Genomic DNA, 247,265 nt, shown 5'->3' on the forward strand with positions numbered 1-247,265 from the left:
GACGAACGTTTCGGTCTGTTTTTTCCTGATTTTTTGGATAACCTTGCATAATCTGGTAGCACCCAGGTCATTCAGTCTGTTGGTGTGCTGAAAATCTATGGATTGTGTGTGTGTGTGTATATATATATATATATATAAAATAATAATCATCCGTGGCCAGCACACCCTTCAATGCTTTATCAAAAATTTATTGAAAATATATTGTTTAAAACCATATATGTAGGGACCCATAGGGTTAAATGGCCCCTATGACTTCAAATCCCTATAGGTTTAGTTCCCATAGTTGCTGGACAGAAGTGAATGAATCTAAGGAAGTTAATTTACACATGTATGCTATTGGCTAGCAGGTATGGTGACCACCTTCTGCCTTTTAATATAGTGTTGGGAAAGGAGTGGCACCTTCTCTTTGCTTCCACCTTAGGAACAGGGATCTGCTGGGAACCTGGGCCTTGGGCCTAGTAAAGGAGGGAGGCCCTTGGTGAAGTCAGGGCGCAGGGCAATGTGAATGAGGCATTAGATAATTGCAGGTGTAGTTCCCATAGTAGTATATTCTAGAAGTGTAAGGCAGTTGGGGTCGAGCTAGAAAGAGCAGTTCTGAACTCCAACATAGGAATGGCAGTTTTGGAGGTATCTCTCCTAGGCCATATTGCATGTGATGTTGCCTGTACCACATGCCTCTGAGAAACTGTGTTGTGAGAGTGAACCTCTGGGGCCCTCTGTCTTTATTTTACTGTATAGCAGCAAGAGAGATGTAATTTCCCAACACCCTCGCCTGGGTGAGAGAGTCCAGCATGACCCATGTTCTTCTGGTACTAGTACAGGAGGAAAGTTATTGAGCCAAAATAAAGGTTACATATATAAACATGTGTATATATATTTAGTTTTGTAATTTTTGGATAGTGTTTATGCACATTTATTTACATAACTGCAACTAGGTTTTTTTACATAAGTGTATGGAAAAAAGGGGATATATCTTCCCTTTAAAACCTGGAAGATGGATAGTCTTGTACTTGTACATGTACAGCTGTTATTAATTATTTAGCTCCCGGCAAAACAAAATTATTTTACAATCGGTGAACAGAAAACCTTTAAAAAGCCTGGAAATTCTGCAAAAATAAAAGAGAGGAATTCATATTAATTTCTAGATGGCACTGAGGGAATCTGGGCTTTAATCCAGAATGAGAAAAAGGTAATGTGAACAAAGAGCAGTTCACTATATGATACTTGTATCTTAAAATGGATATCTCAAATTTGTACAAACTGTTCCCACAAAATTACATCTTATCTCTATAAATTATCCTTCAAGAGATTGTGTGACCGGTCTGGCTGTTTTATAACTGTATTGTTGATATGGCATGTGCCAGAATAAGGTAAAGTTCAAAAAATAAACTAGTCATGTGTCTGTGAGGTTCTGACCAGTAATATTTGCAATTTAAAATGGACTGTAGATTATACTTTTTTGCTTTTAAAGAGAGGCACAGAGACTGGACTGCCATTTCTGGAATCAGTTGCTTTGGTCATAAGGTGCACACATTATGACTTATAGTCCAGTCCTGTTGCATGTCCATTGGTAAGATCTGCTTCCCTTCATAACCGTTACTGCAAAACTAGTTCTAAGTGGTGAAGTTTGAATTGCTCTCTGAATCAGTTTTACCTTTAGTGGTTCACATACAGTAGGTACTCTGTTGCCTGTGGGGTGTGAGATTTCTCAAAGGCAACAAAGAGCCCTGCTTGCCATTGGCCTAAAAAAGTGAAGGGGAGGTGGTATGGGCAGTTTATCCATTTACCCTCTTGCTAAAATACAGAATAGTTTATCTACCAACTATTATCCCACAGCAGAGAACCTTTTATAAAAGGTGTCGTGGAGCTGTTATATTTTTAGCTTCCCATTTTTCTGCTGATCGGCTGCTGGGGGGAAGGGAGGGGTGATATCCAACTTGTAGCTCAGCAGTAAAGAGTGACTGAAGTTTATCAGAGCATAAGTCACATGGTTGAGATCACCTGGAAAACTAAGAATATGTCTAATTTCAAAATTAAGGTATAAAAAATCTGTGTGCATTTAATGAATTTTTGTATAGGATCCAGAGCACTATTAGCATGATGTGTTTGGAAGAGTTGCCAGGGTTGAAATGAGTCAATTGCAACTTTACAGAGTGGGTGCTGTAATTCTGGCTTCTGTATTTATTAAGGGAAACTTATTACGCATATCTTTTCTTTTACAATCCATTTAACAAATGTATCTCCATTCCTCTCACAGGACCACACTCAACACTATACCTATCAGTACACTCATGTAAAGAAATTATAGATACCAATACCTATACTATTTAACTGTAGATCTTAAGATCGCAATAGCTTTGGATATTATACTTGTCCAAGAAGTCGTTTAAGCCATTAATGTTCACATTTAAGTTAAAATTTAGTATGATACAAGGAGAAATATTCTAAGACAATTTGAAATTAGTCTTCCTTTTTTTTATTATTTGTGGGTTTTTTTTTAATCATTTCACGTTTTGTTCAGCAGCTCTGCAGTTTACATCAGCAGTTATCTGGTTGTTTCTGGTGAAATTAAACGACCTATAGACTTCAAGACTAGAATGGGATCCATTTTTGAATAATGGCATTATGCTCAGTGGCATAACTTGGCAGCAGGACCCCATGCAAAAACGGCTCACACTGACCCTTTTGGCAGCAACCTCTAACCAGCCTACCGTCTGTTTGAGTCTTTCAGATGCTACTAGTTATTAGCAGGCAGCAAACTTTGAGGCAGGAGAGGGGTTGGGGGAGAAAGGCATCTATACAGCAGATTCCACTGTACCACTGATCATGTCAGGCATCAAAGGATCCAGGAAAACTAAGTAAAGAGGTTTGGCAATCACAGCTGAGTTCTTTTTATATCCTGGGGTAAACACCTTGAGGTCCTAAACCTGTGTTTACTCCTACATATTCTAGCCTTCACTACCAGTCATCAAGTTATTTAAAAATTAAAATGTGAACCATAATTATCTGGCTTCTTAGTTGAAACGGATGAAAAATGTTGATGAAAAAAGTTTGGAATCTCTGTTACTTTCCTGCTCTCATCAACCAGTTTACCTCCCTTTGATAGTAGGGACCACCCCTTCTTGCTTGATTTTCTTACATAATTAAAAACAATTTACCCCTCGTTGCAATGTTCTTTTCTATTTTAGCTAGTCTAATTGCTATTAAATCTGTCCCGTTTCGCTTTGAATTAGAAATTTGTGAATTTGACCAAAGTTTGTGAAATGCATTAAAGTCAGTGGGTATTTTTGGGTGAATTTCCTTTCTCTCGCAAAATGCATTGAATTAATAGGTGTTTTTTTTTTCGAGGCATTTTTTTCTGCATAAAATACAATGAAGTCAATGGGTGTTTTTTCCCACACAAAATACTGTCTAGGTCTCGGTGCAGGAGTGAGGCATTATGGGAACTTTCTTTACAGAGCTCAGCGTTTTTTTTTCCTATGAGGCTTCTGATCATCTGAACGGGAGAAATATGGGGAGACTTAAGGGCACTATTGAGGCAACTGAAGGTATGCCTGCAGCTTATGATTAACTCTTTATTAGCCTTTCCTTCTCCTTTAAATGCATCCTTAGAGTCCATTATATTTTGACTTTTTGAGAAATGTGCATTTAGAACTGCAATTATTGCAGTCAAGTTGCAATTTGTTTTTTTTAGATGCAACATGCTGCATTCTTTTTGTGCTTGATGCAAGTTCATAAGACAATAGAATAGATGTTGCCTGGTGTGCCGTAGGCAGGGCACCAATGTACTAGGGGGGCACTGCTCTTGGCACCAATGTACTAGGGGGGCACTGCTGCTGGGCACCAATGTACTAGGGGGGCACTGCTCTTGGCACCAATGTACTAGGGGGGCACTGCTGCTGGGCACCAATGTACTAGGGGGGCACTGCTCTTGGCACCAATGTACTAGGGGGGCACTGCTGCTGGGCACCAATGTACTAGGGGGGCACTGCTCTTGGCACCAATGTACTAGGGGGGCACTGCTGCTGGGCACAGAGTTAAATTTTTTAACATTTTCTAATGGTGGTGTGCCTCGTGATTTTTTTCATGAAACAAGTGTGCCTTTGCCCAAAAAAGGTTGAAAAACACTGGAATAGAAGGTTGAATTTGAAACTGAAAAGCACAGTTGTATTTATAAAAATGCATATAAATGAAAAGACAGAAAATACACTAATTGTTAAAGCCCTTACACTGCCAAAGTTTTCATGTCTAAACATGTCTTATTTATTCCCTCCTAAAGTTGTCTCTGCAACATGATTTCAAAGGAGACCATGTTATGATCACTATTGCCTAAATGTTCACCATGCAAACACTAGAGATGAGCTTGGTATTTTAGTAATTACAAAAGCCCTAAAAGCATCTTCCTAATTAGTTCCTAAACTACCCAAAATAAAAAGTAATTTTGCATATTATCACCTGTTATATTTTTCAGAACTATAACACTGAAGTGAATGTCCCTCCTAAAAGTGTTTAACCAGCTACAAAAAATTCACAGCCCAGTCTCATGGTTCACAAACATGTTCCGTCAGTGTCAGACTGGGGTTTCTGAGGCCTTGTCTGGGGTCTGCTGGGACTGTCACCTAAGGACCCCCCAACCCCAGTCAAGAAACTCGCTGCCAGCCTACACCTCCCCTCTCACTGCACACCCTGTATTGGGCCCCCGACAGCCCTCCCCAATCGATATCTGGCTGAAAATTGTCCAGGTATCGATCAAGCAGGTTTGATTTTCCCGTCGGATCAGGGACTGCTTTGGATCATCAATGCGGTCCTTAGTCCAACGGCACACATGCCTGCTGTTGTAATGCGATTGCTTAGCCCTAGGGCCAAAAGATTGAATAAGCCCGATATCGCCCATGTTAGGTAGGCATATTTGGAGAGGATCCTCTGATTTCGCGAGGTCTCAACATGTATGCCCAATTTTTACTTACAGCTGTGAGCATAGGTTGGGGAAGATAAGTGTCCTGGCTTGGAGCAGGTCTAGGTTCAGTGGGGCCCACCAGGATTATTTTCTGGTGTCCTGCTGGCCCAGTCAGACCTGTGCCTGTGCATTTGCAAGCAGACAGTGGAGGCTACTATTGTTTGGTATTTACATTGTGTATTGGAGAGTTAGGGCTGTGGCACACGCTGAGATTAGTCGCCCGCAACAAATCTCCCTTGTCAAAGGCAACTCATCTCCCCGATATGACATCCCACCGGCGAGAATGTAAATCGTTGGTGGGATGTCATACGCGGCGCCGGTGATTTGCCAAAAACGCAGAAGTTGCCTCTCGCGGCGCCACGTATGCCATCCCACTGGAAATTTACATTCTCACCAGTGGGATGTCATATCGGGGAGATTTGTTGCGGGCAGCTAATCTCAGCGTGTGCCACAGCCCTTAGACAGTAGTTACTGTTAGACAGATCAAAAATATTATCAAGAAGCATGCTGTATATTATAATGTGATATTCTTCTATTCTTCTGTTACCTTTAATCAGGCCCTTTTCATTTTATAGCAAAAAGTTGCCCACACTGGGACACATTATGTTCCCCATTCTGTATAAGATTCAGAGACTTGGCTTTCAGCATAGGGGTTTCTTAAATGCGGCACATCTAGAAGTTTGACATGTGAGGTAGTTTAGGATCCCCACACCTTTTGCAGCATATTTACAGAAAAAATCCTATGACATGGTATTTTATCAACTGCACATAGGCAGAGGGTGAATTATGTCTTTGGGAAGGCTAGAAGCCTAAAAACATATCTAAAATAAAATAAAAATTAGGATTCAAGAGCCAATATGGGATACATACTTAATATTTTGTCGGATGAAGGAGCCTTGGTGCATCAAAAGCTTAAATGTATTTTATCCAATACAGATATCACTTCTGCAGTTTTACAAGTAGTTTTGTATTTGTTTATTTTTTATTTGTTATTTGTGGCTAACACAGTACCACAGTTTTTACTACATGACCAAACAATTTAAAAAGAACACTTGCTGTGCAGGATAATTATAATAGAACAGACCCTTCCCCCCCCCTCTAATGTTATGTCTTTCAGGGGACCAGAAAAATATTATATTGTAATGGAAAATCCGGTACAATGTAAAATCAGAAATGTATATTGTATTATATAGTTGTGGGAATACAAAACAATGGTGTAAAATGAGGGGAAATTTTAAATCAGGGTATGTTAAATTGAGGTTTCGCTGTACAGTGTACTACAATATCCATGGAGCTAAAGGTGCAATCTTGTGTAAGAAAGATATATATTAAGATGCATATATTTAAATTGACAATAATGTATGGTGCTTACATGTACAAACTATAATCATGCACTACTTTTCATTTTTGCTTCATATGTTGGAGTCTAATCCCGTGTTACTTGTGCTCATGTTATTTGTGCTCCATAGTACCAATGCAATTCTGGAAATGAGTAAAGCTGGAATATTTCCTTCAGCTTTAGTGCCCTGTGCAGGAATATCCCTATTAATTCCAATTAATTTCAGACTATCTCTTCTACTGAGAGGTCACGCTGACAGCTATGTAAAAAAATGGTTCCCCTAACAGACTGCAATCTCCTCACATAATGTAAAGGGAACCTTGAATTGAAACAGTTATTGAAAGCACACAGATTCCTGCACAGGGGCACTGACCTTTGTGGTAAATACCATTATAAAAGAACATACCAGGGTGCTAACTGCTAGTCTTCTAGTATCTGCTGACTTCCACTAACACCTGCTTGCGGGAACTTCCGCCTCTCTGTGCTCCCACCTCAAAATGCTGGTAATTGCACAGTTACTTCTCCCAAGTTTGGGCCTTCCTGACCATAAAGCAGCATTGGATGCTATGCCTGGTCATTGCAGGCATGGCAATGTAAACAAATAAAACTAGTTGGAAAGAGACAATTAACATGAGAATTAACTGCCTCTTTAATATATATTTATGTGTCCCATTAAGGAGAGGAGGCATATTTTAGTTTCCACAATTTACTCTATAAAACTACAGAGCAAATGTGTAAATTAGAAGGTTACAGAAGGTTTTAGAAATGTCCCCTTGTTACGAAATCTGTAAAACAATATGCTAACTAATGCATTTAGTGAAAACAAGTAGGAATTCCGAAACTTCATAAAGCCAACAAATATTAAACAGAGGAACACAGACCAATTCTCTGCTATCACAACCATCAGTTAATGACATATTTATTTCAGTCTGCTCAAACTAGGATTGATTTTATTATAGGGTTATCTCAGGTTATGTTGTGCCATTAACCTCAGGATAGGGATTAATGACACAAAATAACCCTTACTATAAAACAATGCTTGCAAGAACATAAACCCCACTCTTGCAGTAGGTTAAAACAAATTATATGGAAATAAACTTGTTACAGGATATATTTATTTTGGTAGCTATATGCTGGCTGTAGTTATGCCACCACACAAGATGCATCCAGGTAGCAAAGTCTCCTTTCACAAGAAAAATAAATGATTTGACACATGCTTAGATGTTAGTCTTTATATATACAGCTTCTGCATAAAGCATGCATCCCAAATATGTTCATGCCCAAAAGAAGTACAATAAACAGCATCACAAAATAGATAAAACATGCATTGATTCTTCCTTTTGTTGTTTTTTTTATTCCCATATCCATGGGAGAGGGACTTTTTTTGTGCTTTTTGTGGACACCCTGGGCTAACAGCCCCAGTGGGCCTCACACACCCCAGTTCATGCTAAACTAATTTTTGCTTTTCTTGCAACAGTCCTTTCATGGATGTTAGCCACTTTAATTTTGCTATGTAAGTCTGCTTGTGTTGGTAGTGTATTCTTTTCTATTTGCTGCTGTAAGCAATTTTGTAGCTGGCTTGTTGGCAGCTGGAGTTCAAATGCTATTAAAATACACTTATAAGGGAAACTATATGCCTAAACATTGCAGGTCTTTATAAAAATAAATCACATAAAACAGTCCATAAGTAAAGCACTGTTCTATATAAATAACAGTTTAATAAAAAGTATAACTTTCTATTAGCATTAGGGGTGCTGCTGCCATGAGGCGAGTTGAGAAACTCGCCTCAGGAGTTAGCGGGCAGTAAGTTACCAGGGACAGCAAAAAGCTGCTCCTGGTAACTTAAAAAGCCGAAATTACGATATTTAGAATTTTTTTCAGAATTTTGGCTCTTCTACTGCAGATAGCGCTATTGCACTGTCTGCACAAACAATGCATCCGCTGAGCACGGGGGGAGCTTGGGGGGCAGCATCAACTTGGCCCCCCCTGAGGCGGCGCTGAGTAGCATGTGCCATTGGATAACAACAGATAAAAAAAATCTGCCATTTTAAGTACTAAGCTCTACCCATTATATGCCCCACATTTTGTAATGTTCCAAAAAATATTCCAACTATAGATGCCATTGGCCTACTGAACAGTTTAATGCCTAATATGCATAGATTTGTCAAACTATGTGGCGTACAGAGACACCCAAATTAAAATATTGCATATGAATTTTCATGTCGGACACTCTTGCTGCTGCAATATAAGCACCCAGTATGTGTATTATGTACCATAAGACTCCTTAACAGTACGAAAACCCTATAAAACTATGTTTTCCAAAATTGCACATTCTGATGAAACCAAAATGGGCAATTCATCTTTTTACTGCAAACTACCAAACTACACAGCTATGCTAAACGCAGAGGATTTTTTTAAGACCATATATTTCCCAAAAGTACACATTCTGACAAAACCAAACAGTGCCATACTGAGAACACGCCAGGCCCCCCTGAAAAAAATCTTTGGAGGAGCCTGGCATGCACAGGTATCTGCTGCCCCATTCCCATCTGCTCTTACATGCATGATGAAGTTATGCACACACTCTGCAAATATTAAGCAGTGGGCACACAAGGGCCATTCTTTCTCATTGCCTAGGGGGCTGTAGAGTCTACGTTCTGTGGCATTTAAAATGTAAAAGGGAAATATTAACAGATATCTACTTGGTAATTTGAATTCAAAGTCTTTAAAATGGAACTTACTATTATAGGAATTATCTGTTGGTTAAATATTTATTCTGAAGGTATACTTGAGATTTAACCACGGGTAACTAAGCTCCCTGTGGTCCATTAGCTTCAGGAGTACTTGTAGTAATTTAGGCAAAAAATGACAGCAATTTGTGTTCTTTGTTTCTAAGCTAAGGGCAACTTTGCGCAATATTGTGCCGATAAAAGCAACAGGATTTGGCAAGACTTTGCAAGTGGGGTGTAAAAAAAATCAGATTCAAAAATGGTTCCTAAGTGAGCCTTTGTTGATGAATGAAAGGCAACATTGTTAACTTTGTGTAAAATATAAAAAAAAATGCATTCAGTTTTAGAGAGGTATAGTTTTTTTTTATAGCACTTAGCAGGGAGGCAATGATTTTCAGAACAGGAGCATAGTCTGAAGTAAAAAGATAGATCTGGATGTCATCAACATAAACTCCCACATATTTATCTTGTAGGTTTGGAATAAACCCCAACATATGGACTTTACTGTGTAATCATTCCTAAATATTATGAAATTTTTATTTTGGCATTTAGATTCATTAGGGTTTTTAATCTAATAAAAGTTATGTTTTATTGGTATGCATTTCATTCAGCCCTAGACAGGGATACAAATGACATACTAAGAACAGTGTTCCAACTAGCCTGACAACTATTAATGGGGTGGTGCATTAATACAAAGCTTATCTTTGAGGAAAAATATGTTTATAAATGTGCCATATGACTGCAGAGCAGTAGTTTTCAAATGAAAGTATGCTATAGACCGGTCAGGATCTTTCTGGTTTCAATTTTGTGTGATAAGGGCCTTTTAAAAGGGACTAACGTGATTAATAAACAATCTCTGTAAAGTTCTGCATAGATGCATGGTTGCGACAGAAAGGATGATGACAATAATAAAACAAAAAATGTTGATGGTTTTCCTGATAAATAAGGTCACAAGGAGTCAATGTTTTACTGATATAACCAAATAGCTTAAATATGTGCTATGATATCTCCAACTGCACATATTGAGTTATGCGTGTGGATATATAACATCTGACTTTTCATTTTCAGGAATCAGAAACAGACTAAATAGAAAATGTTTTCAGCATTGCAGAGGAAAAAAAACGTATATATTTGATTTCAGTAGAATTTTTATAAGCTTCTGGAATTGCAAACCAACCTGAGACAGTTCAGGAACCTACTAGGAAAGATGTTCTTTTGGATATTGCCAATTTGCCATAATTTATAATCCTGAATTTATCACCAGCACAAGTTTGACTGAGAATTTAGCAAACAGTGATCAGTCGCCGTTAAAACTTTTGGTAGCATAAGGGCATATCAGCAACATATTGACTGAGAAAGACTTTTCATTGAGTTAAACACAGCAGGCAAATAGAATATGCTACTTAATAATAAACTTATGTAGCAGAGGAAGACCATTATGGCTCAATTGAAAGGTTAGCAGTGAGTCTGGTAAGAAAAAACACATCTAAGGCATTAGATAGCTAGAATAATAGAAACTTTTATTAGTTACAAAGGGGCCAATACAGTGTGCAAGCTAAAATAATGAAGGGCACTGCTGCAAAAAGCAAACTGCTATAAAACCAAACTATTCTTTAAGTAGTACAGGTATGGGATCCATTATCCAGAAACCTGTTATCCAAAAAATTATAGAAAGTCCATCTCCCATAGATTCCATTTTAATCAAATAATTTAGATTTTTAAAACAGTACCTTGTACTTGATCCCAAATAAGATATAATTAATCCTTATTGGGGGCAAAACAATCCTACAGGGTTTAATTAATATTTTAATGATTTTTTCTTAGACTTAAGGTTTGGAGACCTAAATTATGGAAAACCCCCCTTATCCGGAATACCTTTTGTCCTGAGCATTCTGTATAATGGGTCCTATACTTGTATAAGAAAAGTAAGCATGAAGAAGTGGTTCCCTTGGTATTTAAAGGAGAAAAATGCAGTTTTTTTCTATTTACACAAGAGAGAAACCATTTAATAAAGACTTCTTTCCATTCTGATAATTTAAGTATTCATTTAGAGGGGATGAACTTGATGGCCCATTGGGTTTCTTTTCAATATAACCTAAACTAACTATGTAAATATGTGACAGATTTAAAGGAGAAGGAAAGGCAAAGTCACTTGGGGGTGCCAAAATGTTAGGCACCCCCAAGTGACTTAAATCACTTACCTTGTACCCCGGGCTGGTGCCCCTGTTAGGAGAAAACAGCACCAGCCCGGGGTAGCTGTCGAGAGCGCTTCCTCCTTCCTACTCGCGCTGCTGCCAAATGTCCCGGACAAACGCATGCGCATTAGAGTGAAAAGCCGACTTCTCTGTTAAAGTTCAGCTTTTCACTCTACTGCGCATGCACGCGCTACAGGAAGGAGGAAGCGCTACAGCTACCCCAGGCTGGTGCTGTTCTCTCCTAACAGGGGCACCAGCCCGGGGTAAAAGGTAAGCGATTGAAGTCACTTGGGGGTGCCTAACATTTTGGCACCCCCAAGTGACTTTGCCTTTCCTTCTCCTTTAATAGGTTTACTCAATTACAAAAATTGTTCAGGGTCTTAGGATAAATGGCTTGCCATACAAAATTTTAGTGACCACTCTTCTCTTTCAGTAAAGCCATAAGGCTAACATTTAATATGATTTATTTATTGCAACTTTCAGATGCATAACAGAAAAATCTTTTAAATTTAAAGTCAGCTACATTCAAAAGATGTATCCACTGCAAAGAAACACTTATCTAGGGCCAACTGCCATCAGATTTATTTCTAGCCTTCGTGAAAATTGTCAAAACAAAAGCATTATAAGGCAGATGTTAAAGCAATACGGTCGTGGGAATACATGTTTTTTTCAAAATGCATCAGTTAAAAGAACTTAAGTTTTCTGCACATCCCATCCCCAACGTTCTGTATGTAAGCAAATTCCTGGTGCCGCTGGGCATTATGCCTCACCACAAATCCAGGCCTGCTCATGACTCTTGACTGCAAGCACTGCTTGCAGATTAGATATGCTGAAAAGATGATCAGACAGCATTTAGGACCATGTTGTTGCACCATACTTTCCACATAAAATGAAATGGTACAGGTCTCAGAGCACAGGGACTTGTGGCTGGCCATGCATTTGGCAGTACAGGTATGGGATCCCTTATACCCATTATCCAGAAATCTCCGAATTACAGAAAGCCCATCACCCATAGACTCCTTTTTAATCAAATAATATAGAATTTTAAAACTTATAATTTTTTCTCTGTAGTAATAAAACATTACCTTGTAATTGATCCCAACTAAGATACAATTAATCTTTATTGGATGCAACACAATCCTATTGGGTTTAATTAATGTTTTGTTGATTTTTTAGCAGACAAGGTATGGAGATCCAAATTACGGGAAGATCCCTTATCTGGTATATCCTTGGTCCCAAGCATTCTGGATAACGGGTCCTATACCTGTACTGTATTAATAAGGGGTGGGTGGGTGAGAGCACAACACCTGCAACTTGCACATACCCTGTAATTCAAGCGCACAAGTAAGGGACGGCCTGTGTGTGCAGGCCACTTTAGGGCACCTTAAGTTACAAGAGTGCTTTAAAATTGTTGTTGCCCTGTAGAATGGATGTTAATAAAGTATCAACATGTATCTCTCTCTAACTCTAAAGTCCTGTGCTGCATAGCTGATTTCATACAGTATTTTAAATGATAAATTAACAGATTATAATATAAATGTTCTGACGTGCCAGTTAAAAAAGTGTAATTGCAAGCCCCAAAAACTCGTGCCGGTTAAGCATATGAATGAATAAAGAAGAGGAGACCGATCACTGGGAGTAAAGTAGCCAATCCCTGTCAGAGCTTAATCTATGAAATAAAATCATCAGTCAAAGTCAAATGTAAAAAGACTTGGAGAGCAACACAAGCATCATAAAAGTTAATGGAGGAGCCAAATAAGGGCTAAGATTGGCTATTAGGTAGTCTCTATGCACACTATCAGCTTACAGGAGGCTTTTTTGGTAGTAAATCTTGTTTTTATTCAACCAAAACTTGCCCCCAAGTCAGGAATTCAAAAATAACTACCTGGTTTGGGGGCATTGAGAGCAACATCCAAAGGGTTGGTGAGCAACATGTTGTATCTTTAGACTCTGAAGAATTTGCTCCCCCCAGTGGCAAAACAAGTCACATAAAATAACATTTAAAATAAATAAATTAAATTATTTGAAAAGTCATATAAAATGTGTTGTTTTCTAACAGAACGTTTTGAGGGAGTGGAAGATGAAAACAAAACCGCAAAAGCCCCAAAATATTTGTCTTCTGGAAAACAAATTCAAACAGCTATGATCTGAGGGCAGTGTGGATAAAGTATTCTCCTGTTTTGCCCATTATTGCACTAGCACAGTTCCTACACTACCCTTTGGAAAGTCTCCCGTGAAGCTTTTGGTATGCAGAACACATTCATGCATTTCATCCAATTTCTAATTAAAATGTTTTTGGAACACATGAATGATTTCTTGCAGATGTTAAAGTGGCGTTTAACCAAATAATCAAAATGAGTTTCATTTCAAACCATAAAATATTTTTAATTGGCTTAACCCAAGATAAAGCTAGAAATGTTCCAGTGAAACTCTGGCCAGTTTGTTATCTTAAATTGCTAACACTTTCACATTTAGTAGTTCTGGCTACTTTGCAACACATACATACACACTGTCACAATATATAATGCCCACTTGAAAGGGGATTTTCTTCTTTGCATTGCACTATTTTTTCATCTGGTGCATGGGATAGTTGGCCCTCAGCACTGTCCCTTTATTCAAACCATTAAAACAGTACAGAAAACTGTTTACGTACATAACTTTATTTTCGAACCAATACCATACTGAACAAATGCAGTGCCTTTAATTTAAAACTCAAAATAAATCTGTTGTTAACTCACGGACCACCATCATTAAAAAGGAGGCAGGATCTTTATTTTTCATACAATACAATTATCCCATACATACTGCTTTGTAAGGTGGAAAGGAACACTGCCATGCAATAGCCACAATCAAAGGCTTGGTAATGCATGGATTATACATCGGTATCAGCATGGCAAACCAGTGGATAATGATACAGCCTGTAAAAAATGGTAATCCAGAGCTAACAACTGGATTTGAGTCCGAGGGATAGAATACATCAAGCACCATTCAATAAACCGAAAGGTGCTGAGCAAAACCAGAGTGCAGTTTGTTAAAATATTGTTAAGAGCACACCACAGAACAATGCATCAGAATGCAATAACTAACTGGTGACAGTAAGCCTTTAAAAGGGATCCTTTCCTACATATACTTTAGAAATAATGTAGATGTGCTTAACACCAAGCTTGTGACTAGAAACAGGTTATAGGGGGAAGTAGGGATCAATAGCTGTCCCTTTAATAAAATCATAGTGTTCAGTAAAACTGAGACAGAGTCTTAGTTTCCATATTCTTTAAAAAGTATACATGTGCTCCCTGCACAACATAGTAACTAGCACATAGTAACTGTGCTGGCACATTACATTCACTAACTTTTATTTTTTAACTAGGAAGTGTTCTCTGAAAGTGCAACTGGATTTGTTCTCTAGGCACAGTTACAAGCAAGCTGGATCTGATTTTATTCTTTACTGCATTCATATAGAAGGCACATGGGGCATCAAACTTCAACTTCTCAGTAGCGCAGTGATATGCCTGAACAGAACCTCTACACCTCCAGGATTGGTTTCTGACTGCTAGGGGCCACCATATTGTTTGTCCTGGTTTCACAAAAGACTTAGTTTTAATGGTGACATTTCTTGAAGCACTGGCATGATTAAACAATTTTAAAGCAGAGATACCAGTCTTGGCCCTGAAGCTGATGTCACAAGACACAAGGAGCTACTAGTAGCAGCTACTTTTCACGGGTACTAAATGCCAGAAAACACCTTGCCATAGACAATACTGAGAATTGCGTCTGCTAAATGATCAGCATTGTCTGTTTTAGCAGCCACTACAAGAAGTTGCTACTAGCAGCTCTGTGTGTTATATATATATATATATATATATATATATATATATATATATATATATATATATATATATATATATATATATATATATATATATATATATATATATATATATATATATATATACAAACAAGAATGCTTTTCCACTTCCACAATGTTAAAGGCAAACTTCAGCAGAATACTGATTTCCTTAAAGGAACAGTTCAATGTAAAAATAAAACTAGGTACATTTTTTTTATTTAGTTTGTTAACCAAAAATGTAATGTATAAAGGCTGGGGTGAGTGGATGTCTAACATAATAGCCAGAACACTACTTCCTGCTTTCAGCTCTGCAGCCTCTTAGTCAGCAAAATGTGTGGGGGGAGGGCATAAATGTTCACTTAGTTTGCTTTTGATCCTTAGCACACAGGTCAGATTCAAAAGAAACAGTTATGTCCTATATGGTTCCCCGCTCACGTCAGTGATTAGTTACTGACTGACTTTTAACAGGTTAGAAAGCAGCAAAGGATAAAGTTGAGTTCTGGCTATTAGGTTAGGCATCCACTCACTCCAGCCTTTATAGATTACATTTTTGGCTAACTATATTGAAAACATTTTTTTATTTTGCATAGCCTACAGCCTATTTGCCTGTTTTCACTGAACAATTCCTCTATGATAACTGCATTTTGCATTACTATCAGTTGTGTGTGTGTGTGCATTCACATCAATTTTATTTAATGGCTATGGTGCTACAATAAAAACAAACCATGCAAATTAAAAAGTGTCTTCAGTCAATGGATCTTTTAGTCCTTCTTCATTGACTGAATAACACCTTTGTGATATTTATTATTTGTGATTAATTTATATGCATGTATTCAGTTTGGGAAAATGCCCCCCACACACACACACATATGACAACAATGTGCATGGCCTAATATGAGTGCGAACCACCAGAGTGGAAACCTTTTACCACATATTGTGTGATAACAGTAATATTTCTCTATGCATTCCATATGATATCATAACCCTCTTATGCACCAAGCAGTACTTCTGCAGCCCTCTTTAGCAAATGGATACAAGCCATGAGCCCCTAATAAAACTGGAGGAATAACAGTAATGCAAAGAAATGCTCAATGCAAGAGGCAAGTCCAGCACTGTATAACTGTACAGAACAAGGCGGATTCCCCTTGCTTTTAAGTTCTGCACTTTGGTTCACAATTTGTACTCATTCCCTCTAAACAAACCCCTGCGCAACTAGCCAAAATGAATTGTTAGACGTCAAGCAGTAAGAGCAGTTGAAATGCATTTTGAATAAAACACATTTTTTAAAAGACAAAAGGAACAAAAACAGTTATTTACATTGATCATGAAGACCAATAACGAGAAAAAACAGAGTAAAATATTTACATGTACGCACAGATATTTACTTCACATATACTTATCCCCAGTGCCAACAGTGTTTCTGTAGGGTAACGTACTATCAAGTTTTATAAAACTATCCCATCAGACTGGGATGAGGCAAAATGGAAGCTTAAGGTTAATTGTAACATCTCAGGCAATCATGGTTAGTGTCCTTTATTTCATAGTCCGTGTGTTTTGATTAACTGTTGTTCCAAGTGCTGACAGATCCAAGCTTCTGCCACTGTTAAACTGATCATACAAACTCTGAAAAAGAAACAGTAAATCATTATTGCAAAATACCAAAGAGTTTTTCCTGCATACATTCAACTGCTATAAACTTCAATAACATCTATTGTGTCATCAAACTTTTATTGGATGAAACTGGTAAAAATTCAACCTGAGAAGCGATAAATTCCATCAGCAAGTGGTTCATTCTCCAACTAAAAAGTATGTGGGACCCCTATTCCTTTTATTCAGATGGGCATTAATAGGGACAAAACATGAATGATGCAGTCTAGGAATTTTTGATGCAGTGAGATTTACGACTGAACCATATCAATTTAAGGGGAGTACTATGTATTTCTGTATGTGATCAAAACAGAGCAGAGCAGAGGCTGATCACCAGATCAGTCATTCACATTTAGCCAAATGACATTAAATCTACAATACTGCCCCATGTTCAGCTGGAAGGTGTTGCTCCAAACCAAAGAAGAGGCACAGAAATCATCTTTTCTGTGTTTTATCTTGTCTAATATTACATTAACAGCAGTAAACAGCACACTTACTCTTGCAGCTCGAGATATGGAATTTGGAGAATTCAGACCAATAAGCTGTCCTAGTATACGCTTCATTTCCTCAGTCGTCTCTTTTTGCACTTGTTGATCTGTAAGGATCCAAAAAATGCCAGATGTTTGACCACCTTAAAATATTTGCAAACCTGTTTTGACCAAACTCTTTTTTTATAACAATTCCTGGGCTAATCATTGTTATAATACAGAACAAAAGGTTAATAACAAATACATGGTGTAAGATTTTATACATGCATTAGCTCTGTGTTTCAGTTAATAGACAGGTTCACGGGCATCATTCCTGCAGCTGAATATAGCATTAATTAAGGAAACTTTATATTTTCCCCTGCTCCCCAAACTTCCTGCTAGATTAAAAGCTCATACCAGTAACAATCATTTTTGCAATCAGTGGTGCAGTAGTCTTAAAAAAGCTTTCATACCTGGCTGTGTATGAGGCTGTATCTGAACATATGGGTGCACAAGGAGCTCAGCAATGGATATCCTTTCCTTAGGATTTCGTACTAAACATTTCTATAGAAAAAAAAACAAACATAAAACAATAAACACACCATATAACTACTTATGTTACTAAAGTTTTATTGCATTAACACACACTATGAAAAGATCAAAAGGGGTAGACTGGTAATGATAAAATGCTATATGGTGCTGACCCTATTCTGCACAGTGAATAGTTTCTAGGTAAGTACACTTGTGGCAAATTTAATCTTGAGGCTTACCCTTAGTACATCTTGGAGGTCTTTCTCTGGTATATTAGGAAACTCTATTTCATAACCAGGGTCCAGAATTGCATGAAGTTTAGTGATCTGATTAGTTATATGTTGAAAAGGAGTCTTCCCGTATGTCATGCAGTACAATATGCAACCCAGAGACCAGACATCACCTTTTGGACTAATCTAAAATAAAAAAAATGAAAAACAATATGGGAGTTGTGTATCCAGCAAAATCACAATAATCAACAATAAACTGACATAGGAAACTCAGTAGGAGGGTCATTTGTCAGCAATCAGCAAATTTTCACAAGCTATTCACTATTGGGTGCTGTGGATTAGTGCCTAGGTGCAAATTAGCCAATTGTTAATATATGAGCAACTGACTGTTTTAATTCATAAATGCCATAACAATAAGGAGGATGCTTCTTCTAAAGGAGAAGGAAAGGTAAAAATCACTGGGGGGGGGGGGGGGGGGGGGGGGGGGGGGTGTCTAACATTTTGGCACCCCCAGTGTTTTTTACCCTTCCTTCTGCTTTAATAGGTTTAGAATATCATAGGATTTAGAGCATCTCCACAAAGGAAAAATTCTTGTGCCATTGAGGCAGAAACCAAGTCACTGCCCTTATCAGACCAGCATGCGTGAATAGCATGGAAAAGTTTGATTATTGCTAGCATTGACTAGTGCAACATATTGCTGCAGGTCCCACTGCAAATGGATGCGCTGAGTACCCCTCAATCCATGACAACCAAAATAAAGCTGGTACAGATAAAAGCTGCTTTATGGGATGATTGCTATGTTACAAAGTATGACATTGTGACAACATACTTCAAAACAAAAACAAAATCTGCTAGAGATAAAAAATCATCAATCTATGTTTACACCCCCACAAATCTGAAGAATACATTTGATTTACTAAGCTTATTAGAGAAAAACAGCAAAGGCCATTAGCAGCACTTATTTACAACTGCCTTTGTTTCACAAAAAAATACTTTTTATCTCTCTATAAAACAAGTTGCATTAGTAACAATAAGCCATTACCTTTGATCTGGGTTTGCCATTTTCCGCATAAGTGGTGGTATCTTTAATAGCCTCCGGTGGCATGTAATTAATAGTGCCCACCTGATAATTAAAAATAATTATTTGATTAATCATTTTTTGAAGTAAAGATTTGACAGCATATGGGTTTTATTTGTGAAAACAAAGTACAGAGCATAATCATAAATATGAATAAAAAGTTCAGTCTCAGCTTGTGATAAAAGAAAGATAATGGGAAATAACCTAACAATATATATTAATATCAACCTCATATAAATTAGCAAATATATTGCTTTCCAAGCTAAAGTACTCTATGGAGACAGAACAGCATCTGAGCTGTGGTTCAGCAGAGAGAAGACTAGCTGCAAATCATGTTCTGTCCAAATGGGTCAATAAAAATACTTTGCCACTATATGAAAACACATGGACACTCGTGAGTTAGTAACGTGAGTTATTCCCTGTTACAATATTAAAGCAATGCCTCCAAATGCTCATGTTGGTTGGTTAGTATCATTTTCTATAAGGAATCCCTCTGCATAAAATAGCAGTCTCCTCATCAAAGCATTCTTGGCAATATGGTAATAGCAATTTTTCCTTTCAAGTTTCTTTGTTACCGTGTGCCCAGTAGGAGGTTTCTTTACCTACAGGAAAAACTATTTTCCTTTCAAATATAAAAGTATGCAAACATGCATCAAACATGGCAAATAGTAAAATTAGACTAGTATCGTGGAATGTCAGAGGCCTTAATGACAGAATCAAGCGTTCATTAGTCCTGGACCACTGTAAAAAATTAGGAGCAGACATTATGTTGCTGCAAGAAACACACCTCATAGGGCAGAGGGTCAGGGCCCTCAGGCGGCACTGGATTCACCCCATCCTACACGCAGAGTACTCCTCCTATTCGAGGGGTGTGGCAATCCTCTTTAGAAAGACCAGCCTCCCCCTAATAGAAAACACGATCTCGGATAGACATGGCCGGTTCATAATTATAAAAATTAACATAGCCTCAACCCCACTCATCCTAGTAAATGTCTACTCCCCACCACCAGGCGACACAGCCCTCCTCCAGCTAATTCTGGGGAAAATTGCATCAATAGGAGACCACCCTACAATATGGATGGGGGATTTTAATGCAGTGCCTGCACCAAGTCTAGACCGCCTACGCCCAAATAAAAACGACACAGCCGCTCTAGGGGACTGGCTCCGGGCATCCAACTTAACGGATGCTTGGAGGTTGTCCCACCCTAACACACGGCAATTCTCCTGCCACTCAGCCTCCACTGGCTCCCTCTCAAGGATAGATCTCGCACTGGTCTCCCCTCCAATTCTGCAATTGGTGAACTCAATCTCCTATGCTACCAGAGTTTGCTCTGATCATGCACAAATACAAATGGACCTCAGAGTCCCGGGCAGGATGGAGGCGAGCCAGTGGAGACTGTCACCCAGATGGATCCAGCAGGAATTTGTACAGAGGGAATTTGAAAGTCAATTTAAGGCATACTGGGAGATTAACTCAGGAACAGCATCAGAGCCAGTGGTGTGGGATGCGGGTAAAGCCTTCGCCAGGGGAACATACATCTCCCTAATTAAAGAGGCGAGATGTAGACTAGACGCAACACTCACAGAAGCCAAAGAGGCCTTAGAGGAAGCAGAGCGGGAATATACTAGAGACCCCACAGAAATGGTAGGAGAGGCCCACATGACAGCACAGAGAAACATCAACCTAGTGTACATCGAAAAGTACTCCCACAGGGAAATTAAGAGAATGGCCACGGGTGAACTCGGGAGTTCAGTCTGGCAAGGGGAACCAGGCAAGGTTGCCCTCTGTCACCCTTGCTTTTTGCCCTCGCCATAGAGCCCTTGGCTATACAAATCAGGGCCAACCCCAACATAAAGGGACTCAAATTGCAAAAACTAGAAGAAAAACGGTCACTATACGCAGATGACATGTTGATATACCTGGCAGACCCGAGGGAATCCCTATCCGCACTCCTAAATGAGACAGGCCGGTTTGGGGGATTTTCGGGACTAAGGGTGAACTGGGAAAAATCCCTGATCTTCCCAATAGACCCAGGCGGGAACAGAGACCCCGCACATGGTCCACAACTTCAATGGGTAGACAGGTTCAGGTACTTAGGAATCGAAATCCACAAAAATCTGTCAAAATTCATAAATCTCAACCTAACCCCAATCATACGCTCTCTAAAGCTCAAAACTGGGCTACGCTGCCACTTTCCCTTCCTGGGCGCATAAACATAATAAAAATGATCTTCCTACCCAAACTGCTATATGCGTTCCATAACTCCCCGATAATGCTTCCCAAAAAATGGTTTAGGAACCTAGATGCAATAGTAAGGGGGTTCATATGGGCAGGAGAACGCCCACGAATAAAATGGCAGATTTTTACAAGCCCCACTTGGTAAGGGAGGCTTAGCCCTACCTAATTTCCAGTTGTACTACTATGCAAGCCAATTGGTGTTCGCCTGGTGGTGGCTAAACCCCAACCCAAACAATCAAGCACTAGTACTTGAGGCAGGGGTGATCTCCTCCTTTGAGGCACTAGCAAACCAACTGCATAGAGGTACCTCATCCATATACCCTCTCACACTGGCCATGAAAACAGTAATAACAATATTCCAAAAAACTGTGGCCAGTGGGTACAACAAACTTTCTAAATGGTCCAAATGGACAATACTATGGGGCAACGAGACCCTCCCCCACCTACGTGCAATACCAGATGTTAGTACATGGGCAGCAGGGGGAGTGAAACACCTAGGGGACGTAGTCTCAGCCGGGGGCTTTAAGCAATTTGCTCAACTGCAGACCGAATTTGGGCTGCACAACCATATGTTGTTTAGGTTTCTCCAACTACGGCACGCGCTCAACACCCAATTCCAGGGAAATGCCCCTGATACAACGACAACAACACTAGAACGCTATTTGAGGCGCCCTGACCTCACCAAACAGGTTAGCTGGCTCTACACTATCCTTCTGCAGAATGACTTTGACCCAATCAAACATTTCGCACACAAGTGGCAACAGGACTTCCCTCAGTTGGAAGAGGCCAACTGGAAGTCAAATACCAGACACCAATATCTCCTCCAGGGACAGGTACATACATACTATGTTCCTAAACAGAGTATATCTAACACCTCACAGGCTGGCCCAAATCTACCCGGGGTATCCGGATATAAGCCCCAAATGTAACATTGAGCAAGGCAACTACATGCATATTTTTTGGGACTGCACAGAGATCCAAAAGTTCTGGACAGAGCTACTGGACTATAGCACTACAGTACTAGACCTTCCAAACGTCCGCTCTCCATTACTATGTCTACTTGGACACACAGAAGGACTATCACTCAATAAGTCTGATGAACTTTGTCTTCTCCAAATCCTACACTTCGCCAAAAAAGCAATCTTAATGACCTGGAAGGCAACGGCTCCCCCATCTCTGGGCTTCTGGAAAAAACTGATAAACGACACCCTGCCTAGTCAAAAAGTAACATACCAAGCTAGAGGATGCCCAGATAAATTCAACAAAATATGGGGCAACTGGACGAAAGACACACAATAACCACCAAAGCACACACTGGATACAACAAAAGGGCCCAGATATGTGGACCATGGACTGAGACATGTAACAGAGACCAATAGACCAGCAAGCATAACTAAAGACTCTTTATTATGGATACAAAATAGGATCACAGAACAAACATGAGAAAATTCAGAAATGCATTAGGAAAACAAGGAAGCCCAAGCACCCTTTCCCCTTCCCCCCTCCCCCATCTATACCACCCCCTCTTTCCCACACCTCTTCTCTCTTTTCTCTTTTCCACCTTGTTTTTGTTGTTAAAAATTGAAAAATGCAATAAAGAAAATCTTTAAAAAAAAATAAATAAATAAAAGTATGCATTTGCAGATGTAAAATTAAATTTCATTATTATTTTCACATAACCAAAGGAAGCAGCACAGGGTAATTTTAACTTAATATATTTACCTAATTTTTAGGTGAACTCATAGAAAGTCAAATGTGTAAATAAATGTAAATTGCTTGCACTGAAAAACATGTATAATTAAAACAAAATAACTAAAAATGTACAGACATATCTTAATTATTTAATACTCAGTGTTTAGGTATCAGCAGAATTACCTGTGAATCTTTAACAATGCTGGTGACATCCGGCTGTATTTGGTTTGCTATGCCAAAGTCTATTAGCTTAAGCATCCCGTCAACAATTAAAAAGTTTGCTGGCTTCAAGTCACTGTGTACAATCCCTAGGAACAAAAATAGGTTTGGGTCACGAGAATAACTGTCTACTGAGGATTACCATCTTTTTTTTCCCTGTACAGAACCAATAATCATGCACAGTAGTTTATATGAAATTATTTCAACGAAGAAAGACATAATTCAACATTTTCAAGGAAAGAAGTATAGCTGTACAGATAAGGAATGTAAGTAACTCTTACCAGAAAACATTTTTTCTTGGAGAGTTTATTTGTTCTCTAACTCAGGGCCAAACTACCCAACTCTCGGGAAAAAAGCGAGAAAACATTTTTCCCTGGTACAGGTATGGAACCTGTTATCCCGAATACTTGGGACCTGGTGTTTTCCAGATATGGGGTCTTTCTGTAATTTGGATCATCACGCCTTATATCTACTAAAAATTCATTTATTCATTCATTTTAATAAAAATGAATTGTATTTTAGTTATGATTTATTACAAGGGACTTATTACAGAGAAAAAGGAAATCCTTTTTAAATGAGTTGGTCACCTTTAAATTAACTTTTAAAGTGACGTAATGAGTGCTTTTCTAAGACAAGTTGCAACTGGTCTTCATTTTTTATTATTTGCAGTTAATGATTATTTAGCTCTTTATCCAGCAGCTGTCTGTTTTGGTTGAAATTTAACCTAGCTACCTGGCAGTGGATTAAAAAAGACAGGAATATGAATAGAGGTGGACCTAAATAGAAAGATATAAAATAAAAAGCAACAATAACAATAAAACGGTTGCCTCACATAGCAATAGTTTTTTGTCTGCTGGCCCCATTTTAAAGCTGGAAAGAGTCAGAATGCAGCAAATAATGAGAAAACAGGCAATTTTTACGTACATAATCTGAAGGTGAACCACCCCTTTACAAATGTAAATTTTTTTATTAAAACTGAGCCTATGGGAGATGGCCTTCCTGTAATTTGGAGCTTTCTGGATAACTTTTCAGAATCAGATTCTACACCTGTACAAATCAAAACCTGTAAAGCATAGAACAAGTCTTTACCCATATTGTTTATTGTGTACTTCTTACAATGTGGTATGGGGTGCAACAATGGGAGGTCTCTTACCATGCTGATGTATTGTGTGAACTGCCTCAAGCATATTTTTCCAGTAGCTCTTTCGTTCCCAAGGATTAATAGCCTTTTTCTTCCTTAGCCAAGTATTAAGATCTATATTTCCACACTCCATTACCATGTAAATATGTTGGTCTGTAATCTCACTGGAAATAGGATATAAAGCAGATGTAAAAATTAAAGAAAAAAAAACACACACATTTCCAAAACTAAAACTAAAAAATCATCCACTTACTAGTCATAGAGCCTAATGATCTTGTCACTGTGTTGCTGAAGTTTGTTTAAGTGAGAAATTTCATTCTGATAGCTTTCTATGGTCTGCTGGTCAGCTTCTTGCAGATTCACATACTTGATTGCATATAAATGCTTTTTATCATCCATTACTTGAAACACCTGAAACACATTTAAGGAATTTCTCTATTTATCCACACTAAAGGTGGCCCACACACGTGGCGATTTTAGATCATTCCAATCGGCCACTAACGTTCAGGGCTGAAACGGCAGATTTTGAGGTAGAAACAATATGATTTCTACCTCCTTCTGCCGATTCAGCTCTAAAGGCAGATTTTGCTCAGGCGCCTTCTATGGCACCCGACCAAAATCTTTTAACCCACCCAATCGGCGAGTCGACTGATATCAGCAGCCTCCTGCGATACACGCACCGAGGTTTTGTACAATATTATCAGTGCGTGTATGGCCAGCTTTAAGCACAAGTAGACGGTACAATTTAAAGGGTATCTGTCACCCTAAGAAATAATTCCTGAATGGAAAGTGAAAGTGATTGACTAGTAGAGCAGGCAATATATGACTGAAGCTCAGACAGATTAATAAACATATAACATACAGTATAACAGGTATGGATGTTTAAGTTAGAAATAAAATGATCTTTTAACTGGTATAAAGCACTGAAAGTAAGATTTTACCATAAGGAGAAGTCAATAACAAGCTGATCAGAAGATTTCACCCAGGGTTAAATCCCTGCATAGGGCAGTTTGTTGAGATTACAGTTCTATGCAAAGAAGAATTAAAGTATGCCAACTGAACATTTGCTGATCCTTTAAAAAAGATTTATTAGTATTTTATATCCAGTCGGGATACCCTTAAGCTGGCCATACACGCACCGATAATATCGTACGAAACCTTATATTGTGACATTTATATTCTGTATATACAATATATTGTGAGTCGGCCCCTAAGCTCAGCTAACTGACAGTAGCACAGGGTGAATGCAGCGAATCGGCAGAAAAGAAGATGGGGAGCTACTGGGGGCACAGATCTTCCCTCCTAAAGGGCTGTGGTTCCCTTGGGCTTCTACAGAAGCCCAAGAGGTCACCCTGCACGAAAACAGGTAATGATGTCCTGACTAAATATGTTTACTGGATATGTAATAATCATTTAAGTCTTTATTTAAAGCATTCATAGGAAGAAATGTTCCATACCTTACTAGATCCACCAGTTCCAATTTGTTTTAAAACTGCATACACTCTTCCTTTAACTACAATACAATCACTTGAAGCAAGAGGTGCAGAAATCTGAAAGAATCAAAGCAGAAGGCTCTTATGTTAACAATTAATAGCAGCTTTTATAGAAAATAATACACCTATGCACAAACACACTGGACTTCAATTCTTTGATAGCATTATTATTTTAATTTGGGTGTCCTAGTGCGGAGTGCAATTGCACTAACAAAGCACCACTCCCAACCCTTCCTGAGGCAGTAGCCCCAAACAGCTCTGATAACCCAGCTCCTAAACATAACCCAACTCAAATGATTGGGTGTGGAAAACCTATTGAATATTACAAAAGAATAAACTCTCCTTTTAGTTATTATACAGTTATATATCAATTGATTCTTGTAGTTGCCCTTAAAGCTCAAGTTTCTGTACATACAGTACTTTTCTGGATTATTCAATTCATACCTTTTTTCCAAGGTGTAGCCCACATGGCTTCACGGGTATAAGCAGCCTATTCCTGGTTGGGACCCCAGTAATATAATCAAAGCCCTCTGGGACCCATAAATCTTGGGTTTTTGGTGGAATTTTAGTGGTTTACCAAGCTATGGCCTTTTCTAGTATTTCACAGGGGCAAGTCTGTAAAACACATGACCCCTTTGTTCTGGAAATCAGAAACACCTTTCAGAAGAATGTAGTTCTGTTTTATTTCTGGATCCTAGCAGGAAAGCTCAACTACATTACATATAGATGTAAATAAAGATTGGCTTCTGTATTCAATGTATACCCCAAATGTACTCAGTTTCTAAAATTAAAATTTTTGTTCATTCTACCTTTTCGGGGCCTGGAATAGGATAGTAGGGTTTAATGCCACTAGAGAGAAAACTGGATTTCTGCACTTAGCACTACATTTCTCCCTTTGTGGTCATGAAAGTGGATTTTCCCTAATGTCCCCCAACACTCCTTAACTGACTGTGCTTGCTCCTGAAAGGAAACTATTTTGCTCTACTCCTGAATCAGACAGCATACAAAGCAACTGGTGGGAGCTAAAACTATGGGGCACATTTACTAATCCACGAAGGCTCCGAGCATTCAGTGTATTTTCGCAACTTATTCTATGTTTTGCGACTTTTTCGTACTTTGCGACAAAATTTGTAAATCGCATTGTCGCACAGAGTACGAAAGTTTCGGATTCATTCAAGCTTCGGTATCGTGACTTTTCTTGGGCCTGGTTGGAGCTGCACAGTGCTATTGATTCCTATGGGAGGCTTCCAAAATCATGCACAGAAGGATCAAAGTCAGAAAGGTTTTTCTGCTTTTTACGATCGTTCGGATATGAAAATGTGGCGACTTTCAGATCGCCAATATTATATTATCGTGACTAATACGATTTTTTCGTAAGCACATTCGTGATATTTGCGATCTTAAGAAATTATCGTATCCAATCCGAATTTATCCCATTCAGGATTCGAACTCACATTTTCATGAATGTGCCCCTATGGGTGCATTTAAAACCAGCAGACAGGGAAGAGGTGTTTTGTGGAGCACTTTCACACGCTGCAATCATATTAAAAGTTATTCCTCAAATGGCACCTCAACAGCATAAATTTCCCTATAATTACCCAGGAACTTCCCCTCTCTCCTGACGGCAATGCGGAACAGTTAGTACAGGCAACTGGGAAGAGATCTGCATTGTTTGACGCACTTACCAGAAGTGCAAATCTATCAGTGTGTGTGGCCAACTTTACAGACAGGTTATTCCAGGTAAATTGTTTGGTTTATGGAATATTTGACAGTTCTGTCCTAAACGACGTAACTATCAGTCAGAGATTTGGAGTGTCCAACAGCCAAACAAACTTAATGAGTAGTTTACATCAAAAAACAATACAGGTGCTCGGGACCTGGGGCTCTCCGCATAAGGGATATTTCCGTAATTTGGATCTCCATTCCTTAAGTCTACTAAAAAATCATTTAAACATCATTTAAGGCCAATAGGATTGTTTTGCCTCCAATAAGGATTAATTATATCTTAGTTGGAATCAAGTACGAGGTACCGTTTTATTATTACAGAGAAAAAGGAAATCATTTTTAAAAATTAGAATTATTTGCTTATAATGGAGTCTATGGGAGATGCCTTTCTGTAATTTGGAGCTTTCTGGATAACGGGTTTCCAGATAAGGGATCCTATACCTGTACTAGGTTAAAACAGAAATACTTTTGTAGTTATTAAAGATATAAGAAAAAATGTTTGTAAAACAGATTACCGTATATACTCGAGTATAAGCCGACCCGAATATAAGCCGAGGTACCTAATTTTACCTAAGAAAACTGGAAAAACGTACTGATTTGAGTATAAGCCTAGGGTGGGAAATGCAGCAGCTACTGCTAAGTTTTAACAATCAAAATAAATACCAATAAAATTACATTAATTGAGGCATCAGTGGGGTATATGTTTTTCAATATTTATTTCAAAGAAAAACCGTAAACTAGCTCTGTAAGCGGAGAAGAGGGTCAACAAAAACAATATGAGTACTACCCCATGCTCATTGCACATTGGCAAACTGGCAGCAGACCCAGTCCCGGAGGGATGTAAGGGGAAATAAGTATTGCTAGTGGGAGCCTAGGCCAGGGCACTGGAGGGTCTGGTTGCGGGTGGCCTAATTTGCACACAAAGGACAGAGGGTGCTAGTCTGGAGGGACCCATGGCACCCGACTCGAGTATAAGCCGAGGGGGACTTTTTCAGCACATTTTGGGTGCTGAAAAACTAGGCTTATACTCGAGTATATACAGTACTCAAAGTTTCACATTACTATGAAAGAGTGAGTTTAAGAGGACTATCACTTAAGTACAAAATTCATACTTCAAATTTGATTCAAAGTATACGGTAAGTAAAGAATAACTGAAAAACACTTACTGGAAAGCAGCCAGGTTGTACAATAGGAGTCTGTGGGTGCTGATAATCTAAACGGTTGGTACAAGGTGTGGACATCTGTGCCAATGGTCCTAGGTTAGTTTTTACAACTGGAGTTCTAAAGCTGAGGGAAAAATAGTAATATGTCAACAGAGATTTCTTGCACAGAAATGCAAGACTGGGTTTCTTACTATTAGTGTATAGGGAATAGTAACATTTAATGTAGTTACCAATTCATGTAATCCTCTTGCATTTTATTCACTGGTGTTCCACAAACAAAGACAGGGTCACATTTCCTAATAGAGGGTGCTGGTGGAGAAGCTCGTCGGGAACCAGGATTAGCACATGGTTCAATACTCTTCCGTTTGCACTGAGACGACAGTTACAAAAAGTCACAAATACATGGCTTTGAAGGAAGCTTGCCTTAATGTCAGACAAACGACACTAAAAATAACAGTGGTAATACTTTGAACCACCTTTGAATCTATTCTAGTTTACTAGTTATATGTTGCTACCAAATTCTATACTGCTATCCCAAAGGATTCCCCTAGCCACATCTACTTTGTTTCTAAACACCTCTCTCTTAACAAATCATTTAAGATTATATTTGACTGACATAGGTCACTTTGTGAATTCAAAACTGCACAACTTCTCTCCTAAGATCCTTAAAAGGATTGTTATAGAGCACGCTGGAAGCATTTTGACAAGAGGCTGGCTTTCCCAAACTTGTTTCAAGAGAGGATCAGGTTGAACAGCTTAACCTTTCATTGGGTGGCCAGCCTTATTTAGACTGTCATTAGTTCTCTCAGACTGCATTTTCTCCTATGCTTAGCATGTTTCATCAAAATTTATAATATATAATATTAATATATATATATATATATATATATATATATATATATATATATATATATATATATATATATAGATAGATAGATATAGATAGATATATATATATATATATATATATATATATAGAAATGTAAATGCAAAAATAGAAATGTAAATGCAAAAATAGAAAGGTTTATTACTCTAGTAATTCACAATTCTTTAAATTCTCAAACAACAACCTCTTTACTGTTATGTCATTCCTTAAGGGTCAAAGATGCACAAATGTGACAGTGAAGAAATTGGTTGTTTGGTATAAGGCTTAGGTCAGTGGAACACATTACTAACTGAGCACTTGTTCTTGACTATATTATTGAGCAGGGCCCTGCCAGGTGTTTATTGAAGAACTGTACCACTTGAAATATCTCACCTCTGGCTGGAAAATATGCCTGGGTGTCTCCGGAACCTTCCACTTCCATTCTGCCTCAATATTGTTTGGTTTAGTAGTGTCAGAGAGCCTTGCGTTAATGTTGGGTATAGGTGGTGGAGCTGGTTTGGATGGTTTTCTATTTTCTTGATGGTTGAGAACAGCTGTAGAAGAGTCTTTGTCTTCCATAATTATATCTATAACATCAACAACACCAGCTAAGCATGAACCAAGTTGAACTAAAACAGAATGAACAGAACACAGCCTTCACACAGCTTGGTATATGCATAAGTGATAGAAAAGACAAGGGGCACATTTGCTAAGCATTTTTGAGAAAAAGTCAAATTTTTTTTTTACTTTAGATATTTTCCAGGTTTACAAATTAGTTTGCGCCAGTATTTTTCCCAATATGGGATCTTAAACAAACGGAGGGAGCTTCTAGGGCTCTTTATTCAGGTATGGTAAAGCTTTCTGCAGAATAAATATAACATTCTAGGTGGCACTAATGTGGCGAATCTATTGGCAGTAAAATGCCAAAATGACTTTCCTTCTCCTTTAACATTGTGCCACTGAAGCTTAAGGCAAATATGTGTCTTTGTCTTACAATCATATCTTTAAAAACACTTTAGCTAATTGGCCTGAAGATAAACACAGGTCACACATTTACCTTAAGCTTTAGTAACACAATGTTAATATTTAAAAACATTTTTTTTTTTTAGTAACACAACATTAATGTCCCACGGAGCCAGTTAGTCGCCACAATAGATCTCTACTACCTTGGGAGGCTAACTACTACGAAATGCCTTTCCACTGGCAATTACTGTAATTGCAAATTAGGCTTGCAGTTAAGCTCATTGATATCCTTCTTAAAGGAAAAGTAACACTAAAAATTTTTAAGTAAAAAAATCTATTCTACCCTGCACCAATAATTGCCCTATCCTGCAAACCATTTAGAATGCTTTATTAGATAATACCTGCTAAACCTTGGCTTCCGGTCATTTGAAATAAGGCGGCGCGGCGAAGGAAGGAGCAGCATCCACTATGCAATGATCGATTGTTCGAGCCTAGCTTGACTCCTTCCTATTACAGAAGGAAGGCTAAGCTCGATCAATCGATCGTCGCATAGTGGATGTTGCTCTTTCCTTCATCGTATCGCCTTATTTCAAATGACCGGAAGCCAAGTTTTAGCAAGTATTTTCTAATAAAGCATTCAAAATACTAAATGGTTTGCAGGATAGGGCAATTATTGGAGCAGGGTAGAATAGATTTTACGTAAAAAATTTTAATGTTACTTTTCTTTTAAGAACTGAAGCCTAGAACTGCAAACTCAAGATGAAGCCTTACCAGAAACCTATAAAGAGGCAAAATTATGTTTTCATCCCTTGACTTAATGCCCTTTTTATGCAAGACAGCACTTTATTTGCTTTAGTAGCCATGGAATGACACTGCCTGGAATATCACAACTCAATCAAGGCTACCCCAACACTACCATTTAGTGTATAACTCACGTCTATTGTTTCTAATAAAGTGCATAACTTTACACTTATTAACACTGAACCTCATTTTCTCAGTTTACTGGCCAGTTTTGCAATTTTGTCAAATCTCTCTGCAAAGTGGTAGCACTCTGCGTGAAACTTATAGTTTTGCACAATTTAGTTTCATCAGCAATTAGAATATGTATCTAAAGTTTTATTTAAGACTTACTTACAGCTGCTGGTTCACTATGGATAAATAGAACATGGGGTTGGTTAGCATGGTTGCCTTGAGAAAGGTCCCGATAGGGACCGAAACGTAACGTTGGCTGTTCATGCATTTTTAATACACAATTGATTGTTTTTGGAATATAACTCGGTGTTGCTGGTCTTTTTTGGAGATATATATATATATATATATTAATAAACATAGCAGTAATTTACCTTCGTTTCTTTTGACTGTCAGGGTTGATTCAGTGCCACTAAGCAGAACAGATGAAGGTGTTTTTATATCTAAACTGTCTTCATTAGCCTGTTCTTCATGCGATGGGCTGGTCCTGCTTGGTAACTAGTTAATGCAATGAAATCATTAGCACAGCACTGTGTCATTTTTAAGTAGAAATGTAGTTCACAGAACAAAATAAGACTGTTTTTTCACATATTTTGTTTTGAAACCAATCAGGTGTCACATGCATGCATTTTTCAAGTGCACATAAATGCCATGTTTACATAAGAAAAACATTTACAAATATTGTAGCAGATATTATTTTAAAAGCTGAACAGCAGCAAAAGTAGAACTCTTAAATACTGTAGGGTGTATGATATACTTAAAGGGCCGGTAACACCAAAATGTAGCAGCTTGCTAAAATTTCTAATTCCTCTTCTTGCTGGCTACTGCCCTAAACCAAAGTCAGAGCTTCTGTGACCAGACTTAAAGAGTAAAAATGTATGCTTCAGCTTCTCCACTTTAAAGCTGTCAAGACCGCCTACTTCTAATATGGAGCTGCAGCAACACACAGGAGACTGCGTGCCTGCTCACGCTTTTTAGAGATGGAAGTATAGCTGGAAAACACCATTTGCAAGTGTATATCTGAGTGAAGCAATTAAAATGTAAAAGTGAGAGTAAAGGTGGCCATACACGAGGCGATTTCGCTCATTGTGCGATGAACGATTATATCGACAAACGATCGTATGGCGATCGAGTTCCCATACGATATGCCATCCACGGGCAACGATAATTCGGGAAAGATTTCGTCGCATCATTATCGTAAAATACGTACGATCGTACATCTACGTACGATCGAATGTCGTTGACTTCCGCTGCTGGCAATCGTGACATGCGCAGAGAACAATTGTTGAAAGACAAATGTCTGACACTCACACCAACTGGCAGATTTTATCGTTAAACGACCAAAATTTTTAAACCTGGCCGATCGATTTTGGGGACGATAATGTCGGCTCGTTTAGTGGGCCGACGATCGTTCGTACACCACCAACTATACGATAACTTAACGATAGCATCGGATCGTTCGGGAATCGGTCGTTTGTAAGTAAAAAATCGGTCCGTGTATGGCCACCTTAAGATGTACTTATCAATACAGCAGTTTAGGTAGATTGCATACCTAAAGATATTATGGCTATTGTGCCTTTAATCCCATTATGTTTATGTTATTAAGTTTAAACCTGAATCAATTAACTTAATTTTATATAAACATTGGACTTCTAACCTTTATGTCTTCAGAGCAATGAAGATCATCTCCCAAATATTTCGGTTTTGGCAAAGCAGCAAGGACAGGCACACGCATGGAACTTGGTGGTCTTGAATAAAGCAAATGTGAGAGCATTTGATAAAATAATTGATAAAGCAACTTTAGCAATACATGTATCCATAATCAAGCATATTATTCATCCAACAATTACATTTTGTCTTGTTTCTAAGGGCTTTCAGTATAGCTCCCTTTTATTAGAATAGGTGAGACACTTAGGGGCACATTTATCAAAGTACGAATTTTCGCCAATTAAAAGCACGAGTGGAAATAATTTGGACTAACCACGATAATTTCTGATGTATGTTAATTGTGCAAAAATTTGTAAAATGGTCGTATGAAAATATTGTGGTGCGATCCAGAAGTTACAAAATGTTTTTATCCAAATGATCGTAAATGGAGCGAAAACCTTTCTGACTTTGAACCTTCAATGATTTTGGAAGCCTCCCATAGGACTCATTGGCACTCTGCAGCTCCAACCTGGCCCAAGGGAAGTCACGATACAGAAGTTTGAATGAATTCCGTAATTTTCGTAGTCGTTACGACAAATACGATTTTGTCACACAAACTGACGCAACGAACAAGAAAGTAGCGTGATTTAACAAAAATATCGGAGAAAATACGCAAACTTAGAAAAGTAAGAAAAAATACGAATTTTTCTCATTCGTAATTTAATGAATGGGCCCCTGAAACTATGATGCTAAACTAAACAATACATAATTTGTAGTAAGAATGCTTTTGTAAAATTCCAAAGGCTAATCATACTCACTTCTTCACTACACTAGAACTGCCAGAACCATCACTCTTGCGTGTTCTCATATCTGGAGATGTTGTTGGCTGTACAGGCACTCTGCCCAAAGGACAGCTCTAACAAAAAGCAAACAGAATGATGCAGGTGAGATTTAGCCAAGACTGCCTTGGATACAGCAGCGCCGAACAGAGTACAGATGTTACCTTGGCAGGCATGTTTAGCAAAGGTTTCCTCCCTATATCTTCAAAGTCTTCTGGGGAGCTTAACTTTTCTCTGCAGAGATAACAGTACAGTTATATTTCCAAGCCCTTAACACATAAGCACAAAGTAATGCAAAGGTATATAAAATATAAGTAATACCCATATGAAAATCTTGTTTTTACAGAATATTCCTCTGGGCTTTCATTCTTCATTCTTTGTGGATTTCCCAATGCCAAATTCTGATAACCAGCCATGCCTTGATTGATCTGACTTGATGACACTATAACATAAAAAATGTATTTTTTTTTTCCAATAACATTTTTATTGATCTTGAGGTTCCAACAGTACATTATGTCATGTCATAAAATCAGGTACAGAAACATAAAGCATATACATTGTATCCAAGCAAATATCTGTTCTTGTTTACATAGTAGAAAACAAAAATGGGGGATGGACCGATAGTCATGTTAAGAGAAAAGGGAAGATAACAATTCTGTCTAAATCCTGTTGGTTCCTCAAGGGTTGTTTTGTTTTTTTTAGAAAAAATGTATTTATTTTATTAATTTATTGTTTTGATAATATTAGCACCAGACCCATAATACAACTGTTCTCATTTATACGAGCTCTGCTATACCTGAGGCAATTCTAGTAATGCAGTTTAGCTCTCCTCCATGTTTCATTTGCATATATTTAGACTACTAAGGTTCACCATATTGAACAGTATATCAGAGGAATACAAGTAGCTCTTTCAACATTTAACTCCTATGAACACACTAAATCCAGAATTCAGTTTGAATAAGAGAGCACTTTTTGCAGAATTGGGATGAATACAGATGAGTACTGAAACTGCACTTGTACCATGCATTTTCAGATTCTATTTTACAGTTTATGCAGATAAGGCAATATTGCACAACCCTGTATATTTATAGCGGGTGCAGATTCAGTTTGGTATGCATCCAAATCTTTGAGAAGGATTCAGTATTTGGTCAACCCAAAAATTTAGCACATGCTTTGAAATTGCACAGAAACACCAGTGCCTGCTAGATCTAGAAAAAACTCAATTTTAAAGATCTTTACTGCTATGACACTAGGAGGCTTAATTAACCTGCTAAATTTTCTTTATCTTCTTCGGATATCAGCTGAGTCTTCTTTAACTGTAAATTTTTCAACGCCAAGTTCAACATTTCACAAGGAAGAGCTCCACATTCCAGACCTCTACGAAGAATTTGCTTACACTTTTTAAAATTGCCTGCAAGAAGAAAATGTATATATGAAAAATACATTTTTATGCCTTATGGTCCCAAAACAGCTTTTTGGGTGGCTTGCCTATATCAGATAAAGGATGAAGGAAGATGATGTGTGAAAAACACACTAAATTTCACAATGCAAAATAAGCTATACTTAGAAGAAATGGGTAACAGTCAATTACAGACTTTGCTAAAACACTTGATACAGTACCACATATGTCAGTGCATGCGCTTTAGCTTCTGGCAGCCACCTTAATAAAGTCAGCAGAAAGAAAATAATGGCACAATAAAGGATGTGGAGCACACTTCAGTACTGCAGACTTCAGTATTGGAAAAAAAAAACAAAAAAAAAAACATTTAATTAGAAAGAAATACTAGCAGTTCAGGAGGGGCACAGGGGGACTCCAAGTAAGAGAATTGCAGTTATCAGGGGTTGCCTTGCCTTGGAGTGGCTTGGTTCGTTTGGAGGGATTGAACTTTATGGCCTTTGGTCTTTTTTCAACTCGGAGAGCTTCTCTGTTGGTACTAACCTTCTGACAGCTCAAACTGGGCAAAAGCTGTATGCACAAATGCAAATTTTTTGCAGTTAAGTCTTGCAAGCTGGAACTGATCCCGTGCTTCATCTGGGTCATGGATTCTGTAAAAAAAAAAAAAAAACTTAAACTAATTTAAGAGGTTATCAATGTAATCAGATAGTGTACAAAAATACCGTATTTTTCGCCCTATAAGACGCTCCGGAATATAAGACGCACCCAATTTTAAAGGAGAAAAATCTAGAAAAAAAAGATACTGAACCAAATACTGTAGTAAAATATTTTATATCAACTGTATAAAGTTAATTGTCTCTGGGCTCGCACATAATGAGGCTTCCCCCAGGGCCCCCCCCCCCAAGCATCCTTCAGCTTCCCCCAGGGCCCCCCCAAGTATCCTTCAGCTTCCCCCAGGCCCCCCCCCAAGTATCCTTCAGCTTCCCCCAGGCCCCCCCCCAAGTATCCTTCAGCTTCCCCCAGGGCCCCCCCAAGTATCCTTCAGCGTCCCCCAGGGCCTCCAAGCATCCTCCAGCTCCTCCACGGCACCCCCAGCATTCTTCAGCTTCCCCCAGGGCCCCCAAGCACCTTCCATTTCCCCCCTAACCTATCCCCACCGGCCTCCGGCTCCAGTGATGTCTTCCTCTCTGTGCCGCGGCTCCCAGCAGCTTCTGTGCTTTTATAAGGTTGCGCCCTGTGCGTGTGACGTCACGGGCGCAACCTTATAAAAGCGAGGATGCAGCAGAGAGCTGTGGCACAGAGAGGAAGATAGTTCGCCGTATAAGATGCACCAACTTTCCCCCCCCCGTTTTGGGGAAGAAAAAGTGCGTCTTATACGGCGAAAAATACGGTACATTTCCCAAACAGGAAACAATATGGTTAGCCAATTAGGAACATGTTCGCAAACTGATTAGGACAACCTTTTAAAAGATTTAGTACTAGCAAATGTAGTGCCCCCTGGGTAGATGTAGAGAAGCTTCTGATTGTTTTGCTCTCAAAGTGTAAAGGTCCCCATACACGAGGCGATTTCACTCGTTGTGTGACGAACGATTATATCGACAAACGATCGTATGGCGATCTTGTTTCCATACGATATGCCATCCACGGGCAACGATAATTTGCAAAAGATTTCATTGTATCATTATCGTAAAATACGTACGATCGTACATCTACATACGATCCAATGTCGTGGCTGAAGCAGTATTTACAGGAAACAGGAAGTGATGTAACATGAAGTGATGTAACATTCTTCCTCGCTGAGTATTCCTATTCAGTATTATATTAAGTATCAGTGAAGAGATTAAGAGATTAATGGTGCCTGTATTGTTCACACAACAGGTTTTGGCTGAAGCCCCCTGCAATATTCACACAACAGGTTTTGGCTGAAGCCCCCTGCAATATTCACACCTGAAGGCCCTGTGATCCCCCTACATTAGTATTCACCATCCACATAAAGCAGACTGTAGCCACACCATTGTCTGCTGTAGGCTCCATGTGTGTCACACCATACTCCACCAGTGTTGCCAGCATTTTTTGGGAATACAAAAAAAATGTTTTATTACAGATCCCAAAGTTTTCGTATACGAGCCATTAGTTCTGCAAAGAACAAACGTTTAAACACATTCGTTTTGTTCCGTTTATGTTCGTTGACCTCCGCTGCTGGCAATCTTGACATGCGCAGAGAACAATCGTTCGAAGACAAATGTCTGACACTCACACCAACTGGCAGATTTTTTCGTTAAACGACTAAAATTTTTAAACCTGGCCAATCGATTTTGGGGACGATAATGTCGGGTCAATTAGTGGGCCGACGATCGTTCGCACACCATCAACTATACGATAACTTAACGATAGTATCGGATCGTTCGGGAATCGATCGTTTGACTGTAAAAAATCGGCCCGTGTATGGGGGCCTTAAGTCCCAATAAAGTCACAAGCTGATTGGATAGGCTGGAGGGAAGAGTACTCTCCAGCATATCGAATCCAAGCACAGCTATACTGGGACTTATACATACACGCTAAGATCCACACGCTTGGTGAGGTCGCCAAGCGAGCGGATCTTCTCCCGATATCCCCACCTACGGGTGGGCAATATCGGGCTAATTCAGCCAGGGCCAAACGATCGAATTAGAATGACTGGTATAGGCGTCCGTCGGTTCGTGGATGCGGTCCCCTATCCAACTAATTTTTAAACCTGCCAGATCGAGATCTGGCCGATTTCAGGCCAGATGTCGGTTGGGCAGGCCCGTAGTTAGTGCCCATACATGGGCCAATAAGCAGCCAAATCGGTCTAAGGGACCTATATCGGCAGCTAGAATTGGGCCGTGTATGGCCACCTTTAGAGAGCACAATGATCTGTAAAAGCTGGAAGATTCTGCATGCGGCACGTGCAATCGCAAAGGTAAGGCTTCCCTTCTGTTCCTACTCCCCTGATAGGACGTGCGCATCACTTTGCGACACTTCCACCCAAGCATGCACACACATGATTTTACAGGCTGCAAAAGAACCCTCCATAGAAGGTTACTGTGCACGCATGGGCATGCGCGCCCACTCATTTTTAAAGGAGAAGAAAAGGTAAAACTAAGTAAGCTTTATCCGAAAGGTCTATGTAAATACAGCCAAAAGCACTCACAGAAACGCTGCACTGAGTCTTCTATCAAAAGAAACATGAGATTTCTTGTCTCCTTCCTTGTCTCCTTAATGCCTGCACCAGAGTTTGCAGCAGCTCTCTCCTCTCTCCCGCTCCCCCCTCCCACAAGAATGCTAAGAACTCCCTCCGCCTCCCTTAGGAATGTATAATCTGAGCTATACAGCAGGAAGCTTCCTCATTGTCTTACAAACTGCACATGTACAGGGGTCTTGGTGCAAGAGTGAGGCATTATGGGAAGTTTGTTTACAAAGCTCAGCATTTTTTTTTCCTTTAAGGCTTCTGATCATCTAAACATGCAAAATATACGGAGACTTAAGGGCACTATTGAGAAAACCGAAGGTATGCCTGTAGCAGATAGATACATATAGATGATCCGAAGTCTACAGGCTATAACTTTTTTAAAAACAAAAAATGTACTTACGCTTTCAGTTCGGCAAAGCGGACCAGGATTTTAGCATAGCTCTCGTTGTGACTGTGTTTTTCTGCAGAGAGGGCTCCAACAGCTTGACTGTAATCATCAATTAACTTATTGAGCAGTAGTGGGTCAATCTGAGGCAGGCCTGTATTCTCTAATTTTAGAAGATAATTTAGCCATTCTTCGGGAGTCTTTGTGGTAACCAAGTGTGTAAAAATGCCAGAGTGCTCTAAGAAATAAAATCATTTATTTATTTACATATGCTTGGTGTATATATATATATATATATATATATATCACTGGGGGGGGGGGGGGTGACAAAATATTAGGCACCCCTGATTGTATTCACTTAGCAGCCTGGTGCTGCTGTTAGCAAAAAAAAGCACTGGCCCAGAGTACATGCAGGCCAGCGATCCTCTTCAGTCTTCCTTATTGGAGCCAGCCGAGCATGCACAGTAGAGTAAAAAGCCACACTTTAACATAAGTCAGCTTTTTGACTCTACTGTGCATGCGTGGGCCCCAGGATTGCAGCAAAACAAGAAGAAGAGGAGGATCGCTTGCCTACATGTACCCCGGGCTGATGCAGTTTTCTGCTAATATGAGCACCAGCCCCGAGTATAAGGTAAGTGATCCTAATAACTGGGGGGTGCATAACATTTTGCCACTCCCAGTGATTCCACCTTTCCTTCTCCTTTAAATTCTATGACTCAGTAACAGAAGGCACTTTAACCTTTATTTAGACTTCTTAAGAACAGTTTTTTACGAGGCTTAGGAGAAAATTACACATTTGATTTATTTACCTCTTACATCTACATATTAAAATACAGAGGTGGTATCAGAGCCATTAGAACAGAAAGGAGTAATTGGTACTAGTGTGTACAACAGCAAAGCTTTTTTTTCAGGTACATTCCAAACTATATCTCACTGCTTTCCCAAAAAAAAACTCCCGGGTAAAAGGTAAGTGATTACAATCACTGGGGGGGCGGGGTTGTGCCTAACATCTGGCACCCCCCCAGTGATTTATACCTTTCCTTCTCTTTTAAGCTGTGCATTTGCAAGGTTTTCATGCACAAGCCAGCTGTTTCCAGTATTCTTTTGTAAAAACCAATAAAATAAAACTGACAAGTTGGCAATTTAAATATATACTATATGCCTGAATGTAAACAATCTGGAGAATGGAGCGCTAAACAGACATGGAAAAGTATAACTATCAGAGTTACATAGATTAACCCCTACCTGTAGTGTCAGCAGAAGACTTTGAAAATGTTAATTCATCAGTCCAGTTATCATCTGTTCCATACTTGGTCTTAAAACTTTTAACTCTATCCAAGATAGAGGCAATTTTCAGTTTCCGTTCACTTATATCTTCATCATCCATTATGATCACAAATCTAAAAGAATTAATATTAAACAACTGGTGATTAGATACAAACACCAAATAATAGAGCGCAACCAGGTCAAAAACCCTTAAAGTGTAGCCAAAGGCATTTTGAAAAGCAATTTTTAAGGCTACAAGTTTGTTATTTTTTATAACTTGTTTTTCATTCAAGACCATCTTTCTGTCTCTCATTCAAAGAATTGTCTGGTTGCTAGGGTAAACTGACTGGACCCTAGAAAAGCAGATAACAGCTGAAATTCCAAACTATAACTTCTGGATTAAAAAAAAAAGAAACAAGTAATTTTAAAAAACACAAAAAATAAAACACGAACAACAGAAAAATATCTAAGAATATTCCTTCCTGCATCAAACTAAAAAATAAATGTGAAGGGAAACCATCCCTTTGAGCACAGTCCTTCATGTTAAGTCAGCTGCAGCATCTGCTGGCTTGAAAGAGTATAAAAATGACAGCCTTCTCTCAGCCCATGTCAAAAAAAAAAAAAGCGAAGCTTTCAAAATCCATTCATACTGTGTAGGGCAGCTTATTCAAAAAAATTTCAACATGATCTCTTAAAGTATATAAGTGTATATAGGCTACTTGTTAATGAGACATTGTAAGCTCTACGGGGCAGGGACATCCTTCCCACGGTGTCTCATACCACATGGCACTTATATATATATATATATATATATAGAAAAAGGCAGAGGCACACACTTATAGGGATAACAACCTGGGTGCAAATCAGATAAACAATGTAAATGTGTAAAAAATGCTGATGCACACCAGGAAAATTTTATAAAAAAAAAGATACTTAGTTTATTTAGATCGTCGTTTCGGTCCTCACCCGGGACCTTTATCAAGATATGATATCATATCATAAGATATCATATCTTGATAAAGGTCCCGGTTGAGGACCGAAACGTCGATCTAAATAAACTAAGTATCTTTTTTTTGATAAAATTTTCCTGGGGTGCATCAGCATTTTTTACACATATATATATATATATATATATATATATATATATATATATATATATATATATATATATATAATTTTTTTTTTTTTTTTACTGTATTTATTTATTATATCACTTGTCCTCCCTGTGTGTAATTTTGTATTCTGTAAGATTGTACAGCACTGCGTACCCTTGTGGCGCTTTATAAATAAAGTTATACATACATACAATCTGCGCTGTACATCTCTATTCTGGGGACCTTCATTCGGTAAAAATAAATGTAATAAACTGTTTGACAGATAATGGAACAAGATGACATGAGCTAGGGGTGCACAGGTAAATTAAAATAACATATTCGAGTCTGAAAAAGAATAAATTCAGGGGCCATTTGCTGGTTTTGACACTTCAAGGTGACGAACTGCTCATAGCAAACACTGAAGCAGCCCAGACACCAGAATGCTTATTTATTTATTACTTAACCTGGATCTAGGTAACTTGCACAGATATTTTAGCTATGTAGCCAGACTGAATACACTGCTATGTCAATGTACTACATAAAATGATTCACGAGGTAATAGAAAACTGTATTTCAGGGATGTTAGAGCTGCGCCCCTGCATTCTGTCAACTCCCGGCACCGCTGCCTGACAGACTGTCGGCCCTACTGAAATTTATAGTTCAACAATAGTATAAGTGCCGCAGTTTAGACAGCTGTCTAGAAAAGCTAGCCGAAGAGGAATGACGTATAAGCTGTATATCGCATGAACTATGATCGTATTAAATACATTACGCACCTTCGCCTTGTAGCCTCTGTCCCGTAACTGTTGCTTCTCAATCACTCTGCTCAGCCGGGAGCTATTCGGGCATGCGATATTACTGTACGGGTTTACCTGCTCGATCTCTGTTCCAAAAGCCGCCCATCAACCCTCATACCACAATAGTTTCACGTTTGAAATTCGCCACATCCGCAATGCGCCTCAGTGATTGGACGTTCAAACGGAACAGGAAGTGATAAACTTCCCCGTCGAATTTAATAAATGTCTCAGCGCCATTTTTGTTCTGGGAACATATTTACGTATGATATTTGGGAGTATGATATAATGCTACGCGTATACCGGACATAGTTCTTGTTTAATTTTCTTTTCAATGAAGGGAAATAGCAGACGTCCGACTTTATACTTTGGAACGTTACAAAAATCGGGATTAGTGTTTGCTTTACTGCCCTAAATATACTTGAAAATACCTCATGACTTTATTATCCTTTGTTGCGGGGTGTGTGGTTATTTACTTGCTCAGCAAGCCTGTTTATAAAGTTAAGTAAATGTAACAAACACAGACTCGGTAGCGTATACGTGAGAATGACGCCTCTTTCACCACACGCCCTCTCGCATAGGGTAGGCGGGACGTGTTAGCCAATAGGCAACGAGCAAGCTCTCCCGAAGTAGTTACGCGGGAAAGGGATTCTGGTAAGGCGCAGTAGCAGCTACGAAGCATGTCGGACTGGGAGGAGGAGAGCGATAGTAGCTCTAACCAGGCTGCAGCTCGGTACAACACCCCTTGGGTGCCTCCATCTAAGCAGTATTCGAGGGAGGAGCCGCGCACAAAAACGCAGTCAGAATTCTGTGGGTGGCGTGAAGACAACGACGATGGTGGTGGGAGAAGCCGGTCTGAGCAGGGATCCTGGAGGGGTTTCTCACGGCCCCGAGGATTAGGACCCCCTGGAGCAAGTACACGAGAGTTCAGGAGGAGGGAGGGCGCTCGGGATCAGAGTTCCCCCCTGTGCTTCCATCTAGACAGCTCGGCCATTGGGCAAGTGATAGGTGAGGGCCAGATGAGATGCCTTATTTGTGCCAGTTTAGAAGATGTAACCTTTTCACTGTCACTATAAATGCGTAGGAGAGTGTAGGTCAGTATTTAGAAATTCTCCTGACCAACTGCACAGTTGTCTTTCAATGAGCATATGTCATGAGATCAATTAAAGCAACAGTTCAGTGTAAAAATGAAACTAAGTGAAAACATGGGCTGTGTAAAATAAAAAAATGTTTTCAAATGTAGTTAGCAAAAAATGTCATCTATAAAGAGTGGAGTGAACAGATGTCTAATGTAATAGCCAGAACACTACTTCTTAGTTCGTATTTCTCTAACCTGTACATCTCCTGCAGGCAACTTCGGAAAGCAAATCGATCCAAAGGGCTTTCCACTGACCAATCTATTGCCAGTGGAAAGCCTTTTCGTAGCGGTTAGTCGACCGCGATTTTCAAGTCATCTGGTGGGTCACTGACCCCTCTAGCCAAAAAACGTTTGCTCTTTGAGGCTACAATTTTATTTTTGTTACTTTTTATTCCTTATCTTTCTATTTATTTTTCAGTCTCATTCACACCACTGCCTGCTTACTAAGGTAAACAAGACCCTAGCAACCAGATAACTGCTGAAATTTCAAACTGCAATGCTCCTAAACAAATAGCTAAATAACCTGAAAAACTATAAAAATTAAAACCAATTGCAAATTGTCTCAGAATAGCAATGTCTACATTATATAAAAAGTTAATTTTAAGGTGAACAACCCCTTTTAAGGGAGACTCCACTAAAATGATGAAAAAAAAAAATGAAATTTTACATGATGGAAGCAAATTCACAATATACATTAAAATTATTTTTAATTTGTGTTTGTTTTTGCTGATTAAAACAGGTTCTCCAGCTATTTCCTCTGTAGGACCTGTTTAAATGTTGCTTGAAATTGCATAGTGTTTCATTTTGCAAAGTTTCTTTGTTTTTCTTTGCCTGGATGCAGTTCTGCTTCTAAGGAGTAGTAGTCATTTGGCAAGTAGAGGCTCCTTCCCAAACACACAAATCATAGTCTTGAGAGTGGCTTTGTTCTCCGATATCTGACTGTAAAGGTCCCCATACACGGGCCGACTATAGCTGCCGATATCGGTCCCTTGGACCAATTCGGCAGCTAATCGGCCCGTGTATGGGGAGAGCAGAGCGGCCTGGCCGACCGATATCTGGCCTGAAATTGGCCAGATCTCGATCGGCCAGGTTAGAAAATCCGGTCGGATCGGGGACCGCATCGGCTCGTTGATGCGGTCCCCGATCCGACTGCCCCATTGCCGCCCACATAATCCGATCGTTTGGCCCCAGGGCCAAACGATCGGATTATTTTTTTTTTTTACCTAAATGCTCCCCGATATCGCCCACCCGTAGGTGAGGATATCGGGGGAAGATCCGCTCGCTTGGCGACATCGCCAAGCGAGCGGATCTGCTCGTGTATGGCCACCTTTAAAGGCAGAGCTTGGAGCTGGTTAATGGTTGTAAATTCTTTGGTGTTGAATGCCTAATGAACATATGTGCTGGAAACTAATCTAGCCCAGGCTCATCACTGACACTGATCTGGCAGACATCATCGCTGAGCATCGCCAGTGTGCTGGAAGTCAATCTGGCTCCTTGAATGTTTGCTCCCGACGCTGCCTGGGAGACAGGTATGTGCATTTATGCTGTTACAGAGCAGCTGAAGATTGGTCCTGGACATTTGCATTTTCTAGTTATGTGGTTGGAAAAGGGGCCTTGAGCAAGCCTTCTCTTGTTCCAAAAAAAAAAGGATTGACTATTTAGTTCTCCTTATATTTATTCCATACATTACTTATTGTATAACTTATTTAAAGAGGTTTAGGGGCCTACTTATAAAGTTGAAAGAAGTTAAAACCTTTCTGAGTTTTTTTTCATGGGATGCAGATTTTGTCTAGCAATCAGTTTTGTTACCCAGGACTTCAGAATGAATTACAGACCTTATTTTTTTTTTTTTTTTTAATATTGTACGATATTTCACTATAATGGTAGTCTTGGAGACCCACTGTTAACCTCTGGGTCAGGATGCAACATTGGATACCTATGCTGTTAAGAATCCTAGCACTTTTATATACGGTAAGTATTACGCTGCTTTTAACACGTGCTGTGCTATCAGATGGCAAATTGTGCTCAATAAGTATTTAATAGGCCATTGCTGCCTCCTGGTGGATGTATACTGCAATATAAGAAAATTGATCATGTTTTACCCGTCACATTGTTTGTACTGAGACATATGACATACGGTACACTAGATGAAGCACATTCCAGATACTAGGTTATTTCATCAATAATTCATAAGTTGCATACGCTAGTTTTAAATTGTTTTGTTAAGGTTTTTTGGTTTCATATATTAATAGCAAAAAAGAACAATCACTTGGGGTATTTTAAAAGTACCTGGATATGAGGGCTTATTTATGAGCGTGAGTGCAGTGTGCAAAAAGCAATTTTGGGTGCAACATGCTATGTTTTTGTCCACAGTATATAATTTTTCCCCCGTAATTGTGGCCTTGAGGTGAGACTGTGCCTGCCACAACTGTATTCAATGTGGCAAATGAGTGGCAATGTTGAATGTACATCAAACGCATTTGCACTTAAAATCTGTAATTTTTAGAGGTCATAATTTCCAACACTTGGAACTAAAATTGCAACTGCACTCAGTTCTTTAGGAGCAAGTTATTTGCATTAATTGATACAGGCCACTACGGGGATCCTGGCTGTAGCTTTAGGGTTCCCCATCGTCAATAAACATACTGTGCGCAGATCACAAGAGGAGGTGGCACAGAGCCAGCAACACTAAGCACAAATATGGTGAGGTACTGTAATGTTGTAAATAAGTGACATTAATTCACACACCAACTGCAGCAAGCCTTACACAACTGCCCTCTGCTTTGTAAATAAGCCCTACTTTGCTATTTAATTATCTGGATTAAAAATAAGAAAAACAATATCTTCTTGTTGGTTAATTTGTATTTAGTTGTTTATATGTGGTAGTAGTCTTGTGTCATAGTTTACTTATTGTTTAGGGTGACTTGTCTCTTAACGTTAATGATATCTTGGAGGGCTACGTAGTTTGGCACCTATCTCTACCTTCTTGTTTTATACAGTTGAAAATGAGTGTCTGGCAAAAATGTCAGGAACCATACACAAAAGTTTTCGTTGCCCCAGTCTGCTGTGTGTCCGTGACCTTTTGTACAGAAGACATATTCACATATGTTTTTTGGTATTTGGGAAAACGCTTGAAACTCCTTGACACCCTGAGGACACTAAAAAAAAATACCATTTGGATAGTTAAAAAATAGTAAATTCAAAGACGTACTTGTATATATGTATAATTTTTATTGGTAAAGCACTACCTGTGCACACAGCACTGAACTTCTCCAAACTAAGCAGCCTGATGGCAACATGTGGCTGCATGGCACTTACCTTGGAACACAGGGAGTCTCCAAAAAAGCTGGTCATTATGAAATAGATGAGTCCCAGTCCAGATATACATCAACAAAGGCTTGACCTAGTAAATTCTACATTGCCTGGTAAATTTAAATGGGTGGTATTCTTAAAATATTCTTACTTTATATTACTTTTTTTTCAGGTTCTCTACTATTCATATATCGGTCTTTCATTCAAACCACAACCTGGTTTTTAAGGTCATTTGGATCCTAGCAACCAAATAGCTTCTGAAACTCAAAGCTGGAAAGCTGTCAAACAAAAACTTAAATAATTTGAAAAACTTCAAATAACACCAAATGAAGACCAATTGTAACTTTTCTCAGAATATTACTTTCTACTTAAAGTTAGCTCTATGGTGGACAACCCCTTAAAGATAATATGGTTCCCTTGGTTGGATGCTAACCCCCAGCTGTCTCTACCAGATTGATGCTCTTAATTATGCGGTCCCCTATGCATATGTAGCAGCTCTGTCACTAAATCATTTTCCTCTTTAACTGTCATCTGTCACAACCATTTAAACATGCCTTTTTAGCTAGTAAGTGATGGTTTGTTTGGAGTAAGGCTTTTTCCCCTTAGGGAAAACAACACCCTCTCCACACATTCTACTGAACCTATACTGGGGTATATAGTTCAACTGAAAAAAAAAAAAAACCTTGTGTCATTCTTAATAAACTAGTCGAATCAAAAATATATTTCTGTTGCCAAACAAGAAGTAAAGACCTTAAAAGAAAGTACCAATGAGACAGAGAGATAGCACACAACCCCTCCAAATGATAAGGAAGTTCAACCTTGCAATATAACAACTATCCAGGCCTAGGCAGACATTAGAAAAACTTTGAAATAGCATCCAATTTGTAGGCCTCTCACAACGAGCCAAGGACAGAAAGACTGAATCCTTAGTAGAGGAGTGGATTTGGTAGAAATACATTGATTCAAAGCTTCATAGTACAGCAAGCCCCTACCACCTGCATGCCACCAAGACCTATAATAACTTGTCTGCTAATTTTAAGGGCAGTATCATACTTAGTAAAATAAGGAACCCAATTTAACTACATCGAGGAAAGACTAAGAAACCTTCAAATACCTTATTCTATGGCCTTTCCAGCCTGTCTGAAGGTACTGAAGGATGATAGTCACCCTTCTTTTCCTCGCCAGAGCCCACTGTTATGGAGTTGATTCATATAGAAGTGATGTGATGTTTTGTGTGAGTTCCACTTTCTTGCCTGGATTGGGATATGAAGATCCTGCAGCTGGAGAATGGACTCTAAACAGTTAAGTGACTCCTCCTCCTGCTTGTGCTTCATACCCTGCCTACTTCCTGCTCTCCTCCGTTTTCTTATACTGTCCTCAGAAGAACTGCCACTGGTGGCTTGGGAGAAGTGGTTAGAATGCAATCCAAAAACCATGCCACCTAGGGGCCCAGGTTTTTTCTTTCTAGTACCCCTCCAGTCTACTCGGATCTACTACCTAACACCCCAGTTTTTTGTCCACTGCCTTCCCGCTCTACAGAGGTCTGCATGCAAAGAAAGCTCCTACCAGTCCCGGGGGGTTCTGGTTCATGATTACAGGGATCCAGAACTGGGCATGGAAAACTGAGGAGAGCACCAAGTAGGCAGGTGATGAAGCCCAGAGCAGGCAGTCCAGTTACTTAACTGGTTAGTGTCTGTTCTCCAGCTGCAGGATCTTCATCCCCCATGGAGCTTGTGTCCCAATGTAGGCACAGAGAAAAGCATTTAATGTTAAGGGCAAAAAGCCTTCTAGTTTCAGTTTATGGTGAAACGGATGATTTCTGCAAAGGTTTGGCATGAACCATTTCCCCTGCTAGTGGGCCTATTTCTTTCTGAAAATGAAAGCAAAATAACTGTGGGGGTGCAAAGTTGTAAGTTGCTTTGTTTAGCACTACTTTTCTTTAAAAACGCACTTGCCCCAGTTACGTTTTGCTAGTTGCTGCACAACCATATATTTTAGATCCCAAAAATATTCCGTAGATTCCCTGGGCAAGAGCACATACAGTATAGACAATATTTTCAGATTTCTGTAATGCACGTGCAGATATGTAGAAAAAGTGCAGGGGATACCTGCTAGTTGTTGTGTTTGTGGCTTGGGCATGTCTAAAAATGTAATGCTTAGAATATTGGATGCAAAATCTTAAAGGATATTTTTTTTCATTTCTCTAAAGACTTCTTTCCCAAAGAAGCCTTCTTGGTAACATGTTTTTATGGATTAGCAAGAAAGCTCTAAAAAAAAAAAAAGGTGCTTACTTTTATTTGGTTGGGAGCCATAATTCAGCTACCTATTGAATTAATTTGCTTATGTTTATTTGGTAGGGCGTGGAGGATCTAAAATAAGGGAGCTTGAAGAACTGTCTGGCTGCAGGATAAAGGTATGTGTTAATACAACATGCATGTTTAGCCAGTAAGGGGTATATTTATCATGCTGTGTAAAAAGTGGAGTGAAGCATTACTGGTGATGTTGCCCAGGACAACCAATCAGCAATATGGTTTCAAGTTAGAAAACCAAAGCTAAGCATCTGACTGGCTGCTATCACCGGTAATGTTTTACTCCACTTTTTGCACAGCATGATAAATATACCAATAGGAGTCGCCAGTGGAAAGAACTTTGCATCGATTCATTTTACAAAGTTGCGTGGAGTTGTATACAGGAGGAAACTACACGACTTCGGCATACCGAAGCAAAGGGCTTTCCACCAGCAACTCCTATTGTTGCGGCCAAATCAGACATTTACAGTGTTCAGCATGTAAGTGATGTCTGTGTCTGTCTGATTCTCTAGGCTGGACGTGAAGGGAACCCTTGAGCTTCCACCTGGTCAGAAGGTGGAATAACTTCTTTGTATTTGATATATTATTAAGGTACAGGGAAGACTGTATTTACACTCATCAGAAAAGTTGTAGATAGTGGTGACAGCTATTTTAAGTTTTTGGCGTAGATTTATTAACAAATAGATAATTTAAAGATATGGCTAAAAAGAAATAAGAAGGTTGATGGGTTAAACAGCTTAGTTACCATCAAGTAAAAGGTACTGTTTTATTATTATGGAGAAATAAGAACTGGAAATACTTGCTTACAGAATTAGTAAACCTTTTTTTTTTTTTCCCCGATCTCTAAAATGATGTTATACATGTCACAATAACATACATTTCTCCCTGCACTCATTCTCATACGGATTCTGTACCACAAGCAGCTCAACTTCAACTCTCTCTACTATTTCCTAGTCTAGTGTGAAGCTGCCCCCTGTTCTTTGCTGAGCTTTCCTTATCTGCAGACTGTAAAGATAGTTGAAGAGGTGCCTACTGCTCATACTCACTGCCTCTGATCAATGGAGGCTGAGCTTCAAGCTAGACTATGAAGTAGCAGAGAGCTGCAGTTGAGCTGCTTGTTATACAAAATCTGTATGAGTGAGATTTTGCAGGGAGAATTAAAATGGACTTTATGGTAAATTGGCTTCCCGTAAATCAGAGCTTCCTGGAAAACAGGTTTCTGAATAAGTGATCACATACTAGTACTTGTAATTCCAAGGATGTTTTGGTTTTTGATTTGGTTTTTAATTATTTTTATTTAGATTGAGAAATTGGATTATGATTCAGAGGTTAAAATCTACGGAAACAGTGAGCAGCAACAGAAAGCCAAAGAGTTAATTGATGATATTGTTGAACAATCTGAGAGAGGTATGGTGATGTTCTGGGTGTTTGTGTGTGCCTGATAAATATTACTTTATTTACAGTTTTAGCATATATTTGCATTTATTTTGTTGGTTAAAGGAGAATTTAATTTGGACAAAGATTATATTAGACTAGGGCTATATCAAAAAGTGGCCTTTAAAGGAGAAGGAAAGGCTAAGTCACTTGGGGGTGCCAAAATGTTAGGCACCCCCAAGTGACTTACATGACCTACCTTGTACCCCGGGCTGGTGCCCCCGTTAGGAGAAAACAGCACCAGCCCGGGGCACCTGTAGACACCGCTTCCTCCTTCCTTTGCGCGCTGCTGCCGAAATCCGTGGGCCGGCGCATGCGAGGAGGAAGCAGGTAGCGCCGGCAGCTGCCCCGGGCTGGGGGCAGCTGGGGGATGATGACGATCCTGTGGTGATCGAAACGCGTAGATGGTATGCTGAAATAAATCACTATATATATATATATATATATATATATATATATATATATATATATCGATGAAAAGGAAGCCGCTCTCACAGGACTTATGTACAAAAAACTTCTTATTTATTCAACTAGTGAACTGACGTTTCGGCTGAACCTCAGCCTTTCTCAAAGTTGCCAAACAAAGGGATTAAAGACCATAAATACCCCCAGTGGCGGGAAAATACAAGGACAAAACATGTAGATGTGACGTCACACTAACACATATCCCAAACTTTAAACATGTAAAAGAACAATCATGAAATAGCCTAGGCAGAACAGCCCTAGATACTATTAGTAAAAACACATAAGTACTGTATATTACAATAAAGACAAAAATAAAAATAAATCAAAAAGAGGAGAGCAGTAAAAAGGAGTGCCCCGGTAAAAGCCGGGTGTTACAGTTAGCGTCATGCTTTGGATACGAAGTGCACACTAGAGTATAACATTTAAAGTAGGAATATCAGGAAATGGAAAATGTACATACAAGTGCACAAACGAAATGACACAATGATGATAGCATATTTACTGTTGGTATAGGCTGCTCCGGGGAAGCATATGTAGAGCTTTTGGCTGACACAGCAGCCTTTCTCAAAGTGAAAGGCTTTGAGAAAGGCTGCTGTGTCAGCCGAAACGTTAGTCACTTGTAAATAAAAGTTTTTTATTTTCATAAGCCCTGTGAGTGCGGGATATTTTCTCAGATCCTTTATGCTTTTGACATTCTGCACCCAGGCATCTGTGACCCATCAGAGAGACGTGAGTGCCTGATTGTTGAAGGGTGTGCTGGCCACAGATGATTATTTTCTATACACACATAATTTTGGCTAGCACCCCGCGGAATATTGAGCCTTGGAGTGCGGACACCATTTGGATTGATTATATATATATATATATATATATATATATATATGCAGTCATACTTTACCAGTTTTTTATATTTTAGAAATTTAAACAGCCATAGTATAAAAAAATTGTCACTGCTCTTATGAAACATTTTATACTTCTAGGTCCTGGTTTCAAGGGTTTTCGGTCTTCTGGTTCTGCAGATAAGAGTGCTGATGCGAGTTTTCAGGTGAAACCATCCATTAACTGGGCATCTCTTCGTGAAAATAAATCAAAATATGAAGCCATGAAGTGGGCAGGTTGGTATTTTTGAGATAACTTGTCGATTTTGTAGATATACTTGTTCATTCCCACTTAGTTTTGCTAAGGAAGATGGAAGGATCTCAGTGGAGTAAAAATGTTAGCTATGTTTGGGCGTTAACCTACAGTGGATATAAAAAGTCTACACACCCCTGGTAAAATGTCGGGTTCCTGTGCTGTACAATAATGAGACAAAGATAAATCATTTCAGAAGTTTTTCCACCTTTAATGTGACCTATAAACTGTACCACTCAATTGAAAAACAAACTGAAATCTTTTAGGTGGAGGGAAGAAAAACAAAAAAACTTAAATAATGTGGTTGCATAAGTGTGCACACCCTTAAACCCTTAACTAGTTGCATCCCACAGCAAAAGCCATGGTCCACAGAAAGCTTCCAAAGCATCAGAGGGATCTCATCGTTAAAAGATATCAGTCAGGAGAAGAAAAACATCCAAGCCAGGCTACATTTTGCAAAAACACATCTGAAGTCTCCCAAAAGCATGTGGGAAAAGTTATGAAAAGTCTGATGAAACCAAGGTTGAAGTTTTTGGCCATAATTCCCAAAAAAATATGTTTGGCGCAAAAACACAATACTGCACATTACCAAAAGAACACCATACCCACAGTGAAGCATGGTGGTGGCAGCATCATGCTTTGGGGCTGTTTTTCTTCAGCTGGAACTGGGGCCTTAGTTAAGATAGAGTTAATAGAATTATGAACAGTTCCAAATACCAGTCAATATTGGCACAAAACCTTCAGGCTTCTGCTAGAAAGCTGAATATGAGGAGGAACTTCATCTTTCAGCATGACAACGACCCAAAGCATACATCCAAATCAACAAAGGCATGGCTTCACCGGAAGAAGATTAAAGTTTTGGAATGGCCCAGCCAGAGCCCAGACCGGAATCCGATTGAAAATCGGTGGGGTGATCTGAAGAGGGCTGTGCCCAGGAGATGCCCTCGCAATCTGACAGATTTGGATTGTTTTCTGCAAAGAAGAGTGGGCATATCTTGCAGTCAAAATGTGCCATGCTGATAGACTCATACCCAAAAAGACTGAGTGCTGTAATAAAATCAAAAGGTGCTTCAACAAATTATTAGTTTAAGGGTGTGCACAGTTATGCAACCGCATTATTGTAGTTTTTCTCTGTTTTGTCTGTGGGACACAGGGACCATGGGGTATAGCTTCCACCACTAGGAGGCAGGACACTGTAAGGAAAACTCCTCCCTCCTATGCTATACCCCTCTGCCTAGCTGCCTGAGGCTCAGTTTTTTCAGTGTCCTCAAGGAGACAGGATCATCTCTCACATGATGTGACATAATCTTCAGCTAGTATATACTGGCACCAGGGGTTGACCCAAGGCACTTACAGCAAGTGACTTTCTTGTGGCTTCCCCCTACGTGGGATTTGCGTTGCAGGGGCTAGTAAGTCTCTTGGAGCAAGCCACACAGTTCTGTACCTTACCTTAGGGAATAGGTGACTGTCCTGCACACGCGCGCTGCCTGCTGGGATATAGCAGACCTGTCAGCGCTTCCAAGGGTGAGTTACACCTAATGCCCCTCACTCCCTATCAGCCCTGCCTCCCATCCAGCTTACCGGTAGCACAGAGCTTACTCTGGGCTCATCCGCGCTAAGGCGCGCACTCACAGGGGGCGGGTCCTCCATTCCGCACTTCCGCCTTCTCCCACACTTCCGTTTCCGCCTACTGCTTCGCGCCAAGTGGCGCACACAGTTAGAAACTGCGCACACCACGGAACTGCGCACAGACCCAGGATCGCCATTACTACAGGCGCCCAGGGCCAGAACGCACACGGGGAGAAGCGGTTCTCACAGGGACCTTGCCACAGCCAAGCGGAACCCACTGGGAGGCAGGAGCTGGTAATTGCAGCAGTTGCTGCATGGGATAGAGAAGTGTTTGGGGAGTTATTACTACATTTTGTGCATACTGTAAACTACATATTGTCTACATATATATATATATATACAATGTCTGAGGGTAACTCAGAAGGTCCATTTTCCAGGGCTACCCAGTCCAAGGTCAAATATTTAGCCTGCGCTAAATGCCGTAAACGCCTACCATCAGGCCGCAAAGAGCCTTTATGCTGCTCTTGCACTAATCAGTCTGCTGAGACACCTACCCAGGCACAGGAAACTGCTGCCACTACGGTAAACGCACAACAGGGTGATGTACCCCCTATGGCTACTGATGCCCTCATTCAGCCACCCACGCCCAATCAGGACCCTCCTGCATGGGCCCTGCAATTATCTACCGGCATACCTAAACTAGCGGCATGCCTAGACAAATTGCTAGACAAACTAGACCAGGGTCCAGGGGACCCCCGTACAAAAAACACTAAAAGACCCGCTCCCCTCCTAGTAGAGGAGGATAGCGACGGAGAGTCACCATCAGTTCCTAATACATGGGAAGAGCATTCCCTGAGCGAAGGGGGAATCTCCTCCGACCAGGCAGAGGGAGGGGATGATCTTAACAAACCATCCTCTGAGGCCCTTGATAATCTAATTTCTGCCGTATTTCGTTGTCTTGATGTTAAGGAACAGGAATCCTCCTCCGATTCCTCAAGTTCCCTTTTCAAAAGGCAAAAGAAATCTACTCTTGTCTTTCCATCTCATCAACAATTAGATTCCCTTATTCAGTCCGAATGGGAACATCCCGAAAGGAAGTTTCAGGCCAACCGCCGTTTCCAACGGCTGTACCCCTTTTCACAGGACATGCTCGACAAGTGGTCTTCACCACCATCTGTCGATGCCCCAGTATCTCGCCTATCAAAACACACAGCCCTACCAGTCCCTGATGCCTCGTCCTTTAAGGACTCAATGGATAAGAAAATGGAGGGTTTTCTCAGAGCCATTTTTACTGCATCAGGCGAAGCCTTACGGCCAGTTTTAGCATCGGCCTGGGTTAGTAGGGCCTCCCAATCATGGTCCTCTTCCCTCATAGAAGGAATTAACTCTGGCATGCATAGGCAAGATCTCCTCAACATTGCCTTGCAACTCAAGGAGGCCAACGACTATATTTGCGAAGCTTCCCTGGATGCGACACAGGTAATCAGCCGGGCGTCGGCACTCTCGGTGGCAGCACGCCGTACTCTCTGGCTCAAACTTTGGTCGGCGGACCTATCCTCAAAAAAGTCGCTTACTACCATTCCCTTTAAGGGAAAACTTCTCTTTGGCCCTGAACTAGATAAAATTATCAGTCAGGCCACGGGCGGCAAAAGCACACTCCTTCCCCAACCTCGGGCACGTACATCTTTTCGCCGGGGCCGCTTTTTTCGTCCCTCCAAAACATCAAAGGCCCCCACTTCCAGCAGAGATTTCTCTCCGCAGAACTCAGGTCCCAAGTACCGCTATCAGAATCGCCCCAAACCCAACTGGCAAAACCGGCGCACCCAATCCAAGCCATCCGACAAAACCACATCCACATGACTACATCCTGCAGCCAAGATCCACCCATCCAGTGGGCGGACGACTGCGTTTCTTCAGAGAGGCCTGGTCCCAACTCACACAGGACCCTTGGATACACGAAATTGTGTCCTCAGGCTATCACCTAGAGTTCGAGACCTTTCCCCCGCCGCGATTCTTCATGTCTCGAATTCCACAAGAGAAGTACAAACAAAACGCTTTTCTCGCTCTCGTGGAACACATGCTCTCCGACCAGGTCATCGCGCCGGTCCCTCCTGGAGAAAAATTCAGAGGATTTTACTCCAATCTCTTTATTGTCCCCAAAAAGGACGGGTCCTTCCGTCCAGTGTTAGACCTGAAGCAACTCAATACCTTCATTCGCTTCACTCGGTTCAAGATGGAGTCACTACGGTCAGTCATTGCGGCCATGAACCCCCAGGAATTCATGACAGCAATAGATATCAAAGATGCCTACTTACACATTCCCATCTTCCGAAGGAGGGTTCACCGCATCAGAAGTTCTTGAGGTTTGCCTTCAAAGGGCACCATTACCAATTCCAGGCCCTTCCCTTTGGCCTGACAACTGCCCCACGGATCTTCACCAAAGTGATGGCAGTGGTCACAGCGGCCCTACGAAAACAGGCCCTATCCATAACACCTTATCTGGACGACATCCTTATCAAGGCTCCCTCATACGCGGCGGCACAACTCAGCCGAGACACGGTGCTCCGGTCGCTCTCCGACCTCGGCTGGACCATAAACTATTCCAAGTCCACCCTTACTCCCACTCAGAGAATCACATTCTTGGGACTAATCTTCGATACAAGAAGCCAACGAGTGTTCCTCCCCCGAGACAAGATCGCCAAGATCCAGTCACTGGTGAGACATATCCTGACCACACCTCTACCGTCAGTCAGGTTGGCCATGAGGACCCTAGGGTCAATGGTCGCCTCCATAGAGGCAGTTCCGTTCTCGCAGTTCCACCTCAGAGAGCTCCAGTGGAATATCTTGGATCAGTGGACACGCAAGTCACTGACACAACCAATCCTCTTGCGCCCCAGAACCAAGTCATCACTTCGCTGGTGGCTCCACCAGGAGCACCTTTCAGTAGGCAAGTCCCTGAGGGACCCCCAATGGCTAGTACTGACCACAGATGCCAGCCTCCAAGGATGGGGGGCGGTCTTCCAAGCCCAAACGGCTCAGGGACTCTGGTCTCCCCCGGAGACACAACTACCAATAAACATTCTAGAGCTTCGGGCAGCTCGCCGGGCACTCCTTCACTGGCAGAATCAGCTCGCAGGACTGGCAATCCGGATACAGTCCGACAACGCCACCACGGTAGCTTACCTGAACCATCAGGGAGGCACCAGAAGCCGAGCAGCACTCAAGGAAGTGAGCCTCATTCTGTCCTGGGCCGAAGCCCACGACGTCACGCTATCTGCAGTATACATCCCAGGACTGGAAAACTGGCAGGCCGATTACCTCAGTCGCCAGACACTCGACCCAGGAGAATGGTCCCTAAAACAATCGGTCTTTCAGACCATCACACGAATGTGGGGACATCCACACGTGGACCTCATGGCGTCCAGGCACAACCGCCAGGTCGAAGCCTTTATGGCGCGCTGCAGGGATCCACTGGCCATGGCAGCAGATGCCATGACAACACCTTGGGACTTCCCTCTCTCCTACGTGTTTCCCCCTCTTCCACTACTGCCCAGGGTCATCAAAAAGATCAAGAGGGAACACTGCAAAGTGATCCTCATAGCTCCACACTGGCCCAGAAGGGCTTGGTTCTCGGAACTCGTCAACCTCAGCAGGGCAGATCCCTGGTCCCTGCCACTGTCGCAGGATCTTCTCTCCCAGGGACCCATATTCCATCCCAATCCGGGAGTACTACATTTGACGGCATGGCTACTGAGTCCATAGTCCTTCGCCGTAAGGGATTCTCCACAGGAGTTATACGCACCATGATTGCAGCACGGAAACCGGCTTCCGCACAGAACTACCATAGGGTCTGGAAGCGCTACAAGGAGTGGTGCGATCAGGCGCACCTCCCTTGGGATCAGTTCTCCCCGATATACTTACTTGAATTTCTCCAAGCCGGTCTCACTAAGGGCCTTTCGCTTGCCTCACTTAAGTCCCAAATCTCAGCACTCTCTGTGCTCTTTCAGACAAAGATAGCAGAACTTGGTGACGTGCGTACCTTTCTCCAAGGGGTGGCACACCTCGTGCCTCCATACAGGGCACCGATCCCAACCTGGGATCTCAACCTAGTCCTACGCGCATTACAAGAGGCACCATTCGAGCCAATGAACACCATTCCTCTGTTATGGCTGACATGGAAGACTACCTTTCTTGTGGCCATCGCTTCGGCAAGACGGGTATCTGAAATCAGTGCCCTGTCTTGCCAACATCCTTACCTGATCTTCCACAATGACAGGGCGGTTCTCCGTACCGTTCCGTCCTTTCTTCCCAAGGTGGTGACCGATTTCCACCTGAATCAGGAGATTACGCTCCCGACGTTCTGCCCACACCCTAAGAACCCTAAGGAGATGGCCCTCCACTCCTTAGATCCAGTCAGAGCACTAAAAAACTACCTGGCACGCACAAAAGAGCTACGCACAACGCACTCACTCTTCGTTCTTCCAACTGGACCTCACAAAGGCTCCCCTGCACCCAAGGTCACAATATCCAGATGGATAAAAGAGACCATTCGCAGGGCATACATAGCCAGAGGAAGAACATCTCCAGTACAAGTGCGTGCGCATTCTACCAGAGCGGTCAGCACTTCCTGGGCCTTCAGGAACCGTGCCTCCGCAGAACAGCTATGCAAGGCCGCTACTTGGTCATCCATCCACTCGTTCACCAAATTTTACAAATTTGAGGTCTTTGCGACAGAGAGCGCACAGTTTGGAAGGAGGGTTCTGCAGGCTGTAATTGATCATATCTAAGCCTCGCTTCCTCCCTCCCTAATTCTAAAGGGGACAGCTTTGGTATGTCCCCATGGTCCCTGTGTCCCACAGACAAAACAGAGAAAAAGGGATTTTGTAAAACTTACCGTAAAATCCTTTTCTCTCTGAAGTCTGTGGGACACAGGGCCTCCCTCCCTGGAAGCGAACTTCGGAGTTCCTGATTACATTGTTGTACATAATTATTTCAGTTAAGTTTTCACTGTTACCTTTCGTTGCTATACAAAACTGAGCCTCAGGCAGCTAGGCAGAGGGGTATAGCATAGGAGGGAGGAGTTTTCCTTACAGTGTCCTGCCTCCTAGTGGTGGAAGCTATACCCCATGGTCCCTGTGTCCCACAGACTTCAGAGAGAAAAGGATTTTACGGTAAGTTTTACAAAATCCCTTTTTTGTTTTTCTTCCCTCCACCTAAAAGATTTCAGTTTGTTTTTCAATTGAGTGGTACAGTTTAAAGGTCACATTAAAGGTGGAAAAAGTTCTGAAATAATTTTATTTTTGTACAGCACAGGAACCTGACATTTTATTAGGGGTGTGTAGACTTTTTATATCCACTAACACATTAGGTGCACCCTCTACAAGCTAAATGCCTGTTTTCATTTGTGATAAATAACCGAGGACATATGACAGCAGTTGGCTCATCTCTTCATCATTTATTTTGTGTGTGTAAATAAGTATAAACAGCTTTTTGTTGCGCCTCCCACTTTTATTAACTTTAGTCAGGTGATCTCTGAGCAACAAACTCAGTGGTTGGTAGTTCAAGTAACAGTTGCAGTGAGGCACATGGGGCTGTGAATTGGCATTTCTCGTGCCTGCACACAGGCCAAAGTTTCAGTGCAGAGACAGATAGTAGCGGGTTGGCTTTTCTTCCAGTCCTATGTGCTATTTGCCTAAAACTTTGAATCACTCACTGGGGGCATGAGTAAGTTACCTTGATAGTGTGCATGTTTTGGTTGGTGCAACATTGTCCAGTAAGAATTTTCTGAACATACTGCATTGCTGGATGGCAGCACCGGTCAGCACAAGTCAAAAACTTGCTACCCAACATCACAGAGCATTTGGTACAGTACCTACTATTCAGAATGCTCAGGACCTGGGGCTTTCCGGGTAATAGTGCTTTCTGTAATTTGGGTCTCCATACCTTAAGTCTACAAAAAATAATTTAAACATTAAATTAACACAGGATTGTTTTGCCTGTGATAATAATTGTCTTATTATTGGCTGATTTATCAACATTTGAATTTAGATTTTTTGCAGCGAATAAATTTTTTTTTTAACTAAACTCATGAATTTTAATTATGACTTTCTAAACTCAAATGTTTGATAATTATAAAGCAAAAAATAATTGAAAAACTTGAATGTAAAATTTTAGCATCTAAAAGCTTTTCAATATATGGTCAGTGGGAATTGTTACATTTTTGGCAGATTATTAATTATTTTCAATTTGATTTTTATTTTTTTAGAGATTGTAGACCCCCTGAAAATGATGAGTAGTATACAAAAGATGCATTATGTTTGTTTTTTTCAGTTCTATTCAATGAAGTTTTTTAGATTCAAATATTTTAAACAATAAGCAAACATTCGAGTCTATTCAAATTAAAAGAATTTTGATAATTAAGCCCCAAAATGTCAAGTACAAGTATAGGTATGGGATCCATTACAAGGAAACCCGTTATACAGAAAGCTCCAAATGACGGGAGTCCCCCATAGACTCATTTTAATCAGATCAAATGATTTCCTTTTTGTCTATGATATGAAAACAGTACTTTTAGGACACATCTACCATCAATTTGTAACATAGCACTGACCAGAGAGAATCATTGGTGATCTTCAACAAAAAGGGACAATATTGAGCTTATTTATGCTTGTGAATTGGAATTTTTTTTTTTTTTTACTATTTTGAATAAACTTGCATTTTAAAAACAATTGGAATATTTGCCTATTTATTACATAGTTACATATATAAGTTGAGTTGAAAAAAGTCCATCATGTTCAACCCCTCCAAGTGAACCCCAGCACACACATAAACCTATCTTGACCTATGTATACACTCGCATACTGTATATATACATATACATATATACCAACATATATACCAGTAACACATGTTTTGCTATACACATGTTTATTCCCTTTGTGTGTATTGAAACAGAACAAAAAAGGGAGGGAAAAAAGCAAATTGGACATAATGTCACACAAAACTCCAAAAATGGGCTGGACAAAATTATTGGCACCCTTAACTTAATATTTGGTTGCACACCCTTTGGAAAAAATAACTGAAATCAGTCGCTTCTTATAACCATCAATAAGCTTCTTACACCTCTCACCGGGAATTTTGGACCACTATTCCTTTGCAAACTGCTTCAGGTCTCTCTTATTGGAAGGGCGCCTTTTCCAAACAGCAATTTTAAGGTCTCTCCACAGATGTTCAATGGGATTTAGATCTGGACTCATTGCTGGCCACTTCAGAACTCTCCAGCACTTTGTTGCCATCCATTTCTGGGTGCTTTTTGACATATGTTTGGGGTCATTGCCCTGCTGGAAGACCCAAGATCTCGGACGCAAAACCAGCTTTCTGACACTGGGCCCTACAGTGCAACCCAAAATCCTTTGGTAATCCTCAGATTTCATGATGCCTTGCACAAATTCAGGGCACCCAGTGCCAGAGGCAGCAAAACAACCCCAAAACATCATTGAACCTCACCCATATTTCACTGTAGGTACTGTGTTCTTTTCTTTGTAGGCCCTGGTTAACAGTAGAATGATGTGCTTTACCTAAAAGCTCTATCTTGGTCTCATCTGTCCACAAGACGTTTTCCCAGAAGGATTGTGGCTTACTCAAGTACATTTTGGCAAACTGTAGTCTTGCTTTTTTATGTCTCTGTGTCAGCAGTGGGGTCCTCCTGGGTCTCCTGCCATAGCGTTTCATTTAAATGTCGACGGATAGTTCGCACTGACACTGATGCTCCCTGAGCCTGCAGGACAGCTTGAATTTCTTTGGAACATGTTCGGGGCTGCTTATCCACCATTTGGACTATCCTGCGTTGCAACCTTTCATCAATTTTTCTCTTCCGTCCACGCCCAGGAAGATTAGCTACAGCGCCATGGGTTGCAAACTTCTTGATAATGTTGCGCACTGTGGACAAAGGCAAATCTAGATTTCTGGAGATGGACTTGTAACCTTGATATTGTTGATATTTTTCCACAATTTTGATTCTCAAGTCCTCAGACAGTTCTCTTCTCCTCTTTCTGTTGTCCATGCTTAGTGTGGCACACACAGACACACAATGCAAAGACTAAGTGAACTTCTCTCATTTTTATCTGCTTTCAGGTATGATTTTTATATTGCCCACACCTGTTATTTGCCCCAGGTGAGTTTAAAGGAGCATCACGTGTTTGAAACAATCTTATTTATTCACAATTTTGAAAAGGTGCCAATAATTTTGTCCAGCCCATTTTTGGAGTTTTGTGTGACATTATGTCCAATTAGCTTTTTTCCTCCCTTTTTTGATCTGTTCCAATACACACAAAGAGAATAAACATGTGTATAGAAAAACATGTGTTACTGCAGTACTTTTCTGTGAGAAATACTTGATTTTCTGGAAAAATTTCTGGGGTGCCATATTTTGGCCATGCCTGTATATGGTTGGTTGTTAATAAAGTATTTATTAAATATTGCTTATATACAGATCTGCCTGATTTGGACTTTTATTTCTATACTTTAAGATATGCCTCCAATTGCAAAAGCCTTCTACAAAGAATCACCAGAGGTTGCATCAATGTCTCGTGATGAAGTTGAAAAGTGGAGGTAATAGAACTGAGTACTGAAAATTCATGCAAGAACTTATTTTAATTAGTGGTTCTGTAGAAGTTTCAGATTGTGTTGATGCTCCACTGGCTAACATTTCAGCAGAATACATTTTACAACCTATATGAGTATGTTTATTTGTGGCATATTATCAATCGTGTTCTTGGCCTGCAATAGGTGAGGAAATATTTAAGATTTTACAAGTTGTAAAAAGATCTGAGAAAAAAATAGCAGGCCTCTTGTGGATTGATGTGCTGACACAATCCATCTCTCACATACTGATAAGCACAATAATTTTACTTTTATAACCAAAGAGGTTGAGAGAATGGCTACTTGGTTGGGCATATAGTGAGATGTTTTTGAGGGAGCTGCACTTCCAAAATTAAGGGAGTAATAAGTATTTTAGCCTTGATTACGTGCATTCTCTAATGTGAGTGGCCAAGAGCACTACAAAAAATATCTGACTAGGCTTGATAAGAAAGGGCATATGAACACTGTTCTGGATCTTCAGTTGTGAAAGAACAAAAGTTCTTATTAGAGCTTACTTAATATACACTATAATTCTGCATGTGTGTTGGTGTTACTGTGGGTATTATATATGGTATAATACAAGTACGAGTGTCTCTAAATACATTTTATTTATAAACCCTTGATTTTAAAAAACCTAGAGATGTAGAAGTCCACGTGAAAGAAAAACTTTGTAAGTACAGGTATTGGATCACTTATCCGGAAACGCATTATCCGGAAAGCCCGTCTCCCATAGACTCCATTTTAATCAAATAATACAGACTTTTAAAACTGATTTCCTTTTTCACTGTAATAATACCCAACTAAGGTATAATTAATCCTTATTGTATGCAAAACAATCCTATTTGCTTTAATGTTTTATTGATTTTTTAGTAGACTTAAGGTATTGAGATCCAAATTACGTAAAGACCCCTTATCCAGAATACCCTTGGTCCCGAGCATTCTGGATAATGGGTCCTATACCTGTATTGCATGTTTGCATGTATTTTGGGCATGTGGAATATCTATTTTTGATTATTCATGTAGAAAAGAAAACAACAATATTATTTGTGATGACTTAAAAGAAGAGAAAAGATCTATTCCAAATCCCGTTCCTCGTTTTGAAGATGCATTTCACCCATTCCCAGAAGTCATGTCTGCATTAGAAAAATCTGGATTTGAAAGACCCACACCAATACAGGTATAAACACCTCTACATGTGGAAATTATTTGCATTGGCCATTATTTTTGTTCGCTTACTGGTTTTTAATTTTAGTCACAGGCATGGCCAGTTATACTTCAGGGAATTGATCTCATTGGAATTGCCCAGACTGGCACTGGAAAAACATTGGCATATTTACTTCCAGGATTCATTCATTTGGATTTACAACCAATGTAAGAAGCCATCAGTGAATATTTCTGCTTCTTGCTAGTTACAACAATAAAAAGAGGCATTGCTATATTTATAGGTCTACAGTATATTACTCCTTTTGTAATGTAATTCTTTCAATAGAAACAGGGGAATTGCTTGGTAGCGTTGTACACAAGGTAAGACTAGTATGTGCTGTTATATACATTACTTGATTTTAGTTCCTACTATAAAAAAAGGGGGCATGGCTGGCCAAACCATTTTTTGGATGGAAAAGATGATTCACTTGTTTTGGGGTCCCTATGAAAAAGGTTTAAACTTAGACGGTCTAAAGTAGCAAGCTGATACTAAAGAGAAAATTCAGTCAATCTGTTTAATTGTTTTTACGTTTTTGGCCTCAAACCATCTTAAAGGCCTGCTGCAAATAGCTTTGATTACTTTGTAATTTGCATGTTTCACATGCACTTCCATAATTAAAAGAAAAGTGTGCTTAACCCCATGATAGTGTCTAAAGTGCACTAAAGCTACTAGACATGTGTAATTGGAAATAGTAAAAGAATAAACACATTCAATCTAATGAATAAACCATGTAAAACCATGTGTACAATATACAAAAGGTGAGATCCCTTTGTAAGTAACCCCCGTATAAAATGGAAAAGGGATGTGGCAAAAAATGGGCCTACTATGAGAAGCGGACATTGAATGCCAGTTCTGTAACTGAAAGTGCAGATTGGCAAAGCATGTGCCAATACTACACCACCAAAATATATATATAGTATATAACAAATTTGCAAATATGTTGTATATACTGATTTTTCCCCTTAAGGACAAGGAAAGGCTTTTAAACTGGGGTCTGCCATTTTGTTTGTCACCCCCAGTGTTTAAAATCCCTTGGCCTGTGCTGCTCTTTGGGAAAATAATTCACTGGCCCAGCACTTTTTTTGTAAGTGCTGTACCACTATCTTACCTTGTTTTTTTAGCACCTTTGTGGACTTGAACATTTTTGTAGACAAACAGATGTACTGTACTGTTCTGTGCACATGCAAGTTCTAAAATCTGTTCAGGTGCAAGGGACTTCTAAGAGTGCATAGTGGCACTGTGCTCCAGCTCTGGGTTGATGCCATGTTTTCTGAAAAGGAACACTGGGAACACTGGTAAAAGTGATGACAAATTGTCATCTCCCCCAGTGTATTAAGTAGCTTTATAATTTTCACCATATAAAACACTTCTAGTATTCCAACCTTTTCCATAAAGAATGATGATGAAGCCACACAAAGAGGTCTATGGAAACTGTGTTTAGTCTGGAATCTGTATACTGATTCTTAAAAATCCATTGTCTACATCAGTGGTGTCTAAATGTGCATGGAAAGATTTGGCCCTCTAAATGATTAATGTGGCCAAAGGACTACCCAAGAGCTCTGTAGATTAATTTGTATGACACCCCTTTATTTTGACCCTGTAATTTTAACTAAGTTCTTTGCCTCTTAGTCCCAGAGAGCAACAAGATGGACCTGGAATGTTGGTTCTTGCTCCAACTCGTGAATTGGCTCTTCAAGTTAAGGCTGAATGCTCAAAATACAAATATAAAGGATTTGAAAGGTAATACTTAGAAAACTAGACTTTTTTCTGTAAAATATATACATTTAGTAAAATTATTTACATTGTTTAGGGAAATACAAATATTTTTGCAGCACACCAAATTTGCTTCAGACATATAAAAAGGAAGGGGATTGATCAATGCACATGTCCTGGCCCCTCGTTTTATTAGTAACTCAGCATACATTTTCATAAACAGAAGTTTTTATTTACAACTTGTAGTGGTCAAGCGAAAACCAAGGTACTTCCCATATGATGGTCCTAATTATTTACCCCATGTCATATTCAAAGTGTGCATTTCTCGGGAAAAATGTCTCTGGCTGTACATGCTGGCAAGAAAAGGCTTAGGATGCCAACAGTATAACTTCTTAACACAAAGCCCAACAGGCTGTAGTTAGGGGAAGGCAGGATTTTGTTCATACACAGGGCTTGATTTGTTTTGACATCACTGTTAAGAACAGTAGAATGTGACTTAACTTTCAGTTTGAGATGTTGCCTTGTTTTAGTGCAAGACATAACAAAACACCATCAATATTTCATAATTAAAACAATAAGCAAAAAACATGTTGAGCACAAGCCCTATTCATTGTACAAATGTTGATAAAGGGGGTATACTGTCCCCATAAAAACTAGCATATAAATGGAATATATCAGTATTGCAACACAGCAGCTTTCAGGTTGTAATTTAGAGTCTATATGTTGTAGTATTTTAGGAGATTGTTAGTAGTGGTCTAGCAGTTTTAATCTCAACAGACCAATAGAACAATCAATTTACTTTTCCAAACTTGTAAATTATAAAGGGCAAGTATATCTCATTCTAAACACAAATCAAATGTTGGTTGCCTGGGCCTTAAAATACAGACTGCAGAAAAATGTAAAATCAGGGCATTTAATTTTGATTCATATAGAATGTGGTTGTAGCAATCTGGCATGCCTACACAGGTACTTGTAACGGACCTTATATCTGCAATGCTAATAGATGTACTATGTAATCATTTTGGAATGTCCATTATTCATAGTTTTCTCTTTGCCTCCTTTTCTAGCATTTGCATATACGGTGGAGGAGATCGTAATAACCAAATAAATAAGGTTACAAAAGGTGTGGATATTGTCATTGCTACTCCTGGTAGACTAAATGATTTGCAGATGAATAATTTTGTAAATCTAAAAAGCATAACATATTTGGTAAGTGTATCTGAAAACTGCATTAATAGTTTGTAAACATTTGTTTTGGTGCTGTTGGTTTGAGTTATTAATAAATCTAGTTAAAGAGCTAATTTTTCTGTTTCTTGTAACAACATATTTGTTGCATATGGCATGAGTTTTACTTACAGTGGTGTGAAAAACTATTTGCCCCCTTCCTGATTTCTTATTCTTTTGCATGTTTGTCACACAAAATGTTTCTGATCATCAAACACATTTAACTATTAGTCAAAGATAACACAAGTAAACACAAAATGCAGTTTTTAAATGAGGGTTTTTATTATTTAGGGAGAAAAAAAATCCAAACCTACATGGCCCTGTGTGAAAAAGTAATTGCCCCCTGAACCTAATAACTGGTTGGGCCACCCTTAGCAGCAATAACTGCAATCAAGCGTTTGCTATAACTTGCAACGAGTCTTTTACAGCGCTCTGGAGGAATTTTGGCCCACTCATCTTTGCAGAATTGTTGTAATTCAGCTTTATTTGAGGGTTTTCTAGCATGAACCGCCTTTTTAAGGTCATGCCACAACATCTCAATAGGATTCAGGTCAGGACTTTGACTAGGCCACTCCAAAGTCTTCATTTTGTTTTTCTTCAGCCATTCAGAGGTGGATTTGCTGGTGTGTTTTGGGTCATTGTCCTGCTGCAGCACCCAAGATCGCTTCAGCTTGAGTTGACGAACAGATGGCCGGACATTCTCCTTCAGGATTTTTTGGTAGACCGTAGAATTCATGGTTCCATCTATCACAGCAAGCCTTCCAGGTCCTGAAGCAGCAAAACAACCCCAGACCATCACACTACCACCACCATATTTTACTGTTGGTATGATGTTCTTTTTCTGAAATGCTGTGTTACTTTTACGCCAGATGTAACGGGACACGCACCTTCCAAAAAGTTCAACTTTTGTCTCGTCGGTCCACAAGGTATTTTCCCAAAAGTCTTGGCAATCATTGAGATGTTTTTTAGCAAAATTGAGACGAGCCATAATGTTCTTTTTGCTTAAAAGTGGCTTGCAGCTTGGAAATCTGCCATGCAGGCCGTTTTTGCCCAGTCTCTTTCTTATGGTGGAGTCGTGAACACTGACCTTAATTGAGGCAAGTGAGGCCTGCAGTTCTTTAGATGTTGTCCTGGGGTCTTTTGTGGCCTCTCGGATGAGTTGTCTCTGCGCTCTTGGGGTAATTTTGGTCGGCCGGCCACTCCTGGGAAGGTTCACCACTGTTCCATGTTTTTGCCATTTGTGGATAATCGCTCTCACTGTGGTTCGCTGGAGTCCCAAAGCTTTAGAAATGGCTTTATAACCTTTACCAGACTAATAGATCACAATTACTTTTGTTCTCATTTGTTCCTGAATTTCTTTGGATCTTGGCATGATGTCTAGCTTTTGAGGTGCTTTTGGTCTACTTTTCTGTGTCAGGTAGCTCCTATTTAAGTGATTTCTTGATTGAAACAGGTGTGGCGGTAATCAGGCCTGGGGGTGACTACAGAAATTGATATTGAATTTGAAAATTGAAATTGATAAACCGCAGTTAAGTTATTTTTTAACAAGGGGGGCAATCACTTTTTCACACAGGGCCATGTAGATTTGGAGTTTTTTTTCTCCCTTAATAACGTGAACCTTCATTTAAAAACTGCATTTTGTGTTCAATTATATTATCTTTGACTAATAGTTGACGGTTTTTGATGAGCAGAAACATTTAAGTGTGACAAACATGCAAAAGAATAAGAAATCAGGAAGGGGGCAAATAGTTTTTCACACCACTGTATTCAGACCTAAATTATTGAAAGGTATTGCAGTTTTTCAAGAGTAGTGATGTCCAACAATGATATCCACAATACTACATATTTAGAGGCTAAAATAACAATGGAATGCAAAAATGTTAATGGGACCAATTAAAGCATTTGGATTGCAACATTTGTATAGTAACCTACAGGAATTAAGTACTCCTTAAATTTGACTATTGCAGACAGAAATTAAAGTTATATGTTGGCAGGCCCTGTTCCATACACATTGTTACTGTAGGGGATTCTCTGTCAAAGGTGATATTGCTTTATTTAATCAGTAACCTGACTGGGTACTGATTAGATGGTTTAGAAATCTATATTATTCACATCCACTGTAACTCTAAGGTTTAGGTTTTTTTCTCTACTCATTAAAGAGAATTCAAATATGGCAAGATCTGTTGCATATAAAACTATGCTGGTACAAACACACAGTATTGTGATGTGAAATGTAATACAGTATCCTATCCCTTAGCTTATTAATAAAAGTTAATGGCATGTAGGTACAGGTGTGTAAGTAAAGAGCACATGTCATGCTGTTCTAGAGAATTATGTACCCCTGTAGTAAAATGTGGAAATAATCATTGCAGGAAGATCCTATCTTTCTCTTGCAGACATCTGTGGGACACAGGAACCATGGGTATAGTATCTACCAGCAGGAGGCAGGACTCTAGATAGTAAGAAGAGTAGTAACCCCTCCTTCCTGCAGCTATACCCCCTCATGCTTCCTGTACCTGCCAGTTTTTTTCTAGTGTCCTTTCAGGAGACAGGATCTCTCTTCAGCTCTTTCTGCGGCCTGACTAGGGGGTCTCACCCAAGAGACCCCCCCTATTAGACTCCCCCCTACGCCGGACCATGGAGAACTGGGGTCACTAAGCCTCTTGTTTAGAGCTGCCCACACAAATTTCCTGCCCTCCTTTACCAGGGCAGAAGCTGTCCAGTTCCTCCTATGCCTACTTCAGGTCAGTGCCACTGCCTTTTACCCAGCTCAGCCTATGCCTACGCTAGCTGGCCTTGCCCTCAGCCCTTACCTGCCTAGCCTTGAACTTTTTTCTCCCTCCTGTCTGCTCCATTCAGTTGAAAAATCAGATGCATTCCATTCATTCGCACGCAATGACGTCATTGGGCACCATTTTACTTCACTCGCGTCTGTTCTTTGCGCCACTTTTCACCGCTTTCCATCCTGATTAGTCGCATACACGCGGGCTCCTCCAGTTTAGCTCCCAGCACAGCACTGCTCTCCATCCTGATTGCGCCTCCTGCCTGAGCACTGCATGGACCTTGTGGACGGTATCTGCAGCAAGAGGGGGGTGCTAGCAGGGAAAAGGCATTAGGCAGTGGGCAAGTAAGGCAGGCAATGGGCAATAACCTTTATTAAACTATGGGCTTAGTTCTATGACAGAGTTATTGGGCATGTGTATTATTAATACTCTGTCTGCAATTGTACTAACAAGGTACTTTGAGCACAGGTTTTTCTGACATGCTCTCTGGAGGCTACCTGGCCTACATCAGCACCTCACTCATAGGGTACTGGCACTGTGCAGGTTACATTTTCTCCTCATTATATGGTTATAGCATTGCCACATACAGGGTTACTGTGCTAATTAACCCCATACTGAGGCTTCCCTGGATGTGGCTCAAGCCATTGGCCGAACATCATCATTGTCAGTAGCAGCCCGTTGCTCCCTGTGGCTCAAGCTATGGTCTGCGGATCTTTCTTCAAAGAAGTCCTTCACCTCCATTCCCTTCAAGAGTTCGGGCTCGAACTCGACAAAATAATCAGCCAGGCTACAGGGGGCAAAAGCACACTCCTCCCTCAGCCCAAGACTCGCCCTTCCTCCAGAAGAGGATGCTTTTTTTGTCCCAAAGGGGCCAAACCGACCTTCACCAGGGACTACTCAGGTCAAAGCTCCTCGGTTAAGCCCAGGTTCCAGAGCCGATCCAAATTTTCCTGGTAGGGAAAGTGTACCCAGACCAAATCCAACAACAAGACTTCTTCAGCATGACGGTGTTTGCTTAGAGGGACACATCCCAGTAGGCGGCAGACTTCGCCTTTTTCAAGAAGCTTGGGTCCAGTTCACCACAAACCCCCGGGACCATCAAATAATTTCATCCGGATACTGTCTCGACCAGCTCCCAGGAAAGGCGGTCAAAGTCCAGTCCGACAATGCCACCACGGTGGCCTATCTCAATCATCAGGGAGGAACTTGAAGCAGACAAGCCCTCAAGGAAGTCTCCAAGATTCTAACTTGGGCAGAGGCAAGGGAAGTAAGAATATCAGCAGTCTACATTCCCGGCCTAGAGAACTGGCAGGAAGACTACCTAAGCAGGCAGCAGCTCGATCTAGGGGAATAGGCACTATGTCCCAACATATTTCAAAATATGGTGAAGCCGGTATCTTACAAGACCTATCACCGAGTATGGAAGATTTACAAGCACTGGTGTGACAAGACGGACCTACCCTTTCAAGAATTCTCGGTTCCCAGACTTCTCTCCTTTCTACAAGAGGGAATGGACAAGAGTCTTTCCCTGGGCTCCCTCAGATCTCAGTCTGGCCACCCTACCTGATGTACTCATCTTTCTGCAAGGAGTATCACACCTTCACCCACCCCTCCGGGATCCCCCTCTGTGGGATCTTAACCTAGTCCTAGCGCACCGAACAAATCTGTAGGGCTGCCACTTGGTCCTCCATTCACTCCTTTACTAAGTTCTGCAAGTTTGAGGTTTTTACAGCATCTGACGCACACTTTGGCATAAAAGTGCTGCAAGCTGCAGTGGCCTAAAAGCGTACACTCGCTTCTCCCACCCCTTCTCTAATGGGACAGCTTTGGTATGTCCCCATGGTCCCTGTGACCGACAGATGTCTGCAAGAGAAAAGGAAATTTTGTGATACTCACCGTTAAATTCTTTTCTCTCAGGACGTCTAAGGGGCACAGGGCTTCCCACCCAGAAGCGGGTTTTCGGAATTCCTTTCTACCGTATGTAAATAGTTCATTTATCTTGTTGACTAAACTGGCAGGTACAGGAAGTGTGAGGGGGTATAGCTGCAGGGAGGAGGGGTTACTATTCTTCTTCCTATCTAGTGTCCTGCCTCCTGCTGGTAGATACTATACCCCATGGTCCCTGTGTCCCACAGACATCCTGAGAGAAAAGGATTTAACGGTGAGTATCACAAAATTTCCTTTTTTGACGATTATGCCAGAGCACCACATATAGAGTGTGTTGAGTATAGTGATCCCCATTCTTATAGGTTTAAATGGTACTTTTGAACACTTTGGTGCCCTTGGCAGACAACTATGTGGTACATGTGTCATTGTCATTACCCTTGAAAAAGAGGAAATATAACCTTAATTCATTGAGAGTTAGATCTGGTAATACTAATATAGTTAGTGTATCCTTAGCAGTCAAAAGGTTGAATAAGTATACAGACACGCTTTCATTCTGTATAAGGTATTTATCTGGTCATTTTTTACGGTTTATGGCACTATGTCAGAATGTCCTTTACCTGTAGGCGCTTCCATTTTAAATGAGTAGGGCCTTTTCTGCCTGTGGTGAATATTGTCAGTCTCCGGCAGGGATCATTCTAGAATGCAGTAGGGGGAGGGTTCCTGAGCAATCCCCACATGGCAGTGCTAACTTCTGACATAGGCAGAGCGTTTCTTATTTATTTAATTGTGAGGCACCCCGTTTATCTGTAATATTTGAATATTAAAGTTGACTCTTGTATTGTTTGATAGGATAACTATGCCACATGACACTGGTTGGTGCTGAGATTGTTATGAATTTGATTTTGATAATAGGTTTTGGATGAAGCAGACCGAATGTTGGATATGGGATTTGAACCGCAAATTATGAAGATATTAATTGATATTCGACCTGATAGACATACTATAATGACAAGGTGAGTTTATACTTTTTTGCATTGTAGATTCTATTTAAAAGTTATTTGTGAAAAGCGGTAGCTCATAAAACTGATCATTGCTCCAATATCCACACGATTATGTTGGGATCTGTATCTGATAAACTGAAACAATGAATGTGCTTTTTTTTATATTCTAAGTAGTCCTTTTTTTGCTCAATAAATGGCTCTTGTAGAAATCTTTTGTTTTGCTAAATATATATCTTGTTCCTGGTTTACTCTGCTTTTAGTGCCACATGGCCAGATGGAGTACGCCGCCTTGCTAAATCATATTTAAAAGATCCTATGATGGTTTATGTTGGAACACTCGACTTGGCTGTGAGTTTCAAAAAATCTAATATAGGGAAAAAATCATTTTTCTTTCTATAATTTTGTATTTTAATGGAAACCTATTTGATTACATCTAATTACTTAATCTTCATGAGCTGACTGGCTCAAAGTTAAGATGTAGAAGATGTAGCTATTTTCTTAAAATCACACTCACCCAGTTACAAACCCAAGGGGGGAGGGGAATTCACAAAAGTGGTGATATTGAGTCACAATAAAAGTGGAGATAGAGGTTTGTTAATATGGCGGGAAATCTGACAAATCTATCTCCATTTCTGTGAATGTGACTTTTAAACAGACTGTTTCTATATTTTGCCTTTTACATAACATTTTTAACAACATTTTACACAAAATTTTTTGGTAAATTTGTCTTTATCTTTTCATAAATCTGTCAGTCTGCCATCTGGTGATTCTCCACTGTACATGCGCCTTGTACTAATGATTGTGCCTTTCAGAGAAGAAATTCCCTGCCTACTTTAAAGGCCAGTAAGACGTATTCACAAAAGTGTTTGTAAACGTTCTTTACCAATAAATTAAAGGGGTGGTTCAGTTAGCATTTTGTCAGACTTCTGTTTGTAAATATGGAGATTGTATTTACACCAGTTTTACCACCACTTTTACTCCAAAAAATGCTTCCTCTACTTTTGTGAATTCCCCCCCCATTTCCAAAAGGCTCTGAGCCTGGAAAACATCCTAAGAGAGGATCAAAAGAAACAAACCAGGCTAATATCAAGGAACATTGGACTTGCTGGGCTGGGTAGGGCTTTGGACCTTCATATATTCCATTCATGTTTCCAGCAGTGGACTGGAAAACATTCCAGGTCTGTATATATTCACTTAAAGGTTTTATCAAGCTACCCATATAGGTAGGAAACAAATGAAAATTAGCCTGGCTGAATAGCTAGAAACAGAAAGAAAGGGAGAATATATGCTATGGGGTAAAGGGAGAGATGGGTGAAATATCATGGAAATTTCAAAATTTCAGGTTAGTCAGGGGTTGTAGCTTTGTTCAGGGCTTTAAACATCTGAAATTGCAATAGTTCTATTTAATTATATATGGTACGTTGACAGTTTAAACTTTTCATAATTAAAATTTGTTTGCAATAGAATTGAACAATGTAATGCCTGTACTGTTTTTTTTTTTGTTTTTTTTTAATACCTTTAGTTAATCCATATCTATTTAAATGTTTTTGCAGGCTGTAAACACAGTAACACAGCACGTATTGGTTATACCAGAAGAGGAAAAAAGAGCATTTGTATTGCACTTCATTGACTCTTTAAAACCTCAAGATAAAGTCATTGTATTTGTTGGGAAGAAGTTGGTGTATGTATAACCGTCATTTTTATGAATAACTTATTTCTTTAATAAGAAAGCTATTATCTGAAAATGCTTCAAAACCATCATTGTTAATCCTCATAGTTTATTGGGTAAATTATTAATTATTTCTGCCCTTTTTCTTCATTAATAATAAAACACAGTGCAGGGTAAATTTAGGTGGATAAAGAATGCATGTATTGAGACTTGAAGTGTATAACAAGAAGAAAGGAGAACCACCAAACTCCACTGATGCTTAGTCTTAGCCCTGTAAAATGTAAACCTAAATAAGGTGGGAATTTCCTAGGGAGAATGTATCAAAAGAGAGACCTTAAAGAAAAGAATCCCCTGTATAACTGGAGCTAAACCCACACAAGACTAGGAAACTAATTCAACAAGTCATATAAAAATATATATATACCAAATAAAAATACATTTAAAATAGACCAAACAAGGTGAAAAATGGCCTGCTGTTTATTGGTCAAAGCTAACCATGTGTCAACCAGCTAACCAGATTCAAAATGCCTTGAGGGTTACCATAGTTCTAAGCCTGGGTAAATAATACATATGCCACAGAAAGTGCAAAAAATTATATGTGCACCATTCAGGGTACATCAATATTTAGAAAGTAAACATATAGTAAAGTAACAATAAAGGTCACCAAGTGTTAAAAAGATATGTATACAACCCCCAATCGTATAAATCACCATAACCATAAATATGTGTTGGTCAGGCTGGGACATGGACCCTCATGCAAATCTCACCATCACCATTAATACTGTGAGCTGGAGTCCATAAGTCGCAAGGTGATAAGCCCAATGCAAATTTTGCCCTTACAGGCTTCTTCAGTGGCACTGTGAATCCAAATGGGTACAAGCTTTTTGGATAATAAAACCTATTGTAAGCTCTTTTTGGAAGAGCTTTCTTCACCTCTTGTATCTGTTATTGATTGCTTTATGTTAGTTTGTATGTCCATTGTATAAAACCCACTTATTGTACAGAGCTGTGGAATATGTTGGTGCTTTATAAATAAATGTTAATAATATCCATATGTCAGGTTACATTTTAGAGGTTATGTTGTGTTTATTGAAACCTGTATATCTTATCAACACATTACTATTATTACAGTAGACATGTAGTTATAGCATTGGACAACTGCACACATTTTACTGATTATTCTGCTAATACCTCTTCATGCAAACACATTTAACCTCTTAGAATGTATTGCTTAGCAGTTCCGAAACAAGTTAAACCAATAGAAAAACTAAATTTTCATTGGGATTAAGTGCTGAAATTTTTGAGATTTGTTTAATCACACTATCCTTAAAAAATGTAAAAGGTAGCAGTTTTAGAGGATCAGAAAAGATTGGTCAATTACAAAGATATAATAAGTCACAAGGAGTTCCATAGCCATAGAAAGGAATTTTTTATACAGGACATGGAACTTTAAGGTATACAGCATCCCTTCCACATAGTAAGTCTTACTGCGATTTTGTGATGTATCAAATACAGTATGTTTTGTTTGTAATGTACATGCAACAGTTTAGGTAGTCATTTGTCTTGTGGCATTTTTAAAAAAAACAAACAAAAAAAAAAAAACAATTTTGAATTACATGCAAGCTCTTTTGTAAAATTTACAGTTAAGGGTTAAGCACCCCTTTGTCAGGGATCCTAAAGCGATACCATTTTTCCATCGCTTTATCCCAAATGGTAACCCCCGCTTCTCTGAAATAAAATTACTTTCCCTGTCAGCAACAGTGTGTCTTTCCTTTACATCGAACCCTATAACCCCCAGTCAGTGATTCACAAGCAACATGTACAGTAGCTCACCACCATTTTTGTTGTTGTTCAAAGTTGCCTCAAAGCAGGGGCACATTTTTATATTTTTATTATTTCTGTCTTTGAAAAAGTTTAGGAGACATAAAGACATACATTTTCAGGTCCATCATCTGCATTCACTTGCTGTGCATTTCTCTCCTGAAAACACTACAGGGTAAGGTTACAATATATGCCAGTGCCCTAAAATAAATGTTTTGCTTTAGTGCAGATGACTTATCAAGTGACTTCAGCTTGCAAGGAATTCCGGTTCAGTCTCTGCATGGCAACAGAGAGCAATGTGATCGAGAGCAAGCACTAGATGACTTCAAAAAGGGTAACTGTTTCAAGAACCATACAAACAAGCTCACCCAGAAGGATATACACATGACTAATTGCAAACGAAATGTTTTGAAAACCAATTGTCTCATTGTAAACCTTACAGTGTAATATAGGAATGTATTTAGGTAAAGGTCCAATTCCATATATGAATCAGGGTATTTCATTAAAAAGTCTAGTTGCAGCATGCTGAATGGATTGGAGCGGCAGTAGTTTGACTTTTTTCCTTTTAAAAAAGAAGTAAACCTTAGAACCCCCCAATATTTGCATAAAATCTTCAACAAAGTATCACAAACATGTTGGAGATGTAATAACGCTGAAGGATCCTATAGCCATATATGGTACACATGTGAAAAAATTAAACCATTATGGAGAGAAGTATACAATACAATAAACAACTTAAGACCGGGGAAATACACAAATTGCATAGAAACAATGTTACTTAGTTTGGATAGAACCGGAAAAAAAATAATTAATGATAAATTGATAGTACACCTATTACAAGCAGCTAGAATAATAATACCCAAGAACTGGAGAAAGTCAGAAACCCCACACAAAATGCAATGGATAGAGGAAATAGAAAACACAAAAACAATGGAAGAATTAACAGCTATAAAATATGGGAGAATGAAAAACTATGAGAAAGTATGGCAGGATTGGCCATATAAGTTAGCACGATAGGGAATAACAAGATTAAGAAACATGTACATTGCATAAGAATATATCCCATAACAGGCACCAACAGTAAAGGTTAACAAGTGAAAAAAGAGTAAAACCTAATCGAGTTCACCTGCTTCCCCCCCCTACTACCCGAGCAGTCTCCCATAACAAGAGTTATGTTCATACCCAAGTCTATTAACCTGAAAGAATGGAAATGAATGTATTTTAATGCGAGATGTATAACACAATGATGGGAAAACTGCAATGTTTTGTACCAAGTTACACCTCCTATTTCTATGCTCCCCCCCCTCCCCCTCCCTTTTTTCCTTTCTGTATCCCCACCCGAAAAACTGAAAATGAAAATAAAGACTTACAAAAAAAAAAAAAATAAAAAAGAAGTAAACCTGAATTCACCTGATATTGCCCACCTGTAGGTGGGGATGTGGGGAGAAGATCTGCTCGCTTAGCGACCTCCCCAAGCTAGCGGATCTTAACGTGTATGGCCAGCTTTATTCCTTGCATTCAGTTGGATCTGGTTTCTGATTCTTAAGTTAAGGCTGATGCCACACCAGGCGTAGGGCTGATTTTTTCGGCAAGCGGAAAAACGCTTGCCGAAAATTCAGCCCTACGCCTGCTACTTGTGCCTGCACCCGAATGAATGGGATACGCTCGGGTGCAGGCACATGTAGCCGATATACGCACGAAAACGCGAGACTTTTTCCGCTTGCCGAAAAAATCAGCCCTACGCCTGGTGTGGCATCAGCCTAAAATCTCCAGCTTCTTCCTGGTACAACGTGAAGCCCCGCCCCTGAGGAGAGCCTTTTGTGCATGCCTAACAGAGAAGAAGCTTTCTGGGAATGCCAAGAGAAGCAGGAGCCAGTGTGCAGCAGCCTTTTTCTGTGCTCATACATACAGTGGTGTGAAAAACTATTTGCCCCCTTCCTGATTTCTTATTCTTTTGCATGTTTGTCACACAAAATGTTTCTGATCATCAAACACATTTAACTATTAGTCAAAGATAACACAAGTAAACACAAAATGCAGTTTTTAAATGAGGGTTTTTATTATTTAGGGAGAAAAAAAATCCAAACCTACATGGCCCTGTGTGAAAAAGTAATTGCCCCCTGAACCTAATAACTGGTTGGGCCACCCTAAGCAGCAATAACTGCAATCAAGCGTTTGAGATAACTTGCAACGAGTCTTTTACAGCGCTCTGGAGGAATTTTGGCCCACTCATCTTTGCAGAATTGTTGTAATACAGCTTTATTTGAGGGTTTTCTAGCATGAACCGCCTTTTTAAGGTCATGCCACAACATCTCAATAGGATTCAGGTCAGGACTTTGACTAGGCCACTCCAAAGTCTTCATTTTGTTTTTCTTCAGCCATTCAGAGGTGGATTTGCTGGTGTGTTTTGGGTCATTGTCCTGCTGCAGCACCCAAGATCACTTCAGCTTGAGTTGACGAACAGATGGCCGGACATTCTCCTTTAGGATTTTTTGGTAGACCGTAGAATTCATGGTTCCATCTATGACAGCAAGCCTTCCAGGTCCTGAAGCAGCAAAACAACCCCAGACCATCACACTACCGCCACCATATTTTACTGTTGGTATGATGTTCTTTTTCTGAAATGCTGTGTTACTTTTACGCCAGATGTAACGGGACACGCACCTTCCAAAAAGTTCAACTTTTGTCTCGTCGGTCCACAAGATATTTTCCCAAAAGTCTTGGCAATCATTGAGATGTTTTTTAGCTAAATTGAGACGAGCCATAATGTTCTTTTTGCTTAAAAGTGGTTTGCGCCTTGGAAATCTGCCATGCAGGCCATTTTTGCCCAGTCTCTTTCTTATGGTGGAGTCGTGAACACTGACCTTAATTGAGGCAAGTGAGGCCTGCAGTTCTTTAGATGTTGTCCTGGGGTCTTTTGTGGCCTCTCGGATGAGTTGTCTCTACGCTCTTGGGGTAATTTTGGTCGGCCGGCCACTCCTGGGAAGGTTCACCACTGTTCCATGTTTTTGCCATTTGTGGATAATGGCTCTCACTGTGGTTCGCTGGAATCCCAAAGCTTTAGAAATGGCTTTATAACCTTTACCAGACTGATAGATCTCAATTACTTTTGTTCTCATTTGTTCCTCAATTTCTTTGGATCTTGGCATGATGTCTAGCTTTTGAGGTGCTTTTGGTCTACTTTTCTGTGTCAGGTAGCTCCTATTTAAGTGATTTCTTGATTGAAACAGGTGTGGCAGTAATCAGGCCTGGGGGTGACTACAGAAATTGAAATTGATAAACCACAGTTAAGTTATTTTTTAACAAGGGGGGCAATCACTTTTTCACACAGGGCCATGTAGATTTGGAGTTTTTTTTCTCCCTTAATAACGTAAACCTTCATTTAAAAACTGCATTTTGTGTTCAATTATGTTATCTTTGACTGACAGTTAACGGTTTTTGATGAGCAGAAACATTTAAGTGTGACAAACATGCAAAAGAATAAGAAATCAGGAAGGGGGCAAATAGTTTTTCACACCACTGTAACTGCCTGACTCGCTGTGCATTTCCAGAAAGCTTCTTCTCGGTCAGGCATGCACTGTGGTTGTGTGGGCAAATCTGATAAACTACGGATGTTGTGGCTTGGGAATTTGAACATGTGGATTACAACTTCAGCTTTCCTAGTGTGAAATATCTGAGAAATGCACTTCCTAGAGCAACAGATCTTGGGTACATGTGGCGTGAATATTATATTGTAATAGATCTACTTCTTTTTTGTTTCTTTCCTTTGTTTTGCAATAAAATAAACATTTTGTGTGTGTGTATATATATATATATATATATATATATATATATAATAATATGCAATACTGTTCAGAATAGAAAACTAATTAAATTCTTATATAATTTAGAATTAATTGCATTCTTATACTGATACTTATATTACTGCCTAGTAAAAGAAAACATTTGTTTTCCTCTATTCAGGGAAAGTCCGAATACTAGTAGCTACAGATCTAGCATCTCGAGGACTTGATGTTCATGATGTTACGCATGTTTTAAATTTTGATTTCCCTCGAAACATAGAGGAGTATGTTCACAGAGTTGGACGCACAGGAAGAGCAGGGTAAGAAAAATAAAGAAATTACAGCTTTTTCATTCTTGCATTTTTCTTCTTTATGCTCAACAGTCACTTCTGAATACAAAAATTCAAATTTATTTTAATGTCTTTGTATTGACATTTTTACCATATAAGCAAATTGCCTTTCAGTCGCACAGGGGAATCAATAACTCTGGTAACCAGGAAAGACTGGAAGGTTGCAGGTGAATTAATCAGTATCTTGGAGCGAGCTAATCAAGTAAGATTTTTCGTAAAATATATTGGCAAAGAATTGTCTTAAAAATGTTGGCGTATAGGTTTGCATGTTTATAATTATTGAGGGGCACTGGGCATGTAGAGATCAACATAAAGAAAAAGATACTAGGGTTCATGTACTATTACATCTTTGCAGTCCCTTTGATGTTCAAGTAAAAGTACTGCTAAGTATTGTCAAGATCAAGCTGCGTTATCCAAACTGAATTTAATTGCCATAGTATCCACATTTTTTTTGTAGTGAAAAAATATTGAACTCTGACTACATAGCTTTAGAGAGTATCGTCTCATTAATGTTGACGCCTGACTTTCAAAATCATTGTATTAATAAATAATTGGGCTATTTCCAACACTTATCTCTGTTTGTATCCTGCTTATAACTGGCCCAGTTTCAATAACCCCTCCTAATGGTCTTGATTTGGGCAGTACCCTTATGAATTGTTAAAGGGTGGGCTTTACTGGAAATGTTGGTGGAGTTACAGGCATATTGCAAGGTAATGGAAGGGGAACATCAAGGCAAAATCTAAGTTGTCCCATATTTTTCTATATCTGCAGTATCAAAAAGTGAAGTTTAATTTTACCTATAGAACATACCCTGGGCAGTAATTTTTTTTTATTTGCACTTACGAGTGTAAGGGGTGCACTCAGTTGCTTGATTGTCACTCTTCTGAATGATGCATCCTTGTGAGATTTTCTGTAGTGTTATTACAGTCCAATCTAGGAATTTTTTCCTATTTCTTGTCTCATTTTTGATAAGTTTAGTTGTCATGAACATGACTTTATAACATGACTATGTTAACACACTGACAAATATATATACAGGTATGGGATCCCTTATCCGGAAACCCGTTATCCAGAAAGCTCCGAATTACGGAAAGCCCGTCCCCCATAGACTCCATTTTAATCAAATAATATAGAATTTAAAAACTGATTTCCTTTTTCTCTGTAATAATAAAACAGTACCTTGTAATTGATCCCAACTAAGATATAAATAATCCTTATAGGATGCAAAACAATCCTATGGGGTTTAAATAATGTTTTATTGATTTTTTTAGTAGATTTAAGGTATGGAGATCCAAATTACGGAAAGACCCCTTATCCGGAATACCCTTGGTCCCGAGCATTCTGGATAATGGGTCCTATACCTGTGTGTGTATGTGTGTATATATATATATATATATATAACACTCAAAACTATATGCATTTCTATCATAGGAAGTTCCAGGGGATCTTTTTGATATGGCTGAAAGATACCAGCAATTTAAGATAAAGAAGGATAGTGAAAGAGACCTTATACCCCGCAAAGGACGCTGGAGAGAAAGCTTCTGATTTCAGTGTATGATTATTTTTATTTCTAAAGAAAATGTTAATCTTTAGTGATTCATTTGTTTATTATTCTAAACTACTGTTTTCTGTTAAAGTATTATTAATCAGGTTAAAAATCTAAATATTTAGCTTAATGCAATATTAATGTCGTAGAAGGGCTGCACCCCAAAAAAAAAGTAATTTTAATAGAAATGTTTTTCTAACAACTTATTAAACATTTATAAAGGTTTTAAGGTTACTTGTTAATGCTGCTGCAGTTAAGTAGTGTTTGTTTACCCCTTTCTGTTTGTAGATTTTAACTTAAAAAAGTGTAGCATTGTTTCGGGAGTACAGATACTGTAAACTGTCACATACTATATTCATTAGCAGTTAAATCTGCAAATATCTTTTGATGCACTGAAAAATGTAAGGGTACTGCCACACCAGCTTCTCAGCCTTCACATAATACAGGTCAAGAATCAGCCCCTGCAATCCGACCAGCCTACCCCTGTGACGGCACGGTAAGCCTCTGCGTCGCCTAGGGTGGTGGCCCATTAAGAGGATTATGGTGCTGAAATGTGCAAATATGCTTTTTGTCTCTGATATCAGCTCTGTGTGCCTGTACCCAGGCCGACAGCCGCTACAGGTGCGGGTATGGGGTAAGCTGATCAGAGTGCACAGGCTGATTATCAGCTTGCATTTATCTCCAGCCCAAAATAAAAATTAAACAGTTTTCACAATATGATGATTTATTAACAAATATTTTAATTGAGGGTCACACAAAGGACAGCTGGCTTTCAAGCAGAAGGAAAGTTAAAATCACTGGAGAGTGCCTAATGTTAGGAACCTACAGTGATGGTTTACCTTTAAAGAAGAAGGAAAGTCATTTTTGCATTTTACTGCCAATAGATTTGCCACATTAGTGCCACCTAGAACACTATATCCTGCAGAAATCATTACCATACCTGAGTAAACAGCTCTAGAAGCTTTCTCCGTTTAAGACAGCATCTGCCATTTTAAGTAGCCGTTATAGCTCAGATCACATATTCCTAGGGGAGGGAGTTCTTAGCATTCTTGGCGGGGGGGGGGGAGAGAGCTGCACAGACTCTGGCCACAGGAATTAAGGATTGTTCTGAGACAGGAAGTCAAACACCTGAACAATATGTTTTACAAAAAAAGGAGACAAGAAATCCTGTGTTTCTTTTTATAAAGTGCAGCTTTTATGTGGGTGCTTATGGCTAAGCTTACTTAGTTTTTATCTTTCCTTCTCCTTTAAGTTAATTTTCAATTGGTCTTCAATTTTTATTTCTTATTGTTTCTGAATTATTTGCCTTTTTCTTCTGACTTCAACAGCCAATCCATTTCCGCCCATTACATTTCACTGGTTTATATTTAAACTGATGCCATTATTTAAGAATTAATTCCAGGGTTGTTAAACTTTCCAAAGTTAGTCACTGGGTATTTGCTGTTCAAAGTTAGAAAAAGTGGGCAGAGCCACTAACTGTCAATCGCATTTCACCTATTTATTTGTAATGGTGAAGTGTAAAATTCTGTCAGCCCCACAATTTTTATGATGTCTCCAAACATTGCAAAGTTTGTCACTGGGGGACTCCTGTTCAAAAACAGCCAGATTTCATCCATTGAATTTTATTGGTTTAAATTTAAACTGCTGCCATTCTTTAACTATTAAACCTAGGGTCCCTAAACTTTGCAGAGTTAGTTACTGGGTAACGGTAGTTCCATGTTAGAAAAAGTGGGCGGAACCGCCAACCGCCAATCAGATTTCAATTGTTGACTTTCGGTGGGGAAATTTAAATTGCTGCCATTCAGACACTGTTAAAACCAGGGTCCCCAAACTTTGCACAGTGGTTTTTACTAAATAACTGTGGTCCAAGGTTAGAAAAAGTGGGTGGAACCAACAGATCCGATTTTATTCAGTGACTTCACTTTTTTCAAACCAACATGATGTTTGTTCTCAAACTTCCCAAGTTTCAGTAATGCTAAAAGATGACTGTCCAAATACAATAGTTCAATTTAGCTTATTTAGGTAGTATGTCTATGAAGAGATTCTCATTCATCCAGGTCATTATATACAGTATCTAGTAGAATTAAGTCTAAAAACAACTGGACTTTTTTGAGTTTTTCTTGAAAACATTTCACCACTCATCCGAGGGGCTTCTTCAGTTCAAATGACTGGTAGGGAATTCCCCGGTATTTAGGCCCTTGATGGTAGTTCAGACACAGACCATCCACAATGGTACTATTGAATGTATTCAGTTAGTTGTTAGCTGAAACTGACAGGTGTTAGAAGGTATGATCCAGTCACAATGGTACCATGATTCTCATTGATGTAGGTGTTAATCCTTCAAAGTACATGACTGGAAGTGTGAACTATTGTGAAACTGCTGTTGATAACATTTCCGAACTATTGATAACATTTCCGAAAATTCTCTCAAAGCTTCCACTTTGCAGCATCTTATCTCCCAGGTATCATTAGGTAGCAAGATAAAACACCCTGAATTTGAACGCCAGGGGTCCACTGAACAGTATGATGCCCAATATGTTTAGATTGACCTAAGTATATGGCATGTAGGGGCCCCAATGTGAACATACCCCATATGATCTATAATTTCTGTCATTTCAAATTCTGCAAAATCAACACATTTACATAATTTTATGTGGGATAAAATTAGTAAAAAGTACACTCACCCCAGAAAGTCATATATTTTTGGAAAGTACACATTCCCCGAAATCTAAAATGGGTACCCATGTCTTTCTACTCCAAAGTACCAAGCTGCAAAGGTTTCCTAAGTTGCCGATTTTATGACATTTCCAAAAATCACCTCAAAACTTCCAATATGCAGCATCTTATTTTCTATAGGTCATTGGGTACCAAGATAAAACACCCTAAATATGAACCCCAGAGGTCTACTGAACAGTTTGCTGCCCACTGTACATAGGTTTATCAAAGCACATGGCACTTAGAGACCCCAAAATATACCTTGTGCACACTAATTTCATGGCTTACCTTTACCTAATTCATAACCACATGGCAGTTTTATGTGGGATAGAAACTGCAGAAATGGAGGGTAACCCCTGAAAACCATGGAAAGAATGGTTTTTATAACATTTCTGAAAATTGTCACAAAGCTTGCATTTTGCCCCATTATGTACCCCACATTTCATAACGTACCAACGTAAAACACCCTAATTATGAACTCCAGGGGTCTACTGGACAGTTTGATGCCCAATATGCATAGATTTACCAAACTATGTGGGGTACAGAGGAAGCCAAATTGAAATAAAGCAGACAAAATGTCCATGTGCAAGACAAGTAACAAAGAACAATATTAAATGCAATAAAATCGCTAAATTCCAAAAAAAAATAAATAAAATCAATGGGTTTTTTTTCCTAGTGATATCTGCAGTCAGAATCACAGTTTGAATATTCTGGTTTGGGCAAATTAGTTTTACAGACAAAGTCAAGCGAACAACAACTATGCATAACTGAAAATGCAATAAAATGACTAAAAATGCATCAAAATCACAGAAAATGTAATAAAAACACCACAATAATACACAAAATGTATTGCACAGTGCGGTTAGCGAGTACGATATCCACAATGGCAATAAAACATTTTTTTCAGGCAAGATTAAAAACGATGCTATAAAAAAAAAAAATTTAAATTACATAAGTGCGTGTGTACACTAGGCAAAATGTGTGCATGTGTGTGAGTGCTGTAAGTGCTGTGAATGTGTGAAACCCCCCAACCCCCAAAAGGGGAGTATAAGGAATATATTTATCATGCTGTGTAAAAAGTGGAGTAAAGCATTACTGGTGATCTTACCCAGAGCAACCAATCAGCAATTAGATTTAAACAGTTAGAAAATCAAATCAAAGCATCTGATTGGCTGTTATATACAACATCACCGGTGATGTTTTACTCCACTTTTTACACAACATGATAAATATACCCCTAAGTGTGTAATATGTGTGTGTGTGTGTATGTGGCATTTACCTGGGGTCAAGAAGCTGCAGATCGCAGGAGGGAGACAGGAGACGCAGGCACAGCAGCTGCAGTGAAGGACGATTGAGTAGGTGGCACAGGAAGAGGGGGAGCGGAGGAAGGGAGGGAGAGAGCAGAAAAAGTCTGGCACGTAGATGGCAGATAATTCCTCATTTCTCAGTTGAAAGTAAGATTGGTGAAACATATTCATCATTCAGTCTAGTTGTATCAGGCTTACTGTTGCACGCGTTTGTATTATATTACATGATTTATATCATGACCTGGTTGAATAAAAAACTTCCACTGTATAGTGCTTTGTAGCTTGTTGTACTACAATAGTAACTCTACTAAACACTCTGAAACAGTAAGCTACAATAAAAAAATGTGTACAATATATTAATTGAGAGAGTCATTAACTTACCCATTTATTTTAGAAAGTCCAGGTATAGTGTATCACTTTCTAACACTGTTTTTTTTTTTTTTCTCCAGTGTTGCATCATGACATGACTGTTTGAATGTTAAACCAATACTTGCTATCACCAGCCATTCCTATATCATTGGAGTATTCTTGGGAAGAAGTTTTACGTTTTATGTTAGCAAATTTACTACATGTATATTTGTTTCTTATGTTCCAAAACAATGCTATTGCCATTCAGCATGAATCCATTTGAACAATTCATTTAGTTATTTCTTTTTGGATTTCAAACTGCAGTACAGAACAGATATCAACAGATTTCACAATTGCTCAGTGTAAACCATAATAACTTAGGTAGGGTCAAATCTTTTTTGTCACACTTGTAAATATGTTTTGAAGCCTTTGGGGCTGTGGCACGCACCCTGTTTTATTGCTGCTACTTGTGGCAATGATAACATCTGCTACTGTTCCCAGACTGCTTTCCATTTGACTTTGGGTTGGCTGGCGCTCTATGCTAACTTTTGGAAACCATCTGTTCTTATTTATGTGAATAACAGTGGTGTTCTGATTGCTGCCATAAGTAGTAAGTATAAGTGATCAGATTGCAGAGTTTGTCATCAGTTTCGGTGCTTTCAAAATAATCCTATATATTAATGAGGTGTAGGATGTGTCATTGCCATTTAACTGATAAAACTTGCTGCAGTTGATGGTGGTAAAAATGCCAGATGCATTGTTTTTGAGTATCAAAAACTTAGACATGAAGATTTATTCTTAGTAAAGCCTTACATAAAAAGTTGTTAGCCCCACTTGGTTTCACTTCAACGCACCGTTACAATAGTGCTGAAGTTTCCAAGTGAAATTGACTGCAGTTTAATGTGGTATCACTCAGCTCTTATTTGCAATATTGTTTCTTTCTGTAATTGACATCCTGCTGTGAAGAGTAATGTTACAGTGATTTTATCTGTAAGAGAGTCAGAATTGTTCTTGAACGTTGCTTATTAAAAGCTGTGTATCAGAAGTTGCTTACAAAGTGTCTTTTTGGGGGAAATGTTAGATATTGTATAGTAACATAGTAAGTTGGGTTGAAAAAAGACATACGTCCATCACGTTCAACCATAATGCCTATATATAACCTGCCTAACTACTAGTTGAACCAGAGGAAGACAAAAAACCCCATCTGAAGCCTCTCTAATTTGCTGACTCCAAGATGGCAATCGGACCAGTCCCTGGATCAACTTGTACTAAGAGCTATCTCCCATAACCCTGTATTCCCTTCACTTGTACTGAGAGCTATCTCCCATAACCCTGTATTCCCTCACTTGTACTGAGAGCTATCTCCCATACCCCAGTATTCCCTCACTTGTACTGAGAGCTATCCCCCCTACCCCTGTATTCCCTCACTTGTACTGAGAGCTATCTCCCATAACCCTGTATTCCCTCACTTGTACTGAGAGCTATCTCCCACAACCCTGTATTCCCTCACTTGTACTGAGAGCTATCCCCCCTACCCCTGTATTCCCTCACTTGTACTGAGAGCTATCTCCCATAACCCTGTATTCCCTCACTTGCTAAGAATCCATCCAGCCCCTTCTTAAAGCTATATAATGTATCAGCCAGTACGACTGATTCGGGGAGGGAATTCCACAACTTCACAGCTCTCACAGTAAAAAATCCTTTCCAAATATTTAAACGGAACCTCCCTTCTTCTAAACGGAGTGGGTGCCCTCGTGTTCGTTGGAAGGACCTACTGATAAATAAAACATTAGAGAGGTTATTATATGATCCCCTTATATATTTATACATAGTTATCATGTCACCCCTTAAGCGCCTCTTCTCCAGCGTAAACAGACCCAACTTGGCCAGTCTTTCTTCATAACTGAGACTTTCCATACCCTTAACCAGCTTAGTTGCCCTTCTCTGGACCCTCTCTAACTCAATCATGTCCCGTTTGAGCACTGGAGACCACAACTGAAAAGCATATTCTAGATGGGGCCTTACCAGTGCTCTGTAAAGGGGAAGAATAACCCCCTCCTCCCGTGAATCTTTACCCCTTTTAATACAGCTCAAAACCTTGTTTGCCCTTGCAGCTGCTGCCTGGCATTGCTTGCTACAGCCAAGTTTATTATCTACAAGGACTCCAAGGTCCTTCTCCATTATGGATTTGCCTAGTGCAGTCCCATTAAGGGTGTAAGTGGCTTGCATATTTTTACATCCCAGGTGCATGACCTTACATTTATCCACATTAAATCTCATCTGCCACTTAGCCGCCCAGATTGCCAGTTGGCCAAGATCCTGCTGCAAGGATGCCACATCCTGGATAGAATTGACTGGTCTTGTATCATCTGCAAACACTGATACATTACTTATAATACCCTCCCCTAAGTCATTTATGAACAAATTAAACAAAAGTGGACCCAGTACAGAACCCTGAGGGACCCCACTGAGAACCTTACTCCAAGTAGAGAATGTACCATTAACAACAACCCTCTGTACCCGATCCTGTAGCCAGTTTTCCATCCATGTGCAAACGACTTCACTAAGACCAATAGACCTTAGTTTAGAAAGCAGTCATTTTTGGGGAACGGTATCAAATGCTTTGGCAAAATCCAAATAGATTATATCTACTGCATCCCCACTGTCCAGCTTCTTACTTACCTCATCATAAAAAGCAATTAAATTGGTCTGACATGACCTGTCCTTCATAAAGCCATGCTGATTACTGCTCATAATGTCATTCTCCACTACATAATTTTGTATGTGATCCCTTAACAAGCTTTCAAATAACTTGCCCACCACGGATGTCAAATTTACAGGCCTATAATTGGCAGGCTGAGATCTTACTCCCTTTTTAAATATAGGAATGACATTCGCCTTCTTCCAATCCGTAGGTACCATACCTGATGAAAGCGAGTCTGAGAATATCAGAAACAAGGGCCACTGTAATTCTGACCCTACCCGAGGGTGTATTCCATCTGGCCCAGGTGCCTTGATTACATTTATCTTGTGTAACCCTTTAAGCACCATATCCTGTGCCAACCACTGTGTAGTTGGAGGCAACAGTGCAGCTATTGGGTGGGACTTGGCACTCTGGCTCCTCTACTGTATACACAGAAGAAAAGAACTGGTTAAGCACATCTGCCTTTTTTGTATCCGCTGTAACCGTATTGTTATTATAACTCAATGGGGCAACACCCTCAACCTGCATCTTTTTACTATTAATATACTTAAAAAACTATTTGGGGTTAGTCTTGGCCTCTGCCGCAATGCGCTCCTCATTTTCCATCTTTGCCTTCCGGATTGCTGTTTTACAACACTTGTTATAGTGTTTATATTCATTAAACACAGCTACTGTCCCCTCCGACTTATATTTCTTAAAAGCTTTCCTTTTTTTCCCTATTAACTTCTTTACCTCAGAGTTAAGCCACATAGGGTGATTCTTAACACTTTTACTTTTTCTATTATTTCTATTATTTATATTTTTCTGAAATGTTTCAAAATGTAAATTGGCCACTTTTATCAAAATCTTCTGTATTTGTGCCTGAAACAACTGGAAAGTAGATTTTATTCTTGGGTAAATGGTAATTCTCGTCATTTTTGTCCATGTTATACAAATAGTTATGTCTCCTTCCATTCTCTGAAAAAGCAGCAGTCGTGTCTTAATTTATGGCAGAGAAGCTGCAACAAAGCCATCTGTCAGGATTCTTTAGTTCATCTCACTATAGCTTTTTAAGTCACCATGTAAGACCCTTTTTAATGCAGCCTGCTATGGGCAGGAGAAAGTTACACATTGCTTAAAGGAGAAGGAAAGGCAAAGTCACTTGGGGTGCCAAAATGTTAGGCGCCCCCAAGTGACTTAAATCAATTATCTTCTACCCCGGGCTGGTGCCCCTGTTAGGAGAGAACAGCACTAGCCTGGGGTAGCAGCGAGCGCTTCCTCCTTCCGTCTTTGGTCGCCTAACATTTTGGCACCCCCAAGTGACTTAGCCTTTCCTTCTCCTTTAACAATCACTACATCCAAGCAACAGGGACTCCAGTAACCCTGTGCCTGTTAGTGCAGCTAGACGCGGGAGGGTATAGAAGGGGATCTATTTGTCTCCGCTTGCCTACAAAACCCAGGCGGAGAGAAGTGGACCCTATGCAGTATGTGGCTTTGCCCTTATATTTCAACCAGGCCTACAGGTTGCACTGTACCTTGTTGATATCGTCAGTCTCAGTATGGCCAGTGTTCAGTGCTGGACTGTGTCTTGCTAGTGAAATATGTTGCTGGTAAATATAAGCACTTTATGGATATGCTGTAAATTATCACACGGTATGAAAAAGTGGGTGGAGCCACCAACAGCCAATCAGACTTATTTAATCTTTTTGGTTTAAATTTAAAATGCTGCCTGAGCCCCCAAACTTTGCTAAGTTGGTCACTGGGGGACTGCAGGAAAAGTGGGTTGGACCACTAACTATTGGTTTAAATGTAAACTGCTGCTGTTCTTTAACTATTAATCCTACTGTACCTAAACTTTGCAGAGTTTGTCACTGGGTAAATGCAGTTCCAGGTTAGAAAAAGTGGGCAGAGCCACCAACCACCAATCCGATGTCACTCGTTGACTTTCAGTGGGGAAATGTAAATTGCTACCATTCAGACACTATTAAAACCAGGGTCCCCAAACTTTGCACACTGGTTTTTACTATATAACTGTGGTCCAAGGTTAGAAACAGTGGGCGGAGCCATCAACATATCCGATTTCATTCAGTGACCTCACGTTTTTCAAACCAATATGAAGTTTGTGCTCAAACTTCCCTTTCTATTATTTTTATTAGAACAATGATCCTTTACAATTGTTATAAGTTGCTACCAAATACCAAGTTTAGCGTGTGGAATACCAATCTCAATCTTGTTTTTAGTTGTCATTTAATGTTTCCTTATAGACCAAAGTCTAAAATTCAAGTGTGCAAGAAGCCACTTGCTTTGATGGCTTACCTTTGTGTAAGATTTGAATGGTATCAGTATTGAGATCAACTGGCCTCCTGCATGGTTCACACCTCAGATTCAGGCTGTAATTTCCCTGCATTGTTTAAACATATAATCCCCTGTACTGTTCACACCTTTTAATCTATCATTGTTCGCACCTCAGGCTCAGACTGTAATCATTCACATTGTTCACCTCTTCACACCTCAGACTGTAAGAACAGTGCCAGCAATTGTGTCACTGTATGTACTGTGTATGGCACACACAGACAACATAGGGCAGACAGAGCATGGCACATGTAGGTGGGGTAGGGCAGGCAGAGTATGGCACACACAGGCAGCATAGGGCAGGCAGAGTAGTGCCTGTTTGTGTGTGCCATACTCTGTCTGCCCTATGCTGCCTGTGGGAGGTGAACCTGGCAGGGGTTTGTTAGCCATGGGAGTTTGGAAATAGCCATTAAATGGTCCCTAAGGTGTGTAATTATGTGCTGGGGGGTGCTGTGCTATCCACAGGGGAGGAGGAGGCATAAGGATTTAAGGATGTGTCTTAATATGACAATATGATTCTTTCACATGTGAATGATGGTTGATATCCCCACAGTGAGCGCTAAGCATTTGGGGTTTTGCTGCGCTACCACTATTATTGTGGACATGGTCTTGTGATAACATTGGTGTGGTTTAACAAAGGGGAGTGGTCAAAACTGGCTTCCATTAGCAGCCCTCCACAGCCCCCTCGACACCACAGAAGTTGGGCCGCACTACCCTACGCAACTAGAGCTAATTGCAAGTAGATGAAGAACAAGGTAAGATGTCTGCTTATTTTTTTTAGTTGTCATTTAATGTTACCTAATAGTCTGAAATGCAAGAGTTGATTTCTGTTTTGGAATTTTCACCATGAATTGTGCAAGAAGCCATTTTCAAAAGCCATGTGGGCTAGCTGGGACGTGAACCCGGGTCTCAAGAAAGATACTCCAACACTATTAGTGCTGACTGCATGTTCCAATTTGCAGGGGTTTCCAGAAAACTGCACATTTGGATGCTACATGAGCACATACTCTAATATGTAATATTGGAACTGCTTAATCCTAGCTTTGATGAAGAACAAGGTGAGGTTTCTGCTTTAAATTTGAACAATGATCCTTTACAATTGTTATAACGTTTTACCAAACACCAAGTTTAGCGTGTGGAATACCAACCTCAAAGTTTTCTTTTAGTTGTCATTTAATGTTACCTAATAGAAATCAACTCTTGATATTCAAGAGTTGATTTCTGTTTCGTACTTTTAACCATGAATTGCGTAAGAAGCCAATTTTTTTAAAATCCTTCTGTGCTAGCCGGGACTCGAACCGGGTTGCAAGATTGGGAATCTTGCATTATAGCCCTACACTACCAACGCTAGTTGCATGTATGGATTGCAGTTGTTTCTAAAAAAAAAAGTGCACGTTTTGAACCTAAATGAGGACATACTCTAATTTAGGATATTTGAACTGCTTCAACGTAGCTTTGATGAAGAACAAGGTGAGGTTTCTGCTTTAAATTAGAACAATGACCCTTTACAATTGTTATGACTTTCTACCAAATACCAAGCGTGTGAAATAACATGCTCAAAGTTATTTTTTTTAGTTGTCATTTAATGTTACCTAACAGACCAAAGTCTACTGTTCAAGAATTGATTTCTATTTCGGAATTTTCACCAAAATGCTAAAAAGCTGTCTTTTTTCATAATACATCCCAAAGTTAGCAAGAGCAGTCCTTTGCTCAACTGAGAAGTAGTGGGTAAATAAACCCTAGGCAATATCAGCCAGAGCAAGGACTCCAATGTGATATGCTTCAGAAGGTGTGTATCCCTTTGGAAATGGGGCTGATGCCTGTATAAGAAGTTCCTATTGTACCTGCTGGTGTATTGCTTCATACATTATTGTATCAAGGAAATACATTATTTGTGATCAAAAACACAAAACCACTTGCATCCTTTTTATTTATAATACAGCACTTAGGTTGTAATTTAACCACATTTGTGGTTCTACTGGTCATCATCCAGCATCTTCGACTCATTCCACTAGTCTGTGCCACTGCATTATAAAACTCTTAAAATAAGCAGAATATGTTGTTAAAACATTTGTGCTAATTGTATTGGCAGCATTCCCTCACCCCCCCCCCCCCACAAAAAAAAATGAAGTTCCACTCATAAATTCTACTTCATTTTGGTTGCTTTATTAGGCTGTATAGAAGAGCCTGCTTGAAAGGCTGACATCCAATCAGCAGCTAGGAGACCCTGACAGGGAACTGTAGTTTATATTTCCTTGTGAGAAGGCAGAACTGTGATCAAACAATAAAACCTTAGGGCCCAGGCTGTCAATTGGTGGGTTTCCGTGTCACAGGTAGCCATGTTGCACCTTATTTAATACACAGCAATACATACTGGCACAGGCACACACACATACAAGCAGCATCAATCAGTCTCTTTCCCATACAGGAGCTGATTCAGCCTTTCACACTGAACCAAGACCAGCCTTAAACACTCTCACTGAGTAAGACCAGCAGTCTGCTTAAAAATATAGACATTTTAGGAGAGCAGTGAGACACAGGTAGGGGACTTGGTTATGGCTTGGGCTGCTGCTACATAATTCTGCCTGTCCCGTTACTCCCATACCGATTCCTGTGGAAGAATAAAAACTTGAACTTGATGGACTCTGGTCTTTTTTCAATCCTATGTAACAATGTATCACATGCCAAGCCCTCAGGACACTGACAGGAGATAATTTGGCTGCAGCCCTGATCTGTTTATAGTAGGTAAACCGATATGTTTATAGTAAGTAAAATATTTTTTAAAACATTTTTTGCTGGAGTACTGTACAATTTAAATAATATTATACTAAACAATATGTATAACACAATATCGGACACATTCATCAAATTTTGATTGAGTCCAAATATTACAATTATATACAATTTGTGCTTCAAAATCGTATTAGTCACAACGAGTACGAAAGTTTCAGATTCATTACAGCTTTGTTATCGTGCCATTGAGTCCTATGGGAGGCTTCCAAAAACATGCACAGAAGGATCAAAGTCAAAGGTTTTCCCGCCGTTTACGATCATTCAGATGCGAAAATTTTGTGACTTCCGGAATGCTGTTACGATATTATCATGACTACTATGATCTTTTCGTAAGCATTTTCATGAGATTTTCGATCATGAGAAGTTATCGCATTTAATCCGAATTTTTCCTATTTCATGATTCAAATTCGTAGTTTGATAAATCTGCCCCTATGTCTTGTTTAAAGGAGAAGAAAAGTAATTTCGGCATTTTACTGCCAATATATTTGCCACATTAGTGCCACCTACAACACTATATTTATTCTGCAGAGAACTTCATCATACCTGACTAAAGAGCCCTAGAAGCTTTCTCTGATTGCAGCTGCAATTTTAGCTTGGTGTTCATAGCTTCCTATTTGCTATGTAGCTGTTACAGCTTAGATCACACATTCCTAGTGAGTGAGTTTTATGAATTCTTAAGGGAGGGGGGAGCAGGAGAGGAGAGAGCTGTACGGACTCTGGCCCTGGGAATGAAGGTTTTTTTCTGAGAGAGGAAGTCAGATACCTTAAGAACATGTTTACAAAAAAAAGGAGACAAGAAATCCTGTGTTTCTTTTAATAGACAACTCAGTGCAGCATTACTTTAAGTGCTTATGACTGTATTTACATAGACCATTCTGATAAAGCTTACTTGGTTTTTACCTTTCCTTCTCCTTTAAGCTTTAAACTTCAGTTTTAGAAAATGGTCAAAAACAAATATAGAATGCAGCAAAAAAAGATCTGGTGTACTATATGAAAACACCTTAACTTGAAAAAAAAAGTATTTGGAAGGTTTACAAACCTCTTAAACTAAAAGATATCAAGACTGCCACCACATCAAGGTAGGCCCTCTAAGCAGGTTCCTAACCTACTCTAACCATCTTATTATTTCCTATTCTAATATCTGCTGAGCTAACCTAACATAATAACATATGGTCCAGGGTGAGGCAAAAAACCCAACAGAAACAACTCTGTTTTGTTTATGATAGGAAAAAAAAATCCTTCCTATCATTCCTGGAACAAGGTCTAAAATGTATTATATTCTATGAATCCAAACAATTAGTCCCACAATAAATTCTAAATTATCACTTTTTTTATTTGCTCTATTTATCATATCATCTAACATCTTATTACCCGTCCTGTCTTCTTATGGCATCTTCTAACATCTCCATTCTGTTCTTATTTTAACTTATGTCATTTTATTATAAAGCCTGGTTTTAAGAATCATATCTTATTTTTATACCCTACTACGTATTCTGTGTGACAGTGTATTTATTCTACTGTGTCATTATTTTCTATAATTAAACTACATGCTTTTTATTTTATGGTGCTATCCTTTCTTATTATATATTCTTCCTCTCCTTTCCTCTCTCCCTATTTTAGCATTTACTCCAGTCTGTCATGTATTACCACATTATCTTATCTATATGTTACTGTGTTTGTAATCCTCCAAAGTCTAATTTTATATGGTGAATTTACCTATTTAATCTTTTTTATATAAATATTTAAGTAATCTATTTCCTGTTAGCTTATTATTTTTTATATATTTTTGCTACTCTGTTAAGCTTTTTATATTTCCTTATCCTAGTTTATTTTATCTCCTTATCCTTTCTTAGCTACCCTCTGTGCTTACATGTCTTGGCCATTTTATTTTGTTTGATCATATAATGCAAACTTATTTTTATATTTGCTACTGTTATATGGATATTATACCATATATATTTCCTTTATACATTATCCTTGTTACGTTGTACTGTATTATCCTCTTAGCTATCCCCTGCACTTACATTTCTACTATTACCCTAACTCTAATTTTGTGTTCCATCGTGTGTGGGTTTCTCTGCTACAATAAAATATCAAACTGTCCTTATCCTACATTATACAAAGGTTTATGTGGCATCTGGGTTAATTTTTTGCTGCTCAATCAACTAGAATGTCTGTATTATAATACTAATACATACAGGGTTATTTTTGAGGGGTTAGTTATAAAAAAACATTATGTAGGTTTTATTTTAATCAAAACATTGTCAACTTTCCCTTTAAAATCTCAGCATGTGGGAGCCCTACTTTTGTTCTTCTTAGTCTTAGGGTTATGCATATTTGTTTTTGCTTTTCTGCATATAACCTCAACTTCTGAAAGTATAACCCATACACAGCCCCCCCACCAAAACCATTGCCATCATGCTTTTAAGAACAACCATTCTAGCCCGTACCCGTCCTACACAGGAGGATAGGTAGCTGATCTGTTCCTGGCTTTCAGCGCACATGCCCCTGGTTGGTGATCAATGCCAGGGAGCAGAACTGAAGCAGAACAACATTACAGCCACCAACCCTGGTGCTCCGCTCTGCCCTAGGAGTATAGGAGAGCAGGACCACTGGCTGCAGCTATTTAGAAGAGGGGCCTGTGGAAGGTGTGTATAGTAAGTAATTGAGTTTAGTCCTACTGTATGATGTTGTGCAACCAGTACCATACATTATATATACAGTATATATATATATATGTATATATATATATATATATATATATATATATATATATGTAAATGCTTTCATTTTGTCATTATATCCAGATTCATGCCTTTATTGTGATGGAATATGCAAGTGGATGCATTGCAGGTAGTGCCAATGATAGTACACATAGTACTGCAGCCTTGTATTTGTATATAGCTTGGACACTTTGATATGTGTGTGTGTATATACTGTGTATATATATACAGTATATATATATATATATATATATATATATATATATATATATATATATATATATATATATATATATATACAGCAGAAGCCGGCACTCACGTGTAAAGCTGATAAATGTGCCTGGGTGCAGTCCCAACGAAATGTTTACAGGTGCTTGGAGAAAGGTACCGCTCACACAGGTCTTGTAGATTGTAAGCTCTTTTGGGCAGGGCCCTCTTCACCTCTTGTATCGGTTATTGATTGCTTTATATGTTACTCTGTATGTCCAATGTATGTAACCCACTTATTGTACAGCGCTGCGGAATATGTTGGCGCTTTATAAATAAATGTTAATGTAATGTAAAATGTCTTAGGTTCAGTTTTGAAGTTTTATTGTAGAGGCAAGAGAACTGACGTTTCGGCTGCAACACCAGCCTTTGTCAAAGTTACAAATACAAGTGAGCAGAAACCTTATATACAGTGTTTGGCGGGAACACCAACGGACAATAACGTGAACGTGTGGGACACCCCCCCAAAGATTCAAACGTGATGACATCAAACAATAAATGTAAACAATCAAAAACAAAAAATACGGATGTATATTACCAAAATGAGGGAATACATGTAATGTGTCATATTGTATTCCCTCATTTTGGTAATATACATCCGTATTTTTTGTTTTTGATTGTTTACATTTATTGTTTGATGTCATCACGTTTGAATCTTTGGGGGGGTGTCCCACACGTTCACGTTATTGTCCGTTGGTGTTCCCGCCAAACACTGTATATAAGGTTTCTGCTCACTTGTATTTGTAACTTTGACAAAGGCTGGTGTTGCAGCCGAAACGTCAGTTCTCTTGCCTCTACAATGAAACTTCAAAACTGAACCTAAGACCTGTGTGAGCGGTACCTTTCTCCAAGCACCTGTATGTATATACAGTGGTGTGAAAAACTATTTGCCCCCTTCCTAATTTCTTATTCTTTTGCATGTTTGTCACACTTAAATGTTTCTGCTCATCAAAAACCGTTAACTATTAGTCAAAGATAACATAATTGAACACAAAATGCAGTTTTTAAATGAAGGTTTACGTTATTAAGGGAGAAAAAAAACTCCAAATCTACATGGCCCTGTGTGAAAAAGTGATTGCCCCCCTTGTTAAAAAATAACTTAACTGTGGTTTATCAATTTCAATGTTCAATTTCTGTAGTCACCCCCAGGCCTGATTACTGCCACACCTGTTTCAATCAAGAAATCACTTAAATAGGAGCTACCTGACACAGAGAAGTAGACCAAAAGCACCTCAAAAGCTAGACATCATGCCAAGATCCAAAGAAATTGAGGAACAAATGAGAACAAAAGTAATTGAGATCTATCAGTCTGGTAAAGGTTATAAAGCCATTTCTAAAGCTTTGGGACTCCAGCGAACCACAGTGAGAGCCATTATCCACAAATGGCAAAAACATGAACAGTGGTGAACCTTCCCAGGAGTGGCCGGCCGACCAAAATTACTCCAAGAGCGCAGAGACAACTCATCCGAGAGGCCACAAAAGACCCCAGGACAACATCTAAAGAACTGCAGGCCTCACTTGCCTCAATTAAGGTCAGTGTTCACGACTCCACCATAAGAAAGAGACTGGGCAAAAACGGACTGCATGGCAGATTTCCAAGGCGCAAACCACTTTTAAGCAAAAAGAACATTAGGCTCGTCTCAATTTTGCTAAAAAACATCTCAATGATTGCCAAGACTTTTGAGAAAATACCTTGTGGACCGACGAGACAAAAGTTGAACTTTTTGGAAGGCGCGTGTCCCGTTACATCTGGCGTAAAAGTAACACAGCATTTCAGAAAAAGAACATCATACCAACAGTAAAATATGGTGGTGGTAGTGTGTTGGTCTGGGGTTGTTTTGCTGCTTCAGGACCTGGAAGGCTTGCTGTGATAGATGGAACCATGAATTCTACTGTCTACCAAAAAATCCTGAAGGAGAATGTCCGGCCATCTGTTCGTCAACTCAAGCTGAAGCGATCTTGGGTGCTGCAGCAGGACAATGACCCAAAACACACCAGCAAATCCACCTCTGAATGGCTGAAGAAAAACAAAATGAAGACTTTGGAGTGGCCTAGTCAAAGTCCTGACCTGAATCCTATTGAGATGTTGTGGCATGATCTTAAAAAGGCGGTTCATGCTAGAAAACCCTCAAATAAAGCTGAATTACAACAATTCTGCAAAGATGAGTGGGCCAAAATTCCTCCAGAGCGCTGTAAAAGACTTGTTGCAAGTTATCGCAAACGCTTGATTGCAGTTATTGCTGCTAAGGGTGGCCCAACCAGTTATTAGGTTCAGGGGGCAATTACTTTTTCACACAGGGCCATGTAGGTTTGGATTTTTTTTCTCCCTAAATAATAAAAACCCTCATTTAAAAACTGCATTTTGTGTTTACTTGTGTTATCTTTGACTAATAGTTAAATGTGTTTGATGATCAGAAACATTTTGTGTGACAAACATGCAAAAGAATAAGAAATCAGGAAGGGGGCAAATAGTTTTTCACACCACTGTATATATATATATATATATTATTATGTAGCTTTGCACAAGGTAGTTTTATAGATTAAACTAATAAATAATACTTTGTACTTACAGGTATTTTTATTTTTTGTTATAATATTGTATAATACATAATTTATATAAGAAATAATGTATATAATAATAAATTATACATATATAGTATCATAAATATTGTATTTAATAAACATATATTGTACTTAGGTGCGTGTGAGAGCAGTATTGGGCCCATTTGTGTAAACTTATAAAAATCGGCCCACTTGACTTTCTAAAACACATATATGCCCCCCTCTGCAATTGTATATGAACCCTGTGGGGATAGGTGCTATATTCAAGTCTGTGTTCAGCTGGGGGGAATGGAAATGCTAGCAATTTCAGAAGGGTGGAGGGAAAGATGACAGGTCTGTTGATTTGCACTGCATTGTCATCAGGCACTGGAGCCTCCCCCCACCCACACACGCATGGTTACAGACTTTTTAGTGCTCTGTTGTGGGACAGACAGAGGGTGAGAATTGTGATCTTTGTTTGGTGTGAGCAGGGACACCACTTATCCCAAGGAAAAGGATGCTGAGACCCGTCTCTGCTGTTATCCAGCGAACGCTGCAATTGCAGAAGAGGGGGAGGGAAAGATGTGACAGGCCTGTTGATTTGCACTGCATAGTCATCAGCCACTGGACCCTCCCCCCTCACCCACACACACACGCACGGTTGCCGGCAGTCACTGACTTATCTGTGCTCTGTCGCAGGAGTGACGGAGGGTGAGAATTGTGATCTTTGTTTGGTGTGAGCTGGGACACCGCTTGTCCTAAGGAAAAGGATGCTGAGCCCCGTCTCGGATGTTATCCAGCGAACGCTGCAATTGTATGACTGGTGCTTCAGCATCGCAGGTAATGCCAGTGATAGTACACATACTGCGGCCTTGTATAGCTCTATAGCTTGGACACTTTGATGTGTGTGTGTGTATATATATATATATATATATATATATATATACATATATATATATATTATGTAGCTTTGCACAAGGTCATTTTATAGATGAAACTAATAAATAATACTTTGTACTTATGGGTATTTTTATTTTTTTTGTAAATAATAATGTAAATATAATAATGTCTAATAAATAATAATGAATATAATAAATTATATATATTGTATAATAAATAATGTATATGATAAATATACAGTATATTGTAAATATATTGAAAATAGGCCCACTGGACGGTAAAACACATATATGCCAATTGCATATGCAATTGTATATGAACCCTGTGGGAATAGGTGCTATATACAGTCTGTGTTCAGCTGGGGGGCATTGAAATGTTAGCAATTTCAGAAAGGGGGAGGGAAATATGTGACAGGTCTGTTGATTTGCACTGCATTGTCATCAGACACTGGAGCCTTCCCCCACCCTGCTGTAAGCAATCTTCCCTGTGTCTGTCCATCTGCTACTAAGGGGCTCAAGTTAAATGTTTATTACAATGCATGCTAAGATGTACAAGTTAGCCTAGTAAACTGCTGCTCTGTAACTCTGTAATGTGTCCTTTATGGACCAGACAAGCAGATCTTAACGTGACGTGTATGGCCACCTTTAGAAAATTCATAGAATAAGAAAGGCAAACAGCATTTGATGCCAAGGAGTATAGGAGTGCTCTACTAAAACCAAAGTGCAATTGCATGGGCACTGGTAAAATATGTTTCTATAGTAAAGAGATCAGGACTAATACAGGAAATATGTATATATTTTTTAAGATCGGGATTCCAGTTTGTAATGAGACTGTGCATTACCTTTATGTTTCTGTTTTCATACCTATTTATTTGTGCCTGTCATTCCCATGAATGAAAACGGTCTGTGACATGTGATTCCCATTCATGAGCACAGGAAGTATGGAGGGCCTCTGTGCCTTGAGAAATATTACATGTGCCATTTGCCTGGGATGATAACCTCTTACATGTAATGCCAAATGTGCAATAGTCCTACCCACATAAATACACCTCAACTTATTAACGTACACTTTAATAGTGTTTCTAAAGCAAATACACTGTTTTTCTATAGAACCTTATCATTTTTTGGTGCTGCTGGTTTTTTGTTTTAATATATGTAACACCATTACTGGGCAGAATTCTAAAAATTAATTACTATGTGTACCTGCCATCTAAAAATAAAACACTTTGCAAAAGTCTTAAAATCATCAAAGCACAAAATACTTAAGCAGGATAGTGGGTGATAATGGAGTAGCTAACTAGAAATTTTAGAGTCATTGCAGGTGATAAAAAAGGAAAAAGGACCAATTCTGTTTTAGGTAAATTTATTATAAGCTTGCGAATGTCTAAACAGAAATGGCTAACAAGCAAGAAGTTTGTAGATTGTAAGCTCTTTTGGGCAGGGCTCTCTTCACCTCTTGTATCGGTTATTGATTGCTTTATATGTTACACTGTATGTCCAATGTATGAAACCCACTTATTGTACAGCGCTGCGGAATATGTTGGTGCTTTATAAATAATTGTTAATAATAATAATAAAGTAACCTGAATTAAGATTAGGACCGGAACAATACATCTAAATATTATATGGACCGATATAAGATGCTGACTTAATCCCTCAACTCATCTGCTAATTGGCCTGTGCATGGGGCCCCTAGAAGGACCTGCCTGAGCTATCTCTTTATGTCCTTGTCTAGAAGGTCTTCTTAGACCTTCAGTGTTATTCAATCGTTGACCCCTGATTAGCTTAATTCAGTATTCCTGTTTGATCTGTTTACAGTAGCACTAATTGCTTAATTAAAAAGCGCCCTCTTGCCCTCCAGCTAGTAGGTGTGCAGAACCTACTGGGTTATTTTTCAACCTCCAAAGGGTGTTGTCACTCACAACTTAGCTTTGAATGAAGCTGGATAGTAAGGGGAGGCAGGGGGCACCTTTAAAAGAAGTGATTAGTGGTAAGCAGCTTTATATAGACATGGTGACATTTCCCTCTTAAAACTGGAAGGCGTCTTAAAGAATTTTCTCTGAGGCAATAGCTTAAAAGGTTCCTAATGGTTAATTAAATATGGGTTTTCTACATTTGTCGAGAGATATATATTGATTTGATTTTTCTTATGCAGCTCTGAAGACTTTAGATCTGTAGATAGGAGAGGCCATAAAAGAGTCTGTCTTTTGTCTTTTTATTTACCTTATCTTCAGAATTGCTTGCAACTCCACTAAAGCTAGCATTTGGCTTTGGATCAGTATGGGCACTCTGTGACTAAATGGCACGTCGGCTGTGCTCAAAGTTTTTTCAGCATGTCACTGATTCCCTTATACACGCATAAAGACTATGGCTGACCCATTGGTAACAGGGAAACCAAATACAATAAGTCAACACTCAAAATGATGAAGTAGGTTGTCTCCCATAGTGGCCACATTCCACTGGTATAAAATATATGCTTTATGACAGTGCTGTCCAACTGGTGGCCCGCAGGTCTGTCTTGTGTGGCCCCCACATTATTCTGGCTACTGTGACTGCTCACCTTGTGTGAGCTTTAAAAGTTATCAGTTCTGAGATTAACTTCCACCCCTGCATTTTTTACACATCAGATTCAGACTTTAGGACCCTGCATTGCTCACTTTTCTACAACGTAGGCTAGAAAAATTCTGGCCCATGGCACCACAGAAGTTGGAGAGCCCTGTTCTGTCAAGTAGGAAGTGCCTTTAAAAATCTTTTATTATTGAAAACTTTGAAACATGGAGACCTACAGAAATTCAGGGCAAGATGAAAACTTGTGAAAAACATGGTGGTTGGCTCTGCTCATTTTTCTGTCCTATCCACCAATTTCCCTGCCCAACCTGTTCATTTCCCCACCTTGCTATGTCATTATCCCACCCCCCAAGTGTTGTCACTGCCTGCCCCTGACCAAAAGCTGGTAGTATTGGTGAAAAAAAGGTGTTCCTTTCATATAAAAGCTGGTCAATTCTTATGACAAGATGCTGTTCCTGTATCTGTGAGATGTTGCATATCTGGCCTGGTTTTTTGATTTTCCCAGCTTAACCTTCTTCAATTCTTCTGAGCCTTGGGATGCTCAACTTCATCTTCATTTATGCAATTTTTCATATTCTTTCCCACAATGCAGCATTATACAATTTTATCTTTTCCCCACAATGCAACGTTTAAAGCTCACCATACATGCACCGACATTATTGTACGATATTGGGTGTATCCATGGTGGATCGACGAGACGACTGATATGGGTAAAAGTCTTGGATATCAGTTGTCTCGTCAATCGGACAGGAGAAAGATTTTGATCAGGCACCGTTGAAGGCGCCCAAGCAAAAGCTGCGTTTAGCGCTGAATCATCAGATAGGGGTAGAATTCCTATTGTTTCTACCTCCATATCAGATGGGGCAACATTTTTTATACATGCCACTAAGCAGAAGCAGCAACACTGGGTCAAAATTTGTGCCTGTTAGTATATGGCTGCACTTGGGACATTTTGGGTGTCACAAGTACATGTATTTGCTATGGGTGCATATATACTTCATTCCTTCTCGGTGGCAGGTTTTTACGGCTTTGCACCCAGCACCTCATGAACATTATTTGGTGTAACCAGCACATGGGTGCTAAGAGCAGGAAACCATAGGCATATTTATTTATTGCAGTTTAACATACAAACTAAAATACATGTCTGTAAATGAAATTCCTTGTGGAACTTTGGCACATTCATGTCCAATTAACTAAGCATGGGAGGAAATATTAGCAGGAGGAAGTTCCATGCAATGTGATATACACAGGAGCAGCTGTTTCAGTGTCAGTTACAGGAACCTGGAAGCAGCAGCTTTCTTTTCTTAGTTGCCAGCTACATCAAAGCTAATCATAGGGAGCGTCAGACTAGTATTCAGCAAAACATTACAACTATTTGAGTGTAAATCATTGTATATCCCATTATATGCCATTTCATATATTCAATTTTAAGCAATATTAACATGATGCATTTCCTATTGATAACAATTTTTTGTTTAAAGAGGAGGGTTATTTACCAATTACCCTTAATAAAGTAGTAACAAGTAACTGGCCACCCCGGTCCAGCTCTCCTCTTCTTTCATTTAATACACTGTTCTGGGATACATTCTTCTAAACTGGGTGTCACCAGGTTTTTCCCACTTTCCCATTCCTTTTCTAGACAAGTGCATGTGCAGTAACAAATGCCAGATTCTGTTCTGTGCATCCACCCAATTTACTGTAATTAGTTGCAAGGGGTGCCTGGGAACAACAAAGAAGGTGGTGGTGCAGTTCATCAAATTGTGCTGCCTTAAGGGTAGAATGCCGGACAAGTTATACAGCCATTTGTTTTTGGTTTTTTTTTATTTCAAGAGTAATGATTTAAAATGCTGGTAAAATTTCACGTGTTCATTCTCGGTATGTATAAACATAAGAACACAGTGCTTCTGTGCAAAAATAGACCAGCTGTTCCTTTTTTTTTTTTTTGCTGACTCCACTGGTGTCTGGGCTATTCCCATGACAGCAGGTGCTGAAAAAAACCAAACCCTGGTGCTTAGGTTTTAGTATTTTATTGGTTATCACATCAATATACAGTATACTAGTATAGGATCTATTGGCTCTATTATGCTTGGGACCAGAGTTTTTTCCCATATTAGGGGTCTTTTAGTGATTTGGATGCCTAAAAATCATTGAATAAACCAAATAGGTTGTTCTGCCACCAATATAGATTCATGCAGCTTAGTTACCATCAAGTACAAGGTACAAGAAAAAGGAAATCATTTTTGAAAATTGAAATTATTTGCTTAAAGGACAATGCAACACTATATTCTCTCTCATGGGCTTTAGTCTTGATGTTTCTTCTTGAAAACATTTTGTCGCTATAGCAACAGAAGGCCCTGCTTTGGAAAGAGGGCAGTATGGGAATCATTCATGCCTGCACTTGGTCTGGCTGGTCTGCGTATGCTCCAGACTTGGTCTAAGTCTCAGACCGCAGCTTTATGTGAAAAAGCCATGGGGCAAGTCTGTGCTTTTTTGAATGGATGGTGGTGCTGCTGCTTGAATATGAATGTAATGTGAGCTGATTCAAGAGTGCTGCAGGTATAGTAAGGCTTTTCATATAAGACTGCATAGGCTCTCCTTGTCCTTTAAAATGAACTCTATGGGAGATGGCCTTGCCGTAATTTGCAGCTTTCTGGATAACAGTTTTTCAGATAAGGGATCCTATACCCTTATATCTATACCTGCATTACTTGCTCTGGACAAGAAATACTAAGCTCAAGGTAGCTGATAAGGTAGATAAATTACTTAGGAATAAATACTATGGGGCCCATTTACTAATGTTCGTATTTTGTTTTTACAAATCATTAATTTTAGCTTTAAAAATTGTGGATTATACTAATTACTCGTAAACTCAAAAAATGTGTCATGTGGGTGTAATGTAAAACAGCGAAAAATGCAAAAGCTAAAAGCTGTCGAAGTTACGTAGAAGTCAATGGGAGCTTTGCTGAACTATTTGTCCTATTTTAGTGATGTAAAGTTCACAATTCAAGGTATATGCATTTTTTTATGCATTTCAGTGTCACTTTTTTGTTGTTGCTGTTTTTAATAACATTTGTGCTTTTTTTAATTTGTGAGTTTAATTGTGGTAGAAAATCCTCTAAAACTACACAAATCAGAATTTTGTTAAATCTGCCCCTTGGTGTATGCACATTAAATTGTCAAATTGTTGATGCTATTTTATATGTATTTTACCTAAGGGCAGCTTCAAACTGGGAGATTAGTCACTCCGCAACAAATCTTTTTTACCACGGGGCAACTAATCTCCCCACAATGCCATCCCCCCGGCAATAATGTACAAACCGGATTCCAAAAAAGTTGGGACACTAAACAAATTGTGAATAAAAACTGAACGCAATGATGTGGAGGTGCCAACTTCTAATATTTTATTCAGATTAGAACATAAATCACGGAACAAAAGTTTAAACTGAGAAAATGTACCATTTTAAGGGAAAAATATGTTGATTCAGAATTTCATGGTGTCAACAAATCCCAAAAAAGTTGGGACAAGGCCATTTTCACCACTGTGTGACATCTCCCCTTCTTCTTACAACACTCGACAGACATCTGGGGACCGAGGAGACCAGTTTCTCAAGTTTAGGAATAGGAATGCTCTCCCATTCTTGTCTAATACAGGCCTCTAACTGTTCAATCGTCTTGGGCCTTCTTTATGATGCGCCAATGGTTCTCTATAGGTGAAAGATCTGGACTGCAGACTGGCCATTTCAGTACCCGGATCCTTCTCCTACGCAGCCATGATGTTGTGATGCTGCCTTTCCAGACATGCAAGCTGCCCATGCCACACGCACTCATGCAACCCCATACCATCAGAGATGCAGGCTTCTGAACTGAGCGTTGATAACAACTTGGGTTGTCCTTGTCCTCTTTGGTCCGGATGACATGGCGTCCCAGATTTCCAAAAAGAACTTCGAATCGTGACTCGTCTGACCACAGAACAGTCTTCCATTTTGCCACACTCCATTTTAAATGATCCCTGGCCCAGTGAAAACGCCTGAGCTTGTGGATCTTGCTTAGAAATGGCTTCTTCTTTGCACTGTAGAGTTTCAGCTGGCAACGGCAGATGGCACGGTGGATTGTGTTCACTTACAATGGTTTCTGGAAGTATTCCTGAGCCCATTCTGTGATTTCCTTTACAGTAGCATTCCTGTTTGTGGTGCAGTGTCGTTTAAGGGCCCGGAGATCACGGGCATCCAGTATGGTTTTACGGCCTTGACCCTTACGCACAGAGATTGTTCCAGATTCTCTGAATCTTCGGATGAGGTTATACACAGTTGATGATGATAGATGCAAAATCTTTGCAATTTTTCGCTGGGTAACACCTTTCTGATATTGCTCCACTATCTTTCTGCGCAACATTGTGGGAATTGGTGATCCTCTACCCATCTTGGCTTCTGAGAGACACTGCCACTCTGAGAAGCTCTTTTTATACCCAATCATGTTGCCAATTGACCTAATTAGTGTTATTTGGTCTTCCAGCTCTTCGTTATGCTCAAATTTAATTTTTTCAGCCTCTTATTGCTACTTGTCCCAACTTTTTTGGGATTTGTTGACACCATGAAATTCTGAATCAACATATTTTTCCCTTAAAATGGTACATTTTCTCAGTTTAAACTTTTGTTCCGTGATTTATGTTCTATTCTGAATAAAATATTAGAAGTTGGCACCTCCACATCATTGCGTTCAGTTTTTATTCACAATTTGTTTAGTGTCCCAACTTTTTTGGAATCCGGTTTGTAAATCGCCGGTGGAATGGCGCACATGTTGCTTCGTTTTCCCAAAGTCTCCCGATGTTGCCTCTCAAGGAAACTTTCGGCAACTTCAGAAAAACAAAGCGACGCTTATATCATCCCACCAGCGATTTACATTTTTGCTGGTTGGATGGCATTGCAGGAAGATTAGTCGTCCGTGGTAACGAAGATTTGTCGCAGGGCAACTAATCTCCTTGTGTGCCACTGTCCTAATTAAAACTTCCCTCCTTTGCAATTATGATGTATTGCAATTACCTAAAACATAAAGAAGAAAATGCGGATCCCTATTTTCCAATTACATTTAGAATTTGTGGACATTATTGTACATACATATTTGTTTAAATATTTTCTATTTGCTTCTCTTTTTTTGTAAGTCCACTCACAACAGCAAAACACACAGAGTTTAAACATAATAACCAATGTTATTGTACAATATGTCTGCCCTTCTTTATGTGCCAAGTGAATCGCATTAATTAAATAGGTTGTATAACTAAAATGTTGTTGTACATTGTTATTATACTACATCTATACATAAATATATTGGAGTACAGGTATGGGACCTGTTATCCAGAATGCACTGGACCTGGGATTTTCCGGATAAGGGATCTTTCTGTAATTTGCATCTCCATAACTTGAGTCTGCTAAACATCATTTAAATATTTTATACATATTTTATCCCTACACATATTACACATTGGGTGCCACAAGGTGCTGCAAAAATCAAACGCATTAATTAATATGTATCTGTTATATACATACAGTATATAGCTTTATTTCCAACTTCTAGGGTCCGACTTTATATAAGCAGAATAGCCTGGATACTGCTACATTCACGTTTCAGATTAGCAGTCAAAACCAGATCTGCTCCATATAAAACCTGTATGTCTCTGCCGTAACCATAGATATTGTTGCCAGAATATTTTCTTTACATACAAGGTCAATGTATTTTTAGCTTGTCCTGCTTGCGGCATCATGTCACCCACTGGACACCTGTCTCTGAGATTTCTCTGGTGCTTAGATGGCTCCATTATGTAGTTAGTGTAGTCAGGTGCATGAGTTTCTTGGTTACTCAGACAATGAAAAAATGTAAACTTCATTAATAAGAACCAGTATCTCTGACATATTTCAGACATAATTCAGTGTGATTTCACTGAGGTACAGCTGTCCCTGTCATGTCACCTTATACACAGATTGGTGAATTGTTATCTTCAGCATTATTTATCCAGCGCTTTAGCCATCAAGAGAAAACATTATTTTCAATTGCTTATCTGCCTTTTCTGTGCCTGCCTGTTCTATTGTGACTTCCAAACTGCTACTCTGGTTTAAGAGCAGTGAAGCCCTATAGGCCAGATCACAGCTGAAATCCCAAGTCTAAGATCTGTTAACCAAAAACTGTAAAACATAAAAAATAAGACTGATGTCTATAGCATACTAAAGTTAATAAAGTGAATTACCCCTTAAATACATATTTGTTAAAACATATCTGCTAGCAGCTGGTGGGCATTCACATTCAGTCAAATTAAAGGTAAGATTTCAGGCATATTGGCACCTGAAAAATGCAGCAGATGAAAATGTCCAAAATGTCCAAAATCTGCCCCAAGTGCAATAAGCCTTATTGTTATTCTACAACCATGTAGTCTGTGTTGATTTGATATCAATTTTGTTTCAAAAGCCTTACAACCATTCATATTATTGCTGTACTTGACAAGTGATCTCTCCAGTCAATATTAATTCTAAACTTCTAATGTCTATCTCCTCAGATAAACGTGTTGAAAAATGGCCGTTGATGCAGTCTCCTTTGCCTACACTGGCAATCAGCACAGCCTATCTCCTTGTTGTTTGGCTGGGCCCAAAGTTTATGAAGAACAGAGAGCCCTTCCAGTTACGCTACCTGCTGATTGCCTACAATTTTGGCATGGTTATTCTGAATTTCTTCATATTTAAAGAGGTTAGCATTTTCAATGTGTTGTTTTTGTTTCTTAAATTAACCCCTTCAATCATTTAACAAAATACTGCAAGAAGAGTGTAATTTTAAAATGTCTTAGGGCAGTGCTGTTTAACTTATTACAGTGGGCAAATTATATGTTTTACAGCATGTTGGAGGGCCAAACTGAATTAAAATTATGATGTCATATAGTGAAGTCTATGGAGCCTCTGAAAGAATTGGGGGGGGGGGCATAAATATTCTTTAGAGGGCCACATCTGGCCCTCAGGCCTCCAGTTGGACAGCCCTGTCTTAGATATAAACTTGCTAAACTGTGCAGTAGTATTTTTTTATCCAAAAAGAAAATAGTAGAATTTTCCTTCAGTATGGGTGGGCATACATGGGAGATTTCAACTGCTTATTCAGGTCCTTAAGACCGACTCAGCAGCTTATTGTGTATGAGGCCCTCAGACAGGCCTCCTCAACCAAAATCTGCCCAAAGATTTGCCAGATGTCAGTTGGACAGGCATAATTTTTCTTTGGATCGGTGACTGCATTGGCACATTGAGACAGTCCGTCCTCTGACTTTTCCTATTCCCTTCATTGCAATGCGATCCTTTGGCCCTATGTAAAAGAAATGTACTAAAAAATTATTTAAACATTAAAAATACCCAATAGGATTGTTTTGCCTCCGATAAGGATTAATTTGATCTTAGTTACGATCAGGTACAAGGTACTGATTTATTATAACAGAGAAAAAGGAAATAATTAAAAAAAATAATAATTATTTGTTTAAAATGGAGTCTGTTGAAGGTGGCCTTCCTATAATTCAGAGGTTTCTAGATAACAGGTTTCAAAATGAGGGACCTGTACATCAATGGCATAGAAATGAAAATGTATCTGTTCTATGAGAGCACGCTTTAACCTGTGCTTCAAAAATGTTTTGCTTTGAATTGAGTTTATGCACTGCTTTATGATATATAATATACCTATTGTCTTACTGTGACATTAATTCTTATTTATTCTCAATTCTTTTTTTAGCTGTTTCTTGGTGCAAAAGCTGCTGGATATAGTTATATATGCCAGCCAGTAGATTATTCAGATGATGAAAATGAAGTCAGGGTAAGTATTCAATGCTGTGTGCATGCAGGAATGTATGTAAAAACATGACCACAATGAGGCCACACATGAGATGTCATTGTGAGGAATTCAAGGCCTGTGGCAAATACTGGTGATGATAGATGGGGATTGTTCAGAAATACTTACTACAGGACATCAGCAACATCTGCCATAAGCATAGCATTTGCCATTCTTTTAAATGGGAAGTGATCTCAGGTAGGGAAGCAATAAACCAAAATGGCTGATACTGTTGTCCTAGTACAGTTTTTACACAGGTTTTAATACCGCTGTTACTTTTGTCACATTGGAAGTATAAATGTATGTATTCTAATACCCATGACATATGGGCTATATTTACTTGTGCAGTGTTGTCAGGAAAAACCATATCAATCAAACAGTGTGCAGTGCTAAAACTTTCAGCAGGTTTTCTGCCTCTTTTGACATCATCATCAGCAGGGGGAGGGATATTCCATTGCACCATCTTACATTGCCATTACTTTAATTCATTTTGTTTAACTTTCTTGATGTAAAAGCTGCTGGACAATCTTGTCTTTTTGTTTTAGGTGGCCTCAGCTCTCTGGTGGTACTATGTTTCAAAAGGGGTGGAATATTTTGACACAGTATTTTTCATACTTAGAAAAAAATTCAACCAAATTAGTTTTCTGCATGTATATCACCACTGCACAATGTTCACACTCTGGTGGATCGGAATCAAATGGGTTGCCGGAGGACAATGTGAGTATTCTGTATTCAAGAAGATTATTTTGCCTGTTGTCGTTATATTGCTTTACTATATACATTTTTATTAGCTATTTGAGAAAATTAATTAAAAAAAAAATAATTCCCTGCTTTTCTGTATATTGATATTGACATATTCCTCATTTACAGTATGGTTTCAGCCATTGGGAGCGGTGGCTTTTTACTAATGGAGGCAAAATGCAATTAAAGAATAAGTAAACCTTTTATTTTCTATCAGTAAAATTACTCTAAAGAGCCTCCAGAATTACCTACCTTTGTCACAGCATTCTCTCTGGTTCCTCAGTTAGAAGCTGATCGTTTTTCTTTGCTTCCTTGTGCAGAGTGAAGCCCCGCCCCCACTTCCTCTTCAGTTCTCTCTTCAATTCTACTACCTGTAGTCGACCTGGAGAGCCTTCTGGGCATGCCTGGAGGCAGCAGGAGCCAGTCTGTGCATTAGCAGGGTTTTTTTTTTTTATGAGAGATCTGAACAGGAAGTGTTAGAAAAGTGATAGAAGTGATAGAAAAAAAAAGGTTTACTTATTCTTTAAAGCTCCCATATAGATAAGCTCTAAGGGCTAGTGATGAGCGAAGAAAATTAGCGAAACAGAGAAAAATTTGTGAAGCGCATTTGTTGCACAATTTTTTTTGTCGCCCATGTCTTTATTTTTTTTGTCGCCCGCGTCTTTTTGACGCCCAATTTGATGTGACCACGCCCTTTTTTGACGCGACCACACCCAATTTGACGTGCAATAAAAATATTTCCCCGTGGCAATTTTTCCGGAAGTTTCGCGAAACAATTTGCCAATGGCGAAATGTGGAAATTCGCTGCATATCCATGCCTGCTGTAAACATTTGCTTATCACTACTAAGGACTTTTACATATGGAAAGGCAAGGTGATACATGGATTAAGTCCCCTATATGTTAACTATACCCATAGTTCATATGCATACATAGAAACTTTTTTAATGGAGATTTCTTGTACTGTGTTTTTGAGCCAGACTTGGCAGTTTTGTATGATTTTAAAAAGGAAACAATTTAGCCACATTCACTGTAAGTGACTTCTCAATAGCAGTTAAAGGTATTCTGTCATTATTTTTATAGTGTAGTTTTTATTACTATATTTCAGTGTATATTGCGAATAATTCATTTTACAATTTAACATTTTATTCCTATTCCTATGAACCAATAAATGTTTTTTTTTTTTAGTTATAACATTGGTGTATAGGCAGCCATCTCAGTGCATTCTGTCTGATCCTAAGCTTTCAGTATGAGCCAGCACTTTACTTCAGATAACCTATTGTTTCTCCTTCTCAGTGTAATTGGTGGAGTCATGACCAGACTTGGGAGTTTTACTATTGACTGTTATTCCCATATCTAACACTAGGTGGGGCATAGGAGCATTTTTATCAATGCAGATGCTATCTTGTTACCTGCACATTGTTTTGCTGATCATCTGATGGGGATAAGGGGGTGAAAGGGAGAGGGTAGATATCACTTCAATTTGCAGGGCAGCAGTAAAGAAAGAATAAAGTTTATCAGAGTACAAGTCTGGGGGCACCTGGAAAACTAAGAACATGTCTAGCCCAATGTGAAATTTCAAAATTAAATCTAAAAAAATAAAATAAAATATGTTTGCACTTTTGAAAAACATTTTTCAGTGTAGGATTCTGCTGGTTCTCTCTTTTTGGTGGCAACAGTGTGCAAAGATGCCATATTGCATATTGTATGACAATCCAGTTTGTGGAGAACTGATATAGAATGCCCTCATATACAAGCCATCCTTAGACCTACCCCTGCATGGCCATTGCTACATCACTTGCTTACTCATATATTTATTTAAAACAGTAAATTTAACACTATCATACTTTTTTAAGTAATACATACCAATCATATAGTGTAATGTTAATGCAACTATTTGTATATGTGTATTCATTTGAGATGTATAACGATTGAAACTGAAGTGTACATTGAATTTGTTTTAGAAAAAGTAAACATAGTCTTCTTTTTCACGCAGCATTTTTTGGAGCGCACATGAATGCACTGATCCATGTTGTGATGTACTTATATTATGGGTTGGCTGCCTGTGGACCACATCTACAGAAGTATTTATGGTGGAAACGATATCTGACAATATTGCAGCTGGTAAGTGTTATACTTTGACATAAATAGTATTTTTTGCTGAAAAAGTTCATTTAGATTAGCGAAATTAAGCGAATTAAGATGTGAGGCCCAGAATCTAATGCTACTAACTGCAGCTAGTGTAATGCATAAATTGACTCCCACATGCTGAGGTTTAAGTGTTTGCATAAAAATCATTAATATCTGCACCTACCCATTGGTAAATAAACACAAATGTGTAGTAACAACTAGGCCTTCATTACAATCGTAAAACTTATGCAGACTAACAGCTAGCATTCTGATCATTTTCAAACTCACTAACTCACTTTTGTTTCATTCATAGATTAAGAAATGATATGCCAAGAATAAAGGTGGCCATACACGGGTCAATAAACGCTGCTGACCCGTGTATGGGGGCCCTCAGACGGGCCAACTCGACTGATATCTGGCTGAAAAACTGCCATATGTCAATTGTGCAGGTTTTAAAATCCCATTGAGGAGAGGAGTGCATTGCTCCTTGTTCTGGTCAAATAGGGATTTGATTGTTTGGCCCTCAAGCTATATGATTGGATCAATCCGATATTCAAATAGGGATTTGATTGGTCAAATAGGGATTTGATAGTTTGGCCCTCAAGCCAAATGATTGGATCAATCCGATATTGCCCACCTCAAGGAGGACAAGATTGCCAAATGAGTGGATCTTTCAATGCATGTCCACCTTAAGGCAGGGATTTAAAAAACTGTGTTTTTAGTAAGCTTTTCTGTTTCAAATGAAAGCTATAGCTGAAAAGTAAAAATGCCCTTTTTCGTGAAAAAAATAAACATTTTATTACTACAGATGTGTAGTTATCATGACATTATAGCCTGAGAGATTTTGAGTGCACTTGCCAGCTTGTGGATTCGGCTTATCCTGCAAACTTTTCATCTAATGAAACATATTAAAGGGGGACCATGCAAAAATTGATATAATAACTAAATGCAATGTTTTTACTAGTATTCCTACTTAGCTTGCCCTTTAGCACCAGCCTAGAAATTCACGCAGCTGGCTGTACATCCGTCATAAATATTAATGAGGTAACTGCAGTAAATGATCTTGTCTGAGCAGCCACTGAACTCTACTTACTATATCATTGTAATAAGGAGTAACTGACATTAAGGGGGTTATGTTATAAAAGGCAGTAAGTTTGCCCAGGAGCAGTAACAAATAACAACCAATAGCAAGCTCTTAGGGACACCACTGGTGTTGCATCCCTGGTTACATTATTATCAAAGGACCTGGCAGCTGCTAATATAATAAGTAGCTGTTCATAACATTTACCTAATGTGGAACATGAAATTGGGCAGCGATATAAAGACGGAAAATAAGTTGCTATGACAAAAACACACTGAAAAAAAGGATAAACTCAATTTCGAAATTTCATAGATCAGCCCCTATGTGTAGGGCAAACATTAAACATAACTGAAAAATAAACACAACAAAAATGTGATGCAGAAATGTTTTTCTAAAATCATTTTACACATTACCTTTGTATGTTTTTTATTCCTTAGGTTCAATTCCATGTGACAATCGGACATACAGCTTTATCACTGTACATTGATTGTCCATTTCCCAAGTGGATGCATTGGGCTCTGATTGTGTATGCTATCACTTTTATTATTCTTTTCGTTAACTTCTACTACCGGACATACAATGCTCCCAAAGCACCAGCTAAAAGTGGGAAATCACTCATAAATGGAAAGACCTCTGTTAATGGCAAGTCCTCTGTGAATGGAAAATGCCAAATTAATGGAAAATTAATGAATGGAGCAGTTAATGGAGCTGTAAGCAAGCAAGATAATAAAGTTGGACAAGAAAATGGGCGAAAAAGGAGAAAAGGAAGAGCCAAGCGAGAATAAGAAGCCGAAAGCCTTAAACCCTGTTAAATGGAACCTCAGACTTAGGGGGTGACACACCTCTAGCTAAATAGGCATAACACATACAGTTATTTCTGATTATATAGATCAGGTCTAACCCAGCAATTTACAACCTATTTAGGTACAAATGTTTGCTGGTGTTATTTCTCTTGTATTTATTGTGATGCTGGCACTGCCCTTTTACCCAGCATTTTAAGCTCTAATTAGGATTATACTATTTTTAACATTTCTCTGAACAAAGACATGGATTTGAACAAGAGTCCTTTTTGGCTTTTTAAGCAGTCAGGGAGAAACTGGTGAATAATCTATAGCAGAAAGATTTCTGGAACCAGCAATTTGGAAGATGAAGTGGGAGGCAGAAATCACTGGAAGCAAAGTCTCCTAATCTTTTATGCCAAAATATTATGGCACATTTACCTCATTTAGTCATAGTGAGAGGTTGCAATTATGTCTAATTGCCGTAATTGTGCAGAAACAAGAAGGTGGTATTTTACCCCTACAGCGTCTACTAGTGTCTAGACTCACACTGCTCACATTAGTAATAGCAAAACTACAATGATAGATCTGTTAACCCCATGGTGTCTCATTGTGTTTCTACCCCATAGGGAATGATTGTTGTATAGCCTGTCTGTTGAACCATCCTTTAACCTACCAGATTTTAGCTCATAACATGAAGCAGCCATTAGCACACAAATTGTTACCCTTATCACTTTAGGGCACATATCAGACTAGAATTTTAAAGGGATGCTGAACTTAAACAAGTGTTCTTATATGAGTAACTGGTTGTAGCATACAAAGGTGCAGGGCCGGAACTAGGGGTAGGCAGAAGAGGCACCTGCCAAGGGTGCAATGGTGGGGGGGCTCCAGGCAGGTACCTACCACTGGTTTTGGGCCCTTTCCCCCCACTGTGCAGCAGTCCCGGTAACCCCGCCACCCTGTGTGCGCTTGTGCCGGTGCGCACGGGGTGGGGGGGATTGTTGGCGGTGGGCGGCCAAGCCGACCAGGTTGCCTAGGGCTCCTGGCCGGTTTGGCCCGGCACTGCAAAGGTGTATGTTCATATGTATCAATAAGAAATGCATATAAAATAGCAAGTGCAGTTTTTCCTCAGGATAGGGTAATTTCCCACTTCATTTTAGATAGGCTTAGTATGATGAAAGAGAATAACTCAAATAAAAACCTTCTTACACAGAAGACTAAGCATGCACCAGTATATCTTAATCCTTAAGTTTTCTTTTAATTGCATGTTGCTCTGTGAACATGACATACTGACTGATTCCTCTGGCTTCTTACATAGTGCAAGGTCATTAAATAACCATTTCAGCTTTCCAGTTGTTTCTAAATTAGTAGGTTAATGATTTCCAATATTGCATGTACAGTTATAAACGAGAGAGAGATAAGCTCACGTTTAATACATGATCCATGGATAACAGTAGGGATAATCAGTGATTTATATACATGGAATACTATGCATTTTTACAGCATTGTATGAAAAAGAGCCTTTCTTGCAATATAGTGGCTTATTGTTGAGACTTAAAGCTATACAACTAAAGCTTTAATTTTAATTGTTTAGTTTAGATGTATTGAATAAAATCAAGGCATGTACCAAAAACGTATGCCTGCCAGTAGGGGTTTATCTTTACAGCCCCATGCAAAATAAGTCTCTGGGCCCCCCATCCTTGTACACATCTTTGGAGGGCACAATCCCATCCCCCTGCTTGATCCATTAACCCTGCTAGTTAGTGAATCTACCCCTCAATTATTATTGCACTGCCTACCAGCAAAGGATTCAACTATGCAGAACCTACATTGTTAGGGTACTTAAGTTATATAATGGATAAAAACACTCAATTACATTGAAATAACAGATGTGCTAGTGAAACCTTCTAATTTAAAGTGTTGCTTTAGGGTAATTGGTCAAAATGCAGTGTTCCATAGTCCCAAGCACTTCCTGACTTATGTTTACTCTCAGCAGTTTACTTAGCTGCTCAGTGGGCAGGGGACAAAATGCTTAAAATTGTCACTATTAACATTAAATGTTAATTACATGCAGGTGCCTGTTATGGTAAAGTGCATATCTCTTGGAAATGTGGCACTGAACATTTTTGAGTGTAAGCACCCGTCACTTTAATACATAATGAGCTTGCAGACAGTTCCCTTTCAGAGTGAATGGGAACAGTTTTGATTGTTTTCTCCCCGAGCATTAAAGCAACAAAATACTTGGGCCACTAACCAATTGAAAATATCCTGTGTACAATTAACCTTCAAAGGGCATGTAAACCCTAAATTTTCCTACTATGTATATAAGTTGGGCACATCTGCCCGACTCTAACCACATTAACAAAACTTGTCCAATTGAAAATGTTCCATTTACCACCACTCTTTGTAATCTATCCTTCAGCCAGTTCTCTATCCAATTACAAGTAAATTCCTGAGGAAGGGGGTTGAGTTGGTTAGAGGAGGAAAAGGAATCCCAATTGATTAAGTGGATGCTGCAGCTCTACTATTAACCTTTGAACAACCTGAGTTGCAGGTATTTAAATATTTCAAAGAGCTTGTTACTCTGACCAGCTCTTCCTTTCTACTGCAACTGGAAACATAAAACAGGGAGTGCTTCAGTCTATGGAAGACCAAGCAGTTTAAATGCCTCTATCTGTAGTTTCATGAACAGGTAGCTGGTACTGCATAGCTTATGTCATTATTGAGTTTCGGAAAATCGTCTGGAAAGGAAGTTGGTGGTAGGCGAGGAGCATCATCACTAATTAAAGCTGAAGTTTGGAGGAAAAATGGAAGCAAAGTACTCAGTTTTATTGGTGCAGAATTAAAATTCAAGTTCAGGACTTCTCTTTATCATGCTTGCAACTCAGCATATGCTTAGACCCAGAAAAAGAAAAGACAGAAGGCCATGTTGGTAGAACACTGAAGGTATGTCAAAAAGAAAGTGCGTTGCATCATATTTGGAATGGAGCTGCTGGCTTTAGTTTCCCTTAATATAATAAAGATGTAGGACTAAAGCTGGAGCAGACAGAGGACGCAAACTAACTGTCAGTGCCTGCACTCATCCTGGGCATGCATTCTGTTAACAATGCCATTGCTAAAAATATCTGCCATATATATGTTGGGTTCTGACATAACTATGCACTTCTGCGAATGTGGAAACTGAGAATTGCTCATGAGAATGTGTGTGCATTCTGTGAGCGTAATTATCTGTAACAGAGCCAGCATTTCTATTTATTATTTATAAAAATGAATTTGCATTGATCCCAAAATACCATGTTGTGTTTTTCCTAGTGGAAAGCACAGAAGATAATCAGAAATTGTTAAAATGTTAACATAAGCAATGTATTTATCTGTGTTCTTTTGTCTACTTCAATAGTTTACCACCAGAATTCTGCAAAAACAACAATCACATGCTTAAATTGAACCTGTCATCCCAGGTGTCTTAATAGCATAAGAAAGAAAGAAAATGTAAGTGGGTTTTATATAGTCCTTTTCTTAGATGAACTTTATTCCCTTTCTGCACTGTCACTAGGCAGCATTGCTATTGTAACATGCTAGCTGGCTTGGCACAGAGTAGGGCTAAATGCTGCCCCCCAGTGGGGAAACTCTCATAAATAACAATTTCTTAAAAAATGATTTTTGAAGTCTGACAGGTATGACAGTACCCTTGTTTAATTGAACAAGTAAAGCCATACAAGGCATTCTCTGTTTTCTACAGTTATAATGTCCTTTTAAAGTTATTTCTTTTGTCTTTTAATATTCATGTTAAGTTTTTGCAAAGTTTGTGTGATAATTTTTGACGGGTTCTTTAAATGTATTATTTATTTATTTATTTGATCTGTGGCTATAACTTGTATTGTCTTGTATTAACCATTGGTATGTCTCTGTTTTTGTTCTATGCGCACCATTCTTAAATGTAGATGTAACAATGTTGTACTCCTCTCTGGCATGCATGGGGTTAAAGGATGAGCATGAGCTGATCTGTCCTTACAAACTGAGATTAATAAAAAAATCAGAGACATGTTTGATGCTTTCTCTAAATGGCAATGAAAACAGGTTCATTTAAACATAATACTGACTTAAAATTGAATTTTACAGATGAATTTTACAGATGACAAAAAGTGTGGGAAATGTTACACCCATTGTACCCATGTTATATTTTAAAGAAGCATTGTAGCTGCTGAGACTGATTATATACACAAATGGCAAATACCCATTACACACATATCCAGCATTGGACATATTTCTGTGATCCTAAGTGCAAAAGAAGAAAATCACAGTGAGACTGGGAGACAGCTTTAAAATATTACCCCATACACCTATACTTAAAGGAAAACTATACCCCCAACTAATGTACCGGTAGGTCTCTATAAATATATATTGCATAATCAAGCACATATGTAAAACCCTGCTTCATCTAATAAACCATTTTTTATAAAAATATACTTTTTAAGTAGTATGTCCCATTAGGTAATCCTTAGTAGAAAACTGCCATTTTTAGAGCTGCGCCCTGGGATCATAGGATTCACAGTGCACACAAGCAAACCAAGTGCATACATACACGTACAAGTCACAGCAGAATGGACAGAGTTCTGTCTTTTGCTTCCACACTTCTTCCCATTAAAGTTAGAGCTGCATTATGTCTGGTCATGTGATCTCTGAGGGAGACACACAGACCAGCACAAAATGGTGACTCAAGATAAAGATGTAAAAGGGCAATATTTACTGATATATACTGTATATACGATTCTTTAATGGGTCACTTAACATTATATAAACTATCTGTTGGTAATGTATTCATTTTGGGGGTATAGTTTCACTCTCTTTTAAGGAGAAGGGAAGGAAGACAGGAAAAAACATGTTCATGTATTGAAATTATTATTCCAAATTGTTAATAAAGCAATGCATCACTTCAACTTATTTTAACACAATGAAATATTATCTTTTTAGATGTATCTGTATAGATATCAGTTTTAAGATGCATAGTCATTTTGCACAAGTTCCAGTAAAGTCCATTTTCATTGCATCTGGGAGATCAGAATGGATGGATCGTTGCTTTCATGCCTCTCAGTGCCCAGCGAGAACTAGCCACATTTTCTTTGTGCATATCTAAATGGAATATTGGTTCGCTCACATAGGTTGAAGAAAAGTAAACGGGACAATTGTACGTTTCTAATGCTCTTGAAGTATCACCAATTCCAGGTTTCTCTGAAATAGGAAGACACTGCAGATAAATGACTGGCCAAGTATTCAATGTTTGTCTTGGGGGCGAGTCGACAACTTCTAAGTCAGTTTTGTTCCACAACACTCCCCAGATATGGAGTCCATATATAAACATGCCATCTTGTGGTGGATCTCTTATCTAAGAACAAAAAGGGTAAACAATTGATTAACCAAAATGTTGACCAAATGATATAGATGTTTTACATAGTTATTGCATGGATTTACCTTGCTTTAGGGCTCTGGCACACGGGGAAGATTAGTCGCCTGCGTCAAATCTCCCTGTTTGCGGGCGACTAATCTCCCCGAAATCGCCGTTGGGATGGCATACGCGGCAGCGCGATTTCAGTGAAATCACGGAAGTTGCTTCGAGAGGAAACTTCCGCGATTTCACTGAAATCGCACCGCCGCGTATGCCATCCCACCGGCGATTTACATTTTCTCCAGTGGGATGGCAATTTGGGGAGATTAGTCGCCCGCGAACAGGGAGATTATTTTGCGGGCGACTAATCTCCCCGTGTGCCAGAGCCCTTAAATTGCATCTGAATGGCTCAGATCTAAGGGCTTATTTACTAACACTTATGCAACTGCAATTAGACTAGTCTGCACAAACAACATGATTGATTGTGGATAGGGGCTGTGAAAATATTTGCAAGTGAATGAATCAGTGTTATTTTGTATTTAAAACAAGATATTTATGAGGACTGTGACTCAACCGCTTCATAATAGCTTTTTTAATGTGGTGAAAGGTGTTTTATTTGGAGGTGTGAGGCCAATTAGAGTAAAACATATTGTGTATATTATACCAATGTATGAAAGCGGGTAGATAATGGGAATTGCAGCAGCAGGAATAATAATATATATACATATACATCACTTACATGGTCTTTATCTCTCAGTGTTAGTTCAGTTTTAAATCGTATAGGCTCAATACATCCTGATCTTCCTGAATATCTCCGAATAGCTTCCTGCTTTAGCACAGAGAGAAGGCCTTTGGGGTTCTGAAAAGCTCCAAGCCAGTATGTGGGCATTTTTTCACGGCCCTTTAAAAAATAAGAACAATTTATTAGCATGTAATAGAAGGTAAGCAAGGCAATGAATTGCATATAACACCATCTTCATTACAAGTACTTCTTGCACTTCCATATAATTACGCTTGGTGCTGCTCAGTCCTTACGTACCCCTGGAGCTACCACCACCTCCTGAGAGGGGGGTAGCTCCAGGGCTTTCCACAGTGAAGTTGTGCCAAAAGAACAGAGTGCACTCACATACCATAAATTATGCCAGAAAACACCAAAAATGGTGCCAGACAGACTCACAACTAAGCAGCCTATGACTAGTAATATAGTTAATATAGTATGAAACGCTTAGGGCTGCCTTCGTTGTTTAAATACATGCCTGTATCGAGTACTGCCTGCTCCTATACAATCAGTAGACTTGGAAAAGCTTGGGTAGAATTGTGCTTAATTTGCAACAAGGTGCATGTGCAGTTGTGTTCAAGAGAATCCCCTGTTTGTGTTCACAATGACACTGGAATTCTGGTGAAAAAGCTGTGCATTGTGGGAAAAAAATCATGTTGATTGCGCTCGAAATTGCACTTTGCTTACTCCACTTGCAGGCATAAATGAGTCCTACTGACTTCAGCAAGCAGATAGTACACATAGTTACAGGGGTTGACAAAGGACACTTGTCCATCAAATTCAACCTTTTATGCCTTTACATTTCAAATTTTAGTTTAGAAATAGTGACAGCATAATAAGGCAAATTATTCCATCACAAAGCAATTCACATATAGAAGTAGCTACAGAAATGCAAGTTTTGTGGTAGAATTTTTTTTTTTATTATTTACAATGTTAATAATAAAACAAATGAAGGACAGAAGCTGCATCCATGTTCCGACTTCCACAAGTTTTTTTTCTCTGAGAGGTACAGTATATAGTCCACTTTGACTGGGACACAAGCAGTAGTGCAGGTAATCAAGATATGAAATACAAACTTGCAGCTGATCCATCCATGTTTGTGCTTACAAATAATTATCTGTCCCCACTAATGAAGGACTTACTCCCTATTTGCCCCTCATGCTGTAACGATAAACAATTAATTTTTAATTCCATAATGTGGATACTATTTATTACATTAAGTCTGCAGAGCAACTGATCTCTCACTTCACCAAAATGGTTGTTTTTCAGTAGTTTATAACATGTACAAAGCACAATGGCTTTTGCCAACTAATACTTACCAGTTGTAACAGTTTTTCAAAATGTGCAGCCCGCTGTTGTAAATCATGAATCCATGATGAGAGTGACCAGTCAGAGGGGCAGGGGAAATTCCATGCCAGCTTCCACCAGTATGTAGGGGCTCTTTTATGGTATAAGTCATCGACAATGGTAATGGCAGTCTCGGGAAGTTGATCCCCTAATATTTCTGGTGACTCTAGGCAATCCTTTATCATCTTAAATAAATAAACATCATAACAAAGAGTTACCTTTCATTGTAACTAAAAACACAAATCAATACAAATAAATTAGCTCCATTAAAATACATTCTTATAAAGTACATATATTATATGGCCAAAAGTATTCAGACACCCCTCATGTCCTCAGTTGGAGCACTCACTGGTGAATTCCAAACTATCTATTGAAGCAGCATAAATGCAACAGCTGCTTGTCAGAAACATAGGTTAATGTTTCAGCAGCTGCACAAGCAGCCTGATGTAACCATGTACATTACTAAGCATCTGTGTAAATGTCTTGAAAGGTAAATCTGCCTTCACAATCAAGTAGTCTGAAGGAAAAGTCTAGCTCTGGAAGATGCCAGGAGAACCTGACTACCGGCCCAAATGTGTAATGCCAACTGTAGTGGTTGGTTGGAGGAATGCTAGCTGTAAAGTTTAATTGACAAAGAATAATGGTTTGGGGCTGATTTTCATGTTTTGGGCTAAGGTTCATTGTTACAGTGAAAGCAAACTTTAACCTTACAGTATACAATGACATTCTTACTTATTCCATGCATCTACTTTGTGGCAACAGTTGGGGGAAAGCTCTCTCCTTCTTCAGAATTATAATGCACTTATGTACTGGTTTGCCAAGATGGGAGAAAATTACTGGCCTATTCAGAGGCTTGACCCCAACCCAGCGGAACAGGTGTGGGATGAATGGGATTCCTGACTGCTACCCACATCTGTTCACCCACTATTCGTTCTCATCCTTATGTATGTATGTATGTATGTATATCTTTATTTATAAAGCGCTACTTATGTACGCAGCGCTGTACAGTAGAATTCATTAATACAGACAGGGGGGTTAAAGATAATGGATAAATACAAAGTACAACAATAAATACAAATAAATACAAGGTACAGTTGCAATAAGAGTCAGAAACACAAGATGAAGGAGGTCCCTGCCCCGTAGAGCTAATGCTTCCTCTTAGCTCTCGTGGCCATCAAGGAAGAGGAGAGGCAACTTCATATTTATACTGTTTTAGAATGAGCTGTTAGCAAGGCAAGTGTCCAGATACTTTTGTGTACTTTGTGGGGGGACTTCTGACCTTCATACTATGGAGCAGACATTAAAATTTGTATGATTAGTTTTAGTGTAACTATCTCAACCAACCTTTCTCACTTTCTCTTTGCCCCCTGTTTTATACCCATTTTTTCCTGCAGATAACATTTTCAAGTGTAAGGCTTTTAATATTAGTGGAAACAAATCATGTGCAAAAATTCTTATAAAATGTTAATAGCCATGCAATCCATGGCAAGAAATCAATACATGTTATCTGAATCATACCTGCAAATTCCTTCTTATTTCAGTCAGTGATAATAAAAGATGATCCAGTTCCTTCTTTAAAAATAGATTGAAAGGTGTTTCCCCTCCAAGTTTTTTAAGTCGTTCATGTATAAAATCCTTGATTTAAATAAAATACAGTAAAATATATTGCATTTTATATTATTAACCCTAATAATAGACAAACTAAATGTAAAACACTGACACTAAAAATGTTATAATTAATTGTTATACTGTTGTGTTTATGCTAAGCTGTCAAAATCAGTTACCAGACTTTAAACCATTAAGTTAATTGTCACCAACAGGATTTCAACTCTCCATTAAGCCCTATGACAGATGCCACATGAGGCTGATTCTCGTCCTGGGGTTTTCTGCAGTGGAATTAGCCTCTATGGTGGCATCAGCCCTCTTTGACCAGAGCCATTGCATCTGCCCAAGAGCAGGCACATGCAGCAGATATCGTTTCTGAAATGCAAACTCTTGTGTTTCTTTGCCAATATCCGCCTCGTGTGCCGGAAAAACGCAGGCCGAGAATCAGCCCCATGTGGCATAAGTCTCTAGCAAGCTCCAAAAATACACACCTACATGAACAACATAATGTACAATTCCTGCCCATTTCATCACTTTCCTTTCCATTTAATTTAATTAAAGGGGTTGTTCACCTTTATATTATTTTTTAGTATGATGTAGACCGTGAAATACGGAGACAATTTGCAATTTTTCAATCATTTAACTATTTGTTCAGCGGCTCTCCAGTTAGGAATTTCAGCAGCTATCTGGTTACAAGGGTATTGTTTATTTTCACAACCAGGTAATGGTATGAGTGAAAGACTGGAATACGAATAGATGAGGAACTAAATAGAATGCTAGAAAGACATAGGCAAAGAAGGCAAATAATTAAAAAACTGTAAATAAATAATTAAGATCAGTTGCAAAGTTGCTAAGAATAGTACATTCTATAACATACTAAAAATTAATTCAAAGGTGAACCACCCATTTAACTTCAAACATGTTATTTGCTAACAACACATGAGCTACAATAGCTGAGGCACACACTAGGGCTCATTTACTTAGCCCATAGACAGAAATGCGAGAGCACTAAGGGGCACAAGAGTGAGGTTTTTTTTCAGTTGTAAATGGCCCTCATGATTTGGATCTCTGTATATTTCCAAATACTCAGTGGTTTAAATGAATTCAAAACATACGTAAAACTAACAATCTTTTCTTAAATTTTGCATGTGCAGGTGAAAGGAAAAAAAAATAATTATATATATATATGTATAATATGTTACAATAAAGTGGCAACCTATTTGACCATACTGCTAAATAAACCTTTGGATTATAAATAAACTGTAGATTATATTTACCCGGCTCCATCCTTTAGGGACTTTAGACAGGAGGGAAACACAGATCTCATACAGTTCTGACAATCTGCCTGACTTCATAAAAGTGCCAGAAGAGCTGTTCCATGCTTCTTGTACGGTCCCTAAGAAAGGTTGATTTTGCACTGAATCTGGATTGGCATCTGAACATAAAACAAGAATATTGCACATTGAGATCTTTTATTTACCAGGAGCAACTGAAATCTATGGAATAGCAAATACAACTCTGCTGCTTTAAAGCACGGTAGATTGGTCAAAATCTGAAACATTTTTTAAAACTACTTTAAAACTAATGAACACAAAAACATTGATGTTTGTTGAGACATTAGCCTTAGAACAATGGTATGCTGGGATATTTTGGGTGTTTCATCCACTTCATATTCTTACATGCCAAAACAAGTGGTTTAAAGTTCCTGAAAGTGCCCTCCATTGATTCTTATAAAGAACGACTGTCAGGTCATTCTCTTTCACATTTTTTTTAGGTGATACTCGTCAGACAAGAAGCAGGGCATTTTGATGCTACATATTTGTGTGAGGAAAAAAATCAAATACAGAATAAATATTGTGCACCAAATATTTGTTATTCATTTAGTAATATATTTCCAATTTCTGTTGTTTTGTACCTGGATAAATTATTCGTTGAATGTTGGCATTGCTGTATGACCATTCTTTGTGCCAAGAAACTGCCTCATGAAGCTGATTAAGCTTTGAGATAACATAGTGCTCTTCACCAAATGTGACCTGAAATGCAGAAGCATTATTGGCAAGCATGTGATGGATGGAATATTATACGTATATGTATGTCACATATTACATTGCTGATAAATGCGCTACATCTTACCGCTGGAGAAGGATGCATGTGGAAAGCTTCAGGGGCATCTAAAAAGTACATAGGAATAGAATCCAGCGCTTGTGCCAGAGAAATGAGGTTGAAATCGGAGTTAAAAAAATTTGGAGGAATCTTGTATTTTACTGTCAAGATACAAAGGAGAAATATGTTAAAATTATTTTGGAGACAACACATTTGTTTATTCTTTATATGTTATATTGTCACTTGGGTTCATTATTCTAACATTATTTTAAGAATGCAAACAAGGTTAAACATTAGGAATAGAGATTATGCTGCGCATTCTTTGTGACAATGGTTTCTTTAAATAACAAGTTTTTCTTCTACCCTTGTGAGGACTGATTTACTCCTGCTGTGCTGGGCAGCATGATATGATATTTCCCTTCTGGGGGAAAGATCTGCATTGAATGGGGGCAAGTACATATCTGATAAATCAATCAGGTCTTTAATTTCCAACTTCTAACAGACTGTTCAAAACTAATATACTAACTGGCTTTATTGCCAACTGGCCTTGAGTATTGCCTACTTTCTTATATCAGCCCCAGTGACATTTAATTGGAAATGGCTCCTACATAACTAGTTTAACCTATGTCCAGGCAGCTCTGAATGAGAGCTTATTAAAGTCAGTGGCATAAAGAGAACCCTCCAAAAAAATCTTTGAAAGCTCCCTGTGCTCACCTACCTGGCCCTCCCTCCACCTGCCCCCCTGCTTCTGTTCCCTGCTCCCTAGCCACTTGCATCAGGTAGGTTAAAGAGCAGCTGGGGAGGGGAAATTTCTTAAAGCTATAGAGTAAGCAGACCCTGTGGTCTGGTCCCCCCTTCCCCCTAGGCCCCACGCGACTGCGTGGTCTGCTTCGTCTGCTTCGCCACTGATTAAACTTCTAATATCTCATAAAGAACTTATATATTAATGTCACTGTCCTCTTAAGGAAAATGTAAAAAAATAACAAATGAAAACTTACATTTGGTAAGTTCGTAGTCTTTCTTTGTGGTGGTGGAGCTGATCCAGTAATCAATCATTGATGTCAAAATGGTCTTATCAAATTCATCTGATACACTGCATCCATATATGACCTAAAAATAAACAAAGTATTCTCTGTCTCTGAGAAATTCATAAAAAAAAGAAAAAGCAGATTAAAGGCGTAAATACTTAACCAATAGATCTTTTTTTTAAGTGCCCTTTTAAAGAATCTTACCAAACTGCTATATACATATCTGTAGATGTCAACCTGGGCAAGGGCTGACCCAGGGGAATAGCCACATTGTGTTATTGGAAGTGATGTCACTGAAGCTGCTGAATGCTTATTGCTTCCTCTGAGTCACTGAATATTTACTTCACACGCATACATTGAATTTGACTAAAAAAATTTGAAAATCAGGAGGAATAACTTATGGTGACAGGAGACTTAGTTTTGCTTTAAGAGCCATGATGTGTACTGAGAGCCTTTACAGTGAAATGTATGCCTATAGAGGAAGCTGGCCATTAGAACTAATGCTTCTGTTTTAAAAATATGTTAAATTGCTGAGAGCACTCTTCTTATCACTTTTGCAATATATATCAATTGGGTTTTTTTCTATTTTTCTAGATATTAGCAATTTTAATGAACTTGAAGAAGTGGCACTGGCTTATTTTGGTTCAATGGCTACAGTTGGCTAAAAGTTCCTTTTGTTAAAAAACGGAAAGACTTGTGGTGTTGCTCTGCTTAGACATTAGTAAGGCAGTTGAGATTTGTCTGGTCAGAATCATAGTAATAGGATGTTCCTTTCACAAAATGTATTTTCTAGCTAGCCAGCCCAAATGACAGCAGGTTGTGTTGTTGTCTTAAATCCATTATGTTAGCAGTTTAAAACCTAATTTGTATTGGTTGCATGTAGTACCTCTGAAAGTAAGTATCGGATAGTGGCCCAAGGCGGAACTTGACCACTAGTGTCAAACTCTTCGTTAAATTCATTTTGCAGTAACTGAAGGCTCTCCTGTGTAAGAGAAACAGTTATGAAGAAAAAAAATCAGAGTTGTGCTATCCTACTAAATTTAGTGGTATTCTTCTGGCCACTCTGCTGATATAGTGATACTGGCATGTATGGTTTTGAACAATGTGGATTAATGTTGGTTCCAGGTTATATCACAGGATTTATTATCATATTATATATTAAGTCTGCTAAAAAATCACTTAAACATTAACTAAACCCAATAAGATTGTTTTGCCCCCAATAAAGATGAATTATATCTTAGTTGGGATCAAGTACAAGATATTGTTTTATTATTACAGAGAAAGTGGAAATTGAAGCCAGTTAGGACAGGACTCTGTCAAGGTCTGCACCCCTGCTACTCCCTAAATGAATGAAGTGAGAGGATAACTAGAGTTCAGGAATGCCTCCCTCCACTTTCATGGATACAACAGTTCTGAATGCAGACACCACTGTATTCATCAAGGCAGATATGTGTGGCCCAAACCAGAGTCCTGCAGCAATTTAGAGAACGAGGAACACAATGTACATAGGGAAAAAAATGGCCTTTTCCATACCTTTTTTGCACTTTGCAAATTGCCTTCACATAAGTAAATAACCCCTATTAAGTTTTTGATACATGCAAGGGGACATGTTATACAATATTTTCATGAAGCTACCGTTTTCCACACACAATACAGTGCAAAGTTTAAAAGAGACTGCAATCAGCCATTTTTTGCACTTTGTAGTGTCCAGCACAGAAAACAGCAATCTCCAGAGTACAAGTGCTTGGTAAATGGGCAGTATTGGGAGTGATCTTGTGCCACTTGGATTAGAAAATAACCCCAACTTAAAGGGGAACATTGCTTATTATAGGTTACAGAATTTTTTATGCTGTCTATCAAAATAAAATGCTATTGATCACTAAAAAGAGCCAAAAAAGTAAAAGGTTTTTTTTTTTTACCATGAGTTCTGTACATCCAAACCGCATAATTCTGGGGCAGTTCCAGCCTGCGGATGTGCCATATAATGTTCTTAGTCGAGCGGCACAGTGAAAGAAGCAGAGGTTGTGCAGCAGCGCTGGCCATTCTGGCCGTCTACTCACGGATAAGGCTTCTTGTCCAACAAATTGCCAGGAGTGGACTAGTCCACCTCTTATATTCTGCAAAAAGAATCACAACAGTATAAGCTCAAGTTCTCTTAATTCTCCATTTAATTCTATGAAAAGTCATAATGGATAAATATTTTCTATGATACTAAAGCAACTCGGTTAATTTTATGGTTTCTTCAGTTACAAAACATGGCATACTGCCTCTTTTATCATTTTTAATATAATGTATTTTTATTTTCTAACCGGTTGTTAATAACACATGAAGAAAGATTAGAAAAACATCCATGGAACACTTTACCATTGGTGCACTGACAACAATCTTCACAGTGTAATGAAGCAGTCTAACCGGTAGAGCCTGACTGGCCTGGACAGAAATCCAGAGTCGGAAATGTTTGTTTGGGTTCTTTTTGGACTTCAAAATGCCTTCAAGTGATGCCATTAACTTCACAGAATTCTGCACATTCTCTAATAATACCCAGTGTCCCTGCACAGGAAAAAACAAATGTTAATAGTTATCTGTAGTATTACCTAGGCTTCAAATGCTATCTAAACATGAAATAAGGATGCTGGATACTGAGGGTTTGAGTGATGATTTCAAAATTAGTATTAAATCCAAAATGAACAAATCAAATTGCGTATTTGGACAGGTTAATTGTGCATTGGTATTATATACACATCAACTGAATTGCTTAATCTGTGTGTGTGTTATTCAGGGGTAGTAATTAAAGTCAGCAATATAGCAGCTCAGGTCAAAAGACAGTGTTAAGTCTACATTTTATAAAAACAGAACAGAGGCACAAAGGAACTTGCATTATGTGGTTATTTGAGGGAGGCGCCCGAGCACCTGTTCTGATAGATAGCGCTCGAGTGACCTTCATAGACTTTAGGGAACCCTAGGACAACCATCATTTTGGATGTGGCATCCAGTGCTTCTCTTAGCGCATTGCGCATTAGTCACAACTAATCTCACTGCCCTGTCAGATTCTATCCTGTGCTGCACAATGACTTGATATTAATTTATTTATTTTGCTATAGAGAATTTTGATAATAGTTTCTTCAGTTAGCAACCTAGTAGGTCATATTGGTCAGCCATGGGCTGGTCAGAAAAAACAAACAAGAGATTGTGAATCAAAAAAAAAAATAAAAATAGTCACAACTGATATGAACCAAGTGAACCTGATGTTAATGCTATTATTGTCAGAAGTGATGCTATTCCAAGCAAATACAGGGGAACTAGCATGTGCCAAAACCAGTCTGATATTGACTAGAATGGACCCTACTTTGCATCCATAATGGTGCATCACATGCAAGTTGCAGTAGATGTAACTTGGCGTGTGCAAGCAATTACACTAGAATTTAGGGAAAATGCTGCATTGATACTTTAAAAAAAATGAGAATTTGTATTCAAAAATTGCACTGTGCACAGAGTGTTGCCTTCATACATGAACAATCTTGTGTATCATATTTACTGATTTATAAAGGCAAATCAACACTTGGTTACCAGTATAGTATTTTCACTTTAAATCTTGTTCAGATATATTTTTTTCAAAACTGGGGTTTCCTAGCCAAGAGTACAATAGTTAGTTGCAAAAACACAGACTTTTCTCTTATATACCTCTGACATGCCATGGTTAATTATTTCCTCTGCTTTCTCCTCAGCCTGGCTGATAGGGAAAATGGTTACTGTCTGGTTCATTCTTTTCGCAAAATCCAGCAGCAATGTCCGTGGGAGGTTGCTGTCTATGTCATAGATCAATAGTCCTGGTTCCAAATGTGACATCTGTGCAAGTGTCATCCGCAGATCTACTACCAACTCTGCTGTATACCTTCCGTGTTCCATTATGTATAAAAAAGATGAAATAATATAAATACAGGCAGTTAAGTGAATTTTAATGTTAACCCTTTAAAGATGAATTGTTTATTATCCACAAAAGGTTTTTTAATATAGGACAGACCATATCATAACTTCACCCCAGTATTTTGCCTAGTCATCATATGGTCCCATGAAAATAAGTAGCTAAATTACCAAAGGAGATATAGCATGCCCCTTTCCCAACTCCACTCAACATGGGGCACCTCTTAAAGGGACACTGGGGTTCTTTTATCAAAAAACTTTTTTTGGATTATGAAGACAGTAGGCAGTGGCGTAACTTGGCCGTGCCAGGCCCCCCTCCCGCCCATGACTATGCCGTGCCGGTGTATTTAAGGTAGGAGAGGGGCCGGGGAGTGGGGACTAAGGTACAGCAGTTGCTGCTGTATATGTAGTTACACCACTGACAGTAGGGATTATTTAGGCAACCTGGCATCTGAGCACTAAACCATGGCAAACACAGATGTTTTACTTTACTGCTTTGAAAAAAGTTATTGACACATCTGGGAATCTATTTCTGGTAGTAACCTATCTTGCTTGATGGCAGCAGTTTCTAAACACACAGTAAAGATAAGAGCCATTGCAACTCAAGACAAAACAGGATTAAATATCCTTTTTTAAAGGCTCATAAACATTTACTACACTGCTGCTTTAAAGGCCAATGCCGATGGCACTGAAAGCCCAAGCTGACAGCCATGTGTCAAGAAAAATGCACTGCTGTTTGCAAAAGATTACCAATCAAGTGGTGGGCTATTTCAAGCATTGTATCCTACTTCCCAGGGCTATAAAGACAAAGGAGACAAAACATTCAAAATCACCCCATAAGCCAGTGCCCTAACAATGAAAGAATAAAATAGATAGTAAAGCTCTGTTCAGCAGTGTGAAAGAAACATTCTACTTAGAAAATATATAAATACGTGCAATCTGTGAACTAAATTATTTTAACAGTATTATAAATTATATAGTTATGTGATGATGCCAGTATCTGTTTGAAGCTGCTCAAATATTTGAGAAAGTGTCTCATGTAAATGGGTTTGTTGTGTCAGTTCCTCACTGCTTTTAGCAAACAACATTCTTCTTTCTGTGCCTCTGGCACATTTGGATTTGGCCCTACAGTGATGTAATTCTCTGCCTCCATATCCTTATTTATCATGTGGCACCTAATTACCAGACTTATATTAGAATAAGAGAACTATGAACTACCATCTATTTCAGAAGAATATGTCTGATAGCTAGTTTTAGGGCCCAAGTATTTAATTATTATTATCTTATTGTAGCCATAAATTTCACTGTAAACATCACATTAAGCCAATATTGGGTCCCAACCAGTAGTTTAAGAATTAGAGTTTTACATTAATTTTGTCTGTATAAGCTCTTTGGTAACTAAATTGTGACATTACTTACATTTTACCCAAAATTCCACTGATGTAGTTAGAAGCAGCCGGCAGGAATCTGTCCATCCTCACAGCTCGTAAAACCAAAAATCTCTGCAATGGATTGAGATCTTCTAGCCCTTCCGGCCATTTTACCTTAATGTAAAAGGCTAAGTGATTACCATTTTCCGCACAAGCATTTCTTACACAGGTCTATTTTCTATATTACTTTATAGCTGCATAGATTACAGTATATATGCTTGATTCACTAAGGTGCGATAACGCTTATCGCATGCTTTTTTGCGTTAAAATTGGCGTGAAAAAAACCCGAGCGATTTGCTAAAGTATTATCGCGTGCGTTAAATAGCGCTCAACCGAATGCGTTAATTTTACCGCATTGCGTTAATTGTCACACAGAAATAATGCTAACGCATGATTCACAAACACTTAGACGGGATAAATATCGCATTAGTCTGTGCGAATATTAACACCTACTTGGGGCATGCGGTAATTATAGAAAAGTACAGTTCATGAGGTTTTGACAACACAATATGGACTTTGCAGTGTGATTTATTCAAGTCTGTGTTGGCCCTAGAGTGATGTAGCCTCCAGTTTGGAGGTAAATGGTCATTTTCAAAAAAAGTAGTTTTACGAATGTTATGGCGTGTATGGCTAATATGGCGTGCACGCGATAAGTTGCGCACGTGCGTTAATTAGCACGCAACAAGATGCGTTAATTAGCACGAAAATAGTTTTTACGACTTAAATAACGCAAACAGCATCACGTCTAAATTAACGCAAATATCCTTTTAGTGAATCATGCGTTAAGATGCAAAAAATTAAAATTTTTAACGCATGCTATAAATAGCGCTCGTTTTTATCGCACTTTAGTGAATCAACCCTTATGTATAGTATATAAGCATATAAAAATTATGCATTCTCCATTTCTAGTCTAACGAGGAGCTGCATACAAATCATTGTTGCACATATTCTTTACACTGGGTAATATATGACACTACTGCTTCCCAGAAGACTCACACATCAGCATTTGTTATCACTGTACAAAAATCTGACAATGACAGCAGCACAAAAGATTTCAAGTAAAAGTTTTCAAGCAAGTAAAACTTAACAAAGAAAGCTAAATCTTTGACTAAAATGTTCATACCTTGCTTGGATTTTCAGGCTGATCATTCTCACAGAATGTCTTCCAGGTTAGATCTTTACCATCCTTGTACATTCGGTCAAACAGGTCTCCAAACCAGACAAAATGCAGGGCTAGGATCTTTAGGGTAAGCAATGTATTTTGAAGATTTTTACAGTGGAAGAATTCTAGTAAACATTTATACATTAGATGATATAATGTGACAACATTAAAAGTAAGAAGGGAAACTATAAAATAAGTATTAAAGATCTGTAAGTTACAGCGTAGCTATCATAGCAAACATCAAATAAATAATAAAACCCAGGCAACTGATAAACCCCATGGAGGATCTACAAAGTTATTGACTGGCCTGCAAATGTACTGACATGGATCGGTGCAATTTAGTCAAATCCTTGGCCAGCAACTTGCATCTCTTGAAGGTTGGCTTGGATGCAGGCTTTGCAAAGCTCTTAGGAGGAAACAAGGCCAAGTACGCTACACTAATAAAGACTAAGTGCTGAATAGATGCAGAAAATAAGTTGGTGAGGCCAGAAGTTAATATCTAATTTCTTGTTATCCACACAGCCTTATGGGGGAAACTCTGAGAATTTGCCACCCATTAACTGCTCCAAATACTCCAAGTATATCCAGAAAATGTGAGCTTTTGGTGAAACCCGATTCAATAACCACTGTTCTAAAAGAACAGCTACTCATAATGTGTTTCCTTTGTACCGTCTGACTGTAGTGAAACATTTATCCGCTGTGCCTACCATGGATTTTCTTTGTTTGGACATATCATCTAATTATTTTGGCAGAAGTAGACAGCTTTTTGGGTTTCCACCGTTTATGGTATGAGTTTTTAATTGTAGCGGCATTTTAACTTTCTTGGCATGTGGCATGTGGTTTTATGGACTATTGTATTGCTTTTTTATCATATATATTGACTACTACTACCCAACTCTCTCCATGAAAACAAACTAACTAAAATGATAAGTTTAAAAATCATTATGATCTGTAGCTGTCCAAACTGGTAGAGGAAAATAGAATTTATAGAAAAAAAGGACGGACGTCAGGCTTCAGATATTACCTGTAAGTTTTTAAACTGCTCTTCAGTCATCCAGTCAAATGGAGACTTTGCCTGCTGGCGTGTTTCAGAAACTTTATTCCCCAGTCTCTGCAACTCCATGTGACACAATTCTGGCGACATAATAAATTCCCTCTCACCTGGCTGCACTCTTCCTAATGAACTCTCAACCTGGATTGTAGAATATAGAAGAGATAACCATTAGGCTAGTTATCATACATGGGTACTGTAGCAAACTTACAGAAAATGTTTTTTGAAAATGCTTACTTCAAAGGCGACTAATAATGCATAAACCATTCTGTCTTTTTCCAGCAAAGACTTTGAAATATATGAGAATATGTTGCTTGTCACACAGGCTATGACACCTTTGATGGAATATCTTAAAGGAAAAATAAAAATATGTAAATCTATGTAGTTCTTTTCTATATAGTTATTTGGGAATGTAAGGGACCCACCTTTCTGAATGGGCCACAGATATATCATAAAGAGCCATCAGTTGACTAAAGCTGAAGTCATACATTCGGTTGAGCTGTTGAAGTTTTCTAGCTGTCTCAAACATCACAGCTCCCCTCAAAGCTATATTTCTGAATCCCTCCCTGGCATGTAGCAAGTTTCTCTCTGAGGCAAGATTCTTCAGGTACCTGAAAAAAGAAATTGTCATAAAACACATAACATACTGGAGTCCTATTACCACATTTACTAAAATTTTAAATGCTTAAATGTATGCATAAGTGATTCTGTAGCATATGCACTGCTTACATGTGAATTGCTAAATCAAGGTTAAAAGAAATAACATTCGTTATATTATATGGCCAAAAAGTATGCAGGCACCTGCCTGACCATCTCCCAAACCAAAGGAATTATAAAGCTGGTTCTCCCTTATATGCTAAAATAGCCTTTACTCTTTTGGGATGTCTCTAGAAGTTGGAATATCATTGGATTTGATCCATTGTGCCCAGCAGAAGCACGCTAACATTTGATATTGCACATCACTATGTGTGACTAAAACCTGTGCTTCCACGTATCTACAATTGTGCCCATGCTTTTCAAGCTCAATTCCTCTCCCTTACAACAGAGTACACTGCCCCTCCAGTGAAGCTTGTTCTCTGGGATTCCCTAGCTATTATACTCACCTCTCACCTGTACAGGTCCCTAGTTGATTCAATTCCCACACCCTTTGTCTGACTGACACCTTATACAGGGACCTAATATCTATTAGGGATAGGATGATTCACTTTAAGTTTCTTTATCAAATCTATTTTACCCCAATTTAATTACAAAGGATAGGTAACTATTCAATGATTCCTTCCTTCACATTGTGCGGGAATGCCCACCTATAAAAATTTAGTCAGGGGTCTAGTCTGTGCTACAATGATCTAATTGTCTGGTATATCTGTCTTGTATACTATGAACACTAAAATTTGTCTTTTGTTAAGTGTTTATTTTATTGTTGTATCTAAAATGCTTAAAAAAAAAACCTTTAAAAAAGAAACCTATGCTTCCAATGAATAATTCTTGTCCTGATGTTGCTTACAGAAACAGCTTGGTACTTGGCAGTGAGTGAGACATGTCATTTTAGTTCCAGTATCTAGATACTTTGAAGCAAAAATGTGCTTGGATACCTTTGATCATTTAGTATAGCTACAAGATCAAATGGCTCTTAATACCCCTCTAGTGGGCAACACACAAGAGCAATATGTATGTATACATAACCTGCCCCAGTAAATTCTAATGGACCACAAAGTATCCCATACATTTCTGTAGCTTCTTCATGATGCATTTTTAGGTCCCCCAACTTCTTAGTGACAGAGATGCTCCTCAGGAGGGAGCTATCATTCTGGAGGCTGGATAGAATTTTTCCTTCCAAAGAAGATAGTGTCACCATGCTCTCCAAGCATTCCTGCAAAATGAAAAGGAAGATGGGCATAAGAAGAACAGTGAGTGCACTGCTTTCTATATAGCAACTGAATAGTTTAGTATCCCCCCAAAATGTAAATATTCCCCAGTTATATAAACAGAGCAATCCCAGCCCTGGTGCTGAATTTTAGCATTTTCCCATGACTGTCCTGATAATCCACAAGGGCTTCCTGACTGTCAGTTTTGATAAATTTGATGAGTTCATAACCTGGCAAATATAGTTCAAGGTAAAGATGGAAAATTTTAGGTCTGATGCATTCTGAGCTATTTCCAGCCCCTTACCAATACAGTACAAGATAAAGTACCAAACAATGTTATATTTTGCCTTGTTTTCTGTTTTAGCTCAATCAATTTATCCCTTTCCCCTATAATTGTAGTGATATACATCAGTGATAGCTGTTATCTTTATTTCTAATCATATAAAAATGGACAAAAAATGTATATTTCAAGACCTGTTTCAGATGTAAATGCTCTTCTCTTAGCCTGGGTTTCTCTTGCTGCACAAATCGATCTAAGAGTTCTTCCACTAATCCCTCCTGGTCCTGGTAGAAGTACAGTGTTGTGCAGGAAGAAGCCACTTCTGCTGGTATTTCATCAGGCATACTGGTGGTGTGTAGGTATATTTGGAAACTAGGGTGACATTCTACTTCATGCTCTGCAATCTTAAAACACAGAATGGGGTTAGGAATTTAGATACATTACATTGTAGACAGGATAAAGAACACTTTGCAGCACATTGTTGGTAAATAGCACAAATGAAGTTACCGTTATCTTTGTAGACTGATCAAAACTGACACTTTCTACTTCTAAATAAGTCCTTCTGTTTCTACAGAATGTTTAGTTAAAATTGAGCTAAAGCCCCAAAGCCAGACCTTTCTAAGAATTACCATTAAAACATTAACATTTATAACATTTATATTACATTTACTAGCTCCAAAATATCTTCTTATTTACTACATACCATAATAGGAATTACAGGCATATATTTGCACATACCGTCATTTTAAAAGGAACTTTATGCTGCTGGAATTCCCTTTTGGAATGAAGAAGCTGCATAAATCGGAGATCATGGGGGAGAGCCTGAACATCACAGTAGGTGAGCAGGAGTGTCTGCCCATCAGTCAGACATGTGTCGAGCTCAGAAATCAGATCCTAAAATGAAACAATCAGGGGTCAGAAATGTGAGATTTATGGGAATATTACACGCACATACATCTGTATCATCCAAGACCTGCTCATCTAATGACAAATAATTGTCAGAATATTTCTTCACATATATAGTAAATTGAATTATTGAAACAAATGTATTTAGGAGAGTAGAATAACATGTTTAAGAAACATTAATATTTTTTTAAATGTTTAATGGACACAGAGTCTGAACTGTGTATTCCTTGCAACCACATTTGTTATTTTTATCTAAAGTAGCTACCTTCATACTTCATTAGCGATTACTTGAATCTTGTTTCATCATCAACACTTACATGGTACATTACTTCTATGCTTGCTTCTTGGAGGTGTCCACGTATCCACTCTACAGCTTGTCCAGTTGGGTCACACACTAGGACCCAGGCATTGTTGCCTTTTGTGTTGCTAAGTATGCAGGAGTTGTCCAATGCAAGTGAGTCAACAAGAAGGCCTCTTGCCTCCAGTGCCTTTATTTCAATCTAAGTTAATAAAATTAAAATGTATTACATAAAAATTCTTTATTTCAATCTTAACAAATACAATTAAAATTCAATCCATATACAAAAAGACTTGGCAGTTTCAATTAAAACACAAATGTTACTGGCTAAATAATACTAAATAATACTATTGAGCACAAATTTCTCTTTGATTAAATGTTATAAGCTTTTATTTTTTCAGGCCTATTGATACACTCACATATAAAAATATATATACACATACTTAACTATAGCTATACATACTATAAGCCAGGGATCCCCAACCTTTCTTACTCATGAGCCACAGTCAAATGTAAAAAGACTTGGAGAGCAACACAAGCATCATAAAAGTTCATGGAGGAGCCAAATAAGGGCTAAGATTGGCTATTAGGCAGTCTCTATGTACACTATCAGCTTACAGGAGGCTTTATTTGGTAGTAAATCTTGTTTTTATTCAACCAAAACTTGCCACTAAGTCAGGAATTCAAAAATAACTACCTGGTTTGGGGGCACTGAGAGCAACATCCAAGGGGTTGGGGAGGAACATGTTACTCACAAGCAAATTAGATATTTTTTACTATTTTTAAACAGGCAGAATTATTATAAGCAACCACTTTGGATATTGTACCGGAGTTTGTAGGAAATGCATAATGGAAAAATCATTTAGAAGCATTCTTTGAGGCATTGGAAGACCACATCTTTCACAGAATTTGGAAAGCAATCCTCTTACTCGCATTCTGCAATTAAAAACAGGAAAAAAAATCATTTGTAGAAGAACTCTTGGCTGTCCACCCATAGGAATGTACACACATTTCTAAGGCTTATCTGCTCACAGAGCACAACACCTATATTTGGCACTTATTTACTCATTCAAAAGATCACAGTTGTGCACATAACCAAAAAGTAGCAGTAGCAGGATTGGTAGCAATTAGTAATTTTGATTTGATAAAATGACATTAAATCGAAAGCAACTTTTAAGAGTAAATATTTGATTCTCATTGTGTATATATATATATATATACTGTATACATCAAATATCATCAAATCTAATAATCTGATATTTTATTGTAAGGGCTATCGTTTTTCCTTTAATAAATTTAAATCTGTTATTACTAATGACATTACTAATTACCATCGCTGGGGATTTACTTTGTAATGACATGGGAGACTTTGTTGGCCAAGGGAAATTCACACTTTCTACAAGGACAAAGAACTCAAATATACCTTTTCATTTATGCAAGAGGCAATAATCAATGGTAAAACATTGCATTACATTTAAGAGACTGAGGTGCTTTATTATCAGCAACTTCTGCTTTGTCAATACATCATATATTTCCATATGTTACATTACCATAGCAAGAAACCAGAAAATAATGAAAAACTGTAATTCCCCTTTTAAGAACGTGTTTATAACATTACCCCTTGACTATAGATTTTAAATATTTCCTCCTTAGTACCTGCTACTATAACTAAGAGCTGGGCAGTAGGTGAGAAAGGCTGCAGCTAGCACACAGTTTGTAAGTAGATCCGTAATGTTGCACTCTTCCACTTTTTTCCTCCATTCCTTCTCTTTTATTTTCAACCTAAATACAAGTGTTAAATATCAATCTTCCATAAAAAAATAATAAAATAAATAAAACAATTAATAAAACAGTACAGTACAATGAACCACTGTTGATTGTGAAAAAGTGATCCTATATACCAGTGCTGTCCAACTGGCGGCCCGCGACCCCCCTCTGTGTGGCCCCCCACCTGTCTGGCTGCTTTGATGGCTTACTCTTGTGTAAGCTTTAAATGGTATCAGTACTGTGATTAACTGGCCCCCTGCATTGCTCACACCTCAGATTCAGGCTGTAATCAGGCTGTATTGTTTAAATATGTAATCCCCTGTGTTGTTCACACCTTTTAATCTCTGCATTGTCCACCCCCTGCAGTGTTCACACCACAGGCTCAGACTGTAATCACCCACATTGTTCCCCTGTTCACACCTCAGACAAGACTGTAGGAGCAGTAGAAACCCACAAATAATCCCTGCACACTACAAAAAGAACATATACTGTGGTGGTACTGCAATTAAAAAGTTTTTTAATATATAGTTATTGTACAGACTGTAGGAGCAGTGCCAGCATTGTGTCACTGTATGCTGCCTGTGTGTGCCAGGGCAAGCAGAGTATGGCACACACAGGCAGCATAGGGCAGGCAGAGTATGGCACACACAGGCCAAGTATGGCACAAACCAGCCAAGAATGGCACACACAGTCAAAGTATGGCACATGCAGGCAGGGTAGGGAAGGCAGAGTATGGCACACACAGGCAGGGTAGGGAAGGCAGAGTATGGCACACACAGGCACTCAGGCAGGGTAGGGCAGGCAGAGTATGGCACACAGGCAGGGTAGGGAAGGCAGAGTATGGCACACACAGGCAGGGTAGGACAGGCAGAGAAAGGCAGGTTTTTGCTGTACTACAACCATTAATATGGGTATGGTCATGTGATAACATGGGTGTGGTTTCAAGTGGGTGCGGTTTAAAAAGGGGGAGTGGTCAAAACTGGCTTCCATTATCGGCCCTCCACCATGTAGGTCGGAAAAATTCTGGCCCTCGGTACAACAGAAGTTGGACAGCACTGCTATATACAATTAACACTTCTTGTATTGCCTTTATATGTTATACCAGGCAGTAGGATCATTAACTTCTGTTCCAACACACATTTTAACTTATGTGCCTTCTATTTCATTAAACATGAGATATAAAAATAAATAATTATCTAGAGGCCAGTTTTATTGTTTGTATAGGACTTAAAAACACCACATGCACCCAACATTTCATCTTTGTATGTTAGCCTGACAAAGGAATGTAGAGAACAAATACAATTTTTATTACTTTTTTAGGTGGCAAAGAGGGACAGGCAATATATGATTGACAGCTGAGATTTTCAAATACCTTTATAACAGGTATGGATGTTTTAATAAAAAAATAATTTGGGTTTCATGTTTAATCTGAAAAGAATTTTATTATATGCCTTTTTTTGTCTGGGTAACTGGTCACTATTAATACGGATTGTAAGAACCATAAGACTTGATTTCTAGACTATGACACAACAACAAATGTTTCCCCCGAGTTACAAGAGAGAAACAAAAAAGAGAAAGACATTTTGAGATTTAGACATAGACATTATCGCTCAATAATAGTTCAAGGCTAATGGACTACACAATGCGAAGTCTAGCCCCAGAAATATGACCAACCTTTCCAGAATGTCCAGAGCAGCCCAAAGCCTTTCCTGCTGTGAATTCAGCTCCACCCCTAGTTGGTATTTATGACCCACAGCTAGATCATATTGCTCATGCAGCTGCGCAACCTGCAAAAGGCAGTCATAATTCACATTAACATGGCTTTATAACTACAGTGAAAATATTTTAAAGAGAAACAACTAATTAGCTACCACAGAACTTCTGCTGGTCCTAAATGTGATGCATACAAATGAATATGATTAGAATCCAAATACTAAGGAACAATAAAAAATGATCATGAAAATGCAAGGTTTCTTTTTATTACAGCTATGGGAACAATTGGATGCCTTGGACATAGATCAATCAATTCATTAACTATGAGATAAATATGACTACATAGTTTCATGGAAAGTTTACTCGTGTTAAAGGAGGATGTCAACCCAAACAATGAAAAACATTTTTTGGAGGGGGGGGGGGGTCATAATTTAAAAATGTAAGAAAATGTAATTATATTATCTGTAAATGTAATTGCTTTGTTGAAAGCCATATCTCTCTGCCCCTTTAGATCACAGTGCTGGCCAAGATTTTCCATGCTGAGGCCCACTTATCCACTATTTCACATGTTTAAGGGACAGAATTCTTGAAAAAATTATGTCATACTAAGAGGTCTGCGGAGATCTTGGGCATGCTGTAGGGGCAGGTACAGGTGCCATATTTGTGCATCTTCTAGATCTGTACATATATAAGAATCATTATACAACCTACTCTGTAGATGGTACTATAGCCCCTGAAATATATACAGCCTATTCCGTTTCTACCTCAGCTTGAAGAGAAGGGAAATCATCTTCAGTGAGTGTACCGAGTGTTTGTCCATGGACCACTGGAAGCTCTTCTTCTGTGTTTTTAGTTGCCACCTAAAATACATGTAATAAGGTTACAGCAGACTGAAGGTCTGATGGGATTGACCATATCTAATGTTGTTCTGAGGAGTGACTACCCTTCATCAGTAGGCCCGTGTTTCAGTTGTACACAACATACAGTATTTCTAAACATCACATTTCTGTTTAACACATAAGGACTTCATTTCAATAGTTTATTGAAATTTTCTTGTCTTTTGTCCATATTCAAATAATAAAACTGAACAGCTTCACATGTTCAACATACAGTATAAGCTCTTGGTGCACAGTAAAGAACATATCTACTCACCAGCTAATGTTTCTGACAAGATCGCACTTCCTGTTGATATTAAGAGCCTTGCTTCATGACTAATATAGTATGGTAATATGGTGGCAGAAATATTTTGGTTATCTGTAGCATTGTGTGATGGAGCTGTATGTATTTTTTTCTAGATCTCTTTTATTTTCATTTTTTTAGAACATTTGACATTATCAGGTTCCATAAAATGCAGGCTGGCTGTGGTTATGATGGGGGTTAACTTACCTGAAGTCTTTTTCCAATCAGTTTCTAAAAGAGGCATTATATTAACCCTGCTTCCATGTGCTTGTTGCCATAGCAAACAGGTTTCACTGTGTTGAGAGGGGGTGTTGTGGAATTTTGGTGAAGCTAGTCAGGGTGTTCCTGTCTTAGTTATTGGTACTAATTATTGGCTAGTCTGACCCCTTGATGATGTATATTTTAATTACCATGTTTGACCATGTTATTGCCAGTCACCGAGTCTCTGCTTTTAGCTGACAATAGTCCTGCTCATAAAATATGCAGGCAGCTATCTTAAAGGGGTAGTGCAGGGTTCTATGGGTACTACTCCCAATAGTTTGTTCAGGGCTCATTCTCAGCCTAATATTACCTAGACTCACTCCTGCCCTGCTTACTCTCTAACAGGTTCAGGCACAGGGGGGCCAGTACACTGTACTAGCATTCTGGTCATTGTACTAGAAAAAAATAATTTTCATTGTAGGTAACTCATCTTATAGCCCCTAGATAAATTGCTTGTAAGTGTTATTTATTTTCAACTCCACTTTTATGCAATTCAAAACACACACACATAGAAATGCTATGTACAATTTTCATTAGGGACTAGACCTTTTTTATAGTCTCATAGACAACACTGCATCTAAAAGGGCCTTATGTCATGACCCCATACAGCCCATTGGCTTTTTGAAGAACTTATTTGCAACAATGACCGCAGTGTTCAAAGTGCAATTTCAGAATAACTGTGGGCACGGATAGCAATGTGCCTGACAGCTGATGTATTAAAACATGCAATTCCCAAATAATCACACACAATTCTACTGAAAAGCTTCAGAGTTTAGATATCCACATTTGCTGCGCTATAGCATTGTACATTATTGTACTGTACTTCTCAGATTAAAAACAAACACAGCAGTTTGCCTTAATTTACCACAATAGATCTTTTTTAATACTTACAAGAGAAATTGTTTCTTCCTTCAGGCTAAGTTCATCCTTTTCCCTTTCTAGATCAGACAGTGTTTTGAGACACTCTTTCAGGGGCACACAAAGCCGAGTGAATTCCACAATGGCAACAATAAATGCTACTAATGTAGCTGCATCTTCAGAACTGTATCGTGCTGCTGCAATCGTTATCCCTCCTCTCTTTGCTTCTTTTATTTTGCTATTGTCTGGGTGGGAATACTTTTTAGCCGGTGTGATGGACTGGGGTGTTGCATCTATGAAAATAACATTTCCATACTGATATTCCATACTTATAAATAGGTGGAATTTAAAAAGTTTAAAACTTAATTTAGCCAGTGATTCAAGTGCTCAAATATATGTTCTGCTAGCATTCAAATACCCACTGGCACTTTCAGTATACTCACGTGGAGAAGCATTTTCCAGCAAGGATCCTTCACCAGTTATGCCATGGGAACCTTCTCTTGCTCTCCCAAGATACATTTCTACATCTTTCAGAGCCTTATCTGGAAGTCCATCTTCAAGTTTAGCTATTCTAAGTATAAAATATAAACTCTGTAAACTTACAGTTTATAACATATTTTCCTATTTTAACCTTGGGTACAGAAAGATTTTCTCCTAAAAAACATGTAACAAGAGATGTAATGAATGGCTCAATAAATAGCAGTTTATAAGGCCCTTTTATTGCCTGTTTCCTGGAAGACCTAATTGATATGCGCTTCCACATGAAGACTTATCTATCTAACATTCACAGGTAACTTTGCTAAACTTACTTATTCGCTCATCCTGTAACCTACTTCTGGCCAAACACATGCATATCCAAAATAAACATCATGTGGCTGAAAAACAAATTGACTATATGACTGGTGGTCATCCTGGTTAATGAATCTTTCTGGACACATAAGGGAATTAAAATGCTACAGATCATCAGAAAATAGTAACTGAACTTACTGATGTATTAAGTCAACAAACTTGCTGCTGTCTCCTACATGGTACTGTAAAGTCTTCCATCTGGCTCTATCCACTTTATCCATAGCATCCCTTGTACCTGCAGACCAATTGTAAAGCTAATTTAAGTATTTGATTCATGTTAAAGTAATTGTTTTAAAAGTATTATATTAAATTTGTTCCCAAAGCACTGAAATATATATATATATATATATATATATATATATTCTCTTATTTGTTTTCAAGGAATATATATATATATAAGGAATACATATATTACATGAAAATATACATTACCTTTCCGTGGTAATGATTTTCCAAAGGGCGAAGGCTGAAACCTGGAGCTACCTCTGCTAGCTACTTTTTCATATGAGTGCATGGGAGATCTTGGTAGATCATTCATGTTTTCATTTTTTGGAAGACAATCAACCATAACCAAAGCCATTTCTAAAATCTGGGAGATGATAATGCGCATTTTTAAGGTTTTTTTTGAGATTCGAAAACTAAAATTTTCATTAAAAACAAAAACAAACGGTTGTCCTGCTTACTAAGAGACAAAATGCATGTAGGCTTGTTGGACACCAGGCAGAAGTGCCCCTGCTTGGAAGGTTTCCCCATTTTTGTTCTAAACGTGTCTGGAGAACTGCCAATATTGAGCTAAGCAAGATAATTCCTAGGGGACAGAGCACCGTTTTAGCAACGTTCAACTAAACTTTAAAGGGGAACTCTGGCTTTCAAACCAAAATGTGTTAAAGAGCCCCACACAAAACAGAAACCCCTAATATACCTATTGCTGTAATACTTCAAAAAAGTATTAATAGATACAATTTTTATATGTTGAAACCCAGCAGCAAAACAGTTCTTCTTTTTTGAAATCCTGGTAGGGGAGGAGGGACTAATGTGATGTTGTAGTTGACTACTGTACAATTTTAGTCTCAAAGTAGTTAGCCAGATCAGCAGGAGAACAGAGGCGGCAGGCTTAGCTTACTGTTCCAAACCATATTATTACATTAAAAATCATTATCACTGATGAATATTACAAAGTTGATTTGAATAATGTTTGCTTTTCATAAAGCTTAAGTTGTGTTTGGGTGAAGTTCCCCTTTAAGGAAGAGTAGCTGTCAGTTAACCCAGAATGTCAGATTATTTGTGAGGCTAAATCATAAGTTTGTTGTAGGGTGACTCCACCGAGTAGTTTTATTGCTGAACTGGAGCACTGAAGAACATAAAGATAAAGGATTAAAAAAAAAATAATAAATAAATATATATATATATATATATCTGTTCATAACATTCCAACATTCCTTCCTTCCAGAATCTTTTGATAGGACATGTATGCTATCCGGTTATTGCCTTCATTCTGTGCTTACCTGAGCAACTAAATATGGAGGATTCTGGCATCTCACAAGTCTCTCAATGCAGGCTTTGTCCACTTTATTGCACCAGTGCATAACCTAACAGGAAAACCAATGGACTGAATCAGTAAGTTAAGGAATAGAAGTATATGTGTACATGCTGTGTACATCTGAAAATTGTATCTATATAAGATAAAGTCTCCAGCATAAGCATCCATCATCTTGCAATTTTTCATTACTCACTTACTGTGAACTCCCTTTGCTGGCCATCTAGTGCATCTGTATAAAATCATTTTAGTGTACTCTTTGACCCTTTGGAACCACCATACTTCTACAACCCGGATTCCAAAAAAGTTGGGACACTACACAAATTGTGAATAAAAACTGAATGCGATGATGTGGAGGTGCCAACTTCTAATATTTTATTCAGAATAGAACATAAATCACGGAACAAAAGTTTAAACTGAGAAAATGTACCATTTTAAGGGAAAAATATGTTGATTCAGAATTTCATGGTGTCAACAAATCCCAAAAAAGTTGGGACAAGGCCATTTTCACCACTGTGTGGCATCTCCCCTTCTTCTTACAACACTCAACAGACGTCTGGGGACCGAGGAGACCAGTTTCTCAAGTTTAGGAATAGGAATGCTCTCCCATTCTTGTCTAATACAGGCCTCTAACTGTTCAATCGTCTTGGGCCTTCTTTGTCGCACCTTCCTCTTTATGATGCGCCAAATGTTCTCTATAGGTGAAAGATCTGGACTGCAGACTGGCCATTTCAGTACCCGGATCCTTCTCCTACGCAGCCATGATGTTGTGATTGATGCAGAATGTGGTCTGGCATTATCTTGTTGAAAAATGCAGGGTCTTCCCTGAAAGAGGTGACGTCTGGATGGGAGCATATGTTGTTCTAGAACCTGAATATATTTTTCTGCATTGATGCTGCCTTTCCAGACATGCAAGCTGCCCATGCCACACGCACTCATGCAACCCCATACTATCAGAGATGCAGGCTTCTGAACTGAGCGTTGATAACAACTTGGGTTGTCCTTGTCCTCTTTGGTCCAGATGACATGGCGTCCCAGATTTCAAAAAAGAACTTTGAATCGTGACTCGCCTGACCACAGAACAGTCTTCCATTTTGCCACACTCCATTTTAAATGATCCCTGGCCCAGTGAAAACGCCTGAGCTTGTGGATCTTGCTTAGAAATGGCTTCTTCTTTGCACTGTAGCGTTTCAGCTGGCAACGGCGGATGGCACGGTGGATTGTGTTCACTGACAATGGTTTCTGGAAGTATTCCTGAGCCCATTCTGTGATTTCCTTTACAGTAGCATTCCTGTTTGTGGTGCAGTGTCGTTTAAGGGCCCGGAGATCACGGGCATCCAGTATGGTTTTACGGCCTTGACCCTTATGCACAGAGATTGTTCCAGATTCTCTGAATCTTCGGATGACGTTATGCACAGTTGATGATGATAGATGCAAAATCTTTTCGCTGGGTAACACCTTTCTGATATTGCTCCACTATCTTTCTGCGCAACATTGTGGGAATTGGTGATCCTCTACCCATCTTGGCTTCTGAGAGACACTGCCACTCTGAGAAGCTCTTTTTATACACAATCATGTTGCCAATTGACCTAATTAGTGTTATTTGGTCTTCCAGCTCTTCGTTATGCTCAAATTTACTTTTTCCAGCCTCTTATTGCTACTTGTCCCAACTTTTTTGGGATTTGTTGACACCATGAAATTCTGAATCAACATATTTTTCCCTTAAAATGGTACATTTTCTCAGTTTAAACTTTTTTTCCGTGATTTATGTTCTATTCTGACTAAAATATTAGAAGTTGGCACCTCCACATCATTGGGTTCAGTTTTTAATCACAATTTGTTTAGTGTCCCAACTTTTTTGGAATCCGGTTTGTAGCATGTGGCTTATTACAGTGCATTGTGAGAGTCCAGACTCCATTTTGTAGCCCGTTCTGTGGCCACAGTACATTCAATCTTCTCCCCTTTAGTAGCATCGCTGGTAGGTAAATGGACTTAAGCCTGCAGTAAACCACCACTATAGCTGCTGCACCTCAGAGACACTGCTGCATATAGAATTTGTGCCAGAATTTATATGTTCATGTTACATTACCTGTGCATTACATGTTCCAGTTATTGTTTTTATTCATTGTAAATCATTCATGTACTTATTGCATTTATTTCATTTACATTTCAGTTTTACCTTTAATGTATTATTAAAAAGAATATATTATACCTGGCTCTTTGTGACTTTTAAACTATTCCGTACATCATCCAGATCATTTTGTGCCTTCTCTATCTTCTGCAGTATATCATTTAGGTGTGATTTTTTACTGGCTTCCTTCATGCGAATAAATACTTCGTCATATTCGTCAAGCGTGTCTGAGGAAAAATATTACATGGGTTTCAAATATTAATAGTTTTATTTGTTAATAGGTATTGGAACTATTATTAAACATGGTCGGAAGTTCATACATAAAGTACATTGAAAAACATTTAAACATGAAAAAATACAGTTGTCTTGACATTAACATGGATTCTTCCCAATTTATTTTAGATCAAGGGCAAAAAAAATGAAATAAGAGCTTGAACCATTGAAAGTCCATCATTCTCTATTTATTTATATGGGGTTTTCACTGTGTATTTATCTACGGGGGCGAATTCTCACTTTCTCCCAACAATTTAATTGTCCAGTTGTTTGCAAGACCAAGCAGGCAGCTACCCACAATTTTAACTAGCTTCAACTAGACAATATCGCTTGAAATGCGTTGATGGACAAATCATTTTGAATGATTGTTTCAAGGTAAGCTTGGTTGTACAAAAAGATTGGCTGGTTGGAAAAAATTGGTTGGCTGGAAAAGACTGGTTGTATGAAAAGATCTTATAAAAGTCTACATGTGTATGGCCAGCTTAAAATTTACCTCTGAAGAAGTGTAACATTTCTCAACCTTTTTCACCTTTTCTCATACATATTATTTTCATATAATTACCCTTTAAGTGGCTTTATTATTACCCTATAGGAACTTCACAAGACAAGAATACAAAAGAGACATTACTGCACAGAATTCATAAATAAAGCAACTAGACTCAGAATGTTTTATACTGGCAATTTAATTTGTATAATGTGGCATAAATCTATTTAGATTTAAATATAATACCGTCTTTCAGTAAAGCATCATCTTCCTGAAGTACATCTACATCACTGTCATTCTGTGAGAGAAAAATCTGAAGATTCTTGTCTCCAACTCCTGTTAAAAATAAAACTTTTTGTGTAAATGAAAGCAAGATTTTATTTTGCTATCATGTAGAAGACATTATTCAAAAAAAGCCGTGAATATTTAGCACTTTTTGAAAGTTGCCTATATGTTGTACTATTGATTATTTGTAGCTTGTGCCATATTTCTTAGCTTTGCAGACTTATTTCTTCTTGGTTTCTTGCAGGCTAATGCTACACCAAAGTAAATTCTGTTATTTCTCCTGTAACCTTTCTGACCTAGTACAACACATCACCTTCTGAATTCCTTGGTTCAGTTCTCTGCATCTCACCACGATGGAAAGGCCCACAGTTTGGGAAACTCTATCTTAGATAAATCACATAACTCACCAAGCTCAGCCTTTAATCTCTCCAGTATTGAGGTTTTGGTGATAAGTTTATTTAAAACATCTGCAACTGTAGCTTGGGCTTCTTCATAGTCTTTACCAATTACTTTAAGAGTTACTTGAGTCTCTCTTGCCTCTGTTCTTGTTTCGTCCAGTGTTTTTAATGCACCCCTGTAGGGAAAAAAATTAGCAATACACTCACTGTTACAGTGGGAGAAACTGTTCATTGGAGAACTATGTCCTGGAAACTCAAAAAAGGCCTGGCATTATGGAAGAGTTGTGAAAATCCAAATCAAATAAGTTTTGGATTCTCCCAGAGCAAACGTGTGAAAAACGAAACCCTGGGACACGTTAAACCTGTTTTTGTTTTTTGGTCTTAGCACAAAATGCTATGGGGGTTATGTAATAAAAGGAACTAAGTTTGCCTGAGTGCAGTATCCTCTAGCAATCAATCCGCAGGTAGCGTTTACTTTAGCGTTTATTGCACCCCTGCCTAATGTTTTAAAATTTAGTGGTTGAGCACAACTTTCCCCTTTTTTGCTAGCGTTTACTGTTCAACAGTATCAAAGCTGACATTGTATTGGTTGCTATGGGTTACAGCACCTGGGCAAACTTAGTGCCTTTTATTACATATAGGGGTATGTGTTGTGGAAATCCAGCACTCAGAGAACATTGGAGATGATAGTAGCATTAAGTTGTTAGGATGCTTTTCATTACTAGAAAGTGCAAAAGTAGGCAGGATTGAGGGCATAACTTGGGGGGGGGGGGGGATAACTGCACAATAAATGTGTCAGCATTTTTATTTACCTTTTGTGTCACAATAAAGGATATTTTGCTACTTAAGAGTGCTAAGTATGTTGTGTATATCACATGGTAAATATCCCAATGAAAATCCATTCCTACCTTCATGATCACAATGCAAAAGGAAAAACATATCACTTACTTTAATTGGCTGATATCTTTATCCATTTCTTCTTTTTTCTTTATGAAAAGGAATTTAAAGTTATCAAGGAAGATTTTTAGTGTATTTGGCCCAATAAAAACTTTATCAGTCACAGAATTCTTTCCTGGTGATAGGATACTCATCCTTTCCTGCATTGAGAAATACACATGAATGATATTCAGTGTAATTATACTGTACACAGTAACTGAGATATTCCTCTCCAGTTTTGAGTAGCATTACTTTAGCGTTATGGCCAACATCCTTTACCTCAATAATTTCTTTACAATATGGGAAATTAGAATCACTTCTCTCTTCCACTTCATCCATCGGTGTGGGGATCAGGGAATGAGAGCTGCCTTGAACCCATGGAATTTGCCCATTTTCTTCAAGCATATATCTATGGATTAGGGTAAGAGATAATGCAACACTTTCCCTGAGGAAACAGAATAAAACTAAACATTAGTAAATATATTTTCAGATGGGGATACAATATTGTTATATTGATAATGAAAATGTTTACTTTCTTTACAATATGCAAGGGTATCTTACTTCATATTGTCCGTGTGTGATTCCATGATCCCATGTTGCACAATGTAATGCTTTGCTTCTCTATGGATGGCCTCCTGTGACCAGGTGTCTACCCATATCATCTGGCAGCCATTTACAAATCCTGGAAACTTTCTGCAAAAAAAAAAATGTATTTTTGAGAAACTCGTTGTGTGTCTAATTTCAGCTTTCATTGAACTTTGTATTGAACTTTATCCAGGTTTCACTGTGTTATTGAAAGCACTAAACCATAAAAAAGATGGAAGTGCTTTAATGAAGATATATAATCCATGCAGAAAACTAATTCACAGGAAAAATAACATCTTAAAACATCCAGTAATTATATAACTAGGTATCCCCATTACCTAGCATTGGCAATTGCAAGACTTACTTTATTGCAGTCCTCAGGAGAGAATGGTTTGGAGGCAGGCATACTATAATACGGAGGAGTGATTTCACTTGGGAAACAAGGTACTTGGCTGGGTCAGGACTCAAATGGGGGCGTTTCCTCCTTAATGCTGGTCCAAGAACCTAGCGAAAATAAAAAAAATTATAAATCCATGAAACATGCTATATTAAGGTTCTTTTTTTATGTAGTGAAGTGTAGAGAATTTGTAGTTTTTATTTAGCCAGCATTTTTCTATTGTGACTTTTATATATATATATCTACTTTGTTAATTTAGCAAAGCTTTTCCATATCATGTGTTTTCCAGCTAAGAAAGCAACCTGGCTTTTAATGACCATGCCCCATTGCTGAGCATCAGACAGGATGTGACACAGTCAAAAATGGCAGCTGCCAACACTGCTACCCATCTATAAATCTGCTGCATAAGTACAAAAGACAAAGACCCGATTTTGGCCAATGTTTTATGAAATAATAAGCATTTTACTCTTTAAATGGTGGGGATTGCTATGCCCCACTGGTAACTTTGGTTTAACCCTGATGTAAGTAGGCATTTACCTGCAAAAGGTCATTCATTTCCTCACTGCTGAACAATGGTGCATACTCTCCACATATCAGCAGGCTGTTAATGGCACCTACATAGCTTTCAATATCCAGTTCCTGTGCCTGTAACATGGTGATACCAACAATAATTAGTTATTTAACTGTTTGTGTAACTGTAATACATTATAAACCTTGTTTGATTGCCATACTGTTTAAGATGTTTCTTTCTATTATCATTCTACATAATATAATTTAGTGGCTATGAGGATTCCCAGTAAATTGTTTAGTGGTATATATTTTTAATTATCATTTTGCATTGTGATATATGTTTTAAAGGGTAACTGGGTTGTTAAAGCTGCTAATGCTGTCACCAAAGTGGAATAAATAGAAATTAGTTGCATAGCTGATCTGAAAGAACAGGATTAGGCACCTGAGATGGCTGCTTACATACCAATATCACAAATGGAAGAAATACATTTATTGGGTTAATATCAAAATGTTAAATGTTAGAATCTTTGATTTGCAATGTAAACAGTGTGCTGTAATACAAACTATATCATAAAAATCATGCCTGAATCCCTTTAAGGAGTCAGACTTCTTATCAAAAAATTGTCCAGGCTCCCACATGGAGGGATAGAGTAGCTCAAACCCTCTGGAGTTCAGCAGTTTCTGTGCAGACAGACTCCCCTAGACCCCCACACGGAGTCTGTTAGTCAGCTGTATGATAGCTATGCCCAGAAACCATTAGATGTTAGTAACGTATACTACACCGCTAAAAAGAAACCACTACAACCTGCCGAGTGCATCATGATTGTTTTATTAATGACTGGTCAATACATTCTAAGGAATTTAGTCCTAGTGTAATTTTAACTAATAAATTAAACTACATGAATGTCACATAAAAAGCTGGAGTTCTCATTATTGGATAAGCCAAATCACCCTTACTTATTAAACTAGTAAGCGCAGCATAACTAATATGCTTTGCTAATAGCCTAATAATAATGCTATAAGCATAGCATATTTTCGAAGTATAGAGCAAATTTCTACAATAGAAAAACTCTAACATATGGTAAAGTGATTTAATGGGTACATAGCCCATAGTACTTCCTAAAACAAAGGACAGCTGCTTTCTAGTTTGCTTACTATGGAGTGTAGGAATCTGACCAAACAAAGTTAGATTTTTTTTTTAAACAGCAAAAAATATTCAGTATTTACATAATGGTTATAATTAACTTTTTTTCCTTTACACATAATATAATAAAAGTTAAGGAGGCCAGAAAGCATCTTCCATTTTCTCATCTATTCATAGGTTAAAAAAAGTTTTTGTAGTCACAAGCATGCTACATTCCGAAATAATAGTCTAATAGCAGAGACCTGAATTTGATAACACTGGCCTTTTATGTTTATTGTAATTTTTAGATAATTGCACATAGCAGACGTATAATTAGCATTAAATCAAAGCAAAGCAGGCAATAATCCTGCTACAAAAGAGGGCAGAAGAATGACTGCAATAATACAATGATTACAGTTGTTAAAGAACTCTATAATTAAATTGTTAGACAACACTGAATTATAACTTATAGAAGGAGAAGGGACAAGATATAGGTGTCATTTTACAAAGCCATTATTAGATCACTAATTTTCCTAAAATTAATTTTATATCAGTTTAGCTGTGTAGACACTAAAAGGAAAAATTTGGTTCTATTCCCATGCAGCTCTGTGAATCACTCAGCTTTCAGGATAGCGGTAAGGCTACAGAGCCCTATCTGACTGATTTATGCATCTATTATACCCCTAGAAACACCCCAAGAAATGTTATACAAAACGAGTCAGATTCATAAGCAAATCATCAACGCTGTGTGCATTTTGTAGGCGATACCCACTTTTTTTAGTAAGTGATATATAAACACATTCAAGGCAGATTGCTCAAATAAGCAACTAAAGGACATGTCTATCCAAAAAATAATTTTTACCTAATAAAAGAAAACCTAACTTTCCAATATCAATTATAAACATTTTTTTAGTGCTTTTAATAGCAATTATATACAAATAACTTAAAACTATTACAAACTTGTAATTTGTTTTCTTTTTTAGGCAATATATTATTTTTGGGTTCACATGCCCTTTGAAGAAGAGTGAAAATCACAGGGGTTCCAATTTCTTGGGCACCCCCAATCATTCTAATTGCTAAGCTGATCCCAGCCCAGTCCTTCTCCTTCTTCACCTTTACTTCCAAACTATCCACTGTACAAAAGTTACAAAATCATTGCTGTACTGTTCGCCTCTCTCCTAGAGTAATGTACACAATCACTGGGAAGACTTTACAATGGAAAAGAAATGCAAGAAATTCCTTTATAGAAGTCTTTATAAGGTTACAAAGATCCTATAAACACATGTTTGGAGTTTGATTCTTTATCATATAACAGAAATTGGAAAGGCCTAGAGAGATCCATTATGGACTTACTGTTAACAAGATGGCTGTTGGTTTTCCTTCTACAGCAGAAGTATGGATTGCTGATTTTAAACTGTTAATAAAGTTGCTATGACTTGATGTATCCAGAGCATGAAGAGGTATGTCCGCAACATATAAAGCCATTTTCACAAGGGTAGATAAGCGAGAGCCTACTGCTCCAACCAACATAACATTCCCCCTGTTGTGAAGAAATATAGCACAAGAAACATTGTTAGTAGACTATAGAATTTGATAGCATGCGTTTTTTTACCTTATGATCTACAACAAATCAAGAGCATGTCCCTTACTCTATCTCAACCTGGATTGGAGATCTGAGCATAGAAATTCAGCCAAGGTTATATGTATATTTATTTTTTTTATTACAGCTAGTACTAATATTAAAGAATAATTGTAAAACATTTATAATATAGAACAAGATATGCTACCTACCTACAGAATAGAATCTAGAAATTAAGAATCACTTACAAATTCAGACTCTATTTTAATCGTGTTATGTCTTCTACTACTCACCCATGTTCATATGATAAGACTCGGTGCATGCGTATTATACTTATGACTACATTGTCTGACAATTCAATGTGAAGCTTTTGCCTCCCAAGTTCTTCATTATAATGCTGCACAATGGTTTGCAGGTATCTCCTTACATCATCTAAATTCCCAACAGGCTGCAGCATGACCTGTGATAACAAACATATGATAGCCATATGACAAAGAAAGCTTATATAAATATTGTCTGTATATATAAATGTCTTGTCAATAAAAGGTTTTACCTTGACCCCTCTGTTCCCTGTGCTGATTTGATTTGAAAATGTCATCTCCAAAGGAAAAGTTACAAATAGTTTCTCTGGTGCAGATGTAGAGATATCTGGAAAATACTGAACACAAAGGGCCCTGATTTCATTCAGATCCTTTAACAATACAAATACTGCACAGTCAATGTCAGGACACTAATGGCAGCATGTAATAGAAAAAATATTTGTTGTGCAAACAATTCTTCCTTTTGTGGTTATGTAATATCCATTTTGAAGAATCCAAAGAAACACAAGACCCAACATAAAAAAGACTGGACATGTTGAAGTTTATGTATGTAATAATATTTCTAGCTGAAACTGCCATTATTTTGTGCTCGTAAATTACACCACTTTCAAGAAGGTCTATTAAACTGTAATAATGGGTATTTGCAGCATGCAATGTAATTAACTGCCAAGGCAACAATATTACATTATAAAATTACATTTTTCATTCTGTATTACATTCTGCCCTTTCTAATACATGATATCATATATTTATATGTACATTTTTATGGCAACTCTTGCTTCACAAACCTTTACTAAAACATAGTGACAGAATATGTAAACTAAAAAAAGATCATGCCCTGCTGGATAACTACTAGAAGTATGGATACTACAGTACACAAAAAGAAACGCCCCTCCTGGATGTCACTGTATAACCAGTAAGTATATAGAGTGGCCAAATCATACAAGTCTTTAGCTGCTTCTCATCAAGAACATACATCTATCACCCACAATAGTTATATTTTTGAGGGCTCAAACTAACCTTTGCAATGGTATTACTTAATTCATATTTGAACCAGTTCAGGTCAATTTGGCGACAGATCCTGTCTTGAACAACACGGCACATTTCATGTTTCCAGTAAGATACAACAGTAATGTGGTCTTCTCGATCTTCATTGGACAACCTCCGAAGTGCCTTAGAAGGGAAATAGATTTAACTTTTAGGGTTAAATGTGTATAGGTAAATTATATTCCCGGAACTTATCTTAAGACAGTATTTTAGAGCTTCTTTGCAAATGTATAATGCACTTGGCAAACAAATACCTGGTATGTCCTGTTAATTTCTCTAATGGAAAACAGATAGTGTTGTCTTCCTTGAGTAGAAGATGAAACTAATACTTTCTTTATAGATTCCAAAAGGTGGCAAGACGCTTTGGCAATAGACAGTTGCAATTCTTCTTGTAAGGGAAGTCCATCTTTGTCACCCATGTTTGCCTATGAATTATATAGAATCTGAATTGAATTTGAAAATCTTTTCAACATATTTACATTTGACATTTAGAGGTCCATTTATTAATATTTGGATTTTTATTTATCAAAGTGTCTGAATTTAAAAAGTACAAATGAAAACAATTGTGGAAAAAACACAAAAGCCACATTTTATTTGATTTGTCGCACGAAAACGGCAACTTTTTCGTATTGTTGTAAGAAGCCAGTGTCAAAAAAAAGATCTGAAAACCTCCAAACCACAGAGCAAAGAAAGATCTTTCAGTTGTACAAGTGACATCTGCCATTCTATATGATCTTGACAGGTTTTAGCTGGCATATTTTTGCAATCAGATTTGTTGCGCCTTTGACACATAATAAATTGCAAGAAGTGTTTTTCTTTCGACAAAGGTTTTGGCGTAAAAAAAACATGAACACAAAAATGAACCTGCTGCTTGTTATTTTTATAGATCATAAGCAACGTGTTAAAACTGTACTGTACATGTACCACGGCACATGTGAACTATTTTTTTTTTAAGTGGCCTATGTCCCTGAAAACTGCTGCTTTATGACACATTTATTTTTAAATCTTTTAATCTTAGTTCAATTTGATAACCATTTCCTATGGTCGCACAGAAGAACTATTATCTACTAAGGCTGCACAAATTTCTTCTTGATATAAGGTGCAAAATTTGTACAGTGCAGGTTCAAACTGTAATCCCAAATAGCAACAACCAAACTCCAGTCCAACTATTATGATGAAAGTAAAAAGGCAGAAAGACATTTTTAGTTGAAACTTACTTCAAGTACAGAGAAAATGACTTGCTGCAGTTGTGATCCTTCTAGTTCTGGGAGGTGAAATATGGCAAAATGACGCTGAAAAAGAAATAGCATTACCGAATCTGTTTAATTCTTGTACAATAAGTGGTAAGGAAATATTTGGTTTGGTCACTATCAACAGCAAATCATCTGCAAAAGCAGTTGTTTTATATTCTGTGTCAAGTCTTGAGGCCCGAAATATTTTTGCTCTTTCGGATGGCAGAAAGAGGAGGTATTCTATATAAGTGTGGTTAATGTTAAATTAATAAAATCCCAATTTACTTTGTCAAACGCCTTCTCTGCATCTGTTGATTAAAGCAGTGAAGATGTATTACATTTCTCATTCCATATGGTCCAGTTTATTGATTTGCTGGTATTTTCTTTGGCTTTCCCCTTACAAAACTGGTCTCTGGATGCAGGGGGTAAGGAGTGGTTTAAATCTTTGAGCTAAGATCTTTGTAAGTAGTTTTAAAATGATATTTAAAGGGGAGATTTTTCCACAATTAAAATGTTTTGTAAAATTTGACTGTATAGCCATCTGGACCAGGCTTTGAAACAGCAATACCAATCAATCCCCTATATATATATATATATATATATAATTGTACTACATTATGCATTCAGAAACCTTAAGTTAAAGGCACAGTTATATCAAACATGATACAGCTGCATCACACCTGCATTTGTGAAATCAGTGATTTATTGTGCCAAAGACAGACAATGTTTCAGGCTTCACAACGTTTTGGGTTATTGCTGTAAACTTCATGGAAAATTTCAGTCACTGGTTTCACAATGGACCTAGGTGCAGATCTGGAACTATCTTCTCCTGCATTAACATTTAGATATCTGCCCTTATGTGGTCCCTTGGGTATCAAGGGTGGTCCAATTAGTAAAATCTTATTAGATAAGACAATTATAGAAAGCAGATTTTCAGTGTCACGCACAGTGATCTAGAGTATAAATTGTAGAAAAACAGTGAACATTTCTTACAATTTATACTCCAGATCACTGTGCATGACCCTGAAAATCTGCTTTCTATAATTGTCTTATCCAATAATATTTTACTAACTGGACCTCCCTTGATTAAAATTTCATATTTGTCAAGCAAAAATTCACCCAAAAATGTATAAATGCAAGCATATGTAATTCTAAGACACTTTCCAGATTCAGTAGTTTCAGTAATTTGTAAAAGCAACTGCATCTGAAAGACCCACTGTGAGAGATAGCATTTAAAAAAAAAAATCAAGAAATCACATTGTATGATTTTTAAAGAATGTATTTGCATTGCACTCACTGTATATATTAAATGCAACAGGGATTGCAATATGAAGATGATACTCTTATTTTAGGCTGTAGGGCCAGACTGGTGAAACCTACCAAAAGCCTCTGGCAGAAGGTTCGCTGGATACTGTTCTCATATTTGGGTAAGGACATTGCTGCTTTCACAATAATTCCCTCCAAGCACTGCCATTCAAAAGGCTTTCTCAGTCTTACAAGGACATTATCATCCAGAAGCATCCGTAGCAGCTAGGTCAGAAAACATATTTGTAGTTGCCATGTCATTTTGTGTTAGTTGCTCAAAATTACAACTTTTAAGTCACAGTACAATCACAAGCTGTTTGGTGCAAGGATATCATCCTCCTGTTTTATAGTTAACCAGGCAAAGATTTATGCTCCCTGTATTTTGACTATTTACCTCTCTAATTAAAGGAACAGTAACATCAAAAAATCAAAGTGTATAAAAGTAATTACAACATAATGTACAGTTGCCCTGCACTGGTACAACTCTTGTGTTTTTCTCAAAAAGACTACTATAGCTTATATAAACAAATCTGCCGTGTAGCCATGGGGGCAGCCATTCAAGCTGGAAAAAAAGGAAAAAAAAGGAGAAAGGCACAGGTTACATAGCAGATAACATATAAGCTCTGTAGAATAAAATGGGGCTTCATCTGTTATCTGATAGGTAACATGTGCCTTTTCTGCTTTATTCCAAACATACCAATTTTACCAGTGGAGGGTAACCGTACATTATATTGTAATTTTCTCCTAACAGGGGCACCAGCCCAGGGTACAAGGTAAGCGATTAACATTTTGGCACCCCCAAGTGACTTAGTCTTTCCTTCTCCTTTAAGTGCTAAATAGCTTTAGGCCCAATCTAAACATGAATACATGCACAAATTCTGTATGTGTGTTATTCTGTACCATCCCTATCAACTGAACAGAAAAGAAAGCAAGTCGAAAATAGTATCAGAGTATAGTAAATAATTAACTCCAGTGGTCAAATAGAGTACAGTGTACCTTCTCTGTAACTGTATATAATTTATAGCAGGAAATGTGATATATCTTACATAAATTGGGGTAAATATATATTGATGTCTAATTCTACATACCTCATTGCATCTCTGCATCCCATTTTCATCTGGTGCAGGCAGGCTCATGTCATCAATAAATATTTTAAGAGATTTTCCATCCTTTGCACCATAGACAAAACCTATAAATAATTATAATAAGTATAATTTAACCTAAGTGACATATTTATAAAGCTGTGTAAATATGTTATGCATTAATTGCAAATTCATTTCAAGGGAATTATTTGAATCCACTAGTCAGATAAATATATTCTCTTCCTAGTTCCATGTCAGTGTAAAGAGGTGAATGTGATTTTCTAACTGGACTGAGGTTGTAGCTTGCTGTAGCCCCTAATAGTTGTGCCTAAAACCTGAAGGTTTTCTTAAATACCACTAGATTGTTTCTTAAAGGAACAGTAACACTAAAAAATAAAAATGTTTTAAAATAATTAAACTATAATGTACTGTTGCCCTGCACTGGTAAAAGTTGCGTGTTTGCTTCAGAAAGACTACTATAGTTAATAGAAATAGCTGCTGTGTAGCCATGGGGGCAGCCATTTAAATTGAAAAAAGGAGAAAAGGCACAGGTTACATAAGAAGATAACAGATAATCTGTGTAGAATACAATGGGAATCTGCTAATTATCTGTTATCTGCTTAGTAACCTGTGCCTTTTCTCCTTTTTTCAATTTAAATGGCTGCCCCCATGGCTACACAGCAGGGTATTTACATAAACTGCAGTAGTGTTTATGAAGAAAACACACAACTTTTACTAGTGCAGAGCAATAGTATATAATATATTAATTATTTTTATACACTTTCATTTTTTGGTGTTACTGTTTCTTTAAGACAAGAGGCTTATGTTCTTATCTTTCATAGTAACATAGGAAGTTAAGTTGAAAAAGAATACATATCCATCAAGTTCAATCTTTTATATCTATATAAGAACCTGCCTAACTATAGTGAGCCAAAAGACACCATTTGAAGCCTCTCCAGTTTGCCTGACTACAAGAAGGTAATTGGACCAGTCTCTGGATCATCTTGTACGAAAAGCTTTTTACAACAACCCTATTTTACCTCACTTGCTAAAAAGCCATCCAATCCCTTCTTGAAGCTATCTAATGTGTATGTCAGTATGATTTATTTAGGAAGAAAATTCCACAACTCACTACAACTTTCCTTATCATAGCCATAGCAACATATGAACAACTGTGCCTGTTATCATAGATTAGCCATACATTATAAAGCTGATCTTTTAAAGGGGCAACATTGTTAATAATAAAATAATAATGATCCTTGATCTTGATTTAGCCTTACATAATGTTGTATAACTCCCCATTGCCCATGTTTGCCATGCATAAATCTACTGGGGGTGACCTCTATGAGACTATTATGAACAAAGTGGATATTTTCATATAGGTGATCAGTAGCTGTGGCTTTAAAACATGTAATTGTTTGTTAAGGGTGCACTCATATACCACATTGCTGCAGGTGTCTGTAGTAGGATTGCATTTTCTTCTTTGATCCATGAGTCCCGTGTACAATTTGGTGAGTTATACCTGCTTCCCTAGCTTTTATAGTATTTTGATTGCAAGTAAGCTTCTCAGAGGACACAAACACTGAAGACACTAACTACTTAATGCTACATTACTTATACAAGGTTTACAAGTAACACTGTTGGCAGGCTTTACAGAAAAATAGCTCTTTTTTACCTTGCCTATGAACTATATTTTCCTCCAAAAGGTCTTGGAGTTCTTTAGCTTTTGAAGATCCTGAAAACACCATTCGTTTCAGCACTGTATGAGCTCTGTCTGTAAGTAATAAAAAATACACACTGAGTTATGGTTTCTAAAGGAACTTTAACTGAAAAAGTATAATGGCTTTACAGAAAAATGCACATTACCTTGTGTTGAGATGAAGTCATTTATCAATGCTGTTTTCCCACACCCTGGAGGTCCAGTTAATAACACATGCTGGGATCCCATTCTAGCATATTCCAAAAATGTGCGAATTATCATCTAGTATACAAAGAAATTGTATTAAGTCTACTGCAGGAAGGCGCACATTGTCTGAAAAAAATAAGCTAATGTAGTGCATATATACAACTAAAAGTTACTAAATATTGTTGGCTCACACTCTACTGAGATCAATGCTACAAATGTCCGTGTGTAAATGTCACATACACGCTGCCCAACCTTCAATCTTTTACCATAAAAATTAGGCAATGTTACCTACTTACCGTGTCTTGTGTCTCAACAAACACCTCTCCCATGATATCTGTGCTGCCAATGTATGTCATTTCTGGCAAACGTGACTGCCAAGTGTCCCACTCTCCAGACTCATCAAGGTAATAATCAAAAACGGAAATTTCATGGTCGTCATCTGGCAAACTATATATAAAAAGAAAAATGTGATGTGCTAAAAAAACTGTTATTAAAATTAAAATATCTAAGGGTGAAACGCATAGGGCACTGTCATGCAACAGTACAAGACTTTATGGCATGCTGCAAAATCTCCATTTTGTAATAAAAAATCTGATCATATAAAATCAGATGGTTTCTTGTTTTCATGTGCTTACATACAGCCAATGTATTTCAATGAGAAACAAAAGTCTGTCCCACTTTATATTGCTGGAAAGAAACACAATATGCAGCATTCCCTTTTGACAGTTATGTCACGTTGGGGGGGGGGAATCTTTTATATGTATGTATGTAGGTATGTATATCTTTATATAGTTTACAGATCACAATGTGTTATCAGTTACATTATTTTTTAGGCATCTGCAGCTATATCCAATAAAAAAATGAATTTATTTCCATTTTCAGAATCTTATAGACACTAATTGCATAATCCTATCAACTTTTTCTATAATTTGGATTACTTTAGTAACGGAAAACAATACCATTTTTAATGGTATTTACAACATTCAAAGGGTAAATATGTAAAAAAACAGTGTACGACTGTAATGCTTTTCTTTCTTATTTTCAGTGTCATGGGGTTATAAAATCCTTGTAGTCAGGAAGTCAGGAAAGACCAACTGATCCTTACTTACAAACAGCTAGAATCCCAGTAATGGGGGTGCAGAGATACCATAAAGTAAACTACCCAAAAATGGCTACATTTTTTTCATAATAAAACTAATTTAATGAACATAACACATAATTTCCATGATATTTTTCTTTTTGAGACTGCTTATTGTGGGAAGAGCTGTAAATGCATAACTCTAACAGCTTATAGGTGCATGTTACAGAAGGATAAACCTGAATAAACCTGCAATCAGTTCTCCAGCATCTAAATATTTGCATTTTTAAAATGGATCTTGGTTATTAAGGTAATATATAATTCTCTTCATCAAAGCCTGACTGACAAAGGGCATAAGACATAACTTACACCGAAGTGTAAACCTTGAGCAAATCACTGAACTTCTTTCTTTCTGTACGGTCAATGAGAGCTCCCACAGACCAGATGAGACAAAAGATAAAAAGTCTCTCAATATGTAGTTGTCCTCCAATGCTTTGCGCCTTGTCATTCAGCATGACTGCTAGAAGGTTTGTGCAAGTGCGGAACAGGCAAACTTCTGTGACTGGAACAACTGGGCTAAAAATACATTAAAAAAAAGAATGGATGAAATTATTTTTATCGGTAGACTTAGAAAAAAAAATTATCACTGCATTATATTTCAACAACATGTTTTCTGTATGTAAACTATAGAGGTATGACTACATGTTTTTTTTTTTTTGGTTTATGGGGTCAGTGACCCTTATTTGCCAATTGGACACAGGCAAAAGTGATAAATAAATAATGAAAAAACTATGCAAAATAAAAAGATAAGTTAAAAAGTTGCTAAGAATGGGGCATTCGAAACCCCTAAAACTACTCAAATTTGAATTTTAATTATATCAACCTCTAACCCCCTTATTTAATAAAATATACTAAGTTACCCAGTAGCAGATGTTTCCTTTTAAACAGGTGACCAGTAAATATAAAAGGAATATGACTTCATAGGAATATGAATATGTGTTTTTTAGCTTTCAGAAACATTTCCACCATAACCCATTGTGTGACTGCAATGCTGTGATTTCTCCTCATAGTGTGCTTCTGGCAAGTAACACTTGGGCACATCCACCACTCAATTAAAACACAGGGAACTGAAGAGATCTATGGGGAGCTCCACTATTTTTAGCCCAGAGTGAAAGCATATATATATATATATATATATATATATATATTCCTCATTGCCTACAAGATTAGGAGGCTTGTGAGTTACACGATGGGGCCCATTTACTAAACAATTTTGAGAAAAATTTGTCTTCTCTAAATTATAGAACATTTCGGAATGTATGTGAAAATGTTGGTAAAAGTTTTTCATGGTTTTCAGTAAAATTTCCATATAAAAATCATATTCTGTGCAAAGAATATGAACATTTCGGAATTCATTAACGCTTTGGTTATACTTTCATCGGAACTATATTTTCGCTAGATTTGATCTGTCGAGTGTTATTGAAAACTATGGAAAGCCAACAATGGAAGGCTTCAAAGCCAGAGCTGTTTTCGTGGCATTTGAGAAATTTTTTGGCCGAAAATTTTGTGACTTTCGGAGCGCAATTGCACTATTTTCGCACAAACGATAAAAGCAGTCGAGACATTTTAGAACTACTGAAATTATTGTGGTTACTTTGAATTTATACAATATTTAGTTTCAAGGCAGATACAACTTTACAGATTTAAAAATAGGAATCTTGCCTTGTGGCAGCAGCGCCCCTGGATTAAACGCTACTTAAATGTACAGGATAGTTTTCTATTCACTGGCTTTGTATGGAAATGCTGATTTTAGTCAGCATATATATTTACAGTAGGATAAATATATACAGGAAGTCAACAAAACTGGACTGTGTATTTTAGATTCTAATGTTTGCAATGTTGTATGATAATTATGAAATTCAAATTTTAAGCATCAAAGAGAGAGAGAGAAACAAAAACAGGTTGTATTACGTGGCATCATGAAGAATGTAATTGAAGATGGGATCCAGGGTCTTGTAGAACGCTTTTGAAAGTACCTAAAAAGTAGAAAATGTATCACATTCCAACATTGCAGGTATTATATATTTATTAACCATGTGTTATCTGGGATCATCAGGATACAATTATACTTAGGGGAAGATTTATCAGTGTTCAAGTTTGTTTTGTTTTTTTTCATGAATTGAATTTGAATTATGAGTTATGTTTTATTAACTGCAAAAAAACAGAAAACTCTAATATAATAATTCGTCATCTAGCATCTAACAAGCTTTAAAGTTTCTATAGAAGTCAATGAGAGTTGTCCTAGGCAAAGTCAAGCCATATTTTCTAACTCAGGCTGTTATGTGTTTTCAAAGGCGAGTGTTATAGTCGTGAAGATTTGCATCCCAGCATACAGGTGAAATGTATTCCCAGTCGTGCATTGTTTATAAATATTTAATGGAGAATTGCCTTCTTCTCCTCTGACAATATATATATTTTTTTCGATAAGAAGCAATAGTTCAGAATGTGAATATCTACACATAACAGATATTGTAAAGTTATTTTTTTTTTACTTGTAAATTGTAATGCCTCTACACCTTTAGAATTAAAAGTATCAAGAGATATTAAACTGGGGCAAAATGTGGGTTGATAACTGAGAAGCAAGCAGGATGCAGGCATTCATACTCACAGCATTTTCTTGTTGATTTCTTCCATCCAGCCAAACTTTAGAAAGGGGTTTCCAACCAAGCGCTTCCCCTTCTATATACAAAATTCCCTATTATAAAACACCAATTAATATAAAGGAATGCAAAGAACAATAAATTGTCATGCCCCTATCCCCCACCCATGCATACTGGGGTTTTTTACCTGACATGAAGAGTAGTGGCATTCAATAGCAGACGAGTGCAAAGAAGTTGAATAGCTTTTACACATCTCTTACTACTGTGCATGTTAAAGCAAATCATCTAGCCAGTACCCTATTCTAAGCTGATAGGCTAGACTTACTTCCCTACAAACAGTGGCTACAGGGTCCTGTAAAAAAACTAACCAACACCCATGCTGGGCACAGTGTGTAGAGGTGCAACAACTTTATATACTGCCCCCCATAAAATGGCTCAGTAATAAAACAAATACAGGGCCAGATTAGATTTGATGAGAAAAGCTTACATTCTATTTTAACTTCAGATTTTCTCATAATTCCCATAATGAAATTCAGTGAGAAAAACTATATATAAACCTGCTGGCTGGTTGCTATGGGTTACTGGTCCTGGGCAAACTTAGTGCCATTACTTACATAATCCCTTTATTCTGTAACAGGGCAAAGAAGTGTAAAGCAAGACACTGGCTAATTGTGAATGCCTGTTCATTACAAAGTAGCACAAAACGAATTTAGTGCACTGCTGTACATTCCCGTACTTACAGCTTTTGTCAGAGTTGCAGGTGAAGCCAGCTGTAAATCAGTTGTTTCAAAAATCAGCTTTAGATTGTCAGGGACTTCCAAGTGATCACCATTGCTAAGGTGCAACTCCTTCAAATAAATGAAGGCAAAGACAAGATTGGAACATTAGACATTTTATTTAATAGATGTAAAATCCAGTGTATCATAATTTGCTATAGGGCCTTTCATTTTTCTTTTTCTTTCTGCTTTATATACATGTTCAGTACTTTTATTTAGTTCATTTCATAAAACCATTCTTAAAGGGGTTGTTCACCTTTGAGTTAACTTTAAGCATGATGTAGGGAGTAATATTGTGAGACAATTTGCAATTGGTCTTTGTTTACTATTATTTGTAGTTTATTTCTATTTCTGTTCAGCAGCACTCCAGTTTGGAGTTTCAGCAGCTATCTGGTTGCTTAGGTCCAAATTACCTTAGCAACCAGGTAGTCATTTAAATGTGAATCTGCTATATGAATAGGAGAGGACTTGAATAGAAAATAAGTAATAAAAAGTAACAATAACAATAAAACTAACCTCACAGAGCAATAATTTTTTGGCTGCAAAAGATGCAAAGAGTTAGAAGAAGGCGGCAAGTAATTCAAAAACTATAAAAAATAAATAATGAACACCAATTAAAAAGTTGCTTAGAATTGGCTATTTTACAACATACTTAACGTAAAGGTGAACCACCCTTTTAATAATATGTTATACTGTGATGTTCCTATGAGGATGAGATACTCTCAATGTATTTCGTATTAGCCTTTTAATAGAACAAATTAATTGCAGAAATTAATACATAAATTAATAATTGCAATAAAAAAGGAATTTACCTTTTCAGGTCCCAGAACACTGTTAAAATTGTCACACCAGCTGGAACTAAGCTGCCCATCAAACCACAGCCAGGTGTTGTTGCGACTCTAGAGGTAAGTAAACACAGTATTACAATGAGATATTGGGACTCATACTTTTTTGGTGTACTAAAAAATAATGTAAACATTAAATAAACCCAATAGAATTGTTTTTCCTTCAATAAGAATGAATTATATCTTAGCTGGGATCAAGTATAAAGTACTGGTTTATTATATACTTATTTGTAAGTTAAAAAGTTAATTGTAAGTTAAAATGATTACTCGTATAGCTCTCTTCCAAACATAGGTTACAATGCCATCTTCCCAAATGCCTGACGTATTCTGACTGCCAAACATCAGGTTGCTCTGGTCCACACTTAGGGGGTTTATTTTGACAAGTTTATGAGTTGGCTCCTCTGGGGACACTTGAAGGTGATTAAGGGCCTGCACAAGAGCTCTGATGCATGAACTTTTTCCAGAGGCTGGAGGTCCTGCCACAATTATACCTAATGAAAGACAACAATAATAGTCAGTGCATATAAAAATAAAAAATTATTAACTAAGGGGGTGATTTATCAACATTCAGATTAAAAAATGTTTGCACTAAAACTTCCAAAATTTGAGTTATGGTTCGAAAACATGACTTTTTGGTATTTAGTAATTGCAAAAATTCAAATTGAAATTTTCATTTCAAAAGTTCATGTAGAAGTCAATGATTTCCAAGACTATATATAGGCCCTGCCAAAAAGCAGAGTGTTTTTTACAGGTCATGGAACTTAATGTGATTTATAATATCCTCATATTTTACAAAAGGGGTGTTATTTTTATAATATGCAAGTTTAAATAAGGGAGGACAAGTACTAGTCAAATTTTGGCCAGTAGCTTTGTTCCATGGTGCGTTTAAGATATCACAGCGCTGCGGAATATGTTGGCGCTTTATAAATAAATGTTAATGTAATGTAATATTGTTGTCCTTTGGTGGAAATTTATCCAAGCCAATTAAATAGCTGTGTAGATTAGCTGAAACATGTCTAATTTAATAAGAACATATAACATGCTTCAATGATTAAATAGGGGATAATCCAAACTATAAAAAGAAAATTAAAAAGTGCATTGGCCTGAATGAATCATTTAATAAATTATATTGTGAATGGATTTTATTTCCACAACAATAGATTATAGATTTAATAGCTGAGATCTTTAATAGGAGGTATGGGACCTATTATCCAGAATATTCAGGACCTGAGGTTTTCCAGGTGTGGGGACTTTCCATAATTTGGATCTCCATACCATAAGTTTATAAAAAATAATTACAACATAAATTAAATTGCCTCTAATGAGGATTGACTGTATCTTAGTTGGGATGGATTATGATTTGCAAAAAAGGAAATAATATTTAAAAATATGCATTTATTTGCTTAGAATGAACTGTTTCGGAGAACACCTTCCTGTTATTTTGTAGCTTTCTGGATAACTGTTTTCCACATAATGGACCCCATCCCTGTATTATTCATTGCTGTATTTGTGTTTTTTAATTCAGCTACTATATATAAACAAATAAGACTCTCACCAGGTACTACTAGAGAAAGATTATAGAACTGTTTCACTTTGTTCAGCCATGGAGAATGAGGAAATAATTGATTTTCCTCTGCTTTTACGGCAATAGCTCTTTCCAACTCCTTTTGTGAAATCTGCCGGGCCCCTTGTGGGTCATACATTCCCATAAATACATCTCCAACGATTTGCTTGAATACTAGAAAATTCTGTAATGGTAAAATCAAATTTCAACTTATTGACAGTCATACATAGTAGGATATTTGCATTTAATAGCTTTAAGAATGTATAAGAAGTTATAAATTATGAATTCAATAACAACTTTTATGGCATAATTAGGAAGGGGTGTAAAACGATTCTGAAATACCAAACAGTACCACTTGGTACATCATGTACATTTTTAATTATTATTCATAAGCCCTTTGCCTTCAATGGACTATGTCAGGTTGTATATAAATAGTATAAAATAATAACTTTTGGACTTGTTTAGCCAACATTTTACATCCTTACAAACCTGTACATCCTATGCCTGTATAATAAAAATTCTTTAATTAGATATAAAAAGATATGCCAAGCTATGACCCAGTCAGTAAGACAGTTTTGTACTCACACTGCCAGTCATTCTCGGGCCTACAACATCATTCAGTGCATCAGCTACTAGTACATGGCTTTCCTTTGCAGCAGCCAGAGCAGGGTTGGAGGAAACAGATTTCTTTTTCTTGTCTGAGCTGTTACTAGTTTTGAATGTGGTTGCTGAACCTGAAATATATATGAAAATGGCACAATTATGATTTCTTTTTCTTTTCTACCAGATTGCAAAGAATAGATTTAGAACCAAGGTAGTCATGTAAAATTTAACATTTTCTATGCATGTTTCTAATTACTCCATATATTTCTTCTTACAAAGTTTTAAAGTGTACCTGTCACTTACACAAAAAACCCTTTGTTAATAAAGGTCTTTTGCAAATTAAATATGAAACCCCCATTTTTTTTTTAATTAAAACATCCATACCTGTTAAAAATGTATTTAAAAATGAGGGTATGTCCCGTATGTTATCACTTTTTTATTCTGCAGTTCCTAGATGTCACTGCACTACTCACATTCTCCTCACAGTCTATAATTGCGTATCCTGTGCATGGGCATTAGGTCCCCCATTCTGGTACATGCACAAGATTGGGGTGATACAAAACTTGCCTTAATAACAGTGTGTCCAAAATGGGCCCACAACCTGCTTGCTGTGAATGTGAATTCCAAGACTGAAGAAAGTACAAAGTAAATGATCTAGATAGCATAAGTAAAATTTATTTTGGTAAACTAACATGATGGAAAATGATTTGGAATTAATTCTTTTGGTGATAGGTCCCCTTTAAATAACCCATCTCTACTCTGTAGAAACTGTATTTCTGTATTGCTTAGTCACTCTCCTTCACACTGCCTAATAATCCAGACAGTAATTAGATAACTTAATTACCTCTGAACCACAAACTGTAACAAGATTAATTCATGTGAAATGGAGTATCCTTATTACCAGGATAATGACAAATCATTCTCTAGACATATCAAGACCACACATTATTAGTTACAAGGAATCATATATACAGTATTGTCCTCTTTGCATTTTAAGACAGTTTCTGAAAGTTTTTTTTGCAAAAAGACTTATTGGGAACATGTGCTACAAGGGAAACCTTGCCTGTCTTGTTGGCACAATAAACACTTTTTCACAAGATAAGTAATGATGAGCAAATTTTTTCACCAGGCATGGATTTGCAGCGAATTTCCACATTTCGCCATTAGAGAATTGTTCTGCAAAACTTCCATGTAAATTCGCTGCAGAAAAATTTGTTGTGCGGAAATATTTTTTGTCACGCGTCAAATTGCCTGTGGTTGCGTCAAAATGGGCGTGGTCCCGTCAAAAAGGGGAAGCGGACACGTCAAAAAAGGGCGCAGTTGTGTCAAAATTGGGCGCCGTCACATCAAAAAGTGCAAGCGGCAAAAAAATTTGACGCGGGTGACAAAAAAAATAGACACGGGCAACAAAAAAAATTCGCAAATTTTCTTGCCGAATTTTATGGCGAAGCGAAACGGGACAGATTCGCTCATCACTAAAGATTAGGTGTGCTGCAGCGTGTTTGATTTTACATGTGCTACAAGGGAAACGAATACCTAATTTTTACCTTTATTTATAGTTTCCACTACACTGCTTATCTTGTTTGTGAGCTGTAGTTCCTACAGTCAAGTAAAATATCTCAAAAAACATATAATTATCAAAGTAAATGAACATCAGTCATACTTGTTATATATGGTGCAAGCTGTTGGTAAGATGTGGCACTGCTAGAACGAGAAACCTTTCCTCCCTCTGGCTCGGAATTACTCAGCTGACTGTTACCATCCTTCTGACTTTCACGTCTCTGATACGCTCGCAATATCACCTCGATCATCGACTGCAAAGTAAAGCAGTGTAGGTAGTTCTCAGCTCTACTGAAAAGTAAGCAACATAAAAAAAATCATGTTGTAGGTTTTTATGATTAGCAATTTATAGTATTGCTTTTGTAGTAATAAATCCACTGAATTAGTAAGAAGTAATAAGCAATATTGCTATATACACAAAACACAGCAGAAAAGGACAGCACCCAGTAAAGCCACATTATCAGACAACAGGTATCAATTTTTGATTTGTGTTCATATTAAAAGACCGCAAACATTTACTGATAAAAATAAGGATTCATTTTTGTAACTAGAAAAATGCTGATAAAGTTACTAGGCGACAACAAGCATGGACCAACCTGTTTCACTGAGGTGCAAGCATTTGGTTTTACTTCTGGGTATTGTATTCAGTGAGTAAGCACCTCTTGACTTTATTATTATTGGAATTTATGAAAAAAACATTATGTCAAAACAGAAGAAATACAAGTATTGTTAATGGAAAGATACAGTTTACTAACAGTTGCTCTTTGACCAGTTCTGAAACAAGCTGAAGTCTTGTAGCCAAGGCTTTTGGGCTCTTAAAACCAAGGCTGGTAAGTTTGGCCCTCAGAATAAAGGTGATATCTGGAGAAGCCAGAGAGACAGCTCTGAAGAGTGCCCGTACTTCACTGGATAGGTTCTGAAACCCTGCATTCCAGGAGACAGTGAGGAACAGGTTGCAATTCCTGTCTGCCGTAATCTAAAAAATAAAAAAACAAATTGAAAAGATATCAATAATGTATCATGTCGGTTGGGACGTTAAAGGACTGAACCAAAATTAGTCCTAGCATGCTAGCACAATCCTCAATATTCTGTGAGGTGCATGGCCAAAATACATGTAGTTAATTGCAATGGACAGCGAGTTGGTGCATAACACTAACAATGATTACACCTGGGTGCAAAAGCAAATATAGTACAATAAAGCAAAGAAGGTTCAGCACTCACAGGATTTAAATTATTTGAAAAAAGGATACATTTTATTACAAAATATGAAAAAAAAACATTACAGACCTCAGCGTTTCAGTCCTCCACAGGGACTTTCATCAAGAGGCAGAGAAAAGACAGTACAAACATCTCTCACTATCATGACCTATAAATCTACTCACCCAGTGACCTTTAAATCTACTCACTGGGTGTTGCCATCCATTTCTGGGTGCTTTTTGACGTATGTTTGGGGTCATTGCCCTGCTGGAAGACCCAAGATCTCGGACGCAAACCCAGCTTTCTGACACTGGGCCCTACAGTGCAACCCAAAATCCTTTGGTAATCCTCAGATTTCATGATGCCTTGCACACATTCAGGGCACCCAGTGACAGAGGCAGCAAAACAACCCCAAAACATCATTGAACCTCCCCCATATTTCACTGTAGGTACTGTGTTCTTTTCTTTGTATGCCTCATTCGGTTTTTGGTAAACAGTAGAATGATGTGCTTTACAAAAAAGCTCTATCTTGGTCTCATCTGTCCACAAGACGCTTTCCCAGAAGGATTGTGGCTTACTCAAGTACATTTTGGCAAACTGTAGTCTTGCTTTTTTATGTCTCTGTGTCAGCAGTGGGGTCCTCCTGGGTCTCCTGCCATAGCGTTTCATTTAAATTAAAATTAAATTTAAATGTTGACGGATAGTTTGCGCTGACACTGATGCTCCCTGAGCCTGCAGGACAGCTTGATTTTCTTTGGAACTCTCTTCCGTCCACGCCCAGGAAGATTAGCTACAGCGCCATGGGTTGCAAACTTCTTGATAATGTTGCGCACTGTGGACAAAGGAAAATCTAGATTTCTGGAGATGGACTTGTAACCTTGAGATTGTTGATATTTTTCCACAATTTTGGTCCACAAGTACTCAGACAGTTCTCTTCTCCTCTTTCTTTTGCACAGACGCACAATGCAAAGACTAAGTGAACATCTCTCCTTTTTATCTGCTTTCAGGTGTGAGGAAGAGCACAGTTGGTGCTCGAAAGGTTGGATCTTTTTCAATAAATTATTTTTTGTTTTTCCTAAAGTCCCTATGCGTGCGGCACTCTGTTTGTTTATTGCACATTTTTGACCAGCACCTAGGGCATTTGATTGTCTGTGCTCCTTTAGTTTATATATATATATATATATATATATATATATATATATATATATATATATATATATATATACATAGCTGCAGTAGAAAGCACTCACGGCTTCAATTGTTCAAAAATATCAAAAAAGTTTTATTGCTCCACACTCACATTTGATGTGGAGCAATAAAACTTTTTTGATATTTTTGAATATGTGAATATTTTTGGTGAGCACCCGGCGTGTGGCCTGTGATTGGTGAGTGCCGTCAGTGGAACAGATATATATATATATATACATATATATATACAGTATATATATATATATATCTACATATATATATATACATACAGTATATAAAAGACACATGCAACTCTATTACAGTGACATCCCTAGCAGCATTTCAATGATAGGACTGTGCAAGTTGAGATGTCAGTAGTGCCTCTCCCATGTTTTTAAACTGGAGAGTTCATAACTGCAAGTTGGAGGCAAAGCTTTATAGGACTGTAAGAGAAACCTAGCCTTTATTTATTTTTTGTAACTTAAAGTTTTCATTAAGAGAAACCAATTTACATACATCATTTTTCAATTTGCAGTGTAAGACTTGTTTGAAGTGAATAAAAGATTAGAAATTTGAACATGAACTAGTTGGAAAGAAAAAGGGGGAGATGAAGGCAATAAATAGTAGAAGAAAAGGGGGTTAAAGGAGAAGAAAGGAAAAGAAGAGTTTATGGATTTATGGATTTCCATTTGCTGGCTAGAGCCAGTCGGGCTGCAGTAAGGACATGATTTGCTATGATCTGGGACTGTCTGGAAAGCTCAGGAAACAAGAATCTCTGGGAAGCTCAAGAAAGTAAGTGGGCTTTTAGGTAAGGGAAGGGTTGTTAGTGTTGTAAGTAACTGGGCTATCTCATCCCAGAAGTATGGTATCCTATTGCACGTCCAAAATATATGGAGAAGGGATCCTACTTCTATAACCTCTCCAGCAAGTGTCAGGATGGTCTGGTTACAATGTATGTAGTTTATCGGGTGTGTGGTAGCAACATGAGTACTTTATAGATATTCTCTCCTTGCCTTAAAGTGCAATAGTTTTTTGGCTGCTGGGGTTGGTGACCCCCTTTTTAAAGCTGAAAAGAGTTAGAAGAATAAAGAAAATAACTCAAAAACAATAAAAACTAAAACATGCAGTATACCATAAAAATCATGCCCTTTAATCTTAATTTTCAAAGTAGCAGTATACTTTTGTACCACTAAGTGGCACACCAGACTTCTTATAATTCAGTAATGTATTTGTGAAGGAAAAAAAACATTATGCACTATATATTACTATATATACTGTTTTTATGTAGGAAAATTGTACAACAGGAAAGTTATGGGATTAAATAAGCAAGACTGGCGCATACCAGTGTATAGAAATGACAATTTGCATGCTTTATTTCTAAAAGCAGAATTATGGTAACATAATGAAATAATACAATTATAATAACCAGTAGCAGCAGTGGTTTGTATGGCAAAATGTTTGGTGTGTGTTAAGTTAATAAATAATTAAAGAATCTCCAATAATGTTCAATAATGTCAATGTTCATATAATTATATGTGTAACAGACAAGGATAGCAAGGACTGGGTTAAAAATGTTAGTGGTCCAAAATCTTACCTATTCACATATTTCCCGCAGGTTTGCAATAAAAGACAGAGATATCATATAACTTTTTAACAATTCTAGGAAAATCCTTCTTTTTAACATAGTATGTATACATATCAGCAAATACAAACCTTGAATTCATCTTGTAAGGTGGTCGTGGAAAGTCTGGCTTTTAATGAATCATAAAGGGTTTGGGCACCATTCATTACAACTGACACAGCTATCTTGGGCAGAAGTTGGAAGTCATCAAAGCAGCACCAGCAGCCATCCTATATAACAAATAGCACAGAAAATGCAAAAAGTAAAACATAATAAAAAAAAAGGAGATATAAATTATTTAGCAAATGATGGAAAATACATATTGGACAAATATTGGAACTATTCTTTTTCAACAAATCCAATCTTATTGACCATATTTGTAATGTTATTATCTTATTTCAGTTCAAGTGTTTCAAGTGTTGGCTAGTTAACATCAGATTAGTTCACGATTATTTATACAGATATCAGATCCCTTATCAGGAAACAAGTTATTCAGAAAGCTTTTAATTATGGGAGGACCATCTTCAATAGACTCAATTTAATTCAAATAATTCAAATTTTTAAAATTTTTTTCCTTTTTTTCTGTATTAATAAAACAGTATCTTGTACTTTATCCCAACTTAGGGGCACATTTACTAAATCCGTTGCGCATTCGCCTATTTTTTTTACCAGGCGCGAGTGAAATTTCACTGGTGAAGAAGCTCAGCGTTAGCAAAACTTCACGTCTCTTTGCCGAGCTAATTGTCGCTCAGGTGAAGAAGTACTAATACGGTAATTCACTAAAGGGCAAAATTTTCTCTTCCTTCCCCTTTTCGCTCAAATACATTTCACCAATTTCTAGCATGCGTTTTTTCCTGTTTACAGTGTTATTCTGTATATGCGTTGTTAATATTAAACCTATTTTCATTAGCACAGCAGCGTACCTGGCCTACATCTTCTTAGCAACTGAACGGTCTAAGGGTCTTACCGCCAACATGGAGCCTGCTTGCACAGTTTAAGCAGATTTCCTGCTACCACCAACTGCATGCGCAAGCAGGGTCTGTGTCAGTGGTGAGATCCGAAGACCATTCAGTTGCTAAGAAGGTGTTGGCCAGGTACGCTGCTGCGCTAATGAAAATAGGTTTTATATTAACAACGTTTATACAGAATAACACTGTAAATAGGAAAATCTCACTTAAATTGCTAAGAAGATGTTGGCCAGATACGCTGCTGCGCTAATGAAAATAGGTTTTATATTAACAACGTTTATACAGAATAACACTGTAAATAGGAAAATCTCACTTAAATTGCTAAGAAGATGTTGGCCAGATACGCTGCTGCGCTACTCTGCATTTTTAGATAGGGGTTAGCGATAGGGACAGTTGTTGAACTTAGAAACTATACGATAAGGGAAGGGTGAGGGGGGTCGAGGCTGATAGTTAAGGGGGCTTTTATAGCCCGGAGGTATAGTTCTCCTCTAAATGAAATCATCAAATGATTCCAAATAAATAATATTCTCTTAACCTGTTAATTGTTATGATTAATTAAATTCATTAACATGTGTATACTGTTTGTCCAGGTATTAATGCACTCAGAAATTTCAACCCCTGTTTTAATGTTGTTATTGAACTGTAACAATATTTTTTTTTTCTGCATCTGACTTTGTTCTTACTGCATCTGATAAGAGAGTTAGCCTTTTGGTTCCATGGGCATTTAAAAAAATAATTGGGCACTTTCACCAAGTTCAGCACCATCAATAATAAATACACATATCTGTCCTGTATATAGCTACTGATTTCAATTAACACTAGCTCACATATGCTAGCACATTTTCATTAAAAGATAAGTACCACCAGAGAAAATTCTCTAGAGAAAAGTACGTGTTGGCAAAAAATCTCTAGCAAAACTTTTAGCAGGCGAGGTATGTTGATCAAAATGATAGAAAAATACCGAGGTCCCAAGCTTTCTGTATTGGTTTATTTTTTTTAAATGAAAAATGTTAATATAAGGATGGGTCCTGTACCTTTAAGACCTTTTGAGATACCATCATTTTGAATCTATTTAAACATTTAAATGTTAAATGCACCCTTTCTGACAAGCCTGTAACACATTCCTAGTTCAGCCAATGGAATTGTACATCTCAGTGTTCCCCTAGCAGCGTGAGTGAGTGCCTTGCTCAACATAAACATTTAATTGATTTGTTTACTCAAAACTCTTACTTGTAAAAATGTAAAGTGATTTAGAAAATAGAACACAAACAAAGGCTCTCTTGCCTACACTACACAAATGTAAATGATCTGCCTGGCAAAATCATTAAAATATAAAAAAAATTGAAATAACATTTTTAACTAAATAATATTAGTAGAAGAAACATTGTGTGTATGAGAAGGCAGACAAATCCTCTTTAAGATGGTTGCATTAAGCTATTTAGCCTCTAAACCTATTTCCATCATATCATTTAATCCATAGCTAGGATCTCCAATCTGTGCCACACAGGTACTTGGTGTTAACTACCAGCCAGTGTCTGCCTCGCGAGGAAACGTTGGGCAACTTTGGTAAAATGAAGCGCAGCTTATTTTATCCCACCAGTGATTTACTTTATTGCCTATGTTAAAGTATTTTATATCCATATATAAATAATTTTCTTGGTATGTTTTTCTAAGTAATTGTGCTAAGGTGGACTTGTTATACTTACAAGTACAGCTCCATTCAATACTCTTCTAAGAACTTGCATTTCTGATGTAGGAGAGCATGAGAAGAGGAACAGGAAGTTTCCCAGCAAGTAAGATAAGCCCTGAACAGAATAAAAAATGTATACTGAACAAATATAAATATAGAAAACAATATTGTTCCCTATGACCTTTCTTACAAAGCAAAGTACATGCAAAGTACAATGCCCTGGCCAGCTCAGTACACTCGTTGGTGCCATTTATCAACGGTTTGGAAGAGTTATCTCATTAAAGCAATAAGCCTGCTCCAAGTAATACCAAAAAGCACAACATCAATTAAAGGGCAACTATGCAATACTCCAATGGTTCTCTGACCCACTCAGTTCAATCCTTCTTGAAGCTTTGACCTTTGATCAATGAACATAGTCATTTAGCCACAGTAATAATATCTAGGAAAGCAAAGTTTCCACCCTAAATCCTATCCTTAACTGATGTTAATAGTCGGCTTTCAGGTGTATCTAGAAGAGCAAATAGGAATTCTCACATAATCTTACCCTAACTGGCCTTTAGGCTCAGCCCCTTACCCCTGCCCCCCAACCAGGGGGACAAACACCACAGTTTAAAAACCACTGCCTTATACTAATGTTTTCTAGGTGTTAAAATAGTAAGTTTAACATTTATATATACTGTACAAGGCTGCAGGGTATGCTCAGTTCAGTGTGAACTTCACAGTTAACCCACAATTATTAGAGATGTAGCGAACTGTTCGCCGGAGAACTAATTTGCACGAAAATCGGGTGTTCGCAAGTTCGCAAGTTCGCGAAATTTTAGCGATGTTCTCAATTTTGGGTTCGCCTTAGCTGGAGCCAAATTTTGACCTCTCACCCCAGAGCCAGCAGATACATGGCAGCCAATCAGGCAGCTCTCCCTCCTGGACCACCCCCGGACCACTCCCTTCCATATATAAACCGAAGCCCAGCAGCCATTTTACATTCTGCCTGTGTGTGCTTGATGAGTTAGCATAGGGAGAGAGCTGTGCAGGGGTTTGAGGGACAGTTTAGGTAGCTTTGCTGACTAGTAATCTACTTTCTACTGCTCTGTATGTAGCTGCTGTGGGCAGCTGTCCTTCTGATCTCATCTGCTGTAACCCAATAGTCCTTGTAAGGACTGCTTTTATTTTCTGATTACTCTTACTCTTCTTTTCATTGTGTACTGCAGCTCCGTCTGTGTGTGTTGGAGACAGGTGTGCTGCTCATAGTAGTGCACTAAGCACCAACCACACATGCACATCATTTTTTTTTATTTGTGTTTTTTTACTTTGCTACTGTAATTTATAGAGCCGAGTGCTATTAGTCTAGCTGTGGGGGACTGGTGTGCTGCTCCTAGTAGTTCACCCCCAGCACCAACCAGAGATCACTTTTTTTATTATTAAATTTTTTTTTTATTTAACTTACTGTTCTTTAATGTGTCCAGTGCTGTTTGCTGTTATTCATAGTAGTGCACCAAACACGTTACACATATATTCCGTATCCACTACTGCGGCGTTTTGTCTTTGCATGTGAACCGGCTGTAACCTTTACACGACTTGATTGGCATGTAGACGCCGGACGTTTTAAAGCAGTTTATTACACAAGTTTAGAAATGTAGTGTGATTTCTGCCCTTTACAGCACAAAACGCAACGCTGTGTCAACAACGTATTTTTCAGAGAAATTTTTGCCGTTGATCCCCCTCCTGCATTCCACTGTCCAGGTCGTGGCACCCTTTAAAAAACTTTAAAATCAGTTTTCTGGCCAGAAATGGCTTTTCTAGTTTTTAAAGTTCGCCTTCTCATTGAAGTCTATGGGGTTCGCAAAGTTCGCAAAAGTTCGCACTTTTTGGCGGAAGTTCGCGAACGGGTTCGTGAACTATTTTTGTGAGGTTCGCTACATCTCTAACAATTATTACTAATTATGCATATATTTTAGTTTTGGACATACCTTTATTGTCTCAGTTTTACCAACACCTCGATCTCCAGTTAGGACCACACCATTTATTTGTTGCAGAATCTTAAAAGACATATATATATTAATTGTAAGTTGGTCTCTGACAATTGTGTGCCACTGAACACATTTAATTATAAGTTTAATATAGAAATTAAATCAGAAAATGTATTTCAGGCAATATCTTCTAATATATACAGCTGACTCAATGGAAAGTTACATTTAAGCTGGCTATTTGGTTAGACAGTTAACCATACTGCCCAACCATCTGGACATGAACACCAGGTCAGAGGTGTATAACCAATCATCACATTTTGGAAATTGTAATTTGCTTCATACCTCTGCACAATGCATCAATGACAATGGAAAGGTGGCCATGCATATACTGTATATGGTTACATTGATCAGTTGAAAACCAGAGTATTGGCTGTCTTTAGATCCAAACTAAACAGCTACTATGTAAAAGCCACTGCAACATATTTGCAATAGGTCCTTTCACGCCCATGAAAACATTCTATAGAGCAGAATTTGATCATGTTCACTTTAAGATGTCTCCCAATGACTAGAAAAAATGGCTTTTTCCCTTTTAAATTGCTTTTTCATAAGGAATCCATTTTATGGTTGGGGTAGTGAACAAACTGGAGGCTTAAAAATGTGTCCCCTTTTGTAGGCTCATTTCATTTTTTGTGTCTTATTTGGTTATATCTATGTCTAAAGTGTTCAGTATAACTGTGTATGTTTTGTAGGCCCTTGCTGATGTGTCTCCACTGAAAAGAAAACATAAGCACTCAGCTAACAATGGGGATTATTTAGCAAAGGACAGAAAGCAAATGACTCAGCTTGGGGCAACTTTCCATTGCATTGATTTGCATACTATTTATCAAAACAAAGGAACACAAAAGCAACAATATAACCCCACATAACACAGAATGCTCTACAAACACTGACTTAGTCACCCTTATTGCATAATAAGGTGTCTATGTTTCCTGTAACTCCCCCAGCCCATTAATTATGACTTAGATCTCCATCCTGAAAAATCAGTGCTTGATACTGAATAGATCTACACTGCAAAAGTATTTTTAAGTTCTACAAAGGGTATTCTTTTAAACAATTAAAATATGTGCAAAAATGTCACTGCAAATATTCTGTGATATTAATCAAAGAAGAGGGTGAAGTTATTGTGGAACATTTTTAGCAAACTTTGCATTAAGTCTAGAAGCCCATGACAGATTTTCTTTCAAAGAGCAGACAAGTAAATGTTACCTGCTGTTATAAGCTTAGTAACATAATATTCAGGCCTATACAGTATATTTCATTATGATATTTTCTAGTAAGGCAGGCTTGCAATTTATGATCATAAATCCACACCAAAATTCATTTAAAATTCATTATTTTATATATATATATATATATATATATATATATATATATATATATATATATATATATATATATATATATATATATAGTATATATGCACAAAATATGAATGACATAGGCCAGGCAATGTTCATTGATCATTCTGTTTTTGTTTGTATGTAGCAAGTGAGATAGTATGCAGCACTGTGATTAGCTAAGATGTAGACTCACACAACCCCCTGCATTCTATACAGGATTACAAGAAATTAATCAGTGGTTACCTGTGATATTTTCAGAAAACATTTCTCTGTTGTCGGATTCATAATCATAGGGATTTTTGCACCATAAAACTCACAACCATAGCCATACTGTGCATCTAGTATATGTATCTCAGATTTTAATTTACCATCTGTTAAGAAGCAAAGAAAATATATTATTTAGTGTCAGATTAGAGCATTACAAAAATATTTACTGCTGAAACTCTCTGTGTTTACGCAAGCCACATCTTTTTAACAATTGAATTTCCTGTTTTAGTACCCCTATTAAGTAAATGATTATAACAATGAACACATCAGTAAATTACATTTTGGCCAAGTTTAAACTAATTTGAGATAACAGCCTGCTCAGAATAAATAAGCATGTAAATAAAGAATAATATTTTTGGGACATTTACATCATTTTTGTCAGTAACAAAAATCAGATGCAAAAGAAAATCATTAAAAATGCTGCACAGAAAAACATTAGCAAATTAGATCACAATAGAGTACATACACATGGGTGCACACACACAAAAAAGGATCCCATTAAGTATATTGATCTTGCTTAACCTAATTACGAATGCCTGTTTAAAGGGACAGTTTGAGTTTTTCGCTGACTTAGTATCTGTATATATATATATAGAGAGAGAGAGAGAGAGATTTTTTGTGGAATGGTGTTTAGGATTTAATACTTCAATATAAAATAAAATGTGTTTAAAATTATGATTTAAACCTAAAGGTAGTGAACCTTCCAACACCTTTGCCTAAGTAAAAACATTAGGGGGTATCAAAGTCTCCCTAATGTCAGCAACACTTCTGTTGCTTCTAGGGTTTCAGGATACCTGTATTTAATTAAAAAAAAAATATATGTCCCTTATGAGAGGGGATATGGGCTGATACTGGACTAATTGTGCTATGAACCTGGCTAAAGAGACTACATCTAGTTAATATAGTTGCTGGTACTACCTGCCAATATCACAGTCAAGTGTATTCATTAATAAGATAAAACAATTTGTCCAACAACATTTTCAAATACTGGGCCAGATTCAGTTCAGTGAGAAAAGTTATCTTTTGGTTTATCATGTGAAAAATCATGGAGGAGATTTAATTTAAGGAGATAAATTTTGCTCCAAATTCAGTTCCAGTTTTTTTCCTATGAAGTTCAACAAAATTTTCACGTGATAAACAGTGAGAACTGAGAACTGAATTGCATCTCAAATTGAATCTGAACTGAATCTGGCCCATTGCTTTTTACCTTTTTCTTTGAGATAAAACCTTGCAGTTCTCTTCCAATCAAAATCAGATATGTCACAGATTTTATGGGAAGTAATGTTCTCCATGACATCACGGAAATAAAGTGCTTGCTAAAATAAAAACATAAAACACAGAGGTATTATAAAGAAAATACAATCCATCTTTCTATATGTTAGGTTTGTTCTGATAAACACAGAAAGTATTGTGTTCACATGCAACTTCAATAGCACACACGTGTAAAGGTATACTAACACGTAGCACAGTGATCCCTGTCGAATGCCATACCTTACAAACACTGCCCTTTCATAAATATCAAAGAACTGTCATTTTTTTCATACATCTGTGCCTTTGGATGTTGAAAGCTGGTGGGGGCTATAATCCAGCAAAAAAATGTATGTATGTTTTTGTGTGTATTTTAGCATTGTATGTATGAAATAATTTACTGGCAGAAGTTGTATTTATATTTATTTTTATATTACATCACTACATAGTATCTCTGGCAAAAAAAGAGATTTACCGGTAGGTAAGGTTACATACCATTATCATATTTTCTAGCTTTATCCTCTCACAATGAGAAATGGGCTCTTCTGTGTTTTTCCAGTGCCCTTTTGTTGTGACACTGGACAGTCTGCCGACCATTCCAGAATATTTCTTAAGGGCACGAGACAAAGCTTTGCGATCCAGTTTCATTTCAGTAATAGTGCTTTCGCAATCCCATGTCCATAAGTAAAACAACCCAAGAACAGCAATTTGTGTTGGGTACTGTTGTGGAAAAAAAAAGCATTTAATAAAATGTATACAAATATAATTTTTTTAAACACGCCTTCATACCTTGCAGTGCAGCACCATAGCTTGCATAGGAGTCAATATATATTAGTTATTTAAAAATAAAAATTAAATTAGTGGATAATCAGTGTGTTTGCCAGTATTTATGCATAACATTGGCAAAAATCCCACCAACTGACTCGAGAACACTTAGGGGCACTTTTACTAACCCACGAACGGGCCGAATGCGTCCGATTGCGTTTTTTTCGTAATGATCGGTAATTTTGTGATTTTTTCGGCGTCTTTACGATTTTTGCGTAAAAACGCAAGTTTTTCGGCGTCTTTACGATTTTTTTGCGTAAAAACGCGAGTTTTTCTACGTCTTTACAAAAGTTGCGCAAAGTCGCGATTTTTTCGTAGCGTTAAAACTTGCGCGAAACGTTGCGCCTTTTAAGTTTTAACGCTACGAAAAAGGCGCGACTTTGCGCGCAAGTGTTAACGCTACGAAAAAATCGCGACTTTGCGCAACTTTTGTAAAGACGCCGAAAAACTCGCGTTTTTACGCAAAAATCGTAAAGACGCCGAAAAAATCGCAAAAAATACGAAAAAGTCGCAAAATGTTCGTTTCCAATCGGAATTTTTCCAATTCGGATTCGAAATCGTGTCTTAGTAAATCAGCCCCTTAAACTGAACCATGATTTTAAATCCTGTCTCACTAAAATGGATCCTGTCCCAGTCTGTGTAAAAAGAACTGTTTCTGTGTGTTGTTTAGGCTATATACTGTATATGTGTAATAAGTGTAATACCTAAGAGCTATGAATATCCTCTTCTAATGATGGTGATCAGATGCCGCCCCCATTCCTCAACCCCCTCCCCTCAGGATCGCGCGCATGCACACTTCCATTTAGTTCACATACCGAGCACAGGGGACAGGAAGCGCTGAAGTTTTCTGTGCTCCTGTCCCCAAGTGCTCCATATGTGGGCAAAGTTTAGGTACGGCTGGGAGGCATGCCTCCCCTAAATTTGTGCCGCCCTAGGCCCGGGCCTTTTGGGACTCGCCACAAATCCAGGCCTGAATATCCTGTAAATTATATCTTTATAAATAATGCTTAGTGATTGATTAAAATTGGTGCTTAGTAATATAATTTGTGTCACATGAGTCATTGAAACTTATGACTTATATAAAAATGCTCAGCCTTTGGTGTTGTGCATTTATATGGTCATATATATATTTCAGTGACTTCATCCTATAACATCTTTGTATTTTCCAATAATGGCTACATTATTTACTATAAAGTTAACCCTAATATTGGCAGAGTAATCCAAGTGCTTTTTCATTAATATCATATCAAAACTAGGGTCCAGGTGATGCCTATGAAAATCAAGTTAAAATAAAAAATAAGATAAGCATCCATGATACATATAAAGGCATATTTATTATGCTGTATACAACAAAATTCACAAAAAAAATGGGGTAAAAAGCTGTGTAAATTTCACTGTACAAATGCCAGATTTTACACCATTATTTTATTTAAGTTCAAGCATAAAAAATAACACAATTTTGTACATGGCAAAGCCTGGCGATATGTGGTGAATTTTGTCGCTGTTTTTTACACAGCATAATAAATAGGCCCCATACAGTAATCTTGTGATATGGAGCATTCCATTCAATGTTTTTTTTTTGTGTTCTTGAAACAGTAAATGTTATGACAAAAGCAAGCTCTGTAGGTGCATTCCAGATAATCCTGAAATGCAGCCAAGTCATGTAAAGCAAGTATTCATAGAGCCCACTGAAAAGCTGAAAGCAAAAAAGTATTATATACACTGACATACTTAAAATGTAAAGAACAATCAGATGTGTTGTGCTACTGAACTAAGGTTATGATCTGCACCATCTGGTATTAATGCTTCAGAAGTGCTTCCAAACACAAACTCGTTTAGTACAATTTTTATACTATATTTTCAAACTGGTTTTCCTTCATACTATGTAGCGGTAGATTTTACTCTTGTAAATTAGTGGTAACATATATTTTTGGGGATTATACAATCTTTATTTCCTAGCAGAATGAAAGTCATGGGTTCCTTACATATCCTTAGACAGTATGGTATAGCTTATTGTGTGCACTAAACATTCTTTCCCTTGACGTATGCATGCATAAAATTGTTGAATAAATGACACTGAAATTGTCTTCAACTGATAAAACTTTATTTATGCAAGCAGACTAGACAGGCCTTGCTGTCATGTATGGCTAATGTACATTTAATGTGATCAATCCTTCTATTACAATAACAAATCATATGAGGTACCTTCTCTGTCCATTCTTCGATAGTCATTCCTTTATTAATGTCATCAACCACCTGACTGATTTTGTCATTTAATGAAATACACAGTGCACTCTGTAGCTTACTGAGCCATACTCCTATACCAGACCCAATGGCGATCTACAAGTGTACACAAAAAAACTGTTATTTGCCATTCAAGATTGCTCACAATGATACAGAAGGATTCATATGTTAAAAGGCAGAAAAAAAGCAGCCACAAATCATCTTACGTTTAACAGAAAGCACAGAACCCTAAATAAATATTGATTGGGCAGGAGATACAAAGTGGAATAACTGCAGGAAGTGACTATTTAAAATGTATGAGATGAGCCTTCATCTGCTGTCATTTAATACACAATAATTAATATTTTATGAAAAGGTCTTCTAAAAGTCCATATAATATGGGTGACATTAAATATTTAAACATGAAAATGAACCATTTACAGTAGGGGTCCCCAACCTTTTTTTACCTGTGAGCCACATTCAAATGTAAAAAGACTTGAGGAGCAACACAAGCGTGAAATATGAAAATAAGGAATATTATTGACTATTTGGTACCCCCTATGTCAGTGATCCCCAACCAGTGGCTCGTGAGCAACAAGTTACTCCCCAACCCCTTGGATGTTGCTCCCAGTGGCCTCAAAACAGGTGCTCATTTTTAAATTTCTGGTAAGGGGGCAAGATTTGGTTGCATAAAAACCAAGTATAATGCCAAACAGAGCCTCCTGTAGGCTGCCAGTCCACATAGGGGCTATTAAGTAACCAATTATAGCTCTTATTTGCACCCCCAGGAACATTTTTTCATGCTTGTGTTGCTCCCCAACACTTTTTCCATTTGAATGTGGCTCACGGGTATAAAAGGTTGGGGATCCCTGCCCTATGTGGACTGGCAGCCTACAAGAGGCTCTGTTTGGTAGTACAACTGGTCTTTATGCCAATCAAAACTTGCCTTCAAGCCAAGATTTAAAAAATAAGCACCTGCTTTAAGGCCACATGTTGCTCATGAGCCACTGGTTAGGGAGATAACTGATGTACTGATTTTACAGTATGTAAAATGTTTATTACAGTATTAGCTCCTCCCTAATACCAGGAACAAAAAATGAAGGGGCTTGTAGGATGATAGCCAGGTCTATATTACACCATGGAGCTATTCCTGTAAAATCAGTACTTTATTGACATAACAGGTGTCTTCTATATACATTAAATATGAATATGAAAAACATTTTAATAGGAGGAACAAACATACATATTTTGTTCTATTTTTCAATTTTTTTCATATTTTTTTATCTATTTAGGCCAATATACCTGTTCATTTAACTGAAGAGTTTCACCCTCGGCTGCTGTTACAGCTACAGCATTTATGAGCTTTTTAGGTTCTTTGTATTGAATTGCTGGGTTTCTTTCAGACGATACTCCTCCCTGTACAAAAACATTAAGATTTCAGAGTGAAAACGAAGAGAAAATCCACATTGTGCTATATTTAGTATAGGAGGAGCTAACAGAAGTGGGTGGAGATATTTGCAAAATGACATCAGTTAATAGTATGTGAGACCAGAAAAGCCAATCAAGGCTAAGCTAATGAAGGGTTATTGATGGAATGCAGATTGCACCTGATCACAATAATAGACAGAGAGAATGGAAAAGACATTTAAAAAAGCCCTATTTGCTACATCACCCTTAAAAATTTAATTCTGGGTTAAAGCATGTTGACATAATAATGGATCATTTCATTGTTAGTGTTCTAGCAAAGCAAGGTAGGTTAAAAACCACATCCCTGATGATAAGAAAGATGTCTATCGCAATGTACTTTCCATAGCAGGGCAACAACAAACATATGTTTGATTAATTATGTAACACAATAGAAATGAATATTGCAGTGTCATCTGATGAGAGCAATAAAAAGGATAATGGAATAAAAAGTAAACCATTAGTGTAGACTAGAAGTGTATTTATGTATAAGAGCATATCCAATTACTATAGGATATAACCAGCAAAAGCTACACAATTAGCCATCTACCTCTTACACTTCTGTAGCATAAGCAGTTCATTGATTAGACTTTGTGAATGGCCCCAACATTTGCATCAGGGTACTAATGTGGAAAAAATAACTTACAGACTTAAGAGATCTTTGGAAAATACTTTCAGTGTCTGTGACATGAGTTGTACTTCTTACAGAAAGCCAGCCCTCTTTTCCAGATCTAACACTGAAATAATCAGGTATGGGGCCAGAAAATTCCACTTGTTCTTCTTCAGGGTTTTCACTTTCCTCATCTTCCAGCTCCTCCACTCCTATAGATGAAACACCGCCAAAAAGTGACCTACAAAGTAAGGTTTCATATTAATTCATGTATGTTAAATTGAAAGTGCATCTTAGTTAGAAACTGTCTTTTTGTACTTTTGACTGCCTTGCTCCCTGGGCTTCTTCACTCTCACTTTCTTCTCATCTACTTCTTTCTTACTTTTCTTGCTTTCTTTGTAAATGTTACTTTTGGTGTTTTATTGCAACAGAATAAAGATCAACTTTAAAAAATAAAGTGTAAGAACAAAATAAAACAAAAAAAAAGTAAAAATATGAAATAAATCTGGTCTATCCTAAAAACCGGAATCCCAATAAATGTGAAATCAGCCGATACATATCCAGTTTTCGTTCTTTAGAAATTCTGAGCGCTTGTAAAGAAGCCTGCTGTTTATGACTAATGGTACACATTGCACTTCTTAGCTTGCCATGTTTCAGCCAGATAAAAAAACAGCGCAAATTACCTCCTGTGACTCATTGAGTGTAAAATATCTAAAACCTCCGGAACTGAACTGGAAAGTTGAAGAAGTGCAGATGGAAATGTAATTATATAAATACAATTTGTAGCAGCTGTTATATAGAGCTATCTCTGGAACAGTGAAATAATTGCACTTTTTCCTATAGCTCATTAAAGGGCCATTACACTTGATATAGTTACATAGTTAGTTACATAGTTACATAGGGTTGAAAAAAGACCAGTGTCCATCAAGTTCAACCCATCCAAGTAAACTCAGCACACCTACCAATCTATACACTCACATACATAAACTATAAATACAACCATATGTTCATATGTACTTGTCTAATGGACAGAGGTGAGCATACACCTACTTTCTTTTTTCCCCTCACGTATATGAAGTTGTTACCAATTCAGCCTAAACTTTTCTATAACCCTTTTTATGTCCTCTCAAAGCCCTTCTGTTGTGTTATAATCTGTTTACAAAGAGCTTACATGGGGAGTAGCCTAGTACAAAGTGACATTGTCAAATGTAATTGGGGGAGTCTGAATGGCTGAAGTTGGGTGGCAATAATTAAATTATACAGGCATACCACTAAAGGGACAATTGAGTTTTCACAGCTTGTAAGATATACTATAAAACTATGTGATTATAGGTATTGTCTGGACAAATCACAACTCTGCAAGAATATTTAGCATTTCAATGTGATAGTGTATATTTATGAATATATAAAAATATTGTTTGAAAGTTGGAATAGCTGTGATTTTTTATAAAATAGGACAAAAAACCCCACAAAAAACTAGACAAGTTAATGGGATTTCAAGCAACTTTATTTTATTTTTTCCCAGTTTAAAGGGGACATACAGTGGCTTGCAAAAGTATTCGGCCCCCTTGAACTTTTCCACATTTTGTCACATTACAGCCACAAACATGAATCAATTTTATTGGAATTCCACGTGAAAGACCAATACAAAGTGGTGTAAACGTGAGAAGTGGAACGAAAATCATACATGATTCCAAACATTTTTTACAAATAAATAACTGCAAAGTGGGGTGTGCGTAATTATTCAGCCCCCTTTGGTCTGAGTGCAGTCAGTTGCCCATAGACATTGCCTGATGAGTGCTAATGACTAAATAGAGTGCACCTGTGTGTAATCTAATGTCAGTACAAATACAGCTGCTCTGTGACGGCCTCAGAGGTTGTCTAAGAGAATATTGGGAGCAACAACACCATGAAGTCCAAAGAACACACCAGACAGGTCAGGGATAAAGTTATTGAGAAATTTAAAGCAGGCTTAGGCTACAAAAAGATTTCCAAAGCCTTGAACATCCCACGGAGCACTGTTCAAGCGATCATTCAGAAATGGAAGGAGTATGGCACAACTGTAAACCTACCAAGACAAGGCCGTCCACCTAAACTCACAGGCCGAACAAGCAGAGCGCTGATCAGAAATGCAGCCAAGAGGCCCATGGTGACTCTGGACGAGCTGCAGAGATCTACAGCTCAGGTGGGGGAATCTGTCCATAGGACAACTATTAGTCGTGCACTGCACAAAGTTGGCCTTTATGGAAGAGTGGCAAGAAGAAAGCTATTGTTAACAGAAAACCATAAGAAGTCCCGTTTGCAGTTTGCCACAAGCCATGTGGGGGACACAGCAAACATGTGGAAGAAGGTGCTCTGGTCAGATGAGACCAAAATGGAACTTTTTGGCCAAAATGCAAAACACTATGTGTGGCGGAAAACTAACACTGCACATCACTCTGAACACACCATCCCCACTGTCAAATATGGTGGTGGCAGCATCATGCTCTGGGGGTGCTTCTCTTCAGCAGGGACAGGGAAGCTGCTCAGAGTTGATGGGAAGATGGATGGAGCCAAATACAGGGCAATCTTGGAAGAAAACCTCTTGGAGTCTGCAAAAGACTTGAGACTGGGGCGGAGGTTCACCTTCCAGCAGGACAACGACCCTAAACATAAAGCCAGGGCAACAATGGAATGGTTTAAAACAAAACATATCCATGTGTTAGAATGGCCCAGTCACAGTGCAGATCTAAATCCAATCGAGAATCTGTGGCAAGATCTGAAAACTGCTGTTCACAAACGCTGTCCATCTAATCTGACTGAGCTGGAGCTGTTTTGCAAAGAAGAATGGGCAAGGATTTCAGTCTCTAGATGTGCAAAGCTGGTAGAGACATACCCTAAAAGCCTGGCAGCTGTAATTGCAGCAAAAGGGGGTTCTACAAAGTATTGACTCAGGGGGCTGAATAATTACGCACACCCCACTTTGCAGTTATTTATTTGTAAAAAATGTTTGGAATCATGTATGATTTTCGTTCCACTTCTCACGTGTACACCACTTTGTATTGGTCTTTCACGTGGAATTCCAATAAAATTGATTCATGTTTGTGGCTGTAATGTGACAAAATGTGGAAAAGTTCAAGGGGGCCGAATACTTTTGCAAGCCACTGTATACCATAAATTTTTACAATGCACTAAACCATGTAAAATAATGTAAAATAGAAGTAAGTGCTTTTATTTTAATACCTTTGAGTTCAAATATGTCCATAACTGCTTGAGAACTGTGCTCTACCCAGACCTTTTACCAACTTAGGTTTAGACTCTTCAGTATGTGGCTCCAGGCTGGCCCTGTGATAGACTTCACTGACACAGCAGATGCTACTTAAAGTGCAGTGAATATGCATAGGGTGGGCGGGGCTTAGTGATGTCACAGTCCGTTCCAGCTCTACTTGCTCCTCTCCCCCTCCAACTCTCCTCCCCCCTCCCCTGGCAGCAGCACAAGCAGAGAGACACAGAGTGAGGAAACTGGGAGGGGTTTTCCTTGCTGCTGTTCAGTAAAAGCCTGTCAGTCAGTGCTGTGACCACTTCCTGTGGGAGACTGAAGGACACTCCCATATTTCATTTAGCTTCAGACTTGAGAGGTTGTGTATGCAGCTCTCATATAATGACAGTTTTAGGAGGTAAAATGCTTTCAAAACCTCTTTCTTTCTGCATCATTTCACATTTTGAGGGAGGATGAATATTATAACTGAATATGAACTTTATATAAAATGTCTCCTTTAAAGGACAAGGAAAGGGTAAGTCTTGGGGGTGCCAAAATGTTAGGCACCCCCAAGTGACTTAAATCGCCTACCTTGTACCCCGGGCTGGTGCCCCTGTTAGGAGAAAACAGCACCAGCCTGGGGTACCCTGGGGTAGCGAGCGTTTCCTCCTTCCTATTCGCTCGCTAGCCAGTTGTCCCGGACAATCGCATGCGCAGTAGAGTGAAAAGCAACTTCTCTGTTAAAGTTTGGCTCTTCACTCTACTGCGCATGCGCGCACGATCGTTCAGGAAGGAGGAAGCGCTGCAGGTACCCCGGGCTGGTGCTGTTCTCTCCTAACAGGGGCACCAGCCCGGGGCAGAAGGTAAGCGATTGGGGGTGCCTAACATTTTGGCACCCCCAAGTGACTTTGCCTTTCCTTCTCCTTTAATAAAACAGTTGAGATTTTCAGCCTCATTGAAAGTGAATGGGACAGTTATATATTTATTTTATTAAATATGCTTATGTTTGAGCATGTTTTTCCGTAATCATTTTTTTTTTTTCAAACTTGAAAATTTATAAATCTTACTCTATGATAAATATTAGTTGTTCTATAATAACATATCAAATGTTAGAATCAATTACTAAAGGTTAATTGCGTTTTTCTTCAAAATCAGTGCATCCTCAAAATATCAATGCAATATTTCCATATAAGATAAGATTTTTTGCCATTTTAATGCATCCCAGTTAGTTGCAGTAGTTTGTACTTTTGTGCATTGTTGTGACCTGTTCTACTATTCAGTAACAAATCAAAAACGATATTTTGTATGTATAGCAAGATTCAGTCACTAATCATAAACAATTATGATTATTTTTCTTTCATGCATCATTTAAAAGCAACCATCTGCATTTTTCCTGAACATATGGTACCTTAGATGATGCTGGAGATATTTGATATCAGAGGGGCGGCTAAGCACAGAGACGAGAGCCAAATCCGACATGAAATAGAAACGTGAGAAAGTCTGTCTCATTCTGCCGAGGTAAGAGTTCAGCGAGCAAAAACAGATCTCCAGCTCTTGGTAGATATGTCTCAGGAGGACTTCTTTGGGAACATCGCCTGTGCAACAACACTACACCAAACACATGAAAGAGATTTTAAAAAATGGGAGTGTTTTCAGTTCAATTCTAATTTTTCTTCTTACAGATGCATTTATCACAGCACTAAATTACCTTCAAAAGAAATCTATACCACTGGTATATGAAACTAAATATAATCAGAATTCTTTGTAAATAAAATATAGGCAAATCAGTACTAGAAGCTCATTCACAGTATGCAAGTCAATATGTTATACTGTAGATAACTTATAAATAGAAATACATACAATTTAGAAACAACATTTGCAATATCCAATGCAAATGTATACAAATGGCCAAATTAACCCCCCTTAACCACACCTTGTTTGTTCGCTACTTCCCCTTCCTTTACTTATCTCCTTTGTTTTTGAATTACCAATAAACACTTCTTAATAAACATGCAAGTTTTAGGAGCAAATAATAACCAACTAATGCTGTGGCACTGCGAATCACCATTGTAATTAATTAACCAAGCTATGCAAGCATAGTTACCTATCTAACTAGAATCTAACTAGAATCTAACTAGAATCAAATCAACATGTTGCTCACCAACCCCTTGGATGTTGCTCTCAGTGCCCCCAAACCAGGTAGTTATTTTTGAATTCCTGACTTGGGGGCAAGTTTTGGTTGAATAAAAACAAGATTTGCTACCAAAAAAAGCCCCCTGTAAGCTGATAGTGTGCATAGAGGCTGCCTAATAGCCAATCACAGCCCTTGTTTGGCACCTCCATGAACTTTTATGGTGCTTATGTTGCTACGCAAGTCTTTTTACATTTGACTGTGGCTCTCGAGTAAGAAAGGTTGGGGATCCCTGCTGTAAGGAGTGGTTGCAAGTTTTTACAAAAGTCATAGTAATCATGGTGATTTCCTGAACTATGGCCAAACTATGTCAGTTTTGTATTATCTGAACTAAAGGCATGCTGGCATTTGCAGCTATGAAAAAACTTTGTAAATCAGGTAACCTTTAGTAGGGTTCACATTACATTAACATGGAGCATCCCTACCTAGGGTAAAATTAAGCAAGAGAAAATCAAGAAAGCTGAATAAGCACGGTTGCAACTTGAATTAGGGACAAACTATACTGTATAATCAAGGTTATGCGTCTAGTCAAGGTTTGTAAAACTCTAGTTAGGTTTACTGACTGTTTTGATTTAAAACATTAACATTTCTATTGCTTAACTCTGTTATCATAGTGACATCTCTAGCCAAGCCAACCATCTATGTAATACTGATTTGCTATGGGACGATTCTCTAGTGAAGTCAGATTGAGTAAGCATACTGATCATCCTATATAGGGAAATCATAAAAAAGCACAATCATATCTAATGCAGTTAAGCTGACAATTAGAATCCAGTTAAAGCCAAAATGAGTTCACCTGCTGATATCTTTAGCTACAGTAAATTAAGAACATGCCATTTTTATCTAGACATCGGCTTATTAGGCATGTTGTAATCTCTAGTTAGTACCAGAGTGAGTAAGATCTCCAGCTAGGGCCAGATGGCATGATCAAGGTCATACCTGTAGAGATGGGCAAACTCAAAATGCATTGTGACATCTCTACATCAACTATACTTGAACCTTTAAAATATTTTGATTAATCTGATGCCCATAGTGCAGTAAATTAAATTAAAAATTTTCTTCAGTTTCATCAAGAATGTTCAGTTGTTTTATTTATTAATTAAATCACGTAGTAAACACTGTCCCTGATTATAATCACTGTATCTGCATTCTGAGACAGAAACGACTTTATTATATTTATTACTATAAACTGGACTCAGCCTCATCCCTGGCATCCAAATCTATTTGTTGTAAATTTGTCTAAATCTAAATGTATTTATTACATATTAATGAAAGTTAAAATCACCACCTGTAAGACATTTTTTATCTTGTATGCCGAACGCATCATAAGAGTCCAGCTTCTGTCAACCTTTAAAAATCTTCTTGCCTCAACAGGGAGTTCCTAATAATTGAGGATGAAAATATAATTAATAATTCATGTATCAGTATAAAGAGATACAGAGTAAATATATATTCTGTAATATAGGTACATAATTATTACACCATTTGTCAAAAAGGTTAGGTATGGAAATATATGGGCAACTTTGTTGAACTGATTTCTCTGATGCTTGGCAACTTACAAAACTCTTTGTCAAATGCATTATCCATTAACTGATGTATTGAAATGAATAATTTATTAATTTATTACCCAAGGAATATAGGCTATGTAATGAGGTGAGATAGGTAGCTCATGTTGTGAGCTTATACAGAGTAAGGGAATGACATTGACTGAACCAAATGGGGAATTAAAGGAACAAGCAGTGGATGTAATAAACATAGATTATTGCTATGGCTTTTTCTGTTGTTAAAAACAACAGCAATTCAAGCAAGAATTCTGTCATCTCTAACATTTAACATGGCCACATGAGGTTATTTTTCTTTTGGATTAGATCATCTCACACAACTAATTATGGGAGGAGCCACCAGTATAAATAAAGATTTAAAGCTCCCTGTGCAAAACAACCTACTTTAGGTCCATATGTTTTACAGATAAATAGAGTATATTGTGTTTTAAGGATCTTAAGGTTCAATATCCATTTAAAATTGCATTAGTCATTATTACATGCATATTGTTATAGAAGAAAGCAACTTAGCAGATCCTAATGTAGAGCAAAGGCCAGGGTGAAGGAGGCGGGGGCTATATAGAAGGTTTCTTACATGTGCACTTAACAGCATCCTAATGCTGACAGACATTAGCTGTCTATATCTCTGTCTTTACTCATCCTTTTCTCATCGTAAAATGAGAAATACTCTTATTGCAGATCTCTTGGCTTATTATATGTGAGGTACCACTATACCAATGCACCAGGCTGGTGGCAGAAATAAAAGTTGTGGACTTTAGTGACTTATTCCTTATTTTTGACTTGTCAGTCACTGCATTGAGCAGCTATAAACACTTGATTGGAAAGTTCAGGGTTTAGTGTAACTTTAGTCGAGCCCCTTCTAAATAAATTGAACAGTTTCTATTGCTAAGGGAAGGACAACTGTTGCCTCTATTTTTTGAAAATCACATTCACTTAAAATGTTTTATCCATGTTCCTTTATTTTTCGAGGGAAAGAAAGAAAAACCTCATATATGATTGCAAGAGAAAAAAAACCAAAGGACCTTTATTATTGCAGAATTACTAAATATCTCCTCGAGATGCTGCCACAGCTCTTGTACTTCTGTCCATAGGTCCAGCACATCATGCACTCGCTTCAACTTCTCTGCCCATATTGTTGCTTCTTCTCTTAGTGGGTCAATTTCTTTTGATTCCAGCATTTGGGCGAGAAGCACATGAGCATCTTCTAGCTCCTCTAGCAAAATGAGAGAATCCTCTTTCACCAAGAATATACACCCCCTGTTCTTGTATGGCTTAAAGCTAAGCACCTGTAAAAATATTACAATGTAAAACTTACACATTGAGTGATGTAAGACAGGTAGATCAAACTAAACATGATGCTTTTGTGAGGGAATTAATCATTTTATTTCTTTAAATTTTGATTTCTGTTGATATTCAGAATCTTTAGCCTGTTGTATTACTGGGAACGTAACAACTTGTTTTGTTACATACCTGTTCAGTCCATTCTTCTTCCACTTTTCTCATTTTAATTTCAAGTTCCATTTCCTTCCTTGCAGCCTTTGCTATAGAAATTAACTGGTCCTTGAATCTGCAGTAAAGTAGCAATATGTTTACATGCTACATTGGTATGTCATTTAAAAATGACTTTAGCTTTATTGAAAGGTAGTGAAAGGGATAGCAATACTGATACACTTTACAACTGCAGCTGTATTAATCATAGCTGTCAGCTTAACCTGCTGTGTTGCATTTTATTATAAAAAAAAGCCCACTTACTTTAGTAGTCCGATGTCCAGAAGATGATAAACTTTGAAGACGTTAGCTTCAAGAGGGAAGGAGCTTCCAGTTATAGACATTACTTGCAGCCAGTGACGATTCCGGATTTCCTTACAAAAACAATAGTCATGATCAATTAATCATGTGTTTGCCAGCCATGTTAACTGTCAAACAAGAGATATCTTTGGACAGTACATAGTCTATATACCTGTACATATTCTACAACCAGTCACTTTTGTATTCAATCTCTCTCTTTTCTATACATAACACAGTATATGATAAAATACCTTGGATTTTAGTTCATGTAGAAGTGGGAATATGTCCTCGTAAAATTTTATTTCTCGTGCCATTTCATTGTATGCATCCCAATCCTTCAGTTTCTCATTCCAAATCAGGCATTCGGACCAGTACTGCTCAATCTTAAAAAGTTGGAAATCGGAAAAAAAATTAGATTTATTTACTCTGATGGTGTTTCTAGTAGTTTACAAAGGAACACGAGTCACAAATTCAAGGCTATTAGCAGAGCACTTTTATTTTCCTTTGATATACTTCTTTATAACTACTGAGCTTTTGTTACAGCTTAAAATTTCTTGTTATTTCTGATAAAATGCAACTTCCCAACAACTACATAATTAGAAGAAAAAATAATTATACCTCTTGATTACAAAGAGTAAGGTCCACCTCTCCCCATAGCGTATCCCGAAATCTTTGGTCAAAGGAAATGAATTTCTGAAAGAGGATATAAAGGGTTCCCAAGAGCTGTAGGTCCTAAAACAAAAAGATATATAATTTCTATATGAATCTATATTTTCATTGTAGCAGTTGGAAATATTTTTTACTGGAAAATAAGAATGCATTATTTATACTCAGTTTAACTCTTAAGAAATTAAAGTGCTTAATGTGTTTATCCTCTCTGGGTCTGAAAGGGACCAAAGAGATAAAGAATCTACAAAAGATTAAAAACCAATGGCTTAAACTTGATATCTGCACGTGTCAGACTCAAAGCTCTTACTTCTGAACTTTTTACAAAAATTTAAATCCATTTAAATGTTTTATTACAATCAAATTAAGATTACATTATTCATTATAATATATATGTATGTATAATAAAATTTGAATTTCACTTATTTTGTAACCAGATGCTGAAGTATGACAAACAAATCTAACATCATTACACATGCACATATACCTTTCCTGTCCGGTCCAGCTCTGGGAATAGCTTTGGAACAATATTAAAAAGTTTTTGCACTGAGTTAAGTGTCTTCCTCTTGGCATCATATTCCTGGTATCTGATAAAGAGTTATAGTGTGTAACTTTGCAATGTTATGGTGTAGCACAATAAACAATGTACATACATGCAAAAAATCTCTAATTATTATAGTCAATGTAAGCAAAAACTGAGCACGGTCAATAGGGATAGACAATTGTTAAAGGTCAGGGAGGTCCTGTTTGGACATGCCTTTAGAGGTGTCTGGCCCTGGTTGGCTGTCAGTGGCTGAGTCCCACTGGATTCAAAAATCTGGGGCTACTACCAGGGCCGGAACTAGGGGTAGGCAGAAGAGGCAGCTGCCTAGGGCGTAACGATTGGGGGGCGCCAGGCAGCCTCTCCTGCCTACCCCTAGCCCGCTCACTTTAGTCATTGCCTCAGCCGCTTGTCATTAGCGGCGGAGTCAATGATCCCTCGCATCGCAATCCGCCGCCCCCCCCCTCGACTGCGCATGCGCGCTAACGTGTGGGGGGGGTTGGGCGAGGTGGCCAACCGGGTTGCCTAGGGCGCCCGGTCGGCTTGGCCCGCCCCTGCCTACTACTTTGTGTACCCAGTGTGTTGACAGTCCTCAAGTTTCTCCCTAGCCAGCATCCAAACAAGGGTTCTTGTTCTTAGCACACAATGCTTCCCCAAGCAAATAACATCATGTAGCCACATTGGGAAGTTTAACTTTATTAGCATACAACAGGTATGGAATCCATTATTGGGAAACGCGTTATCCAGAAAGCTCTGACTTACATGAAGGTCATCTCCCATAGACTGCATTTTAATCAAATAATTCACATTTTTTAAAAATGATTCCTATTTCTCTGTAATCATAAAACAGGGCCTTGTACTTGATCCCAACAAAGCTATAATGGATCCTTATTGGAGGCAAAACAATCCTGTTTGGTTTATTTAATGTTTCAATTATGTTTTAATAGGCCTAAAATATGGAGATCCAAATTACAGAAAGACCCTTATCTGGAAGACCTCAGGTTCCAAGCATTCTGGATAACAGATACCTGTAATGGCTTCCACTGACATCCACCAACACCTACTTACTTTTCTTTAAAATTATGCAGACGAGCTACAGCTTCTTCAGGCTTTACACCCGGGGCTGCTGGCCCTTGTGTATCAAAACTGTTTCGAAACTGAATGACTTCTACTACGAAGCTCTGTTGAAAAAAATACATTTTTATTAGGTAACAAATATGCAGGCTAAAAGAATTTATATGCCCTTATATGAAATATATGTAATTTTAATTCCAAACCTAAATCTAAACTGCAAAATGCATTGAATCATGTCCTAGAGCTAATGATGCCATACTACTGTGAATTAGGATCTTGGTCATTTGGAAGAAAATTTTATGAACCTCACTTTTAAAAACCCTTCACTTTTAAAAATCAACACTGACCAATGTTGGAACTTGTGCCTTAATGACATTAATGACTTGTGCCTACAAAACTAAATATGAATGCTAATTTGTATATTAAAATTGCTAAACATAAAACTGCATCTGCAAACAAAAAATGGTTATGCGCAGCTCTCTAGTGTATTATAGTCAATTGACTTCCATTGCTGAACTCTAAGGTTTTGGGTAAATCTGAATACCATTCCTGTTCTGGCAAATAAGCTTGTTCATTGTGGGCAGAAATATTTGCGTGCGGCAAAAATATTTGTTGTGCATCAAAACCGTGACACACATGACAACTTTTTTTCACATGTGTAATTTTTGCCGTTTTGTTAATTTTTTGGCGTTTGCGAATCTTTCGCAAATTTTTGCCCAAAGTAAAACAGGACAGATTCGCTCATCACTAAATACAAGCAATGTGACAGCAACTGGCCTTCAATTCCAAACATAAACATATTTTTACCTTAACTTGTTTGTCAAGTTCTTGTTTAAATACATCTTGCTTCTCCCTTAGCAAAGTTTCCTTTACCTGCACAAAAAGATAACATGGAACAAATCATATAAACTGATAAGTTTGGTTCAATATATTGTCTATAGAATAAATATTCATTTTCACTGTGAAGTCATAAACGCTGGACTGCTGTGTTCCGTATGTTAGATGAGTAATTCTTAAACTTGCTTTTCTTAAACAGCTTGTAACCCATTTTCTGTACCCTGTTTTTACTAATATTTTATGTTGTAGCAGTAAAATGTCACTTTTGGCTAAACAAAATGTTGTACAATTATTTGTGTATGTATTCTAAATACATTCCAACACTGACCAATACCACATACTGCATGAACAATCAAAACAAAAAAATGCGGCCATACCATATGTGGTCCCTCATTCTCTTTCTGTCCATTTGGTTTGTGGCCCCATCAGTTGGAGAGCATATGTGACAGGGTTGCCACTTTCCTGATTTTGACCCAGACAGTTCAGGAGGGCTGTCAAAACCGCCTGCCCGGTTTTCCAAATTAGAAAATCCAAGCATTACATTTCATCTATTACATTGATGAAATTATCAGCCAATCACTGATCGTCATGTTATAACCCCACACCTGATGTCACTGGCCACACCCACTGACCCACCACCCTGCCAGCACTTACTAAAGCTGTTATTTGACAACCCTAATATGTGATTGACCTGTGTATGGCTGTCATTTTAACATGTTGTTAAATTATAGTTGCAGTGTTTCATTTATAGATATTTGTAGCTACTATATAGATAATTTTTTTACTTTGGGGTGTGTTTACTAAGATTGGAGATAAATATCACCAGTGATATTGTCCATATAAACCAATCAGATCTTTGTTCTAACTAGTAAGTGAATGTTCAAATCCAATGTGTGACTTTTTGTCACAAAAACACAGTACAAACACACACTGCGCACTGTGCGCATAGTTCTTTTTAACCCTTCGGTGACTTGATTTATTTAATGCAAATTATGGTTCAGATTCGGTTCAGTATTTGGCCAAATCTGTCACGAAGGATTGCCTGCAAAACGAAATGTTCAACAGCCCGGGGATGGGGGGGCATTTTTGAATCTTTACTCATAGATTAAGACTCATAGATGTTGACTTACACTCAAGCAAACAAATTTTGTTAAAATATGTAATATGCAACAGCAAAACTGTAAAAGCCCTTAATTATTTTGAATAGGTAAAAATCTGCATTTTATTTATGTTACTTACAATGTAAGTTAGATTCATTAACTCGGTCCATTTATTCCTAAGGTTTGTAACATTATGGATTTCTTCTCTTGGAATTCGTAGCTGATAAGTCCTAAATATGTTGAGATAAACCACAACTTTGTTAAAAATTGCAGTAAAATATAAAAAGCATGATGTGTATTTATGAATGGAAATTCTAAGGAATAGAAAACACATCTGAAGCAATTAGAAACATATAAAAAAATGCATATGAATTTTCATTGCTTTAATACCTTTTTGTATAGCAGAATGTTTTATAAACTATGTTGCATCTATATCTGTTGATTCATTAATTTATTGTTTTCACAGAATAATATGCCAAATATGAATCAATAATTATCAGTAAAAATATTCTTCCCTTTTTGATACAAGTGCATTGATTTGGGCTTATGGTAAAAAGTGCATCTGAACTTCCATAAAATAAATATAACATTTTTTTATTCCAGGGGCCATTTCCCACCCTGTTTAGGCCCAAAGTTTTATGCACCCTCCTCACCTTGTTCCATTGTGAAGTGATGGATTCTGGGACTTGAATTTCCCCTGCTTTCCATAGTGGATGGCATCTGTCACTAAGAGTTTCTTTAAGCTACTGATTGTTATTTTTTTTAGTTCAAGTCTCAGAGGGCCAGCCTTTGGTCAGGGCCCCCTTAGCCCATAACAAGCTAACAAGGAATATATTAGTGCATAAGTCATTTAGCCTTAAAGATCTCACCCTGAACTATCTAGTGTATCTAAGACTACAAATAAATTTTCTTGCCATACGTCACCTTAACTGGCCTTCCTCTCGGATCCCCCTGGCCCAGGGGCCACCCCTCAGTGTGGGAATCACTGCTTTAAAATATGTATCACCTAAGAGCCTCTGCACCTGTAATCATCACTCCCATAGACCTAGTATGATACTAGTAGTTGACCACTGAAATGCCTTCCAAGTAGTGATAAGCAAATCTGTCCCATTTTGCTTCTCCAGAAAATTCACAAAACTGCTGAAAAATTCAAGAAATGGCGAGAAATTCACAAAATGTGGCTACCACAAAATATTTTTATGCAACCGTGACTTTTCTTTGAAGTAACCACAACTCTTTTGACATGACCGCAACTTTTTCCTTCACTCTACAAACTTTTGTCAGGGCAAATTTTTGCGGCAGTTTTGCAAAAAAAGATTTAGTATATGCTAAAAGAGAATGACTATAAGAACAAAGTTTTCATATGATTAAAACCTTTTTAATATTTGCTATGGTTATGAGCAAATATGAAATGATACAAATTGGTCAGAAAACTTACTCAAGCTTCTCATACATCATTTCTATAGGTTGATATAAGTCATCAATTTTATTTTCCATATCCTGCAGGTCTTCTAAAAGGGACAGGCAAGAATTTAATTCTTCCAGGCTTTGTACTGGCTCTGTAAGTTGCTTCCACACCGTCTCCCGATGTTCTACAACACTCTGAAGATTTTTCTGTAAGCATGTTAAAAAAAATAATGTAATTGCAGAAGGCAGAAGAGGGACATATTTTAGGGACATAATTATCAATATCTGTAAGATCACTTGCTTATTTAAGAAAGAACTTATGGGAGCTATCATCATCATGTAACTCATGTAAATGAAATGTCAGTCATAAGAGGAGCTCAACCCTAGCCCATAGCCAGTAAAACCACTAGTCAGTCTTTCAGCCCAGGGAACCATTTATTGGCATTCTGTAAATTGAGAGCTTAAAAGCGTGAACCTAAATTTGAAGAACAAATTATTATTCTTAATTTATTTCTTGATGTATTTTTCTGCACAGCAGGGACAACTGTTAAGGTTTTGTGGTTTTACTGATAAATGCTGCAGTATATATAACTCTGCTTATTATCTAATTAAAAATCATGTTTAGTGACAGGCAAAACCATGTAATTCCTCTAGTGCAATTTAGATGTCAATATTTCTTACCTTAGCATGTTGATGTAAAATGGCTGCATAATGAGATTTCCAACTTCCAGTTAATCCTTTTAGTGTTTCCTTAATAAGTGAGTAATTGAGACAGATACAGCCCAATTCTAAAACCTAATTGGTTAAAAGATAATAATTAGCATGAGTGTTAATAATATGAATAGTAAATATACCATATCAAATCAGAGCTGCTCCTCCAGTATGCAGGACTACACCTACTACCATATTATATCATATTATCAATGGGTAAAACATGTTGGATGCAAAATCAAGGGTGCATTCTCAAAGTAACACTGCTTTCCCAGCTATTCAGGCATAGTCACCTGTTAATAAAGAGGCATGCGAATCCAGTTTTTTCTGTGCATTTTAATACAAAGATAATCACCATTAATCACCAAGGCATTACACATGTTTCTTTTTGTTCTGAGCATCTAGCATTAGTCCCGCCCCTCTTATATTTGATTGCAATGTAACTATTGCCTGTTTTTGTGCTAAGTAAACATAACATGACAGATAACGTGCTTTTAGGGTTCATTTCAGAGTGCCCTCTGTCATATGAAATAAAGAGTTTAAGGTGCCCAGTAGGAGAGTTTTAGGGAAGGTTTATGACTCCCTTAAGAAAATAATATATATATATATATATATATATAGTCCAGAGTGGGAGGCACACCATAAAGTGAGAGTAAACCTAGGTGCCAGAGCTATAGAATCTGTAGATAAGTAAAGAATGTCGGCACTCTTAGGGTTTCCACAATAAGGCAAAAAAGTAAAGCTTTTTTTCAAATGCAAGCGGTGAGATTTATTGTTTCCAACGTTTCAGTCCTTTACTAGGACTTTCATCAGGGAGTGCAGGAAGGCAAAGACATTGGCGTTTTTAAAACATGCTTTTGGCGCCAAGTAAAGGACTGAAACGTTGGAAACAATAAATCTCACCACTTGCATTTGAAAAAAAGCTTTACTTTTTTGCCTTATTGTGGAAACCCTAAGAGTGCCGACATTCTTTACTTATATATATATATATATATATATATACATATATGATATTTTGTCGTTATCCCAAATCCTTCAAAATTGCCTGTCAATCTTTTCGATCCTATAAATCCTATAAGGCACATGTGCTTGTTTTGGTAACTATCAAGTAAAAATGCTTCATGTGTCAGAGACCTTATTTTTACTAAATGTTTTGGTAGAGATAAACCCCCTAGATAAAATTGTTATATCAATAAATACTCCTATTTGGAGAAGAAAATTTTAGCAATAAACATGAGATTTTTTACCTCTGAGTACTCTTTAATAGTTTGTTCAAAATCTAAAAAGCGTTTTACTTCCTTGTGGATAATGTAGAGCCCAGGATCACCCTCCAAGAGCTCTTTGCTTTGTTTGTACATATCGTCCACCCATAAAAAGTTATAAGTGCTCAGATTAAAAATTTGCTTCTTAATAGCGGGTTTTAAATCTGCAAAAAAGAAAGACTGCTAAGCAAGGTACATTTTTAAAGCAACAAATCGGTCATAAATGTTAGCTTTTTCAACTTAAACAAAACCAATATGTTAACATATAAATATTTAAATTGCTGCATTTTAAATTGCTTGAGTTTGAAAGATTGTAAGATTGAAACATTGTCCTTATAAAACAGGAATAAATAGTTGTACCCAGTCAGGGAAAATATTTGAATCAGTACATGAAGGAATTGTGGGGACACATAGGGTTAAATGGCCACTATAGTTCAAAATCCCTATAGGTTCAGTTCCCTTAGTTGCTGGGTGGAATGGAATGTATCTAAGTGATTTAATTTACATATATATGCTATTGGCTAGCAGGGAGGGGGACCAATTCCTGCCTCTCTTTGGTATAGAGCTGGGAAAGGAGTGGCACTTCCTCTTTGGTTTCCACATGAGGAACAAGGCAGATGTTGCTGTGAGCCCGGGCATGGGCCCAGTTAAATTTGGGGAATTAGACCCTGTGAATGAGGCATTAGATTGTGGCAGGTGTAGCTCCTGTAATAGTACACTCTAGGAGTGTAAGGCAGTTAGGGTTAAGCAAGAAAGAGCAGTTCTGAGCTCCAACATGGGAGAGGTAGTTTTGGAGGTATCTCTCCCAGGCCATATTGCCTGTAGTGTAGGGATCCAAGTGAATAGGGAATCAGGATAGAGAATTTGCTGAGGTGATCAACTACAGGGTGTCTTTTTTTCTGTATAGCAGTAAGAGAGGTGTAATTACACAACACCCTTACCTTCTTCTGCCACTTAGCGAAGGCCTAGTGTAACCAATGTTCTACTGGTACTAGCCGGGTAGGCAGTTATTGAGCTGAAACAGAGGTTACATTTAAAGATAAGAGTTAAGATAAGTATTGCAGAGAACTCACCATTTACAGAGCTCACAATGAGGGATTTGATATTTTGCAGAGGTTCATCCTCACAAATGGACACACTGAATGATTCTCCCTTTTTTGCTCCACACCACCAGTTTAAAGAATCCCCAATGTTTAAAATGGAACTGAGAGCTTGACTGAGTGCTTCCTGCACTGAATCTACAGGAGGGTCAATTGCAATATGTGGAATCCTAATAGTCAGCTGGAGCTTAAACCTGTTACAGAAAATTTATGTCAATATCAGTTTACAAAAATGGTTTTTAACTTGCTTTGAGGAGTAGTTAATTTAAAGGACCACCAAATGCACCTGACTTGTTTCTAATGAACTGAATACTAATGCCATTTTTGGTACTGCCCACATAGGTATGCTGGAAATTATGCAAGATCCACCCCCAATGATGAAAGTAAAAAAAGTAATCAGTCCTGTAGCATCAGCTTATTTTACAGGCAAACCTCATTTTCTGCTTGATAATTTGTGACAAACGCTAAGCTCAGCCTGACAAGTTCTGGATCATTTCTGATACTGAGATGCTGAACCATCAGGCTGGTGCAGTAAGTTCAGTATATAAAATATGGCATTTCTAGCCATATTCACTTTTGGGTTTAGTTTTCCCTTAAAGAGCCATTCCTTAACATGTAAATGGGACCATTTTATTATTACATAGACAAACTAAATAAAATAAAAACTGTCTGATTAAAAGCAATCAATAGCAAAATGTAATGCCATATTTGGGTGATTTCTGAATAAAACATCACAAATATATACTTTCATTTGTTATTGAAGGCTATATAGTACTGAATATGATATTTTACACCAAAAAAATCTTACAGCATCTTTTCTCTGCAAACATGCTATACTAGCAAGTGCTATCAACTCCAACAAAAATACATTATTTAATAGCAGTCCTCATCTGTAATGTTTTACCTTATTTTTTGTCCCTGATTATGTATTGTCAGTGGGTATCCTAATGCAGTTGTATTGTCTTTTGTCACTTTCTTCAGCATATTTTGTAAATCCCTGGACATTTTTTCAGAATCGCTTCCCACAAGCTGGGCCAAGCGTATTAGTGTGCGGCAGACACAGGTATATATAGCCTGGCAGGTCTGATAACATAGTGTTTCTAATAATTGGAAGAAAACAGTTATTTCAGTGAACTGACTCAATTTTTGAACAAAGTGTTAATAAAGAGGAAATTGCATAGCACATTAGTATATATATATATATATATGTGTGTGTGTGTGTGTGTTATTTTATATATGCCTTTTATATAAACAGATACACCTATGTATACAATGTCTGGCATGTATATTTTAGTAGCAATTTAAAAACAAATCAGAATCAAACATAATACCATGTCAACAGCTATCACGTGGCCTTCAGAATAATGCATATGATCTAGTTGTCTCAAAATGTTTATGATGGAGAATTAGGGATTGGTTAAGATGTACTGTATTTTCTTCTCTCTCTTTTTCCCACTATTTAGTACTGGTATAGCACATATTGTTAAGGACTTTATATATCGGACAATTCAAGCTTTTTTTTATATAATAGAGGTACCTCACACAAACATTTTTGAGTTAACCATACTTGGACAGATTGGTGCCTTTAAACAACTAACTCGGAAACTGTTTAATGTGTGCATCTGTCTTACTGATATATTCCATCGCTAGCTTTGAATTATAGGTGTGCTTTAGCAATGTACAGTGTCCCAGTTCAGGGAATTCTTCTGAAAACCCAAGCCCTGTATCTTAGTAATGGAAGGATTTCCAATAGACAGGTGTTGTAAAAGTCATAGTTTAAAGCATACCCAAAACCTGACTGTTAATTCCTTCAGCATAGTCACATTTGTCTGAGGATGAGGGTATGGAGCGCTGTTTATTTGTTGGCTTCTTAAAGCGATTATTAGGAGTGACATTTGCTTTCTTTTCTTGCATGGGTTCCTTGGACTCCTTGAAAACAGAAAATGAGTGGAAATGATTTTTGATTATTAACTGGGACAATCGTTTCACAGGTTTAAACACAGCAATGCAAATAACATTGTTGGACCTTGATAAGATAATATAAATAAAAATAGTTTAATGAAGCAGAAGGTATTAGGGGACCTAATAGGCAGATGCTGGTACATTCCTGGATTAAAATTGTAATATTTAGCCATTCTTGTCTTCTGTATAGTGAGCTACTGAGAAACCAATAAATAAAGTCTTCCTTATAATAGTGTACCAAATTAGGTAGGCACTCACAGGACATACCCAATGGCCAGGCCAGAGTGAAGTAACTGCAGTATATTCAGGAAACATGTCCGTGCTTTTCGTGCTTTCTGCCAATTAATATTAGGCCTGACTGTGGTTATTTCCTGCAAGTGCCTACTCACAAAGTTGTCCAGCTTTCCTTTGCTTGTGTGGTGATGCTGGTGGGATTACAATGGAGGGTTACTAGACATTTTTCAACCATTAACTATGTAACCATCATATAATGCTTTACCTGAAGATCACTAAGTTCTCTAATGACATCTTCAAATGCACATTTAATAGTAGAAACCATAACTTTTAATATAGTTTTCTTTTTCATTAAACACTGCTCCATCTGTTGTACAAATTCTTCAGGGCTCTAGAAATGAAAGAAAATGGACATTTTAGGCATATCTAACTAAGCATTTCCCATTCTACTATATAACTCCCTTATCCTCCAAGGTATAGGAGGAAAAATATACACTTTAAAGGAGAAGGAAAGGCTAAGTCACTTGGGGGTGCCAAAATGTTAGACACCCCCAAGTGACTTTAATCACTTACCTGATACCCTGGGCTGGTGTCCCTGTTAGGAGAAAACCACACCAGCCCAGGGTACCTGTAGCAAGCGCTTCCTTCTACCTTGTTCGTTCTGCTGGCAAAATCCCTGGGCCTGCGCATGTGCATTAGAGTGAAAAGCTGACTTTTTTGTTACAGTTTGGCTTTTTCACTCTACTGCGCATGCGCAAGCGTGCAAACCAGGGAGAGAAGACGCTCACAGCTACCCCGGGCCGGTGCGTTTTTCTCCTAACAGGGGCACCAGCCTGGGGTAAAAGGTAAGCGATTAAAGTCACTTAAAGGCCTTTCCTTCTCCTTTAACTAACTTACCCACTGCAATGACAACATTTTGGATGCTTTTTTGTCCACAGTTTCAAAACATCATATATTACCCTAACACTGCATTTTTTGCTGTAATTGATCGTTTTAAATCATGTAACAGGAGTCATCCAATTAGCTGGCTTGCAACACTGGTTCAGGAGAAGTGAAGAGAATGTAAACAGTCAAATAGATACCGCTTTTAATAGCAACTATATATTTAATTAACTTTAAAACATATTTTGGTCAGATAAGACCTGTGCTGTATACAAGGTGCTTTAGAAATAAAACAAATACACTCGAGCCAGGACTAGAAATATTTCTATTTATAAGGGTATTTCCAGGATGGTATTATCGTACTTCATTATGTTTAAAGATTTTCCAGACCATTGTGCAAGATCTAAAAATTTATATCAATTAAAGGTCAAAGGTTTAATATCCTACAGAAATTAAGTTCTACGCATAACTGAATCTTTTAGCAATGCAATTGTATTATTCTGCATGATGCATATAGCGCCTGAGAGCTATTGGAAATTGTGTTAAGCTAACACATCAATGGACTAGCCCCTAAACCAGTGATCCCTAACCAGTGGCTCAGGAGCAACATGTTGCTCACCAACCCTTTGGATGTTGCTCCCAGTGGCCTCAAAGCAGGTGTTGATGTTAGAATTTTTAGAATTACCAACTTGGATTCACATTTTGGATGCATAAAGACCATTTGTACTTTCAAACAGAGCCTTCTGTATTCTGCCAATCTACATCGGGCTACTCAATAACCAATCACAGCCATTTTGGGTCACCCCGTAAGAACTTTTTTCATGCCTGTGTTGCTCCACAACCTTTTTATATTTAAGTGCTGCTCGCAGGGTAAAAAAGGTTGGGGAACCCTACCCTAAACAATATTCTAGTATGCCTGGGAATAACACCAATAGAAAGGAAATGCACTTGAGTACATAAAGACTCATGCTAAACAAACTGGTTTGAGATTTCTAAAGCTGCCCATAAACGTGGCGATCTGACGATGTTTCGTGCGACCATCGGTCGCACAAAACATCGTCAGATGTGCCACACACCATTCAGGGCTGAATCGGCAGGTAAGGAGGTAGTAACAATAGGATTTCTACCTCCTTCTGCCGATTCAGCACTGAAGGGAGATTTTGATCAAAATTTTCCAACTGGTCCGATCGGCAAGTCGGCCGATATCAGCAGCTTCCTGCGATATCGGTCGACTCGCCGACATACCATACACGCACCGAATATCGTACGAAATGAGGTTTCGTACGATATTATCGGTGCGTGTATGGCCACCTTAAGAAGTTACATCCAGCTGGATAAGCATTTGCTGTGCATGTATGGTTCAAAGTTACCTTATCTTATCTCTTGAATAAGCTTTAGAAGTTCATTTAGCAGTGACACACGGGGAGATTAGTCACTGCGCAACAAATCTTCGTTGTCGCGGGCGACTAATCCCGCAATGCCATCCCACCAGCTAGAATGTAAATCGCCGATGGGATGGCATACGCAGCGCCATTATTTCCCGAAGTCGGCCAAAGTTTCCTCTCAAGGCAACTTTGACAAATCGCGGCGCTGCTTATGCCATCCCACCGGTGATTTACATTCTAGCTAGTGGGATGGCATTGCGGGGAGATTAGTCGCCCACAACAATGAAGATTCGTTGCGCGGTGAAAAATGTACTTGTGGGACAGAAGTTATGGATACACCCTTCTATTTCATTAATTTGCAATGTATTTATTTAACATTTGTGTTATGTTGCCAGTTTTTGATTCCCCTCTACTGCCACTGCATTATTTATAACTGATCATTGCTTTAACTGGTTATGGAAAATATGCTCATAATAAACTAGCACATATAGAAAAATGATTGTACCATTGGAGCCTTAGTCATATCTTCCACACAAAGTAGATCAAAATGTTGTATGTCTTCCAGGGTTTTCTCAATCACCTTCTCTTTAATTGAAGTTACTCTTTCAACAATGGCCTGTAACCTACATAAAGAACAAATCATTGATGTTTTACGCAGAGAAATGTTTAACCCTGAATCAATATTTTGTCATTTCAATTGTGGCATTGAATTACAGTATATTTTACTGTCCAAATGTTTTTTGCATACATACATACTAGGCTACTTTCACAAAGTCATATGTATATAGTTGGTTAATGATAATTGAAACAACCACTTTGGCCTCAGGCTTTTGCATTTCCTTCCCAATTATGCTTTAGCATATAGCACTGTACAGTGGTGTGAAAAACTATTTGCCCCCTTCCTGATTTCCTATTCTTTTGCATGTTTGTCACACAAAATGTTTCTGATCATCAAACACATTTAACTATTAGTCAAAGATAACACAAGTAAACACAAAATGCAGTTTTTAAATGAGGGTTTTTATTATTTAGGGAGAAAAAAATCCAAACCTACATGGCCCTGTGTGAAAAAGTAATTGCCCCCTGAACCTAATAACTGGTTGGGCCACCCTTAGCAGCAATAACTGCAATCAAGCGTTTGCGATAACTTGCAACAAGTCTTTTACAGTGCTCTGGAGGAATTTTGGCCCACTCATCTTTGCAGAATTGTTGTAATTCAGCTTTATTTGAGGGTTTTCTAGCATGAACCGCCTTTTTATGGTCATGCCACAACATCTCAATAGGATTCAGGTCAGGACTTTGACTAGGCCACTCCAAAGTCTTCATTTTGTTTTTCTTCAGCCATTCAGAGGTGGATTTGCTGTTGTGTTTTGGGTCATTGTCCTGCTGCAGCACCCAAGATCGCTTCAGCTTGAGTTGACGAACAGATGGCCGGACATTCTCCTTCAGGATTTTTTGGTAGACAGTAGAATTCATGGTTCCATCTATCACAGCAAGCCTTCCAGGTCCTGAAGCAGCAAAACAACCCCAGACCATCACACTACCACCACCATATTTTACTGTTGGTATGATGTTCTTTTTCTGAAATGCTGTGTTACTTTTACGCCAGATGTAACGGGACACGCACCTTCCAAAAAGTTTAACTTTTGTCTCGTCGGTCCACAAGGTATTTTCCCAAAAGTCTTGGCAATCATTGAGATGTTTTTTAGCAAAATTGAGACGAGCCATAAAGAAGGGCACGGACACCGGGCGCAGCGTAGGGGGGAGGGCCCACATGACGGGGCAGGCTACGTGAGCGGCGATTGGTCAGCTAGACTGGGTCAGCAAAGGGTTAAAAGGGGGGTGCAGACGCAGGCGCAGGCAGTCGCGTGGGAAGACAGCAGGCGAAGGAGGCAGTAGCGCCAATAATCCCCACCCACCCTCCCCATGGCCAAAGCTAGAGGGAAAGGGAATTAGGTAAGCGCAGAGGCGGGAATAGGGTCGAGGAGAACACTTGAATGGAGCCGAGTAGGTAGACCAGATGGGTTACTCAGGGCAGCATACTAGTCACAGCTCTGGCGGGTCCCTTGCCAGTCTGCCGGGCATGTTGGTTTGGACAATACTGGACCGTTGGGGCAACCCCTAAGGTGGGTACCCACGGTGAGGTTGAATTACGTTCACTTAATTTCCCCAGGGCTTGGTCCCTTGTGGATTGTTTTTTGGTTTAGCAACTATGGTGTGGATATTACAACGCTATGCATGCTCACTGAGCTAGGGGCAAGCGGCTAGTGAGCATTGCTGGCATCTGGAAGGGCAGACTGGCAGAGGGCCTTACCAAGGGATACAGATTGTTACAAATTGTTGTCAATTGTTATTGTCAATCGTTACAAAGTTGTACAATGTTACTAACCACAATTTTCTCTGCTATGTAAACAATAAAGTTTAGCTACATGACCGATGTACAATAAAAGCTGTGGCCATATCATCCAATGGAAGGTGATGTCACGCGTGGTTATTTGGTACAGTGGGAAGAAGGAGGGAACAATGGGTCATGCCCCTAGTCATGTTCTTTTTGCTTAAAAGTGGTTTGCGCCTTGGAAATCTGCCATGCAGGCCGTTTTTGCCCAGTCTCTTTCTTATGGTGGAGTCGTGAACACTGACCTTAATTGAGGCAAGTGAGGCCTGCAGTTCTTTAGATGTTGTCCTGGGGTCTTTTGTGGCCTCTCGGATGAGTTGTCTCTGCGCTCTTGGGGTAATTTTGGTCGGCCGGCCACTCCTGGGAAGGTTCACCACTGTTCCATGTTTTTGCCATTTGTGGATAATGGCTCTCACTGTGGTTTGCTGGAGTCCCAAAGCTTTAGAAATGGCTTTATAACCTTTACCAGACTGATAGATCTCAATTACTTTTGTTCTCATTTGTTCCTGAATTTCTTTGGATCTTGGCATGATGTCTAGCTTTTGAGGTGCTTTTGGGCTACTTCTCTGTGTCAGGTAGCTCCTATTTAAGTGATTTCTTGATTGAAACAGGTGTGGCAGTAATCAGGCCTGGGGGTGACTACAGAAATTGATATTGAAATTGATAAACCACAAGTTAAGTTAAGTTAAGTTATTTTTTTAACAAGGGGGGCAATCACTTTTTCACACAGGGCCATGTAGATTTGGAGTTTTTTTTCTCCCTTAATAACGTAAACCTTCATTTAAAAACTGCATTTTGTGTTCAATTATGTTATCTTTGACTAATAGTTAACGGTTTTTGATGAGCAGAAACATTTAAGTGTGACAAACATGCAAAAGAATAAGAAATCAGGAAGGGGGCAAATAGTTTTTCACACCACTGTATGTCCTGACAATTGCTTAGACTCAAACCTTTTGACAGCAGCGTTAGTTTGATGAAGAAGGCCTTCTATGTTGACGCATCTCCATGACACTGTAGACAAGCCAGGTTGGAACTGATTGTTGACTCTTTCTAGATGGCAGGTGAATAACTTTGCCAAATTCTGAGGAATCTTCTTCTGAATCTTTGCATATTCTTGCACCACATCCTGCAAGTCGCTCTTGTACATCTTAAATTTTTCAGACTTCAAACAGAAATATAGCAGTATTTATATCGATTTTTGTTAAATAATATAATAACATAGTTATGTGAAAAATCACGCATAGTACACAATACTGCCCTTTACACAAAACTTTTAAAAACTGACAGGATTCACAGGAATATATAGTGCTCTTCAATTAACAAATCTGCAACTAACGTTTATCAAACTAACCATATATTCATGACTGCTTGAAAACATCCAAATGAAAAAAAGGTATTTATCATGAAAATACTGTTTTTAATAAGCTATGCTGTAACTAAGGTTGCCACCTTTTTCTAGAAAGTACAGTGGCAAGGCAGGAGGGGGGTTTACAAAGGGACGGGCAGGTTGTGACATAAATGGGAGGAGCATTGTCATCACAGGGTAGTTAAAGGGAACTGAGCTGCATACTGGGGCATGGAATTAAGTGGATTAGGTAAGTACTTATGTAGGGGGAAAAGGGGTGGGCTGGTGGAGGATGAGAGGTGGGCTGGTGGAGGATGAGAGGTGGGCTGGGGTTGACTTGACTAGATATTATAAATTTACAGGCAAGTACATTGCTGGTAAATATGTAACCCCAGCCTTGCTGGTATTTTACCGGCTAGATGATAACTCTAGCTGTAACACAGAACAATACTTTAATCAACATTTTGTTAATGATTACAAAGTAATTCTTCTCTACTTAAAACAATATACCAGGGAGTGTGAGACATTAATCATGGAATATAAATACTAAATTTACCTGCTGAAAAGCTACCAGGGCCGCATCTGGAACAGGGATACCGAATCGCAACATCCATTTAGTCTCCTCAATTAAATGAATTATCCTTAAATAAATGTATATAAAATGTAGTTAAAGACATGACAAAAGTAATTAAAGACTGGCAAAAGCTTAAGAATTAAATGAATTTTCTTACCTCATGTCTGTATTAACCAGCAACTGGTGTGTAATGGGGTCACGAATGAGCAAAGGGCAGCTGAGACTGCTCAGACCTTTGTCTACCTGTGCTTTCCATTTCTGGTACCATAACTCTTCATAGGCCACCAGCGCAGAGGCTATGCGGTTATATAATTTAACTGTTTCTGAATAAGTGATGCACTTGTTTATAATTCTTACATTTCTGAAAACCTGTATTGAAAATATGAGAGCATCACAAAAAAATATTTATTCTAAATCAGTGCTGTCCAACTTCTGTGGTACCGTAGGCCGGAATTTTTCTTGCCTACATGGTGGAGGGCCGATAATGGAAGCCAGTTTTGACCACTCCCCTTTTTTAAACTACACCCACTTCAAACTACACCCATGCTATCACAAGAGCTTTTAAGACCATACCCACATTAATGGTGGCAACACAGCAAAAACCCAATGGTTGGTGCTCACTGAAGGGATATCACCCTTCATTTATTTATGAAAGAATTATATTATGTCATACACTTAAATCGATATGCCTCCTCCTCTTCTGTGGATAGCACAGCAACCCCCCAGAATATAATTACACCCCTTGGGGACCATATAATGACTATTTCCAAATGCCAAACTCCAGGAACAAACCCCTGCCAGGTTCACCTTCCACAGGCAGCATAGGGCAGGGAGAGTATGGCACACAGAGGCAGCATAGGGCAGGCAGAGTATGGCACACACAGGCAGCATAGGAAATGCAGAGTATGGCACACAGGCAGCATAGGGAAGGCAGAGTATGGCACACATAGACAGCATAGGGGAGGCATAGAGCAGGCAGAGTACTGCTTGCCCTACCCCTCCTGTGTGTGCCATACTCTGCCTGCCCTGCCTATGTGTGCCATACTATGCTTGCCCTCCCCTGCCTATGTGTGCCATACTATGCTTGCCCTTCCCTTCCTATGTGTGCCATACTATGCTTGCCCTCCCCTGCCTATGTGTGCCATACTATTCCTGCCCACCCCTGCCTATGTGTGCCATACTATTCCTGCCCACCCCTGCCTATGTGTGCCATACTATTCCTGCCCACCCCTGCCTATGTGTGCCATACTATTCCTGCCCACCCCTGCCTATGTGTGCCATACTATTCCTGCCCACCCCTGCCTATGTGTGCCATACTATTCCTGCCCACCCCTGCCTATGTGTGCCATACTATGCCTCCCCTATTGCACACACAGGCAGCATACAGTAACACAATGTGTCAGAGGGAATGTCTGAGGTGTGAACAGGGGAACAATGTGGGTGATTACAGCCTGAGCCTGAGGTGTGAACACTGCAGGGGGAAAACAATGAAGGCATTAAAAGGTGTGAACAGTACAGGGGATTACATGATTAAACAATACAGGGGGATTACAGCCTGAATCTGAGGTGTGAGCAATGCAGGGGGGCAATTAATCACAGTACTGATACCATTTAAAGGTAATACACAAAGGTAAGCCATCAAAGCAGCTAGACAGGTGGGGGGCCACACAGAGGGGGGTCGTGGGCCGCATGTGGCCCGCGGGCCGCCAGTTGGACAGCCCTGTTCTAAATTATATTTCTTTAAATGAATGTTTTGAATGTAATGTGGCTTATCAAAATTCAGATTTACATTTTTTTCTAATTCAAATAAACTTAAAATTTATTTTGTCTAGGACAGCTCCTATTGACTTCTACATGGCCACACAGGCTTTTTTTTTTTTTTGCATTTTTTTGTTTAATTAATTTTTTAGAATTCATGACTTTTAGTGCAAAAAAACCTCAAAATGCGGAAAAAACACTAGGAACATTGATAAATAATCCTCTTGGTATTAGCATACACATTGTGTAAATATATTACACATAGCTTTTCATCTGTTAAGCATGATTGGATTTATTGTTAAAAAAAACCCTGTAATTAATTTCCAGGCCACCGTTTGTACTAGCACCTAATCAATCACAAACTAAAACATTCTACAGCATCTGCATTGGTAATGAAAACGGCACTATTCAAACACTTTGGGGCACATTTACTAACCCACGAACGGGCCGAATGCATCCGATTGCGTTTTTTTCGTAATGATCGGTATTTTGCGATTTTTCGGAAAATTGTCGCGACTTTTTCGTAGCCATTCCGAATGTTTCGCAAAATGTCGCGACTTTTTCGTAGCGTTACGACTTGCGCGAATTGTCGTGACTTTTTCGCAGCTTTTGCGCCGAGTACGAAAGTTTCGGATTCATTCAAGCTTCAGTATTGTGACTTTTCTTGGGCCAGGTTGGAGCTGCAGGGTGTCATTGAGTCCTATGGGAGGCTTCCAAAATCATGCTAAGTCTGAAAGTTTCGCCCACCGCTTACGAGCGCTCAATACGAAAAAGTCGCGACAACATACAAGCAAATCGTAACGGTTACGAAAAAGTCCCGACTTTTTGCGCAAATCGTAATGGTTATGAAAAAGTCGCGACAATTTACGAAAAGTCGTAACGGCTACGAAAAAATCGCAAAAAATACGAAAAAGTCGCAAAATGTTAGTTTTCCCATCGGAATTTTTCCAATTCGGATTCAAATTCGTGTCTTAGTAAATCAGCCCCTAAGACTAAGAAAAATGGCTCAATAGGAATGGCTCAATAGGAAATAGATTTTGAACGGCACCGCACTTTTTTTAAAATGCCCTTATTGCACACTTCAGGGCCATATACGGCCCTTTGTCAAGGGAAAAAGAAAAAGGGCTCTACCAGAGAGGACAGAGGTGCTAATAAATCTTGTGCACCCCACTTAGTTGCAGTACACCCAATTAGTGATCATCCACTATTATGCTGGAATTACGGGTCAAATGCTGGGCAAAATTATAGTTTTTATTTTATAACTTGCACTTATTATTAGCCCTCTTTTTAAACTGGAAAAGCCAATACAGATGCTGTTACAAATGCAGTGTACACTCCATGTTACATAGCCATTGCACAAACCCACCTTCATTGAGTTTTCAATCTTCGACAGCAACTTTCGTGACCAGCTTATTGCACCCACAACAGGAGGCATATTCCTTGAAACAACAGGGTCATCCTAAAAAATCCCAGAGTTAAAAATGAGCCATCGTTGTTACCTTCCACAAAACAAGATCTAAAAATTAAGGGCTCATTTACATCCACAGATGCAGTGGGCAGCTTGCTTTTTTCTCCACAGAGAGTTGCACATAAAACCACTTTCATTAAAGGCACTTGCATCAAAATCTGTATAGTTGTGCTTGGTGCCGCTCAGTCATTCCTGCTTTCTGTTCCGGGAACTGCTGCACCCAGGGCCGGAACTAGGGGTAGGCAGAAGAGGCAGCTGCCTAGGGCGCAAACACTGGGGGGGCGCCAGGCAGGAACCTCTCCTGCCTACCCCTAGCTCCTTTTTCATTGCCCCTGCCATTTGTCAATACACGGTGGGGGCAATGAACTATCGCGTAGCCACCGCCCCCCCTCCCCCGGAACTGTGCATGTGCGCTGAAACGCGAGGGGGGGGGCGGAAGGTGCAGGGGCGAGGTGGCCGACCCGGTTGCCTAGGGCGCCCGGTCGGCTTGGCCTGCCCCTGGCTGCACCTATTGACACAGGAAATCCCTGATAGCTCCAAGCAGGGCCGGAACTAGGGGTAGGCAGAAGAGACACCTGCCTAGGGCGCAAAAGTGAAAGGGCACTAGGCAAGTACCTCTGTTGCCACCCCAACCCTTTTACCCTGACACTTCATTTCCCGGTGCACTCTCCATGCACAGCATCGGCGCACCTTTCACATAGAGCTCCCTCCACTACCGGTGTCCCTGCTTGTGTGCACGTGTGTGCATGTGTGGGAGGTTGGGGGCAGAGATGGGGGCTAGGTGGCCGGCCGGGTCGCCTAGGGCCTACGTGGCCTGCCTCTGGCTCCAGGGTTTCCTTTGCACTCTGCATCAATAGGCGCAGCACACTTGTGTCTAAAGAACTGAGTGCAGACGTCACTTGCATGCCAAACACCAAAAATGAAGCAAGGCAGATTTCTAAAACATTTGCAACAAGGCACATACACACTTACATTCATTCTGGTGAATCTGATGCAAATGTACCAGGTGCAACACCTGCTTATGGTTGCAATGACGCTTGCATTGTGGGAAAAAAACTTTGCATTGTGGGGGAAAAAAGATGGTGACTATGCTCAGAATTGCACTCACTGTGTCTACAGATGTAAATGAGCCCTATATTACTGTGTCACCCCCCCCCCCCCCCCATCTCACCACACCCCATGCTTACTTCCTGCTCTCAGACTGCTTGCACTTATGCTCTCTGTACTAAATAAAAGCAGTGTTTCTGATTTAAAAAAATGAAATGAAGGGTAGGTATTTGACCTGCTGCTATTGCCTAGAACCACATAGATAACTAACTTTCCAGAATGATCAATGTAGCTTACTCATTTAAGGGCAAAACCAGAGAGTGTGTTTGATTGGCTGAGTGGTTGAGCATATTAGTTAATAATTTTAATACTTGTCCCCCTTTCCTAAAATACTGCATTTTGAAGGGATATCCCTACAAATTATAAAGTTATTTAGAAATATGTAAATAAACAAAATCAATATGAATAAAATGGTCCTATAAGCTAGTAACCACTTTTATGGTAGGAGAGACTCAGTTGCATGACAAACACAACATGTATTTAACTTTTCTACATGCCTCTTAGAAATGATAAATGTGATCTTATATATTTACCTTAAAAGTTTCATAACCTTGTTGAGTTTCCTTAAGTTCTTCATAGAACCAATCAAAGACATCCATGTAGCATTCATTAATAGTATGCTGTATGCCTGGCCGATGACTTACAATTGAAAACCTGCCAATACAAAACCAGTTTTTACAATTAGCAACCTCTATCAACAAAAGATCTACCATATACAGACCAACAAGTAATAACTGGGCTCTGGGAGCCAGCACTGAACCATACTTTAAGAAACTACTAATGTAACAGAGAAGCAACCATACACTGTACTAGTATCACATGAACAATTAACTGTTAACTTATTAAAACAACGTGAGACAACAGTAGTCAAGCTGTAGCTGCATGATGATTCTCAGAACCTTTAGTTCAACTATTTGCTACCATTTTTCAACACTTTCTCTGAAGATGACAATGATCTTTTATAAGCATTGGTATGCAGCTCGTATGCACTCTTAGTGGCTTGACTCTTTGTAGCACATGAACATTTGGTGCTTCTTTTTATTAATTGTTTTGGGTCCATAAAAATATTTTACCTTTCAAGAATGGCAAGAGCTTCTTCAGTAGATATCTTCCTTAGAAACAGAGCCTGAATGTACACGGAGATATATTTCTCTGTCTGTTGATTCATCACTAGGAATTCACAGTATCCCTCTTCACATGGGTTCTGATCTCTAAATAAAATGGAAATTGTATATGGTTTTCAATAATTCTCTTTCCATGTCATCATAATGAATTCATTTAGTCTAAATGACTACCAGGCTTTTTTAACCAGTCTTTTTTTTTATTAAAACAAAACCCTAAATGGGAACCCATAAAAATAAAAATATTAGCAGCATCCCATAGACTGTCCATAATCAACCTGTCAAACAGAGTATACCTGTACAGGTATGGGACCTATTATCCATAATTCTCGGGACCTGGGGTTTTCTGGATAAGGGATCTTTCCGTAATTTGGATCTCCATAACTTAAGTCTGCTTAAAATCATTTAAATAATGAATAAACTTTATAGGCTTGTATTGCCTCCAATAAGGATTAATTATATCTTAGTTGGGATCAAGTACAAGGTACTGTTTTATTATTACAGAGAAAAAGGAAATCATTTTTAAAAATGAATATTATTTGCTTATAATGGAGTCCATGGGAGATCGCCTTTCCGTAATTCAGAAACGGGTTTCCAGATAAGGGATCCCATACCTGTACTGGTAAACAAGCCTACTTTCTCCAAAACCATTTTCTAAATGTATTTTTAAGAGGTCTTCAATAGCGACATACTCATACCTTTTTCGTACTATTTATTTATTTATTGGAACGCATTTGCAGATCGCCAGGCCCTTTAGCTACAGTTTTGCTTTAAACCTACTTTCTTTAGAGACATTTCTTATTTGTCAAACACTTTTTTACTGTAACCATGCTATACAATCTTATATAACAGTGGTCCCCAACCAGTGGCTCGTGAGCAACATGTTGCTCTCCAACCCCTTGGATGTTGCTCCCAGTGGCCTCAAAGCAGTTGAATTCTTGGAGGTAAGTTTTTGTTGCATACAAACCAGATGTACTGCCAAACAGAACCTTATGTAGGCTTCCAGTCCATATAGGGGCTATCAAATAGCCAATAACAGCCCTTCTTTGACACCCCAGGAACATGTTTTATGCTTGTGTTGCTCCCCAAGTCTTTTTACATTTGAATGTGGCTCACGAGTAAAAAAAGGTTGGGGATCCCTGTAATATATGCATTTTGCAGCTCCTTTTAATTTTTAATTTAGAATTTTGGTTTGAAATAATTTTTTAGCACTCATAAGAACATCTCAGACTGCTTCTATATACTACTCCGACACTGTTTAGAAGCAACTACAAAATATTTTTTGGCATTTTAAATGCTTTTCTAGGAGTTGTAGTAACAATAAGAGGGCCATAATGTATACAGAAGGGAGTAGGTGACTCACGTTCTTTCAGTGTCCAAAAACACATCAGTGTCAATGTACTGTGAAAGCATATCAATTATCTCCTCCAGTTTTTCCAGCAGAATAGATGACAAAGTAGACTCTTCTTCCTCATCATCATCCCAGTTGTAAAGATTAGCTAAAACACAAATACATTCCATTATGAAATGGTTGATATTGAGCAGTACACTGCATGCACCACATTAGCTAGGCTTACCTAGCATACGTTTTTCATCATTCGAAAGCACCGTTTCAGTATTGTTTTCCCAATGTGTTGATTGTTCGCTGCCTTTCACATTAGGTAGGTCATTGTCAGAAATTAAAATGTCCTGTTCATTCATGTGTTGACTTGTTACTGCAGAGGAATCTTCTGTAAAAATCTTTATAAAAAATAAGGTAAAATATGCATTGATCCTAAGATGACAAATCCAAGATTGAGCAATTTTGACCTGAAAATCTTGGGGTAGGGCTAAATGCCCTCCTTCCTTACTAAGTAAAGCTAAATGGTTACCTGAGCTTCATCTTCTTCAATAAGAGTCTGGAGTTTTCCAGCAGAACCTATATTTTGTTTCACAATTTGTTCTTGTTGAGGGGTTTGTTCAAGCTTGGTATCTGAAGACACAAAGCACAGAAATGGAATTGTACTTACTTTTTTTTGCATAATTCTGCATGAAGAGACACATTAGTGATATGTAGTAGTGCCTATATTATTCCTACACAGTTCAAATAAATATTGAAACTTGACCATAACAATAAGGTATTGTACAAGATAAGGTGCAGCAGGCTGCTTCTCTCAAACATAATCTTTATTCTTAGAAAGGGAAGCAACTGCTGAAAACCGTACTGTACAAAGTTTCATATCCTATATGGAGCAATTAATAGTCCCCACCATTACTATTAAGGCAATTGAAAGTGTTGGTGCACGCACTTATCAGTGTAGCATCTGTATTTCCAATAGAAAATCACAAGGAAGGACAAGGAAGTGCACAGCAATTACCACAGAAATTACTTGGGTGATTTCAAATATTTTCCCTATATCCTTAACTGTTTATTGCTACAGGTGAAAAAAGTCTTCAGAATCAGGGGACATTGCATTAGTCTTTCACGTGATAAACCATGAGATAACGCACTGAATTACATAGTAACATAGTAAGTTGGGTTGAAAAAAGACATACGTCCATCACGTTCAACCATAATGCCTATATATAACCTGCCTAACTACTAGTTGATCCAGAGGAAGGCAAAAAAACCCATCTGAAGCCTCTCTAATTTGCCGCAGAGGGGAAAAATTCCTTCCTGACTCCAAGATGGCAATCGGACCAGTCCCTGGATCAACTTGTACTAAGAGCTATCTCCCATAACCCTGTATTCCCTCACTTGTACTGAGAGCTATCTCCCATAACCCCTGTATTCCCTCACTTGTACTGAGAGCTATCCCCCTACCCCTGTATTCCCTCACTTGTACTGAGAGCTATCTCCCCTACCCCTGTATTCCCTCACTTGTACTGAGAGCTATCTCCCATAACCCTGTATTCCCTCACTTGTACTGAGAGCTATCTCCCATAACCCTGTATTCCCTCACTTGTACTGAGAGCTATCTCCCATAACCCTGTATTCCCTCACTTGTACTGAGAGCTATCTCCCATAACCCTGTATTCCCTCACTTGTACTGAGAGCTATCTCCCATACCCCTGTATTCCCTCACTTGTACTGAGAGCTATCTCCCCTACCCCTGTATTCCCTCACTTGTACTGAGAGCTATCTCCCCTACCCCTGTATTCCCTCACTTGTACTGAGAGCTATCTCCCCTACCCCTGTATTCCCTCACTTGTACTGAGAGCTATCTCCCATACCCCTGTATTCCCTCACTTGTACTGAGAGCTATCTCCCCTACCCCTGTATTCCCTCACTTGTACTGAGAGCTATCTCCCCTACCCCTGTATTCCCTCACTTGTACTGAGAGCTATCTCCCATACCCCTGTATTCCCTCACTTGTACTGAGAGCTATCTCCCATAACCCTGTATTCCCTCACTTGTACTAAGAGCTATCTCCCATAACCCTGTATTCCCTCACTTGTACTGAGAGCTATCTCCCATACCCCAGTATTCCCTCACTTGTACTGAGAGCTATCTCCCATATCCCTGTATTCCCTCACTTGAATCTGGTCCAATATGTGGGAAGAATTATGGAACTATACATACCTGAAACTTTTAGTTCACCATGAACAGACATCTCACACACACTTCCTGATTCACTTTCATCATCTTCAATGATGTCTTCCTGAGCAGGTTTTCTCAAGTCTTCTGTCTCTCTAGATAATATTTTGAACTAAAAAAAAGTATATTTTGGATGCATTTTTGAAGACAAGACCATTGCAAAAAGGGAACTGTGCAGGGGAAAAAAGATACTGATAGTGTGACAAACTGCTGAAAGACAAACATAACATCTATGTGACAGAACAATACCTTACCTCGCAATTTAAACAAAAGCAGACAGCAAATTCTTGTGAAAAGACAGAAAAATGAGGTAGCAGTAAAGAGTGAAGACTAAGGACAAGATAAAGCAATGGACACCATTTGGAACAAAACACAGCTTACAATGCTATACAGCAGAAGGGTCATTTACAACATTGTTAATGCTAAAAGCACAAAGGAGAGCAAAATTGTTCCCTTTAGATCTCATTTAACCAGCGCTTTAATTTGGGGTATTACTGTGCTTTGCACCTTGTGCCAGATTAAAAATCCAGTGCAAGGTGCAGAGAGCAGCGCTCCCAGGAACACTCATGGACAAGATTCAATTTCACTGTTTATCATGTTAAAACTCAATTAAAGAATATGGGGATAAAAATGGAATTGAATTAGGAAAATATGTTTCCCCTATTATTGAATTTGTCCATGAGTTTTCACTTCATAAACCATGACATGAGATGTTTTATGCACAGCAATTCCAGTTGCAGAAAAAACTTTTATAAATTCTCTCATTAAAGTTTCTCAGAAAGTGTTTAACTGTTTTGAGCAGTGAAGCATGGGAGATGCGCTGCTTACCAATGCAAGTTGCATGTAGGGAGAAAGGGTTTCTTTTCTAAGTAGAATTTCTAAGTAAAATTTCAATGGGCTTATTTATCAGTTTGAGAGTTTGTTCTTCTAACATATTGCTTATTTATTAAAGGAACAGTAACACCAAAAAATGAAAGTGTATAAAAGTAACTAAAATATAATGTGCTGCTGCCCTGCACTGGTAAAAGTTGTGTGTTTACTTCAGAAAGTCTACTATAATTTATATAAATAAGCTGCTATGTAGCCATGGAGGCAGCCATTCAAAGGAGAAAAGGCACAGGCAGATAACAGATAAAACACTATTGTTTTCTACAGAGCTTATCTGTTATCTGCTATGTAACCTGTGCCTTTTCTCCTTTTTTCCAGCTTGAATGGCTGCCCCCGTGGCTACACAGCAGCTTATTATATAAATTATAGTAGTGTTACTGTAGCAAACACACCAGTTTTACCAGTGCAGGGCAACAGTACATTATAGTTTTATTACTTTAAAGCTCTTTCATTTTTTGGTGTTACTGTTCCTTTAATGTGAAAACTTGTTTGATTAAAAAAACTTGAATACCTGTACTGTATCTCAAGGCAATGGCGCATATGTCAAATATATATTCTGCCTTGAATTTCTGATCAATGTAGCTGTCTATGGCATAACTGGAAACAATTAAAAAAAAACTACAAACATAAGCTAGCAAATTGCATTTACTCACCTCTTGCAGTTTGTCCATGATGTCACACATTTGTTTAAGCCTTATACACAGAGATTCCAAATGGTACATTATAGTGTCATCATCTGTTATATGCACACCAGTACTTTGGTATTCATGTTGCTGGTCTACAAAACAGTATAGCTCCATAAATGTGTGTGTTCCAGTATCTGTTCAGTTTGCTTAACAACACTACTATATTCTATGTCTATGTAATAAATCCATTGTATCAGATAAAGATTTAAATGTTTTAAAAAATGGGCCAGATTGAATTTGAAAAAGAAAAACTTATCTCCAAATTTGATTTGAGATTTTCCAATAGAGCCAGGGGCAGAGATTTGACAAAACATACCATAACTGGATGTCACAGATGGTGGTTTCTTAATCATGGCCTTATTAGTTTTCATGCTGAGTGAAGATGAATGTTTTCCAGGCAGAGTAGAAATAGAACTGGAGGAGGAATATCGCTGCATTCCATGAGCTCCTTGCAGCCACTCCCTCAAATTATACATTTCTTCCTTAAAATAATTTTTTACAGTCAAGCAGGCTTGCATACTGCAATAAAAAATAATAATAGTTTGGTTTAACTAACAGCACATACATTTATTTAAATAGACAGCAATGAGATATGTTTAAGGGGATTCCTTTTTCAACACTGGTTCAGTCAATAAAGCTTGTGCTGGACATGCTATTTGCCTATTGTTCTAATCAAGAAATATGTATGGTTTTTGTCATTTCCTACGCTTTATAGGGCAAAACCTAAAATTAAAACTAAAGTCACATTCTACATCCTAGTCCCAATGAGCACATTCAACACAAATCAGCAGTCTATTGAGACACCTTTCTTCCTCCAGCTGCAGCCGGTTAGGCTTTCAAATAATAAAAGTTTCTGGTGGACTGGTGATTTATTTTAATCTAAGGAATCAGGATGTAGAGTAAGGTTAGTGCCACATGTGGTGGGTGGCGGATCCTAGGCCTACGGAAAAACACAGGCTGAGAATCCACACATCAAAAGGCTTTTAGGGATGTTGGTGGGGATTCTTGGCCTGTGGATAAGAATCTGTCATGTATGGCAGCAGTCTGTAACATTTACTAACCCACGAACGGGCCGAATGCATCCGATTGCGTTTTTTTCGTAATGATTGGTATTTTGCGATTTTTTCGGAAAATTATCGCGACTTTTTCGTTACCAATACGATTTTTGCAAAAAAACGCGAGTTTTTCGTAGCCATTCCGAAAGTTGCGATTTTTTCGTAGCGTTAAAACTTGCGCAAAAAGTTGCGATTTTTTTGTAGTGTTAAAACTTGCGCGAAACGTCGCGCCTTTTAAGTTTTAACGCTACGAAAAAAGCGCAACTTTTCGCGCAAGTTTTAACGCTATGAAAAAATCGCAACTTTCGGAATGGCTACGAAAAACTCGCGTTTTTTCGCGCAAATCGTATTGGTAACGAAAAAGTCGCGATAATTTCCGAAAAGTCGTAAAGGCGCCGAAAAAATCGCAAAAAATACGAAAAAGTCGCAAAATGTTCGTTTTCCAATCGGAATTCTTCCAATTCGTGTCTTAGTAAATCAGCCCCATAGTGTCATCTTTTGTGAAGTGCAAGCAATAACTAAAAAACGTACACATATAAAACAATAAGCTAAAAGTATGAGCAACATGGGAATCACATTTGTAAGGAGTTTTCACAAGAGCATATTGAAAAGATATCACTGCAAGCAAATAGCAAATATGAACTGCCACTCTTAGGTGCACTACGACCACTAAGTACAGAATTGTATAAACATCATTGCTTTTCCATATTTCATACCGTTCATAGAAACTACTGCCAGTGTTTTTCATCTCTTCCTTGTGTTTGTCTTTTTTCATGTTCTTCTCCTCTTTTGTCCCTACTAATAATCCAGCCTTCATATATTCCCTTATTTTGTCCCAAAGTTTGTCTTCTGAATCTCTATTAATAATGCATTCACGCAGGAAGCTTATGCAATTCTGAGTCAGCTGATTTGACACCTGAATAAAATAAGATTTGTAATAGCAACATATATTTGCCAAAACTTAGAATTTGATTAAGGGCAGGATACAGACAGAATAATGTTATTTGATCCTAAAGACAAATGAAAAATAATTATAGAATAAGCAATGTGTTTTATAATATTCTCTTCAGATGCAGTACTTAGTATGGATAGCCACTAGACCCACCCACTAAATAAAATATTTGGCATTTTTTTTAAAGGACATCTAAGGCTTACATTTTTAAACCATGTAATATCCATAGGGGGTGTATGGTAAAAACATAACAATAGGAATTAATATTAATAAAAGAAAGCTCTTAAAGGAGTTTAGTGATGGTTAGTGACAAATTTGTCCCATTTGGCTTCACCGAAAAATTCAGGAAACCAAGGGAAAAATCATAAAATGCATTGAAGTCAATGAGTATTTTTTGCTGTGACTTTTTTCTCGCAGCATCTTTTTTTCTAGGCAAAATACATTGAAGTCTATGGGCATTTTATAATGGTTACGTTTAGTCATGGTGAGTTTTTCTGCACAGAATCCATTGGAATCTAAAGGTGTTTGTTTGCTGCAACTTTTGTAGCGGAAATTGTTGCAGCAAATATTCACTGTCTGTGAAATGCATCACTAGTGATGGTAACCAAAAAGGGCAGCACTGAGCATGAAATCTTTGAACCGCAGTAAGGAAACAGGATAAGGCTTTATATATACATCCTAGCATGAAACTGCTAAAAAAAACCAATTATGCCCCAGTGATATTTTGCAAGCATGTGCACAATTACAATTTTTTAATTTAAATGTTATATTTGCTCGTATATTGAGATAACTGTAGTTTCACTTTTGCTGTAATTAGACTTCTTTATATTTCTCTTCCTATAATATGATTGTCAGCTTTAGTTCTGCAAATACCCCAAGTCTCATCCCAACTAGCATCCAATATTGCCTCTATTTGGGGTCCCCTTTAAGGAGCCAGCTGCACAGCCTGAGCACCTCTGCTTTAGATTGTACCTTTGTGAGAAGAAGTCCCAGAAATCCATTTCTTGCGAAAAATCTTGTCATGGTTTCTATTTGTTGGAGGCCAGAGAAAAAGGCTGGCAGAATGTTGTTTATCAGGATATAGGGATCGTTTTCAGTGGCAAGAGTTTCTAGATGACGTGAGAGGGCTTCCAAGTACTTAACTCGAGCTTTGGTAGTGTTTGCTGCATCTGTAATACTAGTAAAAGTTGATTAATACCTTGCAGAAACAAATATCAATATACCCTTATATTAACCACATATATAATCATATATATAATATATGTAATCAGCTAGTCATTCCTGTACTGTATATTTCTGCCACAGTATTTAGAAACTAATGATATATTTTCATACCAACTAATACAAATCATTGTTATATATGTTGTGTATGTTGTATATGTTTACAATGACTGCAGATTAGTGTTTTTAAGATGTAGCCTTTAAATAAGATCATTAAAGGGATTCTGTCATGATTTTTACGGTGCAGTTTTAATTACTAAATGACTGTTTACATTGCAAATAATTCATTCTACTATTACAATTTTATTCCTAAATCAATAAATGTATTTGTTTTGTTATAATATTGGGGTGTAGGTGGCCACCTCAGGTCACTGTGCCTGATCATGTGCTTTTACAATGCCACTGCTTTAAGATAAGCTATTGTTTCTTCTACTGTACGTGCTGCATTCATGGAGACTTGGGTGTTTTACTATAGAGTGTTATTCTCATATCTACCACTAGGTAATAGGGCATTTTTAGTAATTAAGGTGTCAGGGAGCTGCTATCTTGCGACCTGCCCAATGTTCTGCTGAGGGATGAGGGAAAGAAAGGGGGTGATATCACTCCAACTTGCAGCTTAGCAGTAAAGTGTGACTAAAGTTTATCAGAGCACAAGTCACATCGCTGTGGCACCCTGGGAAATGAAGAACATGGCTAGCCCCAAGTGAAATTTTTAAATTTAAAATTTTGCACAAGTGCTTTTAGTGACGCATAAAAGACTTAAAGCTACCACTACCCTTGATGGTGGCAGTAGACCTGGTATTGCATCAGTCGCAATTTCCCCTCACAACTGAAATTATGAGGAAAATGCAGCATTGTGGGTACAAAAATATCAGCCCAGATTCTGTTCCAGAGATTATCCATTCTAGAAGGACAAATTGATTACAAAGCTTGTAGAATGATGTGTCACTGTCCTGAATAAATGAACTGTGAACTTCATTTGTACAGACTGCATTCATTTGCTTTTATTATGGTAATTATTTGCCAAAGCAAAAGAACCTTGACCCACATTTTGTGTAGTGCTGCCCCTATGCATACAGTCCTCTACTGTTGAATTAACAGCTTATTAATTTATTATGTGGTGTAAGGGGCAGAACAGTTTTTTAAATTGGAATTCTGGTGCATATGCATGAAAAATTGTTAAAGTGTTTGCAATACCTAATATCCACTGCCTTCCATTTCTTCAGCAGTCGAGATTTGGAAGAAATCAAAAGACCAATAGCATTTTTATACTCCTTTCCTCTAAGTTGCTCTGTTAAGAGTTCCAGAATCCTTTGCCTTTGATGCCAGTGTTCCAATTCAGTTAGTGGTGTACTTGCAATATCCAGCACCCTAAAAAACAACAATATAGGGCTCGTTTACATCCACAAATGCAGTGAATAAAGTGCAATTTCAAGTGCAATCCCCATGTTTTTTTCATCTCAATGCACCATTCTTTCAGTTATATTATTTTCACCATGACTGAAAGGTTCTAAACCATTGTTACTTTAGCTATGAAATTATTAAAAGAGAACTATACATTCTATATGAAAACCTTTAACACAGACCATAATTATAGGCACCTGCTACAGCCTGGACTAAATGTTGCTGGTATTCCTGCTTTTATGCCAGAAACCCTATATATATGAATATTTAAACAAACACTTTTGTTTTACTTCTTTATTGTAACCTTATGACATACACAACGTTTGGGTCTCCAAGAGCCTGTATCAAGTGCCATAAGGTTACAATAAAGCATTAACACTATATTTAAACATAAATACTAAAATGACCTAAGACAGTAGATACTTCTCTTTACATGGTTTACCTTGAGCAACCATTTAGTTATGCTCTGCATGATCAGTCACAGAACACCTGACAGGAAAAAATGAGAGTTTTGACAGGAAAGAGTGTGGGGAGGATTGTGATTCATAGTAATATACCCAGGTGACCATACCCCTGACCATACCCCTGATACACCCAACCTCACCTCTGATCTACCTGACCCCACCTCAATCGACCCATACATTCATAGGAAGGATCATGATTTTTGTGGCAGTCCAGGCCCCATGGTAGAACTTCTCCCTTTTCGCCCCCATGTGAAACCCTGAGTGTCGACTTGAAAGACACAGATGGGTGGACTCTAGTTCTCAAAATATCAGAGCTTCAGTACAGGATTATCAAATGGAACATATTTTTTTGAAACACTGTTTTAAATATGGAATTATTTATGACATATGACAGCATTTAGGGGGTATGAATAGAATCGGTTAACATGTGCTTACACAGTGAAAATAGCTTCTTGCAGCCCCAGGTGCACGCTGTACCCACTGCCCGGGCAGATAAATTCAAGAATGAAGAAAACAGCAGCACTCCGGTTGTTTTGAAAAATGTGAATCTTTACTAAGTGCCTTTGGCACTTAGTAAAGATTCACATTTTTCAAAACAACCGGAGTGCTGCTGTTTTCTTCATTCTTGAATTTATCTGCCCGGGTAGGGGGTATGAATAATTACCCTTTAAATAAAAATAATGTCCCATTATGTGTTTATAGTCAGGGTGACTGGGCAGTGAGACTGTTGGAAACTATGCTCTATGGAAATATTGGGAATTCATTATTGGGTAGCATTGGGTATCTACTGCATTATTTTAAAAACTTATTATAATTTATATACTATATAGATTCCAAGGCATTTACCTCAGTTCTTTAAAGGTCATCCACTATGGTTTGTTAGAGGTAACATGATATTACTTATTGCTGTGAAGCAAATATATCAGTAATGTATCTGGCAAAGTAAAATTAACTATTATCTAAATGAATTAAACATTAGCAAGGATGAAATGCCAAACGATTCCAGAAGATACACGTATCAACAACAGATTTATAATCACAGATTCAATTACCTTTCATCTACAGCTTCCATCAAAATCTGCTCAATGGTTTTTATCCAGTCAAAAACCAGAGCTTCGTTTTCATTAAGCAGCTCAGAATCCACAGTGGAAGGTCTCTGCTGCAAAAAATCAATGCTCATGCTGTGCTGTGGTCTTCTCAATATCTGTATAACAAATCATTAAGACAAGCAGTAAAAATAAACATCTTCTTTTTGGCAGGAAATATAATTCCAACATAATAATGTAGTTTCCCATCCTTATAATAGCTAAGGTTTTTCCAGTGTATGGCTTAGCAAGACAAGGCCCAGAATGATATAAATACTGTACTAAACGTTTACTCCTTTTATATCCATTTTAAATATAATGTGGAAGTTTTGCAATATGTAAAAAAAACCACTGTACAAGCAATTTTGCCTTTAATTCATTATAGTTTTTGAGAACCCAGAAAGTATTAAGGGAATCCATGTGCAGTGGAATAAAGATGTTATAGCTTACACCAAGGCTCAGTGTATTTTATAAAGCTTTTAGTGAAACCTTAATTATTTTTCAATTAAAAAATAAATTAGGCAGATTTTTTTTAATAAATGCACTATGCACAATGAAAATTTGTGGTTTAAAGGAACAATAACACCAAAAAATGAAAGTGTATAAAAGTAACTAAAATATAATGTGCTGCTGCCCTGCACTGGTAAATGTTGTGTGTTTACTTCAGAAAGTCTACTATAATTTATATAAATAAGCTGCTATGTAGCCATGGAGGCAGCCATTCAAAGGAGAAAAGGCACAGGCACATAGCAGATAACAGATAAAACACTATTGTATTCTACAGAGCTTATCTGTTATCTGCTATGTAACCTGTGCCTTTTCTCCTTTTTTACAGCTTGAATGGCTGCCTCCGGGGCTACACAGCAGCTTATTATATAAATTATAGTAGTGTTACTGTAGCAAACACACCAGTTTTACCAGTGCAGGGCAACAGTGCATTATATTTTTATTACTTTAAAGCTCTTTCATTTTTTGGTGTTACTGTTCCTTTAATAACTGTCTAAAGAGCAGAATTATAATTTGAAATGTAAATTTTTGTTCTTATTTGTGTGCATTCTTTTCCCATTTACAGGTTTTATTATATTTCCACTTAAGCATACAAACCAATATAGTCACATTTCAATAATCCCTTCATGATCTGTAGAACTTTAAGGGGTGGTTCACCTCTAAATTAACTTTTAGTATGTTATAGGACAGTGATCCCCAACCAAGGCTCATGAGCAACATGTTGCTCCCCAACCCCTTGGATGTTGCTCTCAGTGCCCCCAAACCAGGTAGTTATTTTTGAATTCCTGACTTGGTGGCAAGTTTTGGTTGAATAAACAAGATTTACTACCAAATAAAGCCTCCTGTAAGCTGATAGTGTGCATAGAGGCTGCCTAATAGCCAATCTTAGCCCTTATTTGGCACCTCCATGAACTTTTATGGTGCTTGTGTTGCTCTCCAAGTCTTTTTACATTTGACTGTGGACCCCTGGTATAGAATGTCCTTTATTGGACATCATTTTGAACAGTTTTTTAATTATTTGTCTTCCTCTTCTATATATTTCCAGCTTTTAAATAGGGGTCAAAAAGCTACTGATCTGTGAGGCTACAATTATTAATTGTTACTTTTTATTACTTATCTTTCCATTCAGTTCCCCACCTAGTCACATTCCAGGTAAACAAGACCTTAGCAACCAGATAACTGCTCAATATCTAATTGAAGAGCTGCTAAAAAAAAAGCTAAATAAATGAAAACTTGCAAAAACCACTTGGCAATTGTTTCAGAATATCAATGTCTATGTAACACTAAGGGGCACATTTACTAACCCACGAACGGGCCGAATGCGTCCGATTGCGTTTTTTTCGTAATGATCGGTAATTTAGCGATTTTTTCGGCGTCTTTACGTTTTTTTGCGTAAAAACGCGAGTTTTTCGGCGTCTTTACGTTTTTTGCGTAAAAACGCGAGTTTTTCGGCGTCTTTACGAAAGTTGCGCAAAGTCGTGATTTTTCCGTAGCGTTAAAACTTGCGCGAAGCGTCGCGCCTTTTAAGTTTTAACGCTACGAAAAAGGTGCGACTTTGCGCGCAAGTGTTAACGCTACGAAAAAATCGCGACTTTGCGCAACTTTCGTAAAGACGCCGAAAAACTCGCGTTTTTACGCAAAAATCGTAAAGACGCCGAAAAACTCGCGTTTTTACGCAAAAATCGTAAAGACGCCGAAAAAATCGCAAAAAATACGGAAAAAGTCGCAAAATGTTCGTTTCCAATCGGAATTTTTCCAATTTGGATTCGAAATCGTGTCTTAGTAAATCAGCCCCTAAGGGGCTGATTTACTAACCCACGAACGGGTCAAAATGAGTCCGATTGCGTTTTTTTCGTAAAGATCGGTATTTTGCGATTTTTTCGTATTTTTTGCGATTTTTTCGGCGTCTTTACGAATTTTTCGTTACCAATACGATTTTTGCGTAAAAACGCAAGTTTTTCGTAGCCATTACGAAAGTTGCGTAAAATCTTGCGATTTTTCGTAGCGTTAAAACTTGCGCAAAAAGTTGCGCTTTTTTCGTAGCGTTAAAACTTACGCGAAACTTCGCACCTTTTAAGTTTTAACGCTACGAAAAAGGCGCAACTTTTCGCGTAAGTTTTAACGCTACGGAAAAATCGCAAGATTTTACGCAACTTTCGTAAAGGCTACGAAAAACTCGCGTTTTTACGCAAAAATCGTATTGTAACGAAAAATTCGTAAAGACGCCGAAAAAATCGCAAAACATACGAAAAAGTCGCAAAATGTTCGTTTTCAAGTCGGAACTTTTCCAATTCGGGTCGGATTCGTGGGTTAGTAAATCAGCCCCTAAGGGGCAGATTTACTGAGACACGAACGCTCGGAGCGTATTTTCGCCGAACTTTTTCGTATGCTTGCGAAAAAAAATCGGAAAGGTTTTCCCCCTTTACAATCGTTCGGTGCAAAAATTTTGTGACTTTCGGATCGCCAATACAATATTATCGTGACTAATACGATTTTTTCGTAAGCATTTTCGTGATATGAAAATATCCATACAGGCTACAATCTGTTTGCTAAGCAAACTGTGGCCTTATTTCACCACCAAAGTGGTGCTTCAAACTGGGCTGATCTGATTATTTGGTCAGTGGAGCCACACAGGAGATGACTACCCAGTGTGCTTTTTGTCCAATTAGATTTTCCATGCTACCTGATGTGCCCATATATATATATTGACATAATGGCAATTAACAGACAGATAAAAACACAGAGAGATATTGTGTGCAAAGCTAAGTAAACTAGCCAAAAATGTCAGTCATTAAATACTGGTTTAAACCATATTAGCTATTTAAAATAATTCTCATAAAATTTGACCATACTAGACATGTGGCAACATCTTTACATTTGAAGTTAGTTAACCCCACAGTAAAATCATTTTAGTTCCCCCGAAATGTATCAGTCAGTGGCCCACTACACTCCATATACCTGTGCCCACCCCCTCCAATATTCTACTTCTTTGTTTTATTGGTTTAGTCAGAGACAGATTCATTTTCTCAATCATCTCAAAGAAAATGTTTACTAACAGAATATTTGCTAAGACACCATTAATTCAAATAGATGCCTATACATTTGCATTTTTTTAATTTTTTTTAAGAAGGATAGCCTTAAAGAGATGTCTGAGTCTACTTTAGTTAAAAGGTATAGGTATGGCTGTAAGTCTGTTTCATTACAGTTACCTGGTGCTTATCAGTTGTAGTTATGCTAGTAGCTTCCTCAATAGCTGCAACATATTTCTCCAAACCACTCAGAAAATGGGTGACACTCTCGGGGTTGCAAGATCCCCAGTTTTTCTGAGCACGTAGGACTGGGATATAAAGATCATTTAAAAGACACCTGAGACTCTGCACTGGGTTGTCCTTTATTTCCCCACAGAAGATTTCCCGCTCCATCTGAGTACAGTCAACATCATGGTTTGCCTGGATACAGAAAAAATACAATTGTTATTAAGCTATGAAACAAAAATGAGTATCCATATCCATTGCTGATACATCCTCCTGTAGCCCTTACAATTTTTTGATGGACAGACAAGGACCAATATATTCAGATCACTAGATATTCTTCTCATTTGCAATTTGGATTCAGCTGATGACCACATATGTGTGCCAACGGGTTCATTAGTTGGTCAAGTCTTTTGTTTCAAAAAATCAGCAGTGGTGCACTTGAAACACAGTTTTATTGGCCAAGCCGAAGCTGGAAGCCTTCATATTCCCTAATAATTTTAGGTTTGGGCTGTATTGTATGAATATTTTGTGCATGTGGCAAACTTAAACTTAAAGGCGTGGTTATCAGATTGAAAAGTATGCCTCAGTTGTGAGGTGGTCACTGGCATTTCTGGTGAGGCCAAAGTGGATTTCTTGCCCCTCATTAAAGGCTACTGATTTAAGATTTTAGCAGGGTAATGTAGTAAAAAAAAGTCTGATCACATCTAGGAACCCCTAATAACAAATCAAATGTTTGTTTTCAAACAGCTCACTAGAAAAAGGTGATTGATTACCATGGGTTCTTACAAAATTGCAAATTTCAGACTGTTTATTACATTATTCTTTATAAGTAGAATGATTTAATAAATATGCCATTCCAATTATTCTACTTAGTATTCTATACACTTTTTTTTTACTTCGACAGCCATGTAAAAATATATTATATTTTCACAAACGTGAAATTGTCAACCCTAAATATAATTAGGTGGTAAACTTACTCTGGCCACGAAAGCCAAGTCTACCAAAAAATATCATGACTTATCCAAACATCTCAGCAGCATTAAATGTGTGATATAATAGCTACGACAAATACAACTTGTCAAGCACCCTTTCATTCTCCAACCGCTTGTCTATAATATTGATTTCCCACCAAGCTTAGGAAAGAGAATGTTTGACAGATGGAACTCATACCAAAACAGACATACCTTGGTAAAATATTTCATTAAAAATAATAAAATCCCACTATCCCACTATCTACAGTCCAAAAGCGCTGGTGTATACACCTAAGAGATCACTGGAATTACAACCAACTCCATCACTAGATTGATGGTACAAAGCTGAAAGAAATGAGCCACATGGTGGGAACACTTAATCTCAGCCCAAATCAAACTTAAGAGACCACTGTCAGAGCTATACAAACAACTTCTCAATAGCAGTTATGACACAAAAAAATTGCATCAACTTAGCTGGGAAAATGAACTATACATTAAAATACCAGCAGAGAAGTTGAAATATATCTACAGTTCAATCCATAAATCATTTACGGCATCTAAATTTCAGGAATTTACCTACAAACTGCTAACACTGCTATGATGGTATTACACACCGGAAACAAATGTTCTCCACATCTCATGATCTTTGCTGGAGATGCCTTAAACAACAAGGCACATATAGCCACCTATGGTACCACTGCATTGCACTAAAAAATGACTTGAAAGAAGTAATAGCAATAGTTAAAAAGGTCACACAAGAAAAGCTAACTGTCAACTTCCTACCCAAACTCATCATTACATTATAATACACAAACCTAATCTATACTTAAAAACCAACTGCTTTAATTCATGCTGCAAGAAGCAAAAGCTATGATTCCAAAAACATGGAAAGATGTATCCCCTTCTACTACTCAGGAATGGTTCAAGGAAAATGGAGGCGATAACAGCAATAATACATGGTAAAAGCACAAAATATTGAGACACATGGTCCCCATGTATAGACTTTCTTACATTACATAACTTATAAGAAATACTTAACCTGTCTAGACCATTGCCAGCAATGAACAATCTAATGCCATATAAACCAAAAGGGCTCTACGGGACCAGGTCACAATCATAAATTTCTAGACGTATCTCATCTCACTAGGAAAAATGAACCTATACACATACATTTTCCTTTAATTCAGTGTTTTTCTCATGTTAATTTTTCTTTAGATATAGAAACCATATAGCTCTCCTAAAAATGTATGCATTATAGAAGTTTATTTTGATGTGACGCACCCCCCCCATCCAATTTAAAATGGCATAAATAGAGATTTTAAATAATAAATAAATATAGTTAGGGTAGCAGTATTTTAAAGGAACAAGGTCTGGGAGTCTTATTAGCAGAATTAGCACTAGATGATATGTAAGCACCGATCCCTAGATACAGTGGGGCGCTGCAGGTGGAAACTGACTGAAACTCACTGTGTTTGCTGTAAATAAATGTGTTACTGCGTACCTCTGCGCGTAGGAAGAATAGTATAGTAAAGAATGACATTTTTCCAGTCATATTTTCCATTCTCTGCAGATCAGCCAGGAGGTGAAGTTTCCATCTTGATTCATTTGATTCGTCCTTAGTTTCAGCAAAGAAAAACAATGCCTGAATGCCTCCAGCTAATGAGAAAAAAAGCACACATGGTTATTTTTAACAGTAACTGCAGAAGTCAGCTTTGGCTTTGAAATCTATTTATTTTTATATCTTTGACAAAAAAAAACGTAAAACTTCCATTTGTAAATGAAAGTTTTCCATTTGCAATTGTTAATTTGAAAACATTATATTCTATAAACATACATTTAGAACAGTTACACATTTTGTGCCATTGATTGGCACAACGATTTGTGGTCTTTAGCTAGAAGAGTATCTGAAAGAGCCTTAAGGTGGCCATACATGTTAAGATCTGCTCAATTGGTGAGATCGCCAAATGAGCGGATCTTCTCCCATAAGCCCACCTACGTTGAGCAATATCAGGATAATTTGATTGTTTGGTTCTAAGGCCAAGTGACTGAATTCCAATGATGGGTATAGAAGCCATTGAACTGCATCAATGAGCCAATGTGGTCCCCAATCCTGCAGAAAAACCAAACCTGCCCAAGCAACACCTAGCCAATTTTCGCCCAGATATTGATTAAGGAGGCCCATCAGGGGGCCCCATACACAGGCAGATAAGCTGCTGAATCTGTCTAAAGGACTCAAACCGGCAGCTTACATCTGCCTGTGTATGGCCACCTTTAGCAGGTTTCAATCAGGAAAGGTAATTGTGTTAGTACTGTGCAAGGGCTGCCTCAAGAAATGGTAAATCAGAGTTAGTAGAGTGAAGGGGTGAATCGCTGGCAAGGGATCACATTTTTTATAAAAACAGTACAGATTTTTTATAAAAACTGTACAGGGGGGGAAGCCTTATAATTTTGTTAAACAGGGCCCTGTGATTTTCAGCAGCAGCCTCAGCAGGCATAGAGCCAGGACAAGGTAGGAGTGGAACAAAACAGGTGTAGAGACAGGACAATGCAGGAGTGTGACAAAGCGTGAGTAGAGACAGGACAATGCAGGAGTGGAACAGAATAGGCATAGTGACAGGACAAGGCAAGAGCATGACAAAGCATGAGTAGAGACAGGAAAATGCAGGAGTGGAACAGAATAGGCATAGAGACAGGACAAGGCAAGAGCGTGACAAAGCTGGCATAGGGAAAGGGCAGAGTGGGCACAGAGACAGGACAAGGCAGGAGTGGGATGTAGCAGGTGTAAAGACAGGACAATGCAGGATTGGAACAAAGCAGGCATAGAGACAGGACAATGCAGAAGTGGAACAGAGCGGGCATAAAGACGGGACAACACAGGAGTAGGCCAGAGCAGGTTTAAAGACAGGAAAAGGCAGAAATGGGCTGACCAGAAAGGCTGCTGGGTTGTGATCCTGGTCCAGTGCTTAAAGAGTGCAGCCAGCAACCAGGAGGTCTATGACTCTATTCTCAGCAGAGATGTACTAAAGGTGGCCATACACAGGCAGCTTTAAGCTTCATATTTGTGTCCTGCTGACCAATTTGGCAGCTTATCTACCTGTGTATGGAGCTCTCTAAAGGTGGCCTACCTGTGTATTGGCACCACCAACAGGCCTCCCCTGAAATTGGCTAGATCTTGATCGGGCAGATTTGATTTTTCTGTTGGATTGGGGACTGTATTGGTTTGTTGATGTGGCCCCCGATCCAATGGTGCCTATGTCAGCCGTTTCATTTTGGCCCTAGGGCCAAACGATCGAATTAGCCTAATATTGCCTATCCATAGGTGGGCATATCGGGAGAAGATCCGCTCGCTTGGTGACCTGGCCAAACGATTCGATCGTTTGGCCCTAGGGCCAAAGATTGCATTAGCACAATATTGCCCACCCAAGGTGGGTATATCGAGGGAAGAATTAACTCGTTTGGCAAGCCATGTATGGCCACTTTAAGCCAGTGGTATGCAAGGGTATATGGAAAAGTTCTCTAATGTGGTTTCTTCCTCTTTAGCTTCATCAAATGACGTAAGGCAGGAAAACACAGTCGATACCCAGCAACAAACATAAAGTAAGCACCCAGGTGGATTCAGTGCCTCCAGGATTTTTTAAGCATAGGGACAGATCTACCCCATGTGCTCTTGCCCTAAGACAGAAGGTTTTGCCAGCTTATCTGCCAGTCTCAGAATCAGCAGATTCATTCAAACAGTTACAGAACCATACTTCTGTCCCGCGAGAAGGCTAGTGTCAAGTTCCTGGGATTCAATGACATCTGAAGAATTGCCAGTTTTTTGTTCCAATGGTCTTAGGAATAATTTTATGGTTGGGGGTCACCACAACATGAGGAACTGTATTAAAGGGTCGCGGCATTAGGAAGGTTGAGAACCACTGCTAAGTGAGAGCTGAACTGGAGTTCACATTTACTAAAATGGCACTTCATCGCCACTAGTAAATTAAGCAAAATGAGATTATTCTCACAACTCAAAGCAAAGCCATATAGATCCTAAAAAAAAGTAGTCACAATAGTGAAAGCTCAGATAAAAGGCTGTAAACTGGTGTGCACTTAAAAACTGGAAAATGTAGCATTCTTTTCTCTGCTTGCAGATTTTGTTTATAGCAGCCATTTTCCATTTCATCTTCCAGAATCTTTCTCATTCTTTGCCAAGAACTCCATGCAGACAGTCTGTTTGTCATAATCCACAACAAAATTATTACTTGATCACAATGCACATAAAAGTGGCTCAAAAAGGGATTTGGGGCATTTTGCACATCATGCTTATTCCATACCTAAAATATAGCAATAAGAATGCCCCAAATCACCCACTGCAGTCTGTGGGAAAGCTTTGCGGTGGTGGAGTCCTGATTCAAACCTGGGCACAATCTTGTTTATATTCTACCAATTTACCTATGTAGATAGTAAGGTCCATTGGCCTAAAGTTAAATGGCAAGGAAAGTAATATTCACAGGGGGAGTGGCAATTTGTTAGTATCTTGTGAGTATCTTCTATAACCTTGTATCTTGAGCTGGTGTCCCTATACTGAAATATGCATCAGTCCAGAGTACTTCTATGCGTGCACCACACCACCTATTTTAATCAGTTTCCTAAAAATTCCTTGCAGTGCTCCAGATCTAGTGCATGTGCAGAAAAGTTGGACATTTTACTACACTGTGAATACGGCAGCCTCAGACCAATGATAGGGATACACAGCAAGGAAGTGTAGAGCTAGGTGGTGTTATGGACTAGTGGGCTCCAAAGTTAAAGATAATAACAAATGCGTGAAAATGAGTGAGCAAAAAATACATATTTCTGCACATGACCACAGAATTTCATTATCATCATTTATTTATATAGCACCAGCAAGTTATGCAGTGCTTTACATTAATTTGAGAGATCATTGGATGTAACCTAGTATAAAAGTATCATGCTCAGCCAGCTCTGTTATATGCACTTGTGATGTCACGCTGACATTTGCCAGGCTTTTCCAATAATGGAAAACTAAAAAAGCTTTAAATCAGACTTTGTTTAAATATATTCAGCGCACAAACCACATCCTATTTGCTTATTTCATTGTTTTCCATGATGTCAGTACATTTAGAATCTGCTGGCGGATCCCCCATTTGTGACCCATTGTTTATTTTTTCTTACTACTGAGATAATATGTGAATAACACAAGCTTTTCCTAGAGCTTTAACCCTTAGCATGCGATTTTGGCAAATCTGATTTCTGCGTTCCTCCCCAGATAACTAAAAGCACCAGGATCAGGAATTCTAATACGATAGTGTGACTTTTACTAACCCTGTAGGAACTTGTTGATTAGAGGAAGATTTTCTGCTTGCAAGAAAAATGATTCTAATGCAGTCGATGCATCTTCCTGTCCTCCAATCTGGAAGGTCTCCTGTACTTTTCCTGCTATCCACCAGTGCCTCTCATCCATCTTTCACTTTATATTCCACTCAGCAATATCCCAACTGTTTGTTCAAAAAGAGAGTATAGGGCTGTACTCTGTTTATTGCCTGGTAAAGCTAAATCTGTTGTCAGGGCCAACAGTAAACAGTCTTACCAAATACAATGGCTGTAGCCCTAAAGCAGTAACCCTTTCTTTAGCTCCTGCTGGGACAGAACAAAGGTGCCTGTGTGAATTAACCCCCAAGGCCTGTGAAAACTGTAAACGTTTGTGCTGTTTTAAATAGCAGAACATTTGTAAAATATACATTGAACTTTTTATTTTATCCCAGAATTTCCCAAAATTATGAAACATTTTTAATTCTCATGACTTTTTCGTAGCCGTTACGAACTGTGCGAAAAGTCGCGACTTTTTCGCAGCTGTCGCGCCAAGTATGAAAGTTTTGGATTCATTCAAGCTTCAGTATGGTGACTTTCCTTGGGCCAGGTTGGAGCTGCAGAGTGCCATTGAGTCCTATGGGAGGCTTCCAAAATCATGCTAAGTCTGAAAGTTTGGCCGCCGCTTACGAGCGCTCAATACGAAAAAGTCGCGACAAGATACGAGCGAATCGTAATGGCTACGAAAAATTAGCGACTTTTTGCGCAAGTCGTAATGGTTACGAAAAAGTTGCGACAATTTCCGAAAAGTCGTAAAGGCGGCGAAAAAATTGCAAAAAATACGAAAAAGTCGCAAAATGTTCGTTTTCCAATCGGAATTTTTCCAATTCGGATTCGAATTCATGTCTTAGTAAATCAGCCCCCTAGTGTTCAGACAACTGTAGAGTTGTTTCCTTTGATTTATGTTTCCACCTCCCTATACAGGTATGGGACCTGTTATTCAAAATGCTCGGAACCTGGGGTTTCTGGTAAGGGATCTTTCTGTAATTTGGATCTCCATAATATAAGTCTGCTAAAAATCATTTAAATATTGAATAAACCCAATAGGCTTGTTTTACATCCAATAAGGATTAATTATATCTTAGTTGGGATCAAGTACACAGTACTGTTTTATTATTACAGAGAAAAAGGAAATTTTTAAAAATTAGAATTATTTGCTTATAATGGAGTCTATGGGAGATGGCCTTTCCATTTCTGGATAATGGGTTTCCGGATAAGGGATCCCATACCTGTACAAGCAAACATTTTCATAATTTTGTACATTTTTTTAAATAATAGCATGCCTTTAAAATGAGCCGGACACAATTTCATTTTTTTTAAAGGCTGCTGGCATGCAAATCTTCACTACTGCTGGCGACTGATCTCCCCAAAATGCTTTCCCACTGACAATAAAGTAAATCGCTGGTGGGAAAACATATACAGTGCTTTGTTTTTATAAGGTTGCCCTAGGATTTCAAGTTTGCTGTGGCCCTAAGGCTAATGGCGGTCGATCTGCTGCCTCCCACTGCCTGAATATTTTTGCACTGTTAGATATGGGATCAATACACACCAGGCAGATTTTTAGTGGGGAAATAATAGAGTATGTCAGTGTACATACACATTCAGGGAGTGGAAGGCACTAGATCGGCTTTTTTTTTTACTGGCGTTTTCTACACCAGTAAGAAAAAAGCCTGTGCGCCATTAGCAGGGGCGGGCCAAGCAGACCAGGCGCCCTAGGCAACCTGTTCCGCCACCTCATCCCTGCACCTGCAATGAATCCCCCCGTTGGCGTGCATGCGTAGTTCCGGGGGGGGCGATATGCAGGGGCAATGACAATGGAGGACAAGGGGTAGGCAGGAGAGGCTCCTGCCTGGTGCCCCCCTAATTGTTGCCTCTTCTGCCTACTCATAGTTCCCGTCCTGGCCATCAGCCAATTTATTAGACACCCCCATTGTAGATACCAATTGTGTGATTCCATTGCGCAGCTTCACACCACATAAACCACTGCACTCTGAAACCATGTTTGGTAGAAATGTTGGCTCTTCTACACACTTTTAATACGTTCAGTGGAACCCAGTGGAAAGAACTTCCATTTGATAAATGTATTTTGGTGGTCAGAAGACTCACAACACAGTACAGAATCTATCACAAGGGCGTTGACTTTTAAAGTTTTATTTACTACACTATATTCCCTAGCAGCAAGCACTGGTGTTGTTTCCCTGTATGTTGAATATGCATGTCAAACTGTGACAGGAGCATTGTGGCATAGGGTCCAACTGTCACAGCTCCACGAACATCAGATTTGGTGTGCCTTGTTCATATATAATCACACAATTTTAAGCATTTGTTTAAGTAATGAAAGTGTTTTAACAGGTAGATTGTTCTTGTGTCTTTCCAGTTTGATCCTTTATTTTACAAGTCCCAAGTTGCGTAGAAAATATATCACTGTCAAATAGCCTTTGAAGCGTCTCATTGTTTTGCTCATCTGGTAAGTGTGTAAAAAGTGGGTTGATTTTGCTATTTGGAAAAGCACACCACATTTTTGCAGTTAATGAGTTCACTTGTTTTTTATGTATTATGACATAATTAATTTTAAATATTGCCACATGGCACTTATCCAGGAGACCCCAAGTCCCCAGCATTCTAGATAATAGATTTCATACCTGTATTCATAAAGATCTCTGTACAAAGATGCATATCTCAGTATCATTTGCTAAACAGTTACACAAAAATAAAGCAATATAAATACTACTTATAAACAGGTTTTGTTTATTAATGAACTATGCATTTTCTTGTAAACAATCTCAAGATCAATAAAACTTTCTGAAAAGTGCCCCTGTGATGCTGGGGCAAACAGCAAAAAACACCTTGGTCCATTGCAGTCAACAAGGCAGCAGACTGCACTAGATTCCAGAAGCTTGCCTTATTAAATTGCTGGTACAGTCATAAGTAATCTGCAATACACAATACAATATTTTCTGTATGAAATAAAATACATTTTAACTTTTCCTTTATAGATAAGCTATATGACCATTAGAAGAACTTTGGCTCCAGTAAAGAAAAAACTCCCTGGCCTTAAGACTCCAAGGCGGGGTGCCTCGAAGTGAACTCATCAGGATTACAATAGTCAGGGTGATGTCAGTGCCACAAAAATGCAAATTGTCTCTCAAGCATAAGGGAAATCCAGAGCTGTATGTAGATTCTAGGCAGGGTCTTTTTGTTCACAAGTAGATGGGAGACAACAGTGGTGGTTTTCAGTTATATTCCACTTGCTAAAATCTGCAGAGAATACACCTTTTGTACCATCAGCCTAGACCTTTATTAATACATATATAAAAACAGATCAGACTGGATGAGTAACTGAAGGATATAGGAAGGTATCACACCAATCAGTCATTAAAAAACAGTAAATACCTGCTACGCAATTTATATACCTGTTCAGCAGGTTTACATTCCTTTTTTATGGAACTATGGAAAATGCCTTCAAATTCTAGTATTTTCACAGCAATATATATCCATAGACAGGAATAGACATTTTGCAACTAGTCTTTATTTTTTATTTTTTGTGGTTTTTAGCTGTTTGTTTCCTGGTTGTTAGTGTCCAACAAACCATAACATCTCTGGAGTATATATAGAAGTGGGCCTAAATAGAAAAATGGATATGGCTAGATATACCATATTTTATATACTGCACCAGCCTACAGTTTCAGCATCTCAATAGCACCAATGATCCAGGAGATCAAACTTGTCACAGGAGCTCCCCATCTTGGAAAGTGTCAGTGACACTCACATGCTCACTGGGCTCCGAGCAGCTGTTGAGAAGTTTAGGGGTCGTCACAAATTATCAATCAGAAAATAAGGTTGACCTGTCATATAAGCTGATGATTTATGGCTGATTATTACATTTTGATGCTAGGTGCACTGGATTCAAAGCTGCCATGTAGTAATTATCTGTATTCATCTGTATTTATTACTAAGCAGCCTTATATATATATATATATATATACATATATATTCTATATATATATATATATATATATATATATACAGCATATTGTGAGTCAGTCCCTAAGCCCAGTAACTGACAGCAGCACAGAGTATATGCAGTAAATCAGCAGAAAAGAAGATGGGGAGCTACTGGGGCATCTTTGGAGGCACAGATCTTCCCTGCTAAAGGGCTGTGGTTGCCTTGGGTACAGAAGCCCAAAAAATATTGTAAAACATTTCTTGCCTACTTAATTAGTTTAGTTCTCCTTTAAAGTACATTAAGAGCTTGTTGATGTGGTTCTTGCCCAATGGGATCTTGAAACTGGCCAGATAACTGTTGGGGAGGCAGAGGGACTGGGCCCATACTCAGGCAGATACATTTGGCTTGGAGGGGCCAAATCTGCATTTGATAAAGGGCTTTTGCTCGGAACATGTAATGTTGTGCACTGCAGATAAAATATTTGCAGCACAGTTCCGCTCTCCAACTTTCTCCAACTTCTATTTATTTAATTTACTCTTAGTGCTCAGGACAGGAGTACAGGGGGTTAATCTTATATTGCCATGCCTGCCCATGCTGAACACCTTCATTTTGATGCAAATATGCAGCTTATATCTGCCTGTAGCCAATGCCACACAAGGCAGTTCTTTATCTGTGTATAAATGCCAGCAGAGAAATAACCGATCTTTCCTGTATCGGACAGGTTTGGTGTTGGCCTGTGTGCAGTTGCACGGAGCAGATTTCGGTGCAAAAAAGCATGCTGAATACTGTCTGTGTGTTTGCACACAGACCAACATTGTGCCTGACAGTGCAGATCAGTGACCCCAATGAGATGTCTATAAAAGAAGCAGAAGAGAAAGGGAAATTCAAAAATGATTAAAAATAAAACATGAAACCAACATGAACAACAAATAGGGCATACATTGCATTAAATTTGACACCTTGAGATAATCTGGGGCTAAATCAGGCATTGCATGTAAGTCACACTCTCGTATCTTCAAAGATTTATTATTTAAGATGATTTTCCCAGTTCTTATTGGCATATGTCACTTTTGTGGGGAATAATGGGGGAGGAAGATTTTAACTTTTTTAAAGGCATCCAAGGTTACTGATTCAGAAAAAGTGTCTATTGATCCAGGAAGTAATCTGATTGTGAGGGTCAAGGAGGAATTCATTTGTTCCTCCTCGTGGGTCATTTGGCTAATGCTTCAGTGAGTTTTTCCTTTGGATCAATGTTATTAGTTATTAACACACTTGGAATTTTTTTTGCTTTAGCTTAAGCTAAATGCTTACCATGCATTACATATTCACAGAAATATTTGCACCCCCATTTCATCTAATAATAAATGTCCTTTAAAGAAGCAGAGGAATGTTCCACACAGCACTGAATGTAATTTACTAACAAAAAACTGCTCAGCTCTTTTCCAGAAGACACTCCATGTAGCTTTTCTCCCCCAACACTCCCTGCAACAAAGCACCGTAGCAATACAACAGCACAGCTTCTCATTATAAGTAATGTAACAATACCACTATTTCCCCCCAATATCAGCCATACCACAGAAACAAATGAACATACCAATGCCTTAAGAATCTGTGTTTTACTGACATATATATTTGGAAACTTTTTCATATTAGCTCATCCTGAGATATTCTAGATATCCATTAGCGCTAGGCAATGGAACACCGTACTTAACAGAATGCAATGAAGAGAACAGTTTCTGCACACAAGGGACCTGTAGATATACTCTGTCTTTGTTAAGCAGGGCATTACCAGAATGCAGTGGAAATACAGAAGAAGTGCAGTGGATATTTAGCAATTTTCAAGTTTGTGAATTCAAGAGTATTTTTCTAGTTCAAATTAACTCACATTTTAAAAAAATTTGAATGCCTGCTTATTTATTAATATAAAACTCATAAATCACGAATCAAAATATGGCTTGAGTTGCCTAGGACAACTCCCACTGTCTTTTACATAAACTCGCAACCTTTTACATGTTTTACATTTGAGTTTTCGGGTTTTTGCACTTATTAAATATCAGACATCCCAGTTTTGAGCCATAATTTCATTTTTGTGAGAAACTTGAATCGTCAAAAGAAAATTCAAATGTTGATAAATCACTTCAATAATGCATGATAAGTTACCACAATCTTTGGCAACAAATAAAGATTTAAGCACTTTTTTGTGTATTTCCTGTGCATCCCTAGTCTGACCATTTTAAAGAGTTTTTTTTTCTTACAACTGCATAAATAAGGAATGTTACTTTTTAAAACCATCCCTGTTGGTCAGGTTGATGGGGCAGGGTTGCCGGAGATGGTTTATTACCACTCTTTCTTTAGAGAGTACTGTGAATAATAGAGTTTTCTATTTTTCTGTGTGGGCTCAAGACATTATTAATGACTTAGCATTCTTTATCCATTAGACAACCCCAGCTAGCCATTAGGCAGAAATTCAACTTGCAAAGTTGCACATACAGTATACACAAGGATTTGGCTATTCAGTTAGGCAATTTGCATGACAATTGGTCTGTCAAAAGGTTTTTGAAAGATAAACTAGAATACTGGTTGTTATTGCAGTACTTTGGTCGCGTACACATGTTCATGCGGGGAGAAAAATGTATTTAACTA

The 247,265-nt window shown here is 38.2% G+C and overlaps 4 protein-coding genes across 6 annotated transcripts; 2 read left to right on the forward strand and 2 right to left on the reverse strand.

Annotated features, from left to right (window-relative positions):
* Positions 1-13,973: 13,973 nt before the first annotated feature.
* On the reverse strand, positions 13,974-42,319 carry ttk (TTK protein kinase). 2 transcript variants are annotated; one of them, NM_001079131.1, is given in 22 exon segments: positions 13,974-15,061; positions 15,137-16,690; positions 17,212-17,309; positions 17,655-17,745; positions 17,952-18,128; positions 23,135-23,259; positions 24,324-24,475; positions 24,565-24,722; positions 25,769-25,861; positions 28,696-28,816; positions 28,923-29,062; positions 29,951-30,144; positions 31,864-31,987; positions 33,147-33,237; positions 33,955-34,052; positions 34,140-34,209; positions 34,297-34,417; positions 35,243-35,386; positions 35,915-36,021; positions 38,983-39,205; positions 40,213-40,367; positions 42,104-42,250. In NM_001079131.1, coding segments are annotated over 20 exon segments (2,559 nt in total). In that variant the 5' UTR covers positions 40,355-40,367; positions 42,104-42,250; the 3' UTR covers positions 13,974-15,061; positions 15,137-16,600.
* A 448-nt stretch (positions 42,320-42,767) lies between these two features.
* Positions 42,768-86,514, forward strand: ddx43 (DEAD-box helicase 43). The gene is given in 17 exon segments (NM_001079005.1): positions 42,768-43,129; positions 48,929-48,984; positions 50,182-50,287; positions 51,760-51,894; positions 62,008-62,089; positions 63,143-63,296; positions 63,372-63,490; positions 64,953-65,063; positions 66,104-66,245; positions 71,843-71,943; positions 72,192-72,279; positions 73,485-73,612; positions 75,646-75,755; positions 79,385-79,523; positions 79,668-79,755; positions 80,985-81,105; positions 85,571-86,514. Coding segments are annotated over 16 exon segments (2,001 nt in total). The 5' UTR covers positions 42,768-42,801; the 3' UTR covers positions 81,099-81,105; positions 85,571-86,514.
* A 12,726-nt stretch (positions 86,515-99,240) lies between these two features.
* elovl4 (ELOVL fatty acid elongase 4) lies at positions 99,241-119,810 on the forward strand. Its single transcript, XM_002936207.5, has 6 exons — positions 99,241-99,668; positions 108,840-109,027; positions 110,045-110,125; positions 110,686-110,857; positions 112,876-113,003; positions 114,528-119,810. Exons 1-6 carry the CDS (start codon positions 99,599-99,601, stop codon positions 114,873-114,875), a joined length of 987 nt encoding a protein of 328 aa, XP_002936253.1. The 5' UTR covers positions 99,241-99,598; the 3' UTR covers positions 114,876-119,810.
* Positions 117,678-240,828, reverse strand: LOC100497007 (dynein gamma chain, flagellar outer arm). Of its 2 annotated transcripts, none has more exons than XM_031902025.1 (106): positions 240,632-240,828; positions 236,811-236,965; positions 234,294-234,533; positions 230,545-230,696; positions 228,822-228,995; positions 227,376-227,580; positions 226,168-226,367; positions 224,713-224,915; positions 224,364-224,488; positions 222,808-222,934; positions 221,117-221,217; positions 220,823-220,985; positions 220,609-220,744; positions 219,198-219,335; positions 218,658-218,778; positions 216,916-217,008; positions 213,949-214,160; positions 213,774-213,858; positions 212,823-213,034; positions 209,983-210,100; positions 207,476-207,601; positions 206,802-206,943; positions 205,919-206,114; positions 204,988-205,208; positions 203,900-204,078; positions 202,623-202,736; positions 201,973-202,148; positions 200,674-200,764; positions 199,405-199,470; positions 198,592-198,704; positions 197,470-197,569; positions 196,935-197,048; positions 196,568-196,699; positions 196,281-196,390; positions 195,999-196,095; positions 195,551-195,814; positions 194,255-194,347; positions 192,184-192,383; positions 187,574-187,778; positions 186,766-186,879; positions 185,446-185,580; positions 182,911-183,135; positions 182,375-182,483; positions 181,144-181,271; positions 179,501-179,569; positions 177,550-177,648; positions 174,968-175,105; positions 171,625-171,845; positions 170,973-171,157; positions 169,292-169,440; positions 168,698-168,890; positions 167,410-167,633; positions 167,110-167,196; positions 166,262-166,369; positions 165,530-165,616; positions 164,833-164,897; positions 163,231-163,437; positions 162,080-162,230; positions 161,744-161,858; positions 161,553-161,651; positions 159,884-159,984; positions 158,871-159,020; positions 157,476-157,550; positions 156,513-156,683; positions 156,232-156,384; positions 155,445-155,549; positions 155,185-155,351; positions 154,666-154,852; positions 152,217-152,324; positions 151,647-151,786; positions 151,259-151,390; positions 150,977-151,142; positions 150,710-150,858; positions 149,771-149,937; positions 149,325-149,414; positions 148,403-148,548; positions 146,159-146,242; positions 145,086-145,242; positions 144,792-144,888; positions 144,248-144,375; positions 143,838-144,097; positions 142,271-142,366; positions 141,468-141,580; positions 139,683-139,808; positions 138,854-138,962; positions 138,046-138,228; positions 137,561-137,716; positions 137,017-137,226; positions 136,402-136,547; positions 135,103-135,288; positions 134,915-135,026; positions 134,651-134,818; positions 133,588-133,704; positions 132,454-132,578; positions 130,795-131,005; positions 129,478-129,663; positions 129,033-129,230; positions 128,000-128,095; positions 127,084-127,195; positions 126,116-126,246; positions 125,898-126,015; positions 125,260-125,417; positions 123,896-124,012; positions 122,350-122,562; positions 120,992-121,153; positions 117,678-120,252 (listed from the first exon to the last, which is right to left on the reverse strand). In XM_031902025.1, exons 1-106 carry the CDS (start codon positions 240,768-240,770, stop codon positions 119,926-119,928), a joined length of 15,555 nt encoding a protein of 5,184 aa, XP_031757885.1. In that variant the 5' UTR covers positions 240,771-240,828; the 3' UTR covers positions 117,678-119,925. The 2 variants fall into 2 exon arrangements, with proteins under 2 accessions (XP_031757885.1, XP_031757884.1); XM_031902024.1 differs by having other exon boundaries at positions 170,973-171,160.
* Between the last annotated feature and the right edge of the window lie 6,437 nt (positions 240,829-247,265).

The sequence above is a fragment of the Xenopus tropicalis genome, chromosome 5 (genome assembly GCF_000004195.4).
Source record: "Xenopus tropicalis strain Nigerian chromosome 5, UCB_Xtro_10.0, whole genome shotgun sequence".
Classification (NCBI taxonomy): domain Eukaryota; kingdom Metazoa; phylum Chordata; class Amphibia; order Anura; family Pipidae; genus Xenopus; species Xenopus tropicalis.

Bases quoted from the DNA above. Each gene is read 5' to 3' on its own strand.
- ttk (XM_012963159.3), bottom strand. From the start codon at position 40,354: ATGGATGATGAAGATATAAGTGAACGGAAACTGAAAATTGCCTCTATC. The intron at 34,418-35,242 runs GTTAATTAAGCC...TTTATGTTATAG, and splicing joins AGATAAAGAAAATTTAGCAG to TGTCATCAAGTCAGATCAAT. The intron at 34,053-34,139 runs GTAACATCTGTA...GCTTTTTGTTAG, and splicing joins TGCTAAACATGCCTGCCAAG to AGCTGTCCTTTGGGCAGAGT.
- elovl4 (XM_002936207.5), top strand. From the start codon at position 99,599: ATGCTGAGCCCCGTCTCGGATGTTATCCAGCGAACGCTGCAATTGTAT. The intron at 110,126-110,685 runs GTAAGTATTCAA...TTTTTGTTTTAG, and splicing joins ATGATGAAAATGAAGTCAGG to GTGGCCTCAGCTCTCTGGTG. The intron at 110,858-112,875 runs GTGAGTATTCTG...TTTTTCACGCAG, and splicing joins ATGGGTTGCCGGAGGACAAT to CATTTTTTGGAGCGCACATG.
- LOC100497007 (XM_031902024.1), bottom strand. From the start codon at position 240,770: ATGGATGAGAGGCACTGGTGGATAGCAGGAAAAGTACAGGAGACCTTC. The intron at 154,853-155,184 runs GTGAGTAGTAGA...TCTTCACAACAG, and splicing joins GTCTTATCATATGAACATGG to GGGGAATGTTATGTTGGTTG. The intron at 149,938-150,709 runs GTAAGTGATATG...TTTTCCCTACAG, and splicing joins AAAGATATCAGCCAATTAAA to GGGTGCATTAAAAACACTGG.